This window comes from Vulpes lagopus, chromosome 4 (genome assembly GCF_018345385.1).
Source record: "Vulpes lagopus strain Blue_001 chromosome 4, ASM1834538v1, whole genome shotgun sequence".
Classification (NCBI taxonomy): domain Eukaryota; kingdom Metazoa; phylum Chordata; class Mammalia; order Carnivora; family Canidae; genus Vulpes; species Vulpes lagopus.
Window position 1 is genome coordinate 24,464,397 of NC_054827.1, and position 288,358 is coordinate 24,752,754.

The 288,358-nt window shown below is 38.8% G+C and overlaps 2 protein-coding genes and 1 pseudogene across 2 annotated transcripts; 1 reads left to right on the forward strand and 2 right to left on the reverse strand.

Annotated features, from left to right (window-relative positions):
* Nucleotides 1-10,394: 10,394 nt before the first annotated feature.
* Nucleotides 10,395-222,784, forward strand: TNKS (tankyrase). Its single transcript, XM_041753371.1, has 27 exons — nucleotides 10,395-11,537; nucleotides 40,847-41,071; nucleotides 75,783-75,878; nucleotides 125,112-125,148; nucleotides 125,904-125,979; nucleotides 146,331-146,425; nucleotides 146,980-147,046; nucleotides 147,367-147,553; nucleotides 151,859-151,980; nucleotides 153,444-153,535; nucleotides 153,617-153,695; nucleotides 167,431-167,602; nucleotides 173,417-173,496; nucleotides 176,703-176,848; nucleotides 178,706-178,871; nucleotides 180,199-180,418; nucleotides 180,701-180,810; nucleotides 187,942-188,130; nucleotides 189,840-190,077; nucleotides 190,916-190,998; nucleotides 198,453-198,573; nucleotides 199,743-199,840; nucleotides 201,463-201,537; nucleotides 202,648-202,753; nucleotides 203,781-203,967; nucleotides 206,636-206,792; nucleotides 217,123-222,784. Exons 1-27 carry the CDS (start codon nucleotides 10,865-10,867, stop codon nucleotides 217,207-217,209), a joined length of 3,984 nt encoding a protein of 1,327 aa, XP_041609305.1. The 5' UTR covers nucleotides 10,395-10,864; the 3' UTR covers nucleotides 217,210-222,784.
* Nucleotides 222,785-231,704: 8,920 nt separating this feature from the next.
* DUSP4 (dual specificity phosphatase 4) lies at nucleotides 231,705-247,327 on the reverse strand. Its single transcript, XM_041753352.1, has 4 exons — nucleotides 246,522-247,327; nucleotides 237,444-237,589; nucleotides 236,231-236,450; nucleotides 231,705-235,713 (listed from the first exon to the last, which is right to left on the reverse strand). The coding sequence occupies exons 1-4, from the start codon at nucleotides 246,928-246,930 to the stop codon at nucleotides 235,328-235,330; spliced, it is 1,161 nt and encodes a 386-aa protein (XP_041609286.1). The 5' UTR covers nucleotides 246,931-247,327; the 3' UTR covers nucleotides 231,705-235,327.
* A 10,251-nt stretch (nucleotides 247,328-257,578) lies between these two features.
* Nucleotides 257,579-258,144, reverse strand: LOC121490058 (annotated as a pseudogene).
* Nucleotides 258,145-288,358: the final 30,214 nt, after the last annotated feature.

Consider the following 288,358-nt stretch of genomic DNA (forward strand, 5'->3'; position numbering starts at 1 on the left):
AATTGTTTGGATGAGACTCACCCACAAAATGGAAGGAAATGCCCTTTACCTAAAGTCAGCTGACAGTAGATGCTAAAAACATCCACAAAATGTCTTCATAGCAACACTAGATTATGTCTGATCAAATAACTCATATCTTAGCCTAGCCAAGTTGACACAGAAGATTATCACCATCCACCTTGTCAACTTGGCATCCATACACATCTCCTTAAACCATGCTTTACATCTCCAAATACAAACAATAAGAAAGTCATACTTCAGAATGGGCATGGGACCCAATTTGAGCCAATGAGATGCAGGGAGAAACAAAGACAGTTTTGCCTTATCTGCTTTCATTTCACTGGGAAAATAGAAGTAATCAAGAGTCTTTCTCCATCTCCCACCACCATATGTAGCCATTTATTGCATGTGTGTCGATATACTCTGCCTTTTCTTTTGATACTAAGGATGAACTGTCAGTGATTGTCCTCTAGAGCTCAACTCTTTTTCCTATATAAGGACACATTGCCCCAACAATTCTCTGCTGTATCTTCTGCATCATGAATTCCCTTCTCTACTGGATTCTTCTCAGCAGCAGAAAAATACACTTTATTCTTCCCATCTTAAAAACTGTTCATGTAAGTGACTGCTAAGAAGTACAAGATTTCTTTTGGGGGTGCTGGAAATGTTCTAAAATTGATCGTGGTGATGTTTACACAATGCTGAATATACTGTATACTAAAAACCACTGACGTGTACGCTTTACATGGGTGAATTGTATGTATGTGAAGCGCATCTCCATAGAGCTACTATTAAAAGAGAGGATGCTGGCAAATATGATATCTAAATATTCGAAATTGGGTTGAATAAGTCACAATGATATTTCAGTTACTTTAACGGAAGAGCTGAAAATATTTGCAAACATTCTATAAAATGATATAAATAGCATCTATTCATTAATAAAAATATGATAAAGTAGAAAACAAAAATAGGAAATGAAAGTACATCTGTTAAAAAAGCCCTCTCTCGACATGCCTCCTTCCAGTTGCCACTTTATTCCTCCTCTTCCCTTTGCACCCAAAGGTTTTTTTGTTTGTTTGTTTTTTTGGTTTTTTTTTTTAGACATAGAAAGGGAGAGGCAGAGACACAGGTAGAGGGAGAAACAGGCTCCATGCAGGGAGCCTGATGTGGGACTCAATCCCTGAGCCGAAAGCAGACGGTCCCTGCTGCTGAGCCACGCAGGTGTCCCTGCATCCAAAGTTTATTTTAAAAATTGCCTCTACTATTTTTTTTTCAATTTCTCTTTTCCCACACTTCATTGAACCTACTCCATTCATGCTATCATCTCACCACTTCAATAAAACTGCACTTCAGGGGCACCAGCAACCTCCATGTAGTTATGTCTGATGGTCAGTTCTCAATCCTGAGCTTATTTGTCCTATCACTCATAGTTGGCATTGTTTGTTTACTATTTCCTCTTTATTCTTGTTCCACAGCTACAATGGTGCTGTGTAACAATCTACCCCTAAATTCGGTAGTTGAAGGCATTTATTTTGCCCATTTATCTGTGGGTCACATGAGGGGTCTTCTAATCTAGACGTGGCTCAATGGGGGCTTGGCTCCAGGCAGCGGGATGGGTTCAGGTCTCCAAACTTTCTTGGACCAGCAAACTCACCAGGTCATGCTTATCTCCTATGAGGGCAAGTGGAAACATAGGAGGCCTGTAAGGTCTAGACTCAGAACTGGCACCTCCACCAACATTCTATCGGCCAAAGAAAATCATGTCTTTGAGCTCTAAATCAGAGGACCCATAAATATGTTCTATCTTTAGGGGGAATGCTTGCATTGTCGTATGGCAAAAAGCATGGACACAGGGAGGGGTGAAGAATGGGGATCTTTAATTTTATCTGCTATACTGTCCTTGAATCACTTTCTTCCTTGGTTTCTAGAATTCTACATTTTACTAGTTTTACTCTGTCCCTTTGGCTGCTCCTTCCCAGCAGTGGAACTGGAATGCCTCAAGGATCGATCTCTGGACTTTTTCTCTAGCTATATTGATTTCTTTGCTGATCTCATCTAGCTTTATGGTTTAAAAAAATGTTTATATGCTGAAGACTCCCAGTTTACATCTTCACTCTGACCTCCCCACCAAACTCCAGACTCATATACCCAACTGCCTACACTTGAATGTCTAATCGTAATTTTAAACTTAGTATGTCTAAAAATAAAATCTTGATCTCCTTAAACTACTCCCCATGTATGTCTGCAAACAGCAACTCTTTCCTTCCAGATGCTCAGGTAAACCCTTGGCATCATCCTTTTCTTTTTTTTGCCACCACCATCTCTTACATTTTAATAGCCTCTTCCTCCCTATACTCTGTTTCCAATACAGCAGCTATAGTCAACTTTTAAGGATATGCATCAGATAAGGTCATCTGCTCAAACCCCTCAAAATGACCCCTCAACTCAGCTACAGACTTTAAAGCCCTGATCTTCTGATCTTTGCAATCTGATCTTCTGTTATTCTTTGACCCTATTTCTTCCTCCCTCCTCACTCACTGCTCCAAACACATGAACTTCCTGGATGTTCCTTGAATATGCCAACTCTCTCCTGCCCCAGGGCCCTTACATTTGTTTTACCTGCTTCCTGGAACTCTCTTCCCCTAGACATACCCAGGCTTGCTCCTCAACCTCAATTACATCTTTGCTCAAATGTTACCTTTTCAGTGGGACCTGTCCTAACACATTTTATTTATTTGTTTGCTTTGACCACATTTTAAATTGTAACCTTATCCACATTACCCTGTTTTTCCCAGTTCTTTTTTTCCATACCATTATTTTTCACTACTTGATATACCATAGATTTTACCTATTTGTTGTCTATTTCTCCTAGGTAGATATGTAAGTTTTATGACAATAAGAACTTTTGTTTTGTTCACTGCTATATCCTCAGAATATAGGATTGTGCTTGGCACTTGGTATGTCCTCAATAAATATTTGATGGATGGGATGGATAGACATACAGCACTGAAGAATTTGGTTAACCTGCATAGTGATATGTAATCTGCTTCATTCATTGTGGTTGAACTTAATGATCACTGAGGCTGATCTGACGTACCTTAAATGTCTCAATAAAAAGTGACTACCGACAAGTGTTACTAGCATCACGGGTATGGATGGAATAACCCAGGAAGTACATACACATGGAGGAAAGATGAGGGCAAGGATTCTCTTGTTCTTCTTTCAGCCACCTGTCTGGCTATTTTCTACCCCTCCTTAAAGCACTACATTTAGTAGAAGCCATCTCCAGTAAAAATACTGGGGTGAAAGGAGGAGTTATTTCACCTGTAAAGAGAATTAGTAGCTCTGCAAATCAGGGCAAAATGAACTCCTGGGGAGATGTGGATCTCACCTGTGAGCACAGACATTAATTCCCCTCCTGGAATTCAAGCAAAGGTACTGGAGTTACCATAGAAGGTAGTGTGAGATGTCGCTGAAAATCTAGACACCAGAACCAAAATACTTTGGCTCAAACTGTGGTTTCACACTTAATGGTCATGTGACCTTGGCAAGCAACCTCAATTTTCAGTTCCTTGTCAACTGTGCAATGCATTTAATAACAATACCTCTGTGATAGTTATTGGAAAGACTAAATGAATTAATGTAGACAAGGCACTTAGGAGATATATATGGTACTATATAGTGTATATATATATATATATATATATATATATATGAGATGATACATGTAAGTACTGTGTGATAGTGATAATGCTGCTACTTGGGGCTAAGTAACCTTAGTGTGACATGGAGTCATTGCCTCCTTGTATGCCCAGCCAGGATAGGGTTAATACACACTGCTTTGTGTTCCCAGGGTATCCTGTATGCACTGCCCTTGGAGCATTCACACAACATTGTGTTAATGTTGTCTGTTTATGAATCTATCTTCCGCACTTGACCAAAAACACTGAACATTTAGGGCCAAGTCTAACTCATTTTGGTAATCTGCCTGGTATGGCATGTGGCACATAGAAAACAGTCCTGTGTCTATAGGAGCCAAAATCTTAACTGATTAGCTAGGTATAAACTAATAAAAGAAACGATAGGGATAATTGCTTCTGGTAATACCAAGTGGTAGCAACTATGCAACTTTATCCTATTGTTGTACAGAAAAATGGGCTAGGGGCTTCATATCAATCTATTTTCCAACGAAGCTCTCCATTAATTTTCTATTGCTGCCAAAACAAATTATTGCTAATTTAGTGGCTTAAAACAACACAAATTTATTATTTTATAGTTCTGCAGGACATAAATCTGGCATGGGCCTCCCTGGGCTCAAATTAGGTGTTGGCAGGGCTGTGTTCTTTTCTGGAGACTCTGAGAGTTTGTTTGCTTACCTTTGTACCTTCTAGAAATGGCCCACATCCCTTGGCTAGTGGCTTTCTTCCTTCATCTCCAAAGCCAGCAATGGCAGGTTGATTTCCTTTCACACTGCAGCCCAACAACCTCCTTTTCTGCCTCCCTTTTGCACTTTTAGGAACTCCTGCAATTACATTAGGCCCGCCCACATAATCTGGGAAATTCTCCTATTTTAAGATCAGTTGATTAGCAGCCTTAATTCTATCTGCACTTTAAATCCACAGATTCTGGGGATTAGGATATGAATATCTTTGGGGTATCATTATTTTGCCTACTGCAAGCCAAAAAAAGCCAAAAAAATGGATATGAAAATAAATTTTGGATTGCTCTATTGTTTTTTCTGATATAGGGCTTTTTATTCAGGGGCTTTGTTGTTTTCCTCTCACATGGTTGGCCCTTCTTATATGCTTGCGGATTTATGGTGATTAGCTCATCTTCTGCATGGAAACACCCTGGTTCTCAAGTGACCTCAGGACCATGGCTGTTGGGTTCTCTTGAAGTTGTCTTGGCAGCTCTGGTGGTCTGCCACACAATAGCCAGAGTGGTTTCTCAGTACTGAGAGGGAGTCAGAATCTTTTTGAGGGAGAAACCTGCATACCAGCAGCCTGAAGCGCCCACCTTTGCAGCTTCTACCTCCCCCACACTCTGGCTACAGCTAGAAGGGAGTGTGTTTGCATTTCCCCAATGACAAGAGGCCCTTTCAGTTTCCAAGCTTACTAGACTTTCCTTTAAGGACACTGTAAAGCAAAAGAAGAAGTAGGTGGATATCAACTATATTTGTGAAAAGAAACCTCCATGTTATCAGCCAGGCAAAACGAGGCATATCTCCCAGGTAACCTTTAACATCTCATTCCCAGAGGCCTTCCCCAATTCTTGATAATATTAAGAACTAATATTTTAAGAAACATTTCCAGGGCTTTAATTTTTTAAATTTTAGTATAATTAACGTACAGTGTTAATTGAGGGGCACAATATAGTGATTCAACAATTCTATGCATTGCTCAGTGCTCATCATGCATGATAAATGTACTTTTTTTTTTTTAAGATTTTATTTATTTATTCATGAGAGACACAGGAAGAAAGGCAGAGACACAGGCAGAGGGAGAAGCAGGCTCTATGCAGGGAGCCCAATGTGGGACTTGATCCCAGGTCTCCAGGATCATGCCCTGGGCTGAAGGCGGTGCTAAACTGCTGAGCCACCCAGGTGTCCTGGTAAATGTACTCTTAATCTCCCTCACCTATTTCAACCATCCCTCCCACTCACCTCCCCTCTGGTAACCATTAGTTTGCTCTCTATAGCCAACAGTCTGGGTTTTTGTTGGTCTCTTTTTTCTTTGTCCATTTGTTTTGTTTCTTAAATTCTACACATGGATAAAATCACATGGTATGTTTCTTTCTGTGACTGGCTTATTTCACTTAGCATTACACCTTTTAGATCTAACCATGTTGCTGCAAATGGCAAGATTTCATTTCTTTTTTTAATGGCTGAACAATATCCCATTGTGTATATCTATCTATCTATCTATCTATCTATATATCTATATATATATATATATCACATCTTCTTTATCCATTCATCTATCAATAGATACTTGGGTTGCTTCCATAATTTGGCTATTGTAAATAATGCTGCGGTAAGCATAGGGGTGCATCTATCTTTTTGAATAAAAGCTGACATTTACATAGCATTTATCATGTGCCAGGAGCTGTTCTAAGTAAGCACTTGGCATATATTAACTTATTTATTTCTTACAACTCTTCATATCCCCACCTTGCTCATGGGTTTATAGAGAAGTTAAATAGCTTCTCCTGGGTTACTCAATGTCTTCTTCTGAGCAACGATGTCAAAACAAAGACAAGATATGAAGGAGTAGGCAATATTGTGAGAAGTTGCCCATAAATACCATTTAACTCAAAGAACTTTCACTCATTTATTTCCCTCAACGAGCCAAACAACAACTACAAGTAAACAAGAGATGATAGCTGGTAGAAGGCCTGCATCACCTGTTTGGAGATTGGCCAGTGTCTCTCAATGCCTCTGCGGCCACTTACCCCAGACAGTAGGTCTGGTGGGCTCTGCTTGGCCAAGTCTTTAGTACAATCTTTACCAAGGGTGAAGTCACTTACTATGTGGTAATCTGTAACCCCTGACAGGAGAGGCTATATATTATTCATCATGGCTTGGCTGGCTAGCCCCATGTTCTGATTGGGGAGCCTGAGCTCTCTGGGTGTGCCTCACGATCTATTGGTTTGCACTTGTATCAGTCCTATTCTGGTTGGCTATCCCCAAAGTTACATAAGCTACAGCATCATTACCTATGCATTGTTAGCTAGTTATGCCATTCCTTAGCAATACATTCCAGAACTTTCTGGAACTTTTCTAAACTTTTTTATGACTTTGAGAGACAGCAGGTATTTATAAACTCTTTTGAGGAAGGAAACCATATGCTACTCCATAATGGAGCATACATATATATACATATGCTCACAAAGAAAAGAGTGTTTTGGTGGAAAAGCTTGTTTACTATTTTTTTAAAGTACAGCAAATAGGTGTTTATTTCTGTCAAAATGTAGGTTGTGGCATTCTTTAATCACACATACCTAGTTAGTGACAAAACTAGGATTCATACCCATGCAGTCTAAATGCAAAGTCTACATCCTTTTTATTTTTTTTGAAATTTTTTTTTTTTTTAAGATTTTATTTATCTGAGAGAGAGAACAAGCAAGGGGAGGGGTAGAGGGAGAGGAAGAAGCTGACTTCCCACTGAGCATGGAGCCTAACTGGAGGCTTGATCCCATTACTCTGGGATCATGACCTGAGCCAAAGGCAGACACTTAACCAAATGAACCACCCAGGTACCCCTAGAGTCCATTTTTTTTTCTTTTTAGATTTTCTTTATTTGACAGAGAGAGAGAGCAAGCACAAGCAGGGGGAGAGGCAGTCAGAGGGAGAGGGAGAGGTAGAAGCCGGCTCCCCGCTGAGCAAGGAGCCCTATCCCAGAACCCTGAAATCATGACCTGAGCAGAAGGCAGAAACCTGAACGACTGAGCCGCCCAGGCACACCCAGAGTCTACATTTTTTTTTTTAAAGATTTATTTATTTATTTGGGAGAGATACAGACTGAGAGAGAGAGGCAGAGACATAGGCAGAGGGAGAAGCAGGCTCCTCTCAGGGAGCCTGATGTGGGACTCAATCCCGCATCCTGGGATCAGACCTGAACTGAAGGCTGGCGCCCAACCGCTGAGCCACCCAGGTGTCCCAGAGTGTACATTTTTAACTATTATATTATATTGTCTCTTTGCCTGGAACTAATACTTCACACTACAGTGACAAGTCACAAGTATACAGACCACACCAGAAGAAAACCCAAGTTATCAGAAAGCAGTTTCTAGATGTCTAAGGGAATAGTATCCAGAGGACCCTGCTACATAAGAGATATCTTATAAAGCAACTGAAAATGCTAATAAACTAATACACAGGGATCTTTAAATTACTATAATTTTCTTGCATTGTAATAAGTTGTTTAGCTTTTTCTTTTAATTAAACTTCCTCAGATACAATATGGTTAGCATGATTGCAGCTGTTGTAATTTTTGCCCATCTATGGCTTTACAAGAAAATATTCTCCTGGGTTTCCAGATGGAAATTCAGCTAAAATTTCTCTCAGCCTTGTACTACCTTCACAGAGAGAAATCTGGGCTGTTGGCACAATGGATGTTTCTGACATAAGAATAATTTATCTTCTGAGGCCAAGGTGAGGAAATGGCACTGCCTCAGCTAAGTTCTAGCTTGTGCGCATGAATTTGCAGAGAAGGCTTGGTTCAGAGCATCGAAGAGTAAGTGGGTTTAGTAGATTTAAGATACTCCTGGTGAACTTGGATCTGGGGTAGACCAATGAGAAGCATGTGGATGGAGTAACCACACCAAGCCTAATTGAACTATGGACAGTGCAAGTTAATGACTGTGAAACTTACAAAGTGTGTTCATATGATCCCCGTGGGGGAAAATCAAACATTACATCATAGCCCAGAAGGCCAGTGCCCTTTGAGTTGGTGGTTCTTTCTTTGTGTCAACAATATGGCTCAAGGGAGTACTATGTGTTCATGTTTTTATACCACATTGACATAATTTTTCTGAAAATATTTCTTGAAAATGGCGAGATGTTGTACAACTACGATCCTCAACAATTCTTGGAGATAATCAGGGCCTGTATAAAACTTTGAATTTTCATATGAGGAAACAATTAAATGTGATCTTTCTTTGCTTAAGATTACTGTTACATGTAAAATGTCAGATAGTTATTTCTAGTCACTATCTTTGTCAGAGGAAATTGTAAGGAGATGGTATCGATAGTGGCTCTGAGTTCCTATTAACACCTTATGCACACTACATAAAATAATGAAACTAACACTCAACAAGTACTTATAAAACACCCAGGTCTTTTAATCCTCATGACAATGCTACAATAAAATCAGAATTTTGGAATGACAGAGCTGAAGCATATTTACCAAGATTAACCAATAAGCAATCGTCAGAGATGTGATTCAAACCCATTTGACTTCAAGCTTTGCTCTTTTCATTAGAGTACAGTGCATCCCTCATGGAATTGTGTTTAGCTGTAAAAGATTAGGTAATGATATCTTCCCTTTCCTGTTTAGAGCTCAATATTAGTTCATATAAACCTAAACCTTATAAATACTTAATGTTAAGTACATTTACTACTTTCCACTGGAGGGGGAAAAAGCAATTTCCAATTGATCGAATGCATTTTCAGACATAGTTTACCAGTAGAATGGTTGGTTTCTGGCAATTTGGCCTTTTTATCTTTATCCAGTAGAAATTTTCTTATTTATTTGTATTGATAAACAGACACAGTAGATGCATTTGAATTAGGGTAAACATGACTACTTGTCATGATCTACGAGTAATTGGCCATAAGGGGATCATGTGGGATATTCCTTACGCCTCCGATTCAGGGAGAAGGCCACAGTCAACGGGGGCACAAGGTGAGTTAGTGGCATCTAATGTTTTATGTTGATAAACCCCACTTTTCAATGCTACCCTGTGTTGCGCATTAGTTTAAGATTCAAAACCAGGAGAATGTGCATTATGACAGATTTTACTTGTTTTGATGGAGTTTTCCTATCTGGCCATGTATTTGTGAACAATAGGCACAAATTTATGAAACAGATGAATACTGTTCAGTTATAATCTATAACTTCAGATAACAAATGTCTCTCAATATTATGTTTCTGACCTTGTTTTATGTAGATAGTAGTCTTATTAAATAAACCTACCTATTTATTTAGCTGAGAATATTAACATCACAGTAAAATTATATTAAAATGAATTTCTAAAAGAACGATTTATCGTTCTTATTCTGCAGAGACAAATTTCTACTGACCCACGTAAACCTTGTTCTTTCTTAAGATGGTGTCCATATATAAGCCCTCTATTGGAATAATGCTGTTTGTCTAAACTTCTACAATGCCTAGTTTACTATTAAATAGGAGTCCAGGGATCCCTGGGTGGCTCAGCGGTTTAGTGCCTGCCTTTGACCCAGGATGTGATCCTGGAGTCCTGGGATTGAATCCCTCATCGGGCTCCCTGCATGGAGCCTGCTTCTCCCTCTGCTTCTCTCTCTGTGTGTTAATGAATAAATAAAATCTTTAAAAAAAGTAGGAGTCAGGGAATGGAGATCACAGAGATTACCCCATGCACTGATAAATCTTTTTTTTTTTCTTTTTCTTTTGATGGCAGTAGGGACAGACAGAGGAAAGAGAGAAAAAAGTAGGGACAGGCAGAGGAAAGAGAGAAAAAGTAGTTGGTGAAGAATGGCAACTGAAGGTAAGTGATGGAGAGTAGTGAGGTTTTTGTCTTACTTTGGGAGAGAGAGAGAGAATTGAGGTGAGAGCAATGGAGAAGTCCAGCTGAAAAGAATTCAAAAGGAACATATTCATAATTATTTGAGTCAAACTTAAGGTGAGAAATAAAAGTACAGAGATAACAATTGGAAAAAACTATAATTTTAATAGTTAACGATTATTGATCAGTTCGCTGTTTTGCAGAGGAGAAGGTGAGACGCAGAGTGTTTAAACAGTTTGCCCAAATTGGCACAGCTAGGAAATCACAGAGCTTGAATTCCGATCCTGGCAATCTGAACCACGGAAGCCAGGTGAGAGCCAGAAAGGAGGAAAAGCGGCCCATCGAGGGAGTGGTCAGTTCCAACTTTCAAATCGCCGCCGCCGGCCCGCCAAGGCGTCACAAAGCCCGCCCCCCAGCCGCCAAGCCACGCCCCCTTCCGTGGCTGATCTCCCAGCTCCCAATACTTCCCTCCTTCTCCTAGGCCCCGCCCACTCCGCCAAGCATCATTTCCTGTGCGCTGGCTGCTAATTGGCCTAGCGGTCGGAAGTGAGGGCGGGCGGTGGGGCCGTTGCCGCAGTGACAGTGCTGGGGGAGTCCGAAGATGGCGGCGTCGCGTCGCTCTCAGCATCATCACCACCATCATCAACAACAGCTCCAGCCCGCCCCAGGGGCTTCGGCGCCGCCGCCACCACCTCCCCCCCCACTCAGCCCCGGCCTGGCCCCGGGGACCACCCCAGCCTCCCCAACGGCGGGTGGCCTGGCCCCCTTCGCCTCCCCGCGGCACGGCCTAGCGCTGCCGGAGGGGGATGGCAGTCGGGATCCGCCCGACAGGCCTCGATCCCCGGACCCGGTTGACAGTACCAGCTGTTGCAGTACCACCAGCACAATCTGTACCGTCGCCGCCGCTCCCGTGGCCCCGGCGGTGTCCGCTTCATCTGCCGTGGGGGTCGCTCCCAACCCAGCCGGCGGTGGCAGTAACAATTCACCGTCGTCCTCTTCTTCCCCGACTTCTTCCTCATCTTCCTCTCCATCCTCCCCCGGATCGAGCTTGGCGGAGAGCCCCGAGGCGGCAGGAGTTAGCACCACAGCAACCCTGGGGCCTGGGGCAGCGGGCCCTGGGCCAGGGGTCCCAGCAGTGAGCGGGGCCCTACGGGAACTGTTGGAGGCCTGTCGCAATGGGGACGTGTCCCGGGTCAAGAGGCTGGTGGACGCGGCAAACGTGAATGCTAAGGACATGGCCGGCCGGAAGTCTTCTCCCCTGCACTTCGCTGCAGGTCAGAGACTTTTGTTTCTTCAGGGGTTCGGTCTTGGGAATGGGGGTCCGGGTAGGGACGGAAAGCCAGTGGTGATGGAAGGGGATGGGGGCGTGGTTATGGCTCTTCCAACGCCTCGCCGGGAGGCTCGGGCTTCCTTTCTTTAGGTTAGTGCCTGGAGGACGGGGGCGTGGTAGGGGGAAGGTGTGAATCCGGTCTTTTTGGAGTGTTCGCCTACCGCGTGGTACTTGTACTCGTTTCCAAACCCCCTTAGCGGTGGTCTCCGGGTATGGGTGTACTTAAACTTTGCTCAGTTCCCAGTGTGAAGGAATAAAGTTAGATTTGGGCAGTCTTAAGAGTTTTGCCATTTGTTTCCTTAGTTTATTTCTATTTTAATTTTTTTTTTTTTTTTACAACATATACAAGGGTATGTGTCCCTTGAGAACAGTCTAGACCAAAAGAAGTTTAATGTACCTCAACAAGTGTTGAAGGATCTATCCTAGTTTTCCGAAGCCCATGGAAGACATGAATGAAATCTGGGACACTTTTTCTCTGCCTCACGGAGTTTACAGTCTAATTGGGTAGATTTAAAATATGCCTGTATGAAACAACCGGAGAAGAATATTTGGATGCATTATGTGATGGTAGAAGAAATAAAGGCTTTGAAGCCCTGGACACTCCTGTTTGTTAGTTGTCTGACAGTTTACCTTATCTTGATTGCCTCAGTTTTCTTTTTCTTTTTCTTTTTTCTTTTTTTTTAAGATTTTATTTATTTATTCACGAGAGACACAGAGAGAGGCAGAGACACAGACAGAGGGAGAGGCAGACTCCATGCTGGGACTCCAGGATCACGCCCTGGGCCAAAGGCAGGCGCTAAACCACTGAGCCACCCAGGGATCCCCTTGCCTCAGTTTTCTCACTGACAAAATGATATCTAGGTTTGTGTGAGGATTTAGTGAGAAGCACCTGGCACATTGGTTCTCCCCCCAAAAATAACGCTAGTTCCTAAATCGTGGACCACACACTTTTTGTCTTTTTTTTTGTTTTTAGTCAAGCCATATACATATAAAATGTTTTTATAAAATACAAAGAAGTATTCAAAAAAGGACTGTAATCTCACTGCCCAGATATCTACTATTATATTCCAAAAGATGAAGGTAATGTTACATACATTAGAAATATTACATTAAAAAATGTATGTATATATACATGATACAATTCACATAGGATAGAAAGACAAAATGAAAAAGCACCAGGCCCACACACAAACATCAAAGATAATACACTGAAGATACCTTCTGTTACGTTTCTTGCTGTTGCTCATACCTACCACTCTTAATTGTTCTATTTACGGTAAAAGATATAGTAAGAACTTATTAAGGTATTGTTTGTTTTTCCCCCAACTTGAAAGATAATATTACCCTCATTTTACAGGTGACAAAAACGAAGCACAAACTGTTTAAGTAAGTCCTAATTGACACAGAAAGTCTTGGAACCTGGATTTGAACTCAGTTTGATTTTAGAGCTTGTGAAATCAAGCTTAAACTGTTAAAAACTCTCCCTGGGTTAAGGTCACTTTTCATTTTGAGAATTTGTGATGGAGAGTTTCTGTTTTTGCGGTGTTTTGGGGGAAGAAGTAATTGGGAGCCGAAACTCCTGAGTAGCATTCACCCTTTTTTTTTTTTTTATTGCAGCCCACACTTAGGTATTTATTTTACATCGTCTCACACATGCAGAAGTAGAATCAAAAGTTTCAAGAAATAATACTTTCCCTTATTACATGTGCTGTCTTCTTATATTTTATATCTTATTCCATTCATTTTGTTTTACAACTGCTGTCTGTGGTTCATTAATGGGTCACAAACATGAGAAATGCAGGGAATCAATATTAGGTTCCTGGATCCATTCTTGACATATAGATACATATTAGATAATATAGGTCCTATTAGGAATTTAGTGAATTGAATCATAAACAGACTTCCATATAACTAGATATTTGCTCCAGGGTGTTGCCTATCTTAGATGAAGTAGCATTTCTTTTTCTTTAGGTCTTTTGAAAGGTCTAAGTCTGATATAATGAATCAACTGAGGTTGTTTTCTTTTGCATACTTTGTTCCAAATTGGACTGTTTTAGCACATATAACAAATCTTGTCATTCTTCGCCATGCCACATTATAAATAATCATTAACAGATGATAGTTTTATTTATTTCTATGATAATGTACTTATTTAGGGTAGTCACACATAAAATAGTACATGTCTCCCCAATCAACTTCTTCCCGTTTGCCACAATAGTTTCTCTTATTGTTTTAGAGTTTTACATGTGCTCAGAGAAGTTACCAGACAGACAGTAAAACACAGTCCCGTAAAGGTGTTGTAATTATGAGAACCTGACTTTGAACTGGTTTTTTAAGAAACAAAATTTTTAGTTTGTACTGATTTTTTAGTTTTTACTTTATACCACGTAGCGTTATACGAGGTATAAAAACATAACACTCTGTAGTCAGTTTCTTATACTTTGATATTTGTGTGCAGAGTATAACAAATTGGTTAAGTCTGACCTTTTTCCATGTGTAGGGTGAGTAGTTAACAGGATGATTCTTGGTTAGGATTTGAGTAATGGAAAAAAAAAAAAGGATTTGAGTAACGGGATTGTCATGGAAAAGCCATTTTAAAAGAGGAAACTGGAACAATCCTTGGGATGGAAAAGTTTAGAAATTGTAATTCATTTGCTCTACAAATGTTTTGTTACTTGTTATAGATCACGTGTTAAATACTGACACAATTTTGACATGGCAGATAGTCTTTGCCCTTATGGAGCTTACAATCTAATAGGAGAGACTAAACAAGAACAGCAGTAATAACAAAACCCCATAAAGTACGTAACCTGGAGTTACTGTAATGTACTGTTTTGGAGGAGGTGATAGGGATTCTTGTCCTGGTTTTAGGGCATCTAACAAAATCTTTCTAGATAAACAGGGACTTAAAGAATGAGTCCAATCTAGCCAAGCAAAGTTTGGAGAGGAAGAATTTTAATTAAACCTTTATTTCCATTTAGAAATGGGTTTACAGTTCTTTAGAAGTCATATTTAAATCCTATGACTTTTAAAAATACAGTAATTCTTTCCAGCAGCAGAATTAAGATTTTTTTTTTCTATCCCATTTTGAACTGTTATAATTTGTTTAAGATATGGCTTAGAGGGGGGATTCCTGGGTGGCTCAGCGTTTTAGCGCCTGCCTTTGGCCCAGGGCACGATCCTGGAGTCCCGGGATCGAGTCCCGCATTGCGCTCTCCGCATGGAGCCTGCTTCTCCCTCTGCCTGTGTCTCTGCCTCTCTCTTTCTCTCTCTCTATCATAAATTAAAAAAAAAAAAAAAAAAAAAAAAAGATAATGGCTCAGAGGGACGCCTGAGTGGCTCAGTGGTTTGGCGCCTGCCTTTGGCCCGGGGCATGATCTTGGAGACCCAAGATCGAGTCCCACGTGGGGCTCCCCTGCATGGAGCCTGCTTCTCTCTCTGCCTATGTCTCTGCCTCTCTGTGTGTCTCTCATGAATAAATAAATACAATCTTTTTTTTTTTTTTTTTAAGATATGGCTTAGAGATAATGATGGAATCATTCTATTCAGAATGGGAAACATAATCTCCAGTTTCCATTGTTGATGTAGATTCTCAAACTACTATTTCTAAGGCCTGAAGATGGCCGTATCAAAAGGACCCAGTCTTTTATTGTTGACTAGAGTTTATAGAAGATTTTCTCTTCTACAGATAAGATCCTTGACCCTGGTTTTCTATTGTTCAAAGGACAGCAGTCAAGCTTTATAAATAGTGCCAATTTAGAATGGTATTACTTTTAAGTTTAGTTCCCAGGAGTGACATATTTTTGTCACAGGACCAGTATGTATTCATGAGATCTCTTTTTAAAAAAAAAGTTTAGTTGAGGTCTTTTTTTTTTTTAAAAAAAGACTTTATTTTATTTTAAATAAAGATTTTATTTATTTATTCATGAGAGACACACATACACACACACACACACACAGGGGGGTGGGGGAGCAGAGGAAGAAGCAGGCTCCATGCAGGGAGCCCGACGCGGGACTCCATCCGGGGTCTCCAGGATCAGGCCCTGGGCTGAAGGCGGCGTTAAACCGCTGAGCCACCCGGGCTGCCCCAAAAAAGGACTTTAACAAAGCATGGAATTCAAGATTTTATGGTAAATTAAATTGATAAAATTTTGAAATTGGTTTCCTCGGTAGTTAACCTAAAATTAGGGTATGTGATATGAGGCGCTTCAGTATCAAAACCAGCAAAATATGTTTGACAGTTTTATGCTTTCTTTTGACTTGGATAGTATCTTCAACAACACACATTTAACCATGTAAAGGTTGCCTATCTCATTCCTGACTCTTCTGATTTTTCAGCATGGCCGTGCTTGTCTTTTTTTCCTTCACCACTATGTGAATTAAGTTCCTACACCTGAAAAAAGGACAGGAACAACATTGTATCCTCTAAACTTTTGCCCATCAGTGGCTAAGAAAACAGAGTTCTTCAGTTCTGGAGTGGGTTAACATTGGCAAGCTCTTTGATTATACTTTCAAGCAAATGCCCTGCCTCTTGATTTAAGAAGCCTCTAATTTGGTAAAAGGAACTAGCGTATTTTTTTTTTTTTTTTTTAAGATTTATTTATCTATTCATTCAGAGAGAGCGAAGAGAGAGGCAGAGAGAGAGGGAGAAGCAGCCTCCCTGCAGGAAGCCCGATGTGGGACTCGATCCCGGGTCTCTAGGATCACACCCCGGGCTGCAGGCGGCGCTAAACCGCTGCGCCACCGGGGCTGCCCAAGGAACTAGCTTATAAATGTCTTCCCATTATATCTTTTTTAGTCTTTTCTTAAAATCTTATGCTTTGTTTAAGGTGCCCTTTAAAACATGCTACGTAGAACTTTTAGTTAGAAAGATACGCTGAGTTTCTCTTTCTTAAACTTTAATAAAATCACTCTTTGGAGGCAAATGATTTAAAGGACAAAATAGATATTTGTAAGATGTTATATAAAAGTTGCTAACAAGCAAACTGGCCAACATAGAGGAGTGTTTGCATGAATTTAAATACTGTGCAATTCCTATTACACATTGGGGATCCCTGGGTGGCTCAGCAGTTTAGTACCTGCCTTCGGCCCAGGGCGTAGTCCTGGAGTCTCCGGATCTAGTCCCATGTCAGGCTCTCTGCATGGAGGCTGCTTCTCCCTCTGTCTCTCTGTCTCTCTGTGTCTCTCTCGAATAAATAAATAAATAAATAAATAAATAAATAAATATCCTTTAAAAAAATTCTATTACACATTAATCTGCTTATATATTCCTCTATCCATCAATTTATCCTTTTTTTTTTTTTTTTTTGAGCATGTCAGTGCTCAAATTGCAACTATCTGTGCAGGTTCCCCTAACAATGCCACTATATGCATATAATTATCTAGGGTTCAGTGTTTTTTTTACAGATTTGTCTCTTAGTGTAAAATCTGTAGAAATCTTATTTGTACATTCACTAAGTTTTGACAAATGTGAGCACCTGTGCAACTCAGGCCCTTATAGCAAGTCATCATAACCTCAGAAGGTTCCCTTGTGTCCATTTCTTCAATCCCTATCCCAGACTATTCTGACTTTTTGTCCACTCTAGATTATAAGTTGCCTATTTTAGAAGGTCATATAAATGGAATTATATAATATTTGCTCTTTTTCTATAAGGTTTATTTTGCGAAGTTAATGTTTTTGATGTTGTAACATGTATCAGTAGCTCCTTTTTACTGCTGAGAAGTATGTTATTATGTGCTACAGTTGGTTTATCCCTTCTGCTGATAAACTTTTAGGCTATTTCCAGTTTTGGGCTATTATGAATAAATCTGCTGTGAACATTTCTGTAAAAATTGTTTTTGTGGACATAGGTTTTTTTTTTTTTTTTTTCTTTTGCGCAGATACCTAATACTGAAATTGCTGGAGCTCAGGGTGGGTAAATATTCGGTTTTGTAAGAAACTTCCAGACCTTTTCCCAAAGTGGATGTGCCATTTTACATTCTCATTAACAATGTATGAGAGTTCTACTTACCATTTCACGTTCTCAGACATTTTAATCATTCTAGTGGGAATGTGTGGTGTCTAATGGTTATTTTATTTTGTATTTCCTTGGAGTCTAATTTTGAAGACTTTTTCATGTGTTTAGTTGCCATTTTTGACAATTAGTTGCCATCTTTGACAGAACTTTTATGAAGTTCTGTCTTTTTTTTTTTAATTGGATAAAGTTTACTTTTATTGGGTTTATCTTTTTATTGTTGAGTTTGAGGAATACTTTATATATTCTGCATATTAGCCCTTTGCTAGCATCACATTATTCATATTGTAGTGATCCATTATTATTAGATCCTTTGAACAGTATTAAATTTAATTTTATTTAATGACATTTATATCATTTACATATTTATTATATAGTTATTGTTTCCTGTGACCTATGACCTGGATAAGGACTTTGACTTATTCCCAAGTAACAGAAATACATGTTTCTTACTGAAAGCTTATGGTTTTAGCATTTACATTTAGATTTGTGATCAGTCTTAGGTTCATTGTTCTATTATCTGTGAGCTGGAGTTGAGGTATTTTTTTTCCTCTGTGTAGGTATCCAGGGTTTTTTTTTTTAGCACCATTTCTTGAAAAGGTTACTTTTCTCTATTGGATTGCTTTCTCCATTGTCAAAAATCAGATGTTTGTATAAGTGGGGGTCTATATCCAGACTTCATTTTCATGCTGTCTTATTAATTTGTGTGTGTGTGTGTGTGTGTGTGTGTGTATGTTTGTCAGATTACATTGGCTGAGTAATTGTAGGCTTGTAATTAGTTTTGAAGTGGATAATGTGAATGTTCCTACTTGGCCCAGGTTTTTCAAGATGCATTTAGGTCTTCTAAGTCTATTCTATTTTTGTTGAAAATTTAGAATCAGACTGTCAATTTTTACCATATGGCATGGTGAAATGATAATTGGGATTATGTTGAATCTATAGGTCAATTTGGGAAAAATTAACATCTTAACAATATTGAGTCTTCCAATCCATGAATGTTATTTAGGCCTTTATTTTCTTTCAGCAATTTTCAAAAATTCTAGTGTAGGAGTCTTTCCCTAATGGGAGAGGGGGATTGTTGTGAGCTATCCTAGAAAGTTTTGCATATTTACTTTGTTTTTCTCTTACATGTTTCATTTAATTTTAGTTGTACAATTATATGTGTGATAGTCCCCAAAGTTGACTAATATATATTCCTCCTCTTTATGTATATGAATACTACATCACTTACCAAAAAATGGAGCCTATTTCCCTCCCCCTGTATTTGAGTTGGTTTTGTGATTTGCTACGAAGAATGGAATGTGGCAGAAGTTTTGCTGTATAACACCTGAGTCTTCAGAGATCTTAAGTTTTCACTTTATGCATTGGGAACTTTCTTGGAACCCAGCCACCATGCTTTGAGAAGAACCATTGAGAAGAGAAGTAGGCTTGTGGCTCTCACCCAGTACCCACGGCCAGCTGTGGACCACCTTGGATATTCCAACCTGTTAAGCCTCCAGATGGAGGCTAGGCTCAAATGACTGAGCTTAGTTAACTCATAGTATCATCAGAGTAATAAGTGGTTGTTGTTATTTTAAGACAGGTTTTGGAATAGTTTATTATATAGCAATTGATACCTGAAATAATTATAGCTACAATCCTAGCCATTTCTGTTGTGAATGCTCACCACTAGTCCTAATATTGATGTCTCTAGTTATTTTAGTGGTCTGTCGCTTGTCTCTAGAGTTTAGTCAGGAAGGTGTCCTGGAAACTGCATTTCTGAAATTTTTTTAATGCCAGTAACATTTGTTACCTTATTCGTGGATGTCAGTTTGTTTGTTTTTAAAGATTTTATTTATTTATTCATGAGAGACACAGAGAGAGAGAGGCAGAGACACAGGCAGAGGGAGAAGCAGGCTCCTCTCAGGGACCCCGACGTCGGACTCGATCCTGGGACTCCAGGATCAGGCCCTGGGCTGAAGGTGGTGCTAAACCACTGAGCCACCCAGGCTTCCTCTGGATGTCAGTTTGTGTATAAAATCTTTGATTCTCATTTTCTTTGCTGCATATTTAAAAAATGATCCCATTTTTTTCCTGGTAGAAACTATTAATGTTGAAAATCTGATAGTAATCTGATTTTCTTTTCCCTGGTCGTTGTTCCTAGATGTCCAAAGTATTTTTTTTTGTTCCATAACGTCAATGTATTCTAACAGTCTATCTCTGTCTTAGTTTCTCTAAGTTGATTTTCTCAGGTACAGGATGTGCCTTTTCCTTACATTGTTTCAAATCTCTTATTTTAAAAAAGTTTTCTTGAATTTTAGTTTATAGTATTTATTTTTTTCCTTTTATGTATACAGGAACTTTACCTCTCTAAATTTGCCATTTGCTCTGTGTGTGTGTGTGTGTGTGTGTGTGTATTGGTAAAATAATACATAATATAAAATGTAGCATTTTGATAAATTTTCAGTGTCATTAAGTACATTCACAGTGTTGTACAGCCATCACCTCTACCCATTTCCAGAATTTTTCATCATCCTGAGTATAAACTCTGTACCCATTTAAATAGTAACTGCTCATTCCCACCTTACCCCATGCCCTGATAACTGTTACTCTTGAATCCTTTTTTAAAAATACCCTTTTTTTTTTTTGCTTTTAAAAAATGTTCTTTTACCTTCCATTTTTCTTAAAGCAGGAGTTGGGGAAGTTATTCTGTAAATGGCTGGTCCATAAATATTTTAGGCTTTGTGCCTTATATGGTCTTTGTTTCAGTTGTTTCAACTACTCAGCTCTGCTTTTGTGCCATGAAAGTATCCATTGACAATACATAAATGAGTAGGTGTGGTTTGCTCCAATAAAGCATTATTTATAAAAGCAACTGGTGGCCATATTTGGTGCATGGGTTGTAGTTTGCTGATCCCCATCACAAGGCATTCATTGGGGTATTTTTATTCTCTGAGGTACTTTTTTTTCCCTTTAGTTTTCCTTCGTGTTTGGTTTTTACTTCTGAAATGATTTTAAAAAAAAATTTTTTTAAACCATTTTCTCAATTCTGTCATCCTATTTTTAATTCAGTTGTATGCTACTCTTTCATATCTTGTATCATTTTCATGTTGCCTTTTAGCTGGTATTGAAATAGTATCATGATTTTGTTTTGTGAGCATTTTCTTCTGACATGCATTGTCTATAGGGGTGTTATTCTGCTCAAATTCTTCTTATTTAAGAACTTTTAATGGGATTTTACCTCATTTTTTTTTCCATTGCTTATTTCAATAGAAATTGTTAAATAATTTCAAGGATAAGAAGAGAGGTCTGAGATGTTAAGGGTAACTTCCCTTGTTTGTTTTCATGTTGGACATGCAGGTCTGATCTAGGATAGATGAAGTCCCTCTCTAAGGTTCATCTCTTACAGTAGTAGCATTTAAATTATGAAATATCACCATTTTAAATCTCAGGTTGTATAGCCTTTGTACCACTTTCTAAGAGTGTTAACCAGAGATATTCTGTTAAGGGCTTTTTAAAAATAACATAATTTCCTCACACTGTTTATATAGATTTTTTTTGACAAAAAGTCCCATCTACTCTTCTGTCTTTTCTTTCCCCTGGGCATCCCCCTTCCATCCCGAGGAACTGTATAGATCAGAGGTAGGTGTTCCTTCCTTCCAGTCCTGATTCTTTGGCAGTTAAAAGGGGTAAAGAAATATATCTGAGAGATAGAAGGCATATTATCAAGGGCCTAGTTATGAGCATACATATATTTAAAAATGAAATCTTAAGCTTAGATCTCAGGAGAAGAAACATAATTAGGGAATGTAACTGATGCTAATATATTTTATTATAGTGCTGGGTTTTGGAAAGGAGTAAACATCCTCATGAGTCTTGTGATGAGATGCAGGTAAAAAGACTAGACTAGCTTATTTTTAAATGCATTTAGTAGCCTTCTTTTGCTTCATGACAAATTTTTTGAGTGGTTCACTGTAAAATATGCAGTAGATACAATTGAAGAGATCAGTGTCTCTTAAATTTCTTATTTTTTCACATGTCAAGGTCCTTGAAGTTACTTTTACTTATGTTTATTCCTCTGATAGAAATACTCAGGAAGGTGGGACGTGGCCTTGATCATGGAATTTCCATTAACGATTAGATAGGATAATTTTGAGGGTCATTTTCTAAAAATAATTTTTTGAGTAATTGAGAAAAGGTAGGAGTTTTGTTTTTGTATGCTTGTTGGATTTCCTTTTAAGGCTTCATCAAATGTCCAAGGTTGCTTTTCCCTACAGTGAGTTTCTGGGTTCTTTGTCAAGTGGAAACTTGTTTTGCCTGTTTGTTCAGATATCTGTGTATAGAATTAAAACTGCAAACTTAAGTCCCCCCGCCTCCATCTTTTTTTTTGGATTCTGTCAGCTCCTTGTTCAATTTAAACTAGTGTCCTTTTTAATTGTAGAAAAGGTGATGTAAAGTTTCCTTTTTTTTTTTTTGCCTTCTTAATATAACAAAAAGTACACTAATGGTTGGTGGTAGCTGTTTTTGTTTGTTAAGACTTGCAACTTTTTTCTTATATAGTAGATTTTTTTTAAAAAATGAAGAGACATTTGGTAGTTGTAGATGATTTGTATTAACTACAAACTGTATTTACTGATTGACCAAAAATTCTTAAAGCTAAAGTCCCTGCATCATCAGTTACAGTTTAAAAATAACCTAAATCTCCTAGTGCTTAGTTAATGCGCAGCTATAAGGCTTTTTGAAAACCTAGGATATATATATAGACACCAAAAAGATCAGATGCCTTCAATCTGATATATTTACTAACCATAGAAACCATTTTTTGACATTCTCATCCATCTTGTTTTTTTTTTTTTTTAATAAATTTTTATTTATTTATGATAGTCACACACACAGAGGGAGAGAGAGAGAGAGAGAGAGAGAGAGAGAGAGAGAGAGAGAGAAAGAAAGGCAGAGACACAGGCAGAGGGAGAAGCAGGCTCCATGCACCAGGAGCCTGACGTGGGACTCGATCCCAGGTCTCCAGGATCGCGCCCTGGGCGAAAGGCAGGCGCCAACCGCTGCGCCACCCAGGGATCCCCCATCTTGTTAATAAGATGTGCAGTTCTCACTTTCCAAAAGCTCGTGTTGTTCTCATGTTAACTGACTTTTTTTTTTTTTTTTTTTTAAAGAAAGAAGTGGCATGGGATTATGGTTAGTGAATAAGTGAATACATTTTAGCTATTTTTCCCCTAATGTCTTGAGAAGAGATGCCAAGCTATGCTTTTCTTCTTTGTAGGAAAATATTCTTATTTGGAAAAAGACACTTGTGGACCAATATAAAAATTTGTAGCAAGTTATCAAAAACTTGGTTGCCCTTCCTCTCCCAAAATATCCAAAAATTTAACCCTAGAAAAGTGTAATTGTTACTCTTTTGGAATTTTATGGAAGCAGATAAATTTGAAGTACATAGTAAGAGCAGCTCAGTATTTAATTCATTAAATTGCTCATACTACATGGTCTATAAATATTTGAGCAAGTGAATTTTGTAAGTTAATGCTTACAGTGCTTTAAGAATCTTCTTTCTTAAGTGTGTAAAATGATAACACTTGTATATTAGTCCTGTCTTTTGTCATCAAAGTGCTTTCACTGCTCTGTTGACACATATATAAATGAACTTAGTTTTGATATTGTTACTAAATAATAGTATAAAAACAAATAAAAATAGCAACAGTTGCCTCGGAGTGATTTTTGTGCTCTCCCTATATAATTTTATTTAATCCTTACAGCAACCATATACGAGGTAGATTTCCTTTTTTATAGACAAAGACTCAGAGTTATGTCTTGTCCGAGGTCACAAAGCTTTTAAATGGTGGAGCCAGACTTAAACCCACATCTGGCTATTCAGAAATCGTTTGGACCATGCTAACTCAACTAGAATGTTGGTGGCACTGAGAAATAAGATCATTTGAATCATTTTATAAATTGACAGTTGCTATTGCTTTCTTAAATTTGTTTTCTGAAAATAAAAGTAATTGTACAAATTTTGGAAAGAACAGTAAAAAGTGCATTATCTCACTTCTCCAAGGCATCCCAGATAGTCATTTTGTCATATTTCCTTCCAGCTCTTTTTCTAAGCGCTTAAAATGGAGCAAAATGGGGGCTCCTGGGTGGCTCACTTATTTGAGTATCCGTCTGACTCGATCTTGACTTAGGTCTTGATCTCAGGATTGTGGGCTCAAGCCCTGTGTTGGGTTCCATGCGGGGTGTGGAGCCTACTTAAAAATAAAATAAAATAAAATAAAATAAAGCAAAATTGTGTATAGATGCTTTCTTAAAAAATTGTGACTGGAATTTGATTGGGACCATGTCTACTTCCCCCACAGGGAAGTAGATTATTGGAACATTTGCAGATATCAGAACATTGGACCCTCTGACCTTTGCTTTATTATAAACAATAAAAGTGTGATTGGAAGTAACCTTTGAAGAACCTCATAATTAAATGGAAGGATATTTTTAGCAATTCCTCTCATTTAAAGACTGCTTAAAATTGTTAGAAAATCTTGAAGATAAACTGCAGTATGTTTTGATTCAAAGAAGTAGTCGAGGAAAAATACATTTTGAAAAAACATGTGGGAATCACAATAGTTTGAAAGTATTTAATAACGCCACCAAACTGTACACTTAAAAATGATTAAGGTAGAGTTGTCCATTTTTGCAGCTCTTACACTGTTGGTGGGAATGCAAACTGGCGCATCTGCTCTGGAAAACGGTATGGAGGTTACTGTTAAAAACTAAAAATAGAATACCCTATGATACAACAATTGTACTAGTAGGTATTTACTTACCAGAATATACAAAAATACTGATTCGAAGGGATACATGTGCCCTGATGTTTATAGCAGCATTAGCAACAATAGCTAAATTATGGAAAGAGCCGAAATGTCCATCAGCTGATGTGGATAATGAAGATGTGGTGCATAGATAGATAGATAAGCACACACACACATACACACACAGGAATATTACTCAGCCCTCACAAAGAATGAAATCTTGCTTGCTATTTGCAACAATGCGAATGAAGGTAGAGAGTATTATGCTAAGTGAGATAAGTCAGAGAAAACCAATACCATATGATTTCACTCATAATGTGGAATTTAAGAAACAAAACAGATGAGCGTATTAAGAAAAAAGAGGCAAAGGAGGAAACAGACTCTTAACTATAGAGAACAAATTGAGGGTTACTGGAGAGTAGGGGAGTGGGGGATGGGCTAAATGGGTAATAGGTATTAGGGAGGGCACTTATTGGGATGAGAACTGGGTGTTGTATGTAAATGATGAACTACTAAACTCTACACCTGAATCTAATATTACATTGTATGTTAACTAACTAGAATTAAAAAACTTGAAAATGGGATGCCTGGGTGGTTCCGTGGTTAAGTATCTGCCTTTGCTTAGGGTGTGATCCTGGTCTGGGGATCGACTTCCACATCAGACTTCCTGTGAGGAGCCTGCTTTTCCCTCTGTCTCTACCTCTCTCTGTGTCTCTTGTGAATAAATAAATAAAATCTTAAAAAAAGAAAAACTTGAAAAAATACTATTGCAACCGATAGGCGTGAAAAAAAAAGTTAGGTGGTAAATCTTATGTTACAGTTATTTTGCTATAATGAAACTTTTTTTTTACAATTAAACATTTTTATTTTTATTTTTTTAAAGATATTATTTATCTATTTGATAGAGAGAGAGAACAGCCAGAGAGAGCAGCAGAGGGAGAGGAAGAAGCAGGCTCCCGGCTCAGCAAGGAGCCTGATGGTTAGGTTTGATCCCAGGGCCTTGGGATCATGACCTGAGCCGAAGTCAGATGCCCAACTGACTGACCCACCCAGGTGCCCCTACAGTTAAACATTTTTAATGAAGGTATCTATCATAATGGCATTTTGGTCATTCTGTTGTCCTAGAGAAAACTCATTTCTTAATATTACCAACATAAAATATGGAAAATAGCATATTCAGTAAAGTGAATCAGTGATAGAGTATACCCTTTATAACTTTCTATTAATTCACACTTCTGAGCATGACTTTAGTCCTTCCTGGAAGTATGAGATTCACTATTAGTGAAGTGCGTATGGAAATTTAAAGGAACATCATGCAACTTTCTTAAGTAATAGCCACTGGGACAATTCCATAGTGTGTTTTTCCCCTTTGGTCTATTTCTCAGGAATCTGGCATGAGCTCTAAGGTTTTAGAGTAGTTCAGTAACAACTCAATAAATATAAGTGCTATAAGGAACAGGATGATGAGAATGGCATTATTTTCTGCCCTTTAGGAAGTTTTTAATCAAAATGCAGTGGTTCCCAACTTTGTGATCTCAGGACTCTTTTACACTCCTTTTAAAAAGAGTTAAAAGAGCTTTTGTTTGTATGGATTATGTCTATGAGATTTATCATAGTAGGAATTAAAACTGAGCAATGAAAAAAATTGCAATAATCTCTCTTATGTGTTATAGTAAATCACACTGTTGGTGAAAACAAACTATTTTCCAAAACATTGATAGGAGAGGCATTATTTTACACTTTGCAAGTCATTTTAATGTCTGACAATACAAGACAGATGAAGTCTCACCTACTTCTGCATGCCATTTGTTGTGTTGGATTGAAGCATATGAAGAAAGTCCTGCTTTAAGTAGGTATGTAGTTTGGGAAGAAAGAACTATTTTAATAGCATTTTCAAGAAAAAATAGATTTTTTTCCTTTGGTATTACACCCACATTTGCAAAATAATAGTTTCTTAAACGTTATTTGTAACATGGGATCTGAAGCCATATCAATGAGTTTTTCATACTCTTGTGTTAAAATTCATTGGTCTATTTTTTACAGATGTATCTTATACCTCTATACATGTTTTGGTCATTTGGAAAATAGTAGGTCACTGAGGTATGCAGATCTTCTAAATGTTGACACATTTTACTTTATAATAAATTGTAAGGCATATTTGTTACTACCACCACCAATCTTACAGAAAAGCATTATGTTTTAGGAAACTATAAAGCTCATGGTGGCAGATGCAAGTTTTACAGAATTCTCATTTTTGCTTGAAAGCTCAAATTTTGTCATTGAGAACAAATGCTGTGTGTTGTTTTTCTTGAAGTGACAAGCTCACTTTGTTCATTTTCAGGAGAATGGCTGCCAAATACACAAGTCAAACTAAGCTCAAGCAGTTGCATAAGTATTATTTTTCAAGACAATCATACTTTGGTGGCTAGAACTGATTAATGTGTGTTTCTCATTTTGTCACAAGAATATTAAAAGAATGTATACTCTAGGTTGGAGTTTAATAAAATTAATATTAACATTTTCAGGAAGGATATTTTTAAGTGAAACTGGCTGCCTTTTTTTTTTTTTTTTTTAAACTGTAAGGACCTGGTGGTAAAGAATACAATGACTTAGTTTGGTGCCATTTTCTTGGTTCAAGCCAAGATGTAAGCAGCTTCACCTGCCATTACTGTGTATCATCAAGAGCACCATGAATACATTTTTCAGATGATCAACACATGTTATAAAATCATGTAATATCAATGTCTCGGTAGCGAAAAAGTCAAAATCATCTTAATATTATTTTGTAAATAGTTTTGACTTTTCAGAATTCCAGAAAAATCTCAGAGACCACCAAAGTACCCACCACACTTTGAAAGTTGAAAGCTGCTGAGCTTATATAAGTGGTTATTAATTTTATTAACACTCCTTTGAGAATCCAATGAAAGGCATGAACATTCTCAGAAAGATATACTTAAATACCAAATTTTACATGTAATTTTCAGAGGATTACAGACATCTAGGAGCACTAGAGCTATGGTTTTAATGTCTGCATCAAAATCACTTGAAGGGCTTGTTGAAACAGGTTTCTAGACCACCCTCCCCGAATTTCTCATTTAAGTCGGTCTGTAGTAGAGTCTGAGAATTTGCATTTTGAGCAAGTCTTATGTAATGCAGATGTTGTTCACTTTGTAAATAGTGCTTCCTAACCCTGGGCCAATTAAGTCAAATCACAGGAGTAGGGGCAAGGTTTTGTTTGTTAAAAATCTCCTCTGGCGATTCTCACATACAGACAGGGTTGAGAATCATGGTTTGAGGACACAAGTAATGCAGATTAAGATTCCCAAATCTAGTGAGATTAAGTACACTTAATATTTGTAAAACCTTTTATGTTTCAGGAAGTATTCTGAAAATTGTGACTCACTGACTACTTATAAGCATGTAAGGTAGTTATTATCTCAGAAAAACCTGGCTTGGGATTCAAGAAATTGTAGTTTTATAATTGTTCTGGGTTTTGAGTCTATGAAGTGAGCTAAAAGGGTAATTGCTGAAAGTTTTTAAGACAATGCTACATATATATTCCTAGAGAGTTTTTGTATGTAGATATATGTTACTAAATTTGTTTTACTAAAAGGTTTTATTTGTACTCGTTTATATTACTATCATACCCTTGACAATACCATCTGAAACCCCTATCTTGTGTTATCTGAGTCACTATCCCTAAACCACCCATACATTAGTTTTGTCTGTTTTTGAACTATATATAATTATATTAGTATATACTGTATCGTGCATGACTCATCTCTCTTGCATAGTTGTAGTTTGTTCATTTTCATCGTTATAAGGAATGCCGTGTTGTGAATATACCACTATTTGTTCTACTGGTGATGAATATGCTCTTTTGAATATTGCTCCTATGAGCATTTTTGTACATGTTTCCAAACATCATCATTTAAAACATGTTTCTTAACATTTTGATTAAAAACCCAGAGTTCATGTTTTACTATGCATTTCTTTGATTATATCTGGAATAACTGATTTTACTTTTTAAAATAATTGATACTTCCTTTTTAGTGAATTATGTTTTTCCCTTACACTTTTTTCTTTTACCTTTTGATGTTTTTCTTACCATTGCAAATATTTTCCTGATTTGTTTTTTTAATTTTATTTACCACCTTTTCAAATCTGTTGCCTTTAAATTTTCTTGTTTTCTTTCATTTTAGGTTTAAAAAATTATTTCCTTTTTTTTTTTTTTAATTTTTTTATTTATTTATGATAGTCACAGAGAGAGAGAGAGAGAGAGAGAGAGAGAGAGAGAGGCAGAGACATAGGCAGAGGGAGAAGCAGGCTCCATGCACCGGGAGCCTGATGTGGGATTCGATCCCGGGTCTCCAGGATCGCGCCCTGGGCCAAAGGCAGGCGCTAAACCACTGCGCCACCCAGGGATCCCCTAAAAAATTATTTCCATTCTGAAATCATGCAAGTGTCTACCTAAATTATTTTGGTTTCATTTTCTCATTTTGTATCTTAATCTATTTTTTAAAAAAGATTTTATTTATTCATTCATGAGAGGCAGAGACACAGCTAGAGAAAGAAGCAGGTTCCCCCCAGGGAGCCCTATGCGGGACTCCATCCCCATACTGAGGATCATGCCTTGAGCCAAAGGACCGCTGAGCCACCCAGGCATCTCCCTTAATCTATTTTGAATTAATTTTGCTATATACTAAGAAGTAAGGATTTAAAAAGTTCCTTTTTTTTTTTTCTAAGCAGATAGCCAGTTTCCTCATGAACTATATAGTAAGTACAATCATTAAAATAAAAATGAAGTCTCTTAATTTTATTATAGTTGAAAGCAAAAATGTTTATTAGGGCACATTTTGCTTTTTCTTTTGATTTCTAGTTAACTATGTGATTAGTTCATTGTGCTTTATTTGACCATTCTGTCTCTACTTTTACAGTAAAAGTATCTTCTACAATAAGTTCTATACTGAAATATAAATGGAAATAGACCAAAAACTCAGTGGAATTTCAAGAGTCTAGCTTTTATATCTTCTAAGATTGATGTATAAACAGATACATTTTGTAGTTTTCTGATACCTAAATTTGCATTGCAGAAATTTTGAATTATGCTACTTTGGTAGGGAGCAGTCATAGTCTTCCCCTGACATACAGAGTTTAAAGGACTTTTAGTTCAGATACATGGGTTTTGAAGGATGATCCTGCTTCTCCATGATTTTTGTGGTAGAAAATTAGTTGATTCCACGTTGTCGCCTATTTCAGAATCTTTATTACTATTATTAGTACATTCTGAACTTCTTTTAGCTACTTGAATGTGTAAAGCATTTCTCACCACTTGAGCTTGTCCTCCTTGGAACCATTTATTCCAATCATTTTTTCTGGTTAACTGCTTATTCTCTAGACCTTAGCTCAAAATAATCACTTCATTAGAGAAGCTTTCCTACTCCAGGCTCTGTTAACTTTGCATGGCTGTATGCTCTTTGTAACCCACACGTTGCAATTATTTGCTAGGATGTTCATTGTTCAATGTTCCTGGAGACACACACACACACCCCAAATCCATTTTTCATCATGCTGAGTATTCTGAAGAGAATACTTTCAACTAGGATCTTTTTGTGTCAGCTTTGAGATTTTACATACCTGAGATTAATTTTACTCTCTTATGTAAATAAAAAGCTAGCTAGATAGGAAATTAAGCATCAAAATGCTTTTCTTTAAAATTGGGAAAATTGACTTTAATCTGAAGTAAAAAAAATCTGTTTTTGTAAATTATCTGTGTTTTCTTACTGAAGGATTTAGAAATTTCACAGCCTTTAATATTGCTACATTGCATGTGTCTGTCCATTCTGTTTGTTGTTTTATGAACTTTTACTAATCTGAAACTTTATATTTTCCTTTAATTATGAGAAGTGCTGTCATATCCATGTGTGTATATATCTTCTTTTCTCTACCTCTCCTTTCTTCTCCTTCTATTTATCCCTATTAGATATTTTCTGGGGTAGTTTTTCAACCTGATTTTCTCAGGAATTTATTCCTTGTTTTCATTACTATTCAATCAATTCATTATGTTTTTATTTTTCCACTTATATTTTTCATGACAATATTTCCAGTTGGTTTTACCTGGTTGATATTTGTTCCCATGTTATGCTTTCAGTATTCTCCATTATTTTCTCCTGAAGCATTTACTTTGCCTGTTTTAAAAATCTTTTCTTTGGTCTATTAATTCTGCTTTTGGTTTACTGTTCTTTCATGGTGTTTGCACTCCTCAGACATGTTTTTTTCTGCTGAGTTTATATTCCTTTGAAACTAGTAGCTAGTTGGGCCAATATTGCATTATTACAGGAGAATAGGCTTGGTGGGGGTCAGATTTAAGGGTGGGGAAAGCCTGTGTTCTGTTTTGGTCCTCCAGCTGGTTGGGATAAATATGGGCATGTCTTAGAGTAAAGAGGCTCCGGATGAAAGTTTTGCTCAAACCCTCCCTGGTTGAATTTCTCTGCCCCTTATCTTTTTCAAGTGTTGTCATCTTCATTGTAGTTGCCTAATTGGGAGTCCCATCCCAGCCAAGTTCTAATATTTTACCTTGATGTTATCCCTCTTCTTTTGGTTGGAATTGAACTGGAAATATTGCTTTATATTCCACAGTAGCATAGGGGACAATGTGACTGTGTTGAGGAGTGAAAAGACACAATTAGGATACTTTCCTCTGGCCTCCCTTCTGTCCGGGATACCAGATCTATCTTGAGCTGATGTTCCTTCTCACAGTGGTACTCAAACATTTTGTTCTTTTTGTTTTTAAATTTTTTTTTTTTTTTTAATTTATCTACGATAGTCACAGGGAGAGAGGCAGAGACACAGGCAGAGGGAGAAGCAGGCTCCATGCAGGGAGCCTGATGTGGGACTCGATCCCGGGACTCCAGGATCGCGCCCTGGGCAAAAGGCAGGCGCCAAACCGCTGCGCCACCCAAGGATCCCAAACATTTTGTTTTTCTTCCTCAAAGGATGATTTCTTACACTTTCTTGTTGTTGTTTTAAGCTGGAATCTGGAATTCATCTGTTACCCTTCTGGTGGTTTCTCATTTGGGTTTAGGTAAGGCACACATTCTTGACGATGCTTGCTAATTAATTACTACTTTAAGCCTAAACGTTTTTCTAAATCAGGTTCTACAAAGTGGAGAAATTAATTGATGAGATTCTGCCTTTGACAAATGAAAAACATGCAACTTCATTGACATTGAAGTCATTTTGTAGTTTGTTTTCTAAACTGTTATTTTAGAAACTACAGGGAATATGTGTACTCCCTGTTGCTTAACAGTGGCTTATGATCTAATGAAGTGTAGAATAGTTCTGTGTTTAAAGGCTAATATAGTAAGAATTGAATTTAGAAGAAGCAATGATGACTCTGAATATTAAATAGAAAATTTATGTTTCTTTGTCATAGGATATTTATTATAAAGTAGCCAGGAATCTGTTACTGGGTATCTGTGGTTCTGTGTATACTGGACACAGAATTTAACCTAGTATCTAGAAAGCCCTTGACATTTTTAAAGAACATGTCACAAGACTTTCCCCACTCCCCACATTAGAGAATATCATTATAGCATGTAATTTCCTTAATAAAATGTAGTAAAACCGGAAACTGGAAGCTGGGCCTCCTTGTTGGGTGGAGATTTTGTAGTATTATAATGAGGTAAAGGTAATTTCTGGTCATTCCAGGGGTCACTCCACAGTGCATCCACACAGGTGCATTTCAGGGGTTTGGGTGGTCTGGGTAGTCGCCATCACCGGAAGGGTGGTTTGGGGTTTCATTTGCCTGAGTTAAGAGGTGAGCCAGAAAGAAAAATTTCAGGACGACCCCTGGATGGCTCAGTGGTTAAGCGTCTGCCTTCGGCTCAGGACGTGATCCTGGAGTCCAGAGATCGAATCCGACATTGGGCTCCCTGCGTGGAGCCTGCTTCTCCCTCTGCCTGTGTCTCTGCCTCTCTCTCTCTCTCTTTCTCTCTCTTTCTCTTTCTCTCTCTCTTTGTGTCTCTCATGAATAAATAAATAAAATCTTTTAAAAAATAAATAAATAAAAAATAAAAAAAACTTTAAGGAAAAATGTAAGACAAAGGTTAGTCAGTACAAGCAGGTAGGCAGTAAAGAGCAGGGGTCTAACTGGTGACATATTGAGGTTAGACTTTGTGTTACGAATTTAGATTTTCCTCACAGTACCAGCACAATGATTTCCACACAGTATATTTACAAATTTCTTAGAATATGGAAAATAATGTAACTGTTTCTCATACACTGTTTAGGGGAAAGCATATGTTACAGTTTACAAAATAGGTTCTTGTTGCTTAGTGTTAGTAGTTAGAGAAGAACAGTTCATCTGGGTGAGCTTTTTATTGCTAACTGCTTGCCCTGATCCTTCCCCAAATGGCACCTCCATAAAGTGAGTTGTTCAGGCCAGAAACCTGGCAGCCAATCTTTCTTGCCGTTCCTTTTTGACCCATCTGTACTGCTGTCTTATTCCAAGCCACCATCAATTCTTGCCCAAACTGTGGCAGATTTTTTCTTAGCCTCTTTCTCTGATTTTGCATTTGACCTTCTCTATTCTATTTTTCACCTAGCTAACTGATAATCCTTTGAAGACTTGAATACAATCAAGTAGTTTCTCTTATAGATAGCTATTCACATACTTAAAATAAAATCCAAACTTCTTACCCATGACTTAGAAAGCTGTGATAGATAACTTTGGTTATTCACCTGGAAGTTCATTGTCTCCTTAACCTTCACTAACAGATGTTAGATTTTGTAGGAGGCAGTAGTGGGCCCAGCTATAAAAGAACTCATTTTCCAGATTTTGGGGGGAGCTGGACAGATGACCCACTTTTGGCTAATGAGATGTAAGTGAAAGTATCTTAGAGAGGCTTCCTTAATAATAAAGACTAAAAGAAAGCTTTTTTCTCCCTTTGCCCTCTTCTTTCTTTTGTGGGAACCTGAACACCAGGCTTTTAGGTGTCACTCTTTTGTGCCTATGAGGTGACAAACAAGTAGAAGATGGCTTATACATACATACTAAGCTGGCCAGAGTGCAAAAATTTTTAAAGAGCACTTTTTATTTTTATTTATTTATTTATTTATTTATTTATTATTATTTTTTTTTAAAGAGCACTTTTTAAATTGCTGTATGAGCCTGAATTGCCTCTGACTGGACAAATTTAGTAAGGCATCTAAGATTTTTCTTTTCTTTTCTTTTTTTTTCTTTTCTTTTCTTTCTTTCTTTTCTTTCTTGTTTCACTAGTTAAGTATTCTGTTATTTGCAGCTGGATGTGTTCCTCACTGATAAAGGTTCTACATCATCTAGCTCTTGCCTGTCTTCTGACCTCATTTTGTGTCATTACTACCTCTGGTCATGTTAGCTAACAGACAAATCTTGGCTGGCAAACTCCTGCTTAGATCCAAATTCTTTTTTTTTTTTTTTAATTTTTTAAAAATTTTTATTTATTTATGATAGTCACACACACACACACAGAGAGAGAGAGAGAGAGAGAGAGGCAGAGACACAGGCAGAGGGAGAAGCAGGCTCCATGCACCGGAAGCCCGACGTGGGACTCGATCCCAGTCTCCAGGATCGTGCCCTGGGCCAAAGGCAGGCGCCAAACCGCTGCGCCACCCAGGGATCCCCAGATCCAAATTCTTTATGACTCAGAGGCTCTGTGTGATCTGGTTTTATTGACCACCCCTAATGTACCACTGCCCTCTCTATCCCAGTATCAACAAAAACCTTAAGATATCCCCAAATCCATGAAAAATATGTGCAAGATATTAATGGAGAAAAAACACAAAATGAAAGATGTGAATCTGAGGAAAGGTATGTATATGATACACGTGGATACACGTGATATATGGTATATACATGGATTAGAAGACTCAGTATTGTAAATTTGTCATCTTAGAATTCTAATCAATGAGATTTAAAAAGTTTTTCTAACACATTTCTTCATGGAACTTAAAGATAATTACATTGAACATCAAAAAGTAATAATAACCAAGATAATTTTTAAAGAGGAACAAGGGGAATTGACACTGCCCTACTTGGTATTTTAGACTTTTTTGAAGTTAAACTATTACACTGATCAACCAAAAAGAAAAGATATGGAAAACATAAAATTAGATATCTGACTCGCACCATATATGCAGATAGATTAAAGACCTAACGTGGAAAACAGAATTATAAGAGTAATGTAGAAGAAAATGTATGAACAGTGTAGGAATAGAGATTTCTTACAGATTATTTAGAAAGTAGAGTGTAGGGAAAGATATATTTTATTATGTTAAAGTTTAAAACTTGTCTGAAGTCAAACACTGTAGAGTGTAAAGACAAGCCATAAACAAAATAATGTATTTTTAATGCATGTAACCAGTACAAGATTAGTGTTTAGAACATATAAGGATCTACAAAATAATAAGAAAAGACTAAGAAATTAGGTCTAAACAATGAACTGAAGGCTGATAGGTAAAACTTGAATGATCAGTGAACATACAAACATAACATTGATACATAGGTTTGTATCAATTTGCATGGGTTCAGCGCCAAATATTCCAAAATTCAACTAAAAAACTTAAGCCTGAGGATATTTATTTCCTGCTTGACACGTCTAGAGGTAGGAAGTTCAAGAATTTTTCGAATACTCAGAGTTGTGAGCACACTAGGGTTCTCTGCTAGGATTTTCATAATTCTCTTGACCTTCCCATCATGGTATCAGCAGCTCTGAATGTCACAACCTTGTGTGAAAATTTTCTAGAAATAGAGAGGAAGGGGAGAAGAAAAAGGGGCCTTTTTCCTCTACACACCTTCTGTTAGTGGGGAGAAAAGTCTTTCTAGGAGCTTCTAGGTTTTCCATTGTCTCCTTGCCAGTCACTGCCAAAGAGGAGTAAAATCACATTTCTGGCTCAGAGTAAGCAGGATTTACTTCCTGGGCTAGGGAAAGGTTTACCTTCTCTTAGCTAATATATTCTGACCAATTCCTGAGCAATAATTGAGTTTCTGTAGGTAAGCAAGAGGAGATAATTGCCACAATTATCACTAATAGAGATTGAAGACCATGTGATTTTGACAATATAATTTGAATACATATAATCTAATAAAATGGAATATGAGACGTATATAAATAAATAAACTCATGTTTAAAAACATATATGAAAAGTATAAAAATATGGGCAAGTATAACAAACACTGAGTTTATTCTCCTCCTTTGGGGAAAAAAGAAGACTAGGATTAAGAGATTTCAGCTGTATTCATATATTTAATTTTCTAAAAAAAGAACAAATGTCTGAACTCCAAAAATGGAAATTAAGCAGTGAATTTTTAATTTTTGCTTCTTTGTTTGTAAAGCTTATAAATTTGTGTTCATGTATACAAGATGGGGAAATGGGTGTGATCAGGCATTTGGCTAAAAATGAAAATTGATAGACTGAATTAGAGGACAGTTTGGCAACATAGGAAATTTTAAACATGTATCCTTTGACCCAATCCTATTTTGAGTCATTTATCTTAAAGAACTGGACACATGTATGAAGGTTTGTGTATAAGGATATTTATTTTAACTTTTTATAATGGCAAAATTGCCTTTTTATAATGAAATCACTCAACTAAATAAATTATGATATATTGATGTAGTAGAATGCTAAGTAATTCATAAGAAAATGATGTATACATTTAAAATTTTTACCTGAAAAAATATGTGGTAGTTGAAAAGTGAAAAGGCAGAACGAAGATGTTTAAACATATACACACACACATGCAAAAAAAAAAAAAAAAAAAAAAAAGAGAAATCTGGAAGTTTAATCATCAAAATGTTCATGGTGGTTATCTCTGGATGATGATGACATTACAGGTGATTTTCCTTTGTGAAAATTTGGTGTTTTGTTTAAGTATTTAAAAATATTTTTGCTGTTCTTGTAGCTGAAGAAGCCTTTAAATGTTTTCATTTTGCAAATTAAGAATATAAAGTTAAGAGCTACTTACTTATTCTTTTTGATTTAGTTATACTGAAGTAAGTAACATGTATATTCATGTAATCAGCGAATATTTTATTGAAGCCATACTGTGGATCAGGCACTATTTTAGATGGAAATACACACAGTTCATAAGACAGTTCATAACTCAAGAATACCTCTTTTTATGGAACATCTTGAGTGGGAATATCTATAAAAGATAGATAAATGAACAAGTTAGTGATTAAATGCAGAAAGTAAAACTGAGTGATAATGAAAATAATGATGGAAAAGTATGTGTGCATGCATGAATGACTTTAAATTGAGTGGTCAGAGTCCTCTGAGTTGCTTATCTTTGGGCAGATAATTACAAGGCATAAGGAGCTGGGCGTGTGAAGATCCAGGTCCAAGTTCTCAAGCAGAGCAGCGCAAAGTCGCCTAGGCTGAAAGGAGTTTGTTGTATTCAGGGAACAGAAAGTGAAAGACATGGCAAATAAAACTCAGTGACATAGGAGAAGTGAGAGGGGCCAGCTCACATAAAGCCTTGTAGGTCCTAAGGATTTTGTAGTAATATTTTATTGTATGTGTTATGGAAGCCCATTGCAGGATTTTAAGTAGGGAAGTGACCTAATCTGATATATGCCTTGAAAAGATCACTCTGCCTACTGTGTTAAGAATGAATTGTAGGGCAGCACATGTGACAGCAAAGAGACCAGTTACAAGGTTATATGCTGGTAGAAGGCTGTATATACGCCAAAGTCTAGACAGGTTATAGAGCTACAAACTGAAATGGTAGCACTGGGCAGTAGACAGAATTGAGATGTGCATTTAGAAGCACAGCTCATGAATCTCAGCACCGAGGGAAGAATTACTTAACAAAATGAGGATAATGGTGTCTCTCATGGGGTGTTATCATCAGGAGCTGATGCATGTCAAGTGTTTGGCATCCTTTTTGACCCTATACATAAGAGCTTACTAAATGTTATTTACCATTATTGTTATTTTTAGTGTTGTCAAGAATAGGGCATGTACTTTGAGCAAAAAGAGTTTTTCTGTAAAAGTTAAATTATACCTCTAGTGTAACTCAATAGCACATACTGTGTTGTTGGTAAAGAGCAGAGAACGAGTCTTAGTTTTTAGTGACTTTTGCTGGATCAGAGAGAGAGACGGTATATTGTTATTCCTTCTGTACTTCATAACACTGAGCTATAAATATATGTATAAGTAGCAACTAATAGCAACATTAAAAAATTGTGTAAAATTTAGCTGTTTTTTTAAACATGTGCTAGCTTAATGAAATGAGACACTGATCTTGTCTGCAGTATGTCTGTAATGCTTTCACTTAGGGACTATTTTCCAAAGAGTTAATTAGTGATAAGTTACTTCAAATTCTATGCAGTTCTTTGACTGTGATCCTAATTACTATTTTTATTTTGGTTCTTTAGACCCAAATAAGCAATTCAATTATAGGGATAATTATGACTACAAACGTTGTTTGTGAAACAAAGGCCTCCTATAACCATCAGAGATAATGAATGCTCTTTATGTGTAAAAATAACGTATAAATATTTAGCAGTATAGAATGATGAGTGACCAATTATGACTTGTACTCAATGAAACAGGTAGACTCTATGTTTTAAGTAAACTTAGTGCTTTAAATAAACTTTTCTAAATTACTAAGTACTAAATTTCTAAGTAGTTTAAATAGGGAACTGTTTTGTGGATAACAAAACCTCTGATTTAATAATACATTTTATTAATTCAAGACCAAGTTAAAAAATATAATTTCCTCATTGTTTACTGATTTTGCCTGCTTACCTCTACCCTCTTTTATAAACATGTATGTGTACACACTTTAGATATATTTTATACAAAATTGTGTTTTTGTATAATAAGAAAACAAAAGAAGAAAGGGAAATTCTATAATACCACTACTTAATGATTTGGTCTTTTTTTTCTGTCTTCAAATATGTGTGTGTATATTTCTGCCTGTATTTTGTTTTATATATTTTTAATCTAAAAGACTAATCTAAAAACACTTTTCTATGTTTTTCTGTTAGTATCCTGTGTTTCCTTGCATATATGGTTTAAAGTTTTTAAATTTTTTTTTAACTGCAGTAAAATATACAGATTTAAAAATTTAAAAAAGCAGGGGGGTTGGGCACCTGGGTGACTCAGTGGTTGAGTGGTTTGCCTTTGGCTTAGGTCGTGATCTGTCCTCTTGGGGTGAGTCCTGCATTGGGCTCCCTGCAGGGAGCCTGCTTCTCCCTCTGCCTATCTCTCTGTGTCTTTCATGAAAAACTAAATCTTAAAAAAAAAAATTAACAATTTTTAATTTTGTAAAAATAAAATTTACCCTTTTAGCCATTTTTTAATGTATAATTCAGTGGCATTAAGTATGTTCACAGTGTTCTATAGCATCCTTTTAGTATAGGATGATGTTATATGAAAAACCATTTATTTAACAGAGCCTATATTGTTGGACTTCTGAATTATTTCCAGGGTTTTCTATAATAATGCTTTCTTTTTTTTATAATAATGCTTTCATAAACAACTTGATGCAGTCTTTGTTCATGTAACACTATTTTTTTCTAAAATGTGGTACCAGTTTACACTCAAATTATTAGTGTGTGGGCACAATTACATTTCCCCACACTGTGTCTGGTACCAAGCATTTTTTGGTTTGGTTTTTATATTTTAGATCTGAAAATATTAGTAAAAAGTAAACACACACTTTGCCATTTTGTTTCAAAGTTATAACGAATACCTTTTAAAATCTCAATAAATTTTAAAAAGTATTTAATTTTAACTTGTTTATTAGTAAAGAAAGGAAATTCATTCTCAAATATTATCAATGCATTGATTGGGGAAATGTGGGTTTGCCATGCAGACTTTATTCAAATCCATGGAAGGAAAATCTTGAAATCCTCATGAATAAGGAAAGCACCTATGGCCCAGGGAAGAGTAAGGTGGTGATGATAGGGTGAAGGACACTGAAGTTGGAGAAATAAACAGAATCTAACATCTGTAAAGTTGTGCAAGTGTTAAAAAACAAATGAGATGGTGATAGTTGTATTGGCATGTATCCTATACTTTTTGGTATTTCAGTAAGTAATACATAATTGACCTCTTTTCACCCAAAATTTTCAGCTTAATTTGAAGGATATTTTCTATGGAAACCTAGTTCTGACTTTCTGATAATGTATCTATGGAAAGATGTCTTTTACTTTGGAGACTTTTTCTTTCTTTCTTTTTCTTTTTCTTTCTTTCTTTTTTTTTGGGGGGGAGACTTTTTCTTAGAGCCTGTTTTCTTGGATTGAATGAATTTCTGTAGATAGTGTGGAGTTGAAATCTTTTTTTTAATAAACTTTTCTCATTGTTCTCATTTAGTTTATATGCATAAAATGGAGGAAGATATGACCATTTTATTCTTTTAGTTTTATTTATGATGCCACTTTCTAACTATATAACACAGTAAGTAATAGCATGGAGGTAGTGATACTTAAACAATAAGACCAAATAAAATTTAAAGTAGAAAAGAAAGAATCATTAAGAAAGGTATTAGCTTTAAAGGTAAAAATACTAATGCTTTTATAGTCCTCTTTCTTTTTACTCCATTGCTGTATAGCTTGTAATTTCATCACTGTAGTATAATTTAAAATTGTCAGTGGCTTTTTTACCCTTCTAAATCCTCATCATCTGGACTTTGCATGATGTTGTTGCCCTTTGACTTCTATAATGTTGTCCTTTCTTGGTAATTTTTACCTTTCTCTGCCTAGTACATACACTGATTCTGATCAGTTCTAGCTCTTTCCCCCCACTTTTTCTGTCTGACACTTTTGATATTTCTTATCAGTTTTCTGGTTCTGTATTTCTGAATGCCTGTATTCCCAATTGTCATATTCCTCAGACTCACTAAATACAGGCTGGCATTGTTTTACTTTTCGTTTGGCCGTGAATCCCAAGAATAGATATTTTGGCATTATCTTTAGTTCTTCCTTTGCAAAGTTCTTGTAACCAAACTATTATTACATATTTCTGGTATCCATTCATCTCTAATTTTCCTGGTATAATGTTAAGTGTTGTAATTTGTTTTAGATTTGGTTGTCAGTAGTATTTAAATAACCTTTATTTCTTAAAATATAGAGATGGACTTTGTATACATAATTTTTTCTTGTGAAGCATGAGGGGATGGGGGTCTCATTTATTTTGTATTTCTAGCGAAGTTGCCCAACGTATAAAAGGTGTTGAAGAAATGTATTTTGAATGAACTACCCAAAGACTTAAGGGAGAGCTTTCTTAGTTCTGAGTTCTGTAAGAGGAGAGAATCCATTTGAATGGTAGCCAATTTTTTAACCCTTTTTGCTATAAAAGACAGTATTTCAAGTGTTCATATTTGCTAATATTATTAAAGGAATATTAATGATTCTTTTTACAAAATTGCTTCATTGTATATTACCCTTCTTTTTTAGGGTTTGGAAGGAAGGATGTTGTAGAACACTTACTACAGATGGGTGCTAATGTCCATGCTCGTGATGATGGAGGTCTCATCCCACTTCATAATGCCTGTTCTTTTGGCCATGCTGAGGTTGTGAGTCTGTTACTGTGTCAAGGAGCTGATCCAAATGCCCGGGATAACTGGAACTATACCCCTCTGCATGAAGCTGCTATTAAAGGGAAAATCGATGTATGTATTGGTAAGTATTACTTGATGATACCTAAATTGTAAGATCAACTTGACAGGTATAAAATTTTAAATAAAGGTTTACCATTTTTTCTTTTCTTTTTTCATTGTGTTGAGAATAGTATTCTCTCAGAATAAGTAGAGGCTTTTTATGACTTCTTATTCTTGGAAGCAATTTTTTTCCCATCAAAGGAAAGTAGGGAGATGGCAATATAAAGTTGGTTAAGAACGGGATTCATGACATTAACTCTCCAAATACGAGTCAAATGCTAACTGATCTGGAACTAAATTTTGATGGATTACTATTATAAATTTAGTTAATTTACAGTCTCTCTAAAAGATTACAAATTTTCCATCCTAGCATCAAATGAAAGCCATTATAAAATACAAGTTCTTACTGAATTGGATGACATAATCAGATGCTTTAGGTTGATTCAAGGAAAGTCATCTAGCACTAAGGCAAAATCTTTTTCTTTATGTTGCTAAAAGTGAACATCAGTATTATAGAGTGGTTCAAATACAGTAATGGAAAGCTTAATATGTTCAACATGTGCCATAGTCTAGTAAAAAAAAGCAATTTCAAGTAAAATTGCAGTTTTCAACCATTTTAAATTTCGAGATGATATGAAATTGTATTAATCAAGAGTTCTTTCTCTTTTATATTTATCTAAATGTGTGTGTGTGTGTGTGTGTGTATTAGAGTTTGCTTTATTATATACCTTTCATTCTGAAGTTAAAACAAGCTTTCAGAAGAAAAGCTTAGTTTCTTTTGGGTGTATCTATTTCTTCACCCTCAAGATGGTGAATGTTTGTTTAGTCTGTGGCAGGTTGATTTGCATAATTGTTATCTTCTGGGTTGACATTCATTTCAAGTTTAATCTTTCATGTTTATCTTTATCATAAAACTCAAATACATTTGTCATTTTTAAAGATAATAGTGGTGGTGTGGTTATTAAGATGTTTTCCCTCTTCAAAGTCATCTATTCCAGCCTCCAGTATGTTTTTCATTTTCCCTCAAATTATTGCAATGCCTGACATAACAACTTCTTTTTTTTTTTTTTTTCCTAAGATTTTATTTATTTATTCATGAGAAACAGAGAGAGGGGTAGAGACACAGGCAGAGGGAGAAGCAGGCTCCATGCAGGGAGCCCAATGTCGGACTCGATCCTGGGTCTCCAGGATCACGCCCTGGGCTGCAGGCCACGCTAAACTGCTGTGCCATCAGGGCTGCCCACATAACAACTTCTTTATTACATTCTCTGTCATTATCTTTTGTAACTTCCACATCCATTGACATGAGCTTTTGTATACCCTGGTCCTTTTTGACCTTTGAGATCTTCCATTTTCAGTTGATTCTCTTATTTCCTTCTAAGTCCTTCACTAAAACACCACATCCTGAACTAAGTCATTACATAAAACTACCCTGAGAAACTTGAACTTATAAATATCCTCTCTCATCATAAAACCTCTTAAGTTGCTTGTGGTAAGTTACCATGTGATTATTATTATTGAACTTGATATATATCCTAACTTAGTCTAGACTTTCAACTTCCCTATCTTCATTCCTTCTTCCTTTACCTTGTCATATACATTGGATTCTTTTGTTATTAGTCATAGAATTTTATATAATTTTTACCTTCTTAAATTATTATTCTTTTTAAGCTTCAGTTTTCTATTTTCTACCTGTACTTCTCTGAATTTTCATTCGATCAGTGCTTTTAATATCTTATCAAAATTAGTGTACTTTCCTCCTACTCTTAATCCCCCTCCCAAACGTATGTAATAAAAATGCTCCTTTTATTTAGGTTCTGTTGAAATAAAAGACTAGATGTAGGACATGATTTAAAGAATGGATCCCCATAGTCCCCCAGCCCCACGATCCTCAGTGTACTTTGGCACATACTGCTTTCCTTCTGTTTAAGTTCTTGTGTCTTATAAAAGTTGAGGGAAGGGAAAAGGCACCTTCAAACTATAATCAAAATATAATTGAGGATACAGCTGCTATTAAAATAGTTATTATGGGAAGCAAGATTGGTTTATAGACCCTTTTGTACATTTAATTAGCTTTCAGAAACCCATTAGGAAACCAAATATGTCAAAGCTTTTGGCAGTTTATATATTGTAATTTCTGAATTTGAGTATAGTTAAAGAATTCTGAAATGTATACTATTGGGCAAATTTCTACTTTGGGACAACTGGTTGAAAGCTTAAATCTGATGGTTTTGAGAGATTAGTGTGCAGAATTAATTTTTGAAAGGTTTTTACCTAGATGATGGAATGCTGGCCTGATTGTTTTCAGATTCATCGTATCTCTATATGTAAGGTAGAATAGTGAACTTTTGGTATTTATAAAGATAGAGCCAAGGTACATTATCACTGGCTTAAGAAAAGCAACAGGATGGTTGCTTCAAAGCACTTGTTCTGGGCTTATATCCTAACCTGACCAGTTACCCACTATACGTGAGACTCAGGGCCACTTAAATACCCTGTTTCATTATATGTGAAATGAGAATACTTGGGTTCTTGGAAGGATTAGCTGATGACACATGTAAAGTACTTAGAGTACTTGATATAGTGAACAGTAAATAAATATTGATTGCTATTTTTTAATTGAAATGTAATTGACATATGTTACATTAGTTTCAGGTGCACAACATAGTGATTAGACAAGTTTATACTTTATGCCATGCTAATCACAAGTATAGATACCATCTTTTAACCATACAATACCATTGGCCATATTCCCTGTGCTGTACCTTTTATCTCCATGACTTATTCATTCCATAACTGGAAGCCTCTATCTTCCACTACCTTCACCCAGTTTTCTTATCTCCCCACCCCCTTCCTCTTTGGCAGCCATCAGTTCTTTCTCTGTATTTATGGATCTGTTTCTGCTTTTTGTTTATTTGTTTGCTTTGTTTTTTAGATTGCACGTATAAGTGAAATCATACGATATTCATCTTTCTGTGTCTGATTATTTCCCTTAGCATGATACCCTTTAGGTCCATCCATATTGTTGTCAATGGCAAGATCTCATCCTTATTTATGGCTGAGTGATAGTCCGTTGTATATATATGTACACCAATGGCAAGATCTCATCCTTATTTATGGCTGAGTGATAGTCCATTGTATATATATGTACACCACATGTTCTTTATCTGTTTATCTGTCAGTGAACACTTGGGTTGCTTTCATATCCTGGCTATTATAAATAATGCTGCAATAAACATAGGGTGCATATATCTTTTTGAAGTAGTGTTTATGTTTCCTTTGGGTAAATACCCAGTAGTAGAATTACAGGATTATGTGGTATTTCTATTTTTAATTTTTTAAAAAGATGTATTTATTTATTTGAGAGAGTGAGCAGGAGCAGTGGGAGGGGGGGCAGAGGGAGAGAGAGAGAGAGAAAAAGGGAAAGAGAGAGAGAAACAGACTCTGCTGAGCACAGAGCCCAATGCAAGACTCCATCTTATACTCTGAGACCATGACCTAAGTCGAAATCAAGAGCTGGATGTTTAACTGACTGAGCCATCCAGGCACCTCTCAAAATTTTGAGGAACTTCCATACTGATTTCCAGTACTGGTATTGATTTCTGAGTAGCTGTACCAATTTACTTTCCCACCAACAGGGCCTAAGGGTTCCTTTTTCTTCACAAACTCACCAACACTTATATTTTCTGCCTTTCTGATTCTGAAAGGTGTAATAGCTATTATTAATTGTTAAGATCTCAACCTGAATTCTGACTGCTATGTGATATGGACTTCCTGGTTTCTTCTGTTTGCCCTTTATTGACTTTTTTTTTTTTTTAAGGCCAATCTAAAATTCTATCCCAACAAAATAAATAAATAAAAACAAACAGACTCATAAATACAAAAAATAACTAGTGGTTACCAGAAGGGAAGTCGGTCGGTGTATGGGCGGAATTGGGTAAAGAGGATTAAGAGGCATAGATTTCCAGGTAAAAAAAAACAAAAATTTGGGGTACCCTGGTGGCTCGGTGGTTGAGTGTCTGCCTTAATCTCAGGCCATAATCCCAGGGTCCTGGGATTGAGTTCCACATCAGACTCCCCATAGGGAACCTATTTTTCCCTCTGCCTGTGTCTCTGTCTCTCTCTCTGTGTCTCTCATGAAGAAACCAAAAAGTCTATCCTTTGTGTTTTTTAGATGCTCTTTAACTACCATTAAAAAGAACAAAATACAGCCTGAGATTATTTTTAAAAATCAACTTTAAATGCTTGGATAATTAAACCAACTACTTAAGACAGAGATCATAGTTCATTATATTAATGTTGCTGTTATGATTTTTATATTATATTTAACAAATAAAATTTACTTTAGAAATTTAACATTTTTTTACCTTTAGAACTTTTTCATTTCTCCCTGCTTCTTTCTACTCCCAGATATAAAGTCACCAAAAATTACAGTTAATGACATCTTTTCTGAATATGTCATGTGATTTTTTTTTTTAAGACTATCCAAGTGCTAGTGCTTTGAAATTTCATTTTAAAAGCAAGTTATAGACCCATCTTTCACAAAGTTAATTGACATAAAGTCTGGGAGTCCTGAGGACATTTGTCTTTTTTTTTTTTTTTTTTTTTAATTTTGGCTAACTAGTATCCAACAGCTTTTCTGATTTTGGAGATTTAAAACTATGAGTGAGCATTATGGGGAGGAATACAGAAGGTTATAGAGTCCGACCTTTCTTCTTTCTACCCTAGCAGACAGGGATGGCCTTATTTTGGCCATTTAGACACACCCTTTTATATAGTACAATTTTGAGTATAAAGACTTAGCAATATTAAAGAATCATTTATAGCAGCAGTTTTTTTCCTGCAGTGTTGGTAGTGGCCCTGCCCCATTAAGGTCAAATTGGTTTCTGTCTTTTCCCAATGAATATAACTGAGACAGATCTTGAGAAGGTAGCTAGGTGGAAGTTCCAGTATAGGGCCTCTAAGATAATAAGGAAATCTCTTTAATCTTTATATAATTCCATGCAGCTACATTATTTACATTTATACTGCACTCCCATCTCTTCTTATACTCTGTGATTCTCAAGGGAAAAGGGGACAGAGAGCATGTTCCCTTTGGAGATTTCTGGGTTCCTCAGAAGGCATGGGACAGCACGCTGACTTCCACGGCCAACTATTTCAGTGATAATGGAGGTGTGTGGTATTGCAACACTGGTGGGATTCTGATTGGAATACCAAGCATTTAGACCTGAAAGCTCAGTAAACCAAATGAAAAATTCTCAAAGAAGGGAACATTCAGCATACCCAGAACTGCTGTCAGGGTTAGATAAACACATGAATGAACAAATAAAAATACATTCCCTCAGGGAAATTAAAGTGTAATAGGGAAGAAGCTTCCTGAGGCCAACACAATCTAATTTTTTTCCAAAGTAAGAAATCAATAGATGAATTAAAGACCACATTAGTAGCCTAGAAGATCGCTTGTGAGAAATAACCCCAAATACAGAGCAAAATCAGGAAGTCATAAAGCAAAAGGTAAATAAAAACAATTTTTTAAAAGAAAAAGGTAAATAGACCCAGAAGTCAACATTATTTTAAAACTTACATGCGATAGGAGTTTCAGGAGGGAAAAAGAAAAAAGTAACTGATAGAAGAAATCAGTAATAATTAAACAAACAATAAGCTGGAAAAACCCAAGTCTTGAGATTGAAGAGGCTCATAGAGTTCCATGCTGTATTGATGAGAAAAGACACACTAAGGAAGATATATATGTATATATTAAAGTTTTCCAGGCAGAAAGAATAAGTTGCCTATAAAAAGGGGGGGAAAATTAAGCAAAGGACTTTCTATTTAGAACACTGAAAGCTTGAAATCAGTGGAATACCTTCTAAAGACTATTGGAAGAGAAGTAACTGAAATTCTCTTGATAAAGAGTTCTTCAGCTTTTTCGGATTATGAAAGGCTGAATAGAACAAGTGACATTATTTTAGAGAAACAAAGCTCCTGTCACTTTCTTTCTTGATCTCTGTACTTTCAAATAATGCTTGACTTCACTTATCTTGCATGCAAAGGACTAAGGATCCTTAGTGTGTATATATATATATATATATATCTTACTTGGAAGCCTCAAATTCAAACTGCTACTTTAAATCTAACAAATAGCACTTTAAAAATTTTTTCAGGCTCAGTGGCATTGTATTATACCAGTTGGAGTCAAAAAGATGTGAGTCTTTGAGTAAGTTACTTATTTTAGTTATTAAAATGGCAGTAATTACTGCACTTCGAGTAGTTGTTAAGGGGGTTAAATGAGAGAATGTGAATAAAGTACCTTCATGTAATGTCTGTGTAGTATATGCTCAGTAATTGGTAACTGCTCTCATGTTAATATAAAAATTACATCAGATATAATGTTCCTATTGTATTATATTCCTGTTGTAATATTGATTCAGATATTTTTATATTTATTGAAAAATACGAGAGAAAATAGAGATGTGATGATTTTTTAAGAAGTCTTTAAGGAAATTGGTTTAGTAGGAAAGACTAGGCAACCTTACATAGTATCATTTAATACCATAATTAAAGTTAGCTATTGAAATGAATTAATAAAAATTCTTAGGTACAGTTCTCATTTTTTCTTATCCCAATTTAGAATTTCAATTAATTATTTAATATGTAATAAGATTTCCACCTGATTCCCTGTTATTTACTATTTGGCAAGTCTTTGTTACATAATTGAATTTTATCTCTTCTCTTTCTTTGCCATAGCAAAGGGCATGCCTTAGTTGGTGAGCATTCAACTAGATAAAACTTAACTTCATTCAATCAAATGTAACATATTAACCTAGATAAGATTCTGGTTTAGAAAAAAATTAAAGCAGACATTATTACATTATACAGCTTATGTAATTTTTATATAAACACACATATATATGAGTATGTGTGTGTGTCATTTTAGGTGATAAATAACCCAGTTGATGACTTGTTAAATTGCAGACTGATTAAAATGAACAAAGGACTTACCAGCAATAGGGAAGATTTTGCTTTTAGAGTAGTTGAAGACTATTACGGTCTGCTGCAAGGTATAACAAAATAGGAATTAGGGGACCTGGTGACTACTCTTGCATCTCTCATTAGCAAGCATTTTGACTTGGGACAGATTATGGGGCAGATTACACTCTGTGCCTTAGTTACTTCATTTGTCAAATGAAAATAATGGAACTGTTCTATTTACTTTTACCCTGCTCTTATTTTATAGAAATAATAGGAGATGGTTGAGGGTGATGTGTGTTACCGCTGTGCTTTTAAAACTTATAACTGTTAGGGACATGGTATATGTAGTAGGCAAAATAATGGTCCAGAGATGTCCACATCTCAATTCCTGGAACCTGGAAATATTTTATTTATATAATCTTATACTTGATACAGAGATTTAAAAATAAAAGCTATAGGGCTCCTGGGTGGCTCAGTTGGTTGTCTGCCTTCTCAGGTCATGATCCCAAAGTCCTGGGATCAAGTTCTATATCAGACTCCCTCTGCCCCACCCCATCCTCATCCTCTCTCTCTCTCTCTCTCTCTCTCTCTCTCTCTTTTCCAAATAAAATCTTTAAAAAATTTTAAGAATAAAAATGGGAATTTTACTATCTTCAGTGTAAGGTCTGATTAAATATTTCAATTGAACTGAAGACTAATTAGAGCCCCAAGATTTCATTCTTGTCTCCCTTAAATCACTTATTACTGAGGGCAGATCTCCATTTTCTGTACTTGTGGTCCATCAGTTTCTGAAATGAGTAAAGTAACCATTGCAAAGGTTTACTGTATGAAGTGCTTTGAGACCATTCAGACTCTAATGAGCAGTTTGTTATTTAGTTTATTCTGTGACCCAGAAAGCAAAGGAAAGGTGATGTTGAAATCTCAGACTTTCACTTCAAATTAGAGTTGGAAGATGTAAGGATGTGATGGAATAGGTTAGTGGGGATGGGGAAAAATGACAAGAATCAATAGTCATTGGTATTGTCATAGAGAACTAAATGCATAGCAAATTCTGTTGGTCGGGGTATGAGGATTTGTCCTGTTTGTTGACAACTTTATTTGTGTGCTGTAGTTTGCTCTAGTTTTTCTGGAGAAAAGGAAATTTAGTAATTTAGTAGGTGAACCCTTAAATCTTAACTCTGGAAGGAAATGTTTAGTTGCTAAATTGCTGGTCAAATGGCCGACCACATGACATTGGCTCTCTGAGTTTACCTTCCCTTTTAGTTATTTTATTTCATTTATTGGTCCTTGAGTATCAGTTATGAGGTTTTGTATCAGAAAACCCATTTCCTACCATAAAAATACTAAGATTTGTCATATAACTGAAAGTGTAAGTTATACTTGATAAACATTAGAATATAAAACCAAACTCCTAATATGAAGCTGTATTATAAGCTATACTCCTTTAGGTCATTTTTCTGCATGTACAGAATTGAATTAAATCTTTCCAATTGTGAGTGCAGCAGCTTTGTATCTATACTACTTTGTTTTCCTGATAAATCTCCCACAGGCAAGCATAGGTATTCTTTATTGCTCCAAGAACTTTTTAAGTTCAAAATTAATTTTCGTTTTTGAATATTCTTATTGATGATTATGTTAATAGAGTCTCTTGAAATGATCAAACTATTTTTACTCACTTAAAACTACTATCTCTTTGTCCGTTAAAAGTGGCAGTGGAACGTGTCTTTGATGGTGTTCAGTGTGTTGGAGACATGTGGATTTGTTTCACCCATTTTTTTGATTCATAAAGCCTCCTGACTCAGTTATGTTGTATCTTATCTTCCTCTCCATTGATTGCAGTGGAGTTGGTCATCATTAGTCAATGGTGATTGATAAGACTATGTCAGACTTATTATAGGGACATAAATGTGTTTGATATTTGGATAGGAGGTGAAGTTAAGGTTTTAGCTCTTAACTTCTTATAAGCTAACACTGGCTAGAATGGCCTAGGAATCCCTCAATTGTATACTATAGAACCCCAAGACTAAATAATACAAAATATTCACAAAAGTATAAAATATTTATTAAAAAATACATATTCTCATCTCTAATACTACTGAATCTATAAATCTTTGCATAATAGGTTGATAAAACTTTTACATCAGTGCCCCAAGAAGTCTTCCTTCTAGTGTGTTGTCTTTGCTAGATTGTTGTGTTTCCCAGTAAACCACACATCTTAAAAATCATATTGTTTTCTTATATTTGACTCTTTAAAACTCTTTATAATAAGAAACATCTATTATATATTTTTCATTTTTTATTTTGAAATATAGATTCAGAGGAAGTCACAAAAATAGTGTAAGAAGATCTCATGTATTCTTCACCTAGTTTTTCCCATTGGTTACACCTTATGGACATATAGTATAATACCAAACACAGGGAACTAGTATTGGTATATTGTGTGTATAGTTCCGTGCCATTTTATCACACTTGAAAATTAATGTGACTACCATTGCAATCAAAATATGGAACTATTATCACAAAGATCCCTCTCATTCTTTCTGGTATACTTTTATATGGTTGAGTCCTCAAAACCCATCCCTAACACCTAGCAACCACTACTCTGTTTTCTGTCTGTATGAATTTGTCATTTTGAGAATGCTGGAATCATACAGTATGTGATTTTTTTTTTTTTTATTGGCTCTGTTTTCCATTCTGCACAATGCCTTTCAGTTTTTTGTTTTTGTTTTTTTTTTTAATTGCCGATTAGTATTTCATGGTATTGATATACCATGATTTAGCCATTCACCAATTGATGGACATTTTGGTTTTTTCCAGTTTCTGACTATTAGAGATAAATCTTCTATGAATATTTATATGCAAGTTTTTATGTGGTTATGAGTTTTCATTTCTCAGAGATAAATGCTCTGGAGTGTGACTGCTGGATCATAAGAGTGTGTTTCTGAGGAGGGCACTTGATGGGATGAGCACTGGGTGTTATACTATTTGTTGGCAAATTGAATTTAAATTTAATATATGTGCTGCCAAAGCAAGCACTGAATTTAAATTTTAAAAAAAGAGTATGCTTAGTTTACTAAAGAAAGTGTCATACTATTTTCTAGAGTTATATCATTTTCTATTCCTACTGTAGTATATGAGAGATCTAATTTCTCTGCATCTGTGCCAGCATTTAGTGTTGCCACTTTCTTTCATTTTAGCTGTTCTAGTAGGTGTGTAGGGATAGGTCAGAATGATATTTTTTAAAAAATATTTATTTATTCATGAGAGACAGAGAGAGAGAGAGAGAGAGAGACAGAGACAGAGAGAGAGACATAGGCACAGGGAGAAGCAGGCTCCATGCAGGGAGCCTGATGTGGGACTCAATCCTGGGACTCCAGGATCAAGCCCTGGGCTGAAGGCAGGCACCAAACCATTGAGCCACTAGGGCGTCCCAGTCAGAATGATTTTAATTTGTACTTCCTGAGTGTCAAATATCTTTGTGCCTTTTGCCCCTTTTCTTGAATTGGAATAAGATGCTGTATTATCTGGGATACAGTCACTTGCAAATAACAGAACACCTTACTATTAATTGCTTAAACAATAAATACTTATTAATAGAAAGTGTATATGAGGTTACAGGATTGACTCGAGTTTCAGCAATAAGTAGAGGATAGGCCAACATGTTAGCTTTTCCTCTTAGTTTCAGGGTTGTTGCAGCAGCTCCAAAAATCATACTTTCCCATCAATACCCAAAACAGGAAAGAAGGTTATGAAAGGGGACTCTTTTCTAAGGATTTTTTTTAAGAGGAAAAATCTTTTCTGGAGGACTTGCCATTTTTCAGGGGTGCTTGGGTGGCTCAGTTGAGCATACAACTCTTGATTTTGGTTCAGGTCATGATCTCAGGGTCATGATATTGAGTCCCACATTGGGCTCCATACTCATTGGGGGTCTACTTCTCTTCCTCCCCTCTGTTCCCTCCCCCACCAAGACTCTCTCTTTCTGATACTAAAAAAAAAAAAAAAAAAAAAGAATTCATTTTTCAGAAGTAGGTTAATCACTGGCAATGGGAATGGGATTATCAAAAATAGGACCAATCACAATTTATTGCCTAGGTCTGTGCACCTTGCTTCCCAAAGAAAATTGGATCCTCTTCAGTAGGAAGAAGAGGGGGTAAGTTTGGGTAGATGGTCAACTATGTTTGCACGGGAAGCTAAGACAACTAAGAGAAGACTCAGCAAGATCATACTGTATTGAAGTGCCATGAGGACATAGAAGAGGAGAGAGCATATCGGAGGGAACAAAGAGTATTTTATGGAGAGGGTGGAGATTCAGATGATTCTTGAAGGATGGAAAGTTATTTTTATATATTTGAGTGCGGAGAGTAGAATAAAGGTTAGGAGGACTGAGAAGATAGTATCTTTTTAAAAATGGAGTATATAGTACAATTTAATGGGAAAGTCTTTTTTTTTTTTAATGGGAAAGTTTTATAGTGAATTGTAACAAGATAATATTAGAAAGATAAATTAGTTCCATATTGTAAGCATCTTAATATCAGCCTGGATCATTTGATTTCAGGTATTTAGTGAACCATGGAAGATTTTAGAATACATCTAATGGTGACATATAATCTAAGTTGGAAATAAAGGACGCCTGGGTGGCTTAGCAGTTGAGTGTCTGCCTTTGGCTCAGGGCATGATCCTGGAGTCCCAGGATCGAGTCCCACATCGGGCTTCCTGCATGGAGTCTGCTTTTCCCTCTGCCTATGTCTCTGCCTCTCTCTCTCTCTGTCTGTCTATGAATAAATCAGTAAAAATCTTTGAAAAAAATTTAAAAAATTAAAAAATATTAAAAACCAAGGAGGAGGAAATAACTGAACTGAAATTCTCATCATGCTCCCAAATATGTTATGTCTTTGGAAAACTTCAAAATTCCACTTTTATTGGGACAACACCTTACGCTCTTTACATTGGAGTATTTCTACCATTTTCAAGATCCAAATCATAGCATATCCTCTGAGGACCTTCTCTGTACTTTGACCTTCACCATTGAACATTTATTGAACACCCACAATGCACTAAAATAGATATTGACTTTTAAAAATTATTAACCATTTTTTATATTTAGTTGTACTATTACAAACACAGAGCACTTATGAGCTGCTATAGTAACTCATTCAATCCTCATGATGATCCTGTGAGGAATTATTACCATCATTTTATACCTTAAGAAACTCAGGTACCATTTTAAATTATTAATGCCTGTTTACATATATATCTTAGTAAACTTCATATTTTCTTGAGATATATCTCTTTTTAGAGTCTCTACCTACATTACATAACCTTGTACATCATAGTAGGTATTTGGTAATAAATACTGAATGAGTGATTGACTAATGTGGATATGAACCCTGTGGTGACAATAGGTATGAATAGCCATGACATGATCTATGTGCCCTGTAGTTTCCAGTGTGGCCTCTCTTTTTTAGGAAAACATTCGAGTTAGAAAACTTGGATTTTGACTGCTGAATGTTTTGTGATAACATACTGAATATTTTTTGTCTATTAGGATTATATAGCAAGCTTGTTAGATATCTGTTCCTATTTATTTTCAAACATTTATTACTAAGTATTAATTGTGCCTATTTTGTTCAAGATACTTGCTAGGCATTTACATTTATACCTTGGTGAATAAAACAGGATTTAAAAATCTGTAAAGCATCAAAATAGATAGTGATATACTTGGTCTAAAACAATGATTTGAAAGTTTAATATAAACTGATGGAGTATTTTAAGTAATAAAATTGATGTGAATGCTCTTATCTCAAGTGGGAAAATTGTTCATGTTACACTTTTGGAAATAGTTGAGTTTTCCATAATTTTTATAGTTTATCCCAAATGATTTAATTTTATTATTTAAATATCATTCATATGATATTAAATCTTATGGTTAAAACCTTCTAAGAATAGTGATTGAACTCATAAAATTACCTCTCTATTCTTACCAAATTCTGTGTGATAAAAAATTCTGTAGCCAATGATTTGGATGTATGGAAGCCATCAAACCTGTTAAAGGAAGAATAATCCACTCTGTGTTGAGTAGATTTGATTGGAGAAGTAGAAAACTGGAAGCAAGATAGGAATTCTGGATCATGAGTGGTAGTAGGGTCGGCTAGACTAAAAAGACTCTGATAATATTTACATATTAGAGGAGCCTTCTAAGGGTCAGACAAATGTTGTGAGGTTATAACAGTATGAAATCGTCAGTGCATGTCAGATGGTTGAGTCAGAAACTTAGCCATTAAGGAAAACCCAGAATTGAGATGTGAGAACTAAGCCAGCTCTGGGGACTTTAGCATAGCATAGGTTTGTGAACCTTTAGTCTAGAATCCCCCATTCATGTTGATGTGTCTTGGCTTCTAGTCCACTCTGGTTTTTAAACTCTGAGATAGGTAAAATTCAGTGACCAACTTGAGTCAGATGTTGACTCTTAATCATCTTTTGTGTCAGAGAAGTTCCCTATTATGGACATGGCACTTCAGGCCTCATCACAGCGACTGGGTGCCATTTCCTGAGAGGTACCAAGTGGTGAGGTGCAGTAGGCAGGGTGAGTCAGGGAGAGGAGGAAGTAAACATGAGTTGGGTTTTGAATTTGGACCCCTTCAAATATTGGATAATGATTAACATTCTTTGAGATATCTCATTTTGCTTTTAAAGGATACCTTAATACTGTTTCGGGGGGGGGGGGGCGGAGGGAAACCAAGTATTCTTCTAATATTTTCAACAGCTGTCTATAAACTTTTTTTTTTCCATTTCTGATTTTATTGTTTGTGCATGTGCTGCCGCCCAGTGTATCTCTTCTCTCGCAACATGCTCCATTGTCCCGTTGGACTTTGTTTACAAAATACATGCTAAAAGTTAAAGATTATTAAGAATTTTAGGATAGTGACAGCAAAACATTAAACCAAGTGTGGGGCCCTGTGCACTTGCACAGGTTAAATGCCCTGATCAGGTCACAGCCTTGGCCTGATTAAAATGTTCCACAAAGAATTCTCATTACACTTAAATGACACCTTAAATCCTTATCAGGCAGGGCCCTACTTGATCTAGGTTAGACTCCCACCTACATTGTGAATTTCATGGCTGTCATTCTCTCCCTTTCTTCATGTTCTAGCTACACTGGCCTTTTTGTCTCTGGAATGAGTCAAACTTGTTTCTTTATCAGAGTCTATGTATTTGTTCCGTTTGCCTGGAACACTTTTTCCCCCAGATTTTCATGTATAATGTTAATCCTGTACTTTTGCCTGACAATACTGTCATAATTTCTTGCCCTGCCCTGCTTGTCTGGTTTGTCTAACCCATGTTTCATTTTACTTAATAGCACCTATTGCCTGAAATTATATATTTGATAAATCATATATTTGTTCATCATCTCTGTATACTCTTCCCTACTCTTTCCTGAAGAGAAACACAGGAACCTTGTCTGCTTTATTTTGCACTGTTTCCAAGTGTTACAGACTTGTCTACCTACTCAATAAAATGCCTACTCTCTGCCAGAACTTTGTTTTTTATTTTTTTTGCCTGTGTTTTTTTAAAGAAAGCATATATATATATATATATATATATTTTTTTTAAAGGTTTTATTTATTTATTCATGAGAGACACAGAGAGGCAGAGACATAGGCAGAGGGAGAAGCAGGCTCCATGCACAGAGACCGATTGGGACTCGATCCCTTGACTCCAGGATCCCTGGCCCTGAGCCAAAGACAGATGCTCAACTGCTAAGCCACCCAGGCATCCCTTTGTGCATAATGTTGAGCGTCTTTTCATATTCCTTTTGGCCGATTGTTTGTGTTTTTTGGAGAAATGCCTGTTTATGTCCTTTGTTCATTCATAATTGGATTGTCTCTTTATTATTGAATTGTAAGTTTTTTATGTGTCTAGATACAGGTTCCATACCAGAAAAATGATTTGTAAATATTTTCCCCCATCCTGTGTTGTCTTTTCCCTTTCTTGATAATGGACTTTGAAGTGAAAAAGTTTTCAATTTTGATGAACATTAAAAGGTCTACTTTTTCTTTTGTTGTTTTTGCTTTGGGGTCTTATCTAAGACTTCTTTGCCAAATCCCAGGTTATGAAGATTTAACCCTATGTTTTCTTCTAAACAGAGTCTGCTCCTCCCCTTCCACTCATGCTCTGTCTCTTGCTTTCTCTCTCTCCCAAATAAATACATCTTTAAAAAAAATAAAAATGAGAGAATAAGCCACTCCACAATGAAAACTGAATATATTATATAGGTCAGTTTTAAGATTTAAAAGTCAGATGGACCTTGTTTAATTTTAAAACATGTCTTCTTTTTCTTTCTGAGTTTAATTCAAAGTCTGGCAGTTTATATTACTGCACTCACCTGTTCCTTTTTGTTGTTGTATAGTGTTCCATCATGGATGTAGTACAGTTGGTAGACGTTTGGGTGGTTTCCAGTCTGTGGCTGTGGATACTGGTATATAGGTCTTGTTGTAAACATTGTTTCAGTTCTCTTGGGTAAGTGGCTTAGAAGTGGGATTGCTAGTTAGAATGATATGTATATGTTGAACTTTATAAGAAGCTGAATTTCCCTGCTGGCTGAATGTGTCAAACATATATTCATACACTTATTGGTCATTTGTCTATATTCTTTTGTGAGATCTCAGTTCAGATCCTTTTTTTGGTGTTATTATTGAGTTGTGAGAATTCTTGTGTTTCAGCTGTGGGTCATAAGATGTGTGTCTTGTGAATGCTTTCTCCCAAAGTCTGCCTTACCTTTCATTTTCTTAATGATGTCCTCGGACAAGCAAAGGTTTTTAAATTTGGTGAAGTCCAATTTCAGTCATCAGAAATGATAAGGTAAGATTTATTTTTTAAAAGATTTTATTTATTTATTTGAGAGAGGAAGCGCGAGAGGGTCAGAGGGAAGAAAAGACTCCTCACTGAGCAGGGAGCCTGATGTGGGATTCCGGGATTATGATCTGAGCCAGAGGCAGATGCTTAACTGACTAAGCTACCCAGGTGCCCTATTAAGTAAGGTTTCAATTAGATAATTATTCTTAAGTTAAAAACAGTTTATGGTGAAATAAGATTATAATTTTAATTACATTACAGAAATACAGGAAAGCAGTTTTGGGATTAAGGGTCTCTTCTTGAATTACATTATAATAATTCATTTAGGATGCATTTTTAAAAATCAAAATGAGGGGCGCCTAGGTGGCTCAGTCAGTTAAGCATCTGCCTTCTGGTCAGGTCGTGATCCCAGGGTTCTGGGATCAAGCTGCTCCCCCCTTCTCCTTCTAGGCTCCCTACTCAGCAGAGAGTCTATTTCTCCTTCTCCCTCTGCTCCTCCCCTTCCACTCATGCTCTGTCTCTTGCTTTCTCTCTCTCCCAAATAAATACATCTTTAAAAAAAATAAAAATGAGAGAATAAGCCACTCCACAATGAAAACTGAATATATTATATAGGTCAGTTTTAAGATTTAAAAGTCAGATGGACCTTGTTTAATTAGAAAATAATTATCTAAAATGTGCATGCTTATTTTTGAGATAACATTGTTTGCCCCTGCTATTTGGAACTATATTTCTAGAATTTAGAGAAATAGGTTATGTTTTAATAGCTCATTGCCTGAAATCTTTCCATAAAGGAGGTTCATTAATTTCTTACAGTTAAACATTTTTGTCATTTGTGCTTTCCCTCTGCTTTTCTGAGATCAAAGGACACATAGATGTCCTTTGAGCTCTTTCTTCATGTTTTTAGCTTTGGTAGAATTCTCATCATTTTCCATATTTCCACAATATTGAGACAGGAAATATGAGCAGTTTAAATATCAAACACTGGTCTTTTTAGTCTGGTGTGGTCTAAACCTCCAGTTCTTGTTGGCATTTAGAAGTACACAGTCCTTTGCCCACTGAATGTATTTATTTTCCTTCTTTCCCCCAACAAAATGTGAGTGGGAGCAAAATATATAACCTCTGAGCAGGAGTGTTAAGAACCAGAGCACATTTATTATATTTTGTTTTTCTTTACCTTGGTTATGTAGGTTTCACTTTTTAACATAGAGCTCTCTTCAGCCAGGGCCAGTGAGTAAGGAAACTCCCCTTTCACTTTCTCAACTTCTGTGACTAAGAAATGAACTTATTTTGCTAAGCCTATGAGATTCTGGAGCACTTTGTTATTGCAACATAACCTAGACTAGCTGGACTGAAAACACTGCTTTCAAAATTGAATTCAAAGTAAAGATAAACAATAAACGATTAAGAAGAATGACTTGTGTGGATGTCATTATGGACAAAAATATCTTGGAGATGGTCCCCAAATAGACCAGGGTCATATAAACACAGCTATTAAATTAAAATTGCTCTAATCAAAATAAATTTACTTTCTATCTAATGCAGCTGTAGGACCAGTCTCTTAAACTGAATCAAATATGGTGTGAACTTGAGTATGCTCCAGATACGTTAGTGCCTTGTCATATGCTTTTGTAGTATTTCACTTAGATCTTGCTTGGTCCTTCTTGCTTGTTAGTTCTCTGTGGAAAGGAACTAACAATAATCTTCCTCGTTCTTGTATTCTTATTGCCTATCATTGGTACTACGTGTATCCTCAAGAAATGTGTGTGGAATGACAAAGCAATTCATAAGAAGATAGCATGATTCTGTCTGGGCATTTTTGCCCAGTCTGTGTTAAAGAGGATAAGGAAGACAAGTAATTTTCCACTTCTTCTTGATTAGGTGATATTTTGAAGTACTTTTATTCTAAAGTTAGGTGAATTTGTAGTATGTCCTCATATTCATGGAAAATACAAAACACATTTTATGGTCAGATATATGTTATGTTTAGATTATCTGTCATTTGTTGTCAAATCATTGCTATTCTTCATTAGGATAGGTTTTTGAATATTGATTCCAGTCATGCATTGACTTCTAGTTATAGTGGGTCTTCTATAAAGAATGGGCAGTCAGGGCACCCCTGGTGGCGCAGCGGTTTAGTGCCACCTGCAGCCCTGGGTCTGATCCTGGAGACCCAGGTTTGAGTTCCGAGTCAGGCTCCCTGCATGACTTCTCCCTCTGCCTGTGTCTCTGCCTCTCAGTCTCTCTCTCTCTCTCTCTGAATAAATAAATTTTTTAAAAAAAGTTAAAAAAAAAAAAAAAAAGAATGGGCAGTCAGTTTCTGGTAGTACTTGTAGATTAAACCTTTGAATTGCTGTTGTCAGGAACTGAGGAATTGAAGTAGGGAGGGTGAAGAAAGAATAAGGTGATGGTGGCAAATGTAGCAAAAACTGCTGTGAGTGGATGATACATAATACAGTGCTTTCTTCTGAGGCTCATCAAAGTACTTAACCAAATTAATTTCACTATATTTATATCTTATGCACGAGACAGATGATTCACATTACCTACCATTTTGTCAGTGAGGAAAGGAGGAAGTTGTTACTTTCCAGTAGTCTGTAGAGCTGATATAAAGTTGTTAATAGAAATGTTTTCTTGAGAACTGAAAGTTCTCTCTGCTTAGTAAGATTTATTTGAGAATATATTTTAAGCATAAAAAATTAACTTCAGGCTTTAAATGTGCCAAATAAATTCTTTTTTAGTTTAGCTTTTTAGATCATATAATATTTAGCAAATTTAAAGTAGTATTCTTTAGCCTTATAAAAAAAAAACCTCACAACAAAATCTTAAAATAATCCATTTACTAAAACTTAAACCTAGTTTTTGTTACCATTAACGCACTCCTAAATTAATATCCCTCTCATAATTTCCAGATAACTCCATTTTCTATTATCTGCTCTTTAGAAAGAGATACTTATTTCCCTTGTATAAACTCTCTTGTGAATGGAGTTTTGCTTGATCACTCCGTGGTTACCTGTCCTTTGATGAAGTTAAAAGCTCTGGAACTTGGAATGCACTGGGGATGGGATTGGGAAGAATGAGATCAGTGCTGGACTGCCTTGGGTACATTCTTACCTCCTGTTATTTTAAACATAGTATCTCAAAATTAACTTTCTTAAAGCATTACTAGAAGTTTTGTCTTAACAGTATTACTAGAAGTAATAGGTGTTCATTAAAGAAGTTAGAAAATATACCCTTAACAACAGTCACACCTTATTTTATGGTAGCCATTAAATGAAAATTAGCTAAAATTTTAAAAATTAGAAACTTAGTTCCTCAGTTGCGCTAGTCACATTCAAGTGTCTAATAACCATATATGACTATTGGTTATCATATCATTGTGTGCAGATTATAGAAATTTCCATCACTGGGAATTTCTATTGAATAATATTGTTGGTCCCACTGTACCTGTGTGTGTGTGTGTGTGTGTGTGTATATAGTCCTTTTTAAATATAAAGATGGGATCATTCCATGCATAAAGTTTTCTTATTTTTTTCACTTTGTGTTGTGAATATATTTCATTATCAATGAGTGTTTTTTATCTAATCTCATTGTTAATGGCTGTCTCAAGAATTATATGGAAATAACTATTATTTTTAAATTGCTCACCCATATTAGACCATTTATAATATTTCTGATTTTCTACTTTTGTTTTATAAACAGTACTGTGGAGAATATCATTTTCATTAAATATATGTGTAAACCTTAACTACTCTAATATAAATTTCTGGAAAGCCACAACTTCTTAATAAGAACCAAAGAAATTGTAGCTGCTGAGGATCTCTGTTAGGGTTTTTGATTTAGCATATCACATTATTTATATGTCATTCATAAATGAGCGAGGTTAAGGAAGTAATTTCACCCATATTCCTTATTCCTTGCAAAAATTTACTGAAAATTCAGTGAAGTCCTTGAGAATATGATTCACTTGCTTTTGTTTCATGATTGTCTTTTTTCCCTTTTCCTGCCAGAATACCTCCCCTAGGCATTTTAAACACCAGTTTTCTGTATAAAAACTGAATTGGGATCTTTTAAACAAGTCTCAATATAGCATTTTCATAAAAAAGTAAAAGTTGGCAAAATTCCACACTTGCATCCTTAAAAAGGAGAAGAGCCAAGAATGATAGTAATCTTTCCCTTCTGAACAAATCCCCACTGACGGTGAACACCGTTAATCTTGATAACTTGCCCACTTAGATTCAACTGCATTCAAGAAAGAATATTTATGCATTTACCTGGTAATTTGGGACTACTTCAGTAGGCATTCTGGTTAATAGTGGTTAATATATATATATTTATATACAGATTTTTGTATTTGTTCATTGCAATTTATTAGAAATTCCAGAGTGAATACCTTCATTCTCCTCAGGCCTTAAGAAATATATCAAAGATGTTTAAATTAGGGGGAAAAAGGGGAACCCTGGGTGGCGCAGCGGTTTGGCGCCTGCCTTTGGCCCAGGGCGCGATCCTGGAGACCCAGGATCAAATCCCACGTCGGGCTCCCGGTGCATGGAGCCTGCTTCTCCCTCTGCCTGTGTCTCTGCCTCTCTCTCTCTCTCTCTCTCTCTCTCTCTCTCTCTGTGACTATCATAAATAAATAAAAATTAAAAAAAAAATAGGGGGAAAAAGTTCAAAAATCAAGAACAACAACAAAATAAGACCATATGCTTTTTTTGAAGTGATGCAAGAATTTGGAAATGGCTGAAATCTGCATATTAAAGAAATTAATTATACGTTATATTTACTTTTAGATTAACCATGTCTGATCCAGAACAGTCTGGATTTCAGGGAGATGATGCATGGCTTCAGTTTGAGGTTGTATGAAAATGCTACCTGAGGCAAATGCCTCATGTAATCAGTTCTCCCTTTACATGGTTATTGTGTTATCTAAAACGTGTGAATATTAAATCCGTGTCCTCGCTTTGTATAGTTCTGTGGTAACTGAGATTGCAGAACCAGGTCCAGAGGGAAAGAAAGACTTACAGAGCCCCTTCCAGTCCTCATTCTCAGCTGACCAAACTACAAAGAAAGTTAAGGATAATAATTACACTTCCAGGCTTTAAAAAATCTTAGGTATTCTTGTTTTAGTTCTTAAATTATTGGAATCTGTTAATTTTCTTTTTAAAATGGAGTAGATGTTAGACTTTTCATCTATAAACAGAATCCAGGAGTAAAGATATAAACCTTATTGTGAATTGTTTCATATTTTGCCCTTAGATATGGCAGTTACAAATAAGCCATTAAGAAATCCCACAGTGATAGGACTCCTGGGTGGCTCAAGTTGGTTAAGTGTCCAGCTCTTGGTTTCAGCTCAGGTCATGATATCAGGGGTGGTAAGATCCAGCCCCGTGTTGGGCTTGGTACTCATCCTGGAGTCTGCTTGAGATTCTCTTTCCTTCTCCTTTGCCCTCCTTCCCTGTGTGTGTGCGTGTTCTCTCATTAAATGGATAAATAAAATCTTTCAGAAAAAAGATATCCCACAGGTTATTCCAATATATATTTATTTTGTGTCAAGCCTGAGAATTTCTAAATTAGCTGTGTGGTACAAATAATCATGATTAGAGATAGAGGGCATGTATTTTTTATTTTGTCTTTTATTTACTGTGCCTATTTTGGGACACAGTTTTGAGTGTTGATCTTTAGAAAGAATATGCTTGAGCATGAGGTTTGAGGGAGCAAGAGCAGGAAGTATTCTAGTAGGTCTCCTAAAATGGAACCCGAGCTGCTATGGGTGTTTTTTCTGAGTCTTGGTGTCATGCTTTCCCACAGAGGGATTGTTGGATGGGATGAGAAAGAGGACATTGGTCATGGGAGTAGTAGATAAGGTATTTAGGACAAATGTAGAGATGTGCCTTTTAAGAATTCACCAAAGGAGAAGGAAGCTTGAATTACAGTTCTGGGGTGATTGTGCCTTGTACTTGTGTAGGATGATAAGGTAGAAATTAAACGCCTAGATTTAGTATTAGGTATGAATTCTACTTTACAGATTAAAAATTGTCATCTTGCACAAATAATTTAGTTGCTATGAGCCTCAATCTCTCATTTATAAAATGGGTATCCTGCATATTGCATTGGATTGTTAATGGAAGTTAAGTGAAATAATAAAGCAGGTAGAGCCTCAGTAAATGCTTGTTCCCATCTATTCTGTTTTCCCTCAGGTGACAACAGTAAGGTGTTTTTGTATAGGTGGGTTTTGTATTCTGACACTCAGTAAAAGCTTAGTAATGGACTGGGTGGCAGTTACCAAATGCTGTTCTTGGTTACCATCAATGCGAATTGGTTTATATCCTTTGTTTCACATGCTGTTTAATTTTTTAAACTTGAATTATGATTTAATAATTCAGAAAATCAGTTTTTTCCTCAACCTAGGGGAAAGGAACTGAGATGGGGTGTGAAAATGTGATTGAATAGTGTTATTGAAAATGCTGTAATATTGATTGGGAAGTGTGTGGGCAAAACAGGTGAAGGGGATTAAGAGATACCCTACCAGTTATAAAATAAGCTATGGGAATAAAAAGTAGAACAAAAGAGAAGAAGAAAGGAAAGAATATTGTTAATAGGATAATTTATCAAATCTGATAGAAAAACAAAAGTCAATTTAAAAAAATTATTTGGTGTATTTCCCAAAGAATAAAAACTTAAGAGTTACATTCTTTGTCTTTGTCAGATTGAAAGTACAACAGTACATAGAAATTCAGTCTGTTGAATCAATTCTCAGAGGTATAGGAAAATAGTAGTGATACAGTTTCTTAAACTAAAGTTCAAAGCAGAATCAGAATGTTATAGTATGGATTCAATTCTATGTTCCTTGCAGAAGATATTCTTATTTATTTATTTATTTATTTATTTATTTATTTATTTATTTATTTTTGGTGTTCAATTTGCCAACATATAGAATAACACCCAGTGCTCATCCCGTCAAGTGTCCCTTCAGTGCCCATCACCCAGTCACCCCCACCCCCTGCTCATCTCCCCTTCCACCACCCCCAGTTCGCTTCTCAGAGTTAGGAGTCCTTCATGTTCCGTCTCCCTTTCTGATATTTCCCACTCATTTTTTCTCCTTTACCCTTTATTCCCTTTCACTATTTTTTTATATTCCCCAAATGAATGAGACCATATAATGTTTGTCCTTCTTCAATTGACTTATTTCACTCAGCATAATACCCTCCAGTTCCAGAAGATATTTTTAAGTGTGTAACTTTAAACCTTGTATCTAGCGGTACTGAAATTAATTTTAATTGGCCTTAATGGTTTTTTTTTTTAATTTTTTATTTATTTATGATAGTCACAGAGAGAGAGAGAGAGGCAGAGACACAGGCGGAGGGAGAAGCAGGCTCCATGCACCGGGAGCCTGATGTGGGATTCGATCCCGGGTCTCCAGGATCGCGCCCTGGGCCAAAGGCAGGCGCCAAACCGCTGCGCCACCCAGGGATCCCCCTTAATGGTTTTTTAAAAAAATATTTATTTGTTTTTTTGACAGAAAAAGAGAGAGTGCACAAGCAAGAGGAGGGTCAAAGGGAGAGGGAGAGGGAGAGGGAGAAGCAGACTCCCCAATGCAGGGCTCCATCCCAGGAACCTGGGATCACTGCCTGAGCCAAAGGCAGATGCTTAATCAGCTCAGCTACCCAGCCACCCCTGCCTTCATGTTTATACTAATGGGAAGTTTGCCTGGAATACTAAGTCCTTGAGACCTTGAGAGATGGGTGATGATTTAGGGAAGGTTTCAGAAAGGTAGGTAGGGTCTGCCCTTCTCTCCCAGAGACAGACTGGGAAGCACCTTTGCATGTGGTCATTGTCCCTTAGAACTGTAAAAATTCTGTGATCCTGTTATAAACTTGCACAGTCAGACTAAAGCTATCTGCCTTCTTCCTTCTTGGTGTTGTTTCATTTAGCTGCATCTACTCAAGTTTTCGAAAAAGTAATCTCCCCCTAAATGAAGCATAAAACAATAATTGACTTGGCGCAAATGAATTCGCTGTTCCTTGGGCTCTTACCATTTTGCCTTTATTTCAATATAACAGATATATTTTTAGTACTTTCTGTGTGCATGATTCTGTTTTTGAAAGGCAGATGAAAAGATCCTGATTGAAGGGGCAGGGTGTTTGTTGAGTCCCTATTATATACCAAGAACCAAGCTAGGTTTATATATATTGTCTCACTTAATTATAACAACAATTCTCTGAGGAAGGTAGTATTGTATGAAAGAGGAGATTGAGATTGACAGAGGTGAAGTAACTTGTGTAAGGTCAGACAATGCAAAGGACAGCATTTTTATAAAACCCAGATTTGTCTGACTCCTGGACAGTATTTTCTTTTAGACTTGACTCTCTGGGGTTTCCAGGTAGAAAAAGATATCCTTTGTTATAATCATTCTTATATCCATTCCAGGGCCTGCTTTATCTTAAACTGTGGCTTGTGTAAACAGATAATGCGATTTCACAGATGTATTGTGGCCTGACTTAACTCTATTGCAAAAAGTTATGTCATTGATCTGGTTCTAAAATTCTATATATACATACAGAATGATCTGTTTCTAAGTTACTCTAGATGCAATGAATCTTTTAAAAAATTCTTGATTTTCTGTATTTATAGGTCAACTTGACAATGGGAGCAAAATCTAAGTGGAGGATTCTTTTATTATAAAATTTCATGCTAAAATTTGATTATAACTTTTCTTTTATGTGAATTCAGTAAATTTTTATTTACTTGGATTAATTTTCTGAATAAATATTTTCTAATATCTCAGGTGTACATTATAGTGATCCCTGTGGTAAGTCTAGTTACCATCTGTTACCAAAGTTATTACAATATTATCAAGAATCTACCCCATGCTGTGCTTTACATCCTTGTGGCTTATTTATTTGATAACTGGAATTTTGTACCTCTTAATCTTCTTTGCCTTAATCACATGCTTCCTATGTGCTGGGTACTGTTCTAAGGATTCCTCAAATATCTATTCCTTTTGTCCTCCTAATAACCCCATGAGGTAGGTACAGTTATTATCCACTTTTTTTGCAGATGAGAAAATGAAAGAGCAGAGAGGTGAAGTAGCATCCAGGGCCCCAAAACTGGGAGGTGTCAGAACCAGGACTCTAACCTGTGTCATGTAGTTCAGGAGGACCAGCGCTTCACCACAGCTGGGTACTTAACTGCTTAACTAGGATGTTTTGCCATTAGTAAGTGAAGCAGACTTACAGAGAATTTGATTTTTTTGAACTTTTTAAAAAAAAGAAATATCGTCTTATTTTTCTCCAGTAAGATATGTGGAAAGAAGTAATAAGTAGGCATCTTAATTAGATACAAAAAGGCAAGTGAAATTAAGGGGAAATTAAGTAATGTATCACAAGCATGCTAGCTCTAGATATGGACAGAACTCTGAATTTTTAGTGGTTTCTGTATGAGAGGTAAAGACTAAAAAAAAGTAGGATTAAAAATTTGGACTTTTACACAATAGAAGGCTATTTCTGGACTATTTTACTTAAGAGTCGTTTCTACAGTCTTAGCATTATATAATCTGGATCTGGGTTCTTTATCACATGTAGTTGTTGTAACTATTTTGTTCTAGCCTGTGGCTTTTCTTTTCAGGTTCATAATTGTGTCTTTTGAAAAACAAAATTTTAATTGATGAACTACAATTTATCAATTTTTTTATAGTTAGACCCTTTTTATCTTAAATATTTTCTGTCTCAAGGTCATGAAGATTTTCTTCCATGTTTTATCCTATAGGTTTTATTGTTTTAACTTTTTATTTAAGTATATGGCTTATTTGGAGTTAATTTGTATAGTGTGAGGTAAGAATCAAACTTTGTGTTTTTCCTTTTTCTTATATATGTAGATAACGTTTGCTGCTCTATCATGATTTGTTCAAAAGATTATTTTTTTCATCATTGTATTACTTTGCCTTCTTTACAGAAAAATCAATTGACCATACATGAATTGGTCTGTTTTCTTTCCTATTGATCTTTTCTATTCATCTATTTTTATCCCAATAATTCATTGTTATAATTATTATAGCTTTAAAATAAATCTTAAAATTGGATAGAATGATTCCTTTAACTTTTCAAATCAAAAATGTCCAACTTGGTTCTTAGATTATCTCTCTCTGTATACTTTTTCATACTATATTTTCCTTCAATTCTTTGAATTCATAATAATTGCTTTAAAGTCTTTATCTGCTAAGTAACATCTGGGCCATCTTGGATAAGATTTCTTTTGACTTTTTGTTTTGTTTTGTTTTGTTTTGTTTTGTTTTGTTTTTCTTGACTGTGGATCACATTTCCCTTTTTCTTTATATGTCTAATAATTTTCTTATCCAATAGATTATTGTAGGAGGCTACAATGTTATTTTTTTTTTCTATCCTGCTCTGAGAATTTTTATTCTTGTTTTAGCAGAGAGTTTGGTTGCTGGCAAGTCACCCTGAACTTCTAGATACTTGGGTTTATGGTTTGTTACTACATTTCTGTGGAAAGCCCAAGGTGTTCCTTAAAAATCTTTATCATAGTAGGATTCAATGTTCATTTGTCTCCTCTGCAGATCTTGTTGAGGTTTGGTTTTAGAATTTATTAGGATTTTTTTTTTTTTTTTTTTTTTGCACTCTGAAGAGCTTTTGTTTATAGGGTCATATATAACATTGAGAAATCAAAACTACAAACTTCATAAAGTTACTGATATATTTAGCAGATAGCAAATTAACTATATGTTGATAGGAATAACATTTTTACAAAAAATAACTATGTTTTCCAAAACAAAAAAGTTAGCGAAAATACTGGCATTAATGCAAATAATCTTTATCTGGCTTAATCAGAGTCAGGTGGATCCTCATATCTGCTTCTATGTGCAGTATGTTCTAACGAAGTAGATTCAGATTTTAGTTGGAAGAGGGAAATGTATTTAATAACATTTTAAAAATAATTGTGAATATTCTTTGATATCTCTATCCAAACATGACAAATTGTAGTTTCTAAATGGATAATTGCAGTTATGGATAAACCATAACAGAAAACTTTTCATTTTCTATAACATTACAGTGCATTAGTCTGTGTTGCACTTTGAAAGAATCTGTTCCCAAACCTGATTTTGTAACAATTTCCATTGGTCATTTTGAAAATATTGATTCATTGAGTTAGGATTCCAAAATGTTGACACATTTTATTTTATTTTATTTTTTATTTTTATTTTTTTTTAAATTTTTATTTATGATAGTCACAGAGAGAGAAGGAGAGAGAGGCAGAGACATAGGCAGAGGGAGAAGCAGGCTCCATGCATCGGGAGCCCGATGTGGGATTCGATCCCGGGTCTCCAGGATCGTGCCCTGGGCCAAAGGCAGGCGCCAAACCACTGCGCCACCCAGGGATCCCTGTTGACACATTTTAAATACTATATTTAAAAAGTACATTCCTTATATTGATGTCTGCAGAAAATTGTATTTACATTATAAGTTCGAGTTCATGTAGGTAGATAAAAAATTTTACAAAATTCTAATTTTTGCTTGAACGCTTAAATTTTATTATTGACATTTTAAAAATACCTGTCAGATACCCAAGTCTGAGTGACCATAGTATTTCTGTTCATATTTCTTTTAATTAAAAATGTTGCAAAAAAAAAAAAAATGTTGCATAATGACAAAAGTGGCTAGTTCAGCTTACAGACTCAGTAATCACACAAGTCCTTTAACTGAGACAACTTTTATTTCTTTGATAGGCAAAAGTCCTTTCTGCATGTTTCAATTCTTCACAGAGAACATTATAAAGATGTGGTCAAGATTTAATAAAATTAATAATTTATACTGTCATTAAGGGCATCCTGAAATGAAACTGCCTTTTTTTTTTTTTTTTTTAAGGCAGTTGCATGGTAGTGAAGAATGCAGTGATCACTAGTATAGTTTGGTGCCACTGTCTTGATTTTGTACTAAGTTACCAGCAATTTTGTTACTTTTGTACCATCAGTGCAAATGTTAACAACAGTGAAAGGAGAAAATTTAGTGACATTGTAGACACCTAGGGTAGGTGTTTATTCATAACTAAGATAGCCTTTTGTTTTCTCAGATCTGCACCAACTGTATTTAGGAGGTATTTTTAGAATCTCTATACTTTCTTAAAACCAGACTTTCAGTTTCTCTCAGCACTACTTTCTCCCCTAGTACTTTTTGACCTCAGCTAACTCTGTTATGTGCTCAACCCTAATAGCAGCTATGGTCTTGTCTTAACACAAACTATACAGGCCAGCCACAGCCTTGTTACCACCAGGGGACCCTTACACAGACATCTGAACCCTGCTCTCTGTATACTCCCTCCTCTCCAGTTTTTTATTCTATAGATTCCAACCAGTTTATCTACTCCAAATTCAGATCTCTTGTCTTTTCAGCTCAGCATGGCCACCATGTTCTGCTCTGATTCTAGTTGTAAACAGGTGGTTGCCAAATTGTCTCAGGAAGAGAGTTGAATGATTATGGTACCCATCATTTGAGTTTCCTTTCTTTCAAAGAGCACAGTTTAACGCAACTGTTGACCACTGCCTTCAATTAGTTGCTTCATGTATTTTGTCCAGTTTTATCATTATTTACATTAGGGTGAAAGGGCTAGTCGGCTACTGTTACTCTGTTTTGGCTAGAAACCAAAGCTCTCATTTTTTATTTAAGTTAATTGTATTTTTATTTCTAGAGATTCTTTTTGGTTGTTTTACAAATTTGCCTTATCACTTTTTATAGTTTCATCTAACTTAGATATTTCAGCTTGTCTTTTATTTCATTAGACAAGGTAAGAATAGTTCTTTTTATATTATATCTGGTAGTCCTTTCTGGTATCTGAAGTTTCTGTGGGTCTGTTTTTTGTGATATTTATTGATGTTAGTTGTTGCTTTTGCATTTCAGATAACCTCTGTACCTGGTTATCTTGGCTATGTGCTGGGCATTTTACTATAAATTTATTTATAGGACTAATTTTTTTGCCCTTTGATGAAGGTACCTTCCCCTGAGAGGATGGATATTTATGTTTGCCAGATACCCTGATGTTACTGACAATCTGGGATCACCTTAAAATCAAATTCAAGGCTTCAGATAATTTGGACATAAAGTTTTCCAACCAGAGATATGATTCTGTACTAGAGTGAATTCACATCACTTTATCTTCATCCTGAGGATATAGTGCTTTTTGTGTGGGGACAGTCTATGTTAGGATCTTGTTCAATCAATCAATGATTGCTGTTCCCTTTGCCCTATGAGACATTGAAAGGATAGCTTGTATTTTTCTGTATTAATAATTGCTTTGAGAACAAAGGCAGTTCCCATACATGTTTTCCTCTGGATTCCCATTTGTGCCTTAGTTTTGGGCTAATAATTCTCTATCTCCTTAGCTCTTAGATGGTTTTAAGAAGTTATATTTTTCTTTCAAATCTAGTTCTATTCATTATTTGTAGCCTAAAGATTGGTCAGCCAATACTGAAACAAGAAATTGTTGCATGTAAGTAAGCCATACAGTATACTACATAGGATCTTGCTGGTTACTTGAATTTTCATGTTTACTGTTAGTGATAAATCAACTCTTGATGATTTTTTAAAATAAAATACAGTAGTTTACTTTTATGCCATAGTAAGTAAAGTGTATCTTGAATGAAAAGATAAATGGCTTCTTAAAAACTATGTATAGTAGGGCAGCCCGGGTGGCTCAGTGGTTTAGCGCTGCCTTTAGCCCAGGACCTGATCCTGGGGACCACGTCGGCTACTCCAGTCCCACGTTGGGCTCCCTGCATGGAGCCTGTTTCTCCCTCTGCCTGTATCTTTGCCTCTCTCTCTCTCTCTCTCTCTCTCTCGTGAATAAATAAACTTTTAAAAAATATGCATAGTATATAAATATGTACAGTATTAGAGTAGTATAATACTATGCCATTACATAGTATTATACAATTATAATGTACCTCCCTGGGAGAGGCAGTTGAACCATGTATCAACCACAGAATGTCATATGTATCACTTAGAAAAAATGTCTTCTAAAAGCCATGTGTATTGGTGAGAGTCTTATACATTGAAGATTGCGGGTAGTTAAAGTTTGGTCCCTTGGTATTTTACTATAAAATTAGGTCTTAATTGCTAAAAAAATCTAATGAATTTAGTCCTTTGTGTGATTCAATTTTGGAAGCTCAGTCAAATGAATATCTCTATTCTTAAAGAGTAGGATGACTATGAAACACATTTTAGCATAAACATAACTTCTTTTACAGTTGAGTGTTCATTTTGAGGGATGGTTCTAAAACTATTAATGAAGCTCTGAAATTCACATAACAAAGAATTTACAATGTTTTAATAGAAAATTCCTACTTTTTTTTGGCAGGGTGGCTCAGCGGTTTAGTGCCGCCTTCAGCCCAGGGCGTGATCCTGGAGACCCGGGATTGAGTCCCACGTTGGGCTCCCTGCACGGAGCCTGCTTCTCCCTCTGCTTGTGTCTCTGCCTCTCTCTCTCTCTCTCTCTCATAAATAAATAGATAAAATCTTAAAAAAAAAAAAAAAGAAAATTGCTAGTTTTTATAGTGAAAACTATACTAAATATATTATAGTAGCACTTTTTATTTTTCTAGGAATTTGACAGGATGAAGCTTTGCACACATGTAGGAATATTTTCTTTTTATTTGGAACAATTAAAATGATATGAATGCTTTCAATTTAATAGTTTTGAGGAATGAAACAATTTCAGTCTGTACTGTTTGTTGGTCACAGGGTAAAGACGTGAATCTGGCTCACTGTAGATGAATGCTTGCACCAGAAATAGGAAAATCACATGTCCTTGCCATAAGCTCTTTTGAGTATGACATTTTGAATATTGTAATCCTACCTTAGTTTTAACTATCTGTTGTTATGCCAGCTGCTTTTTTTTTCCATACCCCTAAACTCAAAAGGAGATAAATGGATTTGAGATACATCACTCAAACAATTGGATACAGTTAAGTCATTTGTGATTCCAGATTTGATGTGACCTACTTGGTTAAAGATAGTACAAGGAGATTTTTTTTTTTTTTTTTTACAAGGAGATTTTGAATGGCCACAGTAGTCTTGAATTTATGTACTGAATGTTACTCAGATTTTAGTTTTTTTGTTTTTCTTTTAAAGCTTATTTTGTTTATTGTTTGTACATTTTGGGAACTTTGCTTCAGACATTTGTGCGACTTTTGAAGGAGAAATTTGTTTTATATTAGTGTCTTGTCAGTGTATATTGATGTTACAAGATGAAATTCTAATTGTATTATGTATTAGATGTCATATTTTATTACTATTTGGTAGCTCAGAACTCTGAAAGCAAAATTTGAAGCAGCCAGAATTGAGAGTTCTACATATCACCAGTTCAAAAGTAGGCTGACATTGTTGGAAGCCATTATTGTTACTTTGCCCTGATGTATGTGCTGTTCATCTGGTGTTAGAAAATAGGGAAACTTCCCCATAGAGAATAGTGTGAAACAACAATTTGATTGGGGGAATTTCTTGGGAGTAGCTTGGGACATTTTAGTATGTACCTAACAACTTACACTGATAATGGGCTCAACTTTGAGTTTTGTTTTTGTTAAAGCGTTAAGGTAAATGAAAAATAATTTTTTAAAATTTTTATTTAGAGGGTGGGGAAGGAAAAAATTCTACTTGAAATAACTTTTTTTTTTTTTTTTAAACTAAGATTTCAGGTCATAATGCTTTAGATCTTTAGCTATAACTCTACCTAAGATATCTAGAAATCACCTGTCTAGTCCAGCTCCTTCACTTTATTGATCTGGAACTCTGGCCCAGAGAATTTTACATGTGCCCTGGCTCATTGCTTCTCAAACTGTATGTGATAGAAGACCAGTTTTCATCCTGTCTAGTACGTGGCAGGCCAATAATTTTGTAAAGTATAGTAAAAATGAAATACTAGAGAAAGTAATTTTAAAATAACATACACAATTCTAAGTGCTTCCTCTTAATTTCTGTACTTATTTCAATGTAGCTGGATTGCAAAGAGCTCTAGACTAGAATAGTCCATAGACCGTACTTTGTATATCACTGCCCAAGGTTGGAGCTGGCAAAACTGTGACCTATGGGCCAAATACAGCACACCCCTTGCTTTTTGTGTATCCTGTAAGCTAAGAATTGTTTTTACATTTGTAAATGATTTTTTAAAAATCACCATACTAGTATTTTTGTGACACTTGAAAATTACACAAAACATATACTTCACTATCCATAAATAAAATTTTATTGGAACACGCATTCTTGTAAGTATTGTCTGTGGCTACTTTCTGCTTAAGGATGAGGTTGAGGCAGGGATGAGTAGTTGAGACAGAGACCATAATGGTCTGCAGAATCTTATCTATTTACTATCTGACCCTTTACAGAAAAAGTGAAGATCCAAAGAGTTGGCTCTAGGACAGAGCATTGAATTAGTAGTTAGTGGTAGAAGTGAGAGTATAAATAAAGTTTACATTTACAAATGGGCTCTCGATATTGTCATTAGCTGCTGGGTAATGTCAGGCTCAGTGCTTAGCGCAATTGCATGCCACTCTGTTCTCATGTAATCTTCCCAGCACTGCCCTTTTATACAAGTCAGAGAAAGTTAGCTTTCTTTTAGTTAGAGATGCCCTTTTGTCCCCCAAACTCTTAACTCTACTGAGTTTTGTTTTTTATTAACTGCTATCTAGTTACTTAAAAATGGTTGAATATTTTCTGGTGTGGATTTTGTTATAAGCGTCTGGTTCAGAAAATTCAACTTCTTTTTCCCTGTTGGCTGCATTACTCAGCCAGTGATGTTTCTGTACATTTAGGTCTGATGGAAGAAATACCTGGGACTCAAAATCTTTAGAAAACAGATTTCTAGTAAAAAGATTACCGCTTTAAAAGTTACCCAAAATAAAGCAAAAATGTAGCTGAACTATAATGGCAGATCTCTACTGTAAAATAGCAGAGATATAATAGATACTAGCTACAACAAAAAAGATGAACTCTGGAGGAACAATAGGCTTTCAGTTTTTTTGCTTCTACCTAGTAAGCTGCAAAATAAATGCTCCCATCATATTATTGTCAGGCCTTGTTAAATTAACATAGTGCTGTACTTGTTTAGAGTAGGGTCTGAAGTTCTGAAAGTATGCAGTAAAAATCTGCATTTCATGGTAGCTGTTACTTCTTTGTTTTCCTGCCCTTTGCATGTGATCAGTGAGCAACTAAGTAAAGATAAAGGGATAGCTGTCAGCTTGACATTTGATACAATGAGGTTGCTTCATGATCAAGACCCTTTATAAGCCAAACCTTCATGTTGGGATTTCTTCCTGGAATTAAAAACAAAAAAACAAAAAACCCCACAAAACTGTTGCCATGAAAGCTTATTCATTATGATGAAAGAATAACTACAGTTTGATATTGTGACACTTTTTTATTCTACTAGCTCTTGAGTCAGTTTGCAAACATCTGGAAAATAATTATGATTGCTTGCATTCAAGGGTGAAATAATATAGAAAGTCTTGGCAGGATCTCTCAGCCAAGAATCTGGCTAGTTTTTACTATTCCAAATCTGAAAGTAGCCAAGATTGAATTGCAAGAGGTGCTGATGTACACTGTTGCAGCAGCTGCGTCCTAATTCTAGATAAGGGTATTCCTTTGTACATTATAATAAAGCCATTGACAAGATGGCTGTGGATTAAGGGAAGGGGAAGAGCTTTATAAACAGTAGGACTTATTACTTAGTAATATATGAGGATTGCCTTCCGAATATTCCAAAGGAATGTAGGTACTTTCGCTTGGAACTGTGAATGAATGAATGAAAATTCAGGACTCATCAACTGAAGCGGCTCAGATATTTTTTATATAACATGTCTTTAACTGCTTATTTGAATTTAATATTTCTGCTTTGTTTTAAATTTATATTGTAGGATAGTGGTAAATGGTAACAGCTACTGTTCTCCTCTCAGGAGTACACAAAATCTTAACTATTTGAACTGTTAGAATAACTTGGAATTCAACCTTGCTTGTTTGAACTAGTTTTTAATGTATTTATTAGCTTCACCATTGGTTGGGTAGCATTACAGCGACACCCAGCCCCCCAACCCCCATACACTCACATACCAGATGTGGTTGAGAAATGTTTTGGGTTAATAAATTATTACATCTGGATATTACTTAAAATAGTGCTTCTCTCTTTGGGGAGCCTCCATGTCTAAGAATTCTCTGTAGCCACTTTCTACCTAATATAATGTGTGCAGCATTCATTCTTTAGCATATATTATAGTGATTGAGTTTCTATTCCTAAACCTTTTTTATGGAAAGAATTATTGTGCAAGGCAGTTTTTTTTTTTTGCAGCTTGACTGCAGGGGACCAGAGTTGCATGCATTACCATGTCTGTTAAACTTCTTGGAAGCAAGCCAGTGTGTTATGGTGAGTTTCATATGTAAGCAGTGAGCCACTAAAAGGCTTGCACAGTATTACAACTATTCTGAGGAGAGGAAGCGTTAGGAAATTCAGCAGTAAAGCAGCAGCAACAAGCAGCCACGGTGGTAGTAAAGAGAGGGAGGTTCATGGTTAGCATATTTCCCGGGGTGAGACCGTGAGCACACAGCTCCCCATTCTGCTGCCTGAAAGAGGCAAACCCAGACCATCTATTGCAAGATCTTTCTAGTTTCATGTTTATGATGTTAAGTCATGTGATAATACTGTACCACAAGTTGCCAACTTTGCTTTACTCTAGAGAGGATCCTTTGCTGCAGTGCTTTTTTTCCACCTTTCTGTTGCTTGCTTTCTTCTTTTTTTCTCTTGAAAGAGAAAAAACTGTGCAATGTATGTTTACGCCTACACCATGCCGAGGCGACACTTACCAGTAAATAATCTTTGTATCCCCGAGGTAAGATACTGTTTCTGCTTTCCTTGCACAGTGCTGCTGCAGCACGGAGCTGATCCAAACATCCGGAACACTGATGGGAAATCAGCCCTGGACCTGGCCGATTCTTCAGCAAAAGCTGTCCTTACAGGTAAGAAAACAGAGTTTTCTACCAAATTATTTTATCTGTGGAACTCTTAGCTTGATTTTATGAAATTGTCATGCACTGAATTTTATTTTCCTAGTGGTGAAGCTCAACAAATATATATGTCATTATCTCTACTTTATTATTGATTGGCTGTATTAACTGTCTCATTAATTTCTATGCTATTATAAGCGGAAGCAATAAGACTGTTTATTCTTAGAATATATGAGAATTACAGCATTTAATTGATAACATGCATTATACACTCATATTTGAGTCCTTTTTTATGGTTTAGATTGTAATCTTGCTGTACCTCATCTTCTCAGTTGATTTCTTTTGAAGACCTTCACCATTGAACAAGCAAGGGCATTTGTATTACTTTATAAAAGTAGTTTTGATTGGAAAGACAACCTGCTGCCTTATTACTCAGATCAATAGTTAAATAAAATACGTTGCTGCTCCTCCCTTGCCTTTCTGTTTGTATTTCTACCCTATCTTCTCACTTGCCTGTGACAGCTACGTACTTCATAGATAAGGCAATGTATTATCTTTTCATTTCAAATCATGAAAATTTGGGGCTTAAGTATTGGTTTTATCAAGGCAAATGTAAAGAAGCAGCAAAAGAGGAAATGCTAGAGTAGAAAGGCTGTCTCATAATATAGAAAATACTGCTATAAGTGATATGATATTGAGTAACTATTTTCATTGATCTTCATTCTCAAAATGCTGCATTGGGTCTATTTTTGTTTTTATTCTTAGCATCTGAGTTTTGCTGCCTTTGCCTTTTACCTAACTGACCTTTGTAATCTGGAGCCTCTGTCACTGCAGTGCTAACAGTATTGTTTTAGGTTGTGGGAAAGTAAATGACTTTTACCTTCCTTTTAAATTTGCCCGTGTTGGAAGAAAATAAATCTTATGTTCACTTTTAAGTTTAGAGTACATGCTGTGCATTTTTATCAACGATTCTGAGGTGAATGGAAAATGTTTATATATAGAAAGCTTTGAAAATCTGTGGAATTTTGCTTAATTACTCTGCACAGAATGACAACTTTCACTATGTTAAAATTAAGATAATCTCTGCTGAATCAAAGCAATATGACTTTTCTCAATTAATTGATTAAGTGATTTGACTAAGTGAATTAGTTAAGTGATTTGGTTGCTGAGTCAAGATAACATCCGCTAGAGGAACAGAGCTATTTTAAAACCAGTGTAGATAAGAAGAAATTTAAATATAATTCAACACTTTTAAATAATAAAATTAAAATATGTAGCCTTAGGCCTCCTCAGGTTCTGTAGCCTTTCTGTCTCCTCTTTTAACAAAGCAGTGGGCAACAGTAGCAGCCTTGGAGTGGTCTCTGACCAAAGGAGAAATAGTGTTCATTTGTAGTAATGTAGGTGTTATTAGAAATGCTGACCGAGACTGTCTCTGTATCTGAGTGTCCTCCCCCTGACCTTTCCTTCTCTTCAACCCTCAGAGCCTTCCTTGTCCATTTGTGAGATTCATTTAATGCGACACTGTTTTGAGATCCACTTTCAGTTTTTCGAAGGACAAAGTTTAAACATAAATTATTAACAGCAAGAAGCTGTCTCCTAATTTGAAACAATTTCTGGGGGGATTATATCGGCTGCTGTTAGTTTGCAAAAGAGCTTTGGCATAATAACTCATGGAGACTAGATTCCTGGAAGACAGATACCATATCTGTTAAACTTGATTTGAAAAGCATCTTGCACTGTACTTTGCTTAGATAGGAAGATCTTAATTCTTCTTAGTCATAATGCTAAATCCATGAATTGTACTTTTCATGAATATTTGCTTTTTTCGAAATGACATACAACTTCTCAGATATGATTTAAAAGAAAAACATTCTGGTGATAGTAATTTTGTGGAAAATACAAGCTAGTGATATTTATACATCCATGTTATATAATATAGTGAATTAACGCTTAAGGGAAATACATTCTATAATGTTCCTCTGCCATACTGGTTCTCTTCTAAGCAGTTCTTTCGAATAGAATTAAAGAGGAAATATTATTTCCAAAGCTAAATTCAAAAGACAAAGCATTGATAAAAAGAATCTTTTGAAAGGAGTGCCTTAATTTCCAGTCATTAGAGATTATTTTGGGTGAAGTATCATTATTTTTATGTCACATGCAGCTGTAGAACTAGTACTTACGTTTAGAGTAAACTTTCTGTTCTTAATATTTTTCCTCTTTGGGAATTAATTAATTAATTAATTAATGCAGTTCAATTTGCCAACATCACACAGTGCTCATCCCGTCAAGTGCCTCCCTCAGTGCTCGTCACCCAGTCACCCCAACCCCCGGCCCACCTCCCTTTCCACTACCCCTTGTTCCTTTGCCTCTTTGGGAATTTAGTTGGTGAAGATAACTGTAGTATCTTCTATGGTACTACTTTTGTGCATTAGCCAAAACTTTGTACAGATGTTTTAACGAAGTGAAAATCTCTTTTTACAGAGAATTTTAAAATATGTAAATGACTAATATTTCCTTCTGCATAAAGAATGCATGGATTTTAATAAAGCTGTATAAAACAACAGTATATCTTTAGTTTTATAGTTAAGGGACTCCAGCAAGAGCCATGTGCAGTTAGCTATTTTAAAGAGAGTAATTAATTGGAGAGGCTTATCAAACTCTTCTTGAATTATTGTGTCAAGTGAATGATATACTTAGAAGAAATCTTGAGGGCTTATTGTTTTTCTGTTAGTCACTCTGAAGTTCTGGGCAGTCAGCTAAAAGACTTAGAGGTGGTTGTTTGTTTTTGTTTTTAGGAAATAAGCATATGAAAAGTCTAAAATAGCTTATGTAAATTTTATTTAAAAGCATCGTGGGTGTGTTATGATTCTGGATTTTAAAAAATTTATTTTGGCCTTTTTTCCCCCTAGGTACAAGAAATACATTCATTGTGAAAATTAAGGAAAATAGAAAAAGTACAGGAAAGAAAGAAAATCATTGTTATTTCTACTACCTATAGAACATTTTGGATATTTTATTTATAATCATTTTTTTCTGAGCACACATATCCTGTGCTCTTCTTTCTTTTTAATCAAATCAATATTACATATTTCATACTGCTTAATAATAATTTTTAAAAAGATTTAGTTACGTAGGTATTCCCAGAAAGCATTAAGTATTCTTCAACATGAATTTATAATGACTTTATAATACCCTTCTATGGATCTACTTTAGTTTTTTGAGCTAATCCTCTAGCGTTTACCATTTAGGTAGGCTGTTTTCATTCTTTATATACTTCCTTGTAAATTTCTAGTCATTTTACCAGTTCCATTGGAATTGTGCTTTATCATATTCAGTCTTAGCATCCACAGACATGCTATATATCTCTCCATTCCTGATTGAAATATGTGAAGGTTTGGAGAATGGGGAGCTTCCCTTTTAAAGGGCTGCATTGCATTCCACATTTAAATTAAAGTTGGTTGACACAGGAAATGTTCATTGAAGGGGTTAGGGATGTAGGGCTGTTTGTTAATCCTACAAAGGAGATTCTGAAGGACGCAGTGGGAAGTTGAGTCAGGAGAAATGGTAATAGCAGATTGAAGCTGAGAATTTGGGAAAGGATACATGACCAAAGGAATGTTTATCATTGGCAGACCCAAAGATGATAGGGATTTAAAATGGGTGAGTTTAGGTGGTCACAAGGTTGCCTAAATCATTGGTCCCAGCAATTTTCTAGCAGGTTGAGGGCTGCGGAAGTACGGAAGAATGATATATTTGCACCAAAGTGTCTCAAGAATAAGCTTTAACCCGAATTCATTGCACTTCTGAGGAAATCCTAACCTTTGATTGATGGGCTGGCTCCCAGTCTTTCCAGAAGGACTCAGCTGTGGCTCAGGCTAGAGGCAGTGTTGAGGGGTCTGGCATGTGCTTGCTGAGTGTGGCATGTTAAATCAACAAAATATATCTGGAATCCTACTTCTCTCTCTCTCTCTCTCTCTCTCTCTCTCTCTCTTTTTTTCCCCCCTACTCCACTGCTTCCTACTGCTTTTTAGATGAAACCAGAATCTTCAGTCTGATTAGTGAGGACTTCAGTGCACTGGACCCTGCCCAGATAGGTTTGTCAGTAATTCAGGTCTACTGTACTTTTAAATCTCCGGTCCATCCGTGTCTTACCGGCTTCACTGCACTTTAGCCTTAGTATATAAGGTTTCATTGTCTCTTTCCTTCGTGACAGCAACAACCTCATAATGAGTCTCTCTGCCTCCACTTATATGAGTTTCTCTGCCACCACTTATTCTTCACCCACTTTTCACTGTAGCTGGAGTGGTCTTTATAAAGCCTAGATCAGCCCTATGTCTAGAAAATTCCTTACAATATTCTCAATTCCCCCTAAGTAAAGTCCAAGCTTTAGCCATAGCCTACCGTGACTGGCCTCTGCCTTGCTTATCTCTGATCTCATCTTCCACTCTGTTCTCCCTGACCTCTTCGCTTCAGCTGCAGCTGGATGCTTGTGTCCCTTCCTCCCCCAGATGAAGCCCTTGTCCGTGTCTGGACTTATACACGCTGTCTGTTGAACCTGGAGCACTGCTCGGATATTTACTCCTCAGGGAAGTCTTTTTGTCCTCCTTCACATTTGCTTTCTTATTTTCTTCATGGGTTTATAGATATCTGAAATTGCATTATTTTTTTCTCTTCTTGTCTTTTTGCCCCAGTAGAATGAAAGCTTTACAAGGATTTGGACTGTTGTATGTCTTGCTTATTACTTCATTGTATACAGGACTTGCACAAATACGTGAAATGATTAAATAAATACTTGAAGGATCTGAGTACTGGTGACCAAGGGCAGCATATTTTCCAAGTTCTTCAGATACTCATTAACCATTAATTATTTGATATCCCATGCCTATTGTAATAGTCTTATTAAATTTTCTACTTCCTAAACATTTTGTTTTGGATTGCTTATAGTCATGGATATCTCTTAAAACAGTGCATTGAAAAAAATTTTTAAATTGGTATGATGGGTGAGATGTGACCTGAGCCTTTTATCAGTAGATTTCTTGGATAGTTCCTTTGATTGAGAACATTTCAGTTCTAAAAAGATCAAACTGCCTGCAGCTGTCACATCAGACTTCTGGATGTCAAACTATGGCCTAATTTTTGCTGTTTTCATTTGGCTTTGCTTAGTTACTCTGCTGCTTTGCATATGAGCTAATACTACAATGTGGCCTATTGCATATTGGGTGTAGTACATTTTTACTGTCATTCTACGTGATTGAAGACTGATTCCTCATACCCTTAATTTGAACTATAAGAATTATTTTTTATCAGTTATTAGCAAGTCTAATAGTATAATATGCCTCCTAGAAAATAAACCATAAAATGAAATTCCTATCTTTTAAAGAAAAGCTATATGTTTATCCACCTCATTTTTATTAGGGAAAATTATTGTTATGTTAAGATAAATGCCTTTTTTTTTTTAGAAAAAAAATTCCCTTTAGTTAAACAGTAAGAAAGTTAAAAACATGTTACTGCTGAAATAAGTCAGTGTATGAACACTCATTTTAAAGATATGTTGAGAATGTTAATCCCTTAACCACAATTCTTAAGGAAATTTTATTTATGCTTTGATTTGTCTGTAATTTTGGACATGAGTAGAAAAGTATAAGATTTTGTTACTAAAAGTGATTGAAACACCTTTTTTTGAAACTTCAAAAATATGAAAATAATTTAGGACAGGAATATAAACTACTACCTTCTTAAAAAATACCTTAGCTGACATAGGTCATATTGATTTTTAAAGTTATACCTTCAATAAACAATCAGAGCCTTACTGAATCTAGTTAAAATGATGATGATGATGATGATGATGATGATGATGATAATTGGCAACTCCTGAGTGCTTCTGTGAGCTAAGCACTGTTCCAAAGGCATTAAATCTCACAACACTAGGAGATAGATATGATTGTACCCATTTTTACAGATAACAGAGGGGTCAGGTTACTTTTATGAGTTCACACAGTCATTAAGGGAAATTACTGGGATTTGAACTCCAGGAGTTTGGCTCCAGAATCAGTGCTCTTAAGCAAAATCAGATTTTTTACTCATTCATTTAGAAGGATGTGGTGTAAAGATATTTGAAAACCTGGACTAACCTATAAATTCAGGGCTTAAATCTAGTCTGTTAACATGTTTCTCTACTTTCTTATCTTAAAGATTATTCCTTTCAAAAAAGAAAATTTACCTGATTCATGCTATTTGCAAGACTCATCATCATATTATTATAAAATGAATTAGGTAATAAAAATGTCTTAACTAATTTATAGAGACTATTTTTAAGTCTTTGCTCTTTAGTCAGTAGACTTGAATAACATTAATTTGACACATTTAAGAAAAACTATTTTGCAGCTATAAGGAAAGATGTAATTTTAAAGTGTTTGAGCTATTCATAGATAAGGGCACCTCAAATAATATAAGTAAGCCTTAAATGAGTACAGGCAGTTATGTATATAAGGGGAGTTAAGAGGAAATGGAAACGGTCTTTCTGTTTAGGTAACCCAGCATTCTAGTATTTCAAACTTTTCCCATCTACCTTTTGTGTAATTAAAAGCAGTAGGCTTACATCATTAAAACCAGCATGATCTCTCAACTCATCAAAAATGACATATTTGTGAAGCATAATAACTTGTTACTATATATCCTGAGAGCAGCTGTCATTTTCCCCAGTGGGCTGCAGAAATCATATAACATCTTGGAATCATATTACATTGCTGCATTTTGGATTACAGCTTTAACTACACCCAAATTATGGCTTTTTAAATGGTTCTTTTAATATTTCTTATAATAAAGTAATTACTGTTAACATTTACTTTGTTGTTGTTGTTTTAAAGATTTTATTTATTTATTCATGGGATCCCTGGGTGGCGCAGTGGTTTGGCGCTTGCCTTTGGCCCAGGGCGCGATCCTGGAGACCCGGGATCGAATCCCACATCAGGCTCCCGGTGCATGGATCCTGCTTCTCCCTCTGCCTGTCTCTGCCTCTCTCTCTCTCTCTCTGTGACTATCATAAATAAATAAAAAATAAAAAAAAATAAAAAAAATAAAAAGGTATTTATTTATTCATGAGAGACACAGGCAGAGGGAGAAGCAGGCTCCATGCAGGGAGCCTGATGTGGGACTTGATCCCGGGACTCCAGGATCATGCCCTGGGCCAAAGGCAGGCACTAAACCACTGAGCCACCCAGGGATCCCCTAACATTTACTTTCTTAAAATAGCACATGTGACATTAGAATTCATTAATGCTTTGGTATTGTAAAAGTTAATAGCCCTATTATTTGAGATTTTTGCTAAACTTTTATTTTGACATAATTACAGATTTTCATGAAGTTCTAAGAAGTATTACAGAGGTCCTCTGTACCTTCTATATTATTTTTCCCTAGTGGTAACATATTATAAAACTGTTATATGGTATCACAATCCGGATATTGACTTTGATATGGCCAACATACAGACCATTTTCATCCCAGGAGATGTTCTATAGTTTCCCTATTTGTAATATGTTTATCTGTTCTGGTATTGGGGTAATGTTAGCTTCATAGAATGAGTTAGGAAGTATCCTTTAGGAAATGCTGAGTGCTTTTATTTTCTGTGAGAAAAGACTTCTTTTGGTAGAATTCACCAGTGAAACCATTTAGGCCTGGTGCTTTCTTTTTTGGAAGATTATTATTGATTCAATTGCTTTTGTAGATGCAGAGCTAACTGGGTTATATACTTCTCCTTGTGTGAATTTTGGTAGTTGACATTTTTCAAGGAATTGCTCAATTTCATCTCAGTTGTCAAATTCCTGTGTATAGAGTTGTTTGTAATTTTCTCTAATTGGGCTTTTGGTGTTTGCAGGATCTGTAATGATATCTCCTGTTTCATTTCTTGATAATTGGTCATTTGTCTTTTCTATGTTATCAGTGTTGCCTAGGAATTTGTCAATTTTATTGATATTTTCAAAGAGCCGATTCTTTATTTCAATGATTTTGTTCTTCTCTTTTCTGTTCTTAGTTGTATTGATTCCTTTATTATTTCTTTCTGCTTCATTTTGACTTATTTTCCTTTCTAGGTTCTCAAAGTGGGAGCTTAGAAAATTGATTTGAGATTTTTTTCTCTTTTCTAATGTGTATGCATTTAGTGCTTTAAATTTGCCTTTAAACACTACTTTTAACTGTATACCACACATTTTGTTATGTTCTATTTTCATTTTCACTCAGTTCAGTGTATTCTTTTTTTAATTCTCTCGAGACTTGCTCTTTAACCCATGGATTATTTAGAAGTATGTTGCTTAGATGTTAAATGTTTAAAGATTTTTCTGTTACCTTTCTGATACTACTTTCTAGTTTGATTACATTGCAGTTTGGCTGATTTACATTGTAGTTCAGCAACACTCCTTATGTTGTCATATCTTTTCATTTCATTTTATTTTTATTTTTTTAAAGATTTTATTTATTTATTCATGAGACACACACACACACAGAGAGAGAGAGAGAGAGAGAGGCAGAGAGAGAAGCAGGCTCCATGCAGGGAGCCCGATGTGGGACTGGATCCCGGGACTTGATCCTAGGACTCCAAGATCACGCCCTGGGCGGAAGGCAGGAGCTAAACTGCTGAGCCACCCAGGGATCCCCATATCTTTTCATTTTAAAGTTTTTGTTTTATGTCCCAGGATGTGGTCTATTTGGGTACATTCATGGGTGCATGATAAGAATGTGTTTTAGCCATTATTGGATAGAATATTCTGTAAACAGTTGTTAGATCCTATTAGTTGATGGTATTCTTGAGTTTTACTGTATCCTTCCTGATTTTCTTCACATAACCTGATATCACAGGACAGGAGGTGGGAGATGGGGCCTTCCTCAGTTGGATTGTAGTGAAAGTCTGGCATTCTGTGATTTCCACTAACACTATGGTGAGGAGAGGCTAATTATTACCTAGTGGTTCTGAAAGTCCTGCTCTCAATGAGTTTGTAAATATAGGCTTATCACTAGGCCTTTGCCCTCTGGGTGTGGGTGGAACCCACTGTTATTTTGTTTTCTTTTTGTTTGGTTGGTTTTTTGAGTTTTGTTTTTGTTTTTTTGTTGTATTTGACTGGAATAGTCTGGTTATTGTTAAAAGGTTTTCTGTCCTGTTAGGCTGTCACTTTACTGCTTCTTTGTCCAAGAGAGGAGGCTTTCTTTCATCTGCATCCTTTGTCATTTCTAGATTGCCAGCTTCTTCAGTTCTTAAGTCTGTGTGATTGGAGCAAAATGAACTTAAAAACTCACCACCCCATTGTTCCTTGGGTATCAAGATCCCTAATCAGTCTGCCTTTTTCTGTTTACCTGTGAGAGTCATTGCATATTTATCTTTTATGTAAAGCCCAGGTTTTTTAGGTGTACCTAGTGGGAAGAATAAGGAAAAGTCCATCTCCCTTTTCCTAGAAGTAGAAGTCTTGAAATTATTTTTAATTAGTCATTTCTCTATGGAGTGAGTCATTATTCTGAAGATTTATGCATATAATGAAACTACATAAATAGTAGGATTTTTGTGGCATATCTATTTTTCTAAATCTGCCTGCTGATTAGATGCATAGATTTAAAGAACTGAGTTATGATAGGTAGTATTGTACTCTCAGTACTATTCACACAGTACTGCACAGAATACCATTGCTTAATAAACACTTTTGCTTTTTTAAGTGAATAAAAAGTAATATTATGATTTTATTTTACAGTTGAGATAATTGTGGCTAAAAACAAAAGCTATTAATAGCCTGCTACTATTCAGTTGGTAATAGGTAAAAAAGCTTACAGTCCTCTCTTCTGTGATCTTCTTTCTATGGTGTTCACTAATTTCATTTACTCTTTGGCTCTGCCCTAAGGTTGACGGGGGAGGAAGGGTGCAGAGGGGGCAACCAGTATTTTCCTAGTTTATCTCATTCAGAGGAATTATATTTTGAAATTTTAAAAAGTCACAAACATGTGGCATGAGGTTTTTGTTATTAAAAAAACAAGTGTCGTTAAGTAGTAGAATAAAGTGAATCATTGGTAATTTTTTAGGACCAACGAGGCCCCATAAATAAAGTAACCAGCTTAGTGTTGGAAAATTTACTGGTAGAATTTTTACAGAATACCATCCTTTCCTGCTAGACACAGTGTCAGTGTCCCAGTCTTACATTACTCATTCATAAGGCTGGGTAAGTTAGAGGATATGATGCAAAAGCTATAAATTGACTTAAAACAAAAACCTTCTTTGAACAGATACCTGCTTTTATGCCTGACATTTTCCAAGTAGAACTGTCCTTATACCTACCTGCATTTCACACCTTCCAACATGTTGTTTAGGCAGTGAGCAGCATGTGCCAGCTAGTAGGCAGAGGTTAACTAGAAGTGTAGACCCATTTGCTTACGAAGCAATTTAGGGAAGCTTTGGAAAAGAGGGTTGTGGATGACCATGGAAGGCATAGTGCTCTTCTCAACCCTTTTTATGCTACGTAGAGAAAAAGACATCACAACTCGCAGGTTTGTGGTTATCATTTAAGGCTACAGCATTGGCTATACAGCACAGTTAGAAGAATTTTGGAATCAAGAACATCTGCATTAGAATTCCAGTTCTGCTACTTACTAGTTGTGTAAACGTGGGGAAGTTACTTTGCCTTTCTAAGCCTCAGTTTCCTGTACTTTCTCATTGAGAGAGTGGAGGTGATAGTACCTACTTCTGGGGTTGTAGATGGAATACATTTATTGGAAAACACTTGATACATAGGAAACACTCAACAAATTGTATTTCATTAATAATGAGCATGTTTGTTGCTTTGAGTTTAAATATTATCAGATTAGTTCTGCAGGGGCTTGTCAATCATTTGTATTTTTCTTTATATTATTCAATCTTTAGGTTAGTTATACTCAAAGTGATGATTTTCGTACAAGGGAAACTTTCATACAAGTTCCTCCAGTTGGAAAACTTCAGGTTATCTACGAGTTCATCAGTAGAGGGTGGGGAAGGAAAATCTTAATAACCAAGTTGGTTGTTTGACGATACCTTTAATGAGAGTCATAAAAATGTATTGAATCATCATGAGATGTTTAGAAATTATCTGTGATTTTATATGATCCCTTATACCTGTCCTTATGAAACTCATGTTCTTATGAGGTAAATATATTGGGCTGAGCCATTAGGAATATGTATGAAGGTATATTAATAATGTATATTTTGAGTTTACAAAAATATAGATAGATTGATCAAAATGTAAATGCATAAATGGGGCAGCCTGGGTGGCTCAGTGGTTTAGCGCCGCCTTTGGCCCAGGGCCTGATCCTGGAGACTTGGGATCGAGTCCCACGTCAGGCTCCTTGCATGGAGCCTGCTTCTCCCTCTGCCTGTGTCTCTGCCTCTCTCTCTCTTTGTGTCTCTCATGAATAAATAAATAAAATCTTTTAAAACAATTCATAAATGATATTTATATTCTAATATATACATTTATTTGTTAAAATACAGGAACTTTAATACAAATAAAAACTCCACTCTACCTATCTGAAAATAAACTTGTAAGTTTATAGAGAATGTAATACTAGAAAAAAGTAGAAATTGACTCAATAAGCATTTGAACAAACATAAGAGAAAGCCATAAATAACAGTATACTGTTGAGGTCAGGAACACTATTGAAGCCTTTTCACAGTTTAGGAATTTCCTTTTGCAGTATAATGAGATCAGATGAGCCATAGATCTGCATCAGTATGATTAGAAGGGTAGGATAAAATTCTTTTCCTCTAAAATTTGTTGACACCATCCCTGCCTCATCCCCATCCCCAGGTCTTCACATGTCTAATTTAGATCAATGAAGAAAAGGGGGGAAGAGTTATTCTGTGTGAAAGAACAGATAATGTTTGATATTAGGGACAGCCAAGGGTCCATAGCAGGAGGCCCTGAGTCCTAAGTTTGGAGGAAAGGTGAGATCAGTAAAATCTTATGTTTGTTCTCCACGGAGCTCATTTTAGTTTCTTAAAGAAGATTTGCTTGTAGAGTGTTTTGTTTTGCTTAGAGGGAGTGTACCTATTTGGGTGGGAGAGGGGCAAAGGGAGAGGGAGACAGAGAATCTTAAGGAGGCTCCATGCTCAGTGTGGAGCCCAGCATGCGGCTTGACCTCAGAACCCTGAGATCATGATGTCAGGTGAGCTGAAATGAAGAGTTGGATACTTAACCGGCTGAGCCACCCAGGTGATCAGCTTATAGAGTGTTTTATTTCGAAAATATGAATTAGACACATATATTAAATGTGTTAATATAAGGAAAGATAGGAAGTAAGGAAACTGCTTTGGAGAAAAGTATAATTGAGGATTGGGGTGATGATGACGAGGGCATGGATTACTAGACTATAGAATGAAGAGAAAGGGATGAGTTCAAGATATGTGAAAAGCATGCATTTTTTAAAATTGTATTCATTCATGAGAGACAGAGAGAGAGAGGCAGAGACACAGGCAGAGAGAGAAGCAGGCTCCCTGCAAGGAGCCCGATGCGGGACTCCATCCCAGATCCTGGGATCAGAAACTGAGTTGAAGGCAGACGCTCAACCGCTGAGTCATTCAGGCATCCCGAAAAGCGTGAATTTGATATATCAACAGTATATGTGTATTTAACTTTTAAATTTATTTAGGATATTTGAAATGGGCCAAGCTTGTTATTCAGATATTTGTGAGCCAAAGTAATATGCTTAAAAAGAGCTTTATATTTAGGAATAAGAGATACTAGTTGTAATCCTGTTTGACCCTTATTAGTTTTGTGTCCTTTGGTCAGTAATTTTCCTTCTGTTTCTTTTTCTATAAAGTTAGAGTGAGAGATGATCTTTTCACTTTAAAATTATTGGGAGATGATCTTTTCACTTTAAAATTATTTCATTTCTGATTTATTATTAAGTTGTATGGTGAGCCATCAATCACAATGGCATCAGAAACACTTGCATAAATACAACTTACTGGGACACCTGGGTGGCTCAGCGGTTGAGTGCCTGCCTCAGCTCAGGGCGTGATCCTGGAGTCCCGGGATTGAGTCCCACATGGGGCTCCCTGCATGGAGCCTGCTTCTCCCTCTGCCTGTGTCTCTGCCTCTCTATCTCTCAGTGTCTCTCATGAATAAATAAATAAAATCTTAAAAAAAAAATACAACTTATACCTTTACTGCTGGTGTATTCCTGGCATATCTACATTTTTATTACATAATTGGATAATAAATTGACTCTAGATCTTTTTTTGTATTTAGAATATCTTGGTGAGTTCCTTTTTAAGGCTACTTTAAAGCAGATTCAGCTGAAAGGCACTCCCACTTCTGGTGGGAGTTAAGATACTAGGTCCTTATTGTAGATGGGGTCCGAAAGTTCCTTGGAAACTAACTTACTAAAGAGAGAGTAGATTGTTTGTTAATTTATGCTTGCTGATTTTTGTCTTCAAAGAATGTCATTAATGTGTATATAGTTGTTTTGTTTTTGTTTTTAGTCATTTTTAGCCTTTTCCAAAGAATAAAGGAGAACAATTATATGAGTAGGTATTACTGCAATGAGGGACATAAAAAGGCTGATAGTCCTCTTGTATGCCATCTTTTATGGTCTTGAAATCCTTAAATCACAGTTATTTCACTTATTTTTTCAGATCATATTAGTAAAATTAAAGTAGTATTTCATTAACATCATTACATTAGGGCAGCCCCGGTGGCGCAGCAGTTTAGCGCCGCCTGCAGCTCAGGGTGTGATCCTGGAGACCCTGGATCGAGTCCCGTGTCAGGCTCTCTGCAGGGAGCCTGCTTCTCCCTCTGCCTGTGTCTCTGCCTCTCATTCTCTCTCTGTGTCTCTATGAATAAATAAATAAATAAATAAATAAATAAATAAATAAATAAATAAATCTTTAAAAAAATCATTACAATCATTACATTATTTCATCTTTCACATGGTTGACCACTTAACACCCTAACTTTTTAGTTTCCTGACTGCTTATGTCTACTAATTTTTCTTCCATCCTACCTTAGCTACTCACATCATGATCACAGTCTGCATCTGTGTTGTAGTAACTGCCAAACATCCAAAATCTTGAATTTTGTACCGTGACTTATACCTTCTCTCTCTCCAACTCTATTATTTTGTACATTTTTGAATTTCATTGAACCCTCCAATCAATAGACTCTGCCATGTTTTTCAATAGATTACCCCTTCTTGTCTTTGCCATCTTATTATTAGCATCTTAGATTTTATTTATTTATTTATTTTTCATCTTAGATTTTATTGCCCACTGTTATCTTCCCTTCCTCACAAACACTGTTAAGTATTTACTGGCTCTCTAGCCAGTGTACTCACTTGGCAATACCAAAGTATTTATTGAGCTGAACTATCTGTATTTTATACCTGCACTCAAGAAATGAAAGTGGCTGGAAAAAAGAATGTGTGTGGATAGAGAGAGAGAGAAAGAGAGAGGGAATTGTTTGATTTCATGTTAGTATCATAACCATAAACTTCAAATTGACTTTTATTCTTGTTTCAGCCATTTCTCTCCTTGAATCTTTAGTACCCTTTCTACTTCTTTTTCTCAGTTGACTTATTTTCTCATATTTCATTGATAAAATAGATACCATCAAACAGGTTTTGATTGTTTGATATTGCTGTGGCCAATCCATCAACTTAGGTACACCTGTACTCACATAACTCTGCCTTCTGTCTGTTACAATGGGAGAAATATCCTCAGGCATCTGGACGGCTCATTCGGTTGAGTGTCTGACTCTTGACCTCAGCTCAAGTCTTGATCTCAGGATTGTGAATTCAAGCCCCATGTTGGGCTCCATGCTGGATGTGGAGCCTAGTTCAAAAAAAAAAAAAAAAATACAATGAGAGAAGCATCCTGCTTCTGTCTAAAGGCAACCCTCTTCTACTTTTTCTCTGAATTTCATCCCATCTCACCTGCTCAAGGACCTTTTGCAGTTATGCTCTTCCTGTTGGCTTATAATTGTTTGTGTATATATGGATTCTAGTAGCTCCCATCTTTAAAAAATACAATAAAAACAAAAATTTTTCTCTTGTTGCCTGTATCACTCTCTAGGAACCCATTTTTCTACTTCCCCATGTAGCATACAAGTTATCCGTGGTTGCTTTTTACTTTCTTCTTATTCTGAACTAAACTTACCTGGTCTAATTTTTGCCTTTAACCATTGTAATAACGTATTTTCTTTTTTCTCCCAAGTTTAACAATAAATTCTGTCTTGTATACCTAGTCGTCACACTCCCTTGTGTGACCTCTTAGCAACATTCAACATAATTTAGTATAACCACCTATTTGAAATAGTCTTCTAATGGCTTCCAAGATACCATACCCTACTGCTCCCCATCCCCTCACCCCCTTAAGATTCATTGATATGTCCTTCCTGTGCTGATTCTTTCTACTTTGCTCCACATCCAAATACGAGAACGACCCAGATTTAGTTTTAGGATTTTTCATTTCCTTTCTGACATTCTGGGTAATCTCATCTAGTCTACTCCCCTTAAAAATTATCTATATGGCTCTTCAAGCCCTGTATCCCACCAATTTATGACTCTAGTGCAGACCTCTCCTTTGAGCTCTAGAAATACATATTCTACTACCTATTTGACACTTACAACTTCGTTGTCTAACAGACATCTCAAACTTATCATGACCAACACAGAATTCTTTATCTATCTAATGCCATTGTCAAGCTCATCAAGCCCATCCTTTCAGAATCTTAATGGCATCAAAATCTACCAAATTGCTCAGGCCAGAATTGATTCTTTTCTTGTCCTCATATATTATATTCAATTCATCACCCAATTTTGGTTTTACCTCTAAAATCTATTCCAAACTTATTTCTTTCAGTCTTTTCCTACTGCCGTCGAAACTTTTAATTTAGACCAAGGCTAATAAGAAAGTGTGGTCTATAGGCTGGTTCTGGCAAGCTGTTTGTTTCCGATTTGCAATAAAAGAATGAATATAAATCAACCACATCAGTATAAATACACCTTTAGTTTAGCCAATTTTTTTTTTAATAGTGAGACTTCTTTGATGAGAACACATTGCACTGATTTACATTCTGATGCAAGCTCCTAATCTTCTTTCAGACTACTTTGATTAGTGGTGGTCTAGACCACTATTGACAGCCTCCTGTCAGCCTTCCTTTAGTCCACTGTCTATGTAGTAGCCAACAAACTTTTTAAAATTTTAACTGGTTTATTTCATTCATTTCTTTAAAAGCAATTCTACTTAGAATAAAATTCAAACTTTCTATCTCCTACGTACTTATTTGTTTCCCTATTGCTCCTAACTGCCCAGCCATACTAATTGCATTTATTTTAATCATGGACTCCAAACTGGTTTCTGTCTTTATTTCTTTGTCTACCTCCTTCTGTCTTCTCCTTAGTGTGCTGGTTCCTTTACTGGGATGCTTTTTTCCTCAGATCTTCTCTTAACTACTTTCTTTTCATATTTAGGTCCCCCACCCCCCCCACACTTTTTAAAAGATTTTGTTTATTCATGAGAGACACACACACAGAGAGAGAGAGAGAGAGAGAGAGAGAGAGAGGCAGAGACACAGGCCCGAGGGAGAAGCAGGCTCCATGCTGGGAGCCCGATGTTGGACTCAATCCCAGGACCCCAGGATCATGCCCCGGGCTGAAGGCAGGCGCTAAACCACTGAGCCACCCAGGGATCCCCATATTTAGGTCTCAACTCAAAAACCACTACCTAAAATAAGTTCTTCCTAATCCCTCAAATGCACTTGTGTACTGTTCTGCTGCTGGTACCCTTTACATCACCTGTCTATCACTGTCTGACATGATTTTATTTATTTTTTGATTGTTTATTGCTTAACTCTCAATTCCTGAATTCCAGTTGTCTTCTTGAAAAGTGAGATTTTCTCTTGTTTGTTCATTGTTGATAGTGCCAGCATTCTCTAAATATTGTGTTAAGTGAATGATCATTCATTTAATTGGTGCTTCATAAAGTAGAACTGTTTTATTATAACACTATAACATGGTAAAATCAAAATAGCATTCCAGAACTATAAAATGTATAAGAAATACTACATCAGTCTGGCAAGTTGCCACTGACAATAAGAAAATCTAGAAAGGGATCTTTGATAAGTTTTCCAATCTAGTGTTTATTTGTTAAGTCTCTGTTGATCTCTTGATACCAGAATCTGCAAGTGCCATTTCCAGCTGCTTTTAAATAAACTAACAAATTTGCTCTTTAGTTAGATTGTTTAAAAAAAGAATCCTCATTACAGTAATGGAAAAACAAAAATAAAAAGTACATTTTTGTGTAAAAGTTCATGCTATATAAAATTTTCCATTATAACCAATGCAATATCTGGCCCATTCTAGCACCCCCCAATAATAATAGCTTTTGTTACTGAAGGACAATTACAGATAATTAGTTGTTTAATTTGTATAGTTTGTATACAAAATCATAATCCCAGATGTATAAAATAACCTATCGAGGAAATTCTAAAACTCTTCAACTGATTTTTATTGATTTTTATGCTCTATATATGCCCTCAGACTTATTTTAACATTTCATAATTTCATCCAGAAATTCTTTACTGTATCCAGTGTAGAACCTTCTTTTACTGTCTTTATTTTTCTCCTTGATGAAGCAAGGAGGTTTTTGCTTGCATCCCCATGAGGTTTTTTAAATCTTCATGCCATTGTATAAGACCATTAATAGTTTGATCTTAACTTTTAGAGAAAACAACTTTTGATTCTGTTGATTCTCATGAGGCTGTTCTAAGATAATCTTGCTAGGTTTAGAAACTTCTCTATCAGTGTGTTGATTTCAGACATTTCATTTTAGTAATTAGTTTGTTCATAAAGCAGTTCCATGTCACTATTAACACCTAAAATTTTTTCTTAGCAAGAATCTTCTTGTGCTTCTGAAGAGTGTTAAAAGGGGTAGCCCATGACAGAACTCCTGACGCCAGCCGTGACATTGTCACAGTCAAGAGCCATTTTAGGGTAGACAAAAAATTGAGAACCTTTCATAACAGAACAGTCCTACTCCATTTGATAGTTTTGCAGGTATATTTTCATGTTTTCACTTAGAGGTCATAAAATATACTGATGAAAAGGAAGCCATTGATAATTATCTTACAAAAGTTACGTTGTCTGGTGTCATGGAAGGAAATTTACTAAAAACTAATCTAATTTGGAATTCTCATCATAGGAATAAACAATCTTGTCTTTTTTTTTTTTTTTTTGTAGACCTCATAGATACCACAATCAAAAGATAAATCTGTTTCAGAATTTCTCCTTTATTTCAATCTACGAAATTTTGGTTTTTATATTTGTAAGACCTTAATTTTTGCTTTTTTCTCTTTTTGGTTTTTCATCTTCTTCAGTTATTGAAGACTTTTCCAAAATAGAGCTAATACAGAATCTGACATGGTTAGTTGATTTTTTTTTTCTCCCAAGAAACAAGTGACAGGTTTTTAAGAAATTTTAACATAAATCGACCTCTGGAATCCAGATGTAGTTATAAAATGGCAGCTGAAATGGCAATGGTGCAATGCTTCAGTGGTTGACTCCTTTATAAGTCTTTTTATAAAAGGAGGTAGACGAGGGACACCTGGGTGGCTCAGTAGTTGAGTGTCTACCTTCAGCTCAGGGCCTGATCCTGGGGTCCTGGGATCAAGTGCTGCATAGGGTTCCCCGCAGGGAGCCTGCTTCTCTCTCTGCCTGTGTCTCTGCCTCTCTCTGTGTCTCTCATGAATAAATAAATAAAATCTTAAAAAGATAGTTCATCTTAAAAAGTAGATGAACTTTGGGTTGTATGTTCACAACTAATCAAATTTTATATTAAAATCTTTGAAAAAAGCTTTGGGTAGATCATTAGTGGCAGTTTTAGGTATTATTATTATTTATATCTGGGGAAAACTTAATGATACCTATAGTTGAAACTTGTAATTAGACCTTTGATAAGTAGAAAGACAATAGATTTCATATACTAAAGTAACAATGAAACTTCTGCTGCTTAATACAAATGCAACTGCCATTCTGCCTCAAAATTGCATTATCCATGGATAAGCAGTTGAACTATTGAATTGCATGATTCATATTTTGTTGTTAACGTCAGCTCCCCTGCTACTATTGCCCGAACTTTTAGAAAAATATTTCCAGCTTATAGAGAAGTTAAAAGATAGTAGAATGAATAGTTTATATGCTTTTCCCATAGATTCACCACCAATTATTAACACTTTGCAGGTTAATTTTATATCTCTTTCTCTCTAATATATTCTTCTCCGAACTATTTTAGAGATACTTGCAGACATTGTAGTATTTCACACCCAAACACTTCAGCATGTATCTCCTAAGAACCAGAATAAATACAATTATACTTGGGAAATTAAGCATTAATAGAATTCTGTCTTCTAATATACAGTTCATCTTCCTACTGTTTTATAAAATACTTCTTGGCCTCTGACCTTCCTCATCAGTACCAGGTAGCTCCATTTCTTTTAAGTAGCTTTTGAGCCCTTTGAACTCTTTCATGGACACTTAGAGATTGATACATAATTTCATTTCTACTTCATTGTCACCTTTTTGTATTGAAGCTATTAGTATTCCCCGAAACATTTGCCTTTTATTTTTCATATCTTTTACTTTTGGTTTAATGATGTTACTACTGTCTGTGTTTGTGTTACTGTTTTACAGGGGTATTTGGATATAGGTAGTAATTACAGAACATGGTGCATTACCACTTACATTAGGTTATTAAGAAATGCATAATAAAACTGTTTTAAAAATCATATTTTAAGGGGTACCTGGCTAGCTCAGTTGGTCTAGCATCAGACTCTTGATTTCAGTTCAGGTCGTGATCTTGGAGTTGTGGGATTGAGCCCTGCATAGGACTCCATGCTCAGCAGGACGTTTGCTTGAGGTTTTCTCCCTCTCCTTCTGGCCCTCCTCCCACTCACATGCTTGCTCTTTCTCTCAAATAAATAAGTCTTTAAAAAAAATAAAAATCAAATTAAGACTTTTTGATCTCCTTTCAAAATATATATTACTGATCTTCTCAAAGGAATGCATTAGTGATCCAGATTGGATTTTCTAAGAATTTATGATTTTCAGCAATAAAAATACATAGACAAGATTATTCATTATTTATAGTTACAAAATATTGGAACCTTCCTAAATTCCCACTTGTAGGAAAAATAGCTGAATGATCTGTGATACATAAACATAATAAAGATTTCACACCTATAAAATAATGAAGTTTTCTATAGACTGAGAATGCAATTCTCTGAGAAATACTGTTTACTAGAACAAAATACAAAAGAGTACTTATAGTATGCTGACCTTTTTGTAAGAAATGAGAAGTGGTATCTAGTCCCCAATCCCTTGCCTGTCCTTCATCACACCTTTATGTTGTCCCTCACACCCACATTGTGTCAGAATTATTCTTTGTAACCAATAGCATAATGGCAGAGCTAATGGCATGTCACTTCTGAGATGGGTCATAGAACATTGTGGCTTTTGTCCTGGACTTTTTTCTTGTCCTCTTGGATAACTTGCTCTGGAGGAAGCAATCGGCCATGGTGTGAGCTACACTATAGAGAAGCTTATGTGGGGAGGTACTGAATTCTCTGGCCAGCAACTTGTGAGAAACTGAGGCCTGCCAACAGCTACAAGAAAGTAGTTGGTAGGAGATTCTCCAGCCTACAGCTTAGCTGTAACTTTGTTAGAGACATTAAGTCAGAATCATCCTGCTAACCACTCCCAGATTCCCAATCCTTAGAAATTATGTGAGATATCTGTTCTTTCAAGCTGCCAAGTTTTGAGGTAATTTGTTAGGCAGAAATAGATTACTAGCACATAAGGGAAAATTTTTTTAAAGATTTATTTAACTGATTATTATTATTATTATTATTATTTATTATCACAAAATGAAATACAAGTAGGCTAAACCAGAAAACATTGAAATTGGTTACACACAAGGGTGTGGGGGCTCCAATGGCAGAGAAAGTAAGACATTTCTATAGTATACCTTTTTGATAGTTTTACTTTCTGGAAGCATGCAATGTTTTACATATTCAAAAAATAAAATTAAATCACGAATGCGAGGGGATCCTAAAATTTTAATTCAAACAGAAATAAATGAACCATCTGCTTTTTAAATGAATAACCACACTGAGACAAATAAAGAAGTACTAATCCTGGGACGCCTGGGTGGCTCAGCAGTTGGGCACCTGCCTTTGGCTCAGGTCACGATCCTGGGATCCAGGATCAAGTCCTGCATCAGGCTTCCTGCTTCTCCCTCTGTCTATGTCTCTGCCTCTCTCTCTCAGTCTGTGTCTGTCATGAATAAATGAATAATAAAGAAATCTTTACAAAAAAAAAGCACTAATCCAAGTAACTTTGGAACACAGTGCTTTGACTTTATACCCTCAATCTAGAAGGGGGGAAAGAGACAATTTCAAACAAATTTTGAGCTCTTTATATGAGGTTGTTTTACAGTGATAAGGGCTAGTAACTCAGAAACGAGTTTATGTATATTTTAAGACTGCATATATGTTTTGGGAGCCAAGGCTCTTACTACAGCATAAGAAACAGACAGACATGAAATGTGAGAGGACAAAGGAGAACCTTGGGTAGTTGGATTGAAGGTGTAGGTATCCGAATCATGGATGGTAGCAAGAGAGGAGAGTCTTCTAGGTTTGCTGCAGAAAAGGCCTACAGGCAGTGTGTCGCCTGCAGTAATGGAGCACCCCTACTTTCCATATCTTGGTTGCTACAAGCTATTATTCCCTTACATGCTATTAAAAGAGCTCTCTGAAAAAAAAAATTATTTCAGGGCTAGTACAGGAAAGTATAAGATGAACCTGAAGCATCTTATGCTAGAAAGTGAGGAAGTGCTCAAAAAAAAATAATGGGAGCATATCAGAAGGACATAGGAGTCATCTTGAAGTTTCACTGCCCAGATCTGGAACAATTTGACAATGAAAATAGTGATAGTAATGGACTATACCCCATTAGATAAAATAGGAATAGATATATTCATACAGTGATAATAAATGAGTAAATTAATGAATGGGGGAGAGGTTCTTTTTCACTGTTAGATTGCCCGTTGATAAATGTGGTGGGACTGTTGGAGTTGGAAAATCACCACTTGCAGCCATCACAGTGAAGACTGGTTAGGCCAAGAAACATTAGTGGATGCTAAATCTCAAGGACCAGATTTGATGAGCAGTATGTATGCTGCTGATTCTCAGCATGTCTGCCCATAGAGTTTTACTTGGGGAAACAGTAGCTATACAGTGGAAAAATATGACAGTACCTTTTTTGGGAAAGCAAAATTAATATCATCATTGAGAGTCAAATGAACTTTGTGTGCTGGCAGATATAATACTTGAGAAGGACATAACATCTCATGTTGTATTCTAGCCAGGTATGCATAAGTAAATCTCATGAAAAGACATGAGACAAATATAAATTCAGGCACATTCTACCAAATAAACTGGCCCATATTTTTCAAAAATGTCAGTGTCTTAAAAGACAAAGACTGAAGTACTATTCCAAATTAGAAGAGATTAAAGACATGCGACCACTGAATGCAAAATACATAATCCTGGACTGGAGGGGGAAAATACTATGAAGGATATTATTGAAACAAAAACAAAATTGGAATACTACTCTCTGTTAGATAAAAGTGTTGTGCCAGTGTTTAATTTCCTGAATTTAATTTCTTTGCAATGCTTACATAAAATTTCCTTGTTTTTATGAAACAGATGCTGAAGTAATAAAAGGCAAAGAAACACGATGTATTGCAACTTTCTACAATGGTTCAGAAAGATTACTTGTTACTTGACAAACATACAGAGTTATGGAAGGTGGTGGGAAGGAAAAAAAAATTTCTCTGCCCTTCAAGGCCTTCCATCTGGACTAAGAATTAAATTTATGTGAGACAGATTACCAGGAGAAAAAATCCAGTTTTAATACATGTGCATAGAGGCCCAATCATGAAAGAAGGACCTAAAGAAATGACCAAGGTGGGCCGTTCTTACACATTTTAGACAGAGAGACAATTTATGAGGAATTGACAGGATAAAGCAAACAGGTGTTGGGAGCTCTAATTAGTAGGGAATTCTTTTTTTTTTTTAATTTTTAATTTTATTTATGATAGAGAGAGAGAGAGAGGCAGAGGGAGAAGCAGGCTCCATGCACCGGGAGCCCGACGTGGGATTTGATCCCAGGTCTCCAGGATCGCGCCCTGGGCCAAAGGCAGGCGCCAAACCGCTGCGCCACCCAGGGATCCCCATAATTAGTAGGGAATTCTAAGCAGTATTTAGGCTGAAGTAGTAGATTAGGAAAAAAAAAAAAGACGAGGTTTGTTCCTATAGCTTTCAAGTCTCTATTTCTGGTGATAAGGATATCATTTTACTTCGCAGTTACAGGGTGGGTATTTTCATATAGGAGATTTGTATCCTGCTTTCAGGAGGACAGAGGAGGGGGTCAGTGTCCTTGTTCCGGCTGTTCTTTAAACTTATTTAAAATAATCAATATATCAAAGTGATACATTTTGGGGTGACCTACCCTTGACCCCTACAGGGAAAAGAGAGAGAGGATGTAAAGCACATAGGTGAAAACTTAAAAATTGGTGAGCCTGGGCAAAGACTATGCAGGAATCTTCTATACTGATTTTGTCCTTTTTCTCTATATTTGAAATTATTTCAAATAAAAAGATTTTTCAAGTTATCACTACAGGCAAAAAAAAAAGTGACAGAGTTTGGTTCATAAGTTATGTAGTCACTCTACACTATACTGGTTTTCTACTTTTCAACCCCAGATCTTGGTGTTATTATTATTATTTTTTTTAATTACTCGTGTTTAGGAAAAGCTCAATCTTTTTTTTTCTTTACATTTTGGTATTGGTATTCCTTTCTGTTTATTATTCCCTCAAAATTAAATACTTATTTCTATTCTGTGACTCAAGGTCCAAGTCTGCATGCCTTGTTTTTAGATCAGAATACCATTTTATGAGCGTTGTCATGATTGTTAACTGTCTTTGTTTTCTGTCTTTTTCTGAAGAAAACTCTTGGGCATTAAATTTGTTGGGGTTGTTTTGAATAAATATCTGTATCCTTTTTTCTTTTCCTCAGGAACTCAATAGACTCAATGTTCTTTGGATGAGAATGTATACGCTTTTTTCTTTATGGATGCTTTCCCTTAGTGGGCATTAGGTAGGTCCTAGGGCCTGGAAAGCTTTTTAACCTAAGCAGCCTTCTTAGTTTTCTGCATCTATGATAGGTAGGTGAGTAGGATTTTCTCTTCTCTGGGAAAGGATTGAGCTTACTTAATTCAGTGTGAATTATTTAGAGTGTCTTAAAATTGTACATTTGATTATCAGCCTTTGACAGTTTAAAATGCTTGACTTTTTTTTTTTTTTTTTTTGACGTGGGCATTGAAAAGTCATTTGAATTGACAGCTTGATTGGGCACGAAGAGGAATACAATGAATCATATGCTCAAGTCTTTTTGAATGAAAGAGGAAAATGTATAATTATCTGAAATGACGATGAGTTTTGTTTTATATGTGGGCATTTTTTTAAAAAGAAGTCGTTCTTAGGAGATTAATTAGACAGGAAATTAGTGCATTACAAATAGGCTGTCCATTGATTTGTGGATTATTAGAATTTCATCATCTCCGGTTGAGGTTATAATTCTTTTCTTTCTGAACAGGAATAACATTCTGTGTATCACTTTTTATTTATGTTCTTTCCCTCTGGTTTTTTTCTTTATGGGGAGAAATTCATTGCTCTTAATTTTAGTTGTATGTTTTCGGCGTCAGTGTTTGGAAATAGGCCCCAGGTGAGTGAAAAAGAATCTTTTCTCCATCGATGTTCTAATCTTTCTATGTTGTTTTTCTATTATTCTATTACCCTCCATTGCACTGAAAGTGAGTGATATATTGCTTATGACAGGACATAAAAATGACTCTTATTTTTAAGAAGTCATTAGAATGCCGGTGGCAATAACAGACAGACATGAGAGGTGTTCTTTTCTCCAGAAGAGTGACAAATTTTGTGGACTAGTTTGAAAAATAAGTCTTCTTTCATTTTTAAAAACCTAATAAGGGAGTATAAAATAACTGCTTGTCTGTACTCTATAAGCAAAAAGAAAAACATGCCAAGCAGAAATATTAATGATTATTTATGTAAGAGAAGGGTAGCCAAGAATACAGAAGAGAGAGAAACTCAATTAAGAATGGAAGCAATATTTAAATGCTTTATGCTTAGTATCATCATACCACAAGCTTGTGATTTTACTCATTCCTTTTTCTTGAGGATGTATTTTTATACATACCTTTCTTGATATTTTAATTCCTAATTTGGGGACATTGGACAACTTAAAGGCCTGGGATTTCATAGAAAGTTCTTGGATCCTTTTATATTTCTCTATATTTACCTTAATTGTGGTTTTCATGTCAGTATTATTCTGTTTATTATTTAAGGTACATTTTGGGCCAAATGTCATGTATAAATGTTGTGGGTGTTACTTTGATTCATGGCAGGGTTTGAACCTAAACATCTTCTAATCTCTTAGAGAAGAAAATAGCCATGATCATACAACTACATCTGTGTGTCTATGTCTATGTGTGTGCCTATGCATGTGCATGGACATGTGTGTATATATCCATTATATGATTACTCTTTTTTTCTTTGAAAAATGTTTTCTTTCAGATATAATGTTATTGAATGGTAGTTTGTATATTTTGTTTCTTAAAAAAGAAAATGGAAGATATTATTCCAAATATTTTTACTTTAAGTCTTTATGTGATACGTTTCAGAGAAAAATGGTTAGACAAAAATTGATATAGTTTTAAACATAATTTGTCTAAAGAATTAAAGTAAAGATAGTCTCCCCTAAGAAATAATTAAAAACATGAAGTAGAAAAAATTTTAAATGTACTAAAAACCATAAGAGTTTGCTCTTACAGAAAGGAGAATGGCACATTTCTTTGGAGAGGAAAAAAATAGGAAGATAATGTAGATAGAGCCCTATAAAAGAAGTGCATGTACATCTGGAGCACAGCTAAAGAACACTTAGAGGAGTGAATGACTGGAAAACTTACTACAAACTGAAAGGAAATGGGAGGAAGATATTCTGAAAATTTTACTCATGGAGAACAGAGTGAAGTCCTTAGGAAGTTTGAAGAAGACTTAAATTTATAAAATGCCTGACTTCTAACAGGTTTCCCTCAAAACAAAATTGTCTTACCCACTTTTATTAAGTAACTTTCTTCCCATGAACCTGAATTGAAAAATATTGCTCCTGTCATCATCACACTTTGCCAGTAGGTTTGCCATTGTCTGGCAGTGTGATATAATTAAGTCTGAATGTTCTCAGCATTGTTATTTAAAACAAATTAGAACACTACCTTATAGATTCTTTAAGATTAAAATTCAGCAACACTAGTTTATTTTTTAAATAGATCTATCTTTAATTGGTATGAAAACCAATTAAGCTTTCAAGTTGTCTACACTTAAAAACTGTAAGTTGTTTCAACGTTAAGGAGAACAGCTTAGGAAAAGTTTTTATCAGTAGGATGTGAGAGTGGCTTTCTTTTTTTATTTTGACCAAACCTTTCTCTGTGAGCTAAAACAAATGAATTTTATTTGTTAATTGAAATGAGAAAGGCTGTATAATTGCTTTAAAATATATTGCATGATCTTTATTTTTCCTATCTACTGTATAATCTTAATCTTAATCTGTATAATTACATATAATTAATTCCTTATTTCCCTAAGTATTCAATGAAAAACATTATATCTTTTCATCATGTAGGATAGTATTACATATATTTACTATGTTTTCTGTGTTTAATGCAGTTCAGTAACTTTTGTATTTGTCTCTGATTTAATTAAATGGGCTTAATTAGCTGCCGAGGCTGTTCCTCAAAAATTATAGTGTGTTCTTACTGTCATGGTTGATTTTAGTTTGTGTTGTGAGTCTGTTGCAATGAAAAGGTGAATTGAAGAGTGTACAGAGCAAAAGGATTTCTTTGAGTACTTTTGAATACTTTTATTCATTTTCCCTTAAGACACTCATTTCTATATGTGTCTTCCGGTAAATTGTGTAAAGCTTGGTGCTCCAGCACAATTGGGAAAGTTCAAGAGCAATGGAAGATGTGCTTTTATTTACTCAACAAAGTATAATTGCAGGAGAGCATTATGGACCTCTGTAAATCTTTCCCACTATATCTGAACTCTTGAGCTGAAGAATACTTAAACAGGTAATATATCAAAAGGCCTCAGTGGTAATTTTGAAATTCTTATATTTTGATCATGTCCTTGTTAGGTTTATATTTCAGTACAAAGCTATATACTATTTGAATTACTTATTCATTCACTCCTGTCCACTTTTAGTTAGACGATAATGTTGAAAAATAAATCAGTCACTATCTGATTACGGTCTTAGGCAAATACCCACCATTTGCTTCAACATGGATAGAACTGGAGTGTATTATGTGGAATGAAGTAAGTCAGTCGGAGAAGGACAAACATATGGCTTCATTCATTCAGGGAATATAAAAAATAGTGAAAGAGATTAAAGGGGAAAGGAGAGAAAATGAGTGGGAAATATCAGCAAGGGAGACAAAACATGAGAGACTCCTAACTCTGGGAAACGAACAAGGGGTAGTGGAAGCGGAGGTGGGCAGGGGAATGGGGTGACTGGATGATGGGCACTGAGGGGGGCACTTGACGGGATGAGCACTGGGTGTTATGCTGTATGTTGGCAGATTGAACTCCAATAAAAAATATACAAAAACAAACAAAACAACAACAAAAAAGAATCTGTGTTAGGTTATATGGATGGCAATGATGGAAAATTAAATTTGGCATAGTAAGAGTCCTCTAAAAATAGGTTCATTTTGATTAATTTGTAAATTTGTGCTCAGCTAAGTAACGTTTTCATTATCAGTTAAATGCTTCTTTTGAGAAAGAAAATAGCACCTCATACTCAGGAACTGATGTGAGAAGTCTAGGCCACAGACAAAAGCAAGGTCATTGAGAAGCCACAACTTACCAAACACCCTCCCTTCTCCCATGACCGGTAGGAGTGACAGCTGCTTTTTTAGCCAGTCATACAGTTGCCCCAATTTTCTAGCAAGACAACCTCTACCTCCTTAGACCCTCCTCACAAGTCTCCCAGCAAAGCTCAAATTCTATAATAGATTCTTTCTAACAGTCTCTTACTGAAATGCCCACTGTTTCCCATGGCTTGTGTTCAACCTCAGTGTAACAAAGAACAGACCCAACTTGTTCAACTGTAGCCATGTTTCTGGACATCTTTGGAAAGCATTGACACTGAAACATATTTCAGAAGATGCAAATTACTCTTCCAACATTTAGGAGGTGAATGCTTTGTTGACTTTATGTATATTTTCAATTCACATGTTAGTACTTATGTATCAGATATTTTGATATTTATTAAGTATAAGGGTACTGTCTCAGCCTTCTAGGAAATTTCAAATTGAGAATTGATATATTTTCATATAGTAAGAATGAATCTGATTTATTTATAAATCTCTTTCCTTTATAGATTGTACTCATTTTTACCATATTACAACTGATGGCCAAAAATAAAATGCTTGAAAAGTTGTTACTTTTGTATGGGGTATGGAATTCTAGTTATCTTTACCTAATACTTTGACAAGGGCTCACTTTGGAACTTATTCACAAAAACTCTAGTGTCATGGAGTATTTTTAACATTATAAAATAATTTCTCTGAGAATGTAGTATATGTGTGTGTATGTGTGTGTGTGTGTGTGTGTGTGAGAGAGAGAGAGAGAGAGAGAGAGAGAGAGAGACTGAGAGAGAGACATTTACTTTGTAACGCAATCACAATAATTTACCCAGAGCCACCTAATGGCCAGTTATGATGATTTGTTATGTACCTCCCTAAAAGAACTTCTAGAATTACTGTGAGTTGCAGCATCTGCCCCAGGAGATCTATCTCCACAAGTTTTTTTTTCTGTAAGATATGAAAGTTTCTCAGTTCAGTCTCTGTCATGAAAACTATAGATCTTTATTTCACACAAAGCAGAGGATGAATCTTCAAGCATTTCTTCGTTCTGCTCTTTGACAGATAACCTCAGCAAGTCTGCTTATATTCCCAGGCAAATCAGTGGACTCCTGAGACTTAAAATTTTTACACTTCCAAATAGCGATAGATAATTCCTTATACGCTTGTTGTAGATGTGTTTGCCTTAAATCTTTTAAGGTTATCAAGATGAGAAAACATGAAGCTGTCGAGACACAGAAAATAGCTTGCTGAAATTTTGTACTAACTCACTCTTAGTAGTCCTTGCCACCACTCTTGCGTAATTATTTGCAGAAGCCATTATAGAAATGACTGGCTCCATCAATTAAACCACATTTACTCAAAATGAATGCATAGTATTTTTTTGCTAGTGCAGAATGAGAGATTATGTAAAGGAAGAATCATTTTCAGCATTTGCATGGTTCTGGTTGCTGGTAATTATAGCTTTCTCTAAAATGTGTGACTATTATTACCTAATCACAACTTAGAAATGTGAATTTATTTGAAACAATTACCCACTTTTGTCACACCAAGATATCCACAAACATAATTTAAATTTTGTTTGTGTCTGTATTCTCTTTGGGCTGGGGACAAATAATTTGAGATGTGGCAAATGGGCCAGAATAATGTCATCCTTCCTAAGCATGACCAGCCATGAACTATCTCAGTATAATTTGTCAGACTGTTCTTTTTATGTATAAAGTAAATCTTTTAATGTTGTACTTGAAATAAGACATTCCCTTTAGTTTAGAATGTTGAACACTATTTTTTTTCCTTTTACTTTATTTTAGCCCTAATTTCTCATCAAGTCTTTTCTGGAGATACTTTAATTCTCCATTTAAAATGAGTAATAGTACTTTAGTAGATATGTGTTAATTCTTTCCTTGGCTTATACCTGCAAAGAAAATACTACTAAACAAATGCGCATACTTTAGTAGCTCATAAAATTTCATGTAAATTTAAACCAAAATACAGAAAATTCATTATTTTACCTCTTTTGGAAAACTATCATAGTAACTGCCTAACTACAAGTGTATAAATACTGCACTTCTTTATATCCTGTTGTCCTAAAGCAGCTGATGATGCTATACTTCCATAATGGAATGAAAAGATGAATATTTTGTCTACTTTATTTTTATAAAAATTTTAAGTCTGTGAAAGAAAAAGATAGATCAAGTAAAAACCAAAGTCTCCTTTATTAAATGTCATTTAATATGACAAATTATTGAGAGAAGTTTTCCTTTTACTCATATTTTATAGTCATTTATAGAATCGTAGGCAGTAAGTTTTTATTAAAAATTTATCCATTAGACATAGTCTTGAAAAGAAATATAAAAGAAATCTGGAGTGATAACCATTTCACACCCTATAAAAAAAACCCTTCAGGGCATCTTCTGGGTAGCTCGGTCAGGGCTTACTCTTTTTTTTGGGGGGGGGGTATATTTTTTTTATTGGAGTTCGATTTGCCAACATATAGTATAACACCCAGTGCTCATCCCGTCAAATGCCCCCCCAGTGCCCGTCACCCAGTCACCCCGTCCCCCTGCCCACCTCCACTTCCACTACCCCTTGTTTGTTTCCCAGAGTTAGTAGTCTCTCATGTTCTGTCTCCCTCTCTGATACAATGGAATATTACTCAGCCATTAGAAACGACGAATACCCACCATTTGCTTCAGTGTGGATGGAACTGGAGAGTATTATGTTGAAGTAAGTCAATCAGAGAAGGACAAACATATGGTTTCATTCATTTGGGGAATATAAAAAATGAGTGGGAAAAGTCAGAGCTTACTCTTGATTTCAACTCAGATCTCCATCTCAGGGTTCTGAGTTCAACCCCCGTGTTGAATGTTCCTGGGATGTAAGAATAGGCAAAAAACACAAAGGATTTTTCATACAATATAGAAAGTGTTATGGTACACAGAAGAAGGGGGTACCATTGATTCTCCACAGAAGTTATTAAAGCCAAGAACTCAGCATTTTTTATACCCAGGTTGTTCTCTACTTTTGAGGCCTAGTATTTTCTGTCTAACATTTTTGTGTATTTTTCCATTTAGAATATTTTGTTTTTCTATACTCTTGCTCAACAGTGTCAAAAAAATATGGCCTTGACTAAAACCAAATGATCTTATTCAATTTCACTCTCCAGTTACTTTTGGGTCATCTAAAAGCTTGGCATGAAACAAATGTAATAAACAAACTAAGCAAAGGGAATAAAATACAATTCTTTCCTAGCTTATTCGTAGCAACAACCATATTATTCTGCCAATAGATAGCACTTTCTTCTGTATCCATCAGGAGACATCAAGTGATTGAAATCATTATGCAAAATGTGAACACAGGAAATTACGGTCTAGAACGAGGATGAAAGTATGCTTGCCTGTGTGCGTGCACTGGTTTGCTAGTTGTTTTTGCAAGTTAGAACTTGTTTAACCTTGGAACATTTTCCTGAATATAGTAATAGGATGTAGCTTACTTCACATGAATTTCAAATGTGCTCTTTTTAAGATTTTCCTAAGATATTAATTAATATCTTACTAATAAGCAAGAAGAAAGGAAAGGGAAGTTGATATCTCCAATCTGCCAGTCACATATTCCTGTGTTTTATTTACTGTTTACTCTGAACTATGTACTGAAGATATGTACATACACACACACACAGACAGAGGCATGAGTAATCAATGAGTAGCAGAACTGATCCCGAAGTCAGGCTGGTGATGTCATTATCAAGAAAACATTAGTGACTCAGGAGAAAGAATTGCCAGACACTTCTATAACTGTGGGATGGCCTTGTAGAGAAACACTGTTTTAGATGGCCTTTGTTGAAAACAGTCATTATCAAGAAGGCTGACTTGCACTTCCTCAATATTTACCATAGTACTAATCCCAGATTACTTTTATTTTTAATTTATCTCAAAAGTTATGCTTTGAAATACCGACTACTTATATAAGTGCATATTAATTCTCAGCAAAGTTCCATAGGATTGCTGCTTTGCAGGATTGGTACATTTCTGTGATAGATAGATAAAACTATGTCAAAGTCAATATGCATTTCATGAAATCATTTAAAGTAAATCTAATGTTAAAATGGAACAAAAAACCAAACACATGTAAAATAGAATAACAAATTCATATTTTTCATTATGACTTATCACTGTTGACACCTGGGGTATATATACTTGAAGTCAGTAGGTCACCAACTAGGATTTAAGAAATACCAAGTGTCTGTAGGGTAGGAATTTATTATTCGGACATATACCTTTCTTTTGGAATGAAGTTTTCCCTCTAATGAGGAAATAGAAATTTACTCCGTGTGAGGTTCCATCAGTCTCAGTAAGGATCTATCTCTTTTGGTGCAGAGGATAAGGGAAAGTTCATTTGTATGTTTTTTTCTAATTATCTTCTTCTGAATAGCTTTCACTTTTTCTTGGGAATTGTTTAAAACACTCTATTTTTCCCACAATTTTATTTATATGGTACATCAGTTTCTATAACTTTCTTCTCATAGTGTGGTTACAACTTTCTAGGGACCCAGCAGAATTTTTAGGGCAGTAAGACAAAATGCCTCCCCCTCTTTTCATTATTTAAAGCCATTTTATTATAGAGAAAGTTATTGGAGTGTGAAGAAATCTGTTTTCTCAGAGTCCTTAAATGTTAGTTAATAAAATTTTTTTCACTGTTATTAATGAAAAAGAGGTCCTACCTCACTGGTGATTTACAGGCAGAGATATTAAACAATTAAAGTAAATCAAATGCTGTGAAAATTTGAGAAGCATCCCCATCATTGTCGTCATTAGCACTGTCACCGTCACCACCACCACCACCACCACCATCATCATCTTCTTCATCTTGTGTTGGAGGTTTACTGTGAGTCAAGCATTGTTGGATGTTTTATGTTTCCCCTGACCATCAGAGCAGCCCATAAAATAAGCATTATCTTTCTTATTTCACAGTGAGAAACCTGAAATTCAGAGGAGGGTTGATTTGGTCAAACTCACTTGGTGAGATAGTAGCAGACCTGGATACATTTAAAAGGTTTGGCACCAAATGTGATGCTTTTAGTTGTGAGTTACCAGTGCTTCCCAAGCCAGGCCCAGGCCATGTCTTCCCATGAACAAGTGTATATACCCCACACCCTCTTTATGAGGACAATCATGAAATTAGAGGAAGAAAAAAGATTAGACAGTGATAACACCACCCTAATTCCAACTAGAGTAAGCACATGTAGCTCTGGAAGAGACTCATTATTAACCTATCTAATATCAAAGATTACTATAAAAATCCCAGATACAGATGAAATGTTTTTGCCAGAAAGACTTTGTTTTTGAGTCAAACAAGGAAAAAAAATCCTTTCTAGAAAAAATCCTTTTCTAGAAAATTATTTCTGAGTGAGGTACTTATATAACATGTTAAGGACCATGGCCATTGGCAGCTCTAGGTCCACAACTCTATAGCTTTTATTATTTTTCTAGTGTAAAAATGAAGGCTCTTTCCCAGTTGTATAATGAACTGTCTTAAGGAAGAACTCTGAGCTGCTTTTTTCAGATATCTGTACCTGGATCAGTCACTGGTCTGTAGCTAGAATATGATGATTGGCTGGGGTAGAGCAGGGATCTGTGATCGGGAACTCCTCTACAACCACACAATCATAGTAAAGGAAAGAAATTGTGCCGCAATAAGGGAGAAAGCACTTATTAGAAAGATGTAATAGGTATTTGGGCAGACAAAAATAACCTGTCTGTTGTGCCTTTTCATTTGGGTTTATGATTTTCCCTAGTTTATTCCTAACCATAGTACTAATAGCTAAAACTGGGGTGAGTATTCCTTATGTAAAATACATGCACTTACAAGAAAAATAAAATGTAAATTCTTTTGCTATTGAAAGAAGGTATGAATGCAGTTTCTCAGAATTTCACCAGTCTTTATTTCAAGATGTACAAACATTGTTATTAATAAAGATTGTTTTTGTATCATTGCAAACTTAACCAAAGAGTAAAGTTACTATTATTTTTAGATTTTCAGCATATATATTTTTTAAACAGCTTATTTTCCAAAAGAAGGTCATGCGAGGTAGAATTTTTTTTTCTTGGTTTGTAGTCTTTAACTCTAGGTGTTAAATCGAAGCCTTATTGAAGAAAATATTTTATTCCTAGCAGCTTGTTGGGAATACCTTAGAAAGTATAATGTACTTTCTATTTATAGAGAAGCAGTTTTTGAGAAGTAACATTCGTTGTGGTTAAAATCCTCCATCTGCTATATACTAGTTGTAGTAGGCATAATAATGGCCTCCCAGAGATGTCCACATATGCTATTACCCAGAACCTATGAATGTTACCATATGGGGTAAAAAGGACTTTGCAGATGTGATTAAGTTAAGAATCTTTACATGGGGAGATTATTTAAAATTATTTGGGCAGGTCCAGTAATTGCAAAGGTCTTTCTAGAAAGGAAGGAAAGCCAATTGGAGAAAGAGATGTGACATGGAAATGGAGGTTGTAGTGAGGCCACAAGCCAAAGAATGTGGCCACACTTTAGAAACTAGAAACAGCAAAGAAATGTATTCTTTCTTAGAGCCTCCAGAAGAAATGCAGCCCTGTGCATCCATTTCAAACTTCTAACCTCCGGAATTATAAGAGAATAAATTTGTGTTTTAAAACATTAAGTTTCTAATAACTTGTCATGACAAAGGGAAACTAATACAATTAGCTATGTGACCTTCTCTTTTTCAGTTTCCTCATGTGTAAAGTGGAAGTAATAATAGAACCAAAACATTATTTGAGGATTAAATGAGTTCATTCAAGGAAAGTGCCTGTCAAATAATAAGTGCCTGTCTATAATTCTATATATGAACTGAATTTAGAGACTAATGGATGGATCTAATGAAGAGCAGACTGAAGAATGCATGCATGTGTAATTTAAGTCTAAATTTAGTATAATTAACAAGTATACAATTGTAACAGACGTCGTGCCTATATATAGTCATGGATCTGGAGGGGACTTTAGATTAGCACTCAGTTAATCTATTCCATTACTCCATCAGGATTCTGTACCATATGCCCCTGTACATTTCTATACCGCATCCCTATGAGCTCTCTGACATAATTAGTCCATTGTTGAATAACTTAATAACTTACTTAGAAATATTTCTCCCATTTATTAAGCCAAATGCAGTAACTTCTTTTTTTGGAACTACATTATATATGGCTATGCATTTTTCTTTTTAAGAGCTCCTCTGAAATACACTAATAGAAGACACTTCCTATAACTATAACCACCACCTCTATCATCTGAGTTTTTATAATGGAAGCTAAATAGCACATACTCCCTCCCGCCTCTTTTATCTGCTGATACAATGTAATTTTTCATTTGCTTTTTTTTTTTTTTTAAATGTCGCATTGATTTATTGAGTTTCCTGTCAAACCAGCTTCAGAGTAGTTTGGTCTTAGTCAATTTTAAAGTATTTCTTGACTTGTATATGTGAACAGTCAACTTTTTTTTTCTTTTGTTTTAATAGCAGGACATTGTATTTATCCTTATTATCTATGTTCTTCAATTGGCTCATCACCAATTGCCATTTTGTAACCTAAGTTCCAAGATCAGATTTTGTTTTTATGTTATCTAGATAGCCTTTTTAAAGTTCATTTTCTTTTACATTTTATGGAGAAATGATGAATTTATTATGTCCTTTGGTCCCTTGCCCAGGACTCGAATGTCACTAGAAATGGTCTATATTTCTTTCAGGGAGATTGTTGATCTTTATAAGATTCAGTAAAAGTGGTTAGTGGTGTGTTGGACCCGTTATCTGAGCATACTCAGTCATTTCTTGGCACATGCATTTGAGTGAGGTAGCCTTGTAGAAAGCTTGTGTTGGCCCTTAGGAAACACCATTAGCCATTACTGGTCTCTTTTTCTAGATACTCTAGCATGTGGCAAGGATTCATTAGTCCTTAATACCTGTGAATTCTCTTCACTGTTGCATATATCTGTAAAAGCCCTGTTTACCTACGAAGAAAAGCCTCGTTTCTGCATTACCAGTGCTTTGTATGTTTTACTCACTTCTGAGTTTCTAGCCTTCTCAGAAACTTTATTCTTGGTTTCTTTGCCCTCCCTAACTTCATCCCTCCCTCTACTTTTACTGCTGTCCTTTCTTGTCTCCTACTTCTTCCTTCTTCTACCTCCCCTTCCCTTTCTTCCTCTCCTCCCCATCTTTCCACTCCTGCCAAATAAATGTCCAGAAGTCATGCTCTGAATCAGAAGTTCCTTACATCAAGAACTATTCTTACCTCAGAATTTGCTCCTACACTGTTCATTGAGTTTTGTAAATCTTCCAGCTCATCATAGTTTTAGATGTTAACTGTCGAAAACAGTAGCTACTTGCCACAGGTAGCTATTTTTTTTTTTAATTTTTTTTTTAATTTTTTATTTATTTATGATAGTCACACAGAGAGAGAGAGAGAGAGAGAGAGAGACAGGCGGAGGGAGAAGCAGGCTCCATGCACCGGGAGCCTGATGTGGGATTCGACCCCGGGTCTCCAGGATCGCGCCCTGGGCCAAAGGCAGGCGCCAAACCGCTGCGCCACCCAGGGATCCCCACAGGTAGCTATTGAACACAGGAAATGGGCCTAGTGCCACATGATGAAATGTTAATATTTAGGTCTATTGGGTGAAATAAATGTATTATTAAAATTATTGTTTGCTGTTTACTTTTTTTAACATGGCTACTAGAAAATTTTAAATTATATATGTGCCTTTAGTTATATTTGTACTATATAGCATTTTTAGACACTCTAAATTGAGATTAGTTAACATGAAGAAAAAGAGAAAAATAAATTCTACATGAAAAATAATAAAATGCATAGCATTCCGGAACCCTTTTGGATAGGTACAACTATCCCTGAACCATCTGGTTGAGGTTCATAACAATTGGCCCTGATTTGTCAAGAAAGGTTAAATTATGTTTGGAATAATCCATTTTTGAAAGCATACTAGTGTAGTAATATATTTCATAAAGAAATTCCATCAAGAGAGAGGAATTAAACTGCTAAATTAGCAGTTACGTTGAAAACTTGGCTATCTGGAGTGATTTAGTCTTTGAGTGTTCCAAGAGAGTTAATTTTTGTGGTAGCAGCTTTATAATAAGGCTAAGTGACATTTTTATATGAGAGTAGTAGACAAATTCATGGGTAGAAAATAAGCCCACCAAAGAGTGGAAATACCAAAATACTCAAAAACATTTTGTTTCCTCAAAAATGTTTAATATTTGATATGAAGTATTTATATTAAAATCATTATTTCAAAAGAATATTTCTGAACCAGTAGATTTGATCTCATTATTCAAGTAACTTTTGTATCTAGTACCTGCAGTCTTTGTCTTTGGTCATCTGTGTTTAGAAATGGTGATAAACATTTCTTACCAGCAAATTCTACAATAAAGTTATTGATAATTCAAAACTAAAACTTAACCTTGGAAAAACAAACTAATGTTACCATCAGTGTCTGAACTGATGGTAAGGTGGTATGCATGAAGTGGTATGTATCACAGGTTAATCAAAGCAGCTTTCTTAAAAATAAGAACAAAGAACTTCTGAATAATTATGTTCTGAAAAGATCTTAAGCACTGAGAATTATATAAATCTAATTTCTACCCTCTAAGAAATAATAACTAGGCAGACAAATTTATATCAGCTCATACAAAAGACAAAAAATGTTGACTCAGATTTCATTATTATTAATAGAATATATCTTAGACATGTTTCTGACAGAAATTTTGGTGCCCTGTTTTGCTAGATATTTAAAATAAGGAATTAGATGATAAAACTGATACTAAGAGATGGGGCTTAATGTATTTCAGATAAGAACATGAAATGTATAGTTGACATGTGACTGTATGCCAACTCTACATAGGAGAATATATCCCAATAAGATAATTTTAAGATTATCTGAAATTGAATATCTCCTATTTCTCCTGTTTGCTACTTCAAGTAAAAATGTTTTTCAGACATATGTAGACAGATTTGAAACAATTTCTGAAAGCAAAATAATACAAAATAATTTTTCCCAAAAATGCAGATCTGTCTTCTTCATTTCCTCAACTTAAAAGTCTTTTTTTGTGTGTGATTTTCTGAAATAATAAACATTCTTCTAAACATTCTCCTCAACTGAACAGAATAAGGAAAGTTGAATCCAAAAGTAATCATAGTAATACAACAGCCCATTGTATTAACTTTATAATAAAATGGTTAAGTAAATTAATTGGCTATTCTAATCTATATTAGTTTTTTTTTGAAGCTAATAATATGCTTATGAATAGGACACACTGATTTTCCAGGCATTATATCTCAAGAGCTGTCTTTATAGTCTTTTAGATACAGTATTTTTCAAAACTATTTCTCTTGGAGAACATTATCTTTAATATGTCTGAAATGCTTCTTAGCTGAACTGTGAACCCACAATGCCTGCCTTGAAATGGGCTGTACAAGAATGAAAGGCTGTTCAATTTTAACAACTAAATTAATAATTAAATCAACCAGCTACATTATTTAAATAGGTTATTCTAACTTAATAGGCATTTCTCAGTATATAAAGCCTGAATCTCTAGTAATATATTCCTTAAATACAGACTGAAGCAACAAAGTGTTTCTTTTGTTATATTCAGCAAGATTGTTGGACACAATATTAATCTAAGGTCAAGATATAGGGACACCTGGGTGGCTCAGTGGTTGAGTGTCTGTCTTTGACTCAGGGCGTGATCTCAGGGTCGTGGGATCAAGTACCACATCAGGCTTTCTGCAGGGAGCCTACTTCTCCCTCTGCCTATGTCTCTGTCTCTCTCTTTCTTTGTGTCTCTCATGAATAAATAAATAAAATCTTTTTAAAAATAAGATCAAGTTATAAATATTTTAAATATTACTATTTATAGCTGTGTAACATGATATTCATAGTCCCACAATAAAGCTAACACATCAGATTACAAGTTCTGCCTCACTGTGACCCACTCAATACCTTCTCTCTCCTTGACATTCTTTCCATTCTTACTGCCATCATTTATGTTCTCTTTCCTCTCACCACCCTCCTGTGATAACCCTGTAATTAATCCTCAGTGTCTCTAGGTCTTAATTCATTTAGTTACCAAGGTAAGTTCAGCTTTAATTAGCTTACTCTCGTGCTTGAAAAAGGAAAAGAAGAACTCCATCTTCCTGTGCCTTACAAAATAATATTCTGTTCCACAACCTAACATTCTAGATCTTTTACAAAATAGACCAAATTTATTTTTTTTTATTTTTATTTTTTTGTCCTCCATTTTTCTCAACATATTTGACATTGGTTACTTTTCCCCAAATACACCCTGAATTTTTCGAACCTCTTTGCTCGTCTAGGTAATTATCCAAACTCCAGTCCATTTCCACATGTTAAAATCCTGCCCAGAAGTGTATGGCCAAGTATGTATGTGACTTGACTTCATGAAATCACTCCATTTCATTTCAATTAAAAATACAGTCAAAGGGCAGAGATTACAGCCCTAGTTTTGTCACTACATTGCATAGGTTTAAAATTTGAGGTCTTAAAGGAATTGTGTAAAATAATGATCTCAAACTCTTTATCTTGCCATGCCTGTTGTAAGATTATTATTTAGAATCAGTGAACACAAACCAGAGGTTCTTAACCTGTGGTAACTTTATGAATCCAGGAAGCCTGTAAAAACTCTAAGACAAAGATTTGAGTTTATATTCAGATGTGCAAGTTATTTTCTCCCTAGGAAGGGGGTCTAAAACTGCTTTCTTTAGCTCCTTAAGATGGTCCACAATCCAAAAAATGTTAGGAACTGTCATTTCCCTGATCTGAGTCTTCTATTTACACAGACATATCCAGACATACATAGTATCTCTCTCAGTTACACTGGTAAATATCTAAAAGCTTTAAGAACATAGTGCTTACCTTTGTTATCTCCTAAGAGTGGTCCTCAACCACTTTTCCTCAACACACCCGACAGAGAATGTTCTCATGGGGGATATACTTTCAAGAACAGTTTTGCTCTGCTGCCTGCTAAATGAATGAGATATTCTGTGGATTTGGTGCCATTCCTGGTGTACCCGCTGTGTATTTATCTCTTCTCTCCTACTGATTCAAGATTCAGTACACAATACAGTAGTAGTAGCTGTATTATGATTGGCATATTGTAGATACTGAATATTTATTTGTTAAATGAATAAAGAAAAATGTTATTTAAAGAAGAACTAATAAATGAATGGCAGTTTTTGAAAAAGAACAAGAGTTTGAATGAGAAAGATTATGCCTAGGATAATACCATTAATCAGAATTCACTAAAGTTAACTCTAACTTTGAATAAGAGATGTAGTGATACTTTTGGTAAAATATAAGAAAAAAATAGTAAGTTAAGCATTCTCAGTTGAAGAAGTAAATCATAATCAGTGCTTCTTGAGAAGACCCAAAATTGCAAACAAGTTTATTACATCTTTTAGACACTTTGTAAGCCAAGGACAAAATACATATACAAAGAATATAAATATAAATATACACAATAATTACAGTGAAGTCAAGACAGTTCTTATATTATTCAAAAGGTAGTCACTTGTACATCTACACTAGCCTTTTTTTTTTTTTTTTTTTTTTTAAGTTCCTTATCCTTCTTGTAAGAAGCAGAGGTTCTTCGGGCAATCCCCAAATAGGTGTCTCACAAAACTCCAGGCCCTCAGTAAGCTGATGCATTGAGGGGCCAAGCATTCTGGTAAGAGTAAGGGCTGCAGGAAAGTAATTTTCTTTTCACAGATAACAGTATGGTTCCTATAAATCAAAATATGCTTTGTTCATATATTCTTATAGCTCTGGGATTGCAGTTACTACATACCAAACTCTTTTTTATTTTATTTTATTTTATTTTTTTATTTTATTTTATTTTATTTTATTTTATTTTATTTTATTTTATTTTATTTTATTTTATTTTTTTTACCACTTTCTTGAACATTGCGTATTCTCCCTATTTAAAAAAAAATACAAAAGCACAAGTGAGAAGTGAAGAACTAAAAGGTGTGCAAATTAGTTCAGTTTAGATGAATTGCCCGTACAAGAGGCAGGGTTGGGATTTCTAGCTGTGAGGTTGTGGCAGTACTGTCTTATTTCTCAGTAGTCAACTTCTTCTGTTTTGCTCTTACTCCTTTTGATAGGTGACACATCCATACCCCGGAATTAAGAATTTTTCAAGTTTTTAAAAAGTTATGATTGGCAGTTTCTTACAAAGTTTAAACATGTAGCTACTATACAACTCAGCACCCCCTCTCGTAGGTATCTTCCCAAAGAATGAAGACATAATGCCCTTGCAAAATCTGAATTTTTATAGTAACTTTATTTATAATCATCAAAGATAAAAACAACCTATATATCTATCACCTAGTGAATGGGTAAGCAAATTCAGGTGTATTCATGTAATGGAATATTACTTAAATATCAAACAAATATTGGTAAACAAATATTGGTATGTACAATGACCTGAATAAGCATTTATACTAAAAATAACCCATATTCAAAAGTTTACATATTCTATGATTCCATTTATATGATTCTTAAAGAAAAGTAAAACTATAAGGACAGAAATCAGATACTGGTTGCCATGGAATGGGATTGGATAAGAGATTGATAATAAAGGAGCCTGAAGAAACCTTTGGGTAATGGAAATGTTCTGTATCTTGAGGTAGTGGCCACATAGCTGTATAAGCTTGTCAGAATTCAAAGAATCATATCTAAAAAGGATGAGTTTTACTGTATATAAATTATACATCAGTATGCAAATAAAATAAGACCCTGTACATCTACTATATCTTATGAAACATCCCAGTAAAATCTGGTGCTGCACCTTGTAATCAAATGTTAATATTTTTGCAGTGAAATGTTTGATAGCTGTATATACTAAGTAGATTAAGTTTTGCTGCCAAATGAGTTTTTGGATTTGGGATTTGCAAATAAATTGTGGATTGATGACTGTGGACAAAGTACCACTGGTGTCGAAACAAAGAATATAAAACCGTTGGCCTTACTGTTTTGGATCAAAAACGGATTTTACTTTTCTGAAACACTTTTTAAGGAACAGACATTGTGATAGTAAAAAAAATCAATGTACCATGTTTCCCAATCTCACCCAACTCTCCCTTCTTGTCTTCTTTTTGATGTATCAAAAGGTCTTTTCCTCTACAGCATAATCTAAAAGGTCCTTTTCTTTGGAAGTACAGGCACACTTTGCAGAGTATCTCGTTGGTTAATAACATCCTATAAGAACACCTTTCTTCGCTTTTAATATCTAAATTTTTAGAGTATATATTTATATCTTATAACTCTTGTGTGGGGCCAGTTTGTATCCCAAATTTTTATATTTATATTCTTATAACAATGACAACAAAAGTCCAGTGAAAAGTCTTGTTACATGCCAAATACAATTGACAATGTCAGAAAGAGTTTTAAATTATTTGAAACTCTGTAAAGAGTTTATAAATGGGACGTGTATCTTAGATGTTGCTGGGGCTAAGCAAGGTCATACTACTGCATACAAAGAAACTAGTTAACAGTTTCATTATTTATTGATTGCATTACATGTGTTTTTTGCAGAGCTTTTGTTATGTTTGAGTGTTACATTATGTTTTTGGAATGTTTTAAGACATTGGCCTAGGTTTTTGTGTTGACATATAATCTGTTATTTTTTAATCATTTGAATATTGTTATATAGGATAACATAGTTATACTTAGAGGTCTTTTTCTCTGAAAATTGATTTTCAGCTTTGCAGGGAGTGGGACACCTCCATTTTCCTGAAGAATTGGAAAATTCTCAAGTAATAATTCTTTGGTTTATATCTAGTTCCATACTTAGGTGGACTTCTCTTCTTTAAAAAAAAATCTTATCTACAAAATAGAAATTTCTATAATTAAAGATCAGAATTATGCAGATCACCACTTTCTTCTTAAAGAGCTGTTTTCATATAGCTTCTAGTTGGAGTGTTACCACAAATTTAGAATTAACTGAGTAGAGCAGCCCAGGTGGCTCTGCGGTTCAGCGCCGCCTTCAGCCCAGGGTGTGATCCTGGAGATGTGGGATTGAGTCCCACATCAGCCTCCCTGCGTGGAGCCTGCTTCTCCCTCTGCCTCTCTCTCTGTGTCTCTCATGAATAAATAAATTAAAAAAGAGAAAAGAAAAAAAGAATTAACTGAGTAAAAGATATAGGTTGAGTAAAATTGCTTTACTGCTTTCTTTATAATTCCCAGGTGTAGTAGTATATGTTTTATAATAGTAGAGATTTTGTGCCCCAGATAATTTTATGTTTTTCCTTAAAGTTTGTTTAGAGCAACATTAAAATTGTCTTAGAAAGAGATCTGAGCAAAAGAAAGAAAGAAATCTGAGCAATATTGAGAATCAAATACAGATTGAGAAATTTAGAGCTGAAACCAGAGATAATTTAGCTCCTCACCCTCATTTTCCAGTGACATTGTTCATATGACAATAAATTGGAAGGTCCCTGGAAGATAAAGTGATTTTCCTGAGGTCACACAAGTAAATTGATGGCAGAGCTAGAATTCGTTCCTGATCTTTTATCATACAGTTCAGTGTTTTCCCTTATATTTCATGCTGATGAAACAGCAGTTGTTTGGTATTTAGTAGAAAATAAAAAGTTTGTGGAATTTTGGTGGTGACAGCTTTAAGAATAACATGGGAAGTAGTTTATTAAAGTAAAAGATGACTTCCGTTTTTGCTTTTTAAAGATGACTTCTTATTAAATAGTCAATACGAACACTAAAATACCATGGTCCCAAAAAAGTTTTAACTATTCTAACGTTCTCCCCGCACCATCTACTATAGTAGACAACACGTGCTTACTGAAAACTTGAAATAAGGCTTGTGCAACTGAGAAACTGTTTTTTTTTTTTTTAAAATATTAATATACATGAAAGTAAACAGCTATGTGAGAGTGCTGGGTAGTGTATTGTTCAGCAGAGCTTCAAGGTTATATGGTGTTATATATAGCATAGGCCATGTTTAATGGTAGTTAAATGTTGGCTAATTGAAAAGGTCAGAGCTGTATGAGGCAAAAGAGGGAAAGGATCTTCACTAGGAAAATGCCCTATTCAAGCCTAGAATTTGAAAACTACGTATGAATCCGTGTTTAGAATGGATGTGGAGTGTTTAGTTTGACTATGATTCTAGACTTAACTAATGGTATGGACTTTGAATCCAGTATCGGAATGAGTGGGAAGACTGATAAGACTCAGAAGTAGGAGAAAGGCATTGAGAACCCTGATAACTTTGTGATTTTTCCCCAGTTGTCCTGAAAATATTTGTGAAAGATTTCAGAGAGAAAAAATAATTCAAGAATTCCTGGAGTTTATTATAGTAGAATAGCAGTCTGTCTGAAAATTGCTTTTTGTGGAAGACCTATAGCTTTAGTTTCTTGAGATTAGATTATTTCCTGGTGTGTTAGTGAAATTCCTTCCACAGCTCCATAGTTGGTTCTAAATTTTCAAATCTGTTGGTGAAAATACAATGGAGTTTGTTACCTAAATTAATATTTTATTCCCCATATAGGTTGTCAGGCTAGCTATAAGAATCAGTTCATCTCTTATATTTGCTGATACCTTGCTGAGAAAATATCTCTGTGAGAAGTATCAATTCATGGTTCTATTTAACACTCAGCAAAGTAAGGGTCCCTAAACCTGGTACCTGAGATGATTGGTTCTAGCCCTTCCCTTGAGATATTTAAAGCAGGAGGAATTTAAAGCATGCTATAGAAAATGCCAAATGCATTGATCATTTGAATAGACCTGGAATGAATTTTTCTCATTCCTACTCCCTTGTTTCAAAATGTTAAAACAAACTAAAAGGTTAAGCCCAGTATACTTTTTTTTTTTTTTTTTTTGGTCCATGTTTACAAGCTCTCATATGAAAGTTCAAATGCTTTAAAAACGGTTTTGATGGAAATATTTAGCTTATGTAATATAAATAGGCTTAGCCTATTAAAAGCTAGTTGTTGTTTTAAAAATTATTTTGTCACTATTATTATATTGTTACTCTTTTGTTTACATCTGTCTTTTAGAGTTCAGATTTGGCTAGTTTGTGCTCACATATTTGCCTTTTTCAGGGCTTGACAGATCGTGAATAATAGTAAAACTTTAGACAATTCATTTAACTGCCTCAGTGTCAATTTCATTAGCTGTAAATGAATATGTGGCACATGATCTCTTAGGAGAATGATTCTGAAATTGGAGGTGAGGTAACAGAAGAAAGGTGACTTCAAATCCCCTCGTTGCATCTGAGATGTTAGTTACTATAGGCATGTGTCGTGCATAACTTCAAACAGAGAAAAGCCTGGGGCAGCCCGGGTGGCTCAGCGGTTTAGCGCCACCTTCAGCCCAGGGCCTGATCCTGGAGACGAGTCCCACGTCGGGCTCCCTGCGTGGAGACTGCTTCTGACTCTCTCTCTCTCTCTCTCTCTCTCTCTTTTCTCTGTCTCTCTCTCTCTGTCTCTCATTAATAAATAAATAAAATATTTTTTAAAAGTAGAGAAAAGTCATAGTCCTTTATTAGTTCCTCATGGCTCTAAGAATTTGTTGCTCTATGTTCATAATCTACATGCTATCTCGCCTCAACAAAACCAGATGACTCAGTTTTACAAAACTTAGTCGACTTTGATTCCATCAGTTGCTGAAGAAAGAGGCAAAAGTACTTTAAAATGTTGAAATTGAAAAAAGAGAGAAAAGAAAAGAAATAAAATGTTGAAATTGAGATAAGTCAATAATTATGACTCCTGTTTATTGATGTAAGTTTTCTTCATTTTTAACCTTCTTTTAACCATTATTTTTTTAACCTTTTTTTAAACCATCTTTCTGATAGCATACCTCCTTAACACAGACTCATACCTCCCCGCGTGTGTGTGCGTGTGTGCATGTCTTTATTTTTACGTGTATCCTGTCATTAGTTTACTAATCAAAAAGCAATTCAGACTTTGAAAAGTAAACTTTGTGGCTTATTTTTTAAACTCATTTATTTTATTCTAATCAAAGAAAAATATAAGCCATTTATTTTCAATGTTCTTGGTTGCTATTATCTTGACTATAATTGCCTCCTTTCCTTTCTGGCTGATCTATTGCTAGCCTTTATCTGGATGTTATTAAAGCATGTAAATGCTCCATAGAGCACTGTAGTCTCAGCCAGAATATTTTCAGGTTCTCAGCTAAAATGAAACAGAATTAGCGCTTTGGTGTTAAGTAAGTACTCAGATTTGTTGTGGAAATGTACAAGGGATTCTAAATTCACTGTTAGTTCCTGAGATGTAGCATTTGAAAAATAGCTTCAGCTGTTTATGGATTATGGTCCTTGGGCACCAGATAGTGGATGTTGGAATGTATTGCAGAAAAGCTGATTAAAGTACTAGAGTCTCTAACAGTAAAAGTAGAAAGTCATTTGTAATACCTGTGCCTGACTCTGTCAGATGCACTTATATGTTTCCTTTAGAAAGCTTTGGTTCATTATCATCTTACCTATGCAGGAATAACATTTTTGTAAAAATGTGCCTTTTGGAGAAAACATCAATAAGCTATACTTGATGAGAAGTGTATGTGGGTGGACTGAACTTTGAAGATCCCCAGTATTTTGCAGTTTTATTTTCTAGCTTATTAGAGTACTGTTTCACCATGACTCAGGTTTCAGTAGTAGGTACTTCAGTTGCCAATTTTCATGTGTTGTGACTGTTAACCAGGGAATTTATACTTATCTCAAAATATAAACTATGTCAGAATTCATTGTCTCTCTCCACCCACTAGCTCTTGGGCCTCTTTTCTCCTCAACAACAGTCCACAGAAATAGAGTATAATTACAAAACTTACAGGTCTTTAAATATACTTTGCAATCCTCTTGTTAAGATATCGCAGTTATTTCCTCATTGGTTTTGAAATAAAGTTTAAACTTCTTAGCCATCCGTGACCTGTTTCTTTTCTGTCTCACACTTGCTTACCTATTCCCCTGCAGTGTAGGTGGTTTCAGGTGTACAGATCTACCGTTTCTCTTCTTGTTTCTTTTACTTTGGTTGCTTGCTTCTCCTTCACCCTTTTTCACCTGAGCATCATCTCTCTTCTTCCTTCAGAATTCTGTGAACATTTCCCCTCTTCCAGGAAACCTCCATTGAAACACAATTACCCTGTCTCTTACTAATCTCAGTTAGACTAGGCTTTAAGCTCTCTATAGCATTTCATAAGATTCTTTTCATACTCTACCAGAATTATGTGTTTGCCTGTCTCACTTAGTAGATGACTATTGCTTGAGTTCAGAGATGATAGTAGTGTCTTTTGTGGCTTTGAATTTGGCATAGAGACCTTTCCAATAAATACTTGTTGATTGACTGAATGACTTCTACAGATAATTTCACTTATTTTCCTCCTGAGTCTCAAGCCACCTGAGAGTATGGGTTATGCCATTTTCCTCACAAGGAACTTTTTAAATTGACTCACTGACTCTCATATTGCCACCTAAAATGTGTAGTAAAAGCAGGTCTTTGGCTCTGGGAAGACAAGAATCTTATTGGCTGAGACATATAGTATTATAAATCTTAAAACTCTCAGTCAGTTAAAAAATGTGGAATACAGTGTTTAGGAAATTGGAAAGACCAACTCCATGATCATGAATAATGCATTCTAGCTTATCCATGTATATTGTTGAATCTATGACTTTAGTGGCATATAAAATTCCCTTAGGAGAGAATATTTAATAACTTTTTCCTTATTTTAAAAAAACTGTTTACAGTTTCTAGATTTTAATATAATCTTTTTTTTTTTTAATATAATCTTAATCCAAGAAGCAAAACACAGTTTAAAAGAATATTTGCTAATGATGGGTTATAGAATTTAAATATGTGCTTGGTTGTCCTTAGGTGTCTTTATAGTATTTATTTACATCAATATTCTGCATTCTGTAACAAAATAGAAACAAAATGCAAAGAAGTATATATTTATAAATGATAAGATTTTTAAAATAATTTGAGCTTATTTCTTAATAGAATAATATTTTCAGTTAATCTAACATTTTATTTCTTATGTGTATGCTTAATATTTGGTTTCATGTAATTATTGGCTTAGGCATTTTGTACAATTATTTCTTTAATGGTATAGCAAACTGAGTCAGCATATTAGAGCTGAATCATAGTCCTGGCTGTTCTTTTTATTTATTGAATGAACAAACTCTGTATTAAAATTCCTTGTCCTTCAGCTGAGCTTGCAAATGAAACTTACTTGTTAGATCTTGAATACTCTAAGGAATTTGAATCAAAGGTTTTAAATTATATACCTCATTTCAGTCTGTGATGTTTTAAAAAATAGAAGGGAGAAAAATTATCCACATCTCAATAGTTGGCTGTCTACTATTCTCAGTGACCCCAGCCTCCTTTTTAAAAATAATTTTAAGGTTTCTTGTTGTTAAAATTTGGTATTGATTTTGTACAAAGTGTGAAGACTGCAGCATGTTAGAATATTATTGTCATTTAAGAACGTATTCACTGTTTTGGTTTTTGGAGCGCTGCCTCCAAGAGGTTCATAGCATTTGGTACGGAGTTCACGTATTTCTAGTCTACAGACCTACCCTATTGAGGCAAAAGCTTCATGATGCTGATATATTTTTTCCTACTGCTATAATGCTCAGCGACGGTAATTAATTTTTTTTGAAAAAACTTTCCATGTCATTACAGATAAAACTGAGTTTTTTGGAAGACTAGTAATTTGTACCTTTAAAGAGCCACGTTATTTTGCTTTTGTCTCAGAATGTATTATGCTTTACAAGTATACTGTGACAGCCTGAATAGGAAAGGGGGGAGGGGACATTGTCTTCAGCTGGCATGCTGTTATCAGAGGGAATGTGTTTCTGGACACGAGATTTAGCATTCATTGGTTGTCTGAAGAAAGCTATTTCATCTGAGGATTGGACAAGAAGCTGCGTCAATTTGCTGCCCGTCTCCAAGGCACTGGTGATGCTGCCTTCACAAGCTGGCTAACGTCACGGCTCCATCACCCAGCGGGGTGTGGACTCTCTTTTTCTGTTCTTCTCTATTTAATTCTGTATTTGCTGCCTACTGCATTTCTTAATCTGTCTTCTGCCAAATGCTAACAGCATGATATTTTGCAACCATCTAGGTGAATATAAGAAAGACGAACTCCTAGAAGCTGCTAGGTAAGTGATTCCATTCATTTTAAGTGAGTATAATGCATATAAGGGGAAAAAGGGGGAGGGCAGGTGGAGGACTATAAAAATTATAACATGTTATTGTCTTGCTTGGATTTTACATGTTAATGCGGATAAGACCTTTTACTCCATCTCTGTATACTTTATTTTATATGATGGGTGTGTTAAATGATAGAGTTTTTCAACATGGCAAAGATTTGTAAGGTTAATTTTATTTGAAACATTTCTTAGGGTACCTGCAGACCTTAGTTGCCCAGCGTTTCGGATAATCTTCTTGGAGTATTTAAATACCTATCTCTTCATTTTTATCTGAAAATTTTTCTAGCAAAGCTTGAATGAGGGGCATAAAGTAAATGTTAAAATTCTCATCCATTTTCTTTTGTTCTTGGTCATTTATAATTTAATTAATTAGCTTTTTTCATCATTTTGTGTTTTTAAGTCCAGTGTTTTAGATCACTTATCAGAATAAAGTTTGTTTGTAATTAAGAAGGTGACTTGATGCAGATAAATAAAACAATAATGTAGAAAGCTATATTACCCAAGACGTACCACTGTATGAAGATTAACAGGAATTAATTAGGAATATATTAATTTAATTTTATATACCAAAAGGGATTCATTGAGAACCGTATATAAGACATCAAAGCAAACCCATATTATTTTCCACTCTTCTGAAAAATAACCATAAATATTCATAAGAAGCTCTATAATTTTATAGGAATTGACTTACTACCTTTTTACAGGAGTGGTAATGAAGAAAAACTAATGGCTTTACTGACTCCTCTAAATGTGAATTGCCATGCAAGTGATGGGCGAAAGGTAAGTTACCTAAAATATTATATCCTCCTTCAACGATTTCTTCTTGCTTTATACTGAAAAATATTGAAGTTGGCATTATATATATGTATATATACATTCATATATGTCCTATATAACTGTTTATTTTTACTGGTATCTTTTGACCATAAAACGAAATGCTGCTGTATCTGTTATTGGCAGTTGTGACATATTCATAGAACTGGTGAAGCATGGATTTTAAGCATTTTCTCTTAAATGTCAGACACTGAAAGTTGTTTGTTAAATGGAACTGCAGCTCTATCGGTAATTAAAACTATAACAACATATATTATTTTCTATGTATGATTATGGAAATTGGAAATATTTGTTTATGTCCTATTTTTGCCCGTCTTTGTTAGGATATTTGCATTTTTGATTTCCTGTTTGGCAGAGGAAGATTTGTTTGCTAGATAACAACACTTTTTTCCATTTAGAGATCAGAAAATGCTAACAATTTTTTAAACCTGTAACAGTCCTGCTTTTTTATTTTTTTTTTTAATTGGCTAAGTTTTTATCATGTTATGTTGAAAAAAATAGACTAAAGATAGAGAAATAGTGTATTAATTAATAATTGTTATAAATTTAAGGTATATATATATAAAATGTACAGTTGGCGTCTTCACTTTATGCTTTGTATTCTTGGTGATTATAGGCTGAAATGTAACCCTTCACAGCCTCTGTTAATTGACTGCAAAGTTTTGCAGTGATTTACCTAATATATAATGAAAAACAAGGCACTCTGTACTGTAAACTCTTTTTAAAATGACATCATATTTTAGTATTTAAGGATAGATTTTGTATTTTAAAAACATAAAATGTTTGTAAAGTTACACTGTAAATATTGAGGAAAATCATTTTGTGCCTAATATTTAAAGAATTAGTTTCTTTGAAATTCCTTATAGTGAAAAATGTGCTATGGAAAATGTCAGGATGGATGGTACACCCCTTAGATACAATGTCTTTATAGTACCTCCAGCTTTTTGTTTTCCATTTCCAATGAAATCCATGTAATAGTGGCAAAGAATTGAATCCTCCCCTCAGAATATATGTTATATGTTATTATAGCTGCCTCGTATGTTATTTCACGTGGTCTAGTGAGCATTCAGTTTCTCTGAATAATTTAGGGGTAAGAATTCTACTTTAATGGAAGGTTAAAGTATGTATATTTCAAGCTACAAAGTAGCTTTAGATTTACTCAGTATTAAAGATTTACTCAGTATTATTAATGCCTTTTGGGAGATGTTTTTAAATGATAACTGCTCATTTTTTTCCTTCAAATTTGAAGTTGCCTTGAGGATTTTAACGTTCTTGAGTTACTTTGAGCTCCAGATTTTGTTTGGATCTTCTCAGTAGATAGAGTGACTTTTACACAGTGCAGAAAAGGGTCTTCTTAACTATGGTAAGTGTAGCTATGTCTTTATATAGAGCTTGTTTAGAGCACAGCCTACTTCAGGTTTCCTTGTCATTTTAATATTATAGAATTTGTGTGGGATTATGGTAGCAGGAGTCCATTTCCATCCCAGCCTCATTCTCCCATATTCACCCTTATACCTTGCCAACCTCATTTGTAGCTCAGGAAATCATAATAATTAAGGAGTACAAACACTGATAATTAACAAATTACCTCTTCTCCCTGCCTCACCCCCTACATAACTATAGAGAACTCCTTTATTTTTCCTTCTCCCCAGAGGAGGATATACTTCCTTCATTCCTTTAGCTGGAACCAATGTATTCCTTACCCAAATCCCTATGGCTCCCTCTCTGTATTACTCTGTGACATTTACCACAGAGATTTTTCCTCTATTCATCCATTAGCTCTTTGTATTTTGCCCTGGACCAAGCCCGGCACCTTGCAGGTAGCAGATTCTTAGGATATGAATATGCTCGCTAACAAATATAATTTTATCCTCTGAGTGAAAAATCCTCCATGCTCTTTGCCATTTAGTAAATTAACTCAGAAGTATGTGAATAGGAGATTTTACATTTTCTGTTATTATATTATTGCTAGTATTATTTTACTAATTTTTGAGTTACTATATAATGAAGGAGAAATACATATTTTCACGTACAGAACATTTTTAAGAACATGTTTCATAAATTAATATTATACTGTAGGATTCATATCATATGAATAATGCAGTAATTCTCCAAAATGTGCTCCTATACTTTTTTAGATTATTAATTTGCTCAAATTAGGTAGAAAATGAGACTTAAGCATTTATTAGGTTTTGGTGCGATGCATATAACATAAAAAATCTTTTACAATTGTGCATCAGTATACAAAATGCATATAAAATTTCATAATTAAAATTGAATTGTGTTCATACTTAGATATTACCTTTGTTTATGGTACAGAGTAGTTCTTATTAAACGTGCCAGCTACAGTAAAGCCGCAAAGTAGTAAAAATTCTGGGTGCTAATGCAGATTGGGATAAGCTCCCTTAGTTATGACAGTATCTTTTGTTTTCTTGCTATTGGTGTCAAGAAAAAGTGTAAGCAAATCTAGCTGTGAAATTACAAGTCTATCTTATGTACTTAGTATTTTTTCAGGCCATTTGCATGTGTTTATCCAGAATTAGGAAGTCAGATTGTATATTAACAAGAGGATAAAGGTACTTTACATATATAGTAAGTCAGGTATATAAAGTTTTATTTCTTAAATTTGTGTTTTAGAACACAGTGCAGAATCAAACTTATTTTTAGAGGGTTTCTAAAATGACTGTATTAATGCTTAAGTGAGTCCTTGCCTGTCTCTCTTTTTACTGTGATTCTGGTTTGTAAATTTCAAAAGCCTATGGAAATGTCAATTTCATAATGTTTTTAGAAAAGAGATGTTCCTTATTCCTTAACTCGTAGGTGCAGAATTTGCCTTTAAATATGTGGGGGTTTTAAATGCAGCAATCTTTTCAATACAATACGTGGGGGATCCCTGGGTGGCGCAGCGGTTTAGCACCTGTCTTTGGCCCAGGGCGCGATCCTGGAAACCCGAGATCGAATCCCACATCGGGCTCCTGGTGCATGGAGCCTGCTTCTCCCTCTGCCTGTGTCTCTGCCTCTCTCTCTCTCTCTCTGTGACTATCATAAATAAATAAATTTAAAAAAAAATACAATACGTGGGATTATACAATGACAGTGTAACTTTTAAATAGTCTCTTAATTCTATACCATGACTTGGTGATTATCTAATTAGGTAATATATGAGTGGTTAATGCTTTTATTCCCACAGACATTTGTTTTTCTAACCTGTAGAATTCTGAAAATAGTGAAGTACTAATAAGGTTTTAAATCATTTATGTTTTTTTGCTTTTTATTTTACATGAAAATCAAAGTGGAGCTTGGCTACTCGAGGAATTTCCAGTTGTTTTTTACCTCCCCCCCCCCCAAGCAAAGACAAAATTTTGTTAAAACATTTTGTTCTAAAATACCACTTTTGTATACTTACATACACATTAAATGATGGCCACTTAGAAACATAGGACCATAGATATAATTTATTCTTTAGTCTCCTGCCCATTATGATTAGATACAACATTCTGTGATTCCTTCTTTTGAATTGCAGTGAAATGCAACTAGATCTTTCATACAGATTGTTCCCTTTCTAGAATTCTTTTTTTTTCCTGTTTTCACACTTAGATTTGTTGTCCTTTATTCTCCCTTTATGGTATTTTCTGTTAAGATCAGATATTTTATTAGCAATCGGCCAAATAATTGTTTGATATGTAACTTTAAGGTGGTAGTGGTCTCTTGTTTTTCAATATTAATTTTAAAGATTCCTTTATACAATGAATAAAAAAATATTTGAATACATCTCAAATTATTCCAATATTCAGCCCTCTTCAGAGTTCTTTTTGGTCCCTTATTGTGTCATTTCCCTTTCTTGGCTGCCTTTATCCCCTTCCAAAATAAATGTCCTGCATCTCTCCCCTCCTTATAATTAGGGAATCGGTTGGAGTTGGGCATTAACTGTATATATTCCTAAATAGGAATATGTATCTTTGGATGCGTGTACTGTGTCTACTCTCATTATGACTGTATGTCACCCCATAATGAAAGTAATGAATATTTGGTTGGTAATTTATTTTTTTTTTAAGTATCCCGTGTAATTTCTGGTATTCTAGGTTTCTTTCTGCTCCTCTCATTTATTCAGCCAACACTCGGTTACAGTGTGTAGGTCACAGTGCTAAGTGTCATGAGAGATAAATATGTTTAATGGTTCACAAGGAGCTCAGCAACTGATAGAACTATTAAAACATCCACTACTTTGAAATTAATGCTCTAAAAAATGTATGATTCCTATTGCAGTGATACAGTTATCAAGTGTAGATTTAAAGTGGGATTTTTTTGGCTTCTTGATTTTAAAGCATTAATATTTAGACATGGATGCTCTTCTCTAAGAAACCACAAATTTAGGTGAATAGGCAGTCAGAGAAGCCTGATTTAACTCAGAAACATTAACTGAAGGATATCTTTAAATGTCAGATTGCTGTGTAAATGTTAGCTTCCATAAAACAGTTAATAATGAGTAAGATTCTGGAAACAGAAGTGTTTGAAAACTATTTTTTAATAGATATCAATCAGAACTAAGGTAGAATTTAGTGCCATCCCTTGAAGAAACCCATAAAAGAATTATTTAGTTGAAAAAGCATATAGACTCTGAGATTAGACAGATTGGGTTCTTTTCTCTCCTGTTCCACTTTCTAAGTGTGTAACCATGGCTCTACAGTTTTCAATGTATTCATTTGTAAATGGAGATAATCATACTTATTCCACAAGGTATTTGAGAGGATGAAGTGAAATAATGTGATTAATGTATACCATTATAGCACATAGTCGAACCTCAAAGTTAGACCCCTACTCCTTTGATAAATTTTTTTTTGAAGCTTTTGGACATATTTAGGATGGACACATATATAGTTTTGAGTATTCAAACATTCCCACTTAACCATGGAAATGGTCTTTATTATCCAAGCTCAGTCACAGATGTCATTTGGATAAAATGAATGTTACCAAATAGTCTACAAAGCATATAATTGAATTAATTCTTTTGGAGCATAGTCTTCACACCTCCCAAAACATCACATTTAGTAAATAAATTTGTTTATAGTAACAGTTTATAAATTCAGAAATGTGTTTTTTAGATCTATTTACCATTTAAGCCTATGTTTATTAAAAATTAATATCTGGCTGAAAATAATGCCATAGTATTCATTTGAATTCCATAAACACATCCAATGAAGCACAGAGAACATATAAGATTAGTGAACTTTCTTTTATATTTATATTTGAATATTAGGATTATATACATTTGTTGTATTGTAATATAGAATTTCTCAATATTCTTGGTTAACAGTCCCTCCCTCAGTGTGAGTCTCCACCAAATATCACGTTTGACCAGGATTTAGACATCCATTATATGGCAGATTGTTACTTTGAAGACCTCTCAAATGAAACCATGCCTCATTATTTATGCTTTGGTCTAGTTCCTTCTTACACTGACTTTGAGCTAAGCCTGGGACTGCTTTGATAAAGTAAATAAAGCAGAAGTGGTGCTATGCCACTTCCGAGACTAGCCCCTGAAATGGCCTGGCAGCTGCCAGTCTAGTGCTTTCGGAATGCTTTCTTTGAACCCAGCTGCCATGCCGTAAGGCAGCCCAATCAGCCATGTAGAGGCCTCTAGGCAGAGACCCACCTGAGCTCAATTAAGTCTCTAAATGACTCCTTGTTCAGGCATCCCAGACAGTGAAGCTTCAACTGAGTTTCCAGTTTACCCTCAGGGTGACATCAACCACCCCTAGCACCCAAGCCCATACTGTGTAGAGGAGAAGAACCACCCAGGTAAGCCACCAGTTTTGTAGTGTTATGTTATCTAGTAAAGATAATTGAAATACCCCGACTATAAAAAAATAACTCAATGCTTATTATCTTTTGAGCAGGAAAGATTACATCTTTTCTCAGGTGGATTACTGAAAATGACTCTTAGAGCTGTGAGGAAGAGTTAAGTGAATATTTGAAGATAAATCTCCAAATATATTTATTTCTTTAGATATGTTTAATTATTTTAAATTTAGATCTTACATTTTAAGATTCTTTTCCCTCTTGGAATGCAAAAATTAATTTCATGTGCATTTTTGAGGGAAGTCATAGTATTATGAGAAAAAGCAGGAGTTTAAAGCTAGAAGACCAAGTTTTGTTTGTTTGGTTTTGTTTTTTGTTTTTTTTAGGAGATCAAGTTTTAAGTTAAAATTATTACTAGATAAGTTTTGTCATATCTCTGAGTTCTCCTTTTTAAAAAAGATTATTATTTTAGAGAAAGAGCACGAATGGTGGGGAAGTGGGGCAGAGGGAAAGAGAGAATCTCAAGCAGACTCTGTGCTGAGTGTGGAGCCCAACACAAGGCTCAATCTCATGACACTGAGATCATGACTTGAGCTGAAACCAAGAGTCAAATGTTCAATTGACTGAGCAACCCAAGCGCCCTGGAGTTCTCTGTTTTTTTTAGCCTATAAAATGAAGGGTTTGGGCCATATAATCTCTAAAATATCTTTCGACTCCCAACTTTTAAGATTGTAATGTATTTTGTTATTTATTTCTTATTAGAGTTAGTAATTATCAGTCATACAGAATTAGATTATGTAAGGATATGTGGAGTCATACTAGATGAGATAATTGTGTAATCTGGAATAAAGTTTATATAGAGTCTTATTTCCCTTAGCATTACCTGAGGGCCCAAGCCTGGCTCTCTGTGGTCTTTAGTGGCCTTTATCATCCTCTTCTGTTCTTCGCAAATCTTGGTAGATGAAAAGCCGTACCATTTTTTAATTTCCAACTTTTATGGACCATAGTTCAGATGTTACTTGGGATTACAGGAAGGTCAAAATGCCCTAAGTCTGCATTAGGGAACTCTTCAAGTACTTTACATTTAATTATATATCTAATCTAATCGCTTCTTTAAAGTACATCTTGCTGAGCAGTGCATGTCTTACTGTAATGCAGAAATCCCTTAGAGCAAGTTTTCTTGCCTACTTATGATGGAATATATTGTGTAAAATCTTTATGCTTGTGTATATTCGTTTTGTAACAATAAGAGCTTGAAAATGTCTTTTTTATTTTTCATTAGGGAATCACTTCTACTAAAACAGTCTCTATTTTGTCAAGCATGACATTTCTACTGGTGAGGGTAATTAGTACCCATGCCAACTGTGCTCTCTTTCTCTCTTTGAGGAAAGAATTTTTAGTAGAAAGGGACCTGTATTAAAAAGCAGGTGGTAAAACAGGAGTTCGTTTTAGCTCTGCTTAGCCACCCTCCTCCTAACTTTGGTTTCTCCTACACCCATATCCAAAATGCAGATTTCCTGCAGTTGTCGACATTAGACTAGTTACCAGTGGAGGGATAGAAATGAGTAGTGAATACTAAGTCATTTTGTTGTGAGTATGATTCATTACTAAAATTTTATTTAGAAGCCAAGTTACAAAAGTGATACTTAAATATTTTTTTTGAAATGGTAAGAATCTAAGTTTAAAGTGCTCTTTCTGCCTCTACAAGTAAACCAAACTTTATAGGGTACAGTAGATAACAGCTGTGGCATTCGCTTGAAAAACATCCATCTGGCAGAGCGGCAAGGGCATAGAATCTGGAAGAAACATGCAAAGTAGCTGCAGTGGTATTGCTGATGTCCAAGTTCTGTGGATGAGTGGGGTGGTGGGTAGTGTTATTAACATACTTTTATGTATCAATTGATAGGTGATGAAGATATTTTAAAATGGCCCTATAATGATTATTATTTGATATGATCTCTTCAGTTTAAACTGTTGGGTTAGCATCAGTTAAGGGTAAACCTTAGTGGGTGAAAAGGCTTGCTTAGGGACAAAGAGAAGTCTGATTTCAGAAACTTCTGGCTTAATGAGAAGCAGCAAAAAGTGAAGAGTTAATTATGGACTTAAGAACTTTGAGATTATCTGTAGCTTTGAGCATTATTAGGCACTGTGGTCTGGCCATAATATAAAACCAATAAACTGCTAATTTATTAACTCATTTTGTACCAGTTACTTAGTATCTTAGCTTCAGGTTGCCATACCATAGAGTGAGTGGCTTAACAGAAATTTATTTCTGAGCTCTGGGGCTGGAAAGTCCAAGATCAAAGTTCCAGCATGGTCAGTTTCTCATGAGGGGCTCTCCTGCTTGTGTAGGGCCACCTTTTTGCTGAGAGATAACACACAAGCTCTTAGGTGTTTGTTATCTATCAGGGCACTAACCTTATCATGAGGAGGACCCACTTCATGACCTTATCTAACCCTAACTACCTCCTGAAGGTCCTGTCTCCAAATACCACATTAGGGTTAGGGCTTCCAACATATGAGTTTGCTGGGGGGTGGGTGTGGACACAAAACACCCTGTCTGTAATAACACTTGGTTATTTTTGTATCACTACCTTTTTAAAAAATATTTCTTGTGTAATAATTGCTTAGGAAGCCTAAATCCCTTTCCCCCATTCATATTCGTCCACTTACTTACTTGCTCAATTAAATTAGAATTATAAAGGAAAGTTCCTAAAAGCATCAAGAATCCCCATAATATTCTTTTTTCAAAAAAGACTGTTTTCAGTGACTAATAACAAAACATCTTTCTCTACTAAGAATAGCATCAGTAGTAAAACTTCAAATACAACACTATGAATACCATACATAATTAATTGAAATTCATATCTGGGTAGTCAAATTAGGAAATTTGAAAATAGACAAACTCGAAATATAAAATATTTCATATATTGATTTTTCTTTTGTGATGATAGTAACATGATAATACCCTACTGTGAATACCATAAAAATGCCCATTAAAGTAATCTCCTAGTTTCAGAGAGAGTTCAGTACCTCTTGGAGTTGGGGAAGGGGCCATTGGCAGGGAACAGAACTGGAGCTCTCTGCTCTTAGCTGCTCTTAGCTGTCAAATTCACATACGCAAGCTCAGAAACGACTTTATCACTGAATGAACTTTGAGGTGATAGCGTATCTCCCAAGCCCTAGAGCTCTTAACAACATTAAAATCAGGGGATCCCTGGGTGGTGCAGTGGTTTGGCGCCTGCCTTTGGCCCAGGGCGCGATCCTGGAGACCCGGGATCGAGTCCCACGTCGGGCTCCTGGTGCATGGAGCCTGCTTCTCCCTCCGCCTGTGTCTCTGCCTCTCTCTCTCTCTCTCTCTCTGTGACTATCATAAATAAATAAATAAAAATTTTAAAAAAAAAAACAACATTAAAATCAGCTACAGGAATTTCTCCCAGTTTACATGATTAAAATGACAATTTAATAATCTAACATGGAATGATTCCCTCATAATCTTTAGATGCCAATCAATGTAACTTGTGTCCTGTTTCCAGAGTAAGTCAACTGTCTGTTGAATGTTAGAATCTTTGATGTTTACATTTAAAAACCTGAGACTGTAAATATTAATTATAAAAAGGAATTCATGTGAGGTTTGAATAGTGTGAAAACTTTTCTTCTACAGGTATAAAGCATCAGGTTAGTATCAGACATGAAACCTGGTTTCCATAGAGTTTGCCAGCTGTTTCTCATTAAACAATGCAAAATTAATGTTGCACCTTCTGAGAGTGCTAAGCATTCTTTTTTTTTTTTTCCTACTGTACAAACCCAATGAGAGGAAGCTAGAAACTCATTTTCATGCATACATGTCAATTCTGCTGAATCTGAGACTGGAAAAGAGAAAAACAAATGTCTGGCTGTTGAAGAATCCCCTTGGAATTTCCATGATGAGAACGTTAAGTTAAAATTGAATTAAGTTGGCATTCAGAACTTTATTCTCACAAATATTCCTCTGTGTATTTCCTGTTCTTTCTTGTGTGGTTCTTTCCTTCTCTTCCCAGTACATACACTTAAAGATAGTCCTTTATAGTCTCAATTTAAAAATAAATTTTTACTGTGTAAGGCAGCTGAGGTACAGAATCTTTATAAGATATTCCATAAATTCTACAAATTTTCAAATGCCTTAGGTTCCCTCCTAAAGATGACATGTGTTACTTTGGAAGAATATGCTCTCTGATTTGGAAAATACCAGTCTTATTTACCTCTGTTCATGTAGCATATCTACACAGATGAATCATCTTATCCAATTTCAATTTCAATTTCCTGTTATTCTTTTTTGTCCTCTAATGCCTACTATTCTAGACAACTATTGTTAAGAAGTCTTCCATTTCAGGGATCCTCATCCAGAGGTATGGTCACACTCATTATTCATAGGGTTTCACATATAGTACCCTTATGGATCAGTGCTAATGTAGCCAGGACTACCAGTGTGATCCCTGCCAGCCAGGAGTTACTCTTCTGCCACTTAGCCGTGTTAGTCCATTTTTAAACATGCTATCCAGAACCTGAGCACCCAGCCAGAGGAAAAGAAGGAAGGCAGAATGGGAGTTCTGAGGTCAGATGCCTAGATTTGATCTCTAACTCTGCTATTAACTTGCTATATTAATCTCTCTGTTTCTCAGTTTCCCCCTTTATATGGAGATAATATTGTTTGTAGCTCTGGCAATTGGTGTGTAAAGTATTTATTTATTCATCAGAGACACTGAGAGTGAGGCAGAGAGACATAGGCAGAGGGAGAAGCAGGCTTCATGCAGAGAGCCCCATGCGGGACTCCATCCCAGCATCCCAGGATCACAACCTGAGCCAAAGGCAGACATCTAACCATAGAGCCACCCAGGTGCCCCTATTTTTATAATTTAAAAGGGAATTCTATTTGAGAGGGAATAGTGAGTAAAGTTAATGGATAATTGAGAGCAGTTAAAACTGAGAAAATAGATATATAATACCTCATTTTTGAAATCTTATCTGAATGTATGTTCTTAAAAAAGCAGAACTAAGTATTGGAATTTTTCAGTGTAGTGATCTTCTGTTTGTTTACATATAATACATTATAAAAAGATGGCAGGAAGCTAAGAAAATTACAAGGATGATATCCGGAATTCACAGATTCACAGAGGTAGTAATTGCAAAATTGATGGTACACAGTGCAATCTTATCACGAAAAGTAGGCTATCCAGACGTAATATGTCCCCCGTTATGATACTGAGGTATTGTCTATGAAATATTCTTACTAAAGAGGTTGCACATGAAAGAGGAAGTTCCAGTTTACATGAAACACAGAAAATACAGCTAGGCACAAGTGCAATCCTCACACAGGGAAGGGAGCAACTAACGAGGTCTCTTCAGCAAGTCAGGATCATGAAAAAAGAAAAAAGGAGAGATGAAGACCATTGTAGATGTAGAGAGACTTAATGGCACAAGACCCCCCAAAATTGACCCTTTCATCCAGCGAACCAACTTTCCGAAGTTTTTCAGACAATTAGGAAAGGTACTTTATATGGGTATTAGATGGATTTACCACTGTTTTGTTAGAGTAAGTTTGGGGTTTTAAAAGAAAAGGCCCATAATTTTTAGAGACACCTATGGAAATACGTAAGGGTGAAATGTTAACAGTGTCTCGATTTTGCTTCAGAATTCTCCAGTGGGAAAAATACAAGATAAAAGAGTGATGGCAGATGCCAATGTAACCAAGTCTTAATAATCAATGATTGTTGAATCTGGGTGATGCTGACATGAGTGTTCAGTGCTGAAAAGATCATAAATTTTTACCTTATGAAGCCATTTCTGTAACTATAACAAGAGCAAGAGGCCAGAGGAAGAACTTGAATAGTATGTGGAGCTTGTATGGACTGAGGAAGACTACACTTGAGTCTTTTCAAAAGAATTGTTAAATGGGAAGAGAAGTATCCTTTGTTATCTTTTAAGCCAACTTTTAATAGGATTCTTTTCCTAGTTTGGCAGAGGAATAAGTCTTTCTTTATTCAGAATGCCTGTGTGCCCTTGCACGTAGGCACGCACATGCCGACACACACACAATTTTCTGACTTGGGACAGCTCCAGGAACCAAGAAATTCATTCAGCATTAAGCTAGAGTAGGATGACTGAGCATCCCCGCCTGCCTGGGATGAATGGGTTTCTTGGGACCAGGAAAATCTTGGGCAAACCAGGATGAGTCAGTTACTGTAGTGTGGAAAATTCCAGAGGATTTGATCGAGGCCACATTGGGCGTTTATCTTAATAAAAACCAAAATATACTGTATAGCATGAGGTTAGACAGCTTTCTGATGACTTATATCATGGCTTCACAGTTGTGGTTTTGTTCTTTCTTAAGGAATGCATCAAACATCACCCAGGCCTGTGTTGAAATGTAGGTGTATATTTTTCACACAAATTTAAATTCAAATTCACCAAGCTGGGTTTTTCGTGTCCTCTGTTGCCTCTTAGTAATGTAAATCAAAAGCTGACAATAACTTTAATTTTTTTTTTAATACCCTGCTAAGTATAAGATACTCTGTTAAGCCTTCAAACATGAAACTGAGATATATTTTCTGTTCTGAGCTCAGGGTAGATGAGAGGAGACAAATAATTACTGTATGTTATTTTGTGACAAGTGTTAAAGATTGTGGCAAATAGTTTTAGGACCAATCTTTGGCAATCTTTTTTATATTTTATTTTCAAAAACATACTGTCCAAAGACAGAACAAGAGGAGAAGAGATAATTTTTTGGAGTATTGGAATTTTGGGATCTCATTTTAAAATCTTATGTAAGGAATGTGCCAAAGAGTGTGCTTTATAACAATACAATAACAGTCTTAAGAAATTAAGAATTTTTATATTTTATGCTTTTTAGAAGAACAATATTAAAAAGATTGGGATATTCTATGGTAATGGTTAACTTCCAAAGCTTCCTCAGCACAATCAGATCAAGGAACGCTTTCCCCTGGACCCAGCAGTCATTTGTGAGAAAAGCAATGTGTGTTTTGTGTTAAAATATAAATGCTGGGCAGCCTGGGTGGCTCAGCAGTTTAGTGCCTCCTTCAGCCCAGGGTGTGATCCTGGAGACCCCGATCGAGTCCCACATTGGGCTCCCTGTATGGAGCCTGCTTCTCTCTCTGCCTGTGTCTCTGCTTCTCTCCCTGTGTCTTCCATGAATAAATAAAGTCTTTAAAAAAAAAAAAAAATATATATATATATATATGCTAAAATTCCTCTTGGATTGACTGTATGTAATAATGCATTTAAATCTTAAAACCTAGTTATCATTTCTTTGCTCAATGGAAAAAAAAAAGATTTAGAAATTAAATTTTTATATTCTGGGCCCATAATAATATATAGGTCTTTGAAAGCAGATAACTGCCTTATGTATCCATAAGATTCTTTTATTTTATTTTGATATTTAACCCTCAGGAATATTTTGTCTTCCATTGTTGTTTGGATTGTTAAGAAGTCACATGTGAAATTAAATTTAAGTTGGAGAATATTGTGTTACTGGTAGACCTTTAATTTCTTCAGAAGGTATTTCATTTATAAGTACAATCTAATTCCCAGTCATTTCAGCTAATTAGTAATTAGGGCATTTGAGCCATGTGTAGTGAACCAGGGAGAGCAGAGTAAAAGGTAAAAGATGAGGTTGGAAAGTTGAAGAGTAGTACTGGGAGAGATTTTTTTATGGCCTTTTAGATAATTATACAGACTTAGCTTTTACTTAGAGTGAGATGAGAGCCCTTGGAAGATTCTGAACAGAGGATTGGTATATCTAACTGTATATATTAACAGAATCATTCTGCTTCTGTGTTGGGTGGACTCTGAGGGGATCATGCTGGAAGCAAGAATGCCAAGTAGAAGGCTGTTCCAACTCAGCCAACTGAGAGAAGATGAAGACTTAGACCAGGCCAGTGACAGGGAAGTGATTGGATTCCAGAGATACTTTGGAGATAGTGCCAATAGAAATACTCTGATACAGTGAGCATAGTGTGTGAGAGAAAGATGGTAATCAGGAAAAACTCAAAGTTTTTGACCTTATTAATGAAAAGGGTAGAGTTGCTATTAACAGCAATAGGAAATTCTTTGTTGTAGGTTTTGGAGGGAATACTGGAAGTTCACTTGTGGATATGATAAGCAGGAGATGTCTCCCATGTATCCTTGTGGTGATGTCAAGTAGAAAGTTAGATTAGGAGAGTCGGGAGTTTAGCAAAGAGGATGACTGAGCTGGAGGTGGGATTGAGGAGTTCTTAGTGTATGACAGTTTTTTAAAGCCACAAGACTGGATGAGAATACCAAAGGAATGAGTATAGATAATAAAAGAGATTTAAGGACACCGTCCTGGAGTATTCCAATGTCAAGAAAATGAGGAGCAACCAGAAAAAAAAAGACTCAGGAGTAGCCAGTGAATAGGCCTTCGTGTCCTAGGTGCCAAAAAGAAAACTATTTCAAGAAAGAGGACGTGATTAGCTATGTCAAATAGTACTAATAGATAAAGTAAGGTGAGAACTGATAAATGACTGCTAAAAAGTAACTACTAAATATGTAAGATACTTATTAATAAGGTGATAATAAGTAGTAACTACTTTTGTTGAGCTTTTTCTGTGTGATACTGTATTAGATACTTTATACAGTTTTCTGTCATCCATAAAATAGCCTTAAATGGTAAGAATTACAGTTCTCATTTTACAGACACTGGAAGGCAAGGCTCCAAGACACTGTCATAGACATATGACATAGACATATGACAAAGTCATAGACCTTGTCAATTTGCAAAGCAAGAACACAAACCCCAAATTTAAAAGCCTTTATTCATTTCCTTATATTGTGGCACCTGGACTTACAGTAAGGTTGCAGTCACAGCTTTTGAACAGGGCTGTCCCATGCTATTTTTGCTCTGCATGTATGTGTACGGTAAGTTAAAGCTATCTTATACATGCTTAATTCTGTGCTGCAAATCTGTGTCATTAAAGGCAAGGACAGATATATATGTTTGTTTTTTATGATCCGATTCCAAGAAAAAAACTTTGAGGGGATCCCTGAGTGGCTCTGCGGTTTAGTATCTGCCTTCGGCCCAGGGTGTGATCCTGCGGTGGTCCTGGTTCAAGTCTCGCATCGGGCTCCCTGCATGGAGCCTGGTTCTCCCTCTGCCTCTCTCTCTCTGTCTCTCATGAATAAATAAATAAAATCTTAAAAAAAAAAACTTTGAATTATGAGATTTCTTTAAGTAAGAGTTCTTTTTTATAAACATTTTATAGTATGAAATATCAGTAATATTCTCTTACATCAGGAAAATATAGTTTTTATATTTGCAGTTCCACACTTAAAAAAAAGATTTTATGTATTCATTCATGAGAGACAGAGAGAGAGGGGCAGAGACACAGGCAGAGGAAGAAGCAGGCTCCATGCAGGGAGCCTGACGTGGAACTCAATCCCAGGTCTCCAGGATCAGGCCCTGGGCTGAAGGCGGCCCTAAATCGCTGAGCCACCCGGGCTGCCCATGTTCCACACTTTTTATCACTCTTCATTCTTGACTTTTAAAATATTCCAACAACAGATCCGTTTTAAGAATAAATCTAAGATATGCAAACTGGTGGTGACTGCTGGCCTGTGTATGATGATGTCTTAAATGTTTGCTTCTTGTGTTTACTAGTTTATAACACTACAAATTATCAAGTACCATGTGTGGATATTTTACAAATGGGTCTGCTTGATTTTTTTTTCAAAACCTACATTACATTCTGCTAATTATCCTAGCATTTAGAAAATTAACTTTTATCATTACTTTGCCATTTGGTAATTGAGGTGTAAAGTTGGCACTGTGTGCTAACCATTCATTAAATTTAGTCCTAGCCCACATGATTTTAATTGCTTTGCCATCAGAAGATAGTATTTGGTATAGAATGTTTAGATGCTAAGCATGATACCTACTGCCCTTTGTTCTAGAGGAAAAACCTCTGGGCTCTTAGGAGTGTATGCTTGTTCTAATCATCCTTTGTTCTTAATTTTTACTTTTTCTTTTTGCTTTCTACCATTTTCTCAAATTTATTGCATGCATTTTACAGATTTGTATGTGCCTTCTAGTGATGCTATTAAGTTTGCATAATTAGCATCCACATTCGAACTACTACTTAGAAAGGCTTCTTTGGCTTATTCTGTCCTTACTTTCCCTGTGAGTTTATCTACTCCCTTAAGAGCTCAGCTACCTCTACTTAGGCGCTGCTCCCGTTTTGCCAGCTGACACCATCGTTACCTGTCTCCTCCGTTAGTCCAGCAGTCTTCAATTTGGGTCTTCTGCTGTCAGGTTTATACCCCACCCCAGTTTATTCTCTGTGCAATAACTAGAGCAGTCTTTCGAAAACTGCAATCTTTTAATTTCTGTTTCAGGCTCTTCAGAGTTTTCCCCTTGATCTTAGAATCTCCCTCAATCTCACATATTACACTTAGCCCCTGAATTTTTTTAATTTCCTCCATGTCTGGTGGGTATTAATATGCGCTCTTCCTACTACCTGGAATAAAGTTCACCAGCCTTTTGTCTCAGTGATTGCTGTTTGTCCTCAAGTCTACCCTCGGGAGGCAGTTCTGAGAATCTTCCATAACCTCTTCTGCTGGCCTCCAGAGTGTTTTTGGTATGCAGCTGCTAGCCTCTCATGACATCCTGAACTTCCCTTGCTACAGTCTTTGTTACGCTTAATAGTAGTTGTCTGCTTTTCTCTAGTTGATTCCTGAGAAGCTAGACTTTGGTTTCTTCATCTTTCTGAATGAATGAGCCTTCTGAAAAATGAGTATATATGTATTTCATTTAGGGACTTATGTTTCGGAGGAATAAGAAAACTCATAAAGGCAAAGTATTGAGCCTTTCTTGCTTACCATGCTACTCCTAGCACTTAACGTGCTGCCACATAGCAGATGCTGAAATATTTTATTTTATTAAAATTTTATTTATTTATTTTAGAGCACAGGGCGGTGGGGGAGGGCAAAAGGTGAATAGGGGAGGCTCTTAAGCAGACTCTGTGCCGAGTGTAGAGTTCAATGTGGGGCTTGATCTCATGACCCTGAGATACATGACATGAGCTGAAACCAAGCACTTAACTGACTGTGCCACCAAGGCACCCTAATACTCTATTATTTTATATGAATGCCAGTGATAACCAAATTAGTGTTCAGCCTTTACTATTCCTGAATTCTAGTTATTCCCATAATCACTGCCATATCGATAAACCCAAACCTCAGAATCTGTCTGGCTTCCTCTTCTCTCTTCCCTTCCCCTTTCCAACCTATATCATTCCTTTCTTTCCATCTGTTGCTGACATTTCCAAACTGGAACTGCCATACCCTTTACCACCTGCATCAGTCAGTTATCAGATCCTGTCAGTTCTGCTTTATAACAGTTTTTGGCACTCACTCCTCAACCCTGTTTTTTCACAACTGCTTTATTTCAAGCCTCCTATCACTTCCTACCTTGTCAATTACAGAGTCTTCTAATTTATCTAAATACAATAGCTTAGAAAGTAAATACATAACCATTGTCAAAGCATTATAAATAATTTTTTTAGTCTCAGTGATTTTTAAAAACCCAGAAACTAAATATTTTCTTATGTTTTATCCTTCTGAATAAATGTATGTATATATATTCATCCATTTAGGGACTTTGTGAAAGATTTTTAATATGAAAAAGGAAAATATTTTTGTGTATCAGTAATGAAGATGTCACTTTTTTCATGTAATATTAAATGTCAGCTAAGTCCTATAAAAGAGCTTACTGACTTATTGACCAGATATCCAAACTACTCATTGTCTCTTGAGGAAACTTCACAACTAGAGTGTGAAGTCCAGTTCAGTCCTGAAGGTGGGCCAAGATGGAGTAACAGAAACTAGTTTTACTTTCCCTCCTGAAACAATTTTTTAAAAGCTAAAAAAATATATGAAACAATGTTTTTCAGAAATTGGACATCTGACAGTACATGGTAGTGATTCTTGAGAGAGAAACATTAAATAAGCTGAGTTGTGTGATTGTGCTAGCTTACTGCCTAGGAAGCATTTCCAGTCCTAAATCGGAGAGAGGAAATCCAGGAGGAGCCCATTGGTCTCCCTGAGAGGAGAAGGTGAAATTCAGAGTTTAGTTAGACTGTGGCAAGAGTTAGCAGGTTGAGGAGCCATGAAAGGAGAGCTGCACAGAGAAGACAGCTCCAGAGATCTGCGGAACTCCCCCTGACTGTCTTCAACTGAGTACTAATTAACATGAGTCTGAGGAAACCACAGAGGGTGATAAAAAGACCTACTGAAAGACCGTTAGAGGTAACAACCCTGGCAAGTCAAGTCACATGGCATCCGTGATTGTTTCTGTTGCTACCAGCCAGAGTGGACAAACTTCCTGACTCATTAGGTATCATAGGTACTCAGAAGGGTGATACCCCACTGGAAGGGGAAAATTAGTCCTAGGCTAAAGACTGCTCTGTTTCTGTTTAACAAAGCTTAAGAGCAAACTCTGAAAGCAACCATAATCTCTAAAGAGAATGGTGGGAGAGAGGGCAGAAAAAAAATTTGAAAAAAGAATATATTCCAAATTTGGTGAAAACTATGAACCACAGATCTAAGAAGCCCAACAAGCCCCAAGCATCACAAGAGGAGAAGGAGCAGCAGCAACAGGAGGTATACCAATGTACTTCACAATCAAGTTAAGCAATTTAAGCCAGGGATTGAGAAAAAATATTAAAGTACCCAGAAGAGAAGCCACATGTACAAAAGAACAAACATAAGGATGTTGGCAAATTTCTAGTCTGAAATGATACAAACCAGAAGATAGTTAAGGAACATCTTTAAAATATTAAGGAGGGAGAAAAACAGCTTTCAAAATAACTTGATATTTCCTGGCAGTATTATTTGCAGTAACATTCGACATGTGTCTGAAAGCAGAAATTTGGATGGGCAAGTTGTTTAATGATACAGAAATTTTAATCATCTATTTTTATATGGTATTTTACATTTGAGAAGTGTTTATATCTGGAAGAAGACTTCTCGTAGCACATTTTTTTAGATAGCTAGGATGGATGCTATTTTACACATGAAGAGGCTGAGATATATAGGTAATATGACTTAAACAGTTTCATAAGATCCAGGAATATAATCAAGTTTCCTGACTTCCTCTTTGGTATGCTCTTCTGATCTACATGGTCTCCTCATTATTAACTGTATACTGCTCAAAAATATCTCCTAAACTTAGAGGCTGTCAGAACATATAAAATGTATGGTGTGCCTTGAAAGCAGTACTAGATAGTATAGTATTTAGTGATTCTTTTGTATCCTGCCTTTTATAGTATATGAAGGAAAGAAATTGAAAATCTTACATGATATTTATATCATGGCCCAAATAGATGAACAGAAAAAATGAGAGTACATTAAGGTATATTAGACCCTGTGTGAAGAGCTGTTACAGTATTTAAACTTTAAATAAATGAGCAAAGGTGGAAAAATTGCAGTGGTCACAGAAAATCTTTTAATTAATGTTATTTCCATTTTAAAAAAGGAAGAAGTTTACTTATTTTAATTATATTAGATAGGGGCAGAGAACCTTTTAATAACTTGGTTCAAATTAATGTGGCAGAAATTAGTTGAGAAGAAACCATATTTTGTATTTATGCTGCATATATAGTGCATAAAATAAAAAAATTAAATACTGTCTTGTCATATGTCATTGCATCTGATACAGCAAATTAATTTTGATCCGTTGCTAACAGCCACATGGAATAAATGTGGTGCATTGTCCTTTTGGTTGCCACTAAAGTTTCTTCAAATTGTTCTTTAGAGAGGCTTTTCAACCTCCTTATTCAAGAGAAATTTTGAGAGCCACCTCTTTAGGGAAGGCCTTATGATAGCATTGGGATTTAAATGCTCAGACTTGAAAAGTGGGCAGGATTTAAGTAGGATAAAGTACAATGTTTTTGGTTATGAGGAGTATGAACGGGTCTTCTTAGAACACTGAGAATAGTTCATGTTGGAAAGAAGTAAGAAATAAAGTAGAGAAGGTAGGATAGAGCTAGATTAGTGAAAGCCTTAAAAAAACAAGTAGGAGGGATGCCTGGGTGGCTCAATGGTTGAGTGTCTGCCTTGGGCTCAGGTCGTGATCCCAGGATCCTAGGATCGAGTCCCACATTGGGCTCCCTGGGGGGAGCCTGCTTCTCCCTCTGTCTATGTCTCTGCCTCTCTCTTTATGTCTCTCATGAATAAATAAATAAATAAAATCTTAAAAAAAAAAACCCAAGTAGGAGAAATAGATGAACAGCACTGAAGTTAGAATTTATACCTGAGGTAAATGAATTGTCCCTCATCCAGTTATGAAATGTGATCTTCTGGCACTTCGACTCAATGTTTTCTGTGTATGTTAGCATTCATTGTATTTCAGACTAAGTAAACACAGATGAGATGACAGAGCAAGAGTGGTTTATTTCAAGAGGGGTCATGTTTTTATTCTTTTCTAGTCTACGCCTCTACATCTAGCAGCAGGCTACAACAGAGTTCGGATAGTGCAGCTTCTTCTCCAGCACGGTGCTGACGTTCACGCGAAAGACAAAGGGTAGGTGTATCCATTTACTTTTCCTAACCGTTTCACGGGTGGAGCGTTATGCTTTATTTTCAGCATCTGAAACACTAAAGTTCGTTCGCACTAGACAAAGTCACGTATCCCATTTCTTTACAGCCTACGTAGCATTTTAAGAATGTTTGCAAATTTGTTTTGGCTTCATTTTCGTGTTCTGCTTATTAAAGAGACTTTCTCATGGTAATGTCTAAAATTAGTAAATTTTACTGCAATTCTATGATTTGATGCAATTCACTTTTCCCAATTGCATTTATTGTTTTTCAACTCAAGTTACATTCCAGAAAGGGAGATAAAACAAATTGAAAGTTTCAGTAAGCCAGTAATATAGCTATCCCATTCATCTGGTATATAAGGATCATCTTTTATTAATAAACCAAATTCATTAGTTTACAATAATGTAATCTGTTTTTTTTATCCTAATAAAATCTTGGACATCTGAACTGAGAAAACTTACCAAGGTTGATACTTCTTGGATAAATGATTATACATTATTTGAAATTGCAGTATTTAATTGGCCTTTTTTCCTTTAGTGGACTCGTGCCTCTTCATAATGCATGTTCATATGGACATTATGAAGTCACAGAACTGCTATTAAAGGTAAGAGTAATTTTTAAAAAGTAAATATTACTTGCTTTTTTTCTAATTTGTCATAAGTTCTCACATGACTTGTGGGCCAGAGTTTTAAGAAAATAAAATGTTTTTTTAAAATATTACTGTTGCCTTAACATTTTTTTAAATGTAAATTGGGGTTTTTTTGTAAATTTTTTGTACATTGTTTTTAAAAGCTGAAATTAAATCAAAATACTTACTGACATTTCAAGAGTCATAACTGAAATATACAGTGAAATAAATGTCTTCTGAGTTTTACTTCATCCAGCAAAATGATCACTGACCTAAAACTTTTTTTCTCAATTCAGCATGGAGCTTGTGTTAATGCTATGGATCTCTGGCAGTTTACTCCACTCCATGAGGCTGCTTCTAAGAATCGTGTGGAAGTCTGCTCTTTGTTACTTAGCCATGGTGCTGATCCTACGTTAGTCAATTGCCATGGCAAGAGTGCTGTAGATATGGCTCCAACTCCTGAGCTCCGAGAGAGATTGACTTGTATGTATTTATATCCCAGACTCAATATTGCTCGTTGTAAATTGGAAGATCTCATTTTTTTTAGTTATTAAACTGGTGTCTTGTCTAACTTAAATGATACTTTTCCATTCTTTCACACTAGTTTATAATCCTTATTTCTGATCCTGTACTTTTCTTTTAAGGCTAATGAGGGTGAGTCAGTCAATAACCATTTATTCCATGCTTACTGTGTGCCAGGTACTGAAAATACAACAGTGTACAAACCAGAAAAAAATGCTCTGAGCTTACAGAGTTTATATTCTTGTACTATTGGTAATAGTATTTGATATCTAACATTATTGAGCACTCACTGTTTGCCAAGCCCTACAGGCTGACACAGTTATTGCCCCAATTTAAATAAGGTCCTTTTTATGATTTGGCAGAAATAATATTCTTAACTGCTGATACATATTACCTATATATACATATGCATGTTTTTTTATGTAAACTTTTTGTTTAGTTTTAGATTTACAGAAAAGTTATAAAAATAGTAGAGTTCTCATATACTCCATAGCCAGTTTGCCCTCCTATTAACATCTTACATTATTAGTAAGATACACTTGCATAATTAATGAACCAGTATTGATACATTATTAACTAAAGACCATACTCTACTCAGATTTCTTTAGTTTTTACCTTAAGTCCTTCTTCTGTTCCAGGATCTCATTCAGGATACCATATTATGTTTAGTTATCATATCAGATACTGAAATATTTTAATTCTACATGTGGGCATTGTCATTTTAAATTAAACTATGCATCACCTACGTAATAATATCTAACTGGTCCCCTGGTTGGTATTCTCTTTCAGGATTCTACGAATCAGGTAACTGGACTTATGCCTGAGGAAAATCTTTAAATGATACTTAAGAAAAAGGCAGAGTCAAAATGATGCTAAACGTCATTTAAACTTAAGCAGATTAAAAAATAAATAAATAAACAAACAAACTTAAGCAAATTTTAAAGTGGTTTATGTTAAACCAGGAAGAGTTGTAATTTTCATTTGTTCAAGTAGAAATTTAAACTTATTTTGATATTGGAACAGATGAATCAATTAGATTACAGGCCAGCACAAACCAGATTATAACTGTGCAGATATCTTAGCAATGAATCCTTGTAGAAATGCCTTTATTCTCCCTCCACTCATATGACCCTTGTCATATGTTATCTTGCATTATATAGCTCATTCTTATATGTTTAAGTTCTGTCTCCCCAATGAAATTTAAATTCTTAGACTTTTCTTTAAAAAAAAAAAAAAGATCTTATTTATTCATGAGAGACAGAGAGAGAGAGAGCAGCAGAGACACAGGCAGAGGGGGAAGCAGGCTCCATGCAGGGAGCCTGACGTGGGATTTGATCCTGGGTCTCCAGGATCATGCCGTGGGCCGAAGGCGGCACTAAACCGCTGACCCACCGGGGCTGCCCAACTTTTCATTTTATTATTTTATTTTTTATAAATATTTTATATTTTATTTATTTATTTTATTTATTTATTATTTTATTATTTTCATTTTATTATTGTCTTTTAGCCCGGCACGATGCTTTGTTACCTAATAAAAATGTACTGATGGTATTTGTGTTTGGGCCCATCTATCTACCTACCCTCAGCCCAGCACAGTGCGTTGTGCGCTATGCACAGCAAGTTTATTGACTCAAAACTTTTTAAAAATCTTTTTCTAATTTCCTTCTTTTAGTTTATCCCCTGGGCTCAGCTTTATCCCCCATGTCACCTTTGACTTCTTTTTCCTTTAAATATTTTGCCAATTATGAGTATTGTTATCAGTTTTTATAGTGTATTTCACTAGACTATCTGGTTCCAGGGTACACATGATTTAATGGAAATTTGTATAGTTTTGTGAAAGAAGTTCCCTGATTAGAGTATTTTTCAACCTCAGTATTTTTTATTTTATTAAATAAGATTCTATCAAGGAATTACTTGAAGAAAAGAATTTAACAAAGTTGGAACTTCTCTTAACCATGGTTTTCATCACCACTGCCTTAACTAGGCATTTCACAATGACACAATTCTTTTTAAGAAAATTCTACAAAAACAAAGAAGAATAATATTTTCATCCTACCCATCATTACAGCATTTTCATTACACACTGTTTTTTCCTGGTCTTCTTTTTTTTAATGTGTTGTTTCCATGAAGTTAAATGAACAGGTATTTTGGATTCTGCACATACTAGAGGTAAAAATAATAAAAGTAGCTTTCATTCTTGTTTCAAAATGCATTTGTCTTAAAAGAGAAACTTTTTTTTTTAAAGAGAGACTTTAAGGCATTTTATAAATATTAAGTTTTCAGAGTAAGTTTGAGAAATTTGCAGTTTCACTGCCTTCTTTTTAGCTACTTAAGTACTTCCTTGAGGTTTTAAAAAACAAACCTTTAACCTTTGCATTTCGAGGGACCTTTATATCATAGATAGATTTTCCATTCTCTCTTTTTTTAATATTGAGTATATATCAATAAAATATTTTAAATTTGAAAGTCAATTTGGGCAGAAATCTTTACTTTTTTTCTAAAGAGCAAAGATAAGGAATATTTTACTTCTTGTTATTTGAGAAAATATCATGTTGTTTAATTGTATTATTACATTCTAATTTCTTGATTTCCTTAGTACTGCCATCTTATTCTTTATGTTTTTCATAAATTTGCCCATTTAATTTTTTTGAGTCCCTTTCCTGAATTTAAAGGGGCAATTGAAAAATTAGAATTGCTTTTATCATTTAGATAATCATACAACATTTGTCATTAGAGAAAAAGCCAGTATGATTTGAATTCAGTTTAAATTTCTCTAGACTGTTGTCCAAAGCAAAACTATACTTTTTGTTTGAGATCAGTTCTCAATAGATTGCTTTTCTTTACACTTGTCAGGATCCTGCTCCCTAATATGGCAGTTTGTAATTCTTCCTCTTGATTTATCCCTAATTTTATCATTAAAATGAAAATCTATAATTTTGTTATTTGGAAATACTGGTTTGCTTTTACTTCATTTGACCCTGACTTTGAGTTTCTGAAGTTTCAAAGTCCTATACTTGAGGAATTTACCAATGATAAGGTACCATTAAGCAAGAGGTTTTATAAAAATGGTTTTCTCCCAGAACATGCCATGACTTATTTTATAAGTATTCAGTATTCACACAACAAATTGAATACACACTGTGCTATATACCAAACAATATGCTAAGTGAGAGGACCACCATAGCAAATAAAGTTATGGGATATCCTGTGATACAAAGGTAATGCAAGTGCAGTGGACTTCATAAGAAGGAATCCTAGCCCAATAATGGGGAATATCAGGAAGACTTATCCAGAGTATCTAAACTGAGATTGAACAATAATAGTAGTTATTAAGGCACATCTGTGTCTGTGTGTGTCTTTCTCTGTCTTTTGAGGGACAGAGGGGAGTGAGATGGGGAACTTAAGAGAGGAGAGAGAGGAAAAGAAAACAGTTCAGTAGTAGGCAGGTGCAAAGGCCTATGTGGGCCAAGGATTGATTGCGACATCATCCATTATGTTACATATCATTTGTATCTTTTTAGAACAATTTTCAGTTTTTTGTTAGCAAGTGATCATATCAAAATACCAAAATTGTGAAATAGAAAATATGACCATAAGTTTTTAATTTAGAGTATTGGATTTTTATTTATACTGTTAATTTAGAAATCACTCTTGAAAAAATCCCTTACTTGCTTATACAAATAATGAAATATTAATTGTTCTTTGAAAATTATCAAACTCTAGCACTTCCCCCATAGTTCAGTTCTTCCCTTCTCTGTGCTTAAGCTATTAATTCTTTGGTGAGTATTTCTCTAGGTGCCTTTTTTTTGTATCATTTCTTATATTTAGTTGTGGTGGAAATAGTAGTAACAATACAAAAAATTTGGATCAGCTTGTCTTTCCTACTTCAATTTTCGTTTAATTATATATACTTTCATGATACTATGTACAGACCTATCATTCTTATTAAGAGCTTCAAACTATTCCAGTGTGTATATGTTTATAACTGGTTTCCATTTGGTAGACATTTTTGGTTGCTTGTTTTAAAACTTATCTGTAGTGTCTTTATGAACTCTGAGAGTATAAAACAGTCTTATTTCAGGGCATTCATTTTGTAAAATTTTTCATTAACTATACATCCTTTGCACATTTATCATCATATCATCTGTTGCTGCTTTGGTAAAATAAGAGCAATGTGTAAAATTAATAATTTTCTGATGTATAATCATGCTAAAATGATTTTTACAGATTTTAAATCTTTTATGTCAACTATTATTTCTTTAACAGATGAATTTAAAGGTCATTCTTTACTACAAGCAGCCAGAGAAGCAGACCTAGCCAAAGTTAAAAAAACACTCGCTTTGGAAATCATTAATTTCAAACAACCACAGTCTCATGAAACTGCGCTGGTAAGATTTTACTGTTAATCCATTCCTTAGGTCTGCAATAGTAGTGGAGGCACAAAGTGTGATTTTCATTTCAGAAACCTTACAGTAACTTTAGTGTCTGAAATTTCCATTTTAATGTTGGTTGCATTGACTTTTAAATTTGGTTCAGGAAGTAATTGCTTTCATGGGTGAGAGAATAGACATTTGCTCACCCTTGATTTGGGAATTATTTTTACCTGTGTTTTTACCCAACCATATTATAACAAATCTACTTTTGTGGCCAATTCTTTCATAAAATACAAGATGTAACGTTCCCCTTAGAATCTTTTTTTTTTTTTTATGGTTGCTAGGTAAAGACTGTTTGTTTTCCATTAAAGATTAAAGTATTTTCAGTGGTACTTGCATCATCCTTTGGAGCAATTATCCAAGAATTATTCATTATCCAATGAGTTAGTGCATTCATTATAGAAAAACGATGAGTATGAAATTTTTGCTCCAGACTGTACAAATTCTTTTTTAAACTATTCATGTTTTTTCTTTTAAGGCCCTTTCAGAAAGATTAGCTTATTTTCCTTGTCATTGACCACATTAAGTTTCAGGTGTAGGGCTGGTAGAATTATTCCAAAATTCACAATTTAAACATACATGATGCCTCTATCACAGACCTATAAATATGCTTCAGTTTACATTCCCACATATATTCAGCAGAAAAAAAGTCAAGCTGTGGTCAGTTCTTTCTGAAAACGACATTAAAAGAGTCATCAAACTTAAGTGGGCCACTATATGCACACATAAATACATGGCTCTCAGACTAGAGTTCAGATACATTCAAGTTCTCCAGCATTATGCCAGGAGATACTCGAAGCAACAGAGTAAGCCTAGCCTGCTTTTTTGAAGTGTTCGTTGTATTCACTAGTAAGTAGTTTGTTACTCTTAACATTTTAATACAAACATTAATATAAAACAAAAAATACCAAAAATTGTATAAATGTAGGATAAAACATAAAATTTCTGAGAATACATCTTCCACTAAATTCCTTCAAGTTTATTACCTTCTTGCCTGTACCTGGGCATCTAGGCTTCTATAGTGCTTAAAGTAGCTCTGGGGCAGAGTTTGAGAACTTTTGATTTATGTGGCTGACAGCTTAACAAAGGTTTGACTAATTCAGGTGTAGATATTTGTAGCTTTGGAGAGGCAGCATTCTGATACCTTTAAATAAGTATAGATTGGATAATTATTTATTGGCCAAAGAAAAAGAAAGTGTCTCTCTTAATGCTTAACAAAAATCATTTCACCTTAGTTTGAAGGCTTATGTCTTGTACTTCCAGTGTATTTAGGAAGAATTTTATGATCTCTATAATGTAAAATACATCTTTAAGTATGTTTTGACAGAACAATGTTCTAACTAGTCATCAGATGCTATTTAATTCTGAAGTCTACTTGTCAACAGAAGTTTATTAACTTAGCTGTGTTTACTTTACAGCACTGTGCTGTGGCCTCCCTGCATCCCAAACGAAAGCAAGTGACAGAACTATTACTTAGAAAAGGAGCAAATGTTAATGAAAAGAATAAAGAGTAAGTGTAATTGCAGAGGAAGCAGGTCTTAAAGGGGAAATGCAACAAAAGTTAGGAAATTTCTTTTTCTTCTCTCCATAGTTTCATGACTCCCCTGCATGTTGCAGCAGAAAGAGCTCACAATGACGTCATGGAAGTTCTACATAAGCATGGAGCAAAGGTAAGGCACACCTGAAATAAAATGTCAGACTTGCAATTGAGTAGCTAGGTGCTCTTAAGGCTCTTACCATTCTCTCTGATTTTCCTAGAAAAATGAATTTTGTAAAGGACTGTTACCATGTATTTGAAGTCACCTCTTCTCTTTTAAAGCTGATTTAAGTCTTGTTACTAATAAAAATAATTACCTGTGTTTTATTGAACTTTACTATTGTTCTTCTGTAAAGCAGTGAAATGTAGCTATGGTCTTATCATTCGAAATACATTTAACTCTACCTTGTTTTACAATAATACTGGAACTGGTAGGTTTTGATACTCAGCATCATTGATGGTTTATCAGAATAATTTCTGTAAATGATAGAGTATTGCTACTTATTTTAAAGAACATTTTTGTTCCTTTAAACTGGTAATGATAATTATTTTCTCAAATAACCTTGACTCTAAAGAAATAAGAAATTTTGCAGTAACCATTTTTGTTGGCATTGTCTGAAATTATTAATTACTTGAGGGAGGAAGGAAATAAACTGGTTGTTTTTCAGAGGTAACATGAAATTGGAAATTTTTAAATCCTTAAGACTGTGTATTTTAAAGCAGAAGTCTCCAAAGTAGACAGACACTCTATGGAACATACAAGACAAGCCATTGGAAACAGTAAAAAATATTAGAATTTTAGTTTATTAAAATAGTAATTTCCTTATTTCTGAATAACAAAATTAATACCTGCTAATATTTAATACACAGATTGATGCTGGCTCCCTCCTTAGGTCCATGTGTCAGCCTGTCTGAGTCAGATCGAGGTGTTTCCTGGGGAAGAACGGAAGTCTGAGTAGCAAGGGATTGACACTGACAAACTTGCTCATCTGTTCATTTTCAGCATGTTATCATGCATACTGCATTTTACACATGTCCATATGAGTGGATTTATGGATACTATCCTAAATGGTAGATCCTTCATAAGGAACATTGTTTTTAATCCAGGGAATGACAATCTCACAGCATAAAGAGGTTGTCTGACTATTTCATAAATTATCTGACTATTTCAGAATTTCAAGAATTGTCATACTTAGGCGTTGTGCTCTTTTTTTTTTTTAATGAAAATAAGAGGGTCCGAAATTTGTCATCATCTGTGATGACAAATGACTTATGTGTAGGTACTTTTTACATGTATGTAGGTATGTTTTAAAAAAAGAAACATAAACCCTTAATGGCGAATATTACATATTTTAAAGTAAATGAGAAAGTGACTGCATTTTTTTTTTAAAGACATTTATTTATTCATGACAGTCACAGAGAGAGGCAGAGACATAGGTAGAGAGAGGAGCAGGCTCCCTGCGGGGACCCTGATGCAGGACTCAATCTCAGGATCCCGGGATCATGACCTGAGCCAAAGGCAGATGTTCAACCACTGAGCCATCCAGGTGCCCCATCATTGTGATTTAGTAGGCATCACTAACAATGTACTTTTTCCACTGGTTCTACATGTCTCTGTCACATGTTTTGAGCTAATGTGGTCAATGGGACAAGCTACTGAAAATGAACTTAGAATTAGACCTTCAAATCTACATTACTGTTTTTATGTTTTTTTTAAGGTTTTTTTTTTAAGCGAACCAAAAGACATTTTGTAAATTAGTAAATAGGATATTTTTAAATATTTAACTGTTTCATCTCTTTCCCAGCCTTTGTAATTCTCTTTTTGTGTTAAGTTTTGCACATATCCATTATGTATTAGTATAGCACTATTTGTTACAATTTACAAATGAACACAAATATTTATTGAAAGGGTTCTCAAAACATTTCTTCACTCATAAGGTTCACAATCCCAAAATTTGGATATCCTTGCTTTAAAAAGGACCATTGCTGTTTTGTTGTTGTTGTTTTTTTTAAGATTTTATTTATTTACTCATGAGAGACACAGAGAGGCAGAGACACAGGCAGAGGGAGAAGCAGGCTCCATGCAGGGAGCCCAGTGTGGGACTCGATCCCGGGACTCCAGAATCATGCCCTGGGCCAAAGGCAGATTAACGACCAAGCCACCCAGGCATCCCCCATTGCTGTTTTTATATAAAAAGTCAAGATGAACTGGAACAAAAGGAAATAGTTCTATAGATTTATTACCTATTTTGAGAGTATGACTAGTGCATTATTATATAAACAATGTCTTGTTACTCTGTCAAGCAGAAAATACTAAGCTAAGTGGGCTCTCTGCTATACTTAAGAGAATTGTATGTTTATCATTGACCTATTTTTAAAAATAGCTATGGCATTTATAATGTTCTTGAAAAACCATGAACAGTGCCCTTCATTTTTGGAAAATATCTATTGGTTGTCTCCCATGAGTCATTTTATTTCGTGAAGTTTCAATGAAAAATAACATTATTTAATAGCTATCCAGTCAGCATTACTCAAGGTATATGGTTCTCAATCTTTTTCTGCTCTTTATGTTCACATTACGTTTTCATCAATAACATCTCAATCCATCAGTGGAGCACATATAATTTTAAACACCCTGTCAGTAATAGAGAATGACTTTTAGACTAGTTTGCCCTCTCTAGTCCTTCCACTGTAGTTGATCTAAACCGAGAACTTCTATTAAGCACTTTAAAATAGAGGGGAAAAAAACATATTTAATCAGGGTTATGAACGAATAAATACCAATTGCCATCCTTACTCCCTGGTTCCAAAGCAGGCTGCTGTCCCTTAGGGTTGGTGTATATGGTGGCTACTGTCGTAGTAAAAACTCACTGTAAAAACTCAGCTTAGCTGCTGTTGGGCCCTACGGTTTGCTTGCTTAGTGTCCTTTCTGAAGAACTCATGGTTTCAATTTGATTTTTGGACAACTTACGCTTTCCATTTGATTCTAAAAGCACCTTCTGAACAAGGTACTTGAATTAAGACTCAGCTCTCTTACACTATTTCCTCTATCCTGCCTCCTTCCCTACTTCATGTCAAGTTCCCAAGCTAAGGCTAATATATCAGAAAAGGCAGAGAATTTGATAGGGAGATCTAATATCACTAATCTGTCTTACTTAGACAGATAGAACTTAATATTTATGTAAGTCAAAACATTCTTTTGCTTAAAGCTTGATGATAAATAGAAAGTTTAGGTTTGGTATGCATGTTAAACATATTATAACATAGACAGACATACTTTTCACTTTATAGTCCTCTACTTTCTAGTTTTATGAACTTGAACTTCATTTCCTGGAACCTTAATTGACTCATCAGTGATATTTGTGTATTAATACCTCCTCTGTAAGTATTTGTGTGTTTGTGTGTGTAAAAATTAAATGAACTTATGTATATATAAGTATATAGTATAGTACCTGGCATACAAGCAATACTTTAAGCATACTTGTAAATATGAGCATTGTATTTTTTCCATATTTGTCTTTGTAAACATATATTGCATGTTTCCCTTAATTGTCTAAACTTTTATATAAAAGTTATATATCACTTTCTTTATAATTTTTTTTTACTTTTTTTTTTTTTTTACTTTCTTTATAATTTGTTTTGATCCACTAACTCAACAAATACTGAGATACAAAATGATTAAGACTGTAGGCTAGATACTATGGAAAATACCAGTTTGAAAGTTTATGCAACTACCAAACTTGAGCTAATCTTGAATCCAGTTGAGTGGTATTAGCAATGAACAAGGAAGAAAAAGATGAAACCCACTTAAGAGGTGGACTGTTAGAAATTAATCGGGGATTGGAATGGACTTAGAAACTGGTGGTACCATACAGGGAAGTGAGAAAGCTAGAGAGAAATACTGGTTTCCTATGCCTTGATAATTTGGTACTTAGAGTTGATATGATATATAGGAACATGTAGATAAAACTAGCAGTTGAAAATACAGCAGTAGAGTATGAAAGACGGTCTAGGATTAGAAAGATCTTTTGGAAAGCCATTGACATAGTGATCATGTGTTGCAAGGTCCTGGTAGAAAAAAATATGGAGAGTTAAGGAAGGGACCTTTGCAGTTTACCATGTTTAAAGAGCAGCTGCAGGAAGAGAAAATTGACAGGTCTTTCAGTGTCTGTTGAGTGCAGTAGGAGTATGAAGAAGGAACAGGTGTTCAGTGCTGCAGGGAGAAATCAAGGTGTAGGCAATGCCATTTAATTGGGCAATTTTTATACAAAGGTTTTGGCAGCTTTTGAAGGTGGTGTTCCAAAGATACAGAGGTAGAGAATTGTATTTGTTAGGGTTTTGGCAATAAGCACACTCAAAGTGGGTAATTTGAGGAAAGCTTAATAAAGCAATTATATACAAAGGTGGGCAGGGTTTAAGGATATGAGCAAAGGATAGCAGCAAGTGGGGAGATGTTATCAACTCTGGGCAAGGGGCAAGGAAGGGGAGAGGTCCCCGGAAGCCGAGAAGGTAGCTATTTGGGGAAGGCCCCCCCTTTTTTTTTTTTTTAATTTATTTATGATAGTCACAGAGAGAGAGAGAGAGAGAGGCAGAGACACAGGCTGAGGAAGAAGCAGGCTCCATGCACCGGGAGCCCGATGTGGGATTCGATCCCGGGTCTCCAGGATCGCGCCCTGGGCCAAAGGCAGGCGCCAAACCGTTGCGCCACCCAGGGATCCCGGAAGGCCCCCTTTTAACCCTGTAGCCTCTGCAAAAGTTTTTCTAACCCCTCCTCCTCATCTTCCTGCTTCCCACTGGTCTCCTGCTATTGCCTCTCATTGGCCAAATGTAGTAAGAACTTAAAGACCAAAAGAGCTCATTGATATGATCCATACAAGTGAGTTTTCCAGGACACAGAGCAAGTGGAGGGATAGATGTGGATCTGGAGAGGCAAGCAGGCAAATGTTCAGAAAAAGGATAAAAAAATGAATGTCTAGTAAAGAAAGGAGGGTTATAAGAAAATGGGGGTATTAGACACCTCATTTGGAAAAATCTACTTTTAGGAGGGGACATGATGAGATGAACACTGGGTGTTATACTATATGTTGGCAGATTGAATTTAAATAAAATATTTTTAAAAAGAAAAATCTACTTTTATAGTGGAGTAAATTTCTATTTCTAAAAAGTTAATTATCTCTTATCAACCCCCAGCTTTGCAAGATTACTGTAAAACCTAAATGGGAGAGAAATGAAGATTTTATCCTTCTTGTGGCAGGTTTTTGCTTTATTATTGTTAGCTACCCTGGCACTCTATTGCTACTGATTTGTCTACTATCATTATTAAGTAGAACTTAAGTTCCAGCTGCATATGATATTATTAATACCTAAGAATGAAAGGTTTCATTCAGAAGTGGGTTTTTATTCCATACATAAAAGAGCTGATATTTTGTCATTACTCGAGCATCTGTTAAATGTGTGGAGCATGGAGAAATTTCTTTTGATCATTTGTCTTAATTTGACAGATTTATTTATATTGTTTGTAAGAAGAAATTGTGTCAATAGTAATTGGCATTCAACAGGCTTATTTCTCACATTGAGAAGTGATGAAGAGTCTTTGCTCACTTTGGGGAAATGTGTTAGCTCATTATTAGGATTTGATTAATGCTTTTCTAGAGGTGGATTGATAAGCAGTTTCTATTAGCCCTAAGATGTTAAATAAAATGCATTCAAAGCTATAAAGTACCTCTTATAGTTCAAATATCTGCAGTTTGAGCCTATCGGTGTAAAGAGCAAAAGGGCCAGGGTCTGAGAGACATTACAGTTATCAGAAACAGATCATTTGAATCTAGATTAAGCATACATGGAAATCTGTATTATATAAATGTTCGCTTATTACTTCTCTGAGATAACCCATATTGTTATCCCATAGAAATAATCTACAGAAATAGTACCTGACAGTCACAAAAGACTAGAACAAGGAATTTGGAAACTGTTGGATACCTTGACTGCATTTTCTGTCTCTCTTTCTGCAATTGGTTGGGTTTCTTTTCTTTGTTGGTCTTTGTTCATCTATTTCATTCTTCTTTTTATAAACTGTATTTTTCTGTTTTACTTCTTTATGCCCTAAATATGGGCTTTGCAGCCCCTCCTTTATGTGTCTTTGGCTTAGAAATATACCACCGATAGCTACTGTCTCTCCCAAGTCTCAAGGATGAGAAGGGAAGAATCCGAATGAGGCTGTGGTTCATGCGCATAGCCATTGGATTGGCTCCTGCTAGTCTAATCAGCTATGCTCAGAGACTTGTTTCTCAGACAGTTAGGGCATGTGAGAAGGTGAGTACCCTTTTAATAAAACAAAATAAATAGATGCCATTATAATACACCTCTTTTCAGAGAACTTGATTCTTTTAAAATTCCACGTGAATCGTGAAGCTTTGCAAATAATGATACACTCAAGTTCCCCTAGTAAACAATCTAGTTTTATGTCTTTCAAATTATATTGAAATTTAACTTTTTAGACAAATTCTATACTCTTGTAGTGGGTTCACAACATATTAAAGAATTAATAAAAACCTTTTAAAGTGGAGTACCTGGGTGGCTCAGTTGGTGAAACATCCAACTCTTGGTTTTGACTCCTGTCATGATGTCCATCCCACCATGGATAACAATGCTCTATAAATATCAGTAAAAACTTTAAGAGCAAAAAAAAAAATTAAGATCAAATTAAATTACACTCTTACCACAGATTAAGTAAGTCCGTTATTTTCAATATTAAACAATTTTGTCCACACTATTTAACTTTTTTTCCTTCAAATCTCTAGGGAAAGAAGAATGCATTTTTTATTTTTGGCTAGAGAGTATTTTAGTAGTTGGGGCGCCTGGATGGCTTAGTCAGTTAAACATCCAATTCTTGACTTAGGCACGGGTCATGATCTCAGGGTCATGGGATGAGCTCTGTGCTCAGAGGGGAGTCTGCTTGAGATTATCTTTCTCTCTCTCCCCCTCTCCCACAAACACGTATGTGTGCACATTCTCTTTCTCTCAAATCTTCTTTAAAAAAGAATATTTTAATAGTGTAGGGTTTGCTTGGTCTACACACTAGTATGATGAAAACAGATCCTTTATCACCAGAATTTAACAGTTTATTTTCACGAACCATTTAGTCACCAACCATTTTGAACACCCACTTATATAGGCATGATACTTGTTACTAAAGGGTATATATGAAATTTGAATTTGATCAAGAGTCTTCTCTCTTAAGGGACTTAAAATCTAGTAATAATTGTCTTATCCAACACAGTCAATTTGAATAGCTATTGTATAAATTGGAAAGTGATGTATATAAGGGTAGTACGGGTAGACTGCTATTCAGAGAATAGTTACTTCCACTGGTGGTAACAGGATAAGGGAAAGATTAGAGAAATTTCATGAAGGAAGTAAGATTTCAGCTAGGAATGTTCAGGATTAGATATATAGAAATTGGCAAAATACAAATCATATTTTAAATAATGACTCAATCAGGATGGTAAAGGAGTTAGAAGTTATGATTAGTGAGTCCAGTAGGTACTGAAAAGGAGAATATAATGAAAATCTTGAGAAGATATTTTGGAGCAAAGTCTTGGTAGTTTCAATTGGAGAGTTTTGATTTTGTTCTCATAATACTTGGAGAGCCATTGGAAGTTTTTGAATAGGCACGCAGCATGCACAGAATCTTGCTCCAGAAAGATAAATACTTCCTAGAAAACTACAGTCTTCTAGAAAGTCAATTACAGAAATGTAGATTCCAGGTATGTGCATAATATCTGGCATAATGATTTAGCAGTACTCAACAAAATTAGCTTTTTAAGATAGATCATATTTCTTACCTTTTAAAAGCTAAGAGGGTTTTAACATGCCTGCCACCTGTTCCCTGGGTTATAGTCTGTCCACCAGGACATAGACCTATTTTAGATTCCTATCTTTTATTCCTTTCTTGTAGATTATTAATGCCTATCATTTATTTATTTATTTATTTATTTATTTACTCACTCACTCTTCATTTCACTTGCAAAGTGTCCTGATTTGGGAGGAAATTACATTGTCATTCTAGCTAAAGGAATACAAAGACTGTTTTCAGCTCTGAACTTACTTGAAATCCAGTTTAGATTGAGATATACCCATATATTCAACAGCTAAAATAGAATTATGAGTTAACAGTAGATGGTTAATTACAGAAATGTCACAGAACTGTTGTGAGTGATATGGACAATGGTAGCTTTAAGTTTAGGAGAGAGATAAACTCAGTCTCGAGGTTAACACTTTGAGACTAGGCTATTCACACTGATTCCAATATTGAGAGATGCCCCTCACCCATTTCCCTATAGTCTGCTCGCTAGTTTCCAAGATTGTTTTGGCGTGTTTAAATCATACTTTTATATCCTATATATTTCAGGCCAAACGCCATTGTAGCTTTATGTCATTTAGCTAATTACCCTCTGTAGGAAAGCCATTAATTTCTACTCAAACAAATAGAAAAGCATGCGTACCTCAGGTGTTTAATCTCTAGATAGAAGGGGAAAAAGGGGAATATGTTTTATCTCTAAAACTACCAGATAATGTTTTTCTTCTGACACCTTCTGAATATTTATCTCAAGCTAGTCCTGTCCACACATTATCACACATTATATGTAGCATTTTTCTTATTTGAGGCAGTTTTTGTACTTTGGTGAAAATTATCTCCTTAGCACTGAATGGTAAGAATCTTTGATGACACCCTCTATCATAGCCTTATGGTAGAGATAGGGATGGAGGGGAATAGAGGACCAGATCTAAAGAAGACTTGATCAGAAAATCGATGTAACACTCCCTATTTTCTTCCAGAAGTGTGTATGTTGGTGATTGCAGATTATATATAATTACATGTAATTAATTATATATATAAAGAATTATATATATATAAAGAATTGTATCTCTTTAAAATATGAATAATAAATTGATGATATATATAAAATCTGTCAAACACATTTTTTAGGTTAAAAACACAAAACTTATGGAGAGCAATACATACATATATGCATATAGTTATTTAATTTGAAAATTCTTAGAAAAATCCTTGTGAGTGGCAATCTCATTTGGTTATCTGAGCTTAAGTCAGCATTTGAGTGCTTAATTATATGTATAATACTAGACTCTATTTTTTGGTTTGTTTCTTTTCTTAGAAGCTTGATTCTTATCTAATAAAGAATATTTTAAATGTTGTTAAGCCTGTTTTTTTGACTGAGTGAAGAACTTTCAATGTGTGAGTCAAAATTGTCAAAGCCAAGAGGACAAAAAAACCAATGTTGTCATGACTTTCAGGTTGTCATGGACTTTGGTTGGCCTTTTTATTCAGTGCTTTCAATTACAGATTTGTGAATAACATGCCCATATCATTTAATCTCCTATATTTCTCTATCAATAGAGTAAATTACTATCAGTTCCCATTTCTGTAACTTATAGTATGGTATTAGAGTAATAAATCCAAACCTATGGGAACCATTAAACAATTAGAGTTCCCTATGACTCTCTGGAATCATAATGAAATATAATCACACTAGCTCCAAAATATCATCTTTTTCACTGTGAAACTGAATTAGAGCAGCAATGCAAATCCTGCCAGATAACCCATTTTAAAAATCGGGGTATGGGGATTGACCTATAGTCCTATAAAACAGTTATTTCTGCCCTCTAAAAACAAATTTATCACATACCTTGGAAGGCACATACACTTTGGCTTCCTTGCCTTGAACCACTTCAGAATATATATGTGGAGGGAAAAAAAAGTAGATTGACCACTTTGTAGGGAGCCCTGATTATATTCCATGGCTGGTTGGTAAAAAATAAATAAATAAATAAACCAAGGCAGAACATTAGCATGTTGATAAAGTTAAATATAAGAGGAAGTTAGGGGGGAAAAAAAAAGAAAAGAAAAGAGGAAGTTAAGGGATCTTAATTTTTGTTTTCAATTTTGAATCAATTTAACGATCAGTAATAACTCTGACAGCCAATTTCTCATCAATCATTTTTCCTTTTCTTCTTTGCTTCAGAACAGGGATCAGCAAACATGTTCTTAAAATTCTAGATAGTAAATATTTTTGGTGTTGTAGGTACTTATATAACCATTTTAAATGCAATCATTTAAAAATATAAAAATCATTCTTCGCTTGCAAGCAGTACAAAATAGTCAGCTGATTGGAATTGACCCATGGATCACAGCTTGCCAACATCCTCTACAGAACTCTGTTTTGTTCAGATTTGGGAGCTTCACAGAAGGCTGATCTCAAACAGTTGTGGTAATCTTATTCTCCTTGCTAGTGACTGGTATAGGCGTGGGCTTGGGAGGCATTTCTGGCCCTAGCCATATTAATCTGCTGGGAAAGGTTTCTTCTCTTTTCCAATAGATGTATAAAACATCCTTTTTGGCTTTGGCTGAGATTATACGGAGCTGATAGCATAGAGCTGCCACATAGAAAGACAAGCCTGGAGTCCTGAGATTAGAGAATCTGAGAAATGTGACATTTGGGTCTAGTGAGGAATAATCCTTCCTCACAAAAACCCTTGTCTAATGTCTGTTTAATATTTTCCCTGGCATCCGTTGTTGTTCATTCTCTGAGTTATACAAAGTATCACCAAATTGTTCTAGTTTTGTTGTCTTTGTTTCCATGGAATGAGTCCTTCTGATCATATGTTGATATTTCTCTACAACTAATCCCAGCGCTTCAGCTTTGTTGTCTGATACAGAACTCCATAGATACTCTTTTGTTGTTATGATAACTCTTTAGAGTTTGAGTGGAAAATTCCTAATAAAAAATATATGCATTTTTCTAAAGCAAAGAGTTTTAAATTAACGCCCGTCTGTGTTGTACTTTAAGAAAGTTTGGTTTTCTGAAATACTAGAATACAGTACCACCTATGGGAGTGAGTAAATGCCTTATATACATAAACAGGGATGAGGACATAAAGTTTCAGTATATGATCAAGGTTTTAACTTTCTAGCATTATCAATTGGCCCTCACCAACTGGTTGGAATTTTTTTCAGCTAAACATAAAAAATTTATAAATTAACAATAACTGTGATTTATACATTATTCTATTTTTTTCACTTATTCACATAAGCTATTCACATAGCTCCAAGCTGTGTCCTTCAACTTTGTATTTCTGGGGTTGAGGATGACAGAGGGGAAGAGTTATATTTAAGATTAAGTCATAATTTTGTGTTTAAATAGATTGCAATTTGCATATAGCATCTAGCACAGAGCCTAACATTAGTAAGGGCTTAATAAATGTTAGCTGCATCCCTTCCTTATGAGACTTTTTAGGAGGTAAACAACTTAGTTCTAATTTCAACAAGGGTGTAAGGAGTGTGAAACAGAGAATAATAGCTCGGTAGAGAAATGAGAATGTGTCAGTGGAGCTGCATTCAGCTGCATGTCAGGACCCTCCAAAACTGAGAAGGGGAGAGGAACAAGAAAAGTGAATGTAAATAATAGTGAGTGGTGATTTTTGCCCAGTTTTGCTCCAAGAATGTATGCCCCAGAGTGAGTGAGAGACAGAAGGGAAGCTGCTGTTTTCTGTATTGCTCTGTATCACTATGCATATGTATAAGGCAGTCTCTCCTTACACAGTGTGTTTTTAAGTGTTTAAAGATATTGTATGACTTTGGTATTCAGTTGATCTGCTCACACATTGAAGGTAAAACTGGTGAGTGTTGAATTTACTAAGAAACCTTAGGTCTCTGTACCATTACATTGCTAGAATAATGTTGACCAAAGGCAAACTTTACCTTTGGCAATGACTTTAGAAACTAACACCTTCATAAAATAGGGTTCCAGTGTAATCTAATAAAGCTGGAGCATAGTAAGCCTATCGAATTGTGATTTTTTTTTCAAATTATGATTTTAAAATATAGTAGAAATGGGGCACCTGGGTGGCTCAGATGGTTGAGCATCTGCCTTTGACTTAGGCCATGATCCCAGGGTCCTGGGATAGAGCCACATGTCAGGCTCCCTGCTCAGTGGGGAGCCTGCTCTCTTTCCTTCTGCCCTTCCTTGCTTGTGCTCTCTCTCTCTCTCTCAAATAAATAAATAAAATCTTTTTAAAAAATATATAGTAGGAAGTATAAAAGTAAATTACAGATGGTCTTAATTGACAGCATTGAGGGGTCACTAGTTTGAGCTGAAAAAGAACTTGGTAATATCTGTATTTTGAAGTAGTAATTCTCAAACCATGTTCCCATGATTTAAGAAGCTGTCCTGAGGATTTCTGTCACTACAATTAAATAATTTAGTAGGTTCCTTATCAGATTTACAGAGAACTGTTAATGATCATAATTTCCCAATTTTAAGTTTTTCTCTTACAGTGAGGTAACAAAGGAATGTTCATAGAAAAAGTCAAGAAGTTTAGTTTGGTAGCTTATGTTTTCCATCAATACATGCTAATAATGGCTGTGCTTTTATGTTGCCTGTATATAAACAGTCACTTTTCTGGTGGCAAATGAGATCTAATTAAATATGTCAGTATTTCATGGCAAATTTTGTTAAACACCATTAAGAATTTAGATAAACTCTTGCCTGAACAAGTGTGACAGCCTTACTTAAAATGATGAAAGACTGAAGACATGGAGATCAGTCATCTTAAATCTTTTCTGTCCTTAATTTTGTATTTGGTGGGTATATACAAATGCTTAGAATAATCTGCTAGCATATATTTGAGAATTTACTCCCTTAAGAGGAGCTTTCTAGAAGACCCAGAAGATCTATATAATGCAATCCATACTCTCAATAACCATAACAAAACCTAGCCTAGTGTTAATAGTATTAATTTTTCATGAGTATTCAGAAAGGCAGTAATCATCAAGCCTTCAGGTAATCAAGACTTCTTAAGAAAGATGAAAGTTGCACTGAATTACATAATCCAGAAAGATGAAGGGTTTCTTTGAAAGAAGCAGTATGTACAATGAACATGGGCTTTGGTCTGTTTGAAATAAAAGGTATTTACTGGGGCATCCTGGAAAACAGGTTTGATTAAATTATGAAGCTGATCCCAAAGTTGAATGTTATCATAAACAGTCTTCAAACTAGCTAAATTATTCTTCCTTGATAAGTGTTCAAAGTTTTAAAATGGAACATTTGAATCTTTATTTTTGGGTGATTAAATGTATTTGTAATTCAGTGAGGGCATTCTATTAAAATTATTTACTAAAATTAGAAAAGAAATGTGGGGCACCTGGATGGCTCGGTGGGTTAAGGCTCAGGTCATGATCCCAGGGTTCGGGGATCGAGCCCCACATCAGACTGCCTGCTCAGTGGGAATCCTGCTTCTCCCTCTTTCTCTGCCTGCTTCTCTCTCTGCCTGCTGCTCCTCTGCTTGTTTTCTCTCTCTCTCTCTCTCTCTCTCTCTCTCTCTCTCTATCTCTGTCAAATAAAAATCTTTTTTAAAATGTAATTAGCAATTTTGATTGTCTTTGCTTACATATTCTGTTGTCTTTATTTTACGGGAGCAAGTTTGGTAAAACCCATTCATCCAAAAGAATTTCATGTGTATCTTAGATGTGGCAGGCAGTGAATGTCAGAGTCCCAGCCCTAGAGACCTTACATTCTAGTTGTTGAGTGTAGTGGCAGGAAGTGGAATGACAGGAAGACAGTCATTCCGAGAGGGGATGAGTATATTGTAATTTTCAGTAAAGGGGTCAGAAAAGGATAAGTAAGAAACTGATATTTTTTCAGAAGCGGTAAACAAAAGTTAATAGTAAATAGTCTGTGGCATTTTTCAAAACACCTTGACAATTTATTTTTCTCATAAGAATGTATTTGCTAGGGTGTAAAATGGAATGAGTAGATACTCAATTGTGTGCCCACCCAACGATTTTTCAGATGAATGCACTGGACACCCTTGGTCAGACTGCTTTGCATAGAGCCGCGTTAGCAGGTCACCTGCAGACCTGCCGCCTCCTGCTGAGTTACGGCTCTGATCCTTCTATCATCTCCTTACAAGGCTTTACAGCAGCACAGATGGGGAACGAGGCCGTGCAGCAGATTCTAAGTGGTGAGTTAAAATAAATAAACAGTACATTCTGTGCTTCCCATTTCATGTCCACTGATAGAAACAGACAAATTTTGCACTACTCATTTTAAGGAGCTCTTTAGAATGCTTTCTTTGCCTGAATATTTTTCATAACTTTCCTTGTTTGCAGTTTAGCCCGAGCCCCGCCCCCCCCCATCAATTTTTTTGGTGGAGTGTGAGGTAGGTGTCATGAGAAGGAAGCATACTCTTTTTTTTTTTAGTTTTAAATTGAAAACCAGACTCATGAGTTAAGTTATGATTAAAGGAGACTTAAAGCTCATATAAACTGTGGAATTATGGCAGCTCTAAAACCTATCAAATAGAGAAAACTAGAAATCATTCATCTGGTAATGGTCTTCAATTAATTGTTCTTATATATGTGATAATCTGACCTGCTTTTTTTTTTATAATTCCTAACTTCATTACACCATTATGAGATTATCTTGTTTTTTTCTAGCTTAAATATAATTATAAAATCTTGCTGAATATCAGTGCCTACCTAATACAGTATTAGATATTTTAACTATTTAATTGATTGAGGGAGGTCAAACACAGAACTGACATGAGAGTATATTAGTTTCCCAAGCCCCCAAATTAGAGGAAATAACACAGTCTTGCTATTAAAAAATGGTGAGCTAGATACAAAATTATTAGTATAATTGACTCTTGTTTCCCATCCCTTTCATTCTGTCTGTGGGTTATATCTGCTCTAGGACATAACAAACTGGAAGAGTAAAATGGAGAAGGAAGCCTTAGAGACTAGGAATGTCAAGTCCTAGTTACTTTCTTCTGCCTATAACCCGGATTTCTTTACTCCATCAGATACAGTGCCCTCCCCCTACTTGTCATAATGAATATTTTATAACATCCCCTTTCCTTATCCAGAAATGAAATTTACAGATACTGTGGCCTAACTGTATACTTACCTTCTAAAAACTCTATATTAAATGCCTTAACTAAAATACAGAGGGAAAGTGAGAGTAAGTTGCAGTAAAATAATTTATAATTATTGTAACAGTAATAGCTTGGACAAAACTACTCTAGAAGACAAAAGTATACCCCACAAATTTTGAAGGGTTCCCCAAAATATAGCACAGTTGAGGATTACACCTCTATTCTGAAATAGGGAGCTTTCCAGGCTTGTGAGCTCACATATGTTGTTAGGTCTGAATCAGAGATAACCAGCCTCAGAAGAGTATCTGTACCATATTTTAAAAGCTATTACTTATGATTTACTTTCCTCATGCTAGTTCATTCATAGATAGTATCATTCTACTTCACTCTTAGATGGTGATCTTGAGACGGTTGAAGTAAGCCCTGTGTAGGACACCTTTACTATCAAAACTAAAAAGATCTAAAGGAATGAAATTTCCTATTAGAGGATTGCAAGCTTGAACTATGAAAAACATGACTTCATTTAACTTCTGTTTCTACAAAGCAATAGGACATTTACTTAAAGAAGATTATCATGCTTTGACTAGGAATTCTTTCTGCCTTCTCAGTAAATTCTAATATAATTTCTAAAAGGTGTGACTTTTGTTAAAGCATTCTAAATGTTTTTCTTCCACTTTTTGCCAAGAACCATTTAGTGCTGAATTTTAAGTTAGATTTTATAAGTTATAACCATAGATCAGGCAAACAGACAGCTATCACATTAAAATTTCTAATAGAATTATGCAGAATTTTAGAGATAATTGACAAAATGGAAAAGATGGAATAAATTAAGCAGATTAGATCCATTAATGCTATTTAAATGTCTTCTAATGCAATGCAATTAGACTATATGACTTCTGATAAAAGATAAATACTGAATCACAAATGAAATATTTTATTCAATTATTTTGATAATTCTTCATAAAAGTTTGTTTGGAAGATAAAACATATATAGGTAATTAAATGCGTAACATACAGGACGCCTGGGTGGCTCAGCAGTTGAGTGTCTGCCTTCGGCTCAGGTCGTGATTCCGGGTCCAGGGATCGAGTCCTGCATCGGGCTCCTATAAGGAGCCTGCTTCTCTCTCTGCCTGTGTCTCTGCCTTTCTCTGTGTCTCTCATTAACATATAAATAAAATCTTAAAAATAAATAAGTGAATGTGTAACATTGGACATGCCAGAACTTTTTGGTTTAATTCTTAATATTCTTTATTGATCTGGAAAAATAATACAGATAGTAGAATTATATAGTAAAATCTTGCCCTTAGAAAGGTTTTGGAAATAGGAACTGTTTTTTGTTTGAAAAAGGATTTAGGGCAGCCCGGGTGGCTCAGCGGTTTAGCGCCGCCTTCAGCCCAGGGCGTGATCCTGGAGACCCGGGATCAGTCCCACGTCAGGCTCCCTGTATGGAGCCTGCTTCTCCCTCTGCCTGTATCTGTGCTTCTCTCTCTCTCTCTCTCTGTCTTTCATGAATAAATAAATAAAATCTTAAAAAAAAAAAAGGAAAAAGAAAAAGGATATAATTTTTTAAACAAAGATTTCTGTGGGAAATTTGTGTAGTCTGTGGACCATGTGCTAGCTGAACTTTTTGATTATACCTACATTTACAAATCAAATTCTAGGTTATATGTATAGTGACTCCTAAATGAATGCATCAATCACATAGGGTATATACTAAGTTATTGGAGTTCTGTTCTGGGTAACCTTTTAACGATGCATTTAAATACACCTGTTACCAGGTTTGATATCAACTTTTAGAAACCTGCACTTCCAGCTTCCAAGTCAGTAATTGCCAATAGTTTACCTTAATAAAGTTTGAATTGTAAACTATTGGCAGTATTTACGTCAAAGTTAATGTCAGATAGTAGTGTTTCTAAACCATCGTTTTAAAACATCCTTTCAGAAGATCTGACTTTTTTCTCTAGGCCTGCTTTCTCTGTACCTGCTCTATCTGGTATGGTAGCTACTAGCTACATGTAGCTAAATTTAAATTAGTTAAAATTAAATAAAAGTTTAGGATCTGCTCAGCAGTTGTCCTAGCCATATTTTAGGTACTCAGTAGCCACATGTGACCAGTGGCTACTATATTAGCACAGATAAAGAGCATTTCTAGTGTCACAGACAGTTCCTTTAAACAGAAGTTTGAGGCTAGACTTGACATGAGTTATTCTGTTTGTTCCAGTATGGTTATCTCATTACTTTTACCTAATCATTTATAGAGGTAAGGATTTGGGAATTTATAATAGCTAAACTAAACACTGAAATCCCCATTTGCATTTGCACATTGAAATAAGCCACGAAGACCGATTACCAGTCCAGTAAACATCCAGTCTACAGGAGATTTAAAAAATAATAATAATAATAACAAACTGCCTTCCAGATTTGAAACTTTAGGTTTGGGATGTTATTGTTTTCTTTTCTTTTCAAACTTTTCTTTTCTTTTTTCTTTCTTTTCTCTTCTCTTCTCTTCTCTTCTCTTCTCTTCTCTTCTCTTCTCTTCTCTTCTCTTCTCTTTTCTTTTCTTTTCTTTTCTTTTCTTTTCTTTTCTTTTCTTTTCTTTTCTTTTCTTTTCTTTTCTTTCTTTTTTCTTTTATCCTGGTGAGCCAGAATAGAATTGGAGAAAAAACTAGAAGCAAGTCATCTTTAGTTTTTGACTCTAGGTGAAATCTTTAATTTCATACTCTGCAAAAGCCAGTGTGCTTATAGGAGAATTTATTAATATAGTACTTAGCATATCAGCCACTCTTCTTTTATGTATGTTGGCTTTTAACTTAAGTTTTATATCCTCCTTTTAATTCTGCATCTCTTTGTACAAAGTTCCTGATGTGTGTTTGTCTGTGTGTGTGTGTATCTGTATATCCTTTCCCCTAATACTTTGTCACATTGTTTCTAAAAATGAGTCTGTTCTAAGCCTATTCAGGATTTATAATGGATGCAAAACCCTATAATTTGTACAATAATGAATCAATATCTTTAAATAACTACTTTCTGCTCTTTAGGAGTAAGGATTTCTCCATAGTTCTCAGAAGCATTCTTAATATTTGCATAAAAACTTTTGCTTGATTGTAAAATATACCCTTTTGCAAGTAATCTGCATCAAGACCAGTGTGCCAATTTCAAATTGCTCTTAGAATTAAAACATTTAGCCACATTAATTGTATCCCTCAAATGCTAGAGTCTGAAAATATCCAAAGGTCTAACTCCATATATATAAACAAGTGTCATTTTATTTTGTTGAAATGATAAACCTAAAGGAGTACCTACAGATATCTGAAGGATGTTTCAATGAGTTTTACCAGCTGCCAGAATCACTGTCACAGAGAAGTTATATATACACAGACTTTCTCACCCATAAATGCAGCCATGGCATGCACAGTGAGGATGGAAGAAAGTAAGACAAGAAGGAACAGGATAAAAGGCAGCCAGAGAAAGCCATGATAGGCCAAACTCACTGACCCCCCATATAAAATAGCATGGAAGTCAGTTCAGCAAATGCTTTTTGAATGTTCTTTGTGAAAAGGAACATGAAGAAGATCAAGACCTGATTTCTTTCCTCCACAATTCTACAAACTAACAAATAATAAACCCTCTTCTAAAGAAACATATTTATTGATATTTCAGAAATGTACCTCATCATATGAAATACTCTCTTCTTTTCCTTGCTTTAATCTTATCATTTTACTTAAGTATTATCATGACTAAATAAACACATGGAAGAGTTCTCATAGCCTATTCTGTAAAACAATAGTCTCCTGAATGAAGCACTTTAGACTAGAAAGAGCTCAAGTATTTCTTCTGAAATCTAAAACCTTTTCATAACATCACTTGATCTTCCTACGTAGACAGTGGACTCAAGAAAGGCATCTTTGATCATAGGATAATCCTCTTTCGGATTTAAGAGAAACCAACACTGACTTTTTAGGTGCAAAAACCAAGCTGTTAAGTGGTCTGCTGATCATCACCATTACTAGTCAAAATCCAAGTGACTTCATTCCTTTTGTGTTACATGAGTTTGTATATACATGCTCATTATAAAGGCCACATGTAATGTCCACAAATGTATTTTGAGTAATCTATGGTGTTATCTTTAAAAAAATTATGTGAGCCAATGTGTAATGAATTTTTGGTTTGTTTATATTGTAATAATCAAAACACTTTTGTTTGTTAGCCACATACTTCTAGACCTAACAGCCTAATCTGATTATATTGTATTTAGCATTTGTGCCACACCTCCCAATTGTACAGACATTTTTAATTGCATTTCCCTGAAGCCATTCAATGAATATGAATTAAACAAATTTCTGTGTTTAGTAGGCCTTTTTTGTACACTGATTATATTTTTCTGAGATCACTGATTTTGGAAGTAGTCCTTATGTTTCATATTGAGGAAGTCAAGGCCAAAAAAGAAAGAAGCTAGACATTAAGTACTAGAAGTTGAGTGCCTTCCCTCGGTTTACACAACAAGCCTTCCCTCAGTTTACACAACAAAATCTATGGCAAAGCTTTGCTACCATACTTTGTAAAGCCAAAGTATCATGGAGATGTTTTTGATATCATGCTCCTATGTTTCTTTATTCCCTTTTGCCAAGTGTTGGCCAAAAAGTTTAAAGACTAGAATTGTACAGTTGGAGAAGGATTTGTGTGTCTTTGAATTTATTTAAATGTAGCTTTAGGACAAGATGGATGTGAATTGAAACAAGAAGCCACTTTTTTCTTATCTGAAAACTATTGAGAAAAATCCATAGATTAGACCTCAGGAATTTCTGACCTCTTAGTCTCTCTTTCCATTCACCAAATAATTTTCCCATCTTAACTCTGTGATTTCTTAAAAACCAACAGTAGTTTTTCCTCTCTTTTATTCAGAAAGTACACCTATACGCACTTCTGATGTTGACTATCGACTCTTAGAGGCATCTAAAGCTGGAGACTTGGAAACTGTGAAGGTAAATCACTGCTTTTAACGTCTCGGTAGCACTATTGAAACTTTGCTAACCAGTACATTTTAAGCTTCTAAGTGAAACTATTCAAATCCGAACAATAAAAGGGATGAACAAAGTAGATCCATAAACAGGAGAGCTCTTTAACCAGAAAAGATTTTCTAGTATGTGCTTTATATCCATTAAACCACTTTAGTCACTTTCCTTCCGGTTATATGACTCTTTTATATCCACTTATATTAATGAAAGTGTTATTTTTAGCCACATTTGTAAATTTCTAAGCTAGTTCAAGCCCAGGTAATAGTACAATAAAGTTTGTAACAATGTTTCTTCAAGTTTTCTATTAGATTCTCATAATTGCTCTAGAAAAGCATTCTTATAACAGCCTTTATTTGTGATATAGAAACATGCAATTATAAACATTAACATTAAATTATAGATTTAATTTTTTTCAAATATAAAATGATATTCTGATATTGAATATGCTTTTTTAAAACACATACTTCCTATCTGTAATCACCCATGTAGAGGTGAAGGTAGAGATAGAGGTTTTATTCTGATTTGGGGATTTGTCTTACAGTTTTTCTTTCTTTCTTTCTTTGTTTCTTTGTTTCTTTCTCTCTTTCTTTCTTTCTTTCTTTCTTTCTTTCTTTCTTTCTTTCTTTCTTTTTTTGAGGAAGGCTAATTGTCAAATTGGTACTGACAATCATACTAGGTTATTTTTTACAAGCTAAATTTTATTCTTATTAAGCAAACTAGCAAACTGATGTAACATTCTTGCTGATGTATACTGGTTGAAAATGACAGTAAACACTTTCAAGCTCTGTTGCCTAGAAATTCTTTTTTGTTTCAGTATGTGCCACTTCTAACATCTCTTCCATCATGCAAGAACATCTAAAGTTATTTAAAGAAAAATAGTAAATTTCAGTTGTGTAAACTGAGGAGAAATTTTAAAGTTCTCTTAGATCTAAGGCTATGTACTTTTTTTCTTATTGAAATTACATACTTTTCATCATTTGAAATGTATCCCAATAAAAGAAAATCTTTCAATATAAAAGTGACCAGGACTCCTTTTCTGCATCACAGCATGATAATCTCAGGACTTGCTACATGTGCCTATTATCATTAAATGAGTAGTTTAGTATTTTCTTAATAATGTAATTTTTAATTCCATATGTTTTGTATGTGCTGGTAGGCAAATCTAATACAGCTTTCAGGTTTCCTAAACAATCCATTCACAATAAAAACCAACCTATTTTTATGAATGGAATGGAAGTGGCAGAAGAAAAAGCAAAGCACAAATTAAGTGAGAATTAAGCATGGTAAATTTCTTTCCCTAGAGGCTTCAGAAAGTATTAAAATGTTAGAAATTAGAAGAAAAAGCTGTGTGCCGAGTAAAGGATTTGAAATTATGAAAATCAGATAGGAAGAATGTAAAAGTGCTTTGGCATTCAAAAGGAAGGTGAAATGGAACGGAGAATAAGGAACTTCCAAATATTAGAAAGCAAATATTTAATAAGCAGAATGGCTTTTATTTTTGTGACCTGGCAAAATGAGCTGTGTTTCATTCCGTACTGTGTCCCTGTTTTGCTGATATTTTCTGCCCCCCCAAAAAAGTCAATTTAGAATATAAGCCTGAAGAAAACCTGGCAGCCGCAAGAAGCAGCTTCAATCATGTAAGGCACCAATAGAAGGTGTTTGCTACCAATTTTTGTGCTCTTTAGTTTTATGTATTAATTTACTTACTTCTGTCTCATTTTGTTTTATGATTCTATAATTTATGTATTAAGGCAGCCACAGTCTGATTTGTCATGAAAGGGTAAGATATTTGACCCAGCCAGATGACAGTGGCTCTTGAGATTAGAGAGTCTGGGGCTTCTCCATATAGAGCTGATGAGCTGAAGCTCTCCCTTATGGCCCAGATTTTCTTCCATCATGTAATCCTTGTACCACCTGAAAAGTCATGTTTGTACCCTACCAGTGTGAGGGTCCTACCCAGTAAGTCAGTAGAAACACATGCCTTCCAGGCTCTTAGGTTTTATATAATAATAGTTCATTACAGTGGCAGGAGCAGCAACAAAATTGTCAAATGCCTGGAAAGCTCTGCTGTCATACCTTGTGGGCTAGAAGATGTCCCTGTTTTCTTGGCTTTTTGACTGTTCTTTCCATTCCCTTTCTCTGCATCACTTCCCCGAACGAGGGTAATTAGGAGAATAAACAAGGATGTAGCAGAAAGATTGAGAGATTATAAATCAGGAAAATCAGGTTTGAGCCTTTATTGTACCATGTGCCTTACCAACTCTGTGAGAAAGGACCAGTTGCTTAGCCCTCCCCAAGCCTTGGTTTCCTTATCTGGAAGATGGAGATAATGATCAACCTCAGAGATAGGCAATTATTCTCTCACTGAAAGAATATGAGATTCTTGATCAGTCATGCATTATTATTCACGTGTTGTTACTAAAATTCATCTGCCACTGCCAGTGGTGCAGCCTGCTGGTTCTTCCTTTGCTTCCCACCCCTCTGTAAGCAGAAAGAATCGAGCCTATGCAGAAAGGCTGGCATTCCCAAGGAGATGAAAGGTGAAACACTAGAGCATGACTAGAACCAGTCTGCCGCGTAGAATTAGACAGTCCTCTCCCAAAGGTGAGGTGAAGCATTGATGACCGCATGGCTGTGCTATAGCGGGTCAGGGGGCAGACTGGATGGCCCAGGCAAAATTAATGTCATTTTTCTGGAGGTGTTTTGCTGACCACGTCGGCAGAGATGAGAACTCTGTGTAGTTCTGCAGTCAGCCAGGTGGTCCTACTTGAGGAAAGCATGGCTAACAGCACGCTAGTACAAGCAGATGTGCTAGGGCCAACAATCTCAGGAAGGAAACCCTGTGAAGATGAAAGATGAAGGCATAATTTGCCTTGAAGATTCTTGCTGTATTCTGGGTTTTTCTTTTTGATTAGGATTTTGGCCAGGAAATGTTTTTTTTTAAAAAAAGATTAAATTGCTCTGTAAACACTAAGAATATTTGTAGACACTGTGAAGCCAAGCAGCGTGCTGATTTTTAAACATCACTTGCATTATCTAATCTTTTGAAATAAATATTCATTAGGAAATTACAGCTTATCCAAGATGCCTGCAGTATTTTGGAGCAAAACCTATGAATAAATATTAATGCTCTTTTTGTGTTTGTGTGTGTGTGTGTGTGTGTATAATTAAAGCAACTTTGCAGCCCTCAAAATGTGAATTGCAGAGATTTGGAGGGCCGGCATTCTACACCCTTACACTTTGCAGCAGGCTATAACCGCGTGTCTGTTGTGGAGTACCTTCTACACCATGGTGCCGATGTTCATGCCAAAGACAAAGGGTATGTGTTAGAATTCAGCTATTGAGGGCTTAACAATTTTTTGGAAATATTTTCAAAGTCTTAGGAATTTTCTTTTACCATTAAAAAAGTAATGAAAACTTAAAGCATCTAAATAGAAACGTACAGTATAGAAAATGAGAATCCCTATTACCGCACCTTCTAGAGATTATAATAACATTTTGTGATAATCCTCCAGATTTTTTTAAAAGTATAAATCAGTGTATATGCGGTTGTGGCAGCAGTGCTTGTTTTTTTTGTTGTTGTTGTTTTTTGTTTTTTAGCAGTGCTTGTTTTTAACATAAATGATGATGCTATTCTGTGCAGCTTAATTTGCTTTTTTACCCAGTAGCATATCTTGACTGTCTTTCCATTTTAGTACTTAATTGTTCATCTCGTCTTTTTAATGTCTATAACAGTATTTTATTATATTATATGAATGTGTTTATATAGTTTATACTTTATTCTTTGTTCTTTTTTCTCTTTTTGCTATTAAAAATATATAATCTCTTCTCAAAGAAGCCATCCATTCCAAAGTCACTGGTATTAATAGACATCTAATTTTATTTTTACTAATTCAGATATGCTATGTTTTTATATTAGTTTACTAAATTATTTTAATTTATCTAGACAAAGTTTAAAGCAGCCATGGCATATTTAGAAATGAGACAAAGATGTTTTAATTGAAATGAGCTTCCATATTCTAAATTAATTTCATATCATCTCAAAATAGAAATAAGCAAGCACTTTTCTGTGCAATTACATACCAGAGTACTGTGGAACTTAAACCATACAATTTAGACTTCATTAATCATTATGGATTTATTTATCTTTTAAAAGGGACACATCAGACTTGAATATTCAGTAATAATATTACCAGCTCTTTCCAAGTATTATAGTGCCCTGGAGAGCAACCAGCATTTGTTTCTATTGCCCATTTTAATTAGCACTTAGTATTTTTGGTCTCAAAACATTAAAAAAGAAAAAAAACTGATCTCTAAATAAAAAGGCATTTGATACCTTGTTTTTGTCATGTTTTAAATGCAACTTAGACTTATCTTTTTGATTCACCCTTTATTTGGGGAAACCCCTTTCTATCCTTTTAGAATGCCATCTGCCTTTCAACTGGAGCTTAGAGTTATCTCAGAATAGTTTGTTCATAAGTTGAGGCAGCTAAAATTTTCTCATCTGACTAGAGTTTAGGGTTGGTGTCACTATTTTCCTTACTGAATACTGAAGTTTCTGTATCATTTGCATTTTGAGTTTTCATCGCATGACGCCTAAATATTTAAATCTAGGCATAGAAACCACTACTGAATTATTAGGAATAAAGAAATAAAAACCAAGGACAAAAGGTAGCACTTGCCTAAATTAGTTTATTTAACTAAATTGCATTGTATATTTTATAAGCAAGCAGACAATTTTCATTAGGAAAACTCAAATGGAAAAAAATCTAAATTGATAAAACCAGATTATTGATTAGATTATTCCTGAAATCAGTTTGTAGTGTTGCTCTTTATAATGATGAAACCTGACTTAAACATATTGTGATGGAACTTTTCTGTGGATATATCTGTATGTGTTTTAAGCATAGGATTGCTGTGAAATTTCTATCCATCACCAAGAAACTAGGGAAAATCCTTATGTTGAAAGGGTTTTGTTTTTGAAATTGTTAATCCTTATTTGGAAATGAAGGATTGTATCTTTAAGACCAGAGGAGAATTCTTTCTTTTGAATTCTTTCTTTTGAATGAGTGTTCATATAGTCACTGCCATAAAAGAATTATATTATTTTTATTACAAGTATCATTTTAACACAAAGGTCTGTTATATGTCTTTAAAATAATTTTCTTTTCTCTAGTGGCTTGGTGCCCCTACATAATGCTTGTTCATACGGACACTATGAGGTAGCTGAGCTTTTAGTAAGGCATGGGGCTTCTGTCAATGTGGCGGACTTATGGAAATTTACCCCTCTGCATGAAGCAGCAGCTAAAGGAAAATACGAAATCTGCAAGCTCCTTTTAAAAGTATGTAATTTTAAAAATTATAAAATATAAAGTAATTAAATTTAGTTTTTGGTTAGCATGTAAAAATTACATTGAAGTAAATTATTAAGTACAATAAGTGCTATAGACACTGCTTCCATTTTCTTATTTAGGGGAATATTTAAGTGTGATATCATGATACTTATGTAGCTTTGAGTAGTGTCTGAAGTGCCTTTCTGAACTGATTTAAGTTCAGTTCATTACAATTCATCAAGGTAGGTTTTGGAAAGAGTCGCATTAGTTTGTACTGCTTATCCAATACTTAATGGGATTAATGTCAGAAAACATTGTACGAGGGGAAAAAAGATTTTTAATCAACTTTGATTTTTTTTCTTAGTGGCTATTTTATTATTAACAAACACTTTGCTCATTATTAAACATTGAACATATATATCTTATAAGAACTTTAACATTGGATTGATATTAAATATAAAATAATCTTTAGACAAAGTTACTCAGATAAATTTGGGGAATATAAATGAAATAGTAGAAACTCGTAATTTTATGAAACTAACTTAACCACTTTTACGGTATCAGATATATCTTTATGAGTCTTGAGAATGGTAATGTATTTAATGTTCATTTTTGTTTTCACTGGGAGGTAAGAAATAACTTCCCGGTCACTGTGAATTCACTGTCTACTTTGATTTATTCCAGATTTCTCCAGTGGGTCACAGCAGTCTGTCAGGCCCATAATAAAAATCTTTGACCTTTATTTCATTTCATAGGTACAGATGATTAAACTTTTAAAATGCAATTAATTGCAAGTATATTTATACCTAATTTCATAGTAGGTGTTAAGACTTAAAATGAAAATAATAAGAAATTAGCAGCATTTGTGTTGATAGCATTTATAGATTTAAGTACTTGTCCCACTGGTGTGTCTTCCTCTTCTTACTTCCTTCTCATGATATGCACTGAATATCTTTATGTAATTATAATCTAGTCAAAAAAATTATATGACATGTGCAAAACCAGAAATGAATGAATGAATGCATACATAGATATATACATACAGAAATAAATCTTTTCAAAAAGTAAATTGCAGACCATTCTTAAAAGGAAGAGGCTTCGAAAGACAGCTTGGTGACTGAGAAAGTATATGACATGGAAAGTTACAGAGCTGATTCACTGTATTGCTAAGTAGAGAATTTACAAAGCAAAGCAGGATATTGCCTCCCCCCCCCCCCAAATGTATACAGAATCGATATCTTTCCTTGATTAGTGAAGATGAAGTTAAAAATAAACTTTGAGAAGGATACTAGAGAAAATACAAAGTCCATTTGGTTTTGTTTGTTTGTTGTTTTAGCATGGAGCAGATCCAACCAAAAAGAACAGAGATGGAAATACACCATTAGATCTGGTAAAAGAGGGAGACACAGATATCCAGGACTTGCTGAGAGGAGATGCTGCCTTGCTGGATGCTGCCAAGAAAGGTTGCCTGGCAAGAGTGCAGAAGCTCTGTACCCCAGAGAATATCAACTGCAGAGACACCCAGGGCAGAAACTCAACCCCTCTGCACCTGGCAGGTAAGTGCCACCAGCACTTCCAAGGCTCATTTTCCTTTCCTGGATACCTAATACAGTTTACCAGAAGATGAAAGAAATCCTGAGCAGAAATAGTAAAATGCTTTAGATTGACGTGATTTTGTATAATTTCTTATTGCAAAGGCTCTTAGTTATGTGAGAGCAATATTCGTTTTAAAGCAAAAAGTATTAAAATTGTGACATTTTCTAGTCATTTATATACATAGATATAAATATAGATATATATTTTTTAATCTGACACGTTTGCCTTTTTCGCTCTAATAGCAGGCTACAATAACCTGGAAGTAGCGGAATATCTTCTAGAACATGGAGCAGACGTTAATGCCCAGGACAAAGGTGGTTTAATTCCTCTTCATAATGCAGCATCCTATGGGGTGAGCATGCTAAAGTTCAAAGTTCAAGTCTAGAAAACGTCACTGACATTTATTACTTTATTAAATGCATACTGTGCATGAAGTAAGTAGATATCTAACCAACAGCGTAAGTTAACACAATTTGAATCTTACTATGTAGAGTATTTCTAGCCTTCCCAGTTAAGTTTAACTATTCTTTGGTGAAGGGCCACACCCTTTATAGTTTTCTGTTCTCTTCAGATGGTCTAGCACAGTAATAGGTGTATAACAGCTGCTCATTTAATATTTACTGCTACAAATAATAGTTTGTAACTACTCTATCCCAGGTAGATTTCAGAAACTATAAAGCCCGGGAGGCTCTTTATTTGTGGACATGGAAATTATGCTTGCTTTTGTTTATCATCAACATCTTAAAAATACCAAGTAAATGGTTGAGCTGTTGGTATATATGGTTTCATAGAATTTGATTAACTAGCTAAAGCCCCACAGTCAAAGTCCAGAGCAATTCTCAAAGCACTAGAACTGTAATCATCAGCTCGAAGAGGAAGAGTGCCTTGACGACATTTGTTGGAACTGATAGCCTAGAAGTCACCAAGGCCCACTCATCCCTAAATCACACAGGGTGAATGTTCATGTGTTTGTCTGTTTTCACTTAATCCCTGTTTGAGTACAAATACCCACAGATGCTGAATTGTACATACCAGGGGTCCTCACAGTTGGAATCACTGTTGCTGGGGATAGTTTCTGGATTTGCAAAAGCCTAACAAACTATAAGTAAAAGCTTATCATTATGATTCCATATCTCTTACTCACTTTTCCCTTGCCCTCCAAAGGAATATCCTCCTCTTCTTATAACCCCTCTACAAAAACCAGTGTTTCAGAAATATGACAATATGAGTGGGAATACTTTTAAAGAAAGCAAACAGTCCTGTTTGAGTTGGACAAACAGGAAATTTCCCAATGTAACAGAAATTTCTTAAAAGTTATCAGATTTAGTAAAATATTTTATTAGTACTGAAATCCTCTTGAAACTTCAGTAAAGTTATGTTTCCAAAGATAATAATCTTTTATTAAATTTAGTAGACTTTTTCTTCTAACTCTCCTTCATATACGATGCCCAGTTTCACTGTACAGCATATATTTCCACTGAGGACCAGGCATACTAAATATTCACTGCTAACATGCTATACAGTTATGTATAATTTTTTTACTTCTGTTACAACTATAAATTTGTATCATTTGAAGGTTAGTGTTCGCTTCTTAGCATGTTCCTTCTTTCCGTATTCTATTCCTCTAATCCCTTTGCTAAGAGTTTATGAAGCTGATGGGATCAGTAAAACTTAAAGCAAAGTCTTCTAAACTCATGTAAATCTATAAAGGAGTAAGGATCGATGTGGGCAATGGCTCTTGACCTGACCTAGTAGAACTTGCACTACCAGTTGTGCAGACTGGTGGATCTTTGTGATTTTCACTATATTTTATACCTTGTGAAGGTAGATAAATTCTGTCCTGTTAGTCAGCCTTCACAGCTATCACAGAGAGCACAGGAAGTAAAACATAATTTTTTTTTAAAGATTTTATTTATTTATTCATGAGAGACACAGAGAGAGAGAGTCAGAGACACAGGCAGAGGGAGAAGCAGGCTCCCTGCAGGGAGCCCGATGTGGGACTCGATCCCAGGACTCCAGGATCACACCTTGGGCCGAAGGCAGGCACTAAACTGCTGAGCGACCCAGGGATCCCCATAAAACTTAATTTAAAAGTAAAGTCTTCTACCTTTTAATTCCCATTCTCCTGATAAGAAAGGCATTGAGATATTACTTATACGTGTGTGTCATTTGGTGACTAGTAAGACAGAAATAAAATGTGCAGTGGTTCTCTCTGGTGGCTAAATAGTACTGTATTGTGCAGGTTGACCTTGTCTTTATTGCATGTTCCCTTGACGCTACCTCAACCCTTAGCTGATAGGAGGTGCAGTGCAATCAGGGTCCAGACCAGAGGCCCCCTGTTCCATTGCATACTTATTTCACCATGATCTTCTAACTCCGTGTGAGAAAAATAACGGACATTTTTCGTTTCATCTCTCTTTTCGTGTTACCATGTTTGTTATCACATCGCTACTCCTAAGCTCTTGGTAAATGAAGGTAATTTATCTAAGTGAAAAGGAACAGAAAATTCTCCAGGCTGCGTAGAGAGCACGTGATAGAAGTTTTGATCAACCTGGTTCATCCCATCCTTCTACTAAGGAATGTTAACAGACTAGAGAATATGTTGATAGTAGGTATTTTTACCTCATTATGTAAGTGGATTTTTTGAGTCGCTAAAAGTCCTTCTGATATGAAACTTTATAAATTCAAAAATCAAGTATCTAGGACTATTCACTAATAGTCATAAGTGTTACTCACTAAACCCTTTAGTTTTGTGGTTTCTTGACTTTTTTTGTTACCATGGTTTTCCCACTTAAAACACTTCTCTCTCCCCCATGACATCCCTATGACACAGTGATTCCCAGTTGTCAGTAAGATCATCTTCCCTGTTGAGAATCTCTGCTCTAAAAAAATAATTTTATCTAATGCAGTTTGTATACCATATAATCTATTACCAATAACTGAGTCAAATCAGTATTTATCTCAGTCTCAATTAGTAGATTTAAAACAAGTACCAATGTTAACCACGATATAAAAATTTTAAAAGCTATTTTATCTTCAACTGAAGGATAGATATATTTTTATTATCTCTAGATATATAAATCTGTTACCTTTCAAAAGTCCCTTTTTATTCATGTTAGAGTAAACCTTGGCTAGATTTTTTAATGAAATTGTAGGGCTCTGGCCCACATTTCTCTGTTAAGGTGGCAAAACTCTAGTTATTTTCTGTTTATCCCAGTGATACTTGAACTAGCCTAGCTGCATGGTACATATGATGCACTACCCTGAAATAGCAGTTTTGTGGAGGAGATTTTTGTGGTACTTCATGTGAAATAGAAGCTTCCGGGGTGACTAGGTGACTCAGTGGTTGAGCGTCTACTTTTGGCTCAGGTTGTGATCCTGGGGTCCTGGGCTCAAGTCCTGCCTATGTCTCTGCCTCTCTGTGTGGGACTCCCATGAATAAGTAAATTAAAATCTAAGGAAGGAAGGAAGGAAGGAAGGAAGGAAGGAAGGAAGGAAGGAAGGAAGGAAGGAAAGGAAGGAAGAAAGAAAGGGAAAGAAAGGAAAGGAAGAAAGAAGGAAGGAAGAAAGGAAAGGAAAGAAGGAAGGAAGGAAGAGAGAGAGAGAGAGAAAGAAAGAAAAAAAGAGGGATCCCTGGGTGGCGCAGCGGTTTGGCGCCTGCCTTTGGCCCAGGGCGCGATCCTGGAGACCCGGGATCGAATCCCATGTCGGGCTCCCGGTGCATGGAGCCTGCTTCTCCCTCTGCCTGTGTCTCTGCCTCTCTCTCTATCTCTCTGTGACTATCATAAATAAATAAAAATTAAAAAAAAAATTAAAAAAAAAGAAAGAAAGAAAGAAAGAAAGAAAGAAAGAAAGAAAGAAGAAAGAAAGAAGAGCTTCTAAGTTAAAAATAAAGCAGTTTGCAGAGTAGTTTTGGGTATAGGGTCACCCAATATCTCTACTTACATGGCTTTTCCCTGATATTATACACTTTGCCATGTTCAACTTTTCAGGAAATGACTCTTGAGTATTAGTCCAATAAGACCCCACAGGCAGCTTGATTAATGGAAAGACCTGAACTCAGGATGTGAACATCTGGGATCGTCTTAAGGCTTTTACTCCATAACCTGGTAGTCTTCAAGAAGTTCCTTAATCTTTCTGATCTGTAATTTTCTCATTAGCAGAACTCAGATGCTGAAACCTTTACAGGGTTGTTGTGATAATTAGATGAGATCATGCATGTGTAAAGTACATTCTCTAGCCTAAGGCACTCTAAAGTCCAAGGTAATGACTATTATTATAAGATAACAAGCTCCCCACAGCCGTCCTACTGGTCAGAATAAGGACTGGGTGTCTGTCACTCTTAAATCGTGCAGCCCTACAAATAATCTGTGTGCTCCACCAGCTCGGTACCAGTGTGAAATAGACACAGATTAACTGATTTTCGTAGTAGGTAATGACTTGTAGCCTGGAGATAAAATAATCATGTGAGGTGTCTGTGAAATTACATAAAGCTACTTAAGCTGTTATTTATTGGTAATTATTCTTTGACTTGCATTTTACCTTTTTTCCTCTGGCGAGCTCAGTCTGCTGTCTGTGTATCTTTGAGCCTTTTTATATGGGAGAACTTGCCATTTCAGTTTTTCTAAGTAGAGAAACAAACACACAGTTTAAGCAGTTTAAATAAAAGTTACAGATTTCATGAGAGTTTCTACTAATGGTAATTAAATACATTGTCTTGTTTAGTGTTTTGTACTATATAATGCCTTATATTTTTAAATATGCATTTATACAAGACAGTTAATTTTTCTGTTATTCAAAAAATGTAAGACATTGGTATTTACCACAAAGCCCATAATTTTCTGTTATCTAATAAATCAGCATGCTGACTTTAATTTTTCAGTGCTTTCTCTAAAATGTATAATAGTGGGATTTCATGGCATCATTGTACAATTAAATGGCTCTAACTGGAGTCCAAGCATGTTTCTCTTCTTACTTTCCAGCTTTCTAGAATTAAATTAGGGCCCCCATAGTCTTTTTATGTAGTATTTGTCCTTTAAAATGTTCTGTTTCATCTGGATTCTGAAACCATGTTAAATTTGACTCTTTCTCCTGGAAACATACCAGCGGAGTTCAGTTCCTACTCCAGACCTTCCAGTTCAATACTTTATTCTTATAAATGGTATAGAACTGAGCTGTAGCTTTATTGCATTGATCAGCTTTAGATTTCAGTCGCTATTTTTGCCCCAATGGTGTAGCTATTTAGAAGACTTGAGAATTGTGTTTTTAGTCTACTTTGGTAGTAATATATTCATTCCTGTTTATTGCTCTTTCGGATGTTTGTCAGCAGATTTAACAAGCATGTAATTGGTTGTTCCAAGCATAAACTATAAATTCAGTATAAAGGAAGTTGAATAACAACATATATACGATTCATTTTGTACACACACACACACACACACACACACACACACATACGTCATTTTCCTTGGACTATCTCATTTTGGAAGCCTTTGCAAATTAGTCAACCAAATTATGTTATGTCACCAGTATATATGGGAGTAGAATAAAATTAATCAGAAGCATTGTTTGAATGACTATAACCTTCCTGGGGAAAAGCTTCAAGTTAATCCATACTTTTGGGTTAACTGAACAAAAAAGAGCTGTCCTTTTCAATATATATCCTTTGAATAAGGGAGATAAATTTGGGGGTTTTGTTTTAAGTAATTTGGGTAATACCACAGTTGGTACCTATTTTTATCTTTTGTGTTAGAATCAGTTTTATAATGATGTATCATTCATAATCCAAAAAAGATCACAAAGCATAGCTTGTTCTCAAAAGCACTACTATAATTATGTTCCTTTGCTCCTTTTTTCTCCTTATATTGTCAGAGCAAATGTGAGCTATCCTTAGAAGTTATTTGATTTGTATTTTCCTCATAAATTCTCCTTTTTCCTGAAATTATTTTCCTGAAATTAATAAGTATTGATATTAATTAAAATTAATAAGTATTATATTTTTAAAACTTTCGAAATGAGTGTCTTCGAGAGGGCAAAGACTATTTTACAGAAACAATGAAGAAGCATGCCCTACATCTCATCTTGGGCTATTTCTTTCTACCTTCCCTGTCTCTTCCCATTCTCGTGAAAGCTTCTGGTAACTCAGTAAATTGCAGTGAAGCAGCAGCGTGAGTTAGAAATTTAGTCTCAGCAGATAAAGTGATCAAGTTATGCCAGGAAACGTATCCGTAAAGAACACAAATGTGTCAGTTGCACAAAATTATAGAATATTCTAGAGTTGAAATGAATTTCAAAAATACTTTAGTGGTAACCAAAGTAGCATCCCTAAATACATTTATAAGAATAAAGTTATTTTTATTATCCTCAAAAGCCCTGCCGTTGAATCAATATTAGTATTGCATAATTGTCTTAACTTTATAAGGACTTTGGAAAGAAACTAGCTATAACTGTCAATTCAATATTCTGCTTTATAGTCCCCTCAAGTCCCTGCTCCCAGGGCCAGGCACTTAGTAGGTATTCACCAATATCTGGTTGTTGGGTGCATAGGTAAGAGAGCATAAGTGAGTAAATAAGTAGTGCCCTTATCTGTGCTCCAGTCTTTTGTGTCAAACCATTTACAGAACAGCCTTACTTTGATATTTTACCTCACAAACTACTTACCCAAAGTGTTTCATTCCCACTTAAACTTTTGCTACTTGATTTCTGTTAATGGTACCCGTTTGCTTTTTAATCTTCTAGACAAATTTAGAAAAAAGAAAAGTAATTATCTTTGATTTCTCTGTCTCTTTCTCTGTAGTTAATCTGTCTTTCTAAAACCCAGGGGTTTTTTTCCTTCACAATTTCTCGATTTTTAGCTCTTCTTTCCATTCTTCTCTGACCATTAGAGTTCAGCATCTCATTACCTCATGCCCAGGTTATTAGTTAACATGTCTGCTACTAACATTTCCTCTACCCTCAAGTCATTTTGGACATGATAGACTAAGTTTTGTAAAATATTGTTTTGTTATGTTACATTACTTTCCCGAGGACTGAAGAGAGAAAACATTGAGAATCCTTGAGATGAGTATTTGAATAAATGATCAGATCGTGGTAGGTTAGAAGAGAAATAGGAAGATATGAGAAGTGAACAGGAACACTTGTTTGAAAAGTCTGACAGGCAGACTAGACCTTTGATAGACTTGGAGTCAGATAATAGTTTCATTTTATGTATTTGTTTTTAAGATAGACCTGAAAATGTTAGAAGGCTGAATAAAAAATTTTACAAGCCCCGGTGAAGAATTATAGGGTAAAAGAGTAATTGTGGAATTGAGATTTTGGAGGCAAGAAAAGATGGAATCCAAAATACAGGAGTGGGATAAGTATGCTTTTCTTAATAGAAGAAACTTATGTTAAGGTGTGAATAGAGATACAGAAGGAATGAAATGTTAAATAAGCATACCTGATGGAGCTTTATCAGATAATCTCATCCTCTGTTTTTCTTTAGCACGTGGATATAGCAGCATTATTGATAAAATACAACACGTGTGTAAATGCAACAGATAAGTGGGCATTTACTCCTCTTCATGAAGCAGCCCAAAAAGGAAGGACACAGTTATGTGCCCTACTCCTAGCACATGGTGCGGATCCAACTATGAAGAACCAAGAAGGTCAGACACCTTTAGATCTGGCAACAGTAAGTCTTCATTCTGAATTATGTAGCATTGCTCTAAGTTTATACTTTCAGAGATGACATTAAATTTCAGGGCTTGGCAGGTTTACCTTAAAGCAATACATATTTCACTTAGAATAAGAACAAATTTTCTTCCTTCTGAAATTTTTTTTATTTGCATTTTGTACATAATTCAAAACTCTGTTAAGGCAAACTAAGCAGTGCCTTAATTTAATTATTTTTGCCATGCTTGACTTGAATGGACAACAGAGAAAAACGTATCTAGAGTATATCCTCAGAGAATTACTTTAGTAAAATATCTCAGACCTTCTACATTTGGCATATTGTTCAGGTGCAATTGATGTTCATGGTCTTTTCCCTGAGGCTATGAGATAGTCAAAGAAAAATTTACCTTCTAGGCAATATGTTATTCTTCTGAAGATGGAAATATAAATTGATGTACACAATAATTTATAATCTTTTAACCAGATATACCTTCCCGAGCCACATTGTTTCATATATCTATTGCCGAATAACAGACCACTTCAAAAAACTTAGTGGCTTTACCAAAACCGAATGAGTGGCTTAATACAGTGATCTATTATTTCTCATGGTTCTGTGGGTTGTCTGGACTCAGTGAGGCAGTTCTGTGATGTCTGCACCCACCTTCAGCTGGGGGCTCAGCTGAGGCTGGAGGGTCTGGGGTCACCCCTCATCTTCCAAGGTGTCTCTTCAAGGAGCCCTTCCTCACTCCATAGTCTAACCTGAACTTAACAACATGGAGATGCCTTCCATGAGAGAAGACGTAAAAGCTGCCAGTCCTTTTAAAGCCTCAGACATCACTCCCTACATTCTACTGGTCACTGCAATGTGCCCAGACAGCCCAGATCTAAAGGAAGGGAAGTAGATGCCAGCTCTTGATGGGAAGAGTGGCACACATGTGCACAGAGGAGGGAATTGGTGGCTGGCTGTCTCTGGAGGCTCCCACGTAGTCTCACAGCAGTTATGCCTAACGAACTGTGACAGTGATGAAGAAGCCAGCCAAACTAAAGTGGTGTCCTTGTAACATTTCTCCAGATTTTAACTGTACATTAAATTATTAAGTGTGTGTTAAATAACTGAATAAAAATCAGTGTCATTATTTAGGCATATACAAAACATAGTATAAATATGAGAATGCCTTCAAAAGAGATTGAGAATCAACCCTGCAACAGGCTGCTTTTTAAGCAAAAGTGGAAATTTTTTTAAACTCCACTCAAATCTTTATTAACTTATTCTTTAAATACATGTGTAATCAGTATGAACAACCATATGCACGTTTCACTTGGTGTTTAAAAAATATTTCCAGAAGTCAAATACAGTCTACATTCTTAGATTTTTTCTTTCATAGTAATTAACTCTTGTATATGTGGGTGTGTATGTAGTGAGAACATTTAAGATCCATTCTCCGCAAATTTCAGATATATAACACAGTATTATTAACTAAAGTTACCAAGTTGTACATTAGATCCTCAAAAGATGAAATATTTGTTTAAAAAAAAAAAATGATCTAGGGACTCCTGTTCTAACTCCTACCAAAACTGCTGGGACTGCAGGTCAGGAAATGAATGATCAAAAACCAGTAGGCAATAGTGAGGCACTCACTAAAGACAAATTTCACAAAGCCTTTGGTCCTTAGTGAAAAACTTACTGTTTTAAATTGTGTTTTTGTGTGTTTTTTGTATTATTTTTAGGCTGACGACATCAGAGCTTTGCTGATAGATGCCATGCCCCCAGAGGCCTTACCTACCTGTTTTAAACCTCAAGCTACTGTAGTGAGTGCCTCTCTGATCTCACCAGCATCCACTCCCTCCTGCCTGTCCGCTGCCAGCAGCATCGATAACCTCACAGGCCCCTTAGCAGAACTGGCTGTAGGAGGAGCATCCAACACAGGGGATGGTGCCGCAGGCACAGAAAGGAAGGAAGGAGAAGGCAAGTACACTGGTGAACTTTGGTTTTTGGTGTGGAGTTTCCTTTGGCTTTTATTTTTTTGTTTTTTCTTTTTGTTTTAGTTTTTTAAAGAGAGAGAGAGGGCGGGGGGAGGTGCAGGTGGGCTGGAAGAAGGGGCAGAAGGTGAGGGAGAGAGAATCTTAAGCAGGCTCCACGCCCAGTACAGAGCCTGGTCCTGTGCTCCTGACTGATACCATGACTTGAATGGAAATCAAGAATTGGACGCTCAACTGACTGAGCCACCCAGGCACCCCTCGTTTTTCGTTTTTTAAATGAACAGATTTCACTTACTTCTCTTGGTAATTCTCAAACACCCATCTAAAATAAGTTTCCTTATATACACCAGTTTGTAGGAGCTGTCTTCATAGAATAAATAACCTTGACATTGTTCTTACTTACGTATATTCCAATATATCCATTTGTAACCATATTTTATTTAACTACTGAATGAGTCTTATTACTGAAAATATATCAGAAAAAAACTGAAAGATCATATAAGGAATGAAAACTGAAACCAAAGCTGGTAATTTCTGTTTGTAATTCCAGCTGTTAAATATTTCACTAAAAGCATTAAACTTTATATTACAATTAATATAAATGCTACTGATAAGATAAAGATAAACTCTGCTTTCACTTCTCCACCCAATTTGGAGATAACCTGAAGTGTCAGAATTAAGTATATGTATCCTGGATTATTTTTATAGTAGGTAAAGTCATTTGCATAGCCACAAGTATGAGAGCCATGGCTTTAAATAAATACTGTAACTTCCTTTAGATTGATATACTGCTTTCTGAAAACTTTAATATATGTCTATTTTAGTTGCGGGTCTTGACATGAATATCAGCCAATTCCTGAAAAGCCTTGGTCTTGAGCACCTTCGGGACATCTTTGAAACAGAACAAGTAAGCTCTAATTTTTCCTGAGTCTTTTAAATTAAATATTACAATTTATTAATTGTCATTCCTTGTTTCTTTTGCTTTTCTAACTGCTACTTTAAAATTCATATCAAATTTCTAAAGAAGCCAGGAGAATCCAGTACATTATAATTCTCCCCCAAAATTTTCTAAGAAATTATGGGAGTCACTATTATTTCATTATATCTTTATACATGGTTTAACTGCATATGTTTTCTTACATGTCAAAACTTAAGCCACGAAACCATCGCAAAGGAATGTTTTCAAAATCTTTGTTTCCACAAAGTATTGGTGTTTATTCATCTCAATACATGCGACTAGACTCCACATAAAAACAGTGACACAGAGCTCCCTGAGGGGAGCCTGCTTCTCCCTCTGCTTATGTCTCCGCCTCTGTGTGTCTCTCATGAATAAATAAAACCTTTAAAAATTAAAAAACAAAACAAAAAAACAGTGACACATTTTGATATTAGCTCTAAGCAAAATCCGCACAAAGCGATTGCTAAATTTGGAAAGCAGAGTAATTCTTGAACAAGTGCACCTTTTTAAAATTGCCTCTTTATGAAGTTTCTGTTGTCGAGATTAGTCTAAAATAGACACACACTCAAAATTTAGCCACATACTCATAGACCTATCCTATTTTCACATACATAAATGTGTATGAAGGTCTGAGTATGAAGTCATCATTAGGGCATTTATGAATTAAGACCCTTCTATTTGTCATCCTGTTTTTATAGAATAATAACTTTTTAACTTATTACTGATGATTTTTATGACCATGGTCAGTGATCACTATTGAATAATAATAAGTTCCCAAATTTAAATTGACTGTTACTACTATATGTAGAATCTTAAAATGAGTAAGGTATTTGAAGTTATTTTCCCAGATCCTACTCTTTTAACATCCATGTGGGAAGAAGATAAACTATTACATTTTGGGCAGGTGTAATAAAGTGCTTGTAATTTAATGTGTGCCCAAATCTGCCCCCATGTATAGTCTGTTAATCTTATGTTTACCCTTCACCTGTTGGTCACGGAAATTTAATCTCTAGTCTATTCACGTACTCATTTCATAGGGCTGTTACAACAAATTACCACAAACTTAGTGGCTTAAACAACAGAAATTTATTCCCTCACAGTTCTCGAAGCCTCAAGTTGGAAATCGAATTGCTGGCATGACTCTCATGCTTCTGCCAGCTTCCAGACCCCTTTGGCTTATGGCCACATTACTGTAACTTCTGCTTCTGTTGTCACCTTGCCTTCTCTATGTCTTCTGTTCTGTGTCTTTTATAAGGACACTTGCATTGGATTTAAGGCCTACCCGTGTAATCCGAGGTGATCCTCATTTCAAGATCCTTAATTACATATGCAAAGATCTAAGAAAGTTTTCCAGATCAGTCCTTCATAAATTCTAGGGATTAAAATATGGACATTTCTTTGATATGGCCACCATTCAGCTCATCACAACATAATATAGCCATTTGTATATTTCTAAGACCTAATCAACTTATCATGGACTTACCCTTGCAACCACCCTCTCCTACAAATTTTCTCCTATTTTAGGATAAATATACCCTTTTTCAATTATTCTTTTTATGAACATAGTTTTTAAATTCCTCACTGGCCTCTTTGCCCCATTCTGTTTTCTTCATAGTCTCATAGTCCATTTGGAGTTAATTAAAACACCAGTTCTTTTTCATAGCAGTTACATTGTTAAGATTATCTGTCTTATCTTTTTTTAAGCTGAATTTCTTTATATTGCTTATTGTAGTTATGCTCTTATTGATCAAAACAGTCGAGCAGAAATAACACTGGACTAAAAGACCTTGATTCTGATTATTTTCTCTCTCTGACTAGCTGTGTAACATTGGATAAGACTTTTAACCTATCACTTTCCTCAACTGTAAAACATAACTTCAAGTGTTCAGGTAGTTAAAATTCCTAGTCCTGCTGTTCTGTGCCAATTTTTGAAATATGCTTTAATGAAGCATCAGATGTGTCTTTGGTGGTGAGGACTTTATAGACTTCTATAATAATCCATTTTTTCCTTTAGCTTCACCCACTATTGATTTACCCTCTGGTTTGGAGATTTCTTATGAGAATATCCTAAACAGTAAGAATGTTTTTCCCTCATTCCCTCCCTGAAAGGTATGAAAGCTGTTGTAAATGCGTTATCTTCTGCTAAAACCAAAGGACATCCCTTAATATATCCCTTCTTCCCAAATCAAATCCACAATAACTGAAATTTCACACATCTTTGCTTATTAACCAATGACCCTAATTCACACAAATTGCTCCAATTGTTGAAAATTTTTCAGAGGATTTCTGTTTCTATTCTTTCAGTTTGTTTGCCACATTATTTTATGTTTTATTTTTTCTCCTTTACTTTATTCTCTCAGTAACTGATTTCCTGTGACATGGTTGTCTCATTCTATTGATCGTAATAGTTTAATCATTTAGGCTTGAAGTTGGTGCTTTTGACAACTTCTCCTGTTTCAGTTTTATTGTTATCTTTTTTCACTGTACTTTTGTTCTGAGTAAATGGCTCCATCGATTTTCTTTTTGCCAGAATAATTTCTGTATCCTTTTTTTAATTAATATGTTGACTGTTCCATTTAACGTATATTGCCCAGCACAGCTCCTTTCCTCCAGACAAATGATACTACTACCCTTTCTTGTATTGAACTGTGTTTGACTGTCTTCTGGCCCAGTTGTCAAGCAATCAGATTAATTTTTACTTTAACTGCAAGTGTTACTTGAGTAGCTTTTAGTTATAGAGTAATAAATTCTGTAACCCTTCCTATAATTTACCAATAGAATTTTCTCCCATTAACATTCCATGTTAGGCTGTAAGTCCATGATTGCTGATGATCAAGATACTTGTGTAGTGAGGGAAGGAGTGGGCATATACATTGTACTCATTTAATTCTTGTCTGTTTCTCCTAAGCCAGGGAGCTGTTCTGTGTACTAAGTTGTATTGATACATAAGATTTAGTGCTCCTGTTCCTACTCAAGGATACTCTTCTAGCAATGGAGTGGGGAATATAGTTATTTTATATCTAGTCTCAGGAAAATGCCCTTCAGAGCATCACAGCCTCACCCCTTCACAATTTATTCTTTCAGCGATCTCTTAACTAATTCAACTTGTTGGCATATATATACTTCACCATACATACCTATGTCCTTTGTAATTCATTGAGTATAGTATGAGTGTCACTTTGGCCCTTCCTTTAAAATGTACCTTCCTGATTAGAACACTTTTTCTATGGGAAAGGCTGATTTGATTTTCACTGCAATTCCTAAACATAAAATGCTATGACTTTTTTGGACATATTTATGGACAACCTATATATTTTCATGAAAAGTGATCATATAAATTTTTACTTCAAAATCGAAAGACCAAGGAACAGACAGGTAACATTAATTGTGAACATGATTATAAAGTTAGTTCTAACAACTGCTACTCTAGCCTGCATCCTTTGAAGCCCAAGTGAAAGAAGGAGCTTTTTCATTAAAACTCTTAGTTTTTCTCTCCCCATTTAAGTTCTACTTTTTCTCTCTATACCCCAAAGGAAATGAACAAATCTTAGAAACAAAAGGCAACTCTTCATGAAGTGACATTTGCTTTATATGTAAAATGACTTAGCTAATAGAGGAATAATCCTTATTTTAAAGATTATAATTTGATTTTTTTAAATTAAAGTATAATTGACCTGTATACTGTTAGTTTCAGGAGTACATCATAGTGATTTTATATTTTTATACATTACAAAATTATCCCCACAATAAGTCTAGTTACAGCTATTACCATACAAAGTCATTACAATATTATTGACTGTAGTCCCTACAGCATACATTCCATTCCCATGACTTATTTTATAACTGGAAGTTTGTACCTGTTAACCCTCTTCACCTATTTGCCAACCCCTCAACCCCTACCTCCGCTAGTAACCAAGTTTGTTTCTTGTATCTATGAGTCTGTCTCTGTTTCCTGTTTTAGATCCAACACAGAAGTGAAATCATATGGTATTTGTCTTTGTCTGACTTACTTTGCATAATACCCTCTAGGTCCATCCATGTGGTTGTGAATGGCAATATTTCATTCTTTCTTTATGGCTGTGTATGTGGCACACACACAGCACTTCTGTATCCATTCATCTGCCTGGGTTACTTCCATATCTTAGCCATTGTGAATAGTGCTGCAGTGAACACAGGGGCACATGTATCTCTCCGAATTGGTGTTACTGTTTTCTTCAGATAAATACCTAGAAGTGGAATTGCTGGATCCTGTGGCAGTTCTATTTTTAATTTTTGGAGGTCCTCCTGTACTGTTTTCCACAGTGACCGCTCCAGTCTGCATTCCCACCACGAGTGCACAAGAGTTTCCCTTTGTCCACATCATCCCCAACACTTGTAATTTTTTCCTTTTTGATAGTAGCCAATCTGACAGGCTTGATCAATTTGATTTTAATGTGTGCTAGATATAAATAACAAGCCCAAGAAGCTTATAATTTCATGATATAACTGTCATTTTTTTAAGTGAACTAAAGATAATTAAAAAAAAAAACTATTTCTAATAGCATAAAGTGGCCAAATCATGAGCAACGTATCTAAAATCCACCTAACCTACTTCTAGCTATTTCCATTTCTTCTTTTGATACAATAATCTCATATTCACCAGTTTTCAGACTTTGGAATAATCTCTGTTCCCACCATTCCTTTTTTTATTCCTTAACCATTTCCATTTACCAGGCCCTATGTTCTCTCATTTTGAAATTGCTTTCTGATTCTCCCCTCCCACCCCATTCCATCTTTACCTTGTTCACACAGTCCCTTTCCCTTCCTAACCTGCCCTTCCAGGTGCTACCATTCTCCTCCTCAAATACAAGTTTGATTGTGTTACTCTGCTGAAAAGGCTCCCTAGGAGCTTTTGGATACTGTCTTAACTTGATGAATAAAGCCCAGTAAGATCTTCTTCAAGCCTGCTGTGCTGCCCATCTCTTCTTCTTTCCTCTCTGTTTCTTATACTTTCACCCTTTTAGACTTCAGTGCTGAGAGTCCCCCAAATGTTCTGTATTCTCTTAATTTTCCTTTTGCACATGCTGTTCCCTTTGTCTTAAACGCCCTTTCCTCCTTCCTCTACTTAGCCAAGTTATTGCCTTCTTCTAAGAACCTTTCCTGACCCCATTCCATCCTTCCCAGTCCCACCTACTGCCTTGACCAAGTAGGAACCTTCCTAAGAGTTCCCAGGGGGATTCCTCCAAAACATTTACCAATCTTTACCATGTTTTGTGTTTACATTTTATCTCCTTGGTAGAAAAAATAGCATGAACTTTTGTGGTAGTACCTTGTTTGTTCCCTGACCCTGTTTCTTTACTACCAATTTGAACTAGTTATTTGTTTCTGAGCTATAATGGGTAGTTTTAGAAAATATTTAACTAGTTACTTTTTTGGCAGGTATCTAGCATATAGAAGGTATTCATTAAATATACTGTGTATGAATATGAACCAAGTGAACAGTAATCTGAATTCCCTAGCTTACCATTTAAGGTTTTCCAGTGGCCACTGCCTGTTAAATATGGAGGAGACAGATCGGGTGCCATGGACTCAAAACAGCTAAATTTAGTGTTTTGTTATTTTAGCTTTCTTGTCAGCCCTTTTAAGAAATATAAGCAAGGGAAAGGCAGGTATGGAGATCCATGTCAGCTCTTCTGTGTACAATTTTTAGGATTCCTTTGAGCCTCAGTTCCTCACGAAGACAACAGTAGTACTTCATGACAGATCGTGAGGATTCAATGAGATACTCATTTTATGAATGGAGCCATATAATCAACAATACATTAAAGACTCTTTATAGAGAGTACACTATCCTTTGCTGGTCTGGTTTCTGCTTCTTCCAGATATACACTCTATGAACAAATTCAGAAAAGCTTAAAGTTCCTTTGAATTGAAGCTACCACATCGATACGAGATCCTGTTTTTACGTCAACCTTATTTGAACCAAAGTTTAGAAGGAAAAAACTGGGGCATCAATAATGTCGGAAACCCTGGGCATGGCTTCCTAAGTATATTCAGTTACATGCAGCTAAAAATGTACAGGATCCTATTATGTTGTGAACTATTCTGTCTCAAAGATGTATATTTCAGAACCAGTTCTTTTTAAAAGCTCTGCTCAAAATTTCCTCTTGGTTATTGGAAGTGAATTGCCCATTTTGTACGATGGAGCGATTATTTCTTAAATGGCCACTTAGGAGCAATATAGTAAATTATTTTCAAAGAGTGAGTGATGTATGCTTGCTGCACCGAGAAGATCAGACCCATTACATAATATTTCATTCTGGCAATAAAAATCACAATGCCTAATTTGTCGGGTTGTTTTCTTTTTTAATGTTACGTGCAAGTAAAAAGATAAAGAACATTATAATTATAGATAGATAAAACATCTCTCATTTGAGTTGGAAAAAAGGCTGTCTATAAAAGGATTTCTCAGTTTTCCAAGGAAAGAGAAAACTAAAGACTCTTCTTATAAAGTAGTATTTGCATTGTCACAGGTCCAGCTTCTTCTGAGCTAGAAAATTGCATGATCAAGCCCCTGTAGAAATGTGGCGGCCCAAGATTTCATCCTGTGCGTCCAGAACTCTGCCACTAGGTGGTGGTAGAGTCACGGTTACATTTAGTCAACAAAGGAGATGGGTGATTTTGAGTCCTGGTGGTAGCCAACTAACCACCTCCATTCACGGAGATAAATAACCAGAAATTATAAATGACTATTTTTTACAACAATAGAATGTGTGTTAGGCTTCAGGAACTGTTAAATCTAGGAGTTTACAAGAGAACTTAAAAACCATCCTCTCTTTTCCGAGTTGGAATTTTTTATACAGCTTCTCTATAAAGTTGTCAGTCATTGAACTCACCACTTTCAAAGGCAGCCTTTTCCATGCATGACTATTTCTTAGCACTGCGGAGTTCTTCTTTATCTTGATCTAACCCCTACTTATCTCAAACTGCTTACTCCTTTTGCCACATTCTGTTTCATTGTGCTAAGCCCCTCTCTCTTTCCCCTACCATTCTTCTCTGCTACCTGCTGGGTACTAGGATCTGGTACTTCCCCATTTTCAAGCTTCTGGTTATTCGCTCTTGTATCTTGAGGCAAGCAAAAGGTGGTGGAATTAAATAATCAAAAGGAAATAGAGCAGTGTTCATTTTGTATTTTTATAGCATTGTTTCTTTCACTAATTAATTCACTATTGACTAGAAACACAGTATTTCAAGTGAGTAAAAAGCTGATAAAATCATCAAGACAATTTTAAGATTATAAATTCATGGTTAAAAGGAGACAAAAGAAATTTGTCAATTGGGATGGATATTATAGCATTGAAGACAAATGGAAGAACTGAGGAACTGTTAAAGATTTAGCAATTAATTTTGTTCCATTTTTTCAGATTACACTAGATGTACTGGCTGATATGGGCCATGAGGAGTTGAAAGAAATAGGCATCAATGCATATGGACATCGCCATAAATTAATCAAAGGAGTAGAAAGACTATTAGGTGGACAACAAGGTAAGCTATTTGGGGGAAAAAAATAAATTTCAGAAATTAGTGGGACAAGTAAGTTGTCAGGACTGACATTAGAGCTCAAGTGGTTTGAACCCAGAGCTCATAGGCTTGGCTGGTGTAGCACTTCCTGCCTGCCCCCACCCCTTACCCGATACTTTATACAGTGAATCTCTGGAATCTACACTTCTGTCCTTTCCCACTGCTGTCAAATCCAGTATAGGTCACCTAAGCCAGGCCACTGCCATCTCTCCCTGGACTGTCACAACCATCTAACAACCTCCAGCTTATCTCCAAGCCTCACCTTTGCCTCTCCTCCTCCCCCACCCCCATGCCTGCCCTGCACTGCGCACAGAAGACTCTTTGAAATGACTCTATGATCATATCACTCCATTGCTTAAAGCCTTTCAATAGAATCCTGTTGCTTTTAGGATAAAATCAGACATTTGTAACATGGCTTTTCATAATCTGACCTCTCTCTGACCTCATCCTGAACCTTTCTCTGCCGCCACAACTGGCAGCTCAGCCTTTTTTCCACTGTACTTTGCTGTTACAAGCCTGCTATCTTTCCCCCTTGTCAGCCTCCATGTTTATCATTTCTGTGTTCGCTAGAAGTGCTTTCATGATGGGAAAGCAAAGGGAGAGAAAGGGGAAAACTTGAATTAGTCTCTGCAGAGCCAATGAAATTGTGGGAGTGACATGAAACTACATGTTAGCAGCTTTTGAGCTTAAGGCTTGCTTATTTATCTGCATTAAATTAACAAATGCAATGAAATTAACAAGAATAATCTATTTTAAACTTACGAGTGACCATTTCAAGCCATCTCACAGAATTTTTATAGGCTAATTCTTAGACCTGACTACATTGTGATTACAGTGTGTTTCTCTTTGATATCAGACATAGCTTCATGTATATTTGTGATTGAATTCAGTTCAACAAAAAATGTTGAGCCCTGCTGGGGAACTCTGTAAGAATAGATAAAAGTAATCCCCAAAAGCCCTCTCCATTACTTCTCTTGTCTTTGGATGTACTTGTTCAGTATAACCTTATATATTAGGGTCACATTGCAGATAATTTGACTTGTTCCAAAATATCAATTATTTATAACAAAGTTTTCCTAAAAACTGAGCCTGAATAGTGTGGACTTTAATATATTAATTTTTATTTCCTACAGGTACCAATCCTTATTTGACTTTTCACTGTGTTAATCAGGGAACTATTTTGCTGGATCTTGCTCCAGAAGATAAGGAATATCAGTCAGTAGAAGAAGAGGTAATGTACATTAAAATTTTTAATTCTGATGAGATGAGCACTGGGTATTATATTATATATTGGCAAATTGAATTTAAATAACATTTTAAAAAATAAATTAATTATAAATGCAAAAAAAATTTTTTTAATTCTTTTTTCCTGAAATCTTTTGTTAAGCCTGTTTTTTTCAAAAGAGGTAAACTTGTCTTACAATGACTTAGGGTCAGTCACCTATCTGTTATTCTAACTCCCTTAGCCATTGTGGTAGCATATTGCCCAAATTCAGATAGGACTATGAATTAGGACTGTGTTTTCATATCAGAAACCTAGGGTTTCCAATGGATAGGCCACAGGTGTCTTTTCATCCTGGAAACTTTCTTGAAACTATACAAGTAGGAACCTTATTAGAACTATTTTCTAATGTAGTTAAAATGCTACCAAAGGATGACAGGGAGTGAGCATGTTGCCTCACAAAAAGCAAATACCTTCTTGTTTTTATTTTCATGCAGTTATAACATGTGACTATGAAATAATATGCCTAATTTTCCTGTTTCTTTCTGAAATCTGCCTCATAACCCAAGTCACCTTTCATGTCTTCAGTCACTGTTAAAGCACTGTAGTAAGGCTGATAGATGACCCTCCTGCCAGACAGACGCCATAGAAATTCCCTTCCTCCTGCTGGCTCCGGCTTCATTTCTTAAGCAGAATAAACAAAGTGCCTGATGGCATTACCACAATAAATAAGCTGCCTAACTAATTCCATTATTTTGCAGAGAAAGGCCTGCCTGCCTCTTTTTGTTTATTTTCTGCCTTTTAATTAGAACTCACATTATTCTCATCCTGGGAAGTCAGGACCATTATCTTGGGGTAGCTTTTCAGCTCTTGCCTGGCCAGTCTGTCAGGGAAGTATCTCATCTTCTAGTGGCTTACTGCCTAATCATTCTCTTAGTGATTAGCAAATTTGGATGATAATGCCCAAAATGTGATGAATAACTTCATAAATAGAGCAGTAAGATAGAGAACTCTTTTGAGTCAATTCTTTGAGAAACTTGGGTCTTCAAAAAATTTTACCATTGCATAATTCTTTTGAATTTGGAGAGCAGATGAAGAATGAGTACTGCTCATAAGAAAGTGTTTCCACTTAGTTATGTGTCATATCCAACTTCACATGGTCTGCAGATACTTATTGAGATCCTGAATTGAAGAGCTAATATTTCACTGAGGGAACAGAAATTTATTGATTTATAAAAATTCTTTGTGTTTTTTGAGCATTTGTTTAATGAGTATTCATCAAACGTGAGGAGTCGTAAGTTTGACTTAATTTGTATTGCTTCTCATTATCAATAACAAAATAGTAATGTAGATGAATTACTGTAATGTTTTATTTCTGTGTCTCCCCATTGTGTTTACAAGAAAATCTTTCAAAGCTTTTACTAGAAAATAAAGAGAAAATGCAGAAAAATATTTATGTCATGACTATTTTCTTATCAGAGATACCCACTAAACTTTGTTGAACAATTTATATAGTCAACTTCTATTTACTAGTGCTGAGTCTGAGACTTATCAGTAAAACATTATAACAGAAGTGAATGTCTTTAGAATTACATACTGGCATATTTTCTGAAAATTATTTTGTTCTATAGATGCAAAGTACAATTCGAGAACACAGAGATGGTGGTAATGCGGGTGGCATCTTCAACAGATACAATGTCATTCGAGTAAGTTTTTAAAAGTTTAGGGTGAAAATTGGATTGCAAAGCTTGCCTGAAAAAAATATAGACAATGAAAAATTTGCTCTGAACATCATATTTTTAAACTGTTGAGATAATCAACCATCTGTTGCCTGGCAGTCAGGTGCCACTTTCCTCTAACCCTTCCAGACCATACTTCACCTGAAACAGAGACTGGGTGGAAACAGAAAAGCTACAGACAGAGGGCTAGATCCGCTGGGGTTGGTGGTACAGATACAGTGATGAGACCTAGCTCACCCACAGATTTAGACCAGAGCTGACAGTTATCTTTATCACCACTTCCGAGTAGCATTGAGGGTCTGGATTTTCAAATCTGAGTCAGTGATTATATCAGAATGTACATATCTCTTAATCTCAGTATCTTAATTTATAATATGGGGTAGATCTGGTTTTTTTTAAAGGAGTATCATAAAGTTGAATAAAATACGTTGAAAACTAGATTAACCCTTGGAAGTTATACCAATGCCCATCAGAATTCCCTGGAGAGCTCTTAGAGTGCTTTTAAGAGAATGCAGCTTTACAGGCCCCTGTATCCTAACATTCATCAGGTCTGGGAGGAGTCTAGGAACAGCTTTCTCTTTTCTTTAATTACTCAAGTTGTTTTGAGATACAACCAGATCTTGTGCAGAATAACAAAAGCCATAACTGAACATGTTGTCACTAAAAACCAGAATGTTAAGTTAGTTACACTGCCCTGGCAACTTTATCACTTTTAAATAATGTTTTAAGCAAACAAAACAAAAACTAAGAATTTAAACTTTCTGAAAGAAAACATACTTTTCATTTTATTCTTTACATACTTTTCATTTTATTTTATTTTTTTTTAAATTTTTTTATTGATTTATGATAGCAGAGAGAGAGAGAGAGGCAGAGACATAGGCAGAGGGAGAAGCAGGCTCCATGCACCGGGAGCCTGACGTGGGATTCGATCCCGGGTCTCCAGGATCGCGCCCTGGGCCAAAGGCAGGCGCCAAACCGCTGCGCCACCCAGGGATCCCCATACTTTTCATTTTAAATTATAAACTGCCAATTAACATTCATGTCACTAATTTGCTTCTTTCTTCCTTATCCTTAAAGATTCAAAAAGTTGTCAACAAGAAGTTGAGGGAACGATTCTGCCACAGACAAAAGGAAGTGTCTGAGGAGAATCACAACCATCACAACGAACGCATGTTATTTCACGGTGAGTGTCACGGCCATCATTATCTCTCAGGCTTTCGCAAATTTCAATAAAGTGAAAAGCCTATCTTGACTGTACTAGTGTTGTGCTAAAAATGGTTTAATGTTTTTTTTTTAATTGTGTGTTGGTACCAGTTTGCTAATGCATTGCATGTTAGTACAGGCTCTCCAGGGCATGCAGAATGAAAAGAACTTATCTGGAATGGTTTCAGAACTTGTATTCCAAGTTGAGCCATCTAGATAGTGAAATATTTTTATTGTAGTTTAGCATAATTGTTTCAGTTTATCAGGATATGTTTTTGTGTAAAGTAAGATTGAGTATAAAATCTCTATTTTTAAAGTACTTTGCTATCTTTTTTTCCTCCTTTTTTTTTTTTTTAGGGGGGATGGTGGAGGTAGAGGTGGAGGGGCAGAGGGATAGAGAGACTCTTAAGCAGGCTCCACACCTATCATATAGCTTGACACAGGGCTTAATCTCACAATCCTGAGATCGTGACCTGAGCCAAAATCAAGAACCAGATACTTAACTGAATTGGCCACCCAGGTGCCCCTCACTATATTTTCATGCCGGGGATTCTTGGGTGGCTCAGCGGTTTGGCGCCTGCCTTTGGCCCAGGGTGCAATCCTGGAGTCCCAGGATCGAGTCCCACGTCAGGCTCCCGGCATAGAGTCTGCTTCTCCCTCCTCCTGTGTCTCTGCCTCTCTCTCTCTCTCTCTCTCTGTCTATCATAAATAAATAAATAAATCTTAAAAAAAAAAAAAAAACCTTCTTTTAAAAAATAAAATAAAAAAATAAAATAAAATAAAATCTCATGCCATCTGCAAAATCCATATTGCATTCTTGCTTGGCGAACACTGGGTCTCTGCTAAAATTCTAGTACAAGATAATAGTTTATATATGGTGGACCATCATACAACTTCATTTTTATATTATTAATAACTTAATATTAACCTGCCAAGTGCAAATAGTTTGCAGTTACTTGAGGTTCTAGAGAAGTATTCAAAAACTGATCTTATGTTTCTATTTTTAGGTTCTCCTTTCATTAATGCCATTATTCATAAAGGGTTTGATGAGCGACATGCATATATAGGAGGAATGTTTGGTGCCGGGATTTATTTTGCTGAAAATTCCTCCAAAAGCAACCAATATGTTTATGGGATTGGAGGAGGAACAGGCTGCCCCACACATAAAGATCGGTCATGTTACATATGTCACAGGTGAGCATCTTGCCTTTTGTGATTTCTCTCCTCAGATCATGAATCAAATTAGTTTCTCAGGCTCTGTAGAAGTCACAGGTTATCCTCAGTGTTACTCATAATGAGTCACACAGGTTTGGGATTGGATAAGAATAGTTGATCAGCCTCTGCCCTAAAGGAGAAGTGACAACAGAGCTAATGGCAGTGCTGGTAAAAACCAAATACATGTCAGCCATTCATAGATTATGATGAAACTCCCTCCATCTTGACTTTCTCCCTCAGCTTCTCTTGCCTTGCTTCAGATTCAGAAAAAAAAAAAAGGTTGACAATTATTTCTGTTGAAGAATCTCTAGCTTGAGACACATTTGAACTAAGACACACAATTTCTATAAACAAATTGAATCTTTAATTTGCTTCTGATGTTGCTAGCTGTGCTTTAAGGCAGGATATATAATTAGCCTTGAAAAGTCCAACTTCAGAATATTAACTTTGGACTTAATAGTAAGCAAATGAGTATTAGGTTTTTAAATAGAATTTTAAAACTCCAAGAGAATAATGGTATACTTTCTCTGAAGTCAGTGAAAAAAGTACCATTCTCTTCCCAGCCATTGGAAAAAATACAAAAGAATTGTACATCAAAGATTGCAGTCAATTGTATTTTTCTTTAAATTAGCCAGATGGAAAGTCAGGCTACTTAGAGATCTTGTAATTCAGAAGAAACCTCAGTAAGACCCAGATAACCTTGAAATTCATTATAGTTGTTGACCATAAAACTTCCTGCTCTACATTACTTTATGAAAAACTTAGGGCCATCAGCAATTCTATATTGGGTGCGGTATGTCCAGAAGGAATGTTCTTTCTATTAAGGCTGCTGTGGTTAATAACACACAAAAGTTTTGCAGGTTACATATCCTGCAAAAACTCTTTGTTGCTGCAAACCTATCCTAAATAAGCAATACAAGTGAACGTAGGTGAAGATTAACAATTGCCCACTACATTTAGACATAAAAGTTTAGGTCTTAGCCAGGATTTCCTAGGAAACAGAGCCTGAAGCAAAAGCTTATGTACTAGTGCCTTCTTGGCAAGTGCAGTGTCACGGAAGCAGGAATGGGGGCACAAAAAGAAGTGAGGTGGAGAAAGAAGCAGAGCAAAGACTGAGGTGCATCAGTGAGTTGGCCTATTTCACAAGTGCAGTAGGTTGCTCAATCCATGAGACAACTTCAGAGAGGCTGTGTGAATGACTGCATCTCAGAGTAGTACATCATGGGAAACCAGAGCAGAATTTACCTGCTGGCTCCTGTCTGGCACTGGTCACCATTTTCCCCACAGGGCATTGGTATCTTGCCACTTGGGGCTGCTGCATCTGCAGAATGCAGCACAATACACAAGGCTAGCCAGTGAGCAAGGAGAAGCCAGTACTCTCCACCTGCCTGCCTGCAGCGCACAGCTTCATGGGCCAGCCCTGCATCTTCTCTCCCTGTCTCCAAGCAACATGGAAGTTTGGGGGCAGAAAGCAGAAGGCAGGAGGCAACGGCCTGTCAGATTAAACTGTGTGTGACATATGGACTCGGAGTAGCCATTGCAGTGGGCCCAGTGGGCTGAGCGGGCAGGTCCAGTGACACTGTGGTGCTGTCATAATATGGAGACGGAGCTCAGGCACCTCCCTCTAATGTTAATTGGGGTGCCTGGGTAGCTCGATCAGTTAAGCATCCGACTCTTGATTTCCGCTTACGTCATGATCTCAGGGTCATGAGATCGAGCCCCATGTTGGGCTCTGGGCTGAGCATGGAGCCTGCTTGAGCTTCTCTACTCCTCCCCATCCCCCACCACTTACTCACATGTGTGCGCCCTCTCTCTGCCTCTCTCTCTTCTGGGACCTATAGAGGAATGCAGCTGATACCAACCCAGCACCCAGGGCCATCAGTAACATCATGCTAAAAAAGCCAGCCCAGGCAGGACCCAATTATACTGGGACTGGTACAATTTTAACTCAAAATAATACCTCTGATAATGCAAAGATCATACTGTATTACTAAAAACAAACTATTTGACTGAATAATAACTATTTTACACATTTAACAGTATGATCGATGTCACTGAGTAGTTAAAATGTTTGTAGTTTATATTAAAGGTTTGCAAACTTTTATTTTAAAGGGCCTCATAATAAATATTTCAGGCTTTGCGGGCCATATGATCTCTGTCACAGTGACTGGCTCTGCCTTTGTAGTGCAGAAGTAGCCACAGAGGGCATGTAAATGAATGTGTGGCTATGTTTCAATAAAATATTATTTATAAAAAATAAAATAAAATATTATTTACAAAAACAAGAGTAAACCCTATCTTGCTTTCATATGCTCCTGCCATCTGTGTATTTGCTTCAGTCTCCTCCCATTCATCCTCACAAGAACTCACTTTGTGCTAGTATTTCTCTTTTCCCTCTAGTCAAAACTTGCCAGGTATTTTCTGTCATTGATTTGGTAACCACACCAAAACTACTTTAGATTAACTATTGAGCCTACTGTTTATGGTAAATCAGGATATCAAATCCCATCCCTAGTCAAATTTAAAAGGGACATTTTAAATAGCTTGCCTTCTATTAAATATTTTTTGGAAATCAACAAACCTAACCATTCTATCACTCTAAGATTTAATGCTTTCTTCAAAAGCATTGCTTCTGTTTTTTCTTTAGGCAAATGCTTTTCTGTAGAGTGACCCTTGGAAAATCCTTTCTGCAATTCAGCACCATGAAAATGGCTCATGCCCCTCCAGGACATCACTCAGTGATTGGGAGACCAAGTGTGAATGGGCTGGCATATGCTGAATATGTCATCTACAGAGGCGAGCAGGTATGGTACTCATCAAATAAGCATAACCGAGCTACCGAACATGTCAGTGCAGAGAGCAAAGAGCAGCTTCCATTTAATGAACTTTCTTTATGGATGTACTTTGTAACAGGCTGGTCACAGGAGTTGAATCTCTGTATTTCTGATCATGGGACTTAACGTGGAACAATAGCTTTTTGAGTTGTAAAGCTGCAGGACATTAAATTTCTGCCAACTGCTTGAGGTTCTAAAGTAAAATTATCAACAAGTGAGAAAACTCTCCATCATTTTTCAACCCAGTTCTTAACTCTGACAGTAGTCTGCTAAATGCTTATTGATTTATCTAAAAACTAAGATCAGTTTGTCTGAACTTAATTTAGTTTCAAATGGATACCTTAACTACTCTGACCGAGAAGAGGGGGGAAGGAGAAAGCAGGAATTAACTAAGTACAAGTAATGTATGAAAACGATATTTTATTATATGCCATCAGTCTTGACCCAGGTAAAGTGTGAAGAAGCAGTAGGAATTACACACAAATCTTGAACTTCATTTAGTAGATGTGTTGATTGTGGTGGTCTGGGCAAAGCAATGAAACTCCTTTAGGTGTATTGTAGGTTTGAGCAAATGAGTAAATGTGTTGATGTTTGATTTGGAAACTGGGATTCTCATGGTGGAAGAAGGGACGTACAGATATACAATGGAAGGATGGTAAGAATGTCTGTAGAGATGGACTGAAATTGGGGTTATCAATAGGAGCTCATCATTTCTAACATAAGTATGTATGTTTAAGCACTTGTAAATACAGGTAGGTATAGGTATGTACGTAAGAGTATATGTAGACATGTGTATGCATATGAGCATATATATGTATATGTTTCTTAGCACTGTCTGCTGAAAGCAGGGAAATCCCAATAACAGTGAGCACACCTAGACCAAATCTTGGTCTCTAATACCATTCCCCACTGAAAGGAACCCAGGGTCCTTGGAGAAACAGCTAATTCCAGGGCTGAAGCAGAATGGGCACCAGGTAAGCTGGGAACATCCGAAAAATAATGAAGTATTCAAAAAAAGTGGTAGAGGCATGTCACAAGAACACACAGCCAGCAGGACCAGGGTTCCCACTGGCCAATTCTGGAAGTTTGAATACGAAAATAAATATAGTAATAAATTTTAAACCCCACTGAAAAAAATAGGAATTCATGATTCTATACTGATAACAAATAGATAAATAAGTAAATAAATAAATGAAAGGGCAAGAAAGGCTTTTGTTTACAGTAGAAAGCCAAGGGCACATGAGAAGATGTGGAAGGAGTACTGGATTTGGAAAAATCATCCTCTTGGGAGCATTGTGACAATCATAAATGGAAGCTAAATCTAGGAGATAATTTTGATTTTTTTAAAAAAGGATATTTGCATGGTCTTATTAATGACAAAGGGGAAGAAAACAGTATCTATATATTGGAGAAAGGGGGCCTTGCCTTGACCAGATGATCAGAATTAACATGACCAATAAAGGACAGATAGACATGGAGTGTGCCTCAGATATGATATTCTGAGAAGGGCACATCATCATCTATGCAATATTCCAGCCAAAAGTGCATAACCTTGGTCTAATCAAAGTGAGAAGTGTTCTGTTTTTAAAAATGTGGGAAGACTGGCTTCTTCAAAAAAGTCAATATAATAAAAAAGAGAGAAAGGCTTTCAAAACTTTCCAGATTAGGGCAGCCCAGGTGGTTCAGTGATTTAAGTGCCACTTTCAGCCCAGGGTGTGATCCTGGAGACCTGGGATTGAGTCCCACATCTGCCGCCCTGCATGGAGCCTGCTTCTCCTCTGCCTGTGTCTCTGCCTCTCTGTCTCTCATGAATAAATAAATAAAATCTTAAAAAAAAAAAAACAACTTTCCAGATTAAATGAAACTCAAAAGACAGGACAACTAACTTAAGGTCCTGCCCCCCAGTTGGATCTGGTATCAGAAGAGAAACAACATTATTAAATCAACTGAGAACATTGGAATATGAATGATAGGTACTATATTAGAGTATTATAGCAGCATAAAATTATAATATTGATTCTGTGCTTATGTAAAAGAATATCCCTATTCTTAGGAAATAAATACTGGCATTTTGGGGGATAAAGAACCATGATGATGTATATAACGGTTACTCTCAAATGGTTCAAGAAAAATATGTGCCTGTGTCTGTCTCCCTAGTATAATATATGGAGGTAGGATGAAAGTGTACATGACAAAACAAAAGGGGTAAATAAAAGCTTAACAGTAGACAGATATAGGTAAAGAGTATACAGGTGTTGTGGGTACCATTATAATTTTTGCAACCTAACACGTAATTTTGCCATTGTTTCCAAATAAAGAGTTTAAAAACTGCCAAAGAACAAATTTGCTGAAAGTTTTGTTTTAATCAGAAACTTCAGATTTCTAGAACAAATGCTCTGTCTTTGATTCAGGAATTTCACTTTTAGAGATATGTATTCAGTATAATCAGTAATGGCCACCAAAAAATCTTTTAAAAACCTGTAAGGATGTTCATCACTGTCTTAATTACTATAATGGAAAATTTAAATAACCTAAATATTCAACAGAGAATGATTAAATAGGTATTAGTATATATATGCCTATGTGTTTTTAAAAATACATTTACATGGTACATGTTAAACACAGAATCAACCCCAACTTAAAAGCAGTTATCCCTGGGTATTGAGATTATAGGTTATTTCATTTTTCTTCACCAGACACTTTTCAAGATTTTGTAAGTTACCTGTGGCATGATCCCTGGATCCGGGATCAAGTCCCACATCAGGCTCCTTGCAGGGAGCCTGCTTCTCCCTCTGCCTGTGTCTCTGCCTCTCTCTCTCTCTCTCTCTCTCTCTCTCTCTCTCTCTCTGTGTGTGTGTGTGTGTGTGTGTGTGTGTGTCATGAGTAAATAAATAAAATCTTTAAAAAAAAGTTGGAAAAAAAACAAAAATAATAATAGGTTTACATTTCTGATATTTGCTGAGCATTCAGTCATTTCCTAAGTAATTTGGCTTGATAACTTGTTTAGGATCTCTTGCTAAAAGAATTTTAGAGAATGATGTGGTCTAAGTCTATCTGAAAGAAAAAAGTTCCTCCAAAATGAAATGCATGTAGTATTTGTTTTACTTCAGGGGAGCACCCTTATTCTTCCCATGTCCAGATATACTTGCCCACATGAATAGTGTCAACTATGTCTACTAATTGAGTCATTTTTCTGTGAGCAATTTCTCCTAAAGTTTTGTTGAAGTTTGTTTTGCTAACATAATTCCATTCCTCAGAGTTAAGCCTTAAATCATCCTTCTCCCATAATATTCACACTTTCAAGAACACACAAATGTTTTATTTGGAGGGTTGATTGGAGGAATATTATTTATTATTGGTGAGATTGTTTCTTTCTCTAGAATTGGAAAGATGTTCAAAATTATGCTTGGAAGAAAAGTGGGTCTTTTTTTTTTTTTTTTTTTTTTTTTTTAGATGTATTCATTTTGGAGAGAGAGAAAGAGCATGCAATTGGGAGGGAGGGGCAGAGGGAGGGAGAGAATCTCAAGCAGACTCCCTGCAATGGGCTTAATCCCACAACCCTGAGATTATCATCTGTGCCAAAATCAAGATTAAGACACTCAACCAACTGAGCCACCCAGGTGCCCCAAAAGAAAAGTGATTCCCCTTTTGCACTGTTGGTGGGAACGCAAGCTGGTACAGCCACTCTGGAAGACAGTGTGGAGATTCCTCAAGAAGTTAAAAATAGAGCTACCCTATGACCCAGCAATTGCACTACTGGGTATTTACCCCAAAGATACAGATGTAGTAAAACACCGGGACACCTGCACCCCAATGTTCATAGCAGCAATGTCAACGGTAGCCAAACTGTGGAAGGAGCCACGATGTCCTTTGACAGATGAATGGATACAGATGTGGTGTGTATGTATGTGTATGTATATGTATGTGTGTGTGTGTGTGTGTGTGTGTGTGTGTGTGTATACACAGTGGAATATTACTCAGCCATCAGAAAGGACAAATACCTATGTTAATTTACATTAATATGGATGGAATATTTACGTTAATGTGGATGGAACTGGAGGGTATTATGCTGAGTAAAATAAGTCAATTTTGTCTTTCAACAATTCTATGGTTTCACCCATATGTGGAATATAGGAAGTAGTGAAAAGAACCGAAAGGGAAGTTGCAGGGGTGGGGGGACTGAGTAGGGAAATATTAGAGAGAATGACAAACCATGAGAGACTCTTCACAGAAACAAAGGGTTGCAGAAGGGGAGGTGGGTAGGGGAATGGGGTAACTGGGTGATGGGCATTAAGGAGGGCACATGATGTCATGAGCATTGGGTGTTATACTACATGTTGGCAAATTGAATTTAAATTTAAAAATTAAATAAAAAATGGGTTTTTATTTCAAAAAGACAAGTGGTTTTTATTTAGTATTGGCTGGACATAAAATGTCAGGAATAATTTTATAGGTTGTACTTTAGACATAAATTAAATTAGACATAAAGGAAAGGTATTCTCTGGTCATTAGTTGTACAGAGATTTAGCCTTAATTTTACTGAAATGATAGGAACAATACAGTTATTTCAACTGGGGAATAGAAGATTATACAGTAATTTATAGGATGATATTTTAATATACAAAATTAAGAGACCATGATTCTTCTTCATCACTATGAAGAATAAACTGAAAGCATTTGAGTTTAGATGGTAGCAGTAGGGATTTGGGTTAAGAAGAGGTTCCTGGAAGTCAGTTGCCTAGAATTGGTTGTTGAATCTTTTCTTATAGGAACATTAAAAAAGAAAAAAAATTCTATGCTTTTCTATCCAGCGGGGATATAAAGTGACTTGACAGGAAATAATGTTTGTTGGTTGATCCTGAGCCCTTCTAATCCTGCAGTTAAATAACTCCCTTGCCTTAATCCCTTTGGACTTTGATGTCATTAATCAGTATCTCAAACTGTATATACCAATAGTACAGTAGCCTAATCACTAGAAACCTAGTACACTCAGATAAGTACCTATAAGTGATTTATGCCACTGGAATCTTAGAATCTGCCTCACTAAAATTTACACATGAGAGGGATCTCCTTAAACAGTTCACTACCAAAATGTAAATGCTGGCATTACTGACTCCCTTGCTTAAGCAAATTTTCTACAAGAAAAAAAAAATGTGTCATACAAAGTATGATAGACATTAAATTTCACTGGGACAGAAAGAAGTAGGAGTGTGCTTCACACTTTTTTTTTCTCTTGGCACATGTCAACTTGGGTTAGTTTTTTTAACTCCTCTTTTTCTGAGTCTGGTTCATCCTCCCAAGCAAGATTGGAAGCTCCTTGACAGCAGGGCCCTTATCTCACAGCAGAGTGCTTTATACACAAAGACGCTCAATATATGTATATTGGTGATGAATAAATACTGTTCTTGACCTCTAAACCATCCAGGTGACTAGTCAGTTTTTCTATTTTCCCAGCAGCATTTGAACTTTCTCAAGACAAAAGTTTTTACACCCAGCTCTAGATTTAGATTGGCTGACTTTGCTCATTTTAGTAACTTAACAACCAAAATGTCATTTAAAACCATTTCAAGGGACGCCTGGGTGGCTCAGCAGTGGAGCGCCTACCATCAGCCCATGCATATTCCTAGAGTCTGGGGGGTGGAGTCCCATGTTGGGCTCCCTGCATGGAGCCTGCTTCTCTCTCTGCCTATGTCTCTGCCTCTCCCTGTGTCTCTCATGAATGAATGCAAACTTTTCAGTTATTGAAGCTTCAGATTGGAAAGTCAAGAGAGATGAAGTATGTTAGTCATGTTACTCCAACTCTATGTACTAAGAAGATAGAAACCATTGTTCTTTTTAGATCAAACCAGAGCAGCCTAGAGTTTTGAGAAAGAATATTATGAGTAATAGTGTTTCCTGGCATGTGTACAGTTAAATCTTTTTAAAACAAATTTACATCTTTTGTTCTTTTTATTTTCGTTGAGTTCCCCCTCAAAACGGACTTATCTTTAATGGACCATAATAATAATGTTAATAGTAATAACTTACACATACTAGCTTCTTACTATGTGCCAAACCTATTCTAAGAACTTTGAATTTAATCCTCACAAAAATCTATTACTGTTCCCATTTATAGGTGAGGACATGGGACCTATATAACAGTTTCTGCCTCCTAAAATCAGACGTAAAATTATAAAGAAATAATTCAGTCTATCACATGTTTATTTCTTCATTTTAAATACTGGGCAGCCCGGTGGTTCAGTGGTTTAGCACCACCTTCAGCCCAGCCTAATCCTGAAGACCTGGGATCGAGTCCCACGTTGGGCTCTCTGCATGGAGCCTGTCTCCCCCTCTGCCTGTGTCTCTCCCTCTCTTTCTCTCTCTCTCTGCGTCTCTCATGAATAAATAAGTAAAATCTTAAAAAAAGAAAAAACTAAACATCCCAGGGTTTTTTTTTTTCATTTTTATTGACAGTATCCTCTATGCTATACTTCTTATCCCCATGACTTACTTGTTTTAAAACTAGAATTCTCTCTTAATCCCTATACCTATTTTGCCCATCCCACCTCCTTCCCATCTGGCAAACACCAGTGTGTTCTCTGTATTTATGAGGTTGGGAGGGTTTTTTTGTTTGTTTGTTTTTTGGTGGGTTTGTTTGTTTGGTTATTTTTGTTTAAGTTTCTTTTTTTAAGTTTTTATTTAAATTTCAGTTAACATACTACAGTGTAATATTAGTTTCAGGTCTACAATATAGTATTTCAGCACTTCGTACATTACCCTGTGTTCATCACAAGTACCATCCTTAATCCTCATTAACCATATAAATCCCATCCCCCCACCCACCTCCCCTTTGATAACCATCAATTTGTTCTCTATAGTTAAGAGTCTGTTTCTTAGTTTGTCTCTTTCTCTCTCTCTCTCTCTTTTTTCCCCTCTGTTTTGTTTCATAAATCCTACATATGAGTGAAATCATAGGTATTTGTTTCTCTCTGACTTATTTTACTTTAGCATTATACTCTGTAGCTCCATCCATGTCATTGCAAATGTAAAGATTCCATTCTTTTTATGACTGAGTGATAAACTGTGTGTGTGTGTATGTATACACAACCTCTTCTTTACCCATTCATCAATTGTTGGACACTTGAGCTGTTTCCATTTCTTAACTACTGTAAATAATGCTGCTGCAAACGTAAGAGTGTATGTATCCCTTTGAATTAGTGTTTTGTATCTTCTAGGTAACCAGCAACTGCTGAATCATAGTGTAGTTCTATTTTTAATTTTTGAGGAACCTCCATACCGTTTTCCACAGTGGCTACACCAGTTTGTGTTCCTACCAACAGTGTATGAGGGTTCCTTTTTCTACACATCCTCACCGACACCTTTTGTTTTTTGTGTTTTTTATTCTAGCCATTCTGATAGGTATGAGGTGATTATAGTTTTTATTTGCATTTCTCTGATTATGAGTGATAATGATCATCTTTTCAGGTGTCTGCTGGCCATCTGTATATCTTCCTTGGAGCAGTGTCTGTTCATGTCTTCTCATTTTTTAATTGGGATTATTTGTTTTTTGGATGTTCAGCTATGTAAATTCTTTATGTATTTTGGAGACTAACCCTTTATCAGATATGTTATTTGCAAATATCTTCTCCCATTCCATAAGTAGCCCTTAGTTTTGTTGATTGTTTCCTTCACTGTGCAGTGACTTTTTATTTTGATGGAGTCCCAGTGTTTTATTTTTGCTTTTGTTTCCCTTGCCTCAGGAGACATAGCTAGAAAAAAGTTCCTACAGTCAATGTCAGAGACATTACTTCCTGTGCGGTCTCATAAGATTTTCATGGCTTCGGGTCTCACATTTAGGTCGTTAATTCATTTTGAATTCTGTTTTATGGGTATGGTGTAAGAGTGGCTCAGTTTCATTCTTTTGCATGTTGCTCTCCAGTTTTCCCAATACCATTTGTTGAAGAGACAGTCTTTTTCCCATTGGATCTTCTTTCCTGCTTTATCAAAGATTAATTGACCATATAATTATTGGTTTATTTCCGGGTTTTCCTATTCTGTTCCTTTAATCTATGTGTTTATTTTTGTGCCAGTACCATACTGTTTTGGTTACTACAGTTTTATAATACAACTTGAGGTCTTGGAATTGTGATGCCTCTGGCTTTACTTTCTTTTTCAAGACTGCTTTGGCTTTTCAGGGTCTTTTCTGGTTCCATAAAAATTTTAGGATTATTTGCTCTGGTTCTGTGAAAAACGTGTTGGTATTCTGATAGGAATTCCATTATATAGACATTTTAGCAATATTAGTTCTTCCAGTCCATGAGCATAGAATGTCTTTCCGTTTCTTTGTGTCATCTTCAATTTCTTTCACCCATGCAAGTTTTCAAAGTATGAGTTTCACCTCATTGGCTAGGCTTATTCCTAGGTATCTTAATATTTTTGGTACAATTATAAATGGGATTGTTTTTTTAATTTCTCTTTGTGCTGCTTTGTTATTGGTATATATAATGCAATAAATTTCTGTACAATATTTTTGTATCCTGCAACTTTACTGAACTCATTTATCAATTCTAGCAGTTTTGGGGCAGAGTCTTTAGTGTTTTCTGTATATAGTATAAGTCATCTGCAAATAGTGAAAGTTTTACTTCTTCCTTGCCAATTAGGATGCCTCTTCTTTTTGTTGTCTAATTGTTGTAGGTAGAACTTCTAGTACTATGTTGAATAAAAATAGTGAGAGTGGACAGCCTTGTCTTGTTCCTGACCTTAGTGGGAAAGGTCTCAGTTTTTCCCCATTGAGAGTGATGTGAGCTGTGGATTTTTCATATATGGTCTATGTTCCCTCTGTACCTACTTTGTTGAGGGTTTTTATCATAAGTGGATGTTGTACTTTGTCAAATGCTTTTTCTACATCTATTGAAATGATCATATAATTATTACCTTTCTGTCATTGATATGATGTATCACATTGGTTGATTTGCAAGTAATGAACTACTCTTGCAACCCAGAAATAAATTCTACTTTATTGTGGTAAATGACTTTTTTAAAGTATTATTGGATTCGGCTTACTAGTATTTTGTTGCATTTGTTTTGTTTTTTAGATTCCATATATAAGTGAAATCATATGGTATTTGTGTTTCTCTGTCTGACTTACTTCCCTTAGCAAATATCCTCCGAGGCAAGGCCATCCGTATTGTCACAAATGGCAAGATCACATTTTTTAATGGCTGAGTAATATTCCAGTGTGTGTGTGTGTGTGTGTATACACACTGCACCTTCTTTATCCATTTTCTGTCCATGGACACTTAGGTTCCTTGTATCTTGGCTACTGTAAAGAATGCTGCAGTGAATATAGACATTCATATATCATTCATATATCTTTTTGAAAGTCCAGTTTCTGTATCCTTTGTATTATCTTACTCTGTATCTATATGCAAGTAAAATGTAAATCAGCATTCAGCAAATTATTTTTGGGCCCAAAATACTTACTCACCAAAGAATATTAGTTTCCAGCCACAGTCCACTCTGAATACTGCATCTAGTTATATTTCAGATTGAAGAATTTCTATGTAGTATACATGGTTTTAAGGGGTTTTTTGGCCTCCCCCAACCTAGTCATCTTGATAGTGATTTCCTCAAAGAAGTATTCTTTCTGTTCCAGATATGGAGACTTTCATTTTACATACTGCAAGAAAAAGAGACCAAAAAGAAAGAAAATAAATGGGGTGGAGGGTCTAAAGGTGAACCATTATGTTACCTATAAAAGTTGCCTTTTATTAGTCACCTTTTAAAAATGATCTCCAAACTGTTGCCTCTAAGTCAGTGGTGACTCAACAAGCCTCACCCTTCCTCCTTCTAGCTCAGTGGGTTAGAGTTGGGATTAATTAATTTGAAATTGGCTCAGCCAAATTACTCCTTCAGTTAACAAACTTTTATTAAACATATGCTATGTGACAGCACCATGTCAGGTGAGGTAAAGAAGAGAGAGATTTTCTCCTGTGTTTAGTTTTCCGGTTAATGGCTTATGCATGAAAGATGAATGCAGTACTTTACTCAGAGTGGAAATAAGCAGTTCTCTAGATTATAGAGTCTAAACATGTTTATGCAAAATACAGGTGTATCTTGTATGCATGTGTATGCGTTTATGTGTGTGTGTGTGTGTGTGTGTGCGCGCGCGCGCGTGGTGTTTAGGCACCTATTAACTAGCTGGGCTTTGCAGGCTCTTGGGTGTTTGCAGAATACTGATGAGGATCACCGGCCTCTGAGATTTCCACTTAAGACTGTACCTGCCAAAGGAGTGATTTATTTTTCTTCTGGTCCTTTGCAGGCATACCCAGAGTATCTCATCACATACCAGATCATGAAGCCAGAAGCTCCGGCACAAACCGCCACAGCCGCCGAGCAGAAGACCTAGTGAATGCCCACTGGTAAAGGCCACATTGGATTTCAACCTGGGACTGGATTACAGTGGATTGTTTCCAACAAAATCAATATTCCGTCAATCCCTGACAGCCTAGAAAGAAGCTGTCTATCCTTTATAAAGCATTGCTATAGTGATGAATATAGTATGAGTAACTGACACATACTCACCTGCTACTGTTCTCTTTGAGGAAATGTTTACAGGGGCGGCCTTTTACCATATCTCAGGCTCACTGCATTGCAAGTGTCCATTTCTAAAATGAGATTGCTTTGATGTAGGCTTGGAAATGGAGGAAAAAAAAAAAACGTAACTGATACTTTCCCAGATTTCACTCTTCACACACTACATTTGCTTTGTTATATATCGCACATGTATGTACGAGATGTACACATATGATAGGCTCATTTTTAATTTTTTTAAACATGCATCATCGTCTTTTTTTTCTTTTTCCTTTTCTTTTTTTTGTTTTGTTGGTTTGTTGGTTTACTTTGAAAATGAGCCAGAGCCTTCTTGAGGATATTTTGCACAAAGTCACACTGACTAAAATCATTAGCGATTCAACCCAAGCTTCTGGCTGAGCAAGACTTAGTTTCCCCTTTTTTTCACTTGGATTTCTTTTGTATCCATACTTATCATTGTAAATCGGGATGGGAAGGAAGAACATCACGTTTTAGTTTCCTTTTATGAATCGGCCAGTCTTACCAGGGAGAGGCACAGAGGTCAGCCTGACAGAGGAGCTCCCAGGTTCAGAGAAGTCAAAGCCGCTGAGGGCCCCTGGCTCTTCCTGATGGATCACAGCCTGCGCCGGAGGCATGCAGGACATTGCCAGAGACCCAGAGACGCACAGCCAGGGAAAGGTCGGAGTGATGTGTGGCCAAAACCAAGGGAGGGCTGTGGGGGAAGAGCTGTGCACCCCTACTACCGCTGCGGGAAAGGATGGCAGGGCCTGCTCACAGAGTACTTCTCTTCACTGCATCCCTACCAACGGGTAGTCGCCCCCAACATTAGCTGCCTTATTGCCAAATTCAGTGGAATTATTGTTCTTCATTAGAGTCACCAAAATCTTTATTGTTTCTCCAGATTAGAAAGCTAGGATTCAGACACTCTTTAGTAAGTAGGTATGCAAGAACTTTTGTGTTTCCTCCAGATTTGGGGCTTATTTTGAGTGAGGTGCTTCAAATAGTTTCTGTAGGTCCCGGCACTACATTTGCAAACCATCTCTTCAAACTTCTTAACAGACAAGGAGAACAGAAACTGAAACCAAAGCTTTTTCGGTTATTTTTGTAAAGGAAGGTGGAGAAATACTATATGTTTCTTCAGGAAATTGCTACTTTGTTTGTGTGATTTAATCAACATTTGCCCAGTGCACATTGACACTTGTAAAGGATTATCCATTACAGATCTTACACTTGCCCTTTGCACCTTAACTGAACAGCGAATCGACTGCATTAATTTATTTGACATGCTGTGTATCTACTCAGCTTTGAAACAAAAATAACATACATGTATGTGGCTAAAAAAAAAAAAAAAAAAGGAAAACCAGTGTGACATAAACTTGCCATTTCAACTTAAAATTCTGAAAACTAATTTGTGTTTTAATGCAGGCTCATTAAGCCGTGACCTCATTTAATCTCCTAAAGGAAAATAAAATGGTGACATGCAAAAATTCTAGAATAGGCTCTTAAAATATACATTTAGCTTTCTTTCTGGCTTGAATCCAACACTAGAACTAGGCATCGGGAACTAGTGTGAGTTTTGTAGCAGAATCTTGCATGGGTCCTCAACGTGAAATCAAGAATTAGCCTCAATGGTTGCTTCTATTGAAGTTTTAGTGACCCAAGCTGGGTGTTGTGTCTTGACTACTTGTCTAATAGCACTAGAATCCCATACGAAGCTTCCAAGTTTCATCTTTATTAAGAGGGCTTTTTTCCTCCTCTCCTTTTTTTTTTTGCTGTGCATAACAATGGGTTGGAGAAATGGCATCTGTATAGTTTCCAGTAGCTGTGAAAGTGTATATTACTTGCCTCCCCACTTAGATAGAGTTTAAAATGGTAAACAGAGCTGTGATTTTTAGTTCAGTAAGAAGGTGAATATGGTATAGATATCAAAGCTTCATAGCTTTATTAAAAAGATAAGCCACTATTCGACTGTGGTCGTATGTCGTTTCCATCACACTAACTAGATTAATGGATGTTTTAAACTTCAGCCTTACACTTGAGAAGTCAAACTGTGGTTCAGTATTTAAACTGCCAATGTTATGTATCTGATGTTCTGTGTGCCGAGTAAAGGTACTGTGTAAGGAAGACATTTGCAGTGCTTCTTGTCTTGTAATGATTCAAGTGTATAGTAGTTATTGAAAGAATGTGTATATATTACTCATCTGCTAAAGAGAATGGGTTAATTGATATTTCACAGGAGCCAAATACATTTTTTCAAAACTTGAAAACCAAAGGTCATCATGAGTGCCCACAAGTTAGCAAAAGTTAATTACATTTGGAACTTCCGTCTGTAGCAGCGTGAAAAACCCTTTGGAATATAAAAGCATGATGTTAACTTAGGCCAAAATCCACTTAGTGTCTTGTATATGCGCTGTATAGGAACACTAGCAAGTTGAGGAATTCCGATATGGCCTCCCCTGAGATGGCCCATGTGTTTCCCAAACCAAATGGAAGAGAGAATCTGGACACCTCCACCAGCTTTACTGCAATTCTAAAATCAAACCTAGACCTGATGGTTCCAGCTTACGGGGTATTGCCAGCTGAGTTCTTGACTCGTAAGTTAAATGCTCTGGACTGGACACTTTGTCCTTGTACTTGGCCTCCTTCCCTTTTTCCCCAGGTTGCTAGTCTGGAATTATAATTAGCTCCAGTAGTTACCTAGGACCCCATTCATTTTCCTCCTTTCTTCATCTTGAGTCTTGCAAAAGGAGACTGTACTTCTGTTTCCATATCACAGCCAGACCGGCTAGTAGGCCCTATGTGCTCTGCTCCGCAGGTTCTGCCAATGTGTTAACAAACGACAGCGTGGGAACCAGAGTTTTACTTCTATGCAAAATAATAGCAGTACAACCAGGATTCTTACTTACCTTTTCCTTCTTGGACTTTTTAGCTTTCCAGTAACATAAGTAGAATAAATAATATTCGGATGTTTTCATGACAGCATCCTTGTGCTCCTTGACCCTGATGTCAGCAGCTAGACTAATTTTCCTTTGCTCTCAAAATAGCAAAGTGCATTGATATATACAGAGAATTGCCTGAATATGGCAAATAAAGTAATATAGATTAATATTCTATTATTATAGTCTTTATACAAAAAATAACACTTTGGTGTGTGCTCGAAGAGCAGTAGAATGCAATAAGTCGCCTAGGTTTTTCTTTATTTCAGTGCATCTGCCAACTGCACAAGGGTTATTGGCCATTGCTCACTCTCCCTTTCTAAACACGTGCGCTCTTTAGATTCCCGCAGACAGCCTTGCAATCAGAAATGGTGTGTTTCCAAGCACCTTGCCTCCATGGCGGCGGGAGCCCGCTTGTATGATAATGTGTGATCAGCAGCCTGCTTGCTGTGATTTTTGTTGGGCAGTTATCTTCCACAGAGCCATAGACTGTAGTCGTTCAGGGAACACTCAAACTGACATAAAGGTAGGATTTCGTGTGTCAGAAATTCACTGGAAAGATGAAACTTAAACTTGACCAATGTCAAATCAGGGACAGAAAAATGAAAAGAAGGCAGATTGTGAAGATAATATTTGAGCTTTGGTTGGACGCTTTTAGCATATGACTAGGAAATGCTTTTTTAAAAAAACCATCCTAAAAAGTAAGGCGTCTCCAGATACCTTGTGCATTCTGAAATTAATAGACAATTAAATGTTTCTTAAGAAAGCCTTAACTATGGCAGAAACTTTTTAACCTTTTATAGCCTAATAAAGAAAAAGTTGTAATTCCATTTCTTAGTGTTTGAAAGGTGTCAGTGAGCCGGGTACGTCTCCATGTATGTCACACCCGTTAAGCTGATTTGATGAGGGTATATTTCATAAGTCATGCTCCCTTTACATGCCAAGGAGCTGATCTAATCAATCTCTCCCGATTTCTCTATGTCTGAAATTCCTCAGCTGCCAGATATTCTGGTTTAAAGAAATGCTAGCAAGATTTCAAAACTTAGTCAGTGTTGTGTGTGTGGGGACACAGCAGCATCTCATGAAGATACCATGTGGGATCTCAGTGTTGCCCAAGCTGTTTTTTAATCATTTTAAATTATAAGCCATGGTTATGAGTGAAGGGCAGTTGGAAGCTCCAGATTGTATACCCTGTAAGACCAAATCCGCTCGTGGTGTGACCAGTTTTACACATCTGCCAGTGGGTCCTGCCTCCTTTGAAATAATAGTCACACCACACGGATGATTGCATTTGGACTCCCTTCATTCACATTTTCTATTCTGCTTTACACTTTTCACACCCACCCTACTACTCATCTTCTCAAACAGATTTCTAATGCTCCACAATTCAGATTGTTTTTGCTACTTTTTGTCTGTCTCCGCATTTCTGCAGGCTGCCCTGAAAGCCCTTTGTTGATTCAGAGTGTTTGCAAAGAAATGCAGTTAAACTCTGGTAGTGGGTGTCTCACGCACATTCCCATACCCCTCCCCAAGGTTCAGGATGAGAAGCTAGAAAACACAATAGTACAAACGGAACCAAAATCTTTGAGGCTAATAGCCTAGACCTAGAAGATGACCTTGACCCTATAACCATTGTATTCATTACACAAAATATTTAAACTCTTCATGTGCATATAATACCTGCTTCTGCTTCCATTGTTTCAAGCTCACTGGTCTTTGTGGTAGTTGTATTTGTCTTTGATAGCTACAAACTAAAAAGGTACTTTTATCAACAAGGTTTCTCAAAAACATTTACCAAACCAGCTTTGAGGAAATCTAGGATGTTTCCTGGCAACAGCATTTGGAGTGGTAATCGTATTTTCCCATTGTGATGTTGGTCTGTGTAAGTAACCATCGTAGTGACTCCATTATCAGTGTTGTTTTTATTTTTAGTCTCTGTGTGACCCACCAGTGGCAGGGGGGTCCAATCCCCTCTCTTTGCTTTTATGCATTTGTCTGTTTGTAGGATTGCCAGATAAAATACAAGACACCCAGTTACATTTGAATTTTAGGTAAATAATTTTTTAGCTCAAGTAGGTTTCATGCATTATTTGGCATATATTTACGGTAAAAAAAAAAGTTATTATTTATCTAAAATTCAAATTTAACTGAGCATCCTGGCCTTTTGCTTTGTTTTGTTTTCCTAAATCTGGCAACCCTGTCAGTTTGGTCATGGGAAATCGCTCACAGCATGTAAATCCTTGTAGTCTTCACTGTCTTTCACGTGGAATGGAAGACCTTTTTTCCCTCGCCCTCTGCTTTCTAAAAGAGGGCATCAAGGAACTTCACCTGCCTGCATGGTGGGTTTCTATTTAAGACATCTTTATGATTATATTTAACCTGTAATTGTGCTTTGGCTAAATGTCTAACAGTACTTGTAACTGTTTAATATTCAATAAAAACATTTTTAAAGTACACTGTGTATGGATAGCAGTTACTCTGGAGTGTCTTAATTTCCCTGTTTGTTCATTTCAACCTGACCAACCTTAACGACTGACCTGAAACTCAGAATACAAATAGCCACTGTGGCTCCTGGGCTTCCTGGTGAGATCTGTGCTGGCGGGGCCTTACCCGCACCTCCAAGCCTGCATGGGAGTTGGGCAAGTACAGCACTTGCAGGAGAAGCACCAGCTCCCTTTAGAAATAGCTCTGCAGGGAAGGGTCCTGGGCTGCTCGAGGCCCCGCAGCCTGCTGTGCACCCTTCCTTCCCTGCACTTTCCCCGCAGAGACCTACCTCCTACGATGGGAAACTTCAGCTACCCCGCACGCTGCCTGGCTCATACTGCTAAGGAAATTGTTTCTTTTTCTTCCATTCTTTTTTCTCTGTGCCTACTGATTCATGTATAGGTAGCCAATTGGAAACTAGAATTTTATCCATAACTTCTTTGGCAGAGGGAGTGTTAAGAGTCACAAGGAGACATAAGTACCTGAAAGCATGCTAATAACCCTGCAAACAGCAATACCTATCACTGAGCCCTTAGTGTTAGGAGTGGGGTGGATAGTTAGGGCCAGGGGCCCCAAAAGATATGGAGTCAGGACAGCTAAAATCAAACAGCACTGACGTCGTGTTTTTAGCTCAGACCGGACCACACTAGCATTCTGCTTTGCAGCCTTTGCAGAAATGACTTCTGCGAAATGTTCTAAACTAAGGCAATCAACCACGAGGTGTTTGTCACTGTCACGGGCAAGGGGCCATGAAGACCTAAGCCCCCGGATGTCAGCAAAAAAGACCATCCGCACATTGACGTTAACCTAAAAGATACGTGACCAAAGCCTGATTTGGCGTGACTCAGCACACCCGGATGGCTTGTGATAGCTCCGCCAAAGGGCTCAGAAAACCCCTGAACTTAGAAACTCCAGGGGCAACACTCTCGGGCCCCCTCCCTCTCCAGGAGCTTTATACTTTGGCTCAATAAACCGCTTTGCTGCCCATCGCTCTTCATCTGATCTCTATTCTTCGAAGTGGCAGGACCACAAACCACACACACTGAAGGCAGAGAATTCCTGCAACATGATGATGAACCAGGTACTTTATGCATACATTGTCATTAGTAATCCCCACTTTACAGTTAGAGAAATGGAGGCTCAGAGGTGAAACCATCTAATTTATGTACCAGAATTCTTCAGTATAGACGTTGGCACCTGTTGCTGGGCACCAAACCTGACTGCATCTGAAGTTCCAAGGTACCGCTTAAGTGGGAATGAAAACCCCTTGGTGACTCTACTACCTGCCTTTGTATCATCAGTGTGAGAAGATCGGATTCCAGATGCCACCAGACTCGGGTTTTCCCTGTGGTTATTGCCAGTGTTAGAAAACCAAAATTATGGATTGTCTTTTAAATTTCTTTCTGACAGTTCTTTATTGTGTGTAGAAATGCAATCGACTTCTGTATGCTAATTTCGTATCCCCCGATGCTACTGAATTCATTTATTCGAGCAGTTTTTTGGCAGTCTTTCACAATGGCTTCTTAAAATTCAACACCAAAGGCATGATCCACAAAAGAAAGAAACTGATAGGCTAAACTTCATTAAAATGTAAAAATTTCTGTGAAAGACACTGTGCAGAGATGAGAAGACAAGCCACAGCCCGGGAGGAAATATTTGCTAAAGCCGCATCTGATCAAGTACCACTATCCAAAATATACAAGGAGTTCTTCAAGCTCGGTATTAAGAAATGGAACAAGCCGAATAAAGCCCAGGCCAAAGGTCCCAACAGACACCTGGCCAGAGAAGATAAACAGATGGCAGGTAAGCATAAGAAAAGAGGTTCCACGGAGAGGCCTTAGGTGAATGCAAACTAAGGCAACAATGAGAAAGCACTGCACACCTGTTGGGGTATCCCGAAATCCCAAATGTGGCGAGGATAGGGGGGCGAGAACTCTCATTCTCATTCGTTGCTGGTGGGAGCGGAAAACAGTATAATCGGAGATGCTTTGGCAAGTTTCTTCCATAGTCATAACCATACAACCCAGCACTTGTACTCCTTGGTGTTTACACAAAGGAGCTGAAAACTGTGTCCACACAAAACCCTGCATGCTGATGTTTATAGCAGCTTTATTCAGAACTGCAACAGCGTAAAAGCAACCACGGCATCCTTCAGCAGAAAACAAATAAGCTGCGACACATCCAGACAATGGGGTGTTACTCGGCTCTAAAACGAAATGAGCTTCCAAGCCATGAAAAGACAAGGAGACTTAGATGAAAATGAAAAATGAAAAGGAAGCCAATCTCAAAAGGCTGCACACTGTATGATTCCAACTACATGACATTCTGAAAAAGGCAAAGCTCTAGAGACAGTGAAAAGGTCAGTGAATGCCAGGGGATAGGTGGGAAGAGAGGGAGAAGCAGGTGGAGCACAGGAGCTTCGTAGAGCAATGAAAATACTCTAGGGTATCATGATGGTGGACACGTGTCCAAACCCATGGCATGAACAGGCCCAAAGGGTAAACCCTAATGTAAACTATGGACTTTGGGTGATTAGAATGTGTCAGTGTGGTTTCGTCCACGAATAAATGTGCCACCCTGGTGGGGGATGCTGACAAGGGGGGCCACGCATGTGGGGGGACGGGCCATACATGGTAAATCTCTGTACCTTTCAGTTTTGCTGTAAATCTAAAACTGCTGTTAAAAACTCAGTTTATTTTTAAAGAGAGAGATGAGGATAGAAACATGTTCTAGCTAAGTATGGATAGATCAATAGATAGATGGTACATGGATCGACTTTCTTTTTTAATAGAGCCAGGAAGCCTATAGAGGCACAAGAAGAAATATTAAATAAAAATAGTTAATTATAACCTAACTCCTCCTTTGACTTCTAGGAGGTAATTGGTGTTAAAGAGGGGATCTCCCCCCAAAAAATATAAATAAATAAATAAATAAATAAATAAATAAATAAGTAAATAAGTAAATAAATAAATAAATAATAAATACGGGATCCCTGGGTGGCTCAGCGGTTTGGCACCTGCCTTCGGCCCAGGGTGTGATCCTAGAGTCCCGGGATCGGGTCCCACATCAGGGACATCAGGGTCCCTGTATGGAGCCTGCTTCTTCTGCCTGTGTCTCTACCTCTCTCTCTCTCTCTCTCTCATGAATAAATAAATAAAATCTTAAAAAAAAAAAAAAACAGGTTAAAGAATCCTGGTATTTTCAGGGACACCTGGGTGGCTCTGTCAGTTAAATGTCTGCCTTGGGCTGAGGTCATGATCCTGGGGCCCTGGGTTGGAGCCCCACACTGGGTTCTATACTCAGCGGAGAGTCTGCTTTTCCCTCTCCCTCTGGTGTGCCCCTGGTGGTGCTCGTGCACGGGCTCTCATTCTCTCTCAAATACAATCTTAAAAAAAGAAAAAAAAAAGAATCCTAGTATTTTCAATTAGTATTAAACTGGGGAGAACTAAGGAGAAAAGCAGAAAATTCTGTTGGACTCAAAACTGGATTTTATAGACTAGTGCTCCAAAGTTGAGACCCAGGAGGATTATGAGGAAAAGGAAACAGTAAAGCCAGACAAGCCCTTCACCCGGGGGTTCTCCAGGGTATTACAGTAAGTGCAAGTGGGAACCCAACCACAGGGCAAGTGGCTTTGTTCTCTGTCTAAATAGTCTTCAAAGTAAGGGAGAATAAAAAAATAATTAAAAGTCAGGCAGGATAGTATATACCTAAGAGAACTGAAAGTAGGGACTCAAAATAGGTATTTGTTAAAAAAAAAAAAAAGAAAAAGAAAAGAAAAAAAGAAAGAAAAAATGCCTATTATAAGCAAAGACAAAAGACAAATAGAAAATGTTTGCAATCCATACTATACTAGAGACAAGGGGCTAATCTCTTTCATACAGAACAGAGTTCCTGAAAATCTATAAGATAAAAAAAGACAGTTACAAACACACAGTTCATTAAAAAAAAATACAAATGGTTCCTGAATACATACAAGTGTTCTATCTCAGGAGAAAAGAAACAGAGGTTAAAATAGTAAATTAACGAAACTTAACTATCAGATTAACCCAGGAAGTTTTATGACAAAATGAATATTTGAGTAAAAAAGCAGTGTGTGTGGGAGAGAGATTGCATAAATCTAAACATCACATACACTTTTATCAGACATATCACATTCTCTGACCACAACATTAAGACTATAACCATCAGGGAAACTGAGTGGGGAAAAATTAGGGAGGAAGACAAACCATAAGAGACTCCTAACTCTGGGAAACAAACAGGGCTGCAAAGGGGAAGGGGGGGGGAGGATGGGGCAACCAGGTGACAGGTACTAAGGAGGGCACTTGATGGGATGAGCATTTGATGTCTTCAAAATTAAAAAAGACTATACCCATCACATAGAGTGGTTAAAAAACAAAAAGCTAGCCACGTGGGGGTTTAAAAACATGCCCTTATACCATTTTTTAGCTAAAGAAGAAAATAAAAAGTGAAACTACATACTATTTAAAAAATAATTGGTTGATACTATTATAAAATATTATGCAGCCACTGAAAAGCTGGCTGGGTCAGTTAAGCATCCAACTCTTCATTTAGGCTCAGGTCATGATCTCAGGGTGGTGGGATCAAGGATCAAGCCTTGCATCAGGCTCCGTGCTCAGCAAAGGAGTCTGCTTGAGATTCTTTCTCTCCCTCCGCCCCTCCCCCACCTGCCCTTTCTTAAAAAAAAAAAAAAAGATGAAGGAGAACCGATACACAGACACAGGATATCTCCAAGAGTTTGCTGTTAAAGTGAAAAGGCAGGCTGTGTGCGGATCAACACGTGTCCGCCACCATCCCCTAGGGCAGGAGGGTCAGACTGAGCAAAGACACGTTCTCTCAATTCTAGTGCTTTATGCCTTCGCAACTCAGAAGCCAAGAATGTGATTCCTTAGGTTCTGCGTCCAGGCCGGTGCCATCCCTGACCCCGGGCAGTGAGAGTAAATGTCTAGGTGATCAAACTGAGGGCAGGGCAGGGGTAACAAGGAACAGCCAGAGGGAAACTTCTGGTAACAATATCATCCTGTCAAACATACATTTATACAACGCGTGAATAAAAGTCTCCAAACAGCTCATTTTGGTTGCCAAAAGTTAACAGAAGTGGGCTGCAGGGCACGGATATGGAAGAGAATCGCTCCATTTTTATTCTCACCTGTTTGTTCTTTGAAATTTGGGGCAGTGAGCACATTTCCATATGTTAATCACCGAGCAGCTTTATTGGGATATAATTTATATGCCATAAAGTTTTACCCATTTTCTTTTCTTTTTTTAAATTTTTATTTATTTATTATAGTCACACACAGAGAGAGAGAGAGGCAGAGACACAGGGAGAGGGAGAAGCAGGCTCCATGCACCAGGAGCCCGACATGGAATTTGATCCCGGGTCTCCAGGATCGCGCCCTGGGCCAAAGGCAGGCGCCAAACCGCTGCGCCACCCAGGGATCCCAGTTTTACCCATTTTTAGGGCGCAGTTCAGTGATTCTTAGGTTTACTAAATTTACGAGTCGTCCAACCACAGCCAAAGAGGTGACACAAGATCAGCGTGGGACTCTGATGGGAGGCGCCTGCCCGGAGCCTCAGGGCCAAGTTCAGTAGCCTCCCCCTGAACTTCCCTGCGACACCGTGTAGGAGCCAAGCCCCTCAGTTCCTGCTCTGCTAAGACTCGATTCCCTGCTCTCACGGGAGGTCCGAGCGCTGTTCCAGACCATCCTGGCGCCCTGTTCCGTCGGTGCTGGCAGCACCCAGGTTCCCAGGGCTGCCATGGGGCCTTTGCTAATTGCTGGAGATAAAGTGCGCACCACCTAGACGGTGGATCCAGAGGCTGAACAGAAACTTCAGGGGACGGAGGTTATGAAATCCCCAATCTCAAGGGTAACGGAAGATGGTCCTGTAAAGGCCTCTCCTTGGGACACCCGGGTGGCTCAGTGGTTGAGCGTCTGCCTTCGGCCCAGGGCCTGATCCCAGAGTCCCGGGATCAAGTCCCACATCGGACTCCCTGCCTGGAGCCTGCTTCTCCCTCTGCCTGGGTCTCTGCCTCTCTCTGTGTCTTTCATGAATAAATAGATACAATCTTTAAAAAATAATAATAAAGGCCTCTCCTCCTAAAGATGTGTGTTGGAGAAATGGAGCCTTTTCCCTGTTTCTCACCCACTGCTGCCCATGCACGATTTTGCTAACAAACGTCTCTCACAGGAAGAGGACGCCCCTCCGGCTGGTCAGAACTCAGCACATCCATGGACATGAGGGTCCTATGCCTCAAGACGAACACGTTTTTCTTGTTCTTTCTCCTGCCACAAAGTCCTTCCCTTCCCTTCTCTACCAGCAACGAGGAAGATAGCCCAGGGTGGGGCTGGCTCGCTCAACTCGGCTCTTTTAGGTTCATGGAGAAGGAAGTTGGTCCGAGCTGGCTTGTCCTACTCAGGTCTTGCCTGAGAACCCATTCGATGGGTGTTCCGAATCCTTGGATGAAAATGCAGTCCAAACCTCCCCACCCTCACGGCACTGTCTGCACTCAAGGGAAGCAGGGGAAGGAATTTGGGGGTCACGGGTTCATGGGAATGTCTTACCCAGAGACCCCGGAGCTACACAGGTCACCTGCCTCAACCGGCTGCCGGACAGTTTCAGCTCTGTATTCTGCTGGCGGAGAATTCCAGCACATACTCTCTCTAGCCAGTTGTCCTCCCTATCAGGCACTGGGTTGATCTCTGTGCCACTCACTGGGAAGCCGGAAAGACACCTTGGGTGGACTCAGATGTAAAACGGTGAACTCTCAGGGGGAGGCAGGGGGTCCTGTGAAATCAGTGGGGACTTCCAACCCTCCCCCCCCCACTCCCTCCTTGGATTGTGCTTTTACAGCTTCCTACTTTCTAGCATTTCTTTATCTAAGAATAGGTGTATCCTGTGATGTTTTCTGGATCAGATGGGGCCGCTGATACTATACATTATGGTTTGAAAGCTCTTTCGGTCCGTGGAAGAGATCTTAGATGACAAATGTCTCTAGGTTAGGAGTGAAACTTGCATTTTCAGGTTTTCTTGAGTCTGAGAAGTTGACACGTTTCAACCAACATAGTAGGAAGTGACATCCTGTGACTTCTGAAACCAGATCATAAAAAGAGGTGTTGGCTGAAACCCTCCCGCCGGAGCTCTGATCTGTCTTGTGAGAAATCTGACTGCTCCGGGGAGAGGGCGAGTGTCAATGCTCCAGGTGACTGTCACCACTGAGCTCTCAGCTGAAAGCCCTTGACTGCCAGTCATTCGAGCATGTATTTTGGATGCCCAGCCTCACTCCCTTCAGATGACAGCAGCACGAGTGCCATCGCTGCCTGTGACCACCTGAGAGACTCCCGGGGAGGACTACTTGGCAGAGCTTTTCCCTAGTTTCTAATCCACAAACTCATGAGCAAAATTAAGTGGTTATTGGTTTACACAATGAAGTCCTTGGGTATCGTCATAGTAATAGTGACAGTAATTGAAAGTTACGGTCTGGGGGTCAAAAGGAAGGGTGATGGAAGAAGACAGAGCTGTTTCAGGCATTTGTGAACTAGCTGGAAATCAGAAATCGCCTGTGAGAGTCTGTAGGGAATGAGTCTTTAGGTAGGCCCCCAAATCCCTAGTTTTTAAGTCATCTCCCACAGCACAGAAGCTATAAATCCCATCCCCCCACCTTGAGTCTCTCCCATGTACTCTATCAGTTGTGCTGCCCATTTCTGCAGATTTAGATCCCTAGGTGAAATAAGGATCATTTTGCCATGTTCCTCAAAAACCCGGTTGTTTTGAGGTCACATTAAATGTAAATTAATTTATGGAGAAGTATCTTCTCAGTAATGAGTCTGTGTATCTGAGAGCGTAATACATCCTTTGCTTTTTTCAAGAGTTCTTTTACGTCCCTTGGTAGGGAGGGCCTTACCAGGGCCACATATGGGTCTCTTGCCTATCTCTGGTAAAGTTTATTGTAGGCTTTTCATCTTGAAATTATATTGGAAGTGGGATCTACTACTTCTCTTTTACTTTTAATTGCTATTTTTTTTACCTAGGAGAGCTATTTTTTCATATTCACTTCACAATCAAGCACTTACTGAATTCTCTTATTCCTAAAGGACTTTCAGTTGATTCTCTGGCTTCTCGGACACCCATCATCTGCAAACTTGGCTTCCCACTTTCCAAATTATAGACCTCATTTTTTTTCAGGTGTCAATCACATTGGCTGGTGCTTCCAGAATGTTAAATAACAGTGATTCAGTGGGAATGCATGTTTGCTAGCATGTTTTTGGTTTACGACTTGGGAAATTCGTACCAGAATTTGATATAAGCAATCCACAGATCAGCCCTGGGGGAACACGGACTTAAATCCATGTATTTTTTCCCATCTGGCCTTGAATAATAGTAACAATACTGAAAAATATTGCTAATTTCCATGATCCCAATGGACTATGAAGTCAGGAAAATTTCCTAGGATTCTGTGTGAGCCAGGTGAGGAGGGGTGTCCAAACGGGGTAACGCCTTACATGTCACCTTGTGCTTAGGCCCTTTGATAGACTTCTCCAAAGCCAAGGAGCCATCGTGTGCCTGGCCAGAAGCAGATTCTCAGATGAAGGAACTCTCTGTCTCTTATGCTTCAATTATTTCTTCCCATCAGAGGCTCTGCCTGGAGAAACCAGGTTCTTAGAGATGCAGGTCAGCCTGCTCCAGTCACTGTCCCTGGGTGGTGTTCAGGGAGCAAAACTGGGCTCGCTGATTTTACCAGCCAGTCTACTTTACCGTGGATGTCACTAGGTGCATAGGATTATCAAACGCCCCAGACCTTCTTTGGTTCCCTTCCAAGTTATCACAGCAGTGCAGTTTTTAAGGAAAGGATAAACCAGGCCAGAAATGGTTGAAAACGTATTTATTTTTCTTCAAATGATCTTTTTTCAAGCAATAAATAAAAAGACATGTCGACTGTTCTAAAAAACAAAATGAAACAAACAAAATCCCCTAAACTATATACATTCTACAGAAATACAAGCATATCAAATGTAGAAATGACAGCACTCTGAAAGATGGGGCTATTTACAAAAGTTACAAGTATTGCATTGCTCTGTCTTGAAGAAGCCTCTTCCTCATATGACTCATTAGCTCTAAGGATGGGCAGGGTGCTCCTGGTGGGGGGGGGCAGGGGTATCTTCAAGAGGTGAAACTCCCCCATCTTTCTTGCTAGACAAGGAACACTGAAGGAAAAATCCCAACCTCCAGACACTGTATTCGGTTCCCTCACAATTCTCCATAGATCAGTTGCCTTGGAGGAGCATGGTAGGTGCCCTGTTTGAGAGATCGCATGCTCCTTGCGCTCCTCAGAGAAACCATCTTGTCCCTCAGCCGGGCTGGGACTGGCGGCGAGACCTGCTGAGCCAGTGACAAACCCTTGGCTGTGGTTTCTGTGAGACCAGCTAGTTCTGGGTTATTAAGATCCGCCTCCAACAGCACCTAGCCCTCCAGAAAGCAAGGAGGTCTTCCCTACCTTGGCCACACATGGAAAGGAAGCCTTTAGGAAGTTTTGAAGCACACAGACACCTGGGTCCCAGCTCCAGAAATCCTGGTTTCATTGCCCCGGGATAGCCTGGTAATAAGGTTTTCAGAACTCCCCAGCCCATGCCGACAGCCAGCCAAGGTGAACCACCATTTTGATACTATGGGCTTGGTGGCCAACTCCCATCCGAATCAACCATCATCCTACCTCCCTCTGTCCACAGATTTTTCAAATTTTCTCTCCTGGCTTTGCAACCTTGTTGAAAACTCTGGAATCCAGCCAGGAGGAGCACCTGAGCAAACTGGCCTCGGGAGGGATGACTAAAGCCATGAGCTCCCAGCTACCTGCTCACAGCAGCCTCAGCCTAGGACTTCTCCATGGGGAAGTCAAGTCATTACCCTTCGTGCTCCACAAACATCCTTGGGTCACACAAGATTCCAGAAGGGAGCAGACCGCAACCCTTGGTCTCTAGAAAAGATCCAAGGTAGCCGACAGCACAGTTGATAGGATCCGTCAAAGTGGCAATACTTTCTGGCCGTTACAGAAATCTTGCATTACCAGAAATCACTTCATGGGAGAGATGCGGATTGAAATCCACCTGGCCATTTGAGCAGACCCTGTGGTGGGGTCTTCGTTGTAGAGTTATTTTGAGTCATCAAAGAGGCTTCTGATGGCAGAATTATGACAAAAAAAAAATCCCCCATTCCAATCAAGCCAATTTCCTCTTATCTGAGAGTTCTGGGACTCAACGCTGTTATCAACTACAAAGAAATGGCTTTAAAACCAGCAGTCTGATATGGTGACAGATTTGAATTGGAAAGAGGGAGAAAGACATGTCTGGGGCTGGTCCTGAGCTCCGACTGTCCATGTGGCTGGAATCCAGTCTGGGAAAGCATGATACACAGGTTTTGGCAAATGTACACTTGTCCTATAGAAAGTGAGTCTGTTCCGGATTACTTCCCTCTGCCTGCAACAGCCTCGCCCGCCCGCCCCAGGTGGATCGGGGGTTGGAACCCACAGCTCTCTCAGCTGCAGGACTCAAAGGACCTCACTCATCATAGAACATAGAGCAACTTCCAGGAATCGAGGAAAAAGTGGGAACGGCCAACTGTGCCATCTCTAAATAGGTCCACTGTCCAGGAACCCCAACCCCTCTCACCTCACCCCTACCTACTCAGCCAAGCAGCTCCCAGGGATGGAGGGCGCCTTTGGCCCTCCAAACAGGAAGTGGGAACTCTGGCCTCACCCAAAGACAGGGCTGGACAAAGGCAGGATGAGTGATGCCAACACAGGTTCATGGTTATGGAAGGAAATGAAATGAACCTGGTCCTGTCGGAGATGCCAGGATGAGAGAGAGCATTCCAACACTATTCTGATGTTGAGGCTTGAAGTTATTTATGGATGAGCAAGAATGTTCATTTAGATTTAGACTCACAAGGGGCTAAAAAAACACACAAACAAACCCCAAAACAAACAAACAAAAAAAACAAACATGCTCTCATTTCTAGACAAGTTTGCAAATACCTCTACGCTGGCACTCTGGAACAACACCGTTCCACACTACTACAGACGAAGTAACATGTAGCTTCCCTCCTCCCTCCCCCCAAGCCCAACCCACAGAAAACATCCTTCTCCCTCCGAAAGCCTTGTCTCCATTTGGAAAGGCTCCTTAAAATGGCATTATCCCAAGAAAGAATTCCGAAACGGCACCCGAGTGCCCACGGCGCCCGTTATAGAAGCGCAGCAGCCAGCTCCGCACTCCAGCCAGCTCCGTACTCACGCCGTCTTCCGTTCTAGAGCTGAAACATGGTGTTCACTCCCCTCTTTTTGTTCAAACAAGAGCCTTTAAAAATATTCACCTAAACCAGGAATTTTAAAAAGGCAAGAACTTGTCGGTGGACTTCCTTCCAAGCAAACCTTCTAAAATTAAAGACACCGATTTCTGCAGAGGAGAGAAGATGGAACTTCCAATCAGAGGATTCACATCTGGTCTGTGTCTAGTTAGCTGGTTTCCCCAGTGGCCTTGGCTCGATGGTTCGCTGTAGGAAAATCTCAGCTGCACCCAATTATTCAGGAGCACCTTATACGATATGGCATTTATCGCAGAAGACATGCAGGTCTTCAGGCAAGGCTGGGAGAAAATGCTCCCACCGCCAAATGGAATTACGGGGCACAAGAAAAGGTGGTATCATTGGGCCCTCACCCTGCTTTCCTGGTGCCTGTGGCCAGCAACCAGCCTCAAGAGAATCCGAAAGCCACCTTTCTCTTTCTTCCTCCTGCCACCCCACCCTGCCTGCTTCCCCGTGGCTACCAGTGTGAGCTGACCGCCAGGCCACCCTATCCATACCTAGGACGTACCCTCTAGCTCCCACTGCTCTGACAGCTGCATGCGACGGGGCTCCGCCGCGGACACGGACATAAATACACCCTAAATTCACCGTCACTAGACTCCTTGCACTTACATACTCTGAGCAAATTCTTAATAAATACTTTTATTTATTATTAAGCATAATTATCCACCTGTTGGTGATTTCGAAAGGAAAACCATGTCCTGTAAGATTTCTTTAAAAACAACAACAACAACAACAAAAAAAAAACACGAACCCCCACGCCCCCGGAAAAAAAAAAAAAACAAAGAAAAACAAAAAGAAACAAAACCTGTTACAAGAACAAAAAAGGACGAAGCACACAGAACCAGGCACTTCTGGCAAACTTTTCTTTTTGTACCTTTCCCACCCACCCCCACCCTCCCCCCCTTAGTAAAACTGGGTGGGCACCTTTGCCAGGATCTGTGGGTTTCATAACTTCAAGCCTTACTGCTTAAAAAAATGAGGTAAGAAATTCCTATCTGAAAAGTAACACGGACACACGAACCAAACCCAGGTGTTCCCTGCCCGCGGCAGCCGTTATTGCTCTAGGTCGGGGGGTTTGTCTGTCGGCTTGTGATGCGCCGAGGTCCTTATTGCCGAGCTCGCCAGCCCCGGGCTCGGGCCCTAGCAGCTGGGGGAGGTGGTGATGGGGCTGTGCAGGTAGGGCAGGCTGCTGGGGGCCGCGTGCACGCCCACCGACACCGGGAAGCTGAACACGAACTGCGACGTGGGCGTGGGGGTGGCCTGGCCGCGCTCGCGCAGGGGCCCCGAGGGGCTGGCGGCCTCGGCGGCGCAGGACGTGGCCAGGACCTGGGACTCGAACTGCAGCAGCTGCCCCATGAAGCTGAAGTTGGGCGAGATGATGCTCCGCCGCTGCTTGACGAACTCGAAGGCCTCCTCCAGCCGCACCCGCTTCTTCATCATCAGGTAGGCCAGGCAGATGGTGGCCGAGCGCGAGATGCCCGCCTGGCAGTGCACCAGCACGCGGCCGCGGCGGTCCTTCACGGCATCTGGGGCAGAGGCGCGGGTCAGGGCGGGCGGGGCGGGGCGGGATGGGGACAGGGCCAGGCAGGGAGGGGCACACCCCTCCAAGGACCAACATGCCCAGCCCGCTGAAGGGAGCTAGACCCCCTCTGGCCTATTCCTGAGATGGCACCAAACAAAGGCACCAAGCTTGGGAAAAACCGGGTTCGGGCCTGTTAGACCCCAACATACCTTCAAGGATTTCTACTGGCACAAACAAAACCAAGGACCCAATTCTCCCTTTACCTGTCCTCCTCCCCTGCCCCAAAGCCTTAAACATCTACACATCTGGCGACGTGCAAGGGAAACAGTGGTGGCGGGAGTGAGAGTCCATCTGGTATCCCCTACCCACCAACATCCAGCCAGCCAGCCCTCTGTAGAGGCAGAGGGAGAAAGGCCCTGGAGACAGCCCCCCCACCAAGTCCCTCCTTGGGCAGGCCAGCCCTCGGGTTCCGGCTCACCTGCCCGCACCCGGCCTCCCCGGCCCTGCAGGAGCCAACCTACCGATGTACTCGATGGCTTCCATGAACCAGGAGCTGATGTCTGCCTTGTGGTTGTCTTCGACCGGGATACACTTGTACTGATAGTGTCCTTCAAAGTGGTTTGGGCAGTCAGAGGAGACGTTCAACAGGGCCGTGATCCCCAGGGCATCCAGCATGTCCCTCCGGGCAGCGTGGTAGGCACTGCCAAGGTAGAGGAAGGGAAGGATCTCCACCGGACCCCCCTGCACCAGAAAGGGAAAAAGCACAGGCCCCCCAGACATTGTGAGTGGAAGGCAATGGGGGGGAAGAGGTGGGGGTGCTTGGACAGGGAGAGGGAGCCGGTCCCAGGCGGGCGGGGGCTGGGGTGGGGGGCAGAAGGCCTGCGGACTCAGGCCTCCCAGGTTCCCCTTAGCCTGCTGGGGCTCGTGGCAGGAGGACAGGCCCAGTGGGCTCCTCTCGCCTTTACACCTCGCTCTGCTGGGAGCAGAGTCGTCAGGACTGGTAAGGCGGCGTGGGCCCCACCTGCCCCTTGATCAATGAGGTGCCAACCGCCAACGCTGGCCTTGCCACACCCTTGGCAACATGAATCTACACCTAATCGCCAGACTACCTGGTGTGTTGGTTTAGGGACTTATATTTGGATACATCTTCACTTGGCACCTTCAAAACATGTCCTGTTGGCCTCACAGACAAGAGGACAGATCTTGGCAGTGTTAAGTAACACAGGCCGAAATCCGAGACATTTTCGGAGTCAGATCAACCCAAATGATCTGGGATCTGGGAGCAGAGTTCCTGGGCCCCATAAATTCACTCCCTCTCCATCTAAATGAAAGGGCTAGGAGGAGTTGGCTCATAAGAAATGCAGCAGTTTAAGCTGGTTTTCTTAGGGGACGGGGTGGCCTCAGGGCCCTGGGGTGAGCCTTCAAAGAGGTGCCCTCTCCTTTCTAAGTATTAGGTCACACACTTCTGTTTTCAGCACTCCTCGCCCGTCTGCGTGGAACTCCAGAGGCTAAGTCACAAAGTTATGTCTTTGTATTATTTTTCCAAGTGAGGCTAAGAAGAGGGAAAGGCAGGAATCCCGAGGAACAGATGCACCCACCCTAACACCCCATCCCAATACAAGCAGGGCTCCCTGCGTTCTCCCCAACCTGAGGCACTGCATCTCAAGCCTCTGAAAAGCAGAAACCTGAAAATAGGCCCCCCTGCCCCCACATTGCGCCGGGCCCCCAGTCTACCTGGTCATGCAGGGGGGTTCCACAGGAGCTGCAGCCCACATCCAAGGATTCCGCTGTGCTGGCGGGCACAGCAGGGGGGATGGCTGCCAGGGCCTTGGTTTTGGAACAGAATTCTGGGTACTCGGAGGAAAACCTCTCATAACCACCTGTAAAAGAGAAGCATGTCCGGGTAGTAGGGTCACCAAGCCAGCAGAAATCCAGAAAGTGCCTGAGTCCTACCCCTGGGCTGAGGAGCAGGGCTGGGAAGCCGGGGCCGGCTGGACCCACACTGGCCACTGGGTGGCGCTGTGGCACCAGCGATAACGGCAACGGAGCCTTCACAGAGCCTCATCGGGCCCAGACTCCGTCCTGAGTGCTGGAAGGGAAAGTTCTGGGAAGGAGCCTTAGGTGTGGGGTGCAGATACAGAACGGAGGACGAGCAGGGCGCCTGCAGACGGGGCCTTGCACAGCAGCTCCTTAGGGTGGTGATGGGACCCTGCACAGCAGCTCCTTAGGGTGGTGATGGGACCCTGCACAGCAGCTCCTTAGGGTGGTGATGGGACCCTGCACAGCAGCTCCTTAGGGTGGTGATGGGACCCTGCACAGCAGCTCCTTAGGGTGCTGGTAAAGCGTGGAAGGCAGGATGGCCACCGTGGGTCCGCGGGCCGCATGGACGCGGCCTGGTGCCGCCCGGGGCCTGCAGGGATGTCCGTCATCCCAACCCCCGCCCTTCCTCTGCAGAGGAGCCCCAATGTGGGCGAGAAGGGAGAAAAAGCAACTAGCCCGGCACCAGCCCTCCTCATCTCGGCAACAGAACAGGCGCCAACCGCCCGGCCTCCGCGGCTCCATCAACAAGGGCCCCAAATCAGAGGAAACGGGGCGCACGCAGAGGTCCCTCTTGCTGCACACGGGGTCGGGCAGGGCAGGGTTTCCCGGGCCCCCAGTTGCTGAGCTCCGCAGTGACCGGTTATCTGTGGGATCGTCTTCGGGGAAGGGAGGTCTTTTAAGGAGAAAAAGAGATAAACGGTCAACTGGTCCCTGGAGTCGGGTGCGTGCCTGGTGTGGGCTGGGGGCGGGCAGACGGGAGCCCCGCCACCCTGGGTGCCCCCTGGTGCCCCCGGAGTTCCGGGCGGCTCTGCGAGAGCTCAGCACGACCCACCGGCAGCGGCTGGAGCTGCTGGGATTTTCCCCGGCGGTTTCGGCAGGCGGCGGGTGGGGGAGAGGCCCATCGGGTGGAGCCCAGGTGGGGAAGGCGGCCTGCTGGGGGCCACCCCGGGCACGCACTCAGTGACAGCAGGTCCGTGAGGCCCCACCCCCACAGCTCCTGCTTTGCAGAGGAAGGGAGCGGGGCATACTCTTCTCCGAGCTCCCCTCTTGTGCATTCCCTCCGTTCCCCCCCAGGGGCGTAGCTGGCTGTCTCCCGGGTCACCGACCTCACTCCTCCTGCTGAGGCCCAATAACCAGAGTCCCCTGGGGGGGGGGGGGGGGGGTGCCCGCCGGAGGGGACCGGCACCGGCAGTTTCAGGAGTGTTGTTGGCCTTAGTGGTCATCTCAGCACAGGGGCACCCCTCCTTTGCACCCCTTTTTCCTGGGAAGACTAAGAACATACTGCCCCAAATGCACTGAATGGAGGATGGGGGAAGAGCCAGCAGAGGTCTTCTTTTTTTTTTTTTAAGATTTTATTTATTTGGTGGGGGGGCGGGGCACAGAGGGAGAAGCAGACTCCCCACTGAGCAGGGAGCCCGAGGATCTGGGACCCTGGGATCAAGGCAGACGCTTAAGCGGCGGAGCCCCCCAGGCGCCCCCAGCGAGGTCTTCAGCTGCAGTCCCCCAGACAGGACTCTGGGAAACTGTTAAATGTTCCCCCTGGGAAAGGTGGAAGGGGAAATGGATCAATTGAGAAACCACTGGTGAACACCTACATGCAAAGTCTACATAGTTCTACAGGATTTGAAGATTTTTAAGTAAAACTAATCTGTTTATACTTACACAGTTTGAGCTACTCAAATACATTTTTTTTCCAAATAAACGTAAGGCATGGACAGTGCCCTCCAAAAGCTCATCACCTAGACAGGCAGAATAGCAGTGCCCGCTGGCAAGCCAGTGGTGGGGGCACGGGGGGGGGCCAGGGCCAGGCTGCAAGGCCAGAGAGGAGGAACACGGCCCCCTCCCGACCCCAGTGCAAGCGGGAGGGGCCTCGGAGGGAGTGACAGCCTTCTTCCTACTGCTGAGAAGGTCCAGGACAGGACACCAGCCTGACCCACGTCAGACTCCCAGGTCTGGGTTGAATCCCAACCCAGCAAATCATCAGCTGTGCAGCCTGGGGCTGCCTGGGAACCTCTCTGAGCCTCCGGCTCCCCTGCAAATGTGATGAACCCTCAGGCCCGGGGAGGACTGACTGGAACAGCCAGTGCTCTGCACCTGGCCTCGGGGAGACACATAATGAAGCGGTTTTCTTTTTTGGCACCTACAAGGGGACCCAGCATTACTGGCATCTTCCCAGACTTGGGACAGCCTTCTCCTCCTGGGCTTTACGGATTTTTGTCCACGCAGAGTCCAGAGATCTGGAAGTCAGACGGTAGAAGGGCAGGCATTGCACGGTCTGAGCTCCAGGACCGGTCCCCGCCGGGGACATCCGCTGGCTCTGGGTGGATCCTAAGTCAGCCCACAGGCAGCCGACTGGGCAGGGCCAGGCCAGGCTTGAGGGGGGGCCACCTGTCATCTGCCTACCCGCCCCCGCCCCCCCAGGCCTCTGGGAACAGGACAGAGTGGGAGAAAACAGCATTGCACGGAACAGAGACAGTACTGCTGAAGCCCGTCCCCTCCGGCAGATCTCTAAAGAACAAGCAGAAAGGAACCAAGTGAGGAAGCAGATCTGCTCCCGGGACAGGAGCATCCCCGCTCCCAGGCCAGGGGCAGTGATGAACGGGTTTTCCCTCCTGAGCCGTTGCTAGCCCTGTTAGCAGGACCAGTGCCAAAGGTGCTCCTTCTTGCAGGTGAATGACCTGCAGGTCCGGGACATGAGGATGAGTAAAACAGGCAACGATGGGCCAAGGGCATGTGTGTGTGTGTGTGTGTTTGTTGGGGGGGTGGGTAGGGGCAGAAGACTGCAAGGTAGGAAACCACTCATGCCCACACCCCACAAGACCACGTTAGTAAACATGAGAGCCACTGTTAAGAGGAAATGCTCGCTATGTGCCCAGCTCTTCCCAAACAAGCGTCCAACCAGCAGCCCTTGAGGTGACTGGACCGGATTTTAAGAAGAGGCAACTGAAGTATAGGGCCACCCCAGGGAAGGGCAGGGCCAAGCGTTCAGCCCACTGGCCTTGAAGCCACCTAGTTTGGCACCAGGAGCCCACCCTGCGGGGAACCTGGGTGGCTGAGTGGTTGAGCATCTGCCTTCCACTCAAGGCATGATCCCAGGGTCCTGGGATCGAGGCCTGCATCCAGCTCCCCACAGGGAGCCTGCTTCTCCCTCTGCCTCTGCCTCTCTGTGTGTGTCTCTCATGGATAAATAAATAGAATCCTAAAAAAAAAAAAAAAAAAAAAAAAGAAGCCCACCCTCCAGTGTGACCATCTCTGCCTTCTTGGTGGTTCTCTTGGGGGAGACACAGCCTGCCAGTTTCACTCCATTGAAGACACAGAATTTTCAGGCAAAACCAGAAAGTATCTGAACAGGACACTCCTGATAGTTCAGCAAACTCTGCTTCTTTCCAGTGCTTTTCAAACTACAGGTTGTCACACAGACATCGTGACCAGCCCATTTTATTTAATGGGATATAACACAATAGAAACCTCTAGAATGCATCCCGTTTAAAGAAGGTATATAATTTCATGGAACTCTGGTTTCAGTGTGACTGTATGTATCCCTTCAGGGTCACGATGTCAGGATTTTAGACTGTATCCTCTTCAAGTTCCAATACTCTGTGATCCTAAATGTCACAAACTTATTTGTAAACTACAAACTGACAGCAGGTGTCTCTAAGATCTGCTTTTCGAGCTTCTGAATACAATTTCATGACACATACACCAATGACTTTCCACCTGTTCTATGTCCAACAGAATGCAATTCCATGACAGATATTCTGACTAATTTTGACCCGTTCTTCCCATGTCCTTATTACTCATAAGCTTTCTAGTCTTAAAGCTGACATTTCTTAATTTTGAAACTTGAGAGAGTCTAGAAAGAAGAAAAAAGGAATATAATCCCACCCCTCAACCCCTCCCCCCCATCAACTTTCTTGAGGAATAACTACCTGCATAGCTGAACTCCACACTCTTTTTCTCACATTCAGACAGTGAGACAACTGTCACAGCTTACTGCACTGGCCACACATCCAAGCAGGACTGGGACGGTATGCGTGAAGGTGTTCTAGAAAAGGCAGGCTGATGTAGTGGGGATCATATCATCACAGTAGGATTCTTAGTGGGGTCTGTGATGGGGGAAGCCAGTCATTTGGTAATGACAGTGGTCATGGATCTTAGTAAGGCTGTCGCTCTTCCAATTGCCCTTTCAATATTGAGAAATGTCACCCGTTCAGCAGCCAGGGGCTTACTCTTGACATCTTATCAATACAAGGCAAACGCCACCGAGCAAGGAAGTCTGGGGTCATTTACCTTTGAGAACTTCCCCTGATGTGGGTGTTAATTCAGTAAGCACCCTTGTAGATCCTGAGCAGTATTGAAAATTTACCTAAGTGAGCTTCTCCCTCCAGGCCCCACGCACAGACCTACCTGTGCGTCTGCGCCAGCTGGCTGACACCTAATGGTTGCTCTGGAGCTGGGTCTGGTTTGCGGTCCCTCCCAGAACTTCTGGGCTATCTGCTCCATTCAGCAAGTGGGCTTCCGCTGGCTTCCGTTGGGAGTGAACTTCTCTTCCTGTCAAACTTCCTTTGTTAGGCGGCAACTGCCTCCTGGTAAGGAAACTGGCTATCTGGTTTCAGATGTTCTGATTTTTTAAAGGAATTTCTTGGCTCCTTAGAAAGGCCACCCTCAGAGCGCTGGGGTGGCTCAGCCTATTAAGCGCATCTGCCTTGGCTCAGGTCATGATCCTAGGGTCCTGAGATGGAACCCCACGTGGTGGGGGGGGGGGTTAGGAGGAGTCTGTCTCCCTCTCTCAAATAAAATCTTTAAAAAAAAAAAAAAAAGCCCATTTCTCCTATGAGCCTCAAGAACATGCCCAAGGGAGCTGTGATAGGCTTAATAATGATGAGGTTTTCACTTCCAATTTGTACATACACCCCATCTTTAGTTACTTGTGTACGTTGGAAGCATCCAGTATCAAATGATGCAAAAAGTAATGAGTTTGCTTCATTCATCGTCATTCTTTAATAGATTGTAATCGAAGGAGATTATCTTTAAGGCCTACCACTCTGTGTAATTCTGAGGCTCTCAACCTCTGGCTGCAGTGGGCATTGTGGCCTGTAAGAAGAAAAGCTAATCCGTTTCTCTTTGGGTGGAGGAGGTGTGCAGCCTCATATCACCCTGGGGTTTGCTGTTTGATGCCACTGACCTCATGGGGGCGGGGGGCTAGGATGGGCTGGGCAACTGGGAACAGAGACAAGACGGTCACCAGAGTTACCAGGGCTGCTGGCTGGGCATTCCCCTCTCCATCACCGGCCTTGCAGGCTGTTTTCTACAAAAAGTGTAATGTCACCATCTGTATTGGTCTGGCCTTAGGACTATAGCATATGTGAGTTCCAGGAGGAAGAAGCTAGAATATCTGAACTGATCGCCCTTTCTCAAAACAGCGCCAGGACAACTTTTAAATCAGAACTCTCATGAAAACGGACAAAACTCGAGCCGGATAAATTTTACTCAGGAAAAAAGTAAAGTAGTGTTTTTATACCTAAAATCTGCATAAGACTGACTTTTATTTGAGAAATAAGAGACGCAAAGAATGACTTCCATTAGGGTGAGAAAAATGAGCTTTTTTGTCTAATGACCAGGGTTGAAAACCCCAGTTGGAGGATTTACGAAGGAAACAGAAAGGGACTTCAAGGGAGATGTGTATTGTAATTAAATCTGAGAAGCTGAGATTTCTAAACTTTCCCTAAAAATGCCTTACAAGATTTTAAATAAAGTAAGCTTAGAGGGGAAAGTTAAAGAAAAAGAAAAAGGTTTATGCCCATAGGAATCATTTACTAGCAAAAAGATCAGAAAATGTTGATTTAGGTTATTGCTCTTAGCAAAACTTAGATAACACAAGGAAATGTAAAGGCTAGGCAGCATTTTATTGACAGAAGTAACATTTACTCTAACCGTGAATTCTTGCGTGTGGCATTAGTCAACTCCCCGCCACGAGTAACTACTGCCCTTCCAAGTGGCAGAAACAGAAAACTGAGATTTTTAAACACAATTAGTTCGTAGAACTGGATAGCTTTTGGCTGGGAAGGATAATACAACTCTGGAAAATATTCTGCTGCTCTTCTGTCCCTGCAGGTTGGCGGAGACCAACCATAGGGTCCTCCACCGGCTTAGTGTCTGGCAACTTCTACTCCACAATCACGACCGCACGTGGAATGAGACACACACAGAGTCCCCTCACATGGAAATTAAAATGAGCAACTCCCATGGGAAGCAGATCGCCTGCCAATCCGGGCATTTACTAAAGATAACCAAAGGGGCTTTTCTTCCGGGGTTCCCTTTAGTTCCCTGCCCCCCAGAGGGCCCTCCCATGGACCCACATCTTCTCCACCAGAACTCAGGAGGCATGCTGTCCTCTCCCAGCCGTGTGGGAGCAAACACTTCCCCGTTCTTCCCGGCCTCACTAGGGATGCTTTTCACCAGAGGGCCAAGAGGAGGAAGGGGAACAGTGTTAGGACTTCCTCTTCCTTAGCACATGTATGAAAATAAGCTAGGTTAAGTAGAATATGGACGTGTTACCCCTGGCCACCGTCCTACCATCCCTGCAGGACTAGCCCCTTACCACCACCAACAGCACCATCACCCCTTCTTCATTTTGGGGGGGCTGCTTCCAAAGGCAGGCTTCCTTCGGCTTAGAAGACCTAGCCAAACCTTTCCTGGCTACTCCCGGGGCCTGTTCCCGAGGAGGCGTTAGTTCCACCTGCCGCCCAGGCCTAGGCCCTAACGGATGTGGACGGGGGAAGCCTCCCGCTGCCCCGGGGCGCACCAGGTCAGACACCGGGAAGCGGGGCAGGCCTCGGGAGGGAGGAAAGAGCCCCTCGAACACTCCTTTTCCTTTGGCCAGAGGCCCGGCCAACAGCCAGGGGGCTGTCATGTTACTCGGAGGCTCCAGTCCTCCTCGGGGGCTGTCATTTCCCCGGGAGGCCCCTGGCTTGACCCAGAGCATCGGCCTCGCCGGCTCCCGGAGTCCATCGGCCGCGCACCCTCCCCGGGGGGCCAGGGAGGTGCCCCGAGCCGGAGGAAGGAAACCGTAGAACTGTGCCTCCCGCCCTCCCTCGGGGCTTAAGTGCCCTCGGGCCCGGAAGCCCAGGGCCATCCCCTCCGGGTTCCTTCCAGGAAGAGAAACAAAACAAAACGCACCCAGACTCCACGTGGGTCTGCGCCGCCCCGGGCAGGGCCCGGCCTCAGGGGCCCGCGGCGAGGGCGCAGGCTTGGGGCCCCGGGGCGCGCGGGGACCGGCCGCTCGAGGGGACGCACCGCGGCCGCGACCGTAGCCCCAGGCGGGGGAGGGCGGGCGTGCTCCACACCCCGCACCCGCACCCGCGCCCCGAGCCGGCCGGGCAGGCCACGAGGGCCAGGTCCGGGCGCCCCCTGCCCGGCGCTTTCTCGTACAGCGCTCTGGGGAGGAGAGAGGATTAGGCTCGATCGGGGGCGCAAAACGCAGCCCTCGCAGAAAAAGGAAAATCAGCAAAATCGCCTTAGTGGTTCAACCGAAGGTCAACGGCAGCACCTCCCCGGCAGCTGACAGGTCAAATGGCCAGGAAACAACTGCCGAGAACAAAGCCCCCCGCTGTGCGGCAGGGGCGCGCCGGGCCCGCCGGCCCCGAGCGGGGGGGGCTCCTGGGCAGAGCGGCGCGGGGAGGCTTCCGCCCCTGCTGCCGCCACCACCTCCCTTCCTCTCGGGGCGCAGGTCCGGGGGGCAAAGGGGACGGCGGAGGAGGCGGAGGGCGCCCGCGGGGCCAGGAGCGGCTCTTTGAAGGCGGGGGTCTGACACGCCTCCCGGGCACGGAGGCCGGACCGGACGCGGGCGCAGGAATGCGCGGAATGCGGCGGCGGGAGGCAGGGGCGCAGCGCCCCGGGCAGCCCCGCGCCCCCGCGCCCCCCGCGCCCCCGCGCCCCCCGCGCCCCCCGCGGCCGCAGCAGGCCAGGCAGGTGCGGGCGGCGCACGGGCCCTCCAGGTACTCGGCGCGCCGCCCCCGGGGGTCCCCGGCCTCCAGATCCCACAAGAACTCGCGTCCCCCGAAGTTTCGCCAGGATCCCCTTAAAGCGAGCACGCGCCGCCAGCCGAGAGCCGAGAGCCGAGAGCCGAGCCCCGTCTGAACAAAAGGTCGCGGCCTGAACTCCAGGGGCACCGTCCCGTCTCGCGTCCCCCGCCTGCTCAGCCCCCCGCCCCGCCCCCGGAGCTGGGGTCTAGCCCGACCGGGCGAAGCCGGCCCCTCCAGGCGGAGCTCGGAGCCGGGCAGCGGGGGACGAGACGCAGAGCTCGGCACGATGTCCGCCAGCCGGGCTGCCTTTCCGCGCTTACGGGGCCGGGGCCCGCTCGGCGCTCACCCTTCTTCACCCCCGCGGGGTCTCGGGACTCGGAGCAGGGCGCGGGCGCCCCGAGCCAGCAGGCCGGGCCCGTCCCCACCCGCTGGGCCACAGCTGGGCATCGCCGTGGGGTCGCCTGGCCGGAGGCCTGCCGGCTGGGGGGTGTCCACAAACGCAGAGCGCCCCAAGAGTACGGGCTGGCAGGTGGCGGGGGAGACGCACCCTCTCCGTCTCGGAGGACCTCAGGCGCTCGCACTCGCACACAGACGCACAAGAAGCGGGCAAACCCGCGCGCCCGGCGCGCACAAAGGAGTGCGCGGGGATGCTCCCGGCCTCGAGTCCCCCCCCGCCCCCGGCACTTCTTCCCGGGCCGCCAAGCCCCGCTGCACCCAGCCGCCCGCTCGCGCCGCCGCCCGAGTTTACCTTTGAGGAGGCAGATGTCGGTGCGCTCGGCGTTGCGGCGCAGCGCCTGCACCACCAGCGACACGGTGCTGTCCTCGCGGAGGCTCTCGGCGCGCGGGCTGCGCTCGTCGTAGACGATGACCGCCGAGTAGAGGCCGGAGCGCAGGCGGGCGCGCACCTCCTCCTCGGCGGGCAGGATCTGCTCCAGGCTCACAGAGCCCTTGGCCCGCCGCCGCACGATGGTGTTGCAGCGCACGTTGACCGAGCCTCGGATGTAGCCCGCGCTGTGCGCCAGGAACGGTCTGCAGTCCAGCAGCAGGCACTTGCCGCCGCTCAGCAGCCCCAGGGCGCCGCCACCGCTCTCCTCCCGGTTCATCAGCCTTTTGAGCACGCTGCAGTCCATCTCCCGCAGCTCCTCCACCGTCACCATGGTCGCCGGGCGCGCGAGGAGGCGAAGGGCACCTGGGCCGGCCGGGCTGCAGGAAGGGGCGAGCCGGGGCTCAGGGAGGCGCGCGCAGAAGTGGCCGCAAACTTGGCCCCCTCGGCCTCCCACGGGCGGGCCTCTTCTCCCCGGTGCCCTTCGCCCGCGGCCTCCGGGTTACATAGCAGTCCGAGCGGCCTCGGGCAGCAGGACCGGGAGGCGGCGGCGGGGAGTGTGCTACGGGAGAGGACCGCGGCTCGCCCTGCCCCGGCCTCTATTGTATCTTGCCCGCGGTGCCGCTCCCGCCGGAGCCGCCGCCCGCGCCGCCGCTCCCCACCGACAGCCGGAGCCGCGCGCACGGCCCTGGCGGAGTCGCGTCCCGGGCTGCCAGCCGCGTCAAGGCTCCTCTGCGCTCCCCCGGGAGGGGGCCGCGGCATTACTACCTCCGAGGCCCCGCCTCCTGCCGTTCCGGGCCGCGCGCCCTCCCCCCGCGCCGCTCCCCGCCCCGCCCGCCCCTCCCCGGCGCTGAATGGAGTGCGGGCCGCTGGCGCCCGGTCATGGGAACGCGACGTCACAAAGAGCGGAGTAAACAGGGCGCTCGGCGCTCGCCGGCAGGCCCATTCATAAAACCGAGACCTAGAGGAAGCGGGAGGCGGCCTCCGCCGGGCAGGCGAGCGGCAGCGCGGGGACTTTGTGAATGGAGCGCGGCCCGCCGGCCCTCCCCGGCCCGGCCCCCGGCCCCGGCCCCCGGCCCCGCCTCGGCCCCCGGCCCCGGCCCCGGCCCCGGCCCCCGCCCGGCCCTCCGCACGCTAGTCGCCGTGCAGCCACTCCACCCGCCGCGGCGTTCGGCGCCCAGACGACCCTAACCGAGGCCGGGGCGCGCTTAGGGTTCACTCCGCTCGAGCGTCCGGGCCTCGCCCTGAGCGGCGTCGGAGCCCCCCCCCCCCGCCCCCGACCGGAGGGGCCCGGCCGGGGACCTCCTCGCCCCGGGGCTGAGCGCGCGCGCTCCGCCCGGCCGGTCCTTTGACCAGCGCGCCTCCTCGAGACCTTAGCTGGTGCATTAGCGTGATCGATCTTCATCGCGAGCCATTAAATCAGCTTTATAGCTTCCCGGGGAACGTGGGCAAGCCCCGGCCCCCGAGATGAAAGGGAAAAGCCCTCCTGCCCCGAAGCCCAGCGCGCGCGAGGTGTTGGGTTTGTTGCTTTACGACCCAGAGGGAGGCATTAATCGCCGGAACGTGGTTCCTACGGAGAAGGCGGGGGAGCCACTCCCGTCCACGCTTCCTAAAGGTGTTTACTGAATCCTGGGGGAGGGAGGGGACCTAACCTTCGGCTTTTGGAAAAGTCCGACCCCCCATCTTCCCAACGTGTGAGTTGCTTTCTCCGGAAATGACAATTAGGGTCTACCTTCGTGCGAAGCTAGACCCCGAGAAGTTGACGCGCAAAGGCTTTAGTGAGACCCGAGGCCTTGCGCCCCCCACCCCCCCTTTCCAGGCCCGCAGCCTGCTTCCCGCCCCCAGTTTGACTTAGGCATTGAATTGCCCAGAGGCCGCCTTTGGCTGGGGGTTTGTGCGCGCCGCGGGGGGACGCGACAGAAGCCAAAAATTATTCGCCCGACATCTTGCCAAGTCTTGTTAGTGAGAAGGAGCCGCGGAGCGGAGCGGGGGGAAGGACGGGGCCCCTGGAGGCCGGGTCGCAGCGGGGCCGAGGCGCGCATTCCGGGCCTCGCCTGCAGGCACGATCCCCCCGCCCCCGGGGGCAGCGGAGGCCGCGGAACCCTCGGGGTCCTTCCCGCCCCCAGCTCGGCCTTCCGCTCGGCTTTTGTTGCCGGCGCAGCGGCTCCCTGGAGCTCTCACCTCCGGGCCCCGGGGCCCCCCTCCGCTCCGCAGCCGGGCTCGGGAGGGGGCCGCCACTTCCGAGGCCCGCCGCCGCGCTCCCCTCCCTCTGCGCCGCGCATCCCCGGAGCCCCCGGCCCGGGCCGAGGAGGGGATCTTCCTCTGACCTCGCGCCACGGAGCGGCTCAGCACGGCCCTGCGGTGGTCCCGTCTCTATTTAAGATTTCATGTTTGGTTCCCAGGTTTTTTTTTTTTTTTTTTTTTTTGCAATTAATTAATTGTAAAGGTCTTTTAAAACACTGCATTTTTGAGGACTTTTTACCAAACCGTACGCCGCAGGCACGCCGCTCAGCCTAACCGGAGCCCTGGAAGGGGCCACACCGCGCCCGGGGGCGGCCCTCGGGGGTGGGGGCCAGCGGCCCGCGGCTCGCTGCGTGGCCTCTCCCGGGGGGCGGGGGCGGGGGCGGGGGCTTCCTCCCGAGGGCCCAGGGGGCCTGTGTCCGGGTTCCCATCTGCGGAGCCGGCTGCAGGGCTCCAAGACTCGCTCTCACTGGCACGCCAGGAGTGTGCGCCCTTTCCAGGGGGCCCCCGAGCCCCGGCCGACCCGGGGTCCCGATCCCCCCGGCTGGCCCAGGCGCGCGGCTCTGCAGGCCCGCGGCTGCGAGCTCTCGGGGCCCCGGGAACCCCCGACCCCTTCCAAGGGCTTGCACGAGATTTCTCTCGGAGGAGCCTCTCGGCCCGAGGCGGGTCTGGGCTCCTTTCACACGTGTCGCCGGAGCCGGGGAGCGGCCCCCGGGGCCACACTGGCCGCGCACCGCGAGCCTTTGTTTCCCTGCCCGCCCCCCGCCCTGCGCTCACGTGGCCCGTAAATAACCGTCAAATCCGGGGAGGGGGGGGGGAGGAAAATGCTCAAGGACAAAGGCTTGCTTTCTGCACCTGACAGTAATCCGTGCTGGCGAAGCCCATAAATCCCGCGGGCGATTCGCAAGGAAGGTGGTGTGGGCGGGCGCGTGTGCGTGTGTGTGTGTCCACGTGTGTGTGCCCGCGCCTGCGCGCCCGCCCTCGGGAGGGGAGCCCCGGCCTCGGGCTTCAGGTGTCTGAGCCCAGAGCGGCTTTCATTACGAATGCGAATGCACGATTTTTCAGACTAAAACACACACACACACACACACACAAAACACTGCAACTCGGAAATTAGCCTTCAGTTGTGTGAATGAATTTCAGCAGATGAAATTTAAATTTTGTATGGCTCCGATCACCTCTAAGCCCCCCAGATAAATTTTTTCCATTTAAAATTTTTGGTATTATTTGTCAGTGTGCAGGCCCTTTTGGTACACGGTGTCATGAATACGGTGTGAGCTCCCCCCGCCCCCCAATACTGGCTGTAGAGACGTTAAAACTCCAATTCCAATTAGTGTGCAGGCTGAGAGTGGGAAGCAATCAGTTTACACGGGAACCTTGTGAAACAGCTTGTCTGTAAGGTAGATCTTGGAGAAAACAAAGGCGTTGGGGTGGAAGACATTGTTTGAATGTCATTTCAAAGTTAATTTAATTAAGGGAGGCATATCTGCAGGAGTTGGGGTGGGTTGCCCAAGGAGAGATATTTTATTTATATTCAGCAGTAAACCTCGGGGTGAAAATACTTTAAAAATTCACTGTGACATGTAAATCCAACTTCTCTTTCATCAGACAGTCCTTAGACCGACCTTATTAGTCACTGGCAGGCCTGGCAAAACCCCTGCTCGTTTAAGAACATTTCTTTCCAATTAGGAAGTTGTGTGATCTGGGGATTTAAAGCCCAGAGTCAGATCCCCAGAGAGGACTATGGCTTCTATTCTGGTGTCAATGCCAACCTCTGACTCACTGCCCTGTCCCAAAGTGCCTGAATAAAACTTGCCTGAAAACCCGTTAATGAATTAATCAAGGTGGCATTGGAAAGAAAGGGTCTGCGGATTCTTCTTTCTTGAGCAGAGAAGGTACCTTGTTAATCACTCTCCCGTGGAACAGGAGCTATCTGCTTTGCGTGGACCCCTTGACTGGGTTCCCTAGATCCGCTGACTCAGGAGCTTCCCCTCTGACGGCGAGGATGTTCCCAAGGACTGGGAAGCTAAGCTGTCTCATGCTCCCCAAAGCAGAAAAGTGTGTGTCTACTGCATGTTCTTAGGCAACATGTACAAATGGAATTGAGGAACGCCTGTCTTCCCTGCCCACCAAGTCCGAACTCAAAAACAGTAGAAGGTTCTTCAACATACAGACTGAACACCAAGCAATGTCAAAAGCATAGGCTCCAGGTTTAGTCCTGACGTTGGCACATTTATTTTCTATGCATAATACCGTAGCACTTGCTAATGGTTTCAGATGCTGGGTTTCTAACCTTTGGGTCTCTGCAGAAAGGTTTTAGTACCTTGCCTGATTCATTACACTATTTGAAAACTGTTCGATCTAGGCTGTGCCACCATCTAGCTTTATGATTTTGGACAAGACCACTGACCCTAGGTCTCTGTTTCTTCCTCTGCCCATGAGAATTGGGGCAGTTTTTAAGGTCTACTCCCTTCCCAGCCCTGTGTGAATGTGAGCAGGAGAGCTCCCTGTCAACCCCAAGCCCAAACTTTGGAGGGCATCTCCTTCCCCCCCTCCCCCCTCCAAAGCCAGGCAAGACAACTCCACAAGGCAAAGAAGAGGCTCTAGCTCCTATATGTCTCTCTTTTGCTCCTGGAGAGCAAAGGTGATTGATTATTTTTATTCGTATGTTTAGTACCAATGTCCCAAGCAGCTTGATAAGACTTCGGCTCTGCAAAATCAAATTTTAGGAACAAATACTTCTTTCAACAGGAGATTAAAATGGGCTCGGCAATTTTTTTTTTTTGGTGGGGGGTGGGGTGGTCGCAGAGGCTGTGAATATTGTTTTGTTCATTTATTCAACAAACACATTAAATACTGGGGTGGGGGTGTGGGGACCACAGACTGTGTCTTCATAGAGTTTTATCATTTAGTCTGTTTAGTCAGGGTTGGGAATGTCACTGTATGTTACTGCAAGGCAGGATCTAATAAATGTCATTAGGGAAGTACAAACAAAATGCCAGGGGGATTCAGACAAGAAAGGGATTGCCCTGTGCAATGGGATTAGGGAAATGGAAGAAAAAGGCCAATGTGAATAAAATGCATTTCATCTACTTGAATGTTATCCTTGACTTCTCTTTTAGGTCCTGTTTCTTTTCTTTTTTAACTTTTATCCCACCTCTGACATTCATTCTGTCCTTGTGCCTTATATCTTTTCCTTTCATTTGTTAACCTCTCTCTTCCCCAGTGGTTTTGCCTGCTAAAAATAGATGAGTGATTGGCCTGAAGCTAGAAAAGAGCCAAGATGATGCAAAAGCTCTCTAGAAAATCTATGCTGTGGATGATGAGCCGACCTAGATGCCAGATGACCTAGGTGCGGCCCGACTCTACTGGTGACAGCGACATCATCTCAAGCAAGTCAATTGTTCTAGATCTTTTTTTTTTTTTTTAGTTGTTCTAGATCTTAATTTTACCGTCTGTAAAACTAGGAAAAACAAAATTATTATTTACTTTTTTTAGGACAACAAAATATCTAAATCACCTTTCTAAGGATCCAGCCTTGGTGAACATATTTTCCAAACCAAACTTTCAAGTACATGCTCAGAAAAGATTTTGGGACTTACGGAATTATTTCTGTAAAAATTCTTACCAAGAAGTAAGCATTCATCACATTTGTTTATATATCTCCTAAATCTTCTTTAATTGAAAACAATACAAAACAGCCCCAAGTTAAGACTATTGCAGAAAACGGATCCCTGGGTGGCGCAGCAGTTTAGCGCCTGCCTTTGGCCCAGGGCTCCATCCTGGAGGCCCGGGATCGAATCCCACGTCGGGCTCCCGGTGCGTGGAGCCTGCTTCTCCCTCTGCCTGTGTCTCTGCCTCTCTGTGTGTGTGTGACTATCATAAATAAATAAAAATTAAAAAAAAAAAGACTATTGCAGAAAATAGGGGACTTTGGTGCATTATTTCTTCACTAGAGAAACAGTAAAGCAAAAACAAAACTCCACAAAGTCACAGAAGACCCATTTTGTGTCTCTTGTTTGCCATCACAGCCCCAGATCATCATCATCCACTGACATCCCCACATTCATTCTGCAGACAGCCCTGGACACAGTCCTTCCTGACCAGTAAGTGCTCAGAGTGTGTGTCCTACCTTTTATATGTGTACGCTCCTCTTTGCTTCCACATTTTGGCCTCACTGAGGCTTTCTTTAACAGTTAGTTAACTCTCATCATAACTGTAGGAGAAGGAAAAAATAATCTTTCCTCTACCCCCTTAGGTTTGTATCTGGGGCCTGCAAATTAAACTGACAAAGACAGGCTAACAGGAGAAAATCCATTTAATTTTAATTGATGTTAGTTTTATTTATTTTTTTTTTTTACATGCACAGGGTCTTCACAGACATGAAAGCCAAAGAAGTGGTTAAACTTAAGCACTTATATGCCGTTTTAACAAAGAGCAATAGATTATAGATGAATGAACAAAGGAAAGGAGGGCTGGGCTTCTAGGGCTGATAAATTATGGAAAGGCAACTAGGAAATATATGGGGGAAACTAACAGCAGATAAAGATTATTTAGGAAGGTTTATTAGTACAGACTCATCTTGATGCCATCTGTGTCTCTGGCGATAAGGGTTGTTCTCTTCCTTACATGGAAGGAGGAGACACCTGCACAAGGGAAATTTATATACTGCTTTCAGGCAGATGGGCAGGGAGCAGAGAGCTCTTCTTATGTCTGCTTTTTGACACTTGCCTTCACCTCAAAACCATCTTTCTGCCAAAGAGGCATATTTTGGGAGGGTACATCTTGATCCCTTCCCTAACCATATCACAGCTTGACCAGGTGCTGGGCAATGCAAAGAGGAATATCAGAGTTTCAGCTAGAGCTTTGCTCCAAGGATAAGCAGGTCTCAGCCAGTCAGTGGCTTTAGAGACCCTTAGCCATTTAGAAACCCTGAAGCCCTTATTCCCCAGTTTTCAGGTAGACAGGCCAAGAACCAACAATTCCTGAATGAAAAATAGCCACCTAATTGACAAGTAAACAATTTTAGCAAAAAGCAAAAAGCTTTTCCTTTTTTGAAGATTTTATTTATTTATTCATGAGAGACACACACAGAGAGGCAGAGACATAGGAAGAGGGAGAAGCAAGCTCCTCATGGGGAGCCCAGTGGGGGACTGGACCCTGGGACCCTGGGATCAGGACCTGAGCCCTTGAAGGCAGATGCTCAACAACTGAGCCACCCAGGAGCCGCCAAAAGGCTTTGACACAGCCTGAGATTGCTCGGTTCTCTTCAGTTGAGGTAATAGTTTTCTGGAACCCGAGGCCTGAACAGCCTCCCCCAGCTGGATGGGATACTCAGATTCCCGGCCAGCCGTGCGCAGGAACAAAAGGAGAAGCAGAGGTGAGGACGAGCTAAAGGACTCGGCTCTCTCCCTCAAGCTTCCAGTGGGCGGCAGTTCTGAGATGTTCCTACAGGATGACAGCCCCACCTGCCCCCGCACCCCGCTCCCAACATCTGCCTCCATCGTCCCGCACTATGAAAGCTGTTCCTCTGACAGTGTACATTTTCTTCCATATAATCTCATCTTCTGTGTAATCCAGTTTTTGTTTTTTTTAAAAAAATGATTTGGGCCATCTGGCATCCACAGACAAAAGGAGAATAGCTCAAATGTGCTCCATTCTTTCCCAGATAAGAATTGTAGTTTCCTTCTACCTTTTCCGTTGGATTAGCATAACAATCCCCAGGGGTTTGCTCCCTGAGGGAAATACCCAGGGTCCTCTTTAAGCAGTGGTTAATTACATCCTGCTATTTATCCCATTTATTAGAGGTTAGCTAATTTGCACCCAGCCAACTCCATTTTTAATCTAATCTATTTCTCTTCTTTCCCCAGACTCCCAGTGCCCTGTATCCTGTCACAGTCTTGAACCTCCTCACCAAAGAAAAAAGTAACGAGGTCTATCTTCTCTTCTAGTTGACCAAAGATCCCTTTTGAAGGCCCATCCAGATGTCACTGCTTTGAATCCTCCCCAGACCTGGGTTTTGTTAGGTTACAGGGAAAAAAAGACAGGCTTTGGAGCCAGACAAATGTGGGTTTCTATGCTAACTTGGCCATTTGGCAGCTGGGGAACAACTTTGGATGGGTTCTGAACTTCACTTTCCACATCTTCTCAATGGGAGTGTTACTAACACCAAGACTGATTTTGGGGAGTGTCATTCCCCAAATCTTATTCCTGTTCATTTAGAGAATTTAAGAAGCTAGGAGATGTCTGTGAGGCAGCATTTCTGATTTACCCATAATATTCTCTCCATGGAGGTGCAACTGGCAGAACTCCAGGTGCATTGGAAAGCACAGGTTGGTTCTGTATCATCAGGCTGGGCTACTGAGTTGGTCTAGGTGTTAAGCCAGATGTTTGCCCATTGGCCAGCATACTGTGAAAAGTCCCTGGATCCTTTGTGCTGCTTCCCAGTGTCCTGACGGCTCCATGCCCCCTCCTCCCAGCCTCCTCCATATGTCCCCACCCAGCCCCATGCATCCACACACTCATGTCTCACTATTTCAGTGAGACCTTCTATGACCACTTGAGTGGGAAGGGCAACCAACCCTTCCTTCCTCTGACTTTCTCCAGCACTTGCTGCCTTTCACTTGTTTTCTTTCTTTCTTGCTTGCTTTCTTTTTCCTTCCTTCCTTCCTTCCTTCCTTCCTTCCTTCCTTCCTTCCTTCCTTCCTTCCTTTTTTAATGTCTTTTTGTTCCAAATCTATATTTTTTAAATTAGTTTCAGAGGTAGGATTTAGGGATTCATCAGTTGCATACAATACCCAGTGCCCATTACATCACATGCCCTCCTTAATGCCTGTCACCCGGTTGCCCCATCCCCACATCCCCCTCCCCTCCAGCAACTCTTAGTTTGTTTCCTAGAGTTCAGCGTCTCTTATGGTTTGCCTCCCTCTCAATTTTCATCTTATTTTATTTTTCCTTCCCTTCCCCTATGTTCATCTGTTTTGTTTCTTAAATTCCACATATGTTCACTCATTTCTTTCTTTCTGTTTTCTGCACAGTGCTTGTCTTTTCACCAACGTTATATAAGAAATTTCCTTGATTAAAAGGTAGCCTCCAATTCTCCCACTGGGCAAATTACCTGTCTCAGTTTGATCAGGCTGCTATGACAAAGTACCACAGGCCAGGTGGCTTAAACAACAGATCCAGGAGCTGGAGATTCTGTCCAAGATCACAGTGCTGGTGGATCTGGAGCCTGGGGGGGACCCGCTTTCTGGTTTGCAGGTGGCTGTCTTTTCATGACATCATCACATGGTACAGAACAGAGAGGGAGGAAGCGAGCTCTCACTTGTCTCTTCCTACCAGGACACTAATCCCATTCCTGAGGGCTCCACCCTCATGACCTAATCACCTCCCAAAGCCCCACCTCCTAGTACAATCACCCTGTGGGGTATGGTTTCAGCATATGAATTTGGAGGAGACACAAATATTCAGTCTGAGGCAAGCTATCGATTCTTTTTTTTTTTTTTTTAAGATTTATTTATTTATGCATGAGAGACACAGAGAGAGAGAGAGGCAGAGACACAGGCAGAGGGAGAAGCAGGCTCCCTGCAGGGAGCCTGATGCAGAACTTGATCCGGAACCCCAGGATCACACCCTGAGCTGGACGCTCAACCACTGAGCCAGCCAGGCGTCCCCAGGCTAGCCATTCTATACTGAGTTTTCCTTATTTTCAATAGCAGCTCAAGTCATCCTGGAGAACTCTCAGCAAATGCACGTTATAACCACTGCCCGCATCATGTGCCAACAACACTGTAAGCTGTGTTCTTGAGCCTCAGCCGAACTCTTATAATCCTCGAGCCAGAGCTCTGCACCGAGCGCTGGGAACCCACATGCCTTAAGGTGCTCATCACCGCCATGGCTCAGAAGAGAGCTTCTGCCCACCCACCCCCCACCCCGCCCATCACTCAGCTTCATTTGTGCCCCTCCCGTTGTTCCAACCACCCTGTAGGGTCCACCTGCTGCACCACACCATCACTGCTGCTGCCTTCTCCCTTCTCCCACCACCACCTCCTGCACCTTTGATGTGGTTTTGATGCTTGCGGGGGGGGCGGGGGGGACGACCCTGCCTGGCCCGCTGCTCAGTTCTCCAGAGAGACCCATCCAGACCCTGGGCCTCCAGCTCGCCCCCCTGGGTCAGCTGCTCCTGGGGCTCCTCTGGCTTGAGCCACCCCCGAGAGCTCCGGGCTCTTGCCGACCCTGCCCCGAACAGGCATGAGCTTTGTGGGGTCTTCTGACCAGAGCTGGCTGCTGGCACGGCTGAGGCCCTGCAGGGCGCTTGTGGGGGGCCCGGAGCCACAGAGCCCAGCTGAAGGGTACAGCTCCTGGGCCCAGGTAGAAACACCACATACCCTTGGTTCCCTTTCACAAGGGATATTTTTCAGGCTTGGAATGAAGTGTGGTCAGAATGTATTCTCTTCTAGAAGGTGGGGGTCCAGCAGAGGCTTTCCCTTTTTCTGTTTTGTACATGTGAATAAAAGTGGAGCAAGCAAAGCACCGCTGTGAAATGTTTTACCCACGTCAGTGGGTACAGGTCTAGAGGAGACATTTTCCTGGGGTGCTGGGGGTGGTTTTATTTTATTTTATTTTATTTTATTTTATTTTATTTTATCTTATCTTATCTTATTTATTTATTTATTTATTTGTTTGTTTGTTTGTTTGTTTATTTATCAAATGATCCTTTATTGAAATATTTTCCTTTGTAGTTAACTAGCTGGGCATTCCGCTGCACCACTATTGATGTCATCTATGACGTCATGAGGGTGACAGCCATCAACATTGCAGCCCACAGACTGGCCAGTCCCCAGGATGGATCTCTTTAATGGTTCCAGAGAGTTCTCTGGCTCAAGATCAGTGTCGCATCTGTCAGGCAATATTGACAATCTCATCAAAAGTGATATTTCCACTGTGCTTAATGTTTTTCTGCTTCTGTTTCAGTCTCTTGGTGGTCCCTTGAGGGCTTTGATGATCAGGGCAGAGGCAGAAGGTACCACTTCAATCTGGGCCTGTCTGTTCTGAATGGTCAGTTTCACTGTAATCCTCAGATCCTTCCAATCACTGGTTGCTTTGGCCATGTCATCACCAACCTTTTTTGGAGACAGACCCAGCGGGCCGATCTTCGGGCAGACGTGGCACCGACCTCACCACCAGTGCACCTCAGGTACACGACTTTGATCTCGGGGTCAAACTTCGGCAGCGGCATGGTGGAGGCAGCTGGTGTCGGATGAACCCGGATTCGGGATGACCGAAGACAGTTGCCCCTTTGCCTCCTCTGAGCCTAAAGCCAAAAGCTGGGGGTGATTTTAAAAGGAAAGGCTGGAGACAGGACTGGGGGCCGTTAGCAGTAACTTCACCGTCTTTGGGGTTGGGAAAAACATGTTTTTATTATTAATTTTAAAGATTTTAGTTATTTATTCATGAGAGACACAGAGAAGGCAGAGACACAGGCAGAGGGAGAAGCAGGCTCCCTGCAGGGAGCCCCATGCCGGACTGAATCCCAGGACGGGGGATTATGGCCTGAGTCAAAGGCAGACGCTCCACTGCTGAGCCACCCAGGTGCCCACAGAGATTGTCTTTTAAATGATCAGGGAGTCCATTTGGAAGTTCTGAGCCTGGAGGACACCAAACTGCAGAATGCTAACAATATAGACTCTTTCGGTCTTACAGATGAGGGCACCTGTTTCTTTGCCTTCTCTCCAAACTGACTGAAGAATCCAGAAAAATGTTGCAGGTGGGTTTATGCCTTCCCGGTAGGGCAGCTCTGCAAAGGCCTCTTCTCTGTATGAAATTCCCGGAGACCGCGCATTTCAGAAGATGAAGTGTGTATGTGCACACACACATTCACATATACACACACATTCATATACACACGTGTCTGTATGTACATATACTCTGCACAAACAGGTGTGTAGAAAAAAATTTTTTTTTCTTCTTGAAACACCCATTTCCAACCTCCCTCTCTAGACCTGGGCTCATTCTTGTAAAAGCCCCTGGTTCCTTCCCGACCCTAGCTGTTCAAAGGGGCTTTCTTCCTCTCCCTTTCTGTGTGTTAACTCCTGTCCCCTCTTGAGAGGCTGTATTCAAATTTAGGGCTCGAGAAGTTCAGAGATGGACTGTATTCTGCCTCCAGTCTGGTTTTTCCCACTTGTTTGCACCTCTGTAAAGGCAGTTATCACTTTGGAGGGTCAAGCAGTCTCTAGGTGATGACTGACAGGGGAGACCAGGGAGGACCAGGGAGGCCCCCCCTCCCCCCTAACCTCCCCCCCCCCCCACACAGAGTGAGGCCTCTTGCATTTCATTGTCCTCATCACAGAGGAGAAAAGCAGTTGCCCTTCCATGAGTTAGGCCAGGAGAAGAAAGGCCTGGCCTCCCCCCACCCCCCCACCTCCCACCCCCCCACCCCCACCCCATCCAGGCCCTCTAGGTCAGCTGATGTCTGCCATCAGGCAGGGTCAGTGTCTATGTACTCTGATTCCCTCCTACACTTCTAGTCTTGTTTTGAGAGGGCCAAGCCTCCCTGACTCCCACCCGGATGGGACTCTATTCTGAACAAAACTCCGTGTCAGATCCCCTGTGTAGGGCCTAGGAAATAATGGGCACCCAGAAAATGGGGACTCATCCCAGTCTGCTTGGGCGGCTACAGTGAAGGACCACAGAGTAGCTTCAACCGCACGAATGTATTTTCTCAGTTCTGGAGGCCAGAAGTCCTAGGTCAAGGTGCTGGCAGGGGTGGCTCCTTGGATCGTAGGTGGCTAGCTCCTCTCTGTGTCCTCATCATGGCCTTTCCTCTGCGTGTCTGTGTCCTACTTTCTTCTTCTTGTAAGGGCACCAGTCATGTTGGATTGGGGCCCACCCTTATGACTTCATTTTAACTTAATTACCTCTTAAAAACCCTATCTCCAAATATATACAGCACATTCTGAGGTACTGGGAGTTAGAGTTTTAACATATGAATTTTGGTGACATAATAGAACTGTTGTGAACTTTTCCCAGAAAGGGGCCTGAAATCTTCAATGTCATTCTTCTTGACACTCTCCCAGGAGGTATTTGTGTGTGGCTTGAGAGAGCTTAGGTTCTAGAACCAGCCAGACCTGGATTTGGACCTCAGGTCGGCTGTTTCTAACAGTGTGCTCTTAGGTCGGTTAATGAGCATTTCTGAGCTCCGGTTTCCTCTACTGGTAAATGGGACAAAATACACAGTCTTTGGGGTTAGCCTGAGGATTCAGTGTGATGATGTAGAAGAGCCCAACATGCTATCTGGTTCAAGACTCAGTTGCCCTACCCTACGTCTTGGCTTACTCACTTCTCTGAGGTCCCCAAGGACATGCCCATCTAGAAATAAGACAGATGCATTTCTTTCTTTCTTTCTTTTTTAAAAAAGATTATTTTTAATTTTATTTGACAGCGAGCAAGCATGAGAGAGAGAAAGAGAGAAAGATCATGAGCAGAAAGGAGGGGACAAGGGAGAAGCAGACTCCCTGATGAGTGGGGAGCCTGATTTGGGATTCGATCTCAGGACCCTGGGATCATGACCTGAGCCAAAGGCAGATGCTTCACTGACTGAGCCACCCAGGTGCCCAGATGCATTTATTTCTGATCGGTGAGCAATTGCCTGCTGGGTCAATGGCTTATGCCCCCCTCCTCATAATATCTCAGAACCTCCAGGGAAGGATCTTGGTGTCCTGCCAGGCTGGCAGTGGCTGTGGTGGAGGGCTAGGAAGCCTCCTCCCCAAAGGCACCTGCCCATGACAAGAAGATGGAGGGCAGAGGTCTCCTAGGGGAGAGAGCAGGTGGCCACACACTGAAATCGAAACACTGTAGCCTTGGATGGAGGCCAAGGCAAAGCCACTTGTACTAGTTGTCAGATTCCAGTGATGAGCAGTTTCCCAGGCTGTGGAAGGTGACCTGTGGCTTGTCAGGAGAGTGAGAAGCAATTGCTAAGAGCAGTTGGAGAGAGCAAAGGCGACAGGGGGAGAGTGCCAGCTTGCTGGGGGAGCTTGGCTCTCCTTGCTCTAGAAGGCAGCGAGTGGAGGACGTCCCTGAAGACAGGGAAGGAGTTTCTCAATCAGAAGGCGTGTTGCAGGCCTGCTGGAATCAGCACCTTCCACGTGCCACCCCCACGGCCCTCCCATGCTCTCCTGCCCTGCTGTGGCCGGGGCTCGGGTGGGCAGGCCTCTCTGGCAGAGGAGCCACGAGAGAGAAGAGGTCAGCCTTGTGAAGGGTGTTGCATGGGCCCAAGCCGGCCCGTCCGCGGCGGTGTTCTCTCCTGCCTCTCTTTTGCCTTTCCTGCCCTCTCAGCCTAGTTCCCATCTTCTCCAGGAGGTGCCAAAAGGGGAAGAGGTGACAGAGAAGCAAGCACAATTTGCTTGGCAGGGGTAGCAGCTGTGTGAGAGTTATTGGGTATTGGGTCCTTAAAAGTACCCCCTTCGTCCCAGTGCAGCAGACAATAAGCCACTGGCCATTCCACAGCCCCAGCACCTGCCTGAAGCTTTGCTGGGGAGCAGGGAGGGAAACATGGCAGAGGAAGAGGGATTCCCAGCCCTCTCCAGGATATCCATGGAGACACAGATGTCTCTTAGCCCCAGTGCTTCCCGCCCAGCCTGGCCACGCGTCCACAGACTTATCCCCACACCGCTGCTCGATTAACCTTGAACGCAGCTCTGATCATGTTTCCTGATTCCAAGTGCCCCATGACTCCATTGCTGGCCGCGTTCAAGGGGTTTCCAGTAGGATGTCTATCTCCTCTCCCAACATCTTCAGCCTTCGTCTGGACTTACCCTCTGCTCTGTGTCTTGGATGTGCTCTGTATTTTTCTTTCCGGAGTGCTTTGGCTCAGGAAACATCTCTCTGCCCCAGATGCCCCTCTACCACATCTCTTGAGACAGCTGAAGAAAGATCTTGCCCCACTCTGAGCATACACAGACGAGTCTGCCCCCGTGTGACTACCAGGCCACCAGGGCCTCCCGCAACCCATCGTGGACCTATTTGAGAATTGCCCCACATCCAAGTGACACAAAACCAGAACAGTAACCCATCTGAAGAGAGACTTCAAGCTTCACTTTTGAATCAACTGGAAATTTGGACAAAACTTCTGTTGACATTATATCTGCCTCTTTCACTTTCAGTTCAAGGAGACTCATTGACCTTTTTTAAAGGATGTGACTCTCTTTGCCTGGCAAACAATAAATTCCTGTCTATACATTTAGACGACTCTGGTTGTCTTTCTTTTATGTCACGACTGGATGTACATTTTCTTGATTTTCCACGCAAAAGTAATCCTCTTTTCTTTTAAAGCTTTTCAACACTCCCTCATTGTTTATTCCTTCAGTTAACAAATATCCAGGCATTGTTATTATACCTGGCACTGTTATTTGTACTGGGCTATAGTAGTGAGCAAAACAGACAAATAAATTGTGATAAAAATCCCTGACCTTGTAGTGTTTATATCATCTACAGATGGAGAGAGGCAATAAAGCCAAAAAACTAATACATATAGGATGTTAGATGTTAATAGGTCATGGAAAACAATAAAACAGGGGTAGAGCTATGCAGTGTGGGAGGATGGTAAACATTTTACATAAGACGGTTTTAGAAATTTGACAGAAATTTGACCTAAGCAGGTTCACATATGCTCAATTCTTAGGTTCTTTTTGGCAGATGATGCTGGCCACTGAGAAGTTTGAGGTAGATGAGGGGTCAACACTCCCTCATAATGTCACCACCAGGAAATAACCAAAACACATCTCAAACCAGATTCTTCTTATGACATCTATTAACCAAGTAATTATTAGCAAAGCAGGCCTGAAATCATTCATAAAACTTGTTCTGAGTTCCCGTGACCTTTCCACATTTCCAAGGTTCTGTGCCTTCTAGTTGGGGTCATGTACCACAGATTGTTCCAAACCAATGTCTGGATGTAGGGAGCAAGTTTCTCCCAATGGATGCCGCTTATAAGCCTTGCTGGATTCTTACACCCTGTTTATGTAAGAGTAGGTTGTGTCCCTAACTGATTATATGAACTAGTGGAGCCAATCCAGAGACATAATTTTAATTTTACCTAAGAAAGGCCTTTCTTCACTTTCACTAAGCTACTTAACAGGTAGTTTTACCAATAAAGGCCTTTAAAAAAAATAATTGTGCTAATTAGCAGTGTTGATTGCTGCTTGAGATGGAGACCACAGAAATTCTCAGAGCAACCACCTTAGAGTGTGGCCGTTTCCAGTGGAATGCCAGCTGGGCGTTCCTGAACTGGGCATTCTTGACCACACACTAACTGACCGTCTCTAGAATGAAAATTTAAATGAACGGGCACATACATAATACACAACTGACCACACTGGAGTATTTTAAAGAAATGACAAGTATCATAACAGGTGTTGAGGGAAGACCTCCCTGGGAAAGGGGCCTTTTGAAAGACTTAAAGGTGATAAGCATGCATCTTTGGGAAGCATTGTAGGCTGAAAGAACAGTAAGTCCAGTATCCCTGAAGCAAAGTGTGCCTGACCTAGTTGAGGAACAGCAAGGAAGCCAGTGTGGCTGAAGCTGAGTCAAGGAGGGAGGGAGAGAGCAGTCAGTAGCAGGTGACACCAGAAAGGTAGTAGAGCCACATCTCACATGGAGCTTTTCAGGCTAATGTAAGTGAGATAGGAACCACTGGAGAGTTTTGCACAGAGCAATGACCTGATCTGGCTCAGGTTTTCATGGGATCGATCAGGTTGTCTTGTTGAAATAAACTGATGGGGGCAATGGCCACAGCAAGGTGACCAGATAGAGACCTATTGGAATAGGCCAGGTGAAACTGGCCAGAGCAGTGAGAAGTGGTTGGACTCTGCACACACATTGAAGGCAGAACAGCAGGTTAGATGACACATCAGAGGTGGGGTGTGAGACAAAGAAAGAACTCCAAGTTTGAGTTGAACAACCGGAAGTTTGGATGAGGGGAAGATGGAGATGGGGAAAGGGAGAGGAAGGTAGTGGGGAGGTAGGTCAGGATTTCAGTTTAACAAGTTTGAAAGGTGGAGCGGTGGTGTGGAGTGTGCAGTTGGATATAAGAACTTTAAGTTCAAGAGAGAAGGATAGGCAGGAATTTTAAATTCAGAAGTAATCAACATAGAGATGGTGCTTAAAGCCACGACTCTGGATAAAGTGACCCATAGAGTGAAGTAGAAAGTAGATAAAGAAGAGAAGAGGTCCCAGGATCAAGCTCTAAGACTCTTTAGCATCAAGAGGTCAGGGACACAGGAGGAACTAGCTAAGTCTGAGAAGGAGCCAACAATGAGGAACACCAGGAACACCAGGAGCTTGTGTGCCGGCCCAGGGAGCCAGGGGAAGAAAGGGAGCCAAGAGGAGATGGTGATCCACTGGGAAGCTGAGGACAGAGACCTGAGGTTTCACGATATGGAGGTCTCTAGTGCCCTTGGCGAGAATCCACCCCTTGGCTGGAGTGGATGTGAGAGAATGGGATGAGCAAAATGGAGTATAAACCACCCTTCTGATCAATACTGCTAAAGTGAGCTAGAGAAGAATGCGAGGCAAATGCCTTTAGGGTGCTATTTATGTTAGGTCAATGCCCTATCTCCCCATCATCTAATGCACGCTAGGGATGGGTGCCAATTGAACAAAGCTGGAGCCATGTTTCCCCCTGGGAGCCATCACACAGCAGAGGAAATTCTACAAACAGCCACAGGCATCCTAATAAAGGACTGTCCCAAGTCCTATGGGAACAGAAAATGCCAAGATGAACTAGGGGGAAGTTCACGGAAGTGACATCTGATCTAGTCTTGAAGGAAGGGTGGTGGTTGCCAGGTAGAGTCGGGGAAGAAAGTTGTTCTCGGCAGAGGAAGAGTGTGGTCAAGGCAGGGGGATGAGATGCTTGGAATGTGTGCAGGAGCCCACGTGGTGGGAGCTGAGCCCTTTAGGTTTGTAGAACAGCAGTGATAGTGGCCTCGTGTAGAATTTGAACTTGTATTCGGTAGACAGTAGGAAACACTGACAGTTTTTAGCTCTTAGAATGAAAGGATCTAATTTGTATTTTGGTAAGCTACCTCTGGGGTTTTAGCAGTAGGGACTGGAAGCAGGGAGACCAGGGAGGACTTTTTGCAACAGTCTAGGCAAGAAACAGAGGGGCCCTGATTAGGGCTATGCCATGAAGAAGTTTAGGAGAGGAAGGATGTGGTGAAAGCCGCAGGGCCCAGTGACAGATTGACATGGGGACTAAGGGGAAGAGACACATGAGAGGGAGGCATGACTCAAAGGTTTCTGGCTCGAGCTCAGATGATGGGTTGATTAATCTTTTTGTGTCCACAGGACTAAACACACACTAGGATCATGAAAAGTAACTCTTGGTTGCTTGAGCTTAAATATGGAAGCCCTAAGAGAGAGTTTTGAAACCGGTTTGTAAGAAATCTGTTCCCCCCGCCCCCAAACATCCTAGTTCATGGAGACTTGGTGGGGATTCAGGTAGCTGGTGGCCAGGGGAGACACCTTGTACTGAGCCAGGGCGCTCAGCCTCCCCCGTGGAGTGACTGGAAAAATATGGGGTCACACCCTATGAACAATATGTGATCGAAAGCATTACCATTCATGATTCCGATGACTGGACTCTGGAGTTTGGAGAAGGGAGAGACCCCGATGAGACTTCTGGTTAGGCCCTGAAGCGTATGAGGGGTGAGAAGAGATGTGATCACGGTTACAAATATTTCTGGAGCATTCACTCCACGTCAGGAGCGGTTCTAGGGGCTACGATAGCCCAGTCAGTCCTCACACCCGGCCTATGAGGCATGTCCCACAATTACCCCCACTTTACAGATGAGGACACTGAGGCACACTGAGTCTGGGGTGCATCTTGGGGTTCTGGGGTAGGAACCTGGAAGCAGCAGAGCCAGAATTGTGATTCAGGCGTCTGGCTCCAGATTCTCACTCTTGATCCTCCTCCCTAAGGCTCCTTGGTGTGTACAAGGGGAGGGGAACACAGCACTAAGGTGGCTCACGAGAGAGTTTAGGGTGCAGTGAACCCCCTCTTCTGGCCCAGAGGAGCTGTGCTGGGCAAAGCAGGAGGCGATCTTGGCTGGGCTATTTGGAGGGACAGCGTTGACAGGCAGCTCTCCTTACCACCACCACCCCCCCACACACAGCTGGTGGCCAAGGAGAGGGCCTTCTTGACCATAGAAACCAGGGGAGAAGCAGGATAGAAGGAAGCCGGAGGTGGCTGTAGTTAGGGCCCACGATCACCAGCCCCCCTAGGTCCCCAACACCAGGATGCGGGGTGGGGAGGCAGGTGGCTAACCGCTAACTGGGCCTTGGCAAACAGGACAGCGACGGGAGGCCAGGAAGGAAGTCACTCCGGCCAGACCAGACCAGTGGTTCCAGCGCCCCCCCCCCCCCCGGCATGTCCTGGGGGGCTCCTGAGGGGCCTCAGCGAAGAGGAGAGCTTGTCCCTCAAGCTGAGCGAATGAGGCTTCTTTCAGCAGCAGGTTTTTTTTCCCTCTTTTTCATCACATCCTCTGGAGCTAAAGGAAGAAAAGAAGCCCAAGAATAGTGCAATGTGGGGGAGCGCGCTGGGCAGGTCTTTGATCCCCCCTCGGTCTTACATAACCATCCTGTTCTCCTGCGGGCGCTCTCTAGCTGAGGCCTCCTCTGTGCGTCCGTCCGTCTGTCGGGGCGCTTCTGCGGCGAGCAGCTGCCCAGAGGGGCCGATGCACCGAGGCCGGGCTCCTGACTCCTCCCAGCGCTGAGCCCCGCAGAGCAGCTGGCCAGCTGCGAGTCACTTGGCGCCGACGGCCAGGGGTGACTTTCCAGCTCCTCTCCACACACAGGCCCAGCTACCCAGCCATCCCAGGCTGGTTTTGCAAAGGAGGCAGAGCAGTGTTCGTGTTACCTGTTCAAGGTGCAGATACTTCCGGATTCCCAGGTGGGCCAGGGGCTGCTCTAGGAGGCGGCGGCACAGCTGTAGGCCCACCAACCAAACTCACAGCCCAGGGGTTCACACTCTAGTGCACGAGTGAGTTAAGTTAGCCAGGGTGTAAGAATTCTAGCCTGCAGCTGATGTCACCCCACGGGCATTCCATCATCCTGCGTCCTGTGTCCCCAGCCCTGCCTCCTCCCCGACCTTGGCCCACCTCCTGATCCTGGTCACCTCAGGAGTCGGCCCAGATGGCAGGGCAAGGCTGAGATGACATTCAGGCCTGTGGACCTAGCCCCCTTGACAGCCCTGAGAAGGCGCAGACTTCCTGGATGCCTACTTGGGGCAGGGCTTGCAAGGGGACACTTGGAGTCTTGCTGGGCCAGGTGGAGACAGAGGTGACTCAGTCCGGCCATCCCAGGGATTGCTCAGAGAAAACTTCTACTCAACTTGAACTCAGGTTCGTCCAAAGTGGGGGTCCTGGGGAACTCGTGTTTGCGAGCAGAGCTCGGCTGGTGGATTTGGAGACAAGTTGGGAAAACATTCTGGCGTGCTCGACCCTCACTTCCTCTGTTTCCTATTTGAGATGCAAGCAGGGAGGCTGCAGGGAGAGGACTTGCGGGAAGCCACAATGTGCCATGACGCACCGTAATATCACATCACCTGGAAGATGCCCTGCATTGTGTCCGGTAAGGACATTAACCAGGTACTGAATCCAGTGGATCTGCGCCGGGCACCCACCTGCCCCACTCTTCCTTCTTTAGGCCACAGCACCATGATTTTCCTGTGGGGAAATTGGCTTTTCCTCAATTTTGGTGGGATTGTCGATCAAGCTGCCTGCCTGCAATGGACACAACCACCAGGGTGGCCGATCAGACTCTCTTTCTCTTGAGCAGACATGAGGTCACCTGGCATGGATTTGTCTCAGGGGGCCTGTTGATATGCTTCTGCTACTCAGATCGCAGATGGCTCTGATTCCTGTCCTTCTCAGGCTTGATTATTCAATCCTGGAAACTACACTGTGTCTGTGTAATACATCCATTTTCTTGCCGAGATTACCCTGAGTTCTGTTCTGTTGCTGGTAACGTTAGACCCTCAAGTGATAAGAAAGCTAATCTGTGGCTTGTCTCCAGACCTGATCCTGCACAGGGAGAGGTCAGGCTTACCGGGCCCTCAGGACCTGCTTTGCCAGTGGTGGAGAAGCCCTGGCAGGAGGAAGGTTCTGTCAGCAGAGCCACTTTGCTGCACTGTGAAGTCTGTGGAATAGCTGGCCCGCCCCCACCCTTCCGCTATGTGGTCAACGTTGCCAGGAAGAAGATTCCTTTGTATTTTAGATTGCAGTTTCCAGAATGTTCTCTTTACTTTGCCTGAGTCCAGAGTGGAGGGGAGGTGAGTCTCCTCAGCATCTACCCACATTTAGCCTGGCCTCCCAGGCCTGACTCCTTAGGAGGTCAGACTCCCTCTTGGCTGTCTCCTTCCTGGTACCCCATGCTCCTCCAGACCAGCTCACCCAAGAGCCCTAGAGCTAGGTCAGTGCTGGAGACAGAGTGTAAGGCAGAGAGGAAAGAACCAGAACTTGAAGCCTTGACAAACCTCATGGCTGCAGCTCTGCCACTTGCAGCGATGTGGCTAGCTTTTGCTCACTACTGCCTCTCTCATGGAGGCCCCAGTGAGTGCTCGATGAGTGGTGGCTCTCCAAGGAGCCTGCTCCTAAAGAGAATGGGCCATGTGGGCGTCCTCTTTTCCCTCTGGATTTTCATAGCACCCTGTTGCTGTATCTTCCTGGCTGTTCCACTCCCCATTTTGCTTTTAGAATCTGTTGTCTCGGGGATCCCTGGGTGGCTCAGCGATTTGGTGCCTGCTTTTGGCCCAGGGCGTGATCCTGGAGTCCCGGGATCAAGTCCCATGTCGGGCTCTCTGCATGGAGCCTGCTACTCCCTCTGCCTGTGTCTCTGGCATAGGTGTCTCTGCCTCTCTCTCTCTCTCTCTCTCTCTCTCTGTGTGTGTCTCTCATGAATAAGTAAATAAAATCTTAAAAAAAAAAAATCTGCTGTTTCAAGAGGAAGTAAGCACTCTCCTTCAATGTATTCAAGTCCAGTCTGGAAGACCACCTGATGGCCATGTTTTAAGGACATCCCAGTTCAAGATGGGAAGTTGGGCCATGAACTCTAAGTTCCCTTCTAACTTAGAGTTTGATTATTCTATATCCATTTCTTGCTTTTGAACTTCTGAAAGATTTTTTTGTTGTAAAATTTTCAAGAGTATGTACAGAAATAATTTTTTAAGCACAGTACAGAAATAATATGGTAACCAACAAACATATGTGAGGAGCACCTCATGGTCATATTTTAACTTTTTATTCTCAATACAAATAAACCCTGTGCAGCCTTGTTTCTTTTTCTAATTAAATATTTATTAGAGCAGAATTTACATATAATAAAGTACACAGATTGTGGATGTACAGTATGGGTAAGTTCTGACAATTGTGTACATCTGTGTCACCATCACCCTGGAGAGGACAAGATAGAGAATTTTCTCTCATGTGTCTTTTCCAGTCAATCCCCCCTGCCAGAGGCAACCACTGTCCTGATTTTTCTCACAATAGATTAGTTTTGCCTGTTCTAGAACTTTATATAAATAGAAGCGTACAGAATGAACTCTTTTGTGCCTGGCTCCTTTTGCTCATCATAATGGTTTTGGGTTTCTTCCATGATGCTGCAAATACCAGTGGTTCACTCCTTTTTATTTCTGAGTAATATTCCATTGGATGAATATATCACAATTTATCTATTCACCTGATAATGGACCTTTGGATGACATATTTACCCAAGATAAATGAAAACATATGTCTATAAAAAGAACCATATAAATATATTCATAGCAGCTTTTCTCATAATGGCCCCAAACTGGAAACAACCCAAATGGGCATTCTATTTTTATACGTGCATCTTCTCTCCTGGACAATGAGGACAGGATGCTTACCTAATTCATCCGTGTACCCTGACAGCATTTTGAACATGGCGGATAAATCAATAAGTCTTGTTGAATGGATGAAAGACAAAGAGGGATGCGGACTTCTTCAAGCCTAGTTCAAGACATGAGGTGTCAGGACTACCTCGGTCAGCTCCTGGGGAGTAAGACAGAGTGTTAGCAGGACAAACGTAGATATTCATTTATACCAGAGCATCAGTGCTAAGCACAGAGCCTAGCACAGAGAGAATGTTCTATACACACTGAATGAACGAAAAGGAATAAACAGGCTGTCAGATGTTGAAATCACTAGGTCCTCTTGCTTTTGGGTCATCCTAGCTTTCACATCACCCTTGGTTTTTGGAAAGACACACCTTCCAGGGTATAGAGTCAAAGGACAGTGTCAGACAGGGAGGAAAGGTCTAGGGGAGGGCTCTGGAGATAAGGAGGAGGAGGTTAAGAGTTCCCAGAGTAAAGTTAGAATAGGTTGGATTCTCGCTCTTACCCCCGACCCCATTCCTTAGCTCTTTTTTCTTGTATGCTGGTAGACCCCAGCATAGAATTCCTCCCTTTAGGATCAAGAAGTTCACCTGGAGAGCCCCAGGGAACCCAGCAGGTCTCAGATGCACTGCCTCTCGGGCTTCCGGTTGCTGCTTCAGACTGACGCTTCCAGATCTTCATAAAGACATCAAACAAAGCCAGATGATGGATAGCTTTTCATTTACCCCAGCCAGGGGCTCTGACCGCTCAGCTCTTCAGGAAACCAGACACTTGGCTGTGGATTGGAAGTTGATTGCATAAAGGGTAGAAAATGTGTTTCAGTGTGTTTGTCACAATGCCGAGATGAATAGATGTCCTTAAATGACAAATACTAAAAACTTCAAATTCTTCTCGGCCACAACTGAAGGTCTCAAGAGAAGTGTGAAGAGGAAGTTTATTGGACACTCTGTCCCCAGTGTGACTCTTTGTCATAAAAGGATTCATATAGAAGGATCTAGAGATTGTTGTCTATGATGCCCCAACTCTAGCACTTGGCCTGGCATCCACAGGCGCTTGAGTTTCTAGTAAGTGGTGGTGAGGGAAGGACCCTAGGATCCCAAACTCCTCCATTCTTTAGGTTCTACATCTAGCTCTTCAGACCCCCTTCATCTAGTTCGAGACCCCCTTCCAACTCCAAAAACTGGGCTTCTAGGTGACAACCTCAGCGTGATCTATGGGGCTCACCACTATCAACACACTCAGGGAAACACAGCAATCTCTTGCAACAAGCACGTGTGTTTTAAAGACCGCGACTCACTGTTCATTCCCACTGGGATGACCTTCCTGCTCACAATGTATTCTTTTTTTGGGTCCCATTCGGAAATGCTCTCAGCCAACTGTCAGTGCGGATGGAAAAAAATCTGGAAGATTTTCTGCTTTATATCCTTGTTGATAATACTCACAAACAAGGCCCCAACTGCCTTCAGAGGATAGTGGAAGGATAGGAAATTCTCATCCTTTCAGGTCTAAAAATAAGTATTTGTTGATGATCTGGACAATCTGATTGCTTGAAACAGCAGCAGCCTAGAGTCTTACCACATGAAAGAGAGGGTGCCTTTCCCCGGCCGGGCCCAGGGACACCAGAGTTAAAATAAATCTGACCTTTTGAAAGGGAACACTGAGAAACTTGTATCCGTGGTTTCCACTCCAGGCCCCTCCCGTTCGTGGGCCGAGTACTGAATTTTACATGAGATATTCTAAGTACATACTTCAAGCTGAACATCGTTTGTTTCCTGTTAGGACTTCAAGTGGATTATATATTCAAGCCTGACCTTTAAAGAATTTAGGACTCGAGTAGGATTTCTAAGGATTCACTTAATGGAAGATCCCGAAGATTAAAGATAGTTCAGTCAATAAAGAGGATTTTTTTTCTACTTTGTTGGCCGACAGAGCCATTGGTCTCCAATGGTTCTGTTTGCTCACCTTGGCCTTCCCCCCTTCTTTTAAGAAGGGGCTGGCCCGTGGGCTTTGGAGGAGATGGACCTGGCCCCACACTCCAGCCTGGCCCCTCACTGTTCATGGGATGGCCTACAAGGCGGTCTGGTCACTCAGGACGTGGCAGGGACCACCTGGCAGAGACGGAGGCCAGAGACAAGTGAGTTCGTGTTCCTTTCCCCAAAGTGATGTTCCCAGCGACGGTGAAAGCCAGCCGTAGGCTAAATGCTATCACACGTCTGTTTATTAGCACACTGGTGCAATTGTACAGCCTGTTCAACCTATTTCATAGTGCTCTGGAAAGGACCTTGCATGGAAGCTTTCCTCAAGGCTTCAGGATATGCCTTCTGGTAGTTCCGCAGGGAACCAGAGGGACCCAGGACCAGTGGGGAGGCTCTTTGGCATTAAATTACTGGATTGGCCCGCTTTTTAAGCTTCATTTATGCAATGGCACTGGGGGTTGTGTCGTCTTTCTAACCAGTGATCTACTTTAGAATGTGTCACCCATGGGGCGCCTGGGTGCTCAGTCAGTTAAGCGTCTACCTTTGGCTCAGGTCATGATCCCAGGGGCCTGGGATGGAGCCCCATTTCTGGCTACCTCCTCAGTGAGGAACCTGCTTCTCTTTCTGCCCATCCCTGCTCATGCTTTCTCTCTCTCTCTCTCTCACTCTCTCTCTCTCTCTTTCTCAAATAAATAAATAAAATCCCCCCCCCCCCAAAAAATAGAATACAACACCTATTCACTTCACCAATAGGAATATTTCTAGCACCCCCGGATAATAATACCTTATAATCTCTTTAAAGTAAAGTGATATACTATGATTTAAATGCTAAGGAACTGCCTCTGCAGGTATTCATTCTTGATTAGGGCACTTCCTCTGTCAGCCACTCCTGATTTATCCTCAAATATTCCCTCGCTAGGTGCTCCCATGGTATAGATGAGAGGTGTCTTGTCCAAGTATCACATTGTTTCTACTGTTTGTAAATTACCCTACAAGCCACTAGCAGTGATTAAGGGTAAGTTACTACTCCTCCCCAAGGCTCAGCTTCCTCACCTATAAAGTGGTGATGATAGTACCCTCCAGGGGTGGGTTGTGAGGATTAAAGGAGATAATGTGTGTAGAATAAACAAAAGTGTGTGTGTGTGTGTGTGTGTGTGTGTGTCACTAGCACATAGAGCTTCTAAACAGGAGTCCCCTCACACTTACCCTCTGAGGAATCCAAAGAATGGAAAGGGAGCAACTTGACAGGGTAGAAAAAGAAAGCAGAAGTACCAAACACAGGGAGTTATGGGTTACGGGGGGGGGGGGGGGGGGGCCGGGGGGGTGGTCCTTAAGTTTTAAAGAAATGGAAGGCGGGACGCCTGTGTGGCTCAATGGTTGAGTGCCTGCTTTTAGCCCAGGGTGTGATCCTGGGGTCCCAGGATCAAGTCCCATATCAGGCTCCCTGCATGGAGCCTGCCCCTCTCTCTCTCTCAGTGTGTCTGTCATGAATAAATAAATAAATAAATAATTTTAAAAAAGAAAGAAAGAAAAGGAAGGCAAGGCAAAGTCACACTGTCACCCTTCTTTCAGAAATGTGCCCTTGTAGAAAATAACATGAAAAGACAAATTTGCAGGGATGTCTGGGTGGCCCCAGGGGTTGAGCATTTGCCTTTGGCTCAGGTCGTGATCCCGGGGTCCTGGGATCGAGTCCCTCATTGGGTTCCCTGCAGGGAACCTGCTTCTCCCTCTGCCTGTGTCTCTGCCTCTCTGTGTCTCTCATGGATGAATACATAAATACAATCTTAAACAGAGAGAGAGAGAGAAAATTTGCAGAAGGGAGAGAACAAAAAGTTTTCCTTGAAGATGCTTTGCTAAGAGTTTTTCATCTGGAGATGCCCATGACCTCAGATTCACCCAGGGTGCTATTAACTATAAAAGATCTTATTCGTTGAGAGGTACCCTCAGGAGAGAAAGCACTGTCCCATCTGGAGAAGAAGCCATGTCTACTACCCCCTGATGGGATGGTGGGTGCAGTCCAGCCTACAACCTCCCATGCACAGAATGTCCAGTGGGGGAGACTAAAATAGTAAAGGGGTTGTGGGAACAGACCAGCTGAGAGAACTAGAACCCAGACAGGGGGAAAGCAGAAGCTGGGGGGACACAGGGTGTCCAGGTGTCATGGGTGGGTGCAGAACTGCAGGGTCAGGGGCTGAGCAGCACCTTCAGAATGGCCAGTCCTCCTTGCTTGTAGCAGGTGCCTGAGGCTCAAGTGGTGAAGGTGGTCCTTCTGAAATTAGCAAAAGGATCATCAGCTCATTCAAGCAAAATAACACACTGGGACCTGGGACTTGGGTCACTTACCTCAACATCAGTGGACGCTCTGTTAACTGGCCCCTAAACCAGCCGTGAACCTATAATCCATTCTCAGTGACTCAGGGTAAAAGATAAAAGATCCAAGTATTTCAGAGCAGACCAAATATATGTTGAGTGCTAGATATTCAGTGGATTATTAAAGATGGTTGGAAACATTTGGAACTATTACCCTTGGGGCCACCCAACAAGTTGGCCTTTGGGTCATTATTAAATGTCTTTACTCCTAATACTTATAAACAAAATATCAAACTTCTGCTCTTGGATGGATCACGAGTCTGCATCTTGTCTTACGTGGTGTCACTATGACTCCCCCAAAGATGTCAGAACACATTAGATTCACAACTCAGCTCTACCACCTGTTAGGCTGTGTAACCTCCGGTAAGGCTCTTAACTTCTCTGAGCTTCAGGCTCTTCCTGTAAAAATAAGGGTAATAAAACTTAGATCACAAGATTGGAGGCTGTGGTGGTGGGAATGGTTGGTTTTCATAAACTGCTCGTTGAAGTTTGTTAAAGCACATTAAAAAAAAAAAAGCTGATTCTTAAATTTTGATAAGAAAAAGTCAAGATAGTGTCAGCCAGCTGGATAAGGCCTTGGGTCAGGACAGTCATTTTAGGAGGAAGCTGTGTTTCCAGGTGGTGTGTGTGGGAACAGGAATGGAAATAGCAGGAGAGGAAGTGAGGAGTAATAACAACTGGAGCCTCAGACCCCTGCCGGCTCCTCCCCTCTCTCCCCCACCTGCCCCCCCCCCCCCAAGAGAGGTGAAGGCCTTTCTGTTGCCCTGTCCCTGAGCAACAAAGTGTTGAGAAGCCCCTGAGCACCACCCAAGCCTTTAATACCACAGCTCCAGGGCTCTGGCCAGACCCAGGCCCACTGCATCTCCCTTGCTTGCTTCAGAAAGAGAATCTTCCCTCTTGCAGGGGGTTTGGAAGGCAATCCCCTTTCCTTCTTTTCCTCCTTGCCTATGGAAGCCTGGATGAATCTTTTTTTTTTTTTTTTTCTTAAGATTTCATTTACTAACTCATGAGAGACACACAGAGAGAGGCAAGACACAGGCAGAGGGAGAAGCAGGCTTCATGCAGGAAGCCTGACATGGGACTGGATCCCGGGACCCCGGAATCACACCCTGAGTCGAAGGCAGACGCTCAACCGCTGAGCCAAGCAGGTGCCCCACCTGGATGAGCCTTTAACTCTCACGCTGTGAACTGATGGAGCTAATAGTCTTGCACTCGCACCCAGACGCACCGACAGGGGCCCAGACCAGTCTTCTTTCTGGTCCCTCCTGCCCTCTTTCAGAGGCACCAGGACTCAGCATTCGTGTCTACCGCTGGGTCTACACTCCGGTCTGCTTCTGGCTTTGTTCCTGTCGCTTCCTTCTTTTCTCTTGTCATCTTTCCACTCTGTACTCCCTCCCGGCCCTGGTCCTTCACCAGCTCAGGCTCCAAGGGCTTTAATCCTCCTGCCCAGGCCTTTGCCTGGGGAAATAGCGGAAAAAATGGCATGCGGCCACCAGGGAGAGTCTGAATTTAAACTGCTGGGGTGGAGAGGCAGCAAAGGGAGATGATGTCCTCAGAAAATGTCACAAGGCAGAGGTTCTCCTTTGCTGTTTGTCTGACCTCAAGTAAGGCTTTGTTTTATCTGGAAACCAGAGGTTACCTTCAGAGTCTCTTTTATCACCCTGAACTTGGCCTCAGGAAATATCCAAATTCAGATGGGTGTATTTGAGGTGGGAGCAGGGGAGGGTTATTATATTTTTCCTTACATGTGGTTTCTCTCTCTCTCTCTCTTTTTTAAAAGATTTTATTTATTTGTTCATGACAGAAACAGAGAGAGAGGCAGAGACACAGGCAGAGGGAGAAGCAGGCTCCACGCAGGGAGCCCGATGTGGGACTCGACCCTGGGTCTCCAGGATCACACCCTGGGCTGAAGGCCACGCTAACCCACTGGGCCACCCGGGCTGCCCTGGTTTCTCTCTCTTATTTGGTGTTTGCATCTTCCTCTGAGGAGTGACCAAAATCACAAATCTTCAAGTCTGTTCCATTAAGCAGCTGGGGACAGAAACAGAATCCTGGGAGCTTCCTTCCTGCCAGGCATCAGGGGGCAGCTCGAGCTGCATAGGGCACCCTGGCACATGACATCCTGTGAGCTGGCTGGAACGGCATGTGTGCTTCGGAGCACAGACGTCAGGGCTCCCACTGAGTCTCGGGGCGGAAGCCCAGGCCTTGCTTCCTTATAAATGAAAATTGATTATGTGTGAAAGTGTTTCATTATAAAAATTTCAGATAATGAAGACATTCTGCATATAAAGAAAGATCCCAGGACCCACCCCTAATGACCATTTACATGTCAGTGTGATTTCTTCCAGCCTTTTCTATACCAATATATATAGAAATAATTTTGGGGGAAACACTAAATCACACATGCATGTGCCTGTGTTTTTTAAACCAAAGCGTGGTGGGATCCCTGAGTGGCTCAGAGGTTTAGCACCTGCCTTCGGCCCAGGATATGAATCTGGAGTTCTGGGATCGAGTTCCATATCAGGCTTCCCCCATGGAGCCTGCTTCTCCCTCTGCCTCTCTCTCTCTCTCTCTCTCTCTGTCTCTCATGAATAGATGAATTTTAAAAAAAAAAAGGTTTTAAACCAAAGCGTGGAATCATACTATCAATGCCATGTGCAACTTGCTTTTTAAACTTATCATGCATGCTGTAGACATCTAACCAGGTCGAATGCAAAATCACAATGTTGTTTTTACAATTTTTAAAAAAGATTTTATTTATTTATTCATGAGAGACACAGAGAAAGGCAGAGACCCAAGCAGAGGGAGAAGCAGGCTCCCCGTGGGGAGCCTGATGCGGGACTTGATCCCAGGACCCCAGGATCACAACCTGAGCCAAAGGCAAGTGCTCAACCACTGAGCCATCCAGGTGCCCCTACAATGTTTTAATTTTTTCTTACTTTTTATTTTTTTAAAAATGTTTTGGGGGATCCCTGGGTGGCTCAGTGGTTTAACGCCTGCCTTTGGCCCAGGGCATGATCCTGGGGCCCCAGGATCAAGTCCCGCATCAGGCTCCCGGCATGGAGCCTACTTCTCCCTCCTCCTGTGTCTCTGCCTCTCTCTCTCTCTCTATCATAAATAAATAAATCTTAAAAAAAAAAAGAAATTGCTAAAAAAAAGTTTTAAAATAGCTCCATAGTATTCTGTTCTACGGATATATCACAGTTTATTTAACTTATGCCCTATTGATAGTTTCTCTCTCTCTTTTCTTTTTTTTTTTTTTACTATTATAAATAATGCTAAGATGCAAACACTCCCATATCTATTTATCCAGTTATTTCTTGGAACAAATTCCTGGAAGTGGAACCCCTGGGCTCACCACCACTCTCTGGGCCATGCCTCTACCTCATTCCTTCCCATCATCTGTTTTCACAAATTTCACAATCTCTTTTGGAGCACTTTGTGTTTGCATTTATTTCCCAATGAATTCAGGGGCCTGTTATATTGAGAGTAAAACAAAGGACAAAGAGAAGCAAATGTTTCTTTCCTCCCTTGTCTGTATTTCAACACTTGTCTTCCTGAAGACCCTGTGGACGCTGTCACGCAGCTGGGACCTAATTACCTATGCTCCGGGCGGGAGGAGGCTGTGGGTCGCACATAGGCCATCAGGCCCTCCAACACTGGGCTTCTTTTCCCCAACATAACCCTCCCCCTGCAACATGCACAGTGCTTTCCAGGACCTGTGATGTGATTTGCTTGTGCAACATTGTGATCCGAACTTTTTTTTTTTTTAAGATTTTATTTATTTTAGAGAGAGAGAGAGAAAAAACATGAGGAGGGTGGACGGGGCAGAGGAAGAGGGAGAAGCAGACTCCCAGCTGAGCTGGGACCCTACTTGGAGCTCCCATCCCAGGACCCTGGGATCATGATGTGAGCTAACGGCAGACACTTAACTGACTGAGCCACCCAGGTGCCCCCTCTGATCTGAATTTTCTTCTTCAAAGTCTAGGAACAAAGAAACACCAGGTGTGGATCAACTTTTCTGATTTCCCAATTGTGAGTCAGGTGAACTCTCTGGCCTTGTCCTCCTCACCATTCTGGTGGTCATTGTTCTGTCCCATGTCTTCAAACCTGTGGTGGGGAGACCTGAAAATTTGGGGCAGGACATGGTAGATGGATGAAGGGTGGGAGGCACACTTGCGATCAGGGGAAGACCAGCCAGACTGTTTCCCTCTTGTTCCTGCTTCTCCTATCTACTTTCAACTTGACTGGGGCGGCCGGGGGCGGGGGCGGGGGTGGTGGTGGTGGTTGGGGGTGTCAAGCCAGAGAGAGCACAGAGGGAAAAAGGCTTTTGACCTTCAAGTCACTCAGCCACTCCAGTGAATGAATGGAAGTGGGATTTGACCTTGCGGGGTGGGAAAGCAGCCTGGAGCATCCCCGGAGGAGGCTGGTGAACATATAAACATTGAATAAGTCGCAGATCTGAGTCCCCATCCTTCCTGTAAGACAGAGCACACCTGGCTTTCAATCTCATCTCTCCCGCTCAGATGGCTAATGAGAATAGGGATGACATTTCCTTGCTTTGAAAATAAGTGAAAGGGGCACCTGGCTGGCTCAGTGGTTGAGTGTCTGCCTTCGGCTTAGGTTGTGATCCCAGGGTCCTGGGATCGAGTCCCGCATCAGGCTCCCTGCATGGAGCCTGCTTCTCTGCCTGTGTCTCTGCCTCTCTCTGTGTGTTTCCCATGAATAAATAAAATAAAATCTTTAAAATAAATAAATAAATAAAACCTTTCATTAAGCACTTGATGAGATGACCACTGGGTATTATATGTTGGCAAATTGGATTAAAATAAAATAAAATAAAACCCTTTATTCATTTCAGGCTGGAAATTCCTGTTTTGTCATCGCCTCGGTTCACTCAAACAAATTTGATCCATTTTGCGGGTCTCTACCTCTGGTGTCTATCCCTCTGTAGGAACCCCAGTGATAACAGCTGTCCACAGCCCAGCCCACACTGTCAGCTGCTGAGCAGTCTGAGCAGCTGAGGCTGAGTGAGGGCCACACCTGTGTTTCTGGTGTCAGGAGGGAGTGAGGCAGAGGGGAGGAAGGGGGCAGGGAGAAAGGGGTGGCGGGCTAGGGGGTGAAGCTCTGCTCTGCTATTCCAAACCCCAAGAGTCAATATGGTCTTCACTAATTAAGCCATGAATAAAAACCAAAGTGAGAAATAGGGATTGCTAATTATCAGATGCTAATCCAAGACCCATTTAGCCTTTTAGCATATCATAGTCCCACGGCCCAAAGAGGGTAACTAGAGAGATGTAAAATGTGTTTTCAAACGAAATGGAGTACGTTTGGTGCTTTATTAGTTAAAGACTCTGCTGGGCTTGATTGGATTTTGTCTAATAGGTTCTGCTCCCCACCCCCCAACAGCTCCATGAGAGTCTGAGGCCTTTTCATTTTCATGCTTCTTGGCCTGAGTGGATTGCTGTGCTGCGTGTCTGACCATCTTAGAACTCTGGCCCTGCCCTATGAGTCTGAGGGGACCACGTGTGTATGAGTGCGTGTGCATGTGTGCGCGTGCGCACCCTTCTCTCTCTCCCTTGTAAATTCCAAGGAAGCAGTCTGGCACTTTAACCTACCACAGGCCAGTTTTGTTAATGTCACTTTTTAGAAGTTCTAGAAGCTTCTGAGTCTGTTTCATAATGCCTGCACCTTTTTCGTAATGCCTAACACTGAAGGAAGCTGAAGTCTTCCTTTCTAAGCCTGCATTTTATACCTGGAAGGCTTTTACTTTGCTCTTGCCCTTGATATTCACCAAGAAAGCTTCGAGGGACTTTTAGAATTGGTTCAACTGTGTGCGTTAGGTCTCCTGGTAAGTGACTTACAAGGAAACAGGATTTAACAAACACAAGGAAAGTGTTTTACAAACAATTTGCCAGATGGCTCTTCTCTGCTTGTCATATTAGCTTGGTTTTGTGACTTATGAGTAAATTTCCCTGTACAATTCCCACCGGAGCTACAGAGTTAGCGAGAGTGTGTCAGAGGAATAGCTAAATAAATCCTAGGCAAAGGGGAGTTTTCAATCATAAAACTTCTTGGTGACTTTAATCACATGGAGGAACCTCACAGGGCTTTGAAGGATAGCATTTATGAAATAGCCCACAGAGCCTGTGTAGGAGGCAGGACTGACTTGCCACCACAAAACCGAAAGGAATCCAATTTGAACACAACCTGTGGTTAAATCTCTCTCCTTGACTTGGAGTAATTGTACTTTTTTCAACATTGGGATTAGATGTACCAAAATAGTATGTATGACACTGGCTCTTCTCGGGCTGCATGGATCACAACCAGAAATAGGAAAATGCCAAACGTTTCTCAAGACTAAATATTTTCTTCATTTTCCATACAGAAAGGTTGGGAATGGCTTTTCTGCTTGTTTAAGGCAGAAGGGTTTTAATGGCTACTATCATCTGATGAAGGAAAATGGAGAGAATGTTGTCATGGGGCTAATACTCTTCCTCTTGGGTTCCTCTTCGGAATGTCTTCCCAACTGGGTTCTTTATGCCTCATCCTCTTCGTATTCTTCTGTTTCCACCTTCCATATAACATTTGTATCTTACTTCCCCTAATAATTTTAAACTCTTTGAGGGCAGGGTTTAGAGTTGATTTCTTTCCACAGAGCCTGCATAACTTGGCATAGGGGTAAGAATGCAATACTCTGAGACAAATTCAGCGTTTACCTATATAACAAAATTTCCATAGAATCAAAAGCAAAGAGAAAAAAAGCTCATGAGAGAATGAATTATAAATAAGAATACTAATTTATGGGGCACCTGGGTGGCTCAGTTGATTAAGCCTCTGACTCCTGGTTTCAGCCCCGGTCGGTCGTGGTCTCTGATCGAGCATGGAAAGCCTGGGTCAGGTTCCCCACTCACTGGGAAGTCTGCTTCTCCTTTCCTTCTCCCTCTGCCCCTCCCCCCACTCATGCAGATTCTCTCTCTAAAAGAAATAAATAAATCTTAAAAAAAAATAAGAATACCAGTTCATGATAAGGGATTATGCTGATGAAGGTCGGCAACTATTTCTGGTTCTTCCCACTTCAGGTCACATTTTCAGATTGTAATTCCTTGCCCCACTTGTGGTTAGGTGAAGCCATGTGACTGGTTCTGGACATGCAGTAGTGAATAAAAATGATATGCGTCACTTCTGGGCTAGAACTGTGACCAACCATCCCAATTTGCCTGAGACTAAGAGGTTTCCCAGGATGTGGGGCTTACAGTGGTAAACCTAGACAATCTCTGGAAAACCAGGCCAGTTGTCACTTTCAATGGGGCATTTAATTGCTAGTTCAAGACCCTCCACAGTCATCTTTTTTTTCCCTGTGGCAGTGACTGACAGCATTTATCTAGGAAGTTCTCCATCTGTTTGGATCTTTGACTCACACAATGAGCAGAACTCCCTGTAAGCCCATGATGGGCACGTGAGTGATAACAATAAATAAAACATTGTTCTTATACAGCACTTAGATTGGGGAGTTTCTGTTCTTGCAGCATAACTTGGCTTATACTTACTGATACATGGATACAAACAACAGTTGAATTCCTATGTGCTTCTTTTTTTTCCTTCTAAATTAGCAAATTTTCTCTCATCCTCACTTCAGGGCAGTGATTTTATTCATTAGTTTAACGAATACTTGTTAATGCCCATTCAGTGTTAAACTAATAATTTTATTAGTTTAAAAATACTTAAAAATACACAAATACTTGTGTCTGTGAGGCACAAACAAAGCAGACAAGGTCCCCAACCTACTGGAATGTATATTTCTATTAATTGGGTCAGGGCTAGCTATAATAATAAAGATGTAGTGATAGTTCAGTGGTTAAAGAAGATAGAAGTTTATTTTTCTCTCACAAATAATCCAAAGGAACATTCCAGTCTGGCAGACAGCTCTCCTCTACATAAACTAGCAAAGACCAAGTTTCCTTCCTCTAGTCCTTTGTACCATCAACCAGGGTCTTACAATTGCTACAAGGGTGAAACTTGGATGGTGGGCAGGTTTGCTGGAAGGAAGGAACAAAAGAATACAGAAGAGACACAGCCACTTTTTCAGGCTCAAACCTAGCAGTGACACATACCATTTCCATTCACATTCAGTTGATGGAGAACTCAGTCATGGAGAGCTCCTGACTGCAAAGGAGTCTGGGAAATATGGTCGGCTATGTGCCCAGAAATAAGGATGAAATGGATTTTGGTGGGCAGATAGCGGCCTCAATTATAACATTCTAATTGGAGATATAAGAATGTATTACTTCTTTGCACACAAACCTCTTCTCATCACTGTGTCTTCCTGCCACTGGATGAGGATAAAAAGAGGAAAAAAAGGCATCATCTCTACCCTAAGGAATTTACCTCCAAGTAGAAGAAATACTCTCTATGTATGACTGGCACATAGCTATAGTTTAAGACAGTGCTATCCATGGTGACAATGGTGCAAGTACAAAATACACAGGCAGTTCAAAGGACAAAGGGTGATAATATGCTGTCATGTCCCTGAGAGATAATAATAGCCTGGGCTCCCCTCTGTCCAGTATCAACTCTTCTCTATTGATATTTATGCCTCGCAACATCCTCTATGGAATGTCAATCAACTCACCTCTATTTTATCTCTTCTAAAAAATGAATCTTTCTTATTGTCCCTCATGGAACATTTAATGCCTTTATAATGGCATTCATAGAGTGAATATATAATTTATTGCCCAAACAAGAATGGGTAAAGGAGGTTTCCCTAAACTGGCATAATCTGTGATGATGTCAGGCCAACTGGGATGTATGGCTGCCCTATATCCATTAATTCCCCTCTCCCGACAGCTCGCATCCCCAGTCAAGGAAGTCCTCTTCTCTATCCACCTGCTTTGCCTTCTCAGCAACTGTCCTCCAGGCGCCTGACTCCTTGCATAGATTCTTCTCAATTTAGATTAAAAAAAAATGCTATTTACTAGACACTGATGTCTTGGGTCTGGGGTTTTGTATTCTCCTTTTTTCTTCATTTCCTCAATGTTGAGATATTGGGGGTAGAATTACTTTTGGTCCAGTAGCCCTTGTTTTATTCAATGTGGTGGTACCTTGTATTAACAGCTTAAGTTACTTCATTTTACTTTCCCTCCTCAGACTGCCTCCTTTTAGGAAAATCTATCACACAAATGCAAGGCATCCTATTTATTAATTTTTTAAAGGTTATTGTTACTTGGTAGGGGTGGGGTGGGAATGGAATGGTAAGAGGGGAGGGGGGAAAAGGGGAAAAGCCGTGGGAGTACAGTACGTGTTCTCATAGTCTCCTTTTAGGAACACACTGGAGGAATTTACAGAACATATCAAGCAAGTTGGATTTAAGCCAATCTACATGGCTCTATCTTTATTTTGGTGGGAAAGTGTTCGTTTCGAACACAAGTGCCTTATATGCTGACATTTCTCACTGCTGTGGGATATAAGAAATGTGCCTAGTTTGTGATGTAAAAAAAAATTCCAAATTCTGTGACCTTGGGCCCTTTCGCACAATGATCTAGAAAAGAGTGGTTGGGCACTCTCGAGTCCTCTGAAGTCACTTGCTGGGTCCTTGAGCAACTGGGATAGTCTCTTCTTGTCTGGGGAGCTGGAAGTAGATGTGGGTGGAATCTCCATTTTTCACATGGGACCAATAGGATTTTGAAAACTCCTTGCAAAGCTTCCCAGACCATTTGAGACTAGAAAAAAACAACAACACATTTTAAGACATCTTTTTATTGTTCGGAGTTTTCTTAAAGATAGCTCACCTGTGATCTAGGTTGAATCCTAAATGATAAAATCCATTCCTTTTGGACAATGTGTTGTTTGCTCATTCATATGAGGTGGGTTGTGGGGGTGGCAAGGATGGAACTAGATGGAGCCCATGACAGCAGTTGTTAATTTTCTGGCTCCTGAAAAGTCAAGGGCTCTAGAATTTGGAAAAATAGAATATAAGAATTTGGCTAACTATGGCTAACCATGTCTGAAATAAAAAGAAAACTTAACTGGCTCTCAGTTATTGCTACGAAATGATACCAAAGCTGGCGGAGACATTTGAAATTCATAGATATTTTAAAAGCCAATTTCACTCAACCCTTTGAATCTAATAAAGTGAACCAGACACAAGGAATTAAATGGATTTTTTTTTTCTCTATTCCCAACGGATGAGAACAAGTGTCAAAGACTGGCAACAGCAGAAAGGGACAGGAAACTATGAGCAATGTTGACTCACCTACGAGCCAGGCACTCTCCTTTCCACAGTATGTGAACAATGGTAACAGATAATGTTGACTCAGTGTGCACTATGCCTCCTGTGTCGGGCTAACTTTTTAATACCTTTTCATCTAACTCTCATAAAAACCTCCATTGAAGAAGGTATTATTATCCTGATTTCATAGATGAGGAAATAGAGACTTAAGAGAATAAAAATGTAGCCTGAAGTCCCAATTAAATAATTGGCAGCACCAGTAATGGGATTCTAGTCTGGTTGGCTCCACAGCCCTGCTTTTAATTGCAATACTCTATCACAATGCCATGTGAAGGAAAGTGAGCCTAATGTGCTCATGGTGTGAATAAGTTGAGTACATATTGAGGCACCGTACCTCTAAATAGTGTTCAACACTATACCTTCCATCCTTCTCTTTGTGGCATCTTGGGATTTATTTCACTTTATTGTAGCCCTCCAAAGGGAGTTTAACTTAAGGAATAAAATAAAGTAAACACATGGAATTTTATTTCTTTGGAGGGAGTGTTGGGTGGATGGCAAAGGGGTGTCGCTGACCTTACAGGGTCAGAACCTTTCTATCATCAGATAGTCCACCTCTTTTCTGGAAAAGCTCAACCTAGTCCATCCAGATTAGGAAAAACCCAGATATTTTCTGAAGGGATCCTAGAGAACCTTCCCCACATTTGCAGGAATCAGATATTTGATGATCCCAAGAGAGAGAAAAAAAATGCCTTATTTGTTGAAAGACTTTAAGTGGAAAATATTCAAACATCAAGCTATGGGTTTGGGGTTGGCAGATTTTTTTTAAAAGGGATTTCTCCCTCTGGGCCAATTCTACATTGTGGTTTTGTCAGATATGACCAAAAAGTGGTCTTGTATCTTAAATCTACTTCCTCTAGGCAGGGAAAGTACTCGAGGTAGTTAATTCTGATTGTGGGAATGAGTGTAATTTTATTTAAAAAATATTTTTTCATTATCTTCTACATCTGGTATGTGTTACCTGTACAATGATCAAAATAGAAATATTAAAGGTTTACATATTCTTGAGTCTCAAAACTATAACCTCTTTACCCCACCATGTATTGGAAGTGGGGTATGTATGTGTGTGTGTCTGATTGTGAGACCTCTCACTGTGACTTTCATCTAGAAGTGTTTCTTCTTTTTTTTAAGATTTATTTATTTATTTATGATAGACAGAGAGAGAAAGAGAGGCAGAGATACAGGAGGAGGGAGAAGCAGGCTCCATGCCGGGAGCCCGATGCGGGACTCAATCCTGGGACTCCAGGATCATGCCCTGGGCCAAAGGCAGGCGCCAAACTGCTGAGCCACCCAGGGATCCCCCTAGAAGTGTTTCATTTGCTGATAGGTTCAATTCCCTGTAACATTATACTCATTACTTTTCAGATAGGAACCACCATTTCTTTAAACCCATTAGTTAAGAAGCTTTCTGTTTTCTATGTATTTTATTGATGTATAGCTTAAATAGGTAATATACCCACCTCATTCAACATTAAGAAAGTGCAAGAAGTTCCCTCCTGGAAGCAAACAAAGTTATGTTTCTGTGTATTTTTCCAGAGATCTTTTTTGTTTATATAAGCAAACACACATATGCACATGCACATGCACACAGACAAGCGTTTACTGCCTCTGGCGTCATTTGTTTTGGGCCGAATTTACAATAAAACAAAAACTGGAAATAAAGTGTGTTTTTGGTTGCTCTGCTCTGGACTGACCTGTACTTTTCTTCTTTGGGACTGAGATTCAGACTCTAATCTGTCTTCCCTCTTCTAGCTGAGCGAGAAAGTGCCACTTCTATCTCTGATCCCAAGCACCTGTTTCTTCTTGCCTTAAAAAAAAATTTATTATCAGATAATAGAATGGCACTTTCAAGCAAGAAGCAAAAAGGAGAAGAAATGGGGAGAAAGGAAGAGAAGAGAGGAGAGAAGAGGAGAGGAGAGAAGGGGGTTGCAGCAGGCCACTACTGCCTCTGGAAAGCTATCCCCAAGCACCTCCAAGCTGTGCTCTGTCCAGCTCCCAGACTGTGGACAGCAAGTGTCTGTCAAAGGGGTGACATTGTGGCCTCTGACAGTGCAATGTCCCTGTCACTCCTACATCTGTTGAGATTCACCAAGAATCCCTCCTTCGCGCCCCTGGCCCACAGCCCAACACACCCCTGATACCTGTGCACCTGTGAACAGTCTCCTCATTTCGCATTGTGGAGAGGTGGTCGGTCACAGTGAAAAGGAATCTGAAGTGACAAATGGTTGCTGAGCTTTAGGCCAGTTATTAATTTGCACTATTATTAGTGGCAGCAGGAATCACAAGCATATCGCTTTTTTCCCCAAAACGTAATTTAGCCTCCTCTCCCACTGTATTTCAGTTTTAGTCAGAATTAAATGCTGCTCCTCCTACCAGGTTTCCAAGCACGCTGAATCACAGACTTCTGGAGGAGAAAGGGACGCCGGCGACAATGTGGTCTGGTCCTCAGTGGCCGGCCCCCGCCTCTCTCATTGATCTGATTGGAGACATTGGTGCTTCAATACCACTATCAGGAAATGCACTTTGTTTTCCTGAAAGAAAAAGTCCCCTGGACAAGGTCATCTCTTTCTGATGGTGTTTGTCAGAAAGCTTCAAATATGGTGACTCATAGTCACAGGCCGAGATAAACCTACTCGCTATCATTTATTAAAAACTGAGCTCCCACCACCACCTGGGTAGGCTGACTGCCTCCTGTAAATCACATCTCTGGAGCTGAGCGGGATGAAATCATTTTTTAATGACACAGTCTCTAGATAGCCCAGGCTTGCTTTTGTTGTGGTTTTGTCTCTTTTGGTTCACGACAGGACCTTTGCTCATATTTTAACCCTCAAATGAGGTACAGAACCATTGGCTAGTGAGAAAAATTTGCATTTCTTCCCTTTCCTCCCAGAAATGGCCTGGGTTCCATGGGATAAAGGGCTGGATGAATGGCAGGTGGAAGAGCTTGCAGAGTGGAGGCGGGGAGTGTGGCTGACATAGCCTATGTCATAGGCTAACATAGGCCACTTAGGCAACCTGCTTTTCTTCCCCTCTGGTCATTAGCCACTCCCTTGGTGAATGGAGTGTTCCAGACTGACCAGCTACCAATCTCCAGGAGAAATCCCCTTACCAGATCTGGCCTTGTGGCTAGAGTGTCAGATGTAGGTATTCTGATTAGGCAGAGATGGGCACAATTATTATACTCAAACTCCCAAGAGCAGATGGTCAATTTAGAATAAGAAATATAACCACAAAGGGATTAGAGGATAAATCAATCACTGGGCAGGTCATTTTCTCTCTGTAGATTTGCCAATTATAACTGTATTTTATTTTATTTTAAAGATTTTATTTATTTATTCATGAGAGACACAGAAAGAGGCAGAGACATAGGCAGAGGGAGAAATGGACTTAATCCTAGGACCCCAGGATCTCGATTGGAGTGAAAGGCAGACGCTCAACCACTGAGCCACCCAGGTACCCCGCCAGTTATAATTTTAGAAAGGGCCTTGGTGTAATTAGAGTCAGAGGGAAAGAAATAAATTTTGAATGCACATTCAATTTTATCTACCCTTTCATTGTTTTTGTCTGTGCATAGCAGACTTGCTCAAGTAAAATGAAACAAAACAAAACAGGTTTTCAGATTATCTGCTATTCTTATTTACTACTTATTTTTATTCCTGGAAAATAATAATAAACATGCACTTGCTGAAAAATTCAAATAAAAAAGGAGGATGCAGTGAAAACAGTCATCTCCTACCCAATGTTTGAAGTTCTCCAATTCCTGCCAATATTCGTGTTTCCTTTTTGAGATATTCTATATATGTAGGGACATACCTGTTTGTGCCTTTCTTTCACTCATATTTTATGTGAACTTCTAGTGCTCTAAACACACCATGATATGCCTTGTTTTTTTCACTTAACATTATACTTTTGATATCTTTCCAAGATATCTGATTTTTTCCCTTTGTATGGATATACCATAGTCAACCAGGCTCAATGGATTTCT

Coding starts and splice junctions, on each gene's coding strand:
- TNKS (XM_041753371.1), top strand. CDS start 10,865: ATGGCGGCGTCGCGTCGCTCTCAGCATCATCACCACCATCATCAACAA. Junction 176,849..178,705: donor GTTCATGCCAAAGACAAAGG/GTATGTGTTAGA, acceptor TCTTTTCTCTAG/TGGCTTGGTGCCCCTACATA. Junction 201,538..202,647: donor ACAGATACAATGTCATTCGA/GTAAGTTTTTAA, acceptor TTATCCTTAAAG/ATTCAAAAAGTTGTCAACAA.
- DUSP4 (XM_041753352.1), bottom strand. CDS start 246,930: ATGGTGACGGTGGAGGAGCTGCGGGAGATGGACTGCAGCGTGCTCAAA. Junction 237,590..246,521: donor CGACATCTGCCTCCTCAAAG/GTAAACTCGGGC, acceptor TCTCTTTTACAG/GTGGTTATGAGAGGTTTTCC. Junction 235,714..236,230: donor GGAAGCCATCGAGTACATCG/GTAGGTTGGCTC, acceptor CCTCTGCCCCAG/ATGCCGTGAAGGACCGCCGC.